At 40.7% G+C, this 245,616-nt stretch overlaps 1 protein-coding gene across 1 annotated transcript; it reads left to right on the top strand.

The window, feature by feature from the left end:
* The first annotated feature begins 36,169 nt into the window (after positions 1-36,169).
* On the top strand, positions 36,170-162,844 carry fstl5 (follistatin-like 5). Its single transcript, XM_078289030.1, has 17 exons — positions 36,170-36,246; positions 37,264-37,405; positions 45,527-45,560; positions 66,602-66,850; positions 93,723-93,919; positions 99,682-99,802; positions 116,149-116,315; positions 120,457-120,468; positions 123,592-123,712; positions 133,392-133,553; positions 134,203-134,337; positions 144,708-144,734; positions 144,959-145,077; positions 151,358-151,507; positions 154,143-154,250; positions 155,828-155,952; positions 162,062-162,844. Exons 1-17 carry the CDS (start codon positions 36,170-36,172, stop codon positions 162,762-162,764), a joined length of 2,649 nt encoding a protein of 882 aa, XP_078145156.1. The 3' UTR covers positions 162,765-162,844.
* Positions 162,845-245,616: the final 82,772 nt, after the last annotated feature.

Genomic DNA, 245,616 nt, shown 5'->3' with positions numbered 1-245,616 from the left:
CAGAGAGGAGGATGAGGGGAAAGATCAGTGTCATCCTGGAGACTCCCCCTCTCACCCTCTCACCCTCTCACCCTCTCTACGACGAGCTGAGGCTGACGAGGAGCAGCTTCAGCCACAGGCTCCTCCTCCCACGCTGCAGGACGGAGCGGCTCAGGCGTTCCTTTGTGCCGGCGGCCATTGGACTGTTCAACAACATCAGCGACCCCTGTGCCAGCCAGTCATAACTCCTGACCCCCCCCCCCCACACACACACACACACACCCTGCACATGACTCAGACCTGGACTTGGACCCTAGCCCCTCAGAGCCCCCCCCTCCCCTTCCCACATCCGCACTAATGACCGAACTCCTGATTATGTATATACAGAATATATATGTAAGAATACGCATTTATTATTATTATTATTTGCATTTTTGCACTGTCTCCATAGTCTCTATATTATGTACATTACCTCTATTGTTTTATCTTAGTACCTCTTCTTTTTTATTATCTTATTGTACTTACTGTACTTGTTTTCCATGGTACTGTCTGCCAGTTGTTGCTGTGGCACCTGAATGTCCCCAAGGGGATTAATAAAGTGCTATCTTATCTTATCTTATCTTATCTTATTTGAGGTACAATTACTATTATATATATCTATTTACCTCTGATTCATTTTTATTATTACTATTATTATTTCTTTCTTCTTTTTCTTTCTGCACAAGTACATATGTAGGTAGTAAAGTAAAGTAGCAGTATTGGGTGGTGGTCACCTAGAGAAGCAGGCCAGTGATTGGAACGTCACTGGTTTGAATCCTGGACCAGGACCTGGGAAAATCCGGGAGGGGAAAGTGAATGATAAACCAGTGCACCCTGGTCGGTTGCCAAGGCAACTTGCCAACTACTTCCAACTTGCCGACGGGGCTCGTTGGCAGGCTGCTGTCTTGATGCTGACATTTTGGATAAGTATTTTCCTTCGACCGCTTTTCAACTGAGAAACACTCTCCCCTCTCTCAGCAGCTACTGTCGAGGAGCTCTTGAGCAAGGCACTAATAGTGATAATCACTAATAATAATAATAAGAAGAAGAAGAAACTTATCCCATTATCTCAGGAAAACAAACTGTGTTATATCGAAATAAGGACATAAATAACTCCATAGCTCAAGAAAACAAACAAAGTGAACTTGCTATCATGGGAAAACAGCATAAACAAAATGTATGAATATATGTCCTCAATGGGCTTCCGTACTTCACCCATCTTTTATAGATTAGAAACACATACTATGCCTTTCTGACCGTGGTGATTGATTGTGAAGTTCTTGGATGTCTGTAATACAGAAGATAACAAACATTGTATCTAACATGAGCACACTATATACAGTATATTCTTATCCCAGCGTATGCACAATCCTTCCCAATATTATACTTTGTTGAAAGTGTTGTCAGTGCAAAGCATTGCCCACTGGATTGTGTTTGTTTCAAATGCAGCATATCTCTGATAAACCTAGTATCTTTTCAACAGTTTTATCACCTGTACATTTCCAGAAACCTACAAGGACAGCCTATGTGGGATTTTCACATGGGCAGCATGTCTGTGCGAGACTGGATTCCACATGACAGACCCTGGTCAGTGATTGAGCAGAGGATTGGAGAGCGCAGCTACTATTCATGCTTTGAGAAACTCTGGGATTCGTATCTCGGTTTGAAAATGTGACAGCAAGTAAGAACCTCTTTCATCCTCATGTTTCCTGACACGGGGTATGATTTTAGATTATACGTAAGGTGTGCAGCCCAGACTGCTGCAGCCGTCTTTATTCCTGCATAAGTCAAAAGTCTCCAATGCCTCAAGCTATAGACAGAATCCAGCAGCTAGGCTTTTAACTGGTGAAAGCAGAGAAAATCACGACATACTAATCACTGTTAGTGTGCGATCACACCTACAGGTAGTTTTCTGTGGCCCAAACCATAGTGGAAAAGTTTACTTTTGGTTTGTTTGGGTTCACACTGCCCAATTACAAGCAAACCAGGGATTGTAAACAAAAGTCACATGGACTCACAGGTAGCTTGTTTATTGGACAGAGTTTTGGCAACCTGTCATCCCAGCAGGTTAGAGATTTTGGCAGCAGGGGGAGTCAAAACAAATCTGACTCCAGTCCCTGTAATTTTAGCTAAGCATGATGGACTTGTCTGCGCTATTTGCCACAATTTACATTCCCTGGTGTTCGGATCCATTAAGAACACATGAAGAAATAACTGAATATGAGCATCAGTCCAGACTGCGATTAGCCCTTGTTTCATTTTGTTATGCTATGGCTTTCCAATCATGAGGAACTGCTGGCTATCAGATGCCAACACCAGTCTCCTTATACCCATTAAACCTTGTGTTTTGGGATCATTTCCTGCAGTTGGTTCGGATTACGTTCTCAGTCCTAATGAACCGTATCGCAGTTCATTAGGCTTGCCGCAGTTTAAATTAACCGCTCCAAACATGCATGGTATGAATGCGCCCTTCAAGCACAGATAGGTTGTTTCTCTGATGATCTCTTAACACCTTATGAGCTTATGAGTGCAACCTCAGATCCCTGGACAGAGGCCCGCTGGTGGTTCCTGAATTTAAACTTAAGACTAAAGGAGACAGAGTGCATGCTGTCAAGACACCTAAAACCCTCTCTGAGGAGCTTAGGCTGTCATCAGTTAAATCACTTCTTAAGATCTATCTCTACATATCTACTTTCATGTAAGGATGTTTCTCTTTCCACTTTTGTTCCAATATGTTGGTTTGTTGGAATGACTTTACCTTCCTCATCTCACCCTTTACCCAAACCATTGTCTGTATCCCACCCTGACGCTTGTGATTATGTCTTTGTTTTTGCTGCTGTGCTCTTCTTTTCTTGACTAATCTTGTTTCTGTGGCTTTTGTTTGTCTTGTTTGTGAGGCGCTTTGTAAACTTTGTTTTAGAAAAGGGCTATGCAAATAAGTAAAGTCATTATTATTCCAAGTCTGCGCTTGTGAGAGACTGTGCTGCGCTTTTAGAAAATAATTCTTTATGTGGTGCATGCTGTTGTAGCATGCTGGCCCACCAGCATGCTACAACGTGCCCTTCATAGCAATGTGCCATGAAGTGCCATAAGAGTCTGCAGTTTCAATTCAGGCTTCATGCTAGACTCAGGCTACACCAGCTGATTTCATTGATTAGCGCACCTTCAACCAGAGAGGCAGCAGCTAATCAGTAAAATCACCTGATGAAGTTTTTGGTTGGAATGAAAACCTGCAGACTCTTGGAACTCCATGGCACATTGGTTGGACACCACCGACTTAATGTATACCATGGGAAGGTACCGAAACGTCAGCAGACAATAAAGACACAGCAGAGGTTGATTTTTTTTTTTTCAGGTTTGGAGTAGCTATAGATGTAACCATTGCAGAAGTCCCACTTCCTGAACTACTAGTACTTTGGCTCCCTCCCCTACAGGAAAAATCAAGTTTTGCTCTCTTTTCAACTGTCAGAAGTTACAAGGAATGGAAGTAACCAGTTGGTTGAGAGAGTTTTGCTTCCACAAAACTTCCACATTGTCTGTGGCACTAATGCAGGATAGATATGTAGTAAATAGATAAATCCAGCCTTAGATAGATTATGTTTTGATAGCTTATATAGATAAACTCAGCTATACAGTAGATGGAAACAACTGTGAGCACACAGAAACAAATACTTTAGCTGAAGTTTCTGCTATGCACTTGCTGAAATTTGACTAATGTAGGAGTTTCATGCCAAAATGACATTTCTCAACATTTGAAAAAAGTGTCATCTGCTTTTTACAAAATTAGTGATGGTACCAAATCAAAACAATAATGCAAATTTTAAGGTAATTTTAAGTCCATCGATGATGAAACGTTAACAGTTTGACACGCTGGATATCTCTGGAGATATTGGGTGCTGAACTTCAGGAAAGGATTATTTTTCCCAAAGGATTTAACCATCTTGAACATTAACTCTTCACCTTTTATTCTGAAGATTTTTCTCTCTCCTAACAGTAGCCTATACATACAAACATGTTTGACACATAGTTTTCCATTGAGCAAGCCTTGTTCATTCAGTGCACTGAGCATATTGTGTACTGAGATAGCTTTCATGTTGCCCTGAAATGATGTTGATGTTGTTTGAATGTACCAAACTGGTGATATTTATTAGACAATACACATTTGACGTTAAATTCACTGCATAAGGTTCCTACTTTTTTCCTGTGGCTTTGGATGAAGTGTTGTAAAATCAATTAGCTGCAGTCGCCCTCTCAACAACTGACAAATGTTGTAGGTTGTTTTGGTCTCCGGCTGTGGCAGCCAGTTCTATCCAGCCAAATTGGTTGGACTGATTCCCTCAATCTTGACAGAGGACATGGTTCCATCTCATCCCCAGACAGAGCAAGATTAATAAACAGGATTCCCTCCCTCAAGTCTTTCTCATCGCCTTTGATGCTTTTGAGACACAAAACCCCAGCAACATTTCCTTTCATCCCTAAGCTGTGTCTAGCATCACTTTCTTTGCTGCACGACTGCTCCTTTTCACTGTGACAGTGTCCAAATGGGTGCTTGGAGAATTTAGTCATGATGCGAAGTTTGTTGATTGCATGCTTTATGACTTGTAATTGTGTTGGGTAGCTGAGTGGTTTAGAGTGGTTTTCTAATGGGAGCTAATCAAAGCAGGGGGAGCAGGGAACAGTAGGGGAGGAGGGACCCAGATAACAGGAGCTAGATGAAGAGAGGGAGTTGGTCGGTTCCACTACGGAGATACACCACCGAGTGCAATAGTCGGCATAGAAAAGACACCATCTGTCTGAGCCTGTACTGGCCACAATTGAAACTTTATCCCTCGTCGACTTGTGTGGAGAATGTTCCTGCTGGATGTAAAACAGTCAAGAGCTATTTCTCCTGAGGCCTTTTAGATGAGGATTTAGCATTTCCACATCAGTTGTAACTATAGTTTAAAAGGAGGAAAGCTCTTCTAATCTGTACCCAGGGAAAACCTATAATATCACCTATAATACGTCTTTTTACTTTTTCTCAGTCAACACTAGATGTCCCCATAAGGCTTTGATAAAATGAAGCCCAGACCAGGATCTCGGCATGGTGACTTGCTCATTGTCTGCGAAGACACTGTTTTGATTGTCATGAGCATGTATTTTATTTTGCTATGCCTTTTTTCTTTCAAAAGCATATAATGTATATGCAAATCGAGAGATTATGCAGAGATTATGCAGAGAAGCAACTGTAGAGACATTGCTAATGTGAGGTAAATACTAAGCAAGCTGGCAAAATGCAGGGCATCACATAGCATTACAGTATGATCGTACAGCCTGCTGGCCTGGAGACAAACTATGAGCTTTCAAAACACAACCCAGTGTATTGTGGGCCAGGTGATCTAAAAGGAGAGGATTAGATAGTGAAGCTGGAGGGGCATAATGTCTCAGATCTCACAGCAGCTAGCCCTAAAGTGGATTATGAAACTGATATTGGTGTCAGAAGTTTACTGGAGGGCAAAAGATGGAGGAAAGAGGGGCCAGAGTAATCTGTTGGTAGACAGAGGAGGAGACGTTGAAGGCTGATGTAGGATAAAAGTATGGCTTGCCTCGAGTAAGACTTAAGATCCGTGTGGAGAAGCAATAAAGCGATAGTGTGATACTGTAGTGGCTGTTAGCAGGGGAAGGTGGAAGAGGGGTTTTACAGGAGGGTGAAACTGTGATTAGAGAGAGATTGGAGGTAAAATCCCAGGGAATCATCGGCGTCTGTGCTGGTGCTTATTGAAGTCTTACTTTCATGGGTGTGAGGAAACAATCAAAATAGAGCTGGGGAAGAATCAAGTACGGGATTGGTACATCTGTGCCTGGGACTTTGGGCTTAAGACGGAAAAGCCTGTAAAGTAGAATGGACTATAAAAGTGCCAGCAGCTGCCAGACAGTAGTTTTGATCAATTAAGCAAAAAACACACACTACTATCTGTTATTCTACTTATCTCAATCTTTTGATTAACTGGTTTTACTGTCTTTTTTTAAGACGCAGTAGATCACAGCATGTAGTTGGTGTCAGAAGTGAAAACCAGCCTTGTGTCTCCGTTTTCATTTATTTTACTGCGTCTTGGTTGATGAGACTCATTTAATTTGAAATAATTAAGCAATGAAACATTCACTTCATTTTGGGTTTGCTCATAGATAATCTTGTGTCCAGTGTGGTAGTGGAGGTGGGTGGGGATTTTCCACATCAGTAGCACAGGAGTCTTTGGGATATGCAAAAGTGCTAAATGCTGATTTCTTCTATTGAGGAGATAATTAAGACATATTTTAAAAGGATGCAAGAGAGTGTTCAGAAGAGCTCTTATGTGGCACAGCAGTCTCTCAGAGCCATTTCTTTTGTGACTCATTCGATAAAAAAAGAGATGTCTCCATATCTCACATAGCCTTTGGAATTAATTCAGAATTCAAAGGTATATTAATAGTTTTCAATATGTATCAAAAACCTTGGTGAGAAAACATTATGGGTCTGTTTCATGGACACTGAGCACAGACCCAGACCAAAGATCTGTTTTCTTTGGAAATATTAGTTAAACATGTAAAAACAAGCGCGAATTCGCAATAGCGGCGACCACGTACGCGCATGCATACACGCGTGGGGAAATTTTTGTGGACCAGCCAACCAACCAACCGAGCTGGTCGCTGGTTTATTTTGCTGGTCGCTGGTCGCAGCTAAAAAGAAGTTGTTTCTCCGACCTTGCCTGCCATTCTGAGCAGTGTTAGAGATTTTACATCAAACTGGAGAATATAAACTGATATGAACTTCACCAAGCAAAAGATAAAAAAAAAAAAAAAGAATCATATCTTTAAAAGGTTTTCTGAGTGATAAAAACAAGATTTTACAACCATTCTGACTTTCTGTTCAAAGTTAAAAAGAGTCAAAGATAACACCTTGGAGGATGTTTGGAAGAGATTTGACATTTACAGCCGCGTCACCAAGATCACCAGAAATCACCTTTGTTGAATCAAGTGTGCCGCATAATGCAGTTTCACATTTCATTTCATCGCATTTAATGACTGCAAGACATTGCTTGAGAGTTTCTACACTGCTGCAATTATCAGCGTTAAGAGGAAGATAAAGTTGAGTGCCGGTCACATAAAAGCGGAAGGAAGAAACATAAGTCTGTATTTACAAAGTGTTGACAGGTCCAAATTAGTTTTATTTAAGAGAGTTAAACTAGTGCATGTTTAAAGTAGCAGCGCACTATGGCATTTGTTACAAACTGGTTAATGATTCAGAAGATGTCTAGGCAACAGTCTTGGGTTTGTTCCTCAAAAAAAAACATCATTTTTTTTATTTATTACTTCCTAGAACAACAAATTTATTGCACTAATCATTGTATTCAAAACATAGCTCAATTGCCTCATTTGTGCAGTTTTATGTGAAACCAAATTCTGGTGATTTCCAATGTTCTTACTTGATAAAATCAACGAAAACAAAACTTTTCTGCCATTTCTTATCTAAGCTAGCTCAGTGTGGACATAGACACAGAGGACATAGCGATAACAAAAGTAACAACTTATTTTTTCGATTGATAACTGTAATATTATTACTGGCATTGAACTAGTAGTTTGTTACATGACTCATTACCGTGAAAAGTAATAATATCACTTGTTTTAGGAGAGTGTTGAGGAGTGTTTAGGGTTTAAGGATTTCAGGTTAGCTTCTGATATGATGTCAAATGAGCTGAGAATAGGAATTAAAGCTCTAATAGTTTCTATAATTTTCACCAATAACTGAAACTCAGTCTAGAGCAAAAACCAGGTCCCCAAAGGCTCTATACCAGGTCAACCTGGTCAGTGCACAGAAAATTGACACGGCTTGCCACTTTAAAATGTCCATTTCTAGTTGGCAATTGCACATTTACAAGGCTACTGTCAATGTATAAATTGACATTTGGGTTGAGTGGCTTTTTCCTGTATCATGCTTCCTCAAGAAACATATCAATTTATCTAAAATGTCTGTCAAATGAATAGTCTACCAGTCCCCCCAGGTTGTTTTACAGTTTAATTTGGTACTCACCATAGAATCAAATCTTTCTTTGTGAAAGTGACAGAAGCTGGAGGCAAGAAAAAGAAAGCAGACATGGACACATGTGGGGAGGAGATTGATGGACAATCTTAGGAAGATAATAAACACTGAAAAGAGTTTTAAGAAAAAATAAGGAAGCCTATGTTTATTTTCTTCTATTTTATATTTTGTGGCTGAAGGGAACATTTGAGCAGATTGCAGTTTAAAACATTTTTAAACATTTAAATAATTGGCACCATGTTGCCTGTCATTGTGTAAATAGACATGGATGTAACGCTGTCAATCACATCTTCTGTGGGCTGACATGCTTGAAGTGCTTATAGGCGTTGTGAGAATCTAGACAAAACGTGTGAGATTTGAATGATGGAGGCTTCTCCAAATTAGGAGGCCTCTGGATATTGTAGCTGAAATGCAAAAGTTATTTTACTTGTGACTGTAGTCAAGTTCAAGATGAAATCTGAAAGAGAGAAAGAATGAAAGGAAATAGGATATCAACATGCAAAAGCTCCCTCTTGGATCCTGAAGTGGATGGATCTTTGACCTTGTTTCCACCTGGTATTAAAATTAAAATCTGTATCTCCATATCTTATCTGGATAACGAAAAATGCATGCTAATGCAAGGTGTAAGTGCATACAGCACACATTGCAATAGGAATGTGATCGGATCTGCTAGAAAACCTCCACAGGTGACTGGATGTCCCCCAGAGACAGTCAGATGTAGCTTAAATGTATAGAGAGTGTTTGCAGAGGAAGTATCCAGCCACTGGGATAGAAACATCGTCACCGTGAGTAGAAACGCCATCACCGCTGGTTGAAGCGCCATCACTGCGGCTAGAAACGTCATCACCATGGGTAGAAATGTCATTGCTGTGGGTAGAAACATCATCATTGCAGGTAGAAACGTCATCACCGCAGCTAGAAATGTCTTCACCACAGTTAGAAATATCTTCACTGCAGCTAGAAACATCAACATGACCTCTGCTTCCTACCGGCCCACAAGGATAAACACATATAAATACCAGGTGCAAATGTAAGGCCGTGATTGGACTGTTTGTTATCTGAATAGCATGTCCAGATGCAGACCGCATTGCAACACCAGGTGTAAATGAGGTCCTGAAGTCATGGGCAGAGTAATCTGACGTCAATACACTCATTTTCCTGAGTTAAAAATGACAAAAACTAAAATTTGATGAAGAATCTACGGGGGCAAGTGGGACCAAGCAACACCACAAGCCAAAATATTTTAGCCTCTTCCTGTGCTCTGGAATGCAGAATGATTAAGGAATTTATCAAGTATTTTCTCAGGTACTGTATAATAGAAGCCATTTGGAGAGCAACTCATACTTGCTCATATTCGTCTCTGCTGGCAATTAATGGCACCAGGCAGAGTGGTATTTCTGTCATAATAAAAACACCACACAGCATTGAAGGCTCCAAGGTCCACTGGGAAAAAACAAACTCCCAGTTCACATTTGTGTATTCACTTGCATGTGTTTGTTTGTGTGTATGAGTGTGTGTTGGTATGTGCGTGGTTCCTCTCTGTTACTTATGACAGTATAATTATGTTGCCTTGTGGTGTGGGGGTGTAAATCCCGTTGCATTTTAACATCAGTGTGATTATAAAAGCGCTTTGATCAAAGTATTTTTTCCATCCATATTATCAGGTCTGTCCATATGTGGGATTTCTTTCAATCTTGTTGGTTTCTCCTTTGTGCAGATTCTCTGGGCATGTGGCTGGAAAGAACCTGACTGGTCCATCTCAAAGAAATGTTTTTTTATCCCTTGGTACTGATCCAGCATCTAGCAGACATCTGACTAGGCCTGTTTCTCCACTTCCCTAAACCTCCATTTACCTCCTCTGGCCCCCTTTACACCATTAACATGCACTGAGTATCTGGACCGCGTCTAGATATGATTTAGCTGGATTACATTTCCACCTGACATTAAGATGCATCTCCAGTCCACACAGTGAAATCAGATTTCACTTTCCCTTGTGAAACCAGATTCCTGCACATCACTTCCTCCAGTAATATTTATGTTGCAAAACTTGACAGTAAACGTCTCGCCTCACTTTGCCATCCACGATTATCCTGACAATCCATTTTTGACAAGTTTGTTACTATCTGGGCTGCCTGCCACCTGTTTGTTTTGCATGCCTTTCCAGGTCGGATCCACATCCAAAAGTTTATTTCTGTAGTTGCTATATGTGGATTGCACTTACACTTGTGCGGCCACACTGTTAATGTGGCCAGATGAGCCTCTGACCTCTTTCTGAGGTGGTTTTCTTGGTGTCTTGGGTGCATTTACCGCTGGTTTTTATGTGTTTTTGCTTTAGCCAAAAACAACCTGCTCACCTGGGACACACGTTTATGCCAAATTTAAAAGAGATCTACGAGATCACATCGCTGTTTGTCCACTTGGCCTGAAAATGCCTGTTATGTGTCTCCTGTGGCTGTATTCATTTAAATCTGTGTCTCCTTTACTTTTTTCTGCTTTCCCTCTACATCTTTTAACATTGTTTAGTGTGCTTATTCAGTTAGATCGTGCCCACATGATGTAAAATAATGCAAACCTCACCACTTCCATATCTGATTTTGAAGATCCGATGTTGATGTGAGTAAAAATCTGATTCTGTCCTGTGTCTTCTCCCTGCCAACAAATTCATTCCTAGTTACGGTTTTAAATCTGGACCACGTCTCTTTGTGTGGAAAAAGTGTCTCACACAAGATTTCATTACTGCTGAGTCAGCTTTCATTCTGCATCCTTTGAGAAACAATGCTTAGCTGAGAACCACTTTAAAAGGCTGCCGCACTCACAAGGATGCCAAAAGTCGTAGAATATGCAAAAAAGTTCTGATCAGTGGTGAGCCAGTTTTTGGTCTGCGTCCTTTGGGAATCAATGCTTGGCTACAGTATATCAGTATATGTTGAGATGTTCAGGAACCATGTTAAAATGCTTCTGCAGTCAAGGATGCCAAAAATATAGAATAAAAGTAATAGAATATGCGAAAATAATCAGCTTAATTACAACGAGGGAGTGTACTCTCTTTCCTTTCGTGGTACTCTCTCCTCCTAATTAAAATAAATATTCATGTGTAGTCTACAACTTTTGGCATCTTGTTGAGTGCAGAAACCCTTCAACGTGAATTTTGGACCGCTGCCCTTGGCAAACACGCAATAATTTGATTCTAGAGCACACTGAACATGAATGAACTTTGGGGCGGCCCGGAACCACCGTGACGACACGCCCTACTTGGAGGGATGCTCGGGTTTCTACCCCGCTGCTATCAGAGTGATGTTTGGACTCTGACCTCCTGCCAGAGACAAAAGCTTTCACTCCAAGCGCCATGACTGCTGCATTATGAATGTACTAGTGGAGTATTCCATTAGGAATGACTCAGCAAAGACTTCCACTCATTTTCGAAGTATCACTCTATGCAGTTGAAATTGACTATAGCAAAAACAGTCATCACTGGGGCCTGCTAAAAGCATTTGAGAGCACAAAAACAGCAGCTGCCAGGCACGGCACAAACCACAATGCTGGATGTATGTTTGTAAAAGTCTATGCATAGTCTATGGGCTATCGTTTTCCTCTGTCATTGTGTGAGACTCTGTTGTCATTATGCCAGGTGTGCCTTTGTGTGCTGGTGTTACTTTGTTAGTTTTAGATTTTTCTCTGCACCAGTGTCACCAAGACAACTTCCTCTACATTGATTGTGCTTGACAAATAAAGTGATTCTGATGCCGATTCTAATACTAACAGTATTTGTATCTTAGCCAATGGCAAACAATACCACATCTCACAACTGCTCATGAAAAGCTGAATACAATGACGGTGCCAGTTGCTACATTCATGCTGCATTCATTCAATATCCTCACTCAACATGTCTAACATATAAAGGATCCACTTTGTAAAAGTATGTATGTTGTATTAGCCAAGGACTAAAGCAATATAATGTCCTGTCAAAAAGACTGTGAATTGTTTTAATTTTGTGAAACCAATCATTTTGTAATAGTAGGGGTAATTTCTTTGGCAAATGGTGTAAATCTGATTTTGGAAGCTCTTCAAGTGTTTTTTTACTTTCACAGACTGCATGCAATGACAAATCCTCAGCACTATTGCTGCTTTAATGCACAGAGGTCAAATGGAAGGCCTTTGTTTGAGAAGTTGGATCCAAACTAATGTCACTTTCTTCCCAGAGGGGGTATGGGGGAGGTGTGTGTGTGTGTGTGTGTGTGTGTGGCGGGGGGAGCCATATGCTTGGTCCTAATGCAGCAGTCACAGTGAATGTACACCAAGTTGACATCGCAATCTGGAGCCGTGCGCGACAGCGCGCAGTTTAACGGATAATGGAATGCGAAACTGGTCACATATCACATCTGTGTGAGTGCGCGCCTGCTGACGCCGCCCATAGAATGTGTCAGAATCTATTACACTCTCTACCACACACACACACACGCACACACACTTTGCACCCACCCATTGTGCAGATACACATAGAAGTGAGTGCACACACACACACGCATACATGCCCACACCAACCCGTGCACGTGCAGATGCTTGCACGCACACGCACATGCACACACACACACACAGTCACACACTATTATGCTCTCCACCACCACCACACACACACCTCACACGAACTCAGGCACACATGCACACGCACATGCACACACACACAAAAATGATTTCACAGTTTGAATAACAGAATGCAACGACAAGCTATATTTCACCTATAGAGACAATTTGTTTCCCCCTCTTCCTTATTTAACATGCAAGGCATTAATTGTCCACATGATAAATGACTGCCATCTCAGCAACACCCATGTGACATATTCACACGGGTTGTTTATAAGCACAGATGTGGCAACATAATCTCCGGATCCACAGAGAGAATGTCAAGGGAGCGCTTCTTCTTATTTGCTTTAATGAATCACGCTGTAACTTCATTTTGCAGGAGCAACGGCACATTTGGCATATGGGCTGAATGAGCGTCAGTGTGTACATCATGTTTGATTAGCCTATGGTGATGTGTGACTTGCAGTAAATTTAAACTCATGAGGCTTGAATCTACTGTCTAGTTTTCAAGATTTATATGAGAGTGTTAGCTGTTTTTAAAGTGGTAATACGCAAGATTCTTGTTTTCTTTTATTTTGGTGATATCTTTGATGCTATAAGCGTTCATTGCTGTGGTGTTTCTGCACTGCACTTCACACAGATCACCTGTCAATCAGTGTGGGCAGGACTGTGACATCTTTTATCTTGGATTTTCTATTGATGCAGTTTGAGTTTCTGTAGGTGGCGCTCTTTTCTTTGTCTGTTCAGCCATGGTGGCTATTGCTGCTCATGCTAACTACCCAGTTCTTCTTCTATTTATTCCAAACAAACTGCTGTTACTGCTGCAGGAAATGTAAAACGCATCACTTCCTGCGTGCCAGAGGATTTTTCCCAGCAAAGACCCACCAGACACCGGGTGTTTAGAACAGCAAATGAAAAAGCTTTCAACAACTGGATACAACAACCCTCTTAATGTCAGTCCTGTTGTGCAAAGTAACAGGGTTGCCATACAGTGACAGGGTTGCCATACAGTGACAGGGTTGCCATACAGTGACAGCATTGCGAAACTCTCTAAACCTATGTATTAATTAAAATGTCTGAATATATATTGTAGATATACATCATGTGAGTCAAATAGGTCAAGAGATATAAGCAAATATGATGTTAATCCAGATTAAGGGTGATTATTTTAAATGAATGGCTTCTGTCCCATCAACCCTGTTACATGTTTTGATTATGATGTCATAACCTCACCAAATGGGATGCAAATATTAGTTTGTGTATGTGTAGGGAAAGAGGAGACCAATTATACTGTATATCCTAAAATAATGGGGAAATTCTTAAAATAATGGTATATTTTTTAAACACAAATGGAAAGACTTGAACGAAGTAAAAAGTCATTGTATTAGAACTATTGTTTTATAGATTTAATATATTCTTGTGGTCAATAAGAAAATGTTAAAAGTTTTAGAAACAATAAGAAATAATTGTAACAGGGTTGACATACGTTATTCTTTGTGTATCAAATATTTTCTCAAAATCCACAGGATTTAGTTGGACCAATATGTTTTTCTGCAAGTCAAACCTGTCCTCTTTCTGATAGAAAAGAGTGGTAAATGGATACTTGAAAAATAGACATCGTGTCCAAAAAGTACTCATTGCGAGGAATGACTCATGCTTTCATGATGCTTGAGCTCCATAAAGTAGTGGAGGGTAATCCCACGAAAACCCAGTTTACCTTCCTTTTTATTTGTCAAACAGAGTTTACACACCCACCCTTTCAAGTTGACATAAACCTTTTTTTTTGTAAATTCACAGTATACATCATAGTAAATAGTACCAAACTGATGTAAGTTATATGAGGACAGGGGCTTTCAAGGGGGAAAACATAAATCAAAGCTCCTCTGAAAATATAATTGATTTGTTTTCATATTAGTGGTTGTTTTCCCTTATGATGAAGATGGAGCCTTTGAAGGAGAAAAAAAACATAGTAAATTAATGCTTTTCTGAAAATATAATTGATTTGTTTTCATGTCAGAGGTTGTTTTTGCCTTAGGTTGACGATAGGAGGAAAGAAAAATGCTTTAAATTAACGCGTTTCTGAAAATAACTTGATTTTGTTTACCTTACTGGTTATTTTCCCTCACCATGATCACCTGGAGGTCATAGTTTGCCCACCTTTTTTATTTACGACTACATCACTGGAGCTGGAGGGGGGGGGGGGGGGGATAGCCATACAAAACCCCACTCTCTTTTCCCTCCCTTCTTAGTCAATGGCAGTTTTGCTTGGCACGGATGGACTGAGCCGCTCCAGATTGTCTGTCTGTCCTCGTTTTTGCTTACTGCCTACTACGGGGCTTTTTGATTGGCTCATCCCCCCCTCCCCCCCGTGATTGTATGTAAATCCGGTCGGGACGGAGCCAGTAGGTGAGGTTGGGGCTGGTGGCTCCTGCCTCGGTGGCGCACAAGAGACCCGAAAGCGGGCGAGGTTAGATCGCTGCACCGCCGGAGCTGTCCACTCTGCCGTGGTGCTGAACTCCACATCCCCCTCCTCCTCCTGCTCCATCGGCTCTACTGTACATTCATGGTATTTCGGGAAAGGATTAACACCCCCCCGGCTGCTTAGGTGCAAACTTCTCCCGAGGACATCTATCTATTCAGATCGGAAATTACACTACCAGCCGTGGATTTGACCGGACCCAGCTCGAGATAATAACAATAGTTTGTTGAGAAGTGTTGCGTTTTTCCCCCCTACCACTAATCTCGCGTGGATTATCCTCCTGGATGGTTTACGTCTGGACACACAGGTAAAAAACAAACAAACGTGATTCTCTTGTGGTTTTTGTGTGTTTTTCGCTTATTGCAGTGTACTAATTGATAGTATATAGCCTATCCGACTGTAGGGCTCCATCCCCCCCTTTGACTCGCCATCAGACAGCAAGCTTAACCCTCGTAAACGCTGAGGCGCCTCAACTCTTTTCTAATAATCCACCAGGTCACTCTGCTCGACTCAGAATATATCTTTCAATCCAATGCCTTCAGCACCTCGATCTTTTTTTCCCCCAATTTACTTATCGCCAGGTCCCAGAGGTTCGTATCAAACAGACTGATATTGGGGATATCTGAAGTTGAGATTAGTCGCTGTTACTATCTGTCAGGACGCACACACACACAGCGGGGCAGACTAAAGCAAAAACACTTCCCATTGTAACAGAATCAATGTTTTTGCAACGATTGGGGACACGCCACGTTGCCCAGAGCTTTTAATTTATCCGCATAGTACTTAGTGTGTTATTTTTTTTCCTTGGCACCCTAATCCTTGAGTGACACCGTTAGCAGCAGAGGGATTATACTTTTGTTTTTCATCCTCAGCTTTGTGCCTGACTCATTTGGCAGTATATTATAGGCTATTGCGCCGGGGATGGCCATTAATTGTCTTGTTTGATTGTTAGGAATTAAATTTTGGACCATTTTACCCCCCAACAGTGCAGCAGATGCAGTTAGATTTAACCCTAAACCTGATTAAGTTCTAGTTTCGATACTGCTTAGGCCCTTAGACTAAGCCCCTTTGGAGATGTCTGTCACAAGAGTTACTGTATAGTGATCCTATGAGGAATTTTAGAAGATACTGTACAAAAATCACAGCAACACTAGTCCCTGAAATTCCTGAAGAAATAGTATAGAGATATTATATAATGATACCATACGGTATGACAAGGTTAGTATAAACTCACGATTGAATATCATAGACATGCTGCAAGTCCTTATAGGAATATTATAGGAGTATTTTTTTTATTAGGGTTGCTTGGAATTTGGTTAAGTTGAAAATTAGACTAGTTGGTTATGAACATGTGGGCAAGAAAAGCTTGAATCATGATTGTACTCTGGCTACAACTTCATTAGCCTTGTTTAAGTGGTAATAGGGAGAGGGAGACAAAGAGAGAGGAGGGTGTGGAGAATTAGACTTCAAATCCTCAGCAGCCTATAGATTTTTTACACTATTTCCACATTCTTCGTGATTCACAAGGGATGCAGCAAATAATGATCCCAGCACTTAGCTCCCCTCATTGCCAGAGTGATTGAAATTGCTGTAAAGAGAGATAATGCAAGTGGAATCCCATTCAGCTGTCTATTAGGCCTTTACAATCCAAATTCAACTGGTTTATTCCCACAATGCATTCACTTCATGAGTGAAACCTTCTCTTTGAAAACACTAGATGGAATCTATTTCTTGTGCCATTTTACATAGATGATTGGGTCCTGCTTTTCAAGGTTGCACTCCTCAAGTTATTCTCCACTTCAAAATGGATGTATTTGAACCAGGATGATCGTCATGGGACCAAGTATGTAACATTCATATAGACTATGCATTATCTATGTATCTGGGAGAGTAGTCAGATTACATGATGAACATACTAGTCCTCAAAAATAACTGACACACTTGCAGAGAGAAAGAGAGAGAGAGAGGGAGAGAGAGAGAGAGAGAGAGAGAAAGAGAGAGATAAAAAGACATTGTTCAATCTCAGAAGTATTCTGTAGTCATCCTACACTGCAATGAGACTGATATCCTCAGTTCATATAATTTGGAAAGACACTCGGAAAAGAGCCAAACTGCAGTCTTTGCCTTGTCAGAACATCCTCACAGGGAAATCATTTTGCACCGCCACACCAAGACGAGAAAAAGTCTTTCCACCCCTGCTTTCTCTCGCCTCCGATCCAATTAAGCCATTTAGCAACAGGTAGGAAATTGTGCCAGCTGAGAAGGTGGTGGTATTAATGGAGCTGCTCAGCCTCTCATTACAATGACTTTCTTCAAGCACCATGGGGAGGCAAAGGAGCACTGGCTTTTGAGTCAACAGCGCTTTTCACTGGAAAGAAAGAAAAAAAAATGTCAGAAAACAGAACAAAGCGTTTGAGATTTGAGAGGAATAGCAGTGAAGTGAAGGTGTGGACACCCAGTAATGGCAGCTGGTAGTGGGGGGTAGATTTGGATGATATGACAATAAAGCTGTGTGTTGGGTAGGAAAATAGCCCTGCCACTGAAAATAGCAGCGTTTTACAGTCTTCACAATCAATCATCTCAGTTGTCTTGGCATCACAGTGGGTTCAAGAATCTTTACCAATTACCCCTAGAGTTCTTTTTATTGGGCTGTTTCTGAGAGGGTACTGCCATTGTTTTAAGAAGCATATTTTCTCAGAGTGTCACTTGCAGCGCCACCGTTGCGGTCACAGTGCCACACAAATTTCTGTATGCTTGTCAGTTGCTTTGGCAAATGCTGCAGGCTCACTTGTCATTGCCAAGTCAGGGCTATAGGGCTTTTCCATTCCACCAGAACCGCTCTGGGCCTGTACTGGCCGTCCTATGGTTGTTGTACTGTATATTGTCAGCACCCTATAGTTTACAATGGGATACAGAGTGAGTGTGGGAGGAGAGCAGCATGTAGAAACCATAGAACCCATTTGAAAGTATGGCATCTACCAAATATTGTACGTTTAGCTGCCTTACCAACATACCATTACTGAACTGAACTGTGAACAAAACATAAATGGAACAAGATACCATACTGTGGAAGGATGGGAACGGCACTATTTATGCAGTGGAAAAGTCATATTAGACTGCCTTGGTGATGGGATCCTCCAGGCTCTTATACACACTGCCACGTAGAAAAACCCTCTGACTTCATCCATATTTTCCAACCCCGCTGCCAGGCTGGTGGTATTTTCGATACCACTTTCCATACTATATATTCTACAATGATACTTGTTTTTGAACCCTCTCTTCGTTGAAAGAAAGGACATTTTTTGAACCTTTATTTACCCGAGGAAGATTTGCTGAACATGCATGCTCTTTTTCAGTAACGCCCTGCTTCACATTCACAGTTACATACATTCATACCTGGGAGTCGCCCATTATAGCCACAGTTTTCTATTGTTGGCCTGAGCAACTCCCCTGGAGCAACTGGGGGAGGAAAGCACCTTGCTGTAAGGACAGCTCCAGTGCAATTCCAGCGAGTTTTTGCTCTTTTTTTTTTTTACATTTTCCATCCTTTTAATGTCAATTGTGACAATCTTTAGACGCATACGTCACAATTAAAGATATTTTTAAATCAGTTTTGCCAAACTTCTCAGACTCATTCACTCCCTCTCAGTTCTAAATGGCATAGAAGACGTCAAATTCAGTAAAGGTAATCCATCACTCACGTTTTGAAAAGTTGCATCAGAACGCTAATATCAAACTATATGACATTTTGTAAGGAGTTTAGATCACTGTTCCATATTAATGCGTGAATTCGGGAATGCCACGAGAGCTGAGACGAGACAGGAGGGGGCGTGCCACTTCCGCTTTCTGCTTCTCTGATTTCTGCGTTTTCCTCTCCAACATAAAAGTTTCAACCAATAGCCTAGCTAACGTTATCTGCGATAAAGTTAAGACCCGCCTTCTCTCAATCACCAAAGCAAGACACTTCCACCAGCTATATTGTAAAGTTAAATGAGGCAAAAAAGCAAATACATTTCTGTTTAACATTTGTACTGTACATGTAATATGTTTTTTTTCTAGAATAGAATCAGCTGATTTCCTCAATAAAATGCCCACAAACAAGCAGAAAACCTCAGTTCTTCCTTTAAGAATCCTTTCGATGCCTCGATGCCTTAACATCGATACTGATACCAACACTTTTTATGGTACAGAAAGGTTTCATCTCTTAATAGCTCAGCCCAACTCACCTCAAGACTGACATCTCTAACATTGCATTCCCCTTTTCCATCTCCATCCCCTCCCACTCTAAACTAAGCACTAACTGCTGCCAACTCCTATCTGTGTCTCTGTCTTTTTTGTTTCCATCCTAAATATGTGAAATCATTATTGTATAGTAGACCCACATATTGAGATATGTTATCCTGCTGCCATGTTTAGGACAGACTGCCTCTTGACATACTTATGTCTGCTGGCTAGCAGGAGCCTTGTTTGATGATGTGAAAACCTGTTTTTTCCTTTACGCTGCACGTTGCAATTCTTTATACGAGCCCACTGTTGCTGAAAAAAACAAAAAGAAAATACATGAAGCAGTTACAGATGAGAAGAGTTATAATATAATTAGCATTATTAGCACGTACTTAACTTGCTGTAATGATACATTAGAATGTGTCTCTCCTTGTGCAGCGAAGTCAAACTGGTTCCCATTTGCAGAGGATCGTATTTTTTCCCCTTTGTTTTAGGGATTATTCTCAGAGGGAACACCTCTGTTTTCTGACTTTCCAAACAGCCCAGGATTCCTGAAGCATGACCTCCTCCACTCCATGTCTTGATTGAACTCCAAGTGGATTGTTAAATTGTTATTGTCATAAGCCATTTCACACAGCATGGCAGCGTGAGGCATTTTGCGGCTATTTTTGAAGCCGGGGCTGGGTGTGGAGTGTCGAGGCGAGTCTTTCTCCATCTCTTTGCTCTTTGGCAGATGGTCAAATCACTTATAGAAGGTCCGCGGACCTGGAGGGTGAAGGTCAACAGACTGTACTTTGTTGCGCTAATGTGTGTGCTGCGAGCGGGCCGGTGGCGAGCGAGGCTTGAGGCAGTGTACAGTATGTATGAGTGTGTGGGGGTGTTGGTGATGGTGGGGGAGGCTAGATAGGGGTTACAGTGTTTTTGTTGTTGTTGCTGAGATAATAACAGCGTTGTTGTGCGCCGTTTGTTGGAACAGCACAATGACACTGATAATGTAAGAGGGGGGGTGCGGGTCTGGCCATGCGTTGCATTTTAATGGCCTCACAGGTCGCAGTTCACCGCGCACCGCCGCTTTGGCCAAGTGTGACGGCATCGTTCTGCACACTAGATCACATCGGTCTGATTATGTAATGATTGTTAACAATGGGAGAGCCGTGTACCTCCGCCGGCCTTTTCCAGCACTGTTGTAGCTACAGTCTGTACCTCAAGTCATTTGGAAGGGTCCATAAATTAAACGTCTATAAATGAAAAGTCAAGGTCTTTCCCGCTGCTGCCTCGAATGTGGAGACTCCTAAGATCATAAACGCTTGTAATTTGGACCACTGGAGTCATTTTAATGTCCAAATCACCACTGTCAAACTTACAGCACATTGAGCTTATATAAGTACTCTTGAGTCCCTGCACAAAACGGCTCTGAAACCTCTGCTGTGAAAAATAAATGGAGATACCTGTGAGGAAATGTTTTGCGGTGCTTACTCCCTGCCTTAATTGTTAATTATTGAGGCTTTTGGATGAAGTCGAGGTTACAACTGAACCTGATATTACAGTAGGCTGCTGATAATTCTCTGGTGTCGTGCCGAGCTATACAGAATCACGTGCATGCTAAAAAATACGATAGAATCACTTCATTTTCTGTCTATTCAGAGCTGTGATGAATAATGCGGAAACTCTCGGAGGATGAATTAGTTCATATTTTCATACAGCACAAAGTGGCAGGCAGGCTCGGGCCACAGCGTGATATCTGGCATTTCTTGGAGGACTGCCTGTGTGGATCAAAGACAAATGATATACTCTGAGAAAACCTAGATCCCCCTTACAAGTACTAGCAATCTTTACAGGCCTTACATACAGTCCCAGTCATTTCCTCACTAGCTCTAGTAATCATTAGTGTTGGGGAAAGTTACTTACTTATTAGTTACTTGCCTTAGAAAGTAACTGTTACATTACAAAGTTACCCTTTATTAAAAGTAACTCATCAGTATACCTTTGTGTCAACCACAAATACATTAGCAACATGGCTTGTGCAATCAATAACAATAATGCTTTTCATATCAAGCATGCTTTCAACTTTTTTCAATAAGCATGTTGTTGAGATGCTGCAGGTATTTTCACTTTTTTCTACATTTTTTCCAAACAAAACAAAACAAAAATTAAACAATATGAAAAAAATGTATGTACAATATGTAACAATATTCTAATTTTAAAAAGCAACTAATAGCGGATTAAAATGTTGAAAAACTAACCCATTAAGTTAGAAGTTACCACAAAGTTACCACACTATAACCTTTCAGTTCAGTCAAATCCTTCAATAATTTTTTTCTAGTGCTCTCTTAGAAAGGATGTATCATGTTCAACACATCTGTGCCTGGCTCGCAAAACACACATTTGTCTTTTTCAACACATTTATGTCTTAATCTAGAATGACAAATGTGTTGAAAATAACACATCCTGTTTGAGAGTTTAATGATCGGAAACCCAACGTTACAGTTCACGGCCCCTTCACCAGTCTTAGTGATCATTGAAAATAATACAATAACATCTATAGACCTGCTGAGAACAAAGCAGGCCGCTAAGTTAGAAACACATCAGGGACTCATTAGTGTTCCAGTGATTGACCAGCTGAACTCCCGTTACCCTCGCTCCTTTCACAGTGCTTTCCCTCCCCAAAATCCCTTTGCCTCTCAATGTATGCGCTAGTCTTACACAGCTGACATCGCTGTGATTCCAACAGAATAAAGATCCTCTCATACCCCAATATATAAGGTCAAGTGGGACTTAAATGAGGTGCCGGTGTGTTTTCAGAAGTAAAATGACTGCCTCGATTTTTTCTGGCGTTTGTTGCTGTTGTTGTTGTTGTTGTTGTTGTTGTTGTTGTTGTATTCTGGTGAGGCACCTGCTCGCCGAGTGTGAGCATCATTGAAATTCCACATTTGATTTCAAGTTACTCTGCCTAGATATGGCCTGCCTGACGGATTTATAGCAGATTACCTTTTGAAAGTGATTTAGCTCTCGGGTTCTGTGGTTGCTACCGGGGAAGGAAAACAACTTTTTCCATCCACCAGCCTTAGTGGTTCAAGGTTTCCAGAATTCACTAAATATGCCAAATATGTTTTATTTTTAAATAGAAAAGCAACTCTAAACAGGGTCTGGTTATCTGCCAATGTGTCTGGCAGAGTAGATTGTCAAAATTTACCAGTACTTGATCGGTGGCTGGTGTTAATTTCACATCATGGTTGCTATTTTGCCATCTAAGCGTCCATGTCTCAGTCTATTTAGAGATGTAATGAGTTAACAGGGCAACATATTTGCTGATGCTACTAAAGGAAAACCATACTAATTTGTAAAAGCATATAGAGAAGATTTATAGGAAAATACCTAGGAACATATGGACACACACACTGCATAATACACACACACACACACACACACACATTTCTGACATTTTTCCTTCAGTGGTAAAATGTGTCAGGGATTTAGCGGGGAGACACAATACACCAGCCTAAGTTCAAAGCTCAATGTAATCACATTTTATGCGTTTGGATAGATATCTGAATGAAACAGATAACAGCCTCATAAAAAGGATCGGGGATAATGAATTATGTCACATCACAACATGCAGACGACAAATTTACACAAGGGCCTATCTCCTTCTTCATCTGTTATCTGGTGGCGCGGGGATGCACCGCTGATATCCGCTTGGCATTTGGAGCCGTGTTTTCCGTCTAATGAGTTGGGGATATTGGAGCGGCGATATCCTAAAGGTTACAGAAGCTGGTCTGTGAACGGCAGGTGGCTCGTTTTGAAATCCGGTGAAAGTACAGGTTCCCAATTAGAAATGTCCACTAATAGTTTGTTTTCTGCTTCTGCACCACTTCCTTTTTTTTTAATCTCTTCTTTATCTTTTTTTGTTAATTTTTTTTTTATGTGGTTATTGCCGTTTGTTTGTCTTATGCTGACGTTGTTTTTCATGTAATATATTTACTTATACATTTTCTGTTAAAAAAAGAAAAATCAATAAACATATTGATTAATAAAAAAATAATTCGGTGTGGCAGTAAACTCGGAGCTTGTACATGTAGGGACTAGGCGTTGAGGGTTTTTTGAGAACCAATAAAACAATGCCCATTATTTTGTGCAGATATTCAATATCTTTAAATTTGTATTCAGTGTACTGTAATTTTATTCTCGGCAGGATGGAAAAGCCTCTGAAACAGCATTCAGACCATCATGGGATACTACAACTCTCCATTGAAACCCATACTAATGAAATTCTTTTAGGTGGGTTAGCAGCTCCTTAACACAGGCTCACCCACTACACCTAATCAATATTAGGGGAAACTCTGGGAAACATTACTGCCTTTAAAGGCATACTGAGCAGGATTTTCCCCCTTGAAATAGCATAAAATAAACCAAAAAAGATCCTACTCAATAATTACTTACAGCCCATTGGTAGTCTGTGACAGTGTGTGTGTTTGCAGAAAGCCTGCCTTCTGCCTGGATTTTCTTATTTCTGAAAGTTTCTGACATTTCTGGGCGTCAACCTTTGGGCAGCGGGTGCGTACGCCTGCAACCAAAACCACTGCTGAATCGTTTTATATCTAAAAGCCACACTGCCTACGTTACCGATCCCAAACTCTAATACAGAGTAACTGGAGTTCTGGTCAGAGCTAGTGTGTGTGTGAGCTGGCAGCTAGCTACCGTTGTTAGCGTAGCTTTGTTGTAGTAGAAAAGCTGATACCTAGCTAGCTAGCTAAGCTAACCAGCACCTACCTGTCCAATAGAAAACAGGCCAACTCTGCATCGCTCTTCATCCCCATCCTCTCCTTCAATACTTGCCAATGGGTAAAAGCCAACCCCAGATTCACTCTCATTTTGGAACAAGCCTTGTCTGCTTGCCATTTTGTGTCGCTGTTGCCTACTTGAGTTTTGGAGGAGGGGTCAACTTTAAAAGTTCTGTTTACAAGCCACAACCGGCAAAATCCTACTGAATATGCCTTTAAATGAATAATGAATTCACACAAAAACATTACTGAATTAATAAAATGTGCAAGAAAATAAAATTTCATTCTTATCAGATATTTAAATAAAAGGCTGATATATCGTCTACTGTCGTCCTTTGAAGGGACGAGTTTGAATCCCCGGACCACCTGGGAATATCTTGGTAGAGAATGTGAATGCGCTCTGCCCTTTCTCAACATCTACCCTTGCGATGCCCTTGAATGGCGCACTTAACCCCCAGTTGTTCCTGTGGTGCTGCTCAGTGGCCATAAGTAGAAAGGTATGGTTGTACTGGACAACTCCCAGGTGTGTATGTGTGTAACTGTATGAATGTGAAGTAGAGGTTTGCAGCAGAACCTTCCCATGATAGTTAATAAAAATAATCCCAGGCCTGGATTAGGTTTATCCTTCCTCTGTGAGAAGACTGTCTCCTATAGCTGGAAACAAGAGGGAAGAATTTGTGCAGGTGAAAGTTTTCTACTGTCTCCTTTAGACAGAAAGAACAGTTTGGATCAGTGAACTATCACAACTGTCTCCCGTGACCATAAACAAGAGAGAAAAGTTTGCATTAGTGTATCCAGAGCAGAGGAGTTTGTATCAGTGAACATTCCCTACTGCCTCCGCAAGCTTGAAATGGGGGGAAAATTGTGTTAGTGCATGTTCACCACTATCTCTCATAGCCAGGAACAAGAAGGAACAGTTTGTCTTACCATCCAGTACTGTCTTCCAATCGGTGATTTCACCCCAGATCTACAGCTCCATAGAGGATGAATTAGTTACGATACGAAAGATGACCCTAACACTGCCCCAGATAATTTTCTAGGGATAACAGTACATTTTCTGGTTCAGAACTGAGAATGTTACTTCAGTGTGGAACACATTTGGATGTAAAAAATTCAGAGAAATCCATGGTTTGGTGGTTTCTCGCTTTGGGAGAGTCATATTCGGAGATACTTAGCGAACTGTCTTAGGGTCATATGAATAACAACTACATTGTTAAATTGAGTGGTATTCCCCTTAGGTGACATAGCAACCTAGTTCAGTTTTTTCCCCGCTGGATTTCGATTGCGGTGGAGGAGTGGCGGTGGGGGCAGCCTCGTGGTAAAAGAAACAGTGTTGCCTGCCCACCGGATTAGTTTTAAACCTATATGTAATAAAAAAGTCAACAGTCAGTGGTCAAAAAGTGACGTCAAAGTGGTGAAACTGTGGATGTTTTACAAAGTCTGTATCCGTATATTGGAACAATGCTATACTTTCTGTCTGTGTGTAGATACGGTTTTGTGAACACAATAACTCAACAACAATACATGATAGAAACTTCGTACTCACACCACAGGTTCCCCCTATAGAGTAGATAATCTGATTAGATTTCACAGCACCTTGCTGCAAAGATTTGCATATTAATGAGGAAAAACTGATTTTCTTGAAACTACCATAAATCCTTAATGCTTTAAGATACTGTATGGACTTCATATTAACACCACCCATGTGTTGTGTGAAGATATTGACATGGAAATATTTGCTAATGAATGCATTAATTAGCATAATTCTCTCTCATTGATCTCATTAGCATAACTGGTTATGTTTAATATATCATGGTGATTACGGCTGGACATTAGGAAGCTCGGGTGCCTCTTATTTGGACCTGGCCCAGAATATCTGAGGGATGATTAAGGCCATGCCAGGATTGGGCCTCAGCTTTTCAAGGCCTGTTCAGATCTGGCTCAACTGTTTGAACTCAATTTAAGCTCTACAAAGAAATCATTTCTGAAAAGTGCTCTTGAGATGAAAAGAAAGAAAGAAAGAAAGAAAGAAAGAAAGAAAGAAACTAAGTAAGAATTCAAAGCACAGCCTTAATATCTAAGATGGAAACCTTTTCAACCCTTTTTTTTATTTCACTGTATCAGCTATTGCTCACTACCTTGCTGTGAATAGCAAACCTGGATACAGCTAATGAAGTCTTACACTTCTGTGGGCATTTTACCCATGTGAATAGTGGAGTACCACTGAAAGGGTGACTTTCATGTGATTTGGGTGGGTTTGAAATTTCGTTGGGTTTGAAATGTCACACTTTTTTGCTAGAGCTTGAGTTAATCATGAAAACAGTGATCTGGTGTGTTCTGTAATAACAAAAACAGTTCATCCAAAACTTTTTCCATACGTGTCAGCAGGCTTGTCTTGACGGTTAGAGAAACCATAGCGTAACTGAAAGGTCACAGGTGAGTTGGTCTGGATAGGAACGTCAGCTAAATACGTCAAATGTAAATTCGTCCTCCATAGGTCGATATCACTGACGAACTGAAAAAGGTTGCACACAAGGCAGAATCCACGCTAGCTGTCAGCGGATACAGCTGCGAGCACAGCCGGGGGTCTGCAGAGGAAGTGCTCTCATTGCAAAAAGCCACCGTCTATCCTTTCACCAAAACATCTGTCGCCGTGTCATTTTAGATGAATGGTTGGTGATTGCACAATGATGGTTTTGTCAGGATGTGCCTTCACAACAACCTTATTCTGGGTAGATGGCAAATATTGTCTGTGTTGCTAGTTCCTTCTGAGGATGTTGTTGAGATGTATCAAAATTTGAAATCAATAAAAACTCTAAATAAAAGTTTAGTTCTAGTTTAATTTAGTAAATCAAGGGCAGCCACAGCTCCGGCTCAAACGATGGAGGTCTGTCGACATCATTCAAATTTCACTAGGGCAGAGCACGACACTGGATAATAGCAAAGACCGATGGCTATGTGGCTAGCTAATTAGGAGGTTGATATAATCGCATTTATGCATTATTAGATGAATTAATGACTTTTATAAATACATAAATTACAATGTTTAGCTTTGTTAGACCAGCTGTCCATGTCTGGAGAAGTTAAAAGGTCTATTTCCCTACTTTTGAGAGGAGCTGCTACTTGATCCCCTAGACTTCCAGCAATTGAGCTAAGCTAACCATCCATGAGTTCGTCTGACTCTGGATAAGTAGGAAAAATAGCCAGATTTCCCAAAAAATGAACTATCTCTTTAAAGGATAAGTTTGGTGATTTTGGACCCATATATAATTTGTCTCTTACATACCTGTAGTACTTGGACCCGCAGATAATATTGGCTACCAAGTCAGCTGTTGGCTGAAACGGTGAGCTCCCGTTGCTAGCCTCTTCCTGCTAACAAGCAGTCCAAACGAGGCATGTAGGTCCAAAATCAACAAACTTATCCTTTAAGTCCTTGGTTTACAAAATGACTTTTACAGACCGGATCCTCTGTATTTTCTTTTACAGATATTGAATAATGAACTTTTCACAATGGATGTGTAGTGTTGTAAATTAACTCTTCATATATAGATATAAAACCTTGCAGTTAGCCTATACATCATAATACAGTATATTACCATAGCCAGAGGTCTGTTTTCAGCGTTACAATTAACAGCTTTGGTTTCTACAGCCCGGAAGTGAATCCAAGAGCTTTGGATCATCACCGCGAGGCGTTAACCCAAAGAGCCACACAGAGTGAGCCATGCTGAGAAACTGTTCTTTACGCTTCTTATAATGGCTTCAAACTCCAAAAACGAATAAAAAATACTGATCTTTCAAAAGGTTTACAGCCCATAAATAGCTCAAGTTTAATTTATAGTTTATAGCCTATATACCTGCACAGTTTATAGCATATATACAGTTATGAGACCTGTGTTTTGAAACACGATGAGATCTGTGAAATGAAAAGAAATATTGTTCTCCATCTGCAAGTCTCTACCTTCCCTCCATAACTTTGGTCAAAGACCAGAACATCATCTTTACTACAAAATGATTTATACAGAGAAAGCATGCTATTTTTCCTCATACAGTTACACCCATTCATACTTGCTGCTGTCCATTACAACCATGGTCTTTTACTGTTGGCCACTGTGCAGAAATGTGGTGTTGGGAAAGGGATTAAAGGGAATGTCAGCAGCATTTGTTGAGGGAGAGGAGACTGTTGGTTCTTCACTTTAAACACCCAGATTTTCTGAGCTGGTCTAGGGATTTGAACCAAAACCCTTACATTCACAAGCCAACTTCTCTGACCTCTAGGCTAATAGACTGCTTTTATGAACCAACCTATTAAATGTAGTATTGACTGACTCACTGATTGCAAGTCTTTCAGCAAACCCCCCCCCAAAAAACTAAAAAGGTCTCTGTTAGAGCTTTTTACCTGTCAAGAACCCTCACAAAACTCTAACAAAAAGTGTTTTTTCCAATGCAAAAAACATTCTCAGAAGCCCATAAGTAAACGTCCTTTTGAAACCTTAAGTGTTTTATTTTCATGTACATCATACACATGTGGACTACAGCTTCACAGACGGGGAACTAGCGCTTCCTTGATGTGTCAAAATAATAACTAAGCAGGCATAGGATGTGAGAAATCCTTGGTGGCAAGGCGATTCACATATACACACACTATGTAGGGACATAACATAAATACTATATGAGAGACTCATTTGGGCATGTATGACATTCAAAGTCATCCTTGTGTTCCTTTGTTGTCAGGAACCGCTCCATCTGAGAGATTGGTGCAGTATTTTTCAGCGTTTGTAGGGGAAGAACAAGGACCAAACAGAAGCGCTACCCCAGGGGGAGAGTGGCGCCTGAGGTTTTGGTCGCGCTTTGAACTTGAAGGAGTCCTTTATCACTGTACAGTGCTGGTGGGGATGTGTGAGTGTGAGAAGTGCCATGATAACTCTGCCAAATAAGACATGCGGCGGTGGGGTGCTTGGGCTGAAAACAGACAGCAGATGCTCCAGCGTTCTCCAGATATCTCGGAGACAAACTGTGGTACTCCAACCAAATTGATCTTTACACAGAAATACCGCTGAGCGTGCTTAAAGAGATCTGCCCACAGGGGGTCAGGGACGTGTTAGCCGAAGCATATGGTGAAACAGGGGGTAGAGAGGAACAGAGGGGAGGTTATCTGCTGACTTCAAGTCCCCCTCCAGTGACCTCACTGACAATTTGAGAAATTTAAAAAAAAAGCCTCCAGCAAATCATTGGTTTACAGAGCAAACTGGGAGTACCAACAGAAGATTTCCTGCCAGATAAAACAGGCACATGTGCCCCTCTAGTCTCAAACCCAATTTCCCTGCGATACAGGTGGGCTTAATTTTGACTGTCACTGTGACTGGCAGAGATAATCAGTAATTCCTTGAGACCAACCATTTACAGAAGAGCTACAAAACCTCAGTGAGGTCATGAAGCCACTGGAGAAAGGACTACACTGGAGTTTGACCCATTGCTCACCTTACCCAGTATCTGACGAAAGGATTGGCATCAAAATCATCTCAGTATCTTCGGTAAATAGCTCTGTCCGGTGTGCATGCTAACACTTTAGCATACAATATGTTAAGTAGTTGTCGGCAATTAGCATTATCCAAAGTATTAAGATAGAGCTTTTTGTTATCCAAAGTTGGTATTGTTTTTTATTCAATGGCCTGCAGAGATTCATAACTTCTGAAAACAAAGTCTCATTCTTCATCATTAGTGAAGTCCATTAGGAATCAATGGCACAAAAACTTTAGCTGTCAGACTAACTTTGCTCACTTCCTGTGTAAACAAAACAAGTGACGCTTGAAGTCTCGCGGGAAGAGAGATCTTCTGCCAGTGGAAGTAGTTCTAAAGAGTGCATTCTGTTTTGTCTATTTCACCAATCCCCTAAACAAGACACGTCATTAAAATTAACTATACCCATCCAGCCTTAGAGCTGCTGCAAGTTCTCGTTATCACTTTTAGGATAATGCTAGTCGCCTATGATTACTTAACATAGTGTATGCTAAAGCGTTAGCATGCGCACCGGACAGAGCTATCCACCGGAGACACAGATGATTTTGGTGCTAATCCTCTCGTCAATGGGCCAAACTCCCAAAAATGTCCTTTTGAGACATGTGGCATTACTACAAACTAATATTAAGTTCACAGTGAATGCAGGAGAAGCCTAATGTGGATGATACAAACACTGGCGCCTACATCATTAGGCAAGTTAGGCAGATGGCCCTCCACTTTTCATCCCTTTTAAAAGTCAAAATTTAGTAAAACTCTAATATTTCATCTAATATTTAATTAAAAACGAAGTAAGATATCTGCACTGTCTGCATTTAGATAGCATAGTTGCATTTTGATTGCTACACCCCCTTTCCAACCCAAGTGGTATATTCCAACCTGCACTAAAAATAGCCTACACTACATACAACACAGATGGGACGATGCGATCGTGGATGGAGTGACAGCAGCATAGTTTGAACCACGAAACGCCAGCTAACATTACAAAATGTATGGGCAAAGAAAAGGAAAAAAAACCGAACAGGTATGTTTCTCTGTACGTGGGAAGTCAGAAAGTAACGGGAGTAGAGCAAACGCATTGTTGATTTTGTTATTTTCATAGGATTTGTTGACGGTAAGCAATGCATTAAAAAACACCAGCCTTATCCTTTAACTGTGTAACCAGAGGCGAAAGGCAAAAAGTTGTGACCTAACTAGCTAGCTAGCTAGCTAACAACTGTTGTTTTTTTGAGAGTTAAGCTAGGTTGGCTAACGTTCCATTTCGTGTTCTGTGTGCCTAAGGTCTCTCTGTTTCTCTCTGAAACTGTTTAATTTGGCAAGCTATCTAGCAAAGCTAAAGTGAGATGTTTTCAACAGATTATTGAAGATGATTTGTTAGCATTGTCAGCACAGCAGAGCAGCAGCAACAGGTAGGATGACAAAGCGAAAGGATAATGTTAGAGAACAAAAAAAGGAGAACTTTGATATTCAAAATTAATTAATATAACGTTTTCCTGTAACTGGCTTATTTGTCATTTTAGGTAATATAGCCTATGCAATCTGTTGTTACCAAACAAGGTGATTGACTTTTTTTCTGTACTTGCTAACATATCTAACATAAAGAAAAACACATTTACTTAAAGTTAGGCGCCCATGGATGCATTGGAGTGTTGTTGGAAAAAACAAGACTGTGCTTTGATACTGAAAGAAAAGCTGTACAATCAAGCCAAGAAGTGGCAGTGGATTTGAAGGCAAGTAGTTAACACAAGAAGTATAATTTAAAACATCATTCTGGTTCTCGGAAACACTGAACAAGCTTGGCGTGCTAAAAAAAGGACAATCTTAAAAAATGAACTGTACATGCTCAACAGTAGCAGTTAGTGCTTCTGGTCTCTATGGGCTCACACTCACGAATATTCATGAATACCCCAGGGCAGCAGTAGTCCTGCCAGCTTGTGTCTGAAAGGTTTGAACCCTCTGAAAAATCTGTGTGAGGAAAGTGAATGAGTAACACTCTCTCCTCACTCAACAACTACCTTTACTTTACCCTTGAGCAAGGCACTTAAGCTTCAGCATCGCTGCTCCAACAGTTGAAGACTGTAGTCGTCCTGGGCTGCTCCCTTGTGTGGATGCGTGTACTGTACAAATTTGAAGCAGAATCGTGCTGAAAAAGATCATGCATGCTCAGCAAACCCTAGATACCTAACAATGAAAAAATAATTTAAAAAATGTCTTTTTGTTTGCACTTCCTACATTTTGTGCCTCGAAACAATACCTGTCAGAGTGCAGAAAAGTTGCTGTCACAGGAATATGATGAATGAAGCTTCAAATGTCATATCAACACTCGACAGGTTTCAAACACAGTTTTCAAAAATGGCATTTAAAGAAACTATTCAGAATAGTGTTGGTCTAAAGGAATTTGTCTACTCTTGCAGAACTGACCTGGATTGTTAAATTATCTGCAAGCAGGGGCACAGCCTTTCCTACAATTTCTTTAAATGTATCTGTCACCAGTTTGTTTATGTGGCAGCATATGGATCAAAAGATAAGCTAATGTGGCAGGAGAGGGACCCTGTGTATTTTTCGTTCCAAAATGAGATATCCAGCACTTGAAAAACATGACATCTACTCCTGCAAAATGATTGACAGCAAAACACTGAAACAAATTGTGCTACGGGATCATGGGTAACTTGGTTGGCAAAATGGAAATACTTTCATTGACTGGATCATCTATATTTTAAAGTTATTGAATGGACAAACTTCCAAAATAGATATGTAGTTTTTTGGAATATAACTCTTAATTTATTTATTAGCGCCACTACATAGTTTAACACGATCGTTAGTCTATTACATTTTATTTTGAAATGTCGGGAGGTCTGGTTCACCTGCTGTATGTCGTATGTGAATAATTCAACCAGCACAGCGGCCTTGCAGATTAAGTCTCCGCCCTGAGATTGAGAGCGTCCCAGTGGTTTTCGTTAACATTATTTATTCGGGGTAAATTGACTGAGCATTTGTACAGTTACACGCATTTACCACGTTCACACCTGGGAGCTGCACAAGAAAACAACATTTGGTGGCTCCAAATGGCAGCAAAAGGTAACTGTTTGAAAAATTTGAACGTCAATACCCAGAAATCATGTGTATTTTACTCTTAATTTTCAATTTGTCACTTACTGTGGGCTAGGATTAGGGTTAGGGTTAGAGAAGTGTCCATACCCAACACCAGAAGTGTCTCAATTAGTAGGGATGGGACGCTCTTCTCTATTGCAGCCCCACTTTGTGATTTAAGCTTATAAAATGAATGTATTCTCTTAGCTTTACTGCCTTGTTCAAGGACACCTCAGTAGAAGTTATTGAGCGAGGGGAGAACATTTTTCATTCACTTTCTCCCGACTAGATTTTCCTAGCTGGTCCAGAGATTTGAACCTGTGACCTCGCCGACACCTATTTTATGATGATGGCTCTCAACATCATAAAGTTATCTCTCTGATTAAGGCCTGGTCTGGTGGGTCTAAACAGAAATAAGCAAAAACTAATGCTGTAGGTAGAAACTGGGAGGAAAAGTTAGCTAGTAGTTCTAAACAGATGCTTGGGGGGGGAGCGCTGGTCGTCGCTTCTGTTGTTGCTAAAATATTCTGAACACCCTGCTGGAGTGAGGCGCTCTTTTGCTACAGGTTGGAATATTTGCAATTTATTCCACTTAATGCTCTGAACGCTGAAAACATAAGCTGTCAATGCTGTGGGGAAAATACAATAGCGCCTCCTATCTATTGAAAATACTGAGAGAAAAAAGCCACAGCTAGACAGAGAGGATCCCGGTGGACACAGAGCAGCCTGACTCATAATTCATAATCTCCTAAGGGCTCTGTTTAATTATATTTGAGACTAGCTGACTGTAATTAGGAAGCTGTAAATTGAAGGGTTACCACCAATAAGTCAGAATTATCCTATGTTGACTTATAACACTTATTCATAAAGGAGAAGAACAGGAATCAGGAAAACCTTGACTCAAAGGCATTGGGAAAAATCATGCATAAGGTCGGGAAAAAGGATAAAAAGCTTTGACTGTGTATTACTATTTTCCAGACTCATGCTGTACATGACTTACCAAACATGTATGGCACCTGACATTCGGCTATGATGTGTAAAATAATCCAACCCCACTATCTGCTTCAGGCCAGTGATGTCCAATACGGTGCAGTCAGGTGATGCATACACATACTATCTGTTTGAACAACTCTCCTGTTGTTATCCTCACCCGGTGCTTTGAATGGCGAAAAAAAACAAACTGCTGAATGAGATGGAAAGGGGGGTTCGGGGAGGGCGGCCGGGAGCCTGTCAAGGCATGATGCATTGTGTACATAGTGAGAAATAGGTAGTCTTCATTTGAAAGTCAATGCCAAAGCTTAGACATGCTCCTGGGGATTTAAAACCACGAGCCGAAGTTATGATGGCGCTCCCTCGGGGGGTCTGGAGAAGACTTTCAAACTATTTCTCTCTCTCATTCTCTCATTTTGCTTTCAAGGCAAACAAACAAGACTCGCACGCACATACGCAGACTTGCATACACTCAACATTCTCATTTTTAAGAGTTGAGATCCATTACTTAAATTAAGCCCCGTATGCAATACAATATGCACTTGAGGTCTTCCATTTTAAAGCTCTGCATTGTGTTTTTCCTGTTATCGAATACGATTTCAGAATTGAATGAGCGTATGACATCATCTGCACCACTTCACTCTACAGGAGTGCTAATGTTCGTTATTTGAGAAGTAGGCTATTAATCCCCAAAATTTCCTTGAAACAAGTACAGGTTAAGAATAGGCATCAAATGGGAAGGAAACTTTTAGGAAGCTATTTGCATGCTTTGCTTGCAAGCTAATATCAATTTCATTTTGAGTTTATTTATTTTTTTTATTAACAATGATATTCATAATGGCAGTTTTGCTCCCATTCTCATTGCTCTGTGTATTGTCATTGTGCCAAAGCCCCATTTACAGGTATAATGCACAACATTAAAAAGGAACAGACTCAATGACAAGAAAAAAAATAAAATAAACGTGGACAATGCCTGAAAAGACTTTCCATCATTGCAGTGGGAGGGATGACTAAACCAGCAGACTGACCTTAACTCGCCTACAACCGCAAAAACTCAGAGAAACTCTTTGTCCACTCAGGAACAATTCAAATGTGCATTGTTCAATCCACAGTTAAGACAACTTCACCATAGAAATAAACCTTTTCTAGCAATTACATACAGTATAACTTATCTGGCATTTTATAAAGTGTTTTTAACTCCCATCAGTCGGTAGAATATCAAAAAAGAGGAACCTAACAAGAATTATCCAAATTCAGCAAATAAGTCTTCCTAGATTATTGCCAAATTATTTATGCGTCGTATTCATTGCAGTTGTGACTGATCACAAGCAATTAAATGTCAAATGTCTGAAGAACAGTGCTATATGACACAGTAAAAATCTGTACATATGTCTCTGTCTCTGACACAGCATCCTGCCAAAAGTTAGTCCATTAATAACCCATTTAACACTGGGACACCAAGAAGAAGTTGATTGATTGTGCTTGCAGATATGGTAATCTGCCTACTGTGGCTAAAACAGTGTATTAGCAGAGAAGGGGAGCGGCAGCAGCTGCAGGCAGGGTTCCTACCTGCGTCTGGAAAGTTTGGAAACGTATGGAAAATTAAAATGATAACATTAAGGGGGCAATAAATACGATTTGTACTGCCTCTTAGCACAAAACGACCATAATATATCTGCAGTGGGTTAATAGGGTTGTTGATCAATACCAATGTCTTAACGATTATTTTGCTAGGTGCTGAGATTTCTGGAAGCTATAAGCGAGCGACTGGCATTGCAAGACATTTCTGCTTCAATGCCAAAAAAGCAAATGACAAAGCAGTATTATTATTCCAGTTTCTGTTGGATTCTTTCTGCTCTAATTAGTTTTTCTCTATCTCTGTCTCAATATGTCTCCATTGTGAAAATATGACTTTAATGTTTGTGTCAATTACAGGCCACCATCACTCAAGGTGACTATTGATGTTGTTTCAATTCACTGACATAGTTTGATACAGGTCATGAATTACCTACTGGCCATTTATATCTCAAAGTTTGAGAACGTCTGGAAAGTGGACGTTCAGTCTGGATACACACATGACTAAAACATTTTAAGTAGCTGCAGACCCACTCATTTTCACATATCTTCAGCTTTAAAGTCGCCTAGTTGAAAGTCATATTCCCCAGCCCATATTCCCATCAGCATAAATCATATAAAAAACACTGACCAAAGTCTTCACATCCGTTCCAGAAAATAAGGTCGGGGAAAAAAAAAAAAAAAAGATGGAATTTCAAAGTAGAAAAATGTGGAAGTCTGAGCAGGTGCCTGGCTGCTCAGGAGGAAGGCAATAAAGTCACATAAATTCACAACAATAAAGTTTCGGCGCTTCCTCTGTGTCCGGCACATCATAGTGACATGCCGCTCTGTGGGTGCGACCTCTGACCTGCAGTGAATAGCATGTGGGCCCACAGAGCTGCCACAGGCGCGCCGCTGTTGTCTGACTCGGTGTCACTCCAGGAGAAGAAGGAAGCGGGGTCACCGTCCTGCTGTCAGTCATCTCTCTCCACTGCAGGATGATGAGCGGGCGCTGGTGGATTGAGACGGCTTGTAAAGTGCAGCTCAGTGTTTCCCGCCGCTGCCATCTCTCAGCTCCCTCGCTGTTCTGTTGTTCCAGCGGCAGACTGTGAAAATCAACAAGTCAAGTCGAGGCAAATTTATTTATAAAGCGCTTTTAACAAATGGGTTCACCACAATGCGCTTTGCAGGGAACAGATGGCATAAATGCAGATAAAGACGAGGGATAAAAATAAGAAGGAACAGGCGTATTACACATTGTAAGATAAGCTTGGGCATGCGTGTGTGTGTGTATGTGTGTGTGTACTGCGTGTGTGTGTGTGTGTGTGTGCGAGTGTGTTAGGGGATATGGGAGCACCGGCCAGCACATATCCTCTTCCCTCTGTGTTTCCTGCCTCTTTACTTCCACGAACAGTGCCGTTTCTGGGACACAGACATTTTCGCAGGGCATGTTTTTTTTTCCAAACACTATTTTGTTGAAATCATGTCATGCTAAGGTCAAACTTGTTTTCATAGGGTGTAATGAATAATTGAAAGCACCGCTTTATTGGGAGTGAACAGTGAATGTTTGTGCTCCTTTAAATAAATATAGCCGGGCTGTAACTCGGCGGGGGTGTGAAGAAACTGTTTGCATTAAGATGTAATCTCTCCACTACATCACAATTGCCTGACTTAGACACTCAGCCTAATTAATCCAAAGTCCTCACTATAATTATCTTAATATATTGGCTCTTTGTCTTCTTTATCTTGATTTTCTCATGACGCCTATTTCCCCTTAATTGATTCAAAAGGAGATCTAATCTCCCCGCCAAGTGTGGGGCACGTATTGATAGCATTAGTTTAAACCAGCGACAGTTTTGCGGTTCCCATTGTCTGCACTAATTACAACGGACTTGATGTATTGTCTTGGCCAACCGGTATTGAACCTCCGGAGTGGTCGAGAAGAGCACTCACCATTCTTGTTTGGTTTTTGACAGGAAAAGACCAATGAGGACGGCCAGATGGTGGTCGGCGGCGATTCTACTGTTGGGGCTCGCTTTGCTCGGCGCCGACGGAAGGCCGAGCAAGGAGGGATTCGGCCCGCCGCTCTATCGACCGGTTGTGAGATTCCGACACAAGGTATTGATTGCCTTCTTATTCCATTTGCTGTCCGCAACAAGAGGACTCTGTGTTTTTTGCCAATTATGAAGCTAATTACAGTGGAGTTCCGGGCCGCATCAACCAACACTCCTGTTGTTGTTGTTTTTCTGCCCACCAAAAAATACTTGATGATTCATTACCGCCTCTCCTGCGCCAAGGGACTGTTTTTTCAAAGACAACATCAAATTAATGCTAGGCACAGCTGGGCAAAGATGAAGGCAAGCTTTGAAGGAGGCTTTTTGAAGGTGGATGTTCGCACGGCATTTTAGCTAAACGTTTAAAGTAAAAGATGTAATTGAATGCTTATTGACTCAACGGTAGAGGGTAGGCCCCTCCAGCAGAATATGGGAACTTTATTAATCTCTCTCGCAGTATCTCAAGGAACTAGTAACATGCTTATTTCCCGCTACTGTTTGTATTTTTTTATATATGGATCCAGAGAGCCACAGTTTAGCAGAGATGGATCAATTAGAGCCAGACTGGAAATGAAATAGACTATTTTGGCAGGAGGGGACTTGGGGAAAGGCACAGTGTTTTGTCAAGAGGCATTAGTTGGATTCTGGTCCTTCAGTACACATTTCCCATAAGCCCCCTTTGCAATTCTGTGCACTGGTAAACACTTCTCTCTGTATCATCCAAGATAAAAATAAACAATGACAAAAAAGAAGGAAGAAAGAAGCATAACTGTATGGTCGTATATTCCCCATTACTTCAAGGCAATCTGTCATCATTAAATAGAGACTTAATATTGTGCTGCACGATTGTTTAAATTGGCTTATTAGTCACGTCTGCATGTGAATCAAAGCCGAAGACAGTGGTACTAAAGGGCGTGGGGGGAATGAAAGAGAGGGAGAGAGAGGTAGAGAGAGAGAGAGAGAGAGACGGAGAGAACAGATGGTAGGAGCGTCATTGGACAGAGGTAGAGTTGAGGCAGAGTTGAGCATGGGGCCGGGAGCGATGCAAAGCTGCCGAATAGACACAAGGGTCAAACACATTCTGACTTTTTGAACAAGGCTAATTTAGAAAAATGCATTCTAAACACACCTGCTGTAGATACCCGCTATGCAGGAATTCAGGTTCTTTCTAGCTGAAGTTCATTACTGGCTAGGGGATGAGAGGGGAAAGAACCTCACATGAAATAATTATAGTATAATCAAAATGTAGGAGATCTAGAAGTTAAAGTCCCAATGAAACAGCATTTTGAGAGCATCTTGCTTCCTTAATGTGATGTATTTCCTGTTGAAGCAGGATTTTGGGGCGGGACATTAACACCCAGTGATCATTCAAAAGTGTAAACCAATGGGAGATCAGTTAGGGAGAGAAAGGCTGTTTTATTTGATGGGAGGGGCAGAGGGGCGGGACTGTTCAAAAATCGGTAATGGTTTTATTGTTTGGGATTTTTATGTTTGCCTCCTGGTACACGATGAAGTCACCACTAAAGATTTTCCGTTTTCCAGGAAGTACAAGTAATGAGATTTTGATATAAAAATTCAATAAAGTACATTTTTTTTGTCATTTTTTGCGGTATAAATTGTCAAATAGGTGTATGGTATGAGAGTTAGAATAAGATAAAAAGGCGAAAAAGTTTCCATTTCAGTGTGACTTTAAAGCTACTCTGGGCAACTTACTTTGGTGGCTGCAAATGGCAGCAAGGGGTAACTGTTTGAATAATTTGAACTTCAAATTTCGACAAAAAAGCTTCAATTCATCACTCCCTGTGGGTGGAGAAGTGTACATACCTGGTACCAGAATTGCATTTGTGCATATGGGGTGAATCCACAGGGTGTCAATTAGAGGGGATAGGATGCTCTTCCATGTTGGCTGATAAGACCGGAGTAGCAATGTACAGTATACATCTTGGCATAATAATAATAGTAGATAGCTATTGAAACTAGTTTAAAAAATGGTGAAAGAAAGAGATATTTAGAGACAGTTCTGTTTTGGCATCACATTCTCCTTTTTAATCTTTCCCATAACACAATCCCAGGAATCCCTGCTTCCACTTTACTCTCTATTGTACTGCACTGACAGTGTACTACGTGCTTTTCATTGTACTGCAATGTCAGTACTTTGGATGCATACTTTCGTAAAGTAGTTTTAGATTGACCAACAACACATTTTGAAGGCATAGCACTTTATCTTCTTTAGTATCAAGAGAATATAGTTGCTCTTGTTAAAAGTAGTTCTACTCTTCTCTCTATTTATTAAAACCCTGTTTCAGAACCAGAGTGACTAATTAAATTACTGTATATGTCCACATGTACCGGGAATTTGACCAGAAGCTACAAAAATGATATATGTGCTGTTCCACTCCGATGAAATTAATGTGCCGGGCGCTGTGATTACATTGCAGAGGAATGTCATTACAGCATCTGCATACCATTACAATTCGTCTTGTGAGAAGAGAGAGGTAAACTCCGCTCATCTATTCGCCTGTCAAATAAGTCTGTGGAAATTTACGGCCCTTGGTGAAAAATGGCCCCATTGCAAGCCCTTTTCCGAAATATGTCACACGCCTTTTTTGTTGCTTAGAGAATTTTTTTTTTCTGCTGTTGGATGGATTGCAGAGAGGCTCGGGTCGTCCACTTGTCATTACAGTTGACTGAGTGACATAAAAGAACAGTTGAAGAGTTTTGTTCCAAAATGAAATCCACCATTTGAAGAAAAGCAGCACTAACTTTTAGAAAATGGTTGATAGCACAAAATTAGAATAAATTATTGTAGTTTTTAAAGGATACTAGGTAACTTAAGTCCCTAGTTAACAGGATATTAACTGTTTTACAGACTGGATCCTGCCAACTTAGTGAATTTATTTTCTAGAATGGATAACATTTTGGTATTGAATTCCTCATTCCTCGTTCCATATTCGTAATGGCTAAGAGATAAGCTGGGCTGCCGTTGAGCGCACCAGTACGAGCTGTGATACAGCGGTCGCTGTGTTAACGCTTTGCCTTTGCCTGTGCTTTGAAGGACAGTGTTTGACAGGGGTAACAGGATCGGCTATGACCTTATAAGCTTTCCTCACAGAGACTTCAATCACCAGGAGGAACTCAGCCGTAAACAGCCGGTCACATGCTCTACCCATAATTCCCATGGTATTGTTTTAGAAATTCACTGTGAAATCTTCCGGATGAGGTCAGGTATAGGACACAGATCTTGTCTACCAGCATGCAGCCCCAACCATAATTGGTTTCACCGCGATTACCATTCAAAGTGGTAGTTACTGTACACTGTACAAGCTTTTGCAGTGTATTACTGTACATGGGCATCTTAATTCATACGATGTTAGTGAGTCAAGCGAGGGGATTCATTGCGAGAGCGATGGAGAGACTCCATTTGTGATTTGTGAAATTTGTGGAAAACCGGCTGGGCTTTTGTTGTCACAGGGGACGAAAGCAATTTCTGAGAGTTTGTCGCTCTGACATCAAGCTGTTCTGGCAGGACAAACAAAATGGAGGCAAGGACAACTGTGTGCAGAGCCCCAGCCACCCAGCACTAGCTTGGCCACATGGCAAATCTAGATTAACAGGGGATAAGCAGAGATAGAGAGAGAGAGAGAGAGGGGGAGAGAGGGAGGGAGGGGCAAATGGGATTGAGATAAAGAGAGGGCGAATGAGAGAATAACAAGACGGAATAGCAAAATGGGCAAGTAGCTCGAGCTTGGTAAGGTTGATGTTAAAGCTACAATATGCAATTTTTTGCCTTGAGTCAGCGTGTGTTAATCCCGCCCTCCTCCTGCTCAGTTGGTCAAGTTCCCGCCCCTAACACCTGTCACTCAAATTGATGAGCTGTCTAACTCGAAATGGCATAAAGCCTAACCAGCATCTGTGAAGCCTCTGCAGGCGTTGGAAAAGTAGACGGTGAAAGCAGCCAATCTGTGATAAAGAAACAGTGCTGATGTTCACCGTGTTTTTGAACAAGCTTTGTCTGCCACACATGTAGCTCTGATGTTCTTTTGTTTCTTACTGCTTTCCGCCATTGTTATTGTTGATATGACTTCTCTGCATTGTGGCCACTAGTCTCACCTTGATAGCCACAGTCCAGCTCACTGCCACGCCCACAGCAAATGGTATATGCCCCAAAAAAAAGCAAATTTCAGGTAAACAGGGGTTATTTAGGCATGTACACATAGGGCTAGAGACACAGACTCATAAGGTATAATATATCCTATTTATTTATTATTATTTTAATGTGAAAAAAGTAGCGTTTTGCAGCTTTAAGCTTTAAGTTGAAGTGCAGTTGTAATTTGTTGCTGTGGAGGAATGAGGGAAGGGAAAGTTACAGCAGGAGAAAGAGGGAAGGAGGAGGAGGGTGGTGGAGGAACAAGGGGGGTTCTGAGATAAAGCCAGCGAGAGAGAGAGAGAGAGAGAGAGAGAGAGAGAGAGATAGAAGAGAGAGAGGGAGATGTGGGCGGTCAGCCAGCTAGCTGTGACAGGGGCAGATGAACCGCGGGTTGTACAGCTGGGTGCTCCACCGTCCCCAGAGAGCCAGGGCAGCAGAGACAGGCCTGCCAACGGCCCTGGGGAAATCACTCTCCTCAAACAAATGAAGTGTGAACGCTGTCTGCCGTATGCAAAGAAGCCTCGCTCATTTGATATCTTCGCTACCTGTACTGGGATTCTAAATGTCGCCTCCTCCAGAGGGGGGAAAAGAAATACGAAGAATCTCAGAAAGCCACAGGTGTTTTCTGTGATTTGTTCCTGCCGGGTCACCAGTGAACGTTTTGTAGAACATGCAGCGAGATGATCTGCGTGAGCTGCTTCACCAGATCTTACCTTGGTTTAGTTTATTTATTTGCAGTGATAAAACACAGAAGTAAAGTGATAAAAGACAGCGATAAAACAGGGAGCAGAAAAACAAATACAAATTTGTGCCGGCGAGATAAAACCCCCCCAAGGGTGTTTATAATATAAATAATTCACCTCAAAAGAAACAAAAACAAACACTCAGAAATAGACTATTGACTCTTTTTTTCTGATCATATTGCTGTAAAACAGAAGTCATGACAAATGGTAATTTTTTTTGCCAAATTGTACCCATTTGCACACTTTTGGATCTGATTGACACAGCGTTTTCCAAGGCAGTGGATTGGCAAACCGAAGGTCCCTCGCTAGTTCCCTGTCTGCATGGCTAACGTTCACACTGCCATGCCGTCATGATTCATCTGTAAGGATTAGAACCCAGCTAGCCAAAGATCATTTGTCAGCACCAATATGGAATTAACATAGAGTACAGACGTAGAGATAGACAGTGCCATCCTAAAAATGTTTTACTATTTTGTAGGCAACAGTTCTAAAAATGTCTCATAACTGTTTTTCCATAATAAGTGTTACTTGTCTGCAACCGTTTTGTCAGAGTAGAAGTTATTATAATTGACATGGTAGTATTTTCTTGTCAATTTTCTTGTTACACTGAAAGCAGCAGTACATTAGCATCAACGGCTGGGATAGAAGGAGCCTGGTTGCTAAAGGAAGTCTATGCTTTTCAACTTAACACTTGTTAATATAGCAATAACACCCGCAAGGGTATTCTTGACTCTGATTTGGGTCTCAATTTACCGTGATTATGGTCTCAAAAATACCTCCTGGGTACTACTGTTATGCTGTAGTAGCACCGGTTTTATACAGCAGTTACCAACGTGACAGTATAATTTTTCTCAAGGTAGTATGCATGCATACAAGGAGACAGGTTCTAACCACAAGGGTTTGCATAGCAACCAATAAAGCAAGGCGAGCTGAGATAGATGGGAATTAAAGGCACAGTCGGAAACCTATCTCTAACCAATCAGATTGCTTGGCTGCAACTACCCTTTGTATAAACTAAATGTGTCACATACTCCATCGATTGATGTGGAATCGGATAAGCTGATTTAAACAAGTGAAATTGATGCAGATTTTCCATGCAAAGCCAAGCATTGGTGTAAGTGTGTGTCTGCTATTTTCAGTAGGCAGTCAGGGCGCGTCGCTCCTTATTGACTGTAGACCTGTTGCATAATGCATCTTCCCCATAACACCACCCTGCTTGAGCTGCGAGAAAACGAGTCTGAATTTTTGTACAAGAACGAGAAGGATGAGCTACGGAGACTTCGCTGTGGAGGAATAAAATATTTATGGCTCTTTCTTTCTTATTCATGGTTTGCGGTGAACAGCTAGTCGGAATAGTACTCCTGATAACAGCATTTTCTACAATCATCATCACATAGCACCAGTATGCACTAAATTCAGTTGATTTTATAAGGCACCTTTTAAGAATTAGCTTGTTAAAGAATGCAACGGGTCATCGTTGTTTTTTGCTCTTCTTTATGTCTCTCTAGATCCTTAAAGACATTCATTTTAATGAGTCTCCACTATGACTTTCTCTGTCAAATATAGTTTTGTTTAGTTCAATTAAGTTTAGTTGCACAGTGATGAAACAGAAGTGATTAAAAAAAAAAAACAGTCATAAAAACACATAAACAGGAGATGCAAATTACTAATTTGTTCAAGTGAGATAAAACACCAGAAGGCTTACAAAAACATACAATCCCAAGAAGGAAGGAAGGAAGCAAGGAAAGAAAGAAAGAAAGAAAAAAGAAAGAAAGAAAGAACAAACACAACCGGATTGGATGTCAGAATCTAAATGACAGATTACAACATGGTGGAAAACAGTAGAACAAAGAGATCCATCAAATGGCACAGGAAATAAAAATACATATGAATTAAAATAAACGCAGGAAATGAAACCATAGGGGAAGTGGGTATGGCACCCAGTGGGAGGTTTTATCACAGGGATATTGCTCAATACTATATTCAGCAAAACATGAATAATGCCTTTGAAAAAGTTAAGAAGGAAAAACATTTTTAATAGTATGCCTATAATCGTGGAAAAGACATATTCAACTGAAAACAATTTAACTGGCTTTTCTCAGACAGAGCCACTGAATCAATGTATTGTCCATAGCATTGAACAAAAAAAAAAGATTTCCTATAATTACTGAATTTCCCTATCCATTATAGTACCATATTCATCTGTATTGTAGCTTATTTTATCCTTACTATTGTAATATGCTTTGGCAACACTCAATACAACCTGATTAATTGCAATAAAGCTTTTTCTGAATCTGAATCTGAGAGAGAGAGAGTTGCTTGTTCGTATGTTTTTTGTTTCCTGCGGGAATAGTCTAATTATTTTGATGACTAATTTAGCATTAGTGAGGTCAGATTTTCAGGTCTGTTCCGCTCTGCTGAAGGACTTTCTGCTCATCCAGCTTCATCTAGCTGCATACAGTAGTTCAGAGTGAGAATGACAAAATATATCTTGTTTCATAAAGACATTTTTTTCAGTTTATAATTGACTGTTTCATGTCCCTCGGTGTTCATGCAGTTCAAACTAACATACTATACAGTAAGTTCAGGGTGGAAATCTATATTTATGGTTACATCACATCTAGGTTGTTCTTTTAAACGCAGCTTTAAAAAGCAAACTGTTTTTATAACTGATTATAATTGAAAGGTCATTGTAAAACCATGAGTTTAATGCTTGAATATCTCAACAATAGCAATGGAAATGATTGGAAAAGAAGAGAAAAAAACACTAAGAATTTGAGGGATTTTTAACGCTCCAGGCTCAACCACACCCACTTCTGGTTTAGGCCACACCCACTTCCAAATTAATCTGAATACAAATACAAATATATATAATTTGGTTGGTTGAACAAATACAGATACGAATACAAATAGTAGCATCTCCACACACCCCTAGTTTATCACTGTGTGTGTGTGTGAGCACTTAGCATAATGGCACATGCTTGGCTGATTTAGCAACGTGTCATTAATTGCCATTAAAACGGGCAACACTGCACTGCCTCAGACGAGTTCTTATGGCCACAGTGAAAACCTTGGACCTTGACTTGATGACTGCATTGAACTCGATTCAGACAGTGAGCATTTCACTAAGAGAGCCGGCTGATGTGTTAAGTGTTAACAAGTTGTCTACGGAGCACAAGGATTTCACTTATTCAGCTAAATGGAAAACGGCTCTGTGTCTTACTGCTGACGCCTTGCTCTTGTGGTTTATTATAACTGTGATCTCTTCTCCATTGTCTTTCTGTGTCTGTTTCAGCAGGATGGGATCCCTGAGAGCTTGAGGATAAAGGGTGAGTTTTCCATTCTTTCATTCGTCCCCCCCCCCCCCCCCCCCCTCTTCCCCACTGGCATGGAATAGAGGTTAATCATGTTGTTGCTGTAGCTCATGCAGTTTGGTGGGTTATTCTCTGATGAAGGCCGCAGCATGGCCGGAACATGTTTTTAATATGGTCTTTTGAGCTAGCCATGGAGTAAAGAGTAAAGGCTTTTCATGTTTTTCTCTTGAAGAGTGCTTCGGAACGATTGAAAGCAAAAACCTCAATAAAAAGAGCACTACAGAAAGAACTCCAATAGAAGCACACTATTCTCTCTTCTGCAGTTGTTTGTTTGGTTCAATGAGCAAATTTCACTTAGATGGGAAATTAACACAAACCACCAGCCAAATGGTCTGTTCTATCAGTCGCTCTGCAGGTAAACAGTCATTGTCTGGAGGATTGTTTCTGTTTGGTTGGAAGAAGGGTAAATGTAGCTAGTAGTGGACAAGAAGAAAGAAGACTGCAGTAGAAACGTTGGTGTGCTGGCTTCAAATCAATGTAAAGAGTGAGAATCTACTTTGAAGCCTTAATGTGTGCTTCCAAGTTTTTGATTTAGCTGTAGCTTTTGATTGAGCCTTTTGGAATGCACCACAACCTTGTAATTGAAACCAACAACATTCTTGACATCGAAGAGTTTTGTTTTTTTTCTGCATATCTTGTTTCCAGCCCAGTCTCAGGAAATTTTGTGAAATGAGCATGATGTCTTAAAATGTAGAGAACGTGCTCCGTGCACAAAAAGAGAAATCTGTTTCCCCACCACAAGTAGAAACAGGCAGTAATTTAACAAGAAAACTTGAAATAGTTTGGTGGAAAGTTAGAGTGTGAAGCTCTGGGCTTTGGAGGAGTGTATACATTTCCTTTCAACTCCGATGACCAAGGTTCAATTCCCAACTCAAGCAAAGACTGTGAGTGAAGTTTTTATAGCCAAAGTTTTTTCTTATTTAACCATGACCAAAGTCTTACCCCAACCCAAACCTCATAAGCAAAGTTGTTTTAGTTGTTTAACTGTTAGCTAACCTTTTCACATGCTGAACATGTGAAAATGCCGTATCCAATTCATGCTCTTGTCACATAATCCTGTCATGGTGGAGGAATGTAATCTTCATATTATCCGCGTCCACAGCATGTAATCCACATTTCAGAGTTTGTGCTGATTTCACAACATTTGTGAGACTGTGTTGATTGATATCTTGCTAATCTTCATCACAACAGCATTATCACCAAACAAGAGAATTGCCATTGCAACCATTGCATCTGCAATTCTCATTTTCTTTCCAGTGACATTATGGAATCTTGTGTTCTATAAGTTGGTTTATGATTTTGTCGGTTGTCTTGGATCAAGATGTGGATCAAGATGCTATTGCACTGATTCAGCATTATTCTGCCAACTAAAATCACTCATTTTTTATCTGTGAGACCAAAACACTCTGACTGTGAGCGCGTCTGCATCTGCTCTAAATGTCTCCATTCACACCATTACCTCCAACCAGCTCCACCTACCAATGTGGCAGCAGGCAGTGTGGATGCATTAATGCACCGCGGTCTTCTTGCTGTTTGACAGATGCATCTCATCTGTCAACCTGTCACCTTTCTAATGTCTTCTCTGTCTCCTCTAAACAAGAGTCAATGTCAGGCAAAAGGTGGCCCTGCTGCCCAACATGTCTGCCACTAAGTGTTTGAAAGGGCCGCTAAATGGACGTCTCCCCATTTTTCTCCAGCGGGGAAGGTCGAAGTAGTAATTGTAGAGGGTGCATTATCATAAAGGGCGGCCCCAGCTGTCTGCTGTGATTCACTTTAATGCGCCATGTTCTGTAAGCCGAGAGGGGAGATCTCACTTTGGCCAGTTTTCAGCAAACTCATTTCCAGCCCTGATAACGAGAAGGCAAGTGAACAGTAGGGAAAATCATAAATAATTCAAGCATCACCCGAATATTGGAGGCTTCTTGTTATTACGCAACTGAGGTCAATTTAGCATTAAAACTTCCATTTTACAAGCTCTGTCAACGTCTAAATTTTGAAGTCGACATCTAGACTTTATTTTCAGCAAGATTAGAATAGAATAGAACAGAAACTTTATGGTTCACTCAAGAAAATTTGCTGTCGGCTTTACTGTGGTAAAGTTAAAAACAATATACAGCTTACAGTATACTGTTCATGTTTACAAAAAAGGTGCAAAAAGTACCACTCCTGGTGGAGAATTGATGGAAATTCAGTTTTCAAATTCAGAAGTTAATAAGGTAACGGATGTGGGATAAAAGACCTCTTGAATCATTTCTTTGTAGTTCTGGGCATTCGATAGCTAAAACTATTGTGCTCATATCAGTAACTGAAACCAATATCACAAAACAAACAACTTTCTGTGATAGCTTTGGGAAATGTGTCACAGCCACAGTATTTTAACCTATCATTTTATTCTCAATCCAGTGAAGCTCTATATGCATAACGTGTTTACCTCTGCGTGTTGGTTAAATTGTCTAAGATCGTTATATTTCTACATTTAGGCTGTAGATGGGAACACAAAAAACAATTATGGGCCGGGGGAATCCTGCAGCCGATAAATCAAACTGAAATTGAATGTCAGCATGGAAGAGACAAAGACAGTCAAATGCCAGCCGTTTTCCAGAATGTGCTGTAATTGGACTACCAAAGCAAGTCTGTGCCACACTAACTGCTCTTTTTATGCAGGCTGCCAGTGAAATGCAATTTTCCGGAGTAAATAGACTGATTGTGCCATATGAAATACCTGATGGAACTGCTTTAGATAATCTTCCCATCCTCATTACATGTAAAGCGTCAGCGGTGGAAAGACTGTTATGAAACCCTACTGGTGGCGGTACTGTAAGCCAGCCGAGGAAAGCGAAACCCCCCCAATGTACTGCTGGTGTTTACCGACCACATTCAGCGTAGCAAAATACTTCTTCCACTGCAAACATAAGTGCTCAGCTTGGACGCACTGCTGTTCGTGGTTTCGCACCACAGTCGCAGCATTTCAAGTGATTCTCTTCCAAAAAGGGTTTGCTGAGTTTCTAACAGTCTAACAGTCTATGTTGACATGCTCAGAGCATCTCCCTATCCCTATAGCTACTGGCCATACTCTGGGTAAGGTCTTATTCAGGTTAAGCTGTTTACGTGAACCTTTGCTACCCGGCGATTGAGTCTCCTGCTGCCATGAATAAACCAGTTCTACCTGTGGTGTCCCACAGAACAAACAGATACCTCCCCCCCTATCTGACTGAACAATAGTAGGTTACTTGTAATTAGTTTTGTCACAGTACCAGAATTTTGACTTTGACACCAATATTTAGTTTAATATCTAAAAATGTGATGCTACTGCGATACCACAGCAAATGAGACAAAACATCAAGCACTGTCACAGAACAACCACTGTGCTTTATTCTAACCAAAAGCGCCATGGAAAGCACTATAAATTTAACATGAGTATTAATAACTTAAATAGATTCATAAATATTTAACTGCAATGAGAACAAACAAAACAAATATATCCAGAATTTGAATAAAACTGTGCAATGATGTCTTATGAAAGTCACTGTGATGCTTCGCTGCTACTTTGCTTTGTTACTTGTGTTAGCTTGAATTGACTTGGACAGCTTCTGGTGTCAGTAGGTGTCTTTTTCGACTGGTCGGTGTCTTTGGTGTCTGTGGCGCTCTCCATTCATCATCATCATCATCATCATCATCATCATCATCATCATCTTCTTCATGTTCTTCTTCTTCTTCTTCTTCTTCTCCATGTCATGTATATGTCGAGAGATTTGTTTGTTTGTTTATTTGATAATCAAAAATAATGCTCAGCCATCAGTCATGCATTAATTGAAATCATCAACACATAAAGTTCCCAAAACTTATTTCCAATGTGGTCCCCTTTCAAAAGACAAGAAGGCTTAGAAAACATGTCATTGGCTCGCCGAGAGTCACAGAACATACCATAAGAAAACACATCAGATAAAAAACAGGCATATAAAATGAGCTTGCTAATTACAACAGGTCAAGACCTCGCAAATGTCTAAAATTTTATGTCAAATTCAGTCCCTCACAATGAAGATTGAATTCATATTGAAGTAGTATTGAAATTTCGGTTATCGTGACACCGCTTCTTGTAATACAAGGGAAAGAAATGATGATCCCATACTGCTCGCTATCAGTGTTTTTTGTTGGCTTCAAAATGTAGCGATAACACTGTGAGTCACAGCAGATGTTAACCCGTTTAATATTGGAGTAAGCCAGGCATTTTAACCAGGTTTCTCATAATCGAAATACATGCGTCGACCCAATACCAAGTTACCTGAGTAACTGGGTTAAGAGCAGAATTCCCTGTGCATGTAAATGTGGATACTGAAGAAAGATTTCCCCAAAGACGGACTCCAATATCTGTCTTAAATGACAAATCGAACATCCTATGCTATTCCCATTAGTTTGGTTCAGCCTTTCAGGTTTGAACTCTGCACAGGAGCAAACATCTTGTTTTGTTGCCCGCCACCAATGTTTATGTTCCCCCAATCTATGTCGGCTCCCATTCTTTCATATACTGACATAATTTATTAATTTGTATGCATAGCAGCTGCCTTACCCCCACCAGACCCAAACCCATAGCAGAAGTACATTTGAATAATTCAGAGGCTGCAAACACCAGGCCCTAAATTGTATATTAATTCTAAAATTACACACCGCCCCCTGGGCCCGGGTTACACTTTTAATAACTCGGCACAGCTGTACTGAGGAGCGGAGCGGTGAACATTGTGTCGCGCAGCACTTTTCTCAGACAGAATTATTGGAAGACTCCCTGTTGTTCCATCCAGCCTTTCACAGTCTTGCCACAATTTAATTTGTATTAGCTTTCATACAGTAAGTCTTAATCAAGTTATTGTAGATTCACAGAGTGCACAGTTGTTTTCTCGGTAAAGACAGAAGTATTTTTTAAAGATATAGAATGTAGGTTTGCTCTGCACCGTCTGGTTAAGAGCACCGCAGCCAAGCTTAGATGTGTTGCCTAGTTAAAGGACCTGGACTATAGGATTTTCCCTTTGAATTCCTAGAGGACTTTCTAGCTAGTTTTACAGGCCACTTATGCTCCTTGACCCACTAAGCCATCAGGGGACAGGTGGGCCTGGCCTAAATACCACGCAAGTGTGTCACCTTCTCATGGGAGACAGCCAGCTCCACCTTTCATGGACATGCTACACTTCACAAAGCATTAGGCTGCGTTCACACCGCAGGCCTGCATGCTGAACTCCAAATTGCTGCTCATATCTGATTTTTTTGCATGACTGTTCATAAATATTCGAGGATGTACTGTATAACCCATATCTGATACCAATATGAACTGACAGCGATGTCGAAAAGACACACTTGTGCAGAGTAACAATAAAAGACATCACATCCGTTTCTGTACCTACGCATCTACCATTCTTCTACCAGTCTTCTACTGAACATGGAAGAGCCTCCACTATGGGCCTCTGCTCTTTGGTTGCTGCTCAATTTTTGTTGAAGATGGAAACAACTTTGTCTGCAGATGATGGTGCGGGCAAGAAGCAGATATATGGCAAACGTACTTACTTGGTTACTGACAAATTCCGTTTTGAGTGTTGAAATACAAGTATTTTGTACCACATATCCATGTGGTCCAGATCAGACTTGGAAAAAATGCAACTCCATGCAGCTTTTTTGCTGTTCACACAGATTAAAAAACCTCAGATAGGTGCCACATATGAAGGGAAAAAAAATCTGAATTGGGACACTTTCAGCTACAGTGTGAACGCAGCCTTTCAAAGTATCTGTGTAGACTCAGCTTATAATGTGATTTGGTAAACCATATTTGGCACACAGTATATTATTAATTCAAATCCTGCGGTACATCAATCCACCTTTAGGACATTAATACGTTGAGGTCTACCAATACGCTTACCTCGCAATGTGAATTAGTCTATAATATTGGTTTCAGCATGTGACATTACCACAATGTCAGATATTAAGATTAAAATTAGAGCAAAGCGGCGTGTGACTGATTACATTTAGGTGAAGCTACATATGAGGAATAAAATAGACAAAAAGGATGAACACCATGAAATACGGTATTTGTGAATACTGCTTTCTCTTACATTGCCTTTTCATGATTATAACAATATATTACCAATATATTACCATTGAACAAAACCATGAATCTACAAAAAATAAGTCTTTCAGGCATAAAGAAAAGAATGTTGTTTTTTTCTTATATTGTATCTGCTCATGTATTAATGAAATGATATAGTGGGTTAACAGGTTTAACAGATTTGGTTTATTTAAAATATAAATTAAAAACAAGGCGATTGTGTGAAGGTATCTTTCACACCCAAGTCTCGGTTGCAGCCCTTGGATATCGGATGTACATAAGTCAATATTTGCATTAGCTGAATATTCATAACCAGTAGCCTACTGTGTGTAAAGACGCGGACAGCTGGCATTATGAGAAAGGCTATTGTTTCCGAGGTAAAGATCTAAAAATGCAAATTAGAGCATAAAATGTTTTGAATTTGATGGTAAAGTGGAAGAACAAGTTTAACAAATCTATGCATGTTATTCGTACTGAAAGTCAGTGATTTATGATTGTGAACAACTCTCTTGCCAGAAACTGGAGAACGCAACGTGAACCTGTTGTGTTTTCAAAATATGAAATTTGCAAGATTGGAAGTAACAAATTGCATTTACTCCCATTACTGTAATTGAGTAGCTTTTGTGTGTACTTGTTTCCCAGCCATTACAGAGTACAAAGTATACACTCCATTAATATTGTGTAGCCACACCTCCAGTTAAAATGACAGAGGTCTGTAGAAATAAACACAATAGTTGGTTAGAAAAGTCATACTTCAAACTTTGCAAATTCTAATTTTGGCAATTTTGGGAGCCTGGCTTACGTGTTTACTGTCATAGTGACAACAAGGAAGATGATAAATCAAAGCTACTGCCTTGATTAATCCCTGTGGCAGTTACTTTGACAGTTACTAGTGTTAAGCTAACGATGGAAATCTGTTCTATCAGCAGAAAAACAAGCTAGAAGTTTCCAGAGGCTTCTGCGTGAATCCTATTTGAAATTCAGAGCCGATCAATGCTGCCTTTAGCTCTGCAAAGTCTTGTTATATCCCTTGTTTTATGTGGAGAATTTCTCCAAAACCGAAGGTGTGGCTACACGAGATTGCCACTTCATAAACATTGCATCAGAAACCGGCCAATTTATGAAACAAGGTAAGGGAAAGTCTGTGAATGTATTGAAACCAATGGCCTTGACTAGTTTTAGCATGTTGGTGAAGAAAAGAGCATTAGTCTGTACAGAAATCAGCAGTAACACAACCTAGAATTATTTTAAATTAAACTATACAACAGTTAGTTCCGGTCGAGCAATTTGATTGGACAAGAGGCATTCCATGAGTGCTGATATACAGTATAACAGCACTGGGACGCTGTACTGTATGTATCACTCCGCTTCACAGGTGTTCTAATGTAATCCTGATTAGGCTGCGTTCACACACAGCGTTTTTTGTGTGGAGAAAGCTCTGCCTGGAGCGCTTCTTGTGAGGAGAAATAAAAAGTGGATCATGACAACGTCATCTGACGTTAGCTGAGTAGCTGGCTAGCTAACCAGCTGGTTAGCACTTCTAGCAGACAATACAGTGTTGTGCAACAAACAAATGCTTACCAGATATTCCCAGTGCACGTCCACACAAAACTCTAACTTCATTCGCACCTAGTAGCGACAACGCAAATATGGATACATTTTACCTTAATTATGAACGATTGGCCGAGGCGGAAGATTGGGAAGAAAGTAAGCTGAAATCGTCTGTGCTAACCTAAAAGTAGCTAGCTAGCTTGCAGTCGGGAAACAGTTTACCTGTTGCTTGGCAACACTTGGTAGTGGAATCCTGAGGGAACTGTTTTTGTTGGCGGAGACAAATAACAGACAAAAATCATCGTCTCAAATTACCATTACTTGATGAATAGCTTTGTTTATACAACTGTTGTATAAAAGCAATATCACACTCGACACTGTGGTTATCTTCGGCACTCGGCCTGCTGCCTCGTGCCTACGACCGAATCACAGCCGTGCTGATATACAGTACAACAGCACTCCCTCTCCTGTGATATTGCTTAAATAATCAATTTCACACTCTCTCTCATTTTGTCTTTTTTACATTTCATGGGAAAGATCATATGGAACAATGTCAAGTATCTCAGTAACTTAGTACATTTTAAACTTTTTACTCTGCTCAAATCATTTTTTATACCAGTAATTTTACCTCTACACAAGGAAAGTTTAAGCAAAGTAACAGTCCTTCTCCTTCAGCAGGATGTTTTAGCAGTCTTTCCACCCCTGTAAATTTGGAACTGCTCCACCGACAATGAACAGATTATTTTGTGGGCTCACATAATGTTTGATTTTTTAAAACCAAATGAGCTCTAGTCCTGTTATCAGCTGTGATGTAGGAAAAGCGGCCTTATCTCCAGCAAACCCTTCTGGGCCCTTATCCCAGTCACTTTTACCATCATTTCCATTTCATTCCACAGATTTTCATTCTACAGATTTTAAATTCCGATTACATCACAGGGCCAAATCATAGTTCTCTGGCTTCTGGCTGCGGGAGAGAGTTGTTCATGTTCATAAATATTGATTGGACTGTCCTAGGCCACAGGAATAAAATTTATGAACCCTTAAACTGAGTGGCATACCGCTTTAAGACATAGTATAGTGTTATGGCATGCAGAAGAGTGTGAAACTGCTCATGTAAAAATGCTAATAACACAAAATTGAGTGATAGGTGTCCTGATGATCATCACTGGTGGCAAAAGAAACGTAATGTGCTGCACAGTTAGCAAGATCAACAGTATTACCATCAACACTTATCTTCAGGCTATAAATGACTCCCAGGATGTTGATACCCATAACTTTTGGCAAAACCATATCCTGAATATGTAGAATTAAATGGAGTGAGACGAATCTAATTGAGATTCATCAATAATTCTCAGTGATCCACATGAACCCGCGGTACTTACAGTGGATAACGATGAAGGCTCGGTCATAGCGGCCTATTTTTTTTTTTCCATCCTCTGAAGGTCAACACAGTAATCGCAGGGAGAACATTATCTTGAAGGGCGGTTCCTGCTCTCGGCGGAGATTCACTTTAATGTACCTTTTATCTGAATGGGTGGACCGCTGCAGAGTCCGAGCTTAAAACAACCCCACACACAGCTCTCACACACACACACACACACACACACACACACACACCATAATAGCAATAGGGGACTTAATATCCGAAAGTGAATGCCATTTCCTAAGTTGTGCAGCAGCAACTCCATCCCCCAAAAAAAACATTCTTAGGGATTTCTCAGAAGTTTATATCCAACTTCCCCCAGGAGCTTGACATTAATCGCCTCACAGCGGGCGTCAACGGCATTAATATCTAACTCCAGAGTTTGGGGTCAATTTAGGAAGCATAAATAGACCTTATGAGTCAAAGTGGCGAGGGTCTTAGTGTCTCTAACACACTCAGATTCCAGATTATGCTTCCAAGCTCTTTTTTGTTGCACAGTCAGTATCAGTGTTTGCATGCTGAGCGATGTAAAAAGTCATGTTGACTGGCAGTAGACTCTTGTCTTGTTACATGGTCTCTGTCTCAGCTGGGGTTTAGCTTATCGCTGCAGTTGGGTGAAAAAAAAAAAAAAAATACAGAACTGCAATTTTGGTGTCTTTCTTGAGCTGAAAGCTTAGATAGTCTTTCATGTGTTTCATCATTCCCCCAAAAATGTATTTTTGCAGATGCGTTTCTTTTTTTTTATCAGACAGGAGCAATATCTGCTTTAACCTCTTCACTATTCAGTTCATGTCCCATTTTTCGGTGACACTGGATTTTTTTTGCCCTTTGAAAAAGGCCCCCATTGAGTTTAAACGGAATAACCCTCCATAGGCTATACAACAAAGCCTTGATCCATCTCCTTTGCTTTCGGACCTGGAGCAGAGACAGACGACCATATTTAAAGTTTCACTCCAAAATTAAATATCCAATATTTGAAAAAAATGGAGACCCACTCCTAGAATATGATTGCTGGGCATAAAAGAAAAAAAAAGTAATTATAAAATATTCTGATTCTTATCTCGTTATTATAAATTATTAGGTGATATGACATGCTGATTATATTTTAAACTTAATTGTTTCAGGTTTATGTTCAAGAGCACTACATAGTCATAGAATTTTGCTTAGTGTTGCAGGAATACATCTGCTGCTGAAATACTAAGTGCCGGAGACTATTTTCATTCAAAATTGATATGTAGCCTTGTGTTTCGGAGTGAGAAAGACTTCATAGTAAAGCTAGTAAAGCCCACCAGGCAAGTAGGGGGAATGCCCTGAAAGACTGTCAGTACTGCGTTTGAGCGTAGATAAATCTGCTTTATTTCATTAATGTCACTTGGAATATGTGCCCATGCAGGCACGATTTCAAAGGAAAAAGGACTCCAAGCCCAGAAACATGCAAGGCACCGCAGGTACAGTAGTGGAGGGAGAGTTTAGGACCAGGCAGAGACCGTTTTCGGTGTCCTCCTGCCTTAATTTAATTACATATATAAATTACTTATATTCATAAATGGAATATGGAATATGGAATGAGCATGAGATAGAAAAGAAGATAGATGCTACATTGGGGGTGGGGGTGGTGTGTATGTGTGTGTGTGTGTGTGTGGGGGAGGGGGGGTCGGGGGGGTCGGGGGGGGTGTCCAGGGACAGATGAAGACCTGGTCCATTTCCTGCGCACTCCTGCTTCTTTATCATGAAGCCTTTGTAGCTTCTTCTTCATCCTTCTAAAAACCTCACGGCAACGTTCCATTGAAGCTGGAGAAAACCAAAGCACAGGACTGACAGACATTTTTTTTTTCTTCATCATTAAGCTGTTCGACAAAGGCTTTTACACACAGGCTGACAGTATGTGGCAGTTAAAATGAGTGATAACGGTATGGCTGTGAAAGACAGAGTTGAAATTTGAGTTATTGTAGAATGAGAACGTTACAGACAGCTTGTTTTCCATCAAGAGCAGCCCTTCAAAACTCCAGGCCCTAAAAATCCATAATAAATATCTCTTTTAAAAATTCCCATTTTGGGACTTAAGCTGAAGTTTGTTTGATGAATATTTATTTGATCATCTCTACTAAATCTATTGCTATTTTTCTCCAATTAGACATTTCCAGCACTGCAAACTAGTGGCTAGACATGTTGCCCGGTAACCATGAAGTCACAGGTTTGATCGCTGCAGCAGCCAGTGTGTCCTGTCAAAGTGCCCTTGAGCAGGACACAGAACCCCTACCTGCTCACTTACTGGAAGAGCATTGAGCGTTGAATGTTTTTTCAGTAATTTCGAAAGGTTGAATAAAATGTTCAAACTAAACCGAATCTATCTGTACAAAATATGCTTTTGTTTTGATTTCCATTGATGAATGTTCATTGGTTGCAATCATTGGCTACATTTATTCCATAATCCCTAACCCTAATCCTTAAAGGGTCTACCATCATCAGCATGGTGGGCAGGTTGGACTGTTTCAGAATCAACAGCAATGAACGTTCTATCATTTTTACCGCATTAGCACATTTTTCTTCTACTACTTCCCCGGCGGATAAATGGGCCGGTCCGTTAAAATTCGTGCTGTTTGGAGGACTACATAGATGCCAAATTTACCAGAACATCCTACCGATTAGTAATAAAGTCTCATATTATATATTCCAGTGTGTGTTTTTGCCAAAAAGCAAGGCAAAAACAAATTGCCAGATTTTTGAATGGACCTTGGAGTGGTAGAATGGCCTTCAAACAACAACAAAAACACACGCCGCGCCTCGGCCCTGCGGTGCGTGCTCCGTGGCTGTTTACTTTGTTCCATTCACTACCATTCGGGAACCTCTACTTCATATTATGCTTCAGTAAAGCAGAAATATTACACATTTAACCTTTAACCCTCACCACTACATATCTAACCTTAAACCTAACCCTAACCCAAACCCTTAACCCTAACCTAAACCTAATCCCATTTCTGATTGTAACCCTAAACCAAGTCCTAAACCTAAACTATTGCTTTATAGAAGTGAAGACTTTGGAGGAGTTTCGTCATTTTTCTATCCTTGTGAGGATTTTTGATTTGCTTACATTTGATCCTCATAAATATAAAAATACAAGGGCACACACACACTTAGATGCATGCATTCACACAATCATCTCAAAAGCATGAGCACAAAAGAGAGAGCAAAGCAAAAATATCAGACATAAGAGAAACCGCACCGCTGTTTGCTGTATGCTGTTTGCTGTTTGCTGTTTTCTAACCAACCAGACAGCTCACTGTAATATGAATTAGTATTGGGAGTAGCGTGAGGTGCTTACAATTAGTCGGCGCTCCTTGACAAATAGGGTTGTTGGTTGAAACGCTCCCAGTGCTGCATCCTGATGTGGACAGAATGAGAGAGAAGCCGGCCCACGTTCAGTCATTAGGCCGGGGAATGAAATGGGACGGAAAGTCACCAAGTGGCTGCCAGGTGCTCTCAAATCCACTCACACACACACAGAGACACGCACACACACAGGGATAGACAGACAGACAGAAACACACACACACACGAGTGGAAATAACAAATTACATTTACTCTTGTTAATGCAGTTGAGTAGCTTTGTACTTTTTTAAAGGTTTTTTAAAGTCAGTAGTTTTACTATATGTCACTATATTTTACATCACATCTATACAGAGTGCAATTATTTTCTCCATAAGCATTTCAGAAACTGGCTGATTGAAAATAGCATCTGCATCTGCTAAAGCATGTGGCAATGTTTAAGTAACTGTAACATTAACTGCTCAAAGTTATCTATGATAGTAGTTTAGTTAACATTAACAGAACAACCAGCTACAGTATTCATGCTTAGCTTTAGCCTAACATTAGTTGTCTAGCTAGCCTTGCTAGCTAGTTGGGCATCTACTAACAAAAGAAACATCAATGCAGTAACCTTATTGAAAAATGGGGATGGGCATTTTCAGTGTTGTGTTTTTTGAAATCACAGATTGATGACATTTACTTCAAAATCTTATTTTTAGAATGCTCAACATGGTCTATAAAACATGTAATATCACATACTCTCTGTCCTCTTGCCCTTACACTGCATGGGAAAGACCATATATGTAGCCTATGTAGCCTACTGTAAATGTCTTATTTTTTACTCAGTATTTCTTACTCTACTGTGTGTACTGTGTACATTTTAAATGAGCTACTTTTTACTTTTGCTAAAGTAGATTTTTACACTAGTCAGTTTAGGCCTACTTCTACTTGAGTAACATTTCAGCAAACTAAAGGCTCATTTATGCTCCCTTTACGTACGAAAATAAATACGTCCATTTCAAACGATGTAACCGTCACTGCCCACATACTTCCATGCGTCCTTTACGTTGGCATCATGTTAAGCAATACATCCACTAGAGGGCAGTAGAGAGTCAAAAGTGTGTGTGTGTGTGTGTGTGGTACTGCTCCGTTTCATCCGTATCCGTAAGCTTTCAGAAAACGTGCACAAATACGAACGAAATGAACACAGAGTACAGACAGAAGGCTCCGTCCGTATCCGTATACGTATTTAACGTTGAGCATAATTGAGCCTTAACAGTACTTCCTTGAATAGGATTTTTTGCTACTCTTTCCACCCCTGGACCTGCACACACAGGAGCGCTCTGTGAAGTACTTGTAGAGAATTGAGATAAGTATTACTAATCTGGAGAACATCTCAGTACAGAGAATAGCCATGATGTGAAGGTCACAATAAATATTAGAGAAAAATATTCTGAAATGAATATCTCACCGAACCACTGACAAGGTGGAAAATGCAGGAGTTTATTATTATTGATACAGTTTTTTTTTCTTTTCTGTATTTACAGTATGTCCTTTGTACTCTATAAAGCACTTCGTGATGAACGTCTTTGTTAGACAGCGTTTTATGAATAAATTTGACATGACTTGATTTGGGTGTTCTGTCAGAGCTCGCAGACAACTGGCATACTCTATTCATGTGCTGTCATTTGTGTTTGGAGAAGAGCTACAAGATGGATGTTCAGGGGTAAACATCCCCCTCTCCTGTATCTTCCTCCTCCACCTGCACTGAAAATGTTCCTATCTTCTTTAAAAAAACGTAATACCTTTTCCCCCGGCTCTTATTTCTTTATCTAACTCCCCTCCATCATAAGTGATAATTCTAGGGACACAGGAATATTTGTGGCTGCAGGTCAGCGCACTACGGCTTTAACTCTTGCACTCCTTAGTATTGGTTGCTTGTAATCAGGGGCGGAGCTTGCCTTTCATGCGTATGGGTGCAAGCTAGAGCTGTGATCTCATGTTGTAGGTCAGAAATGCAGTGCTGCTTCCCAGTGAGCTGTCAAAACAACAACAGAAGTGTTTAGCCAAAATTTGGTATATTTACCAATTCAGTTTAAGTCATGTAAATGCCTCGGTATCACAGCAAATCTTTTTTTTTTTCAAAATCTGCCATATTGCACAGAATCTACAAATTCATTTTTCTGGATTTCATCATCAAATGTGTCAGTGACTGTGCTGATAAAGGTTATAAGAGTGAATTAGCAACTCCAAATAGTCGATATATGCTTTTTTTTTTTTTAATTTTTTTTTTTTACCAATATTACTACTTTCCTAGAGATTTTCAAAATTGTTGGCCTTGGTGCCAGGCACATACGGCACCAATTCAGATTCCGCTTATGCTTACTGTTGGCAAGGTAAAGAGTAAAGTGGCTTTTACTGTTCAGTCACCCTGGATAAGAGCTAAATGTGTGAAATGTGAACGTAAGCTTTCTCTCAACCTGTGTGTGAAGTATTTTATAGTTGGAAAGCAGAGACAGCTAGTAGACGGCTGGCACGGCTTCAGAGTGCAGCGCTCACCTTTCATTAAACAGGGAGAGGCCAAGCGATGCCAAGGAATTGTCCTCTGTTCAAGTTTAGAGTGGATTGAACTTGCAAAACAAAAAACAAAAAAATGGTAAAAGAAAAAACCTGCCAAATAAAACTACAGGCAAAGCAATCTTCAGTCCAACTATGCATCCGTGCTATGAAACCGTCTTTAAAACTGATGTACTCCAGCCAGCAGTCACTCGTTAAGTCATGTGATTAACTAACGAACAGGAGGCAGTGTTAACGAACCAACCAACATCAGAAAGAAGAGAAATGGCCTTCACTGATTGGACCGTGTGCATGTCACTCAAACCAACATCTAGAACAAGGAACTTATTTTATCTGCAGGACAAAGTTAGTTCTTTGCTTGTGCCTCAGTATCCATTTAGTTTTTGTTTTTGTTTTACTTGGTAAGAACAGCAAAGGTACGGCACGCTCCAACTCAAATCTAGTTAGGCTTCACTGTGCGCTGCATTCAGAGGAAGGTCTATGGAGCCATTGAGGTGGAAGGGAAGTCATCAATGTTTTAAACAAAGTGAGGTACTGGGTTCCAAAGGGTTGAAAAAGCTCTTATGCCTTAAATAGCTTCTCATAAAATGTTCACGAGTTGTTTATGCCACCAAGACGAGCGAAAGCGTTGTCACAGTATTGCAATTAGCATATGGTGGGGGAAGGAGAGGAAGTGCATTTCAGCTGGTGTTAACACAACACCTCCATAGCTGGATGCAGGCCCTTCAGCTTGGTAGTATTAATGGATTTGTATTTGGTTAGACTCATGTATATATAATCATGTGGTGAAGTGATAATTATGCTATATTGTGTCATATTTATTTATATTTTCCTTATAAGGCCTATTGGCTTTGCAGTGCAGTGGCTTTTATGGGCAAGACCTTATGTTGAAAGGCCAAGGACAGCCACAGAGAACCAAGAAAAAAAAGGATAAAATAAAAATGATTTTTCATTTTTAAACAGATTAAAGTGGCACTAATATGTGGGTATGTATTGTCACAGAAAACACACACACACACACACACACACACACACACACACACACACACACACACACACACACACACACAAAACTATAAAATGTTTTTCAATGTTGGACAAAAGTAGATTACCACTTTGAGTTATGAAGGGATAGGAAATTTGCTCTATTTCTTTTTTTTTCCTGTGTGGAAAATACTATTATGGCAGGGTGGCTTACTTGTGAAAAAGCCTGTCCTGTAAATTAAAGGTCACAGGTTTGATCCCCACAACAGCCAAATGTCTCTCTTGTCAAAGTGTCCCTTAAGCAAGACACTGAACTACCTGTTCACTCATTGTAAGAGTGTCTGCTAAAAGGTCTAACATATAATTGAAATCTATAAGATTGTGCCTAACCTACAACTCACAATGCTGAAAATAAATCATGCTTTGGGCCATTAAATTTCTCTGTCCATAAATATGTCACAGATAATTCGTTGCCAACAAATTGGTGACATTTTACTGCTTGCTGTAGAACTTGCTGTTCCCGAGACGCTGCTAATGGTCACAGTTTAATTTAGTCAATGTGTGAGAATGAAACCCTCTTGTTAGGAGCTGAGTGATGGCCGATATAATGACGTCGGACCTTCAGCCATGAATACATTAAACTTTTCTTTGCGTGACAACAGGTTGGCTAAAAATACACTTGGTGCCGCTACTGTAAATGCTAGTTTATCTGCTACAGTACACACACACACACACAAACACACACACATTCCAGTTTCTGCCGGTCTCCACAGAGCCTTGTGTACCTGCTCGACGTCTGCTGAGACTTTCAAGGAACTTAATCGAGCGGAGTCTCAGCTGGTGTGAGAGAATGCAACATTGTTTATGTGCCATGTAAAGTTTTAGCATTGTTTTAGTGGTTGTTTATTCCGATTTGCATCCCCTTGTTCTCGTTCATGGGCCTTGTGGGCCAGCTTAACTCGAGCGAGCTTAGAGCCTCTGACTGTTGTTTACCACACTCTACTCTCTCCCCCAGGACTCTGAGCTGCTGTAATGGAAAACATCAGATGGGTACCAGACGAACATTCTTAGTTTAGGGAAAGAGGACGCCAGAAATAGGAAATATAGCTTGTTGAAAAAAGATGTATATCTGAGAGTGAGTGCGCTTCAAAACGATTGCCGTGTTGCTTAAGTGAATATGAGCGTTTCGATTCAGCCTGAGCTCCTGTGATGTTAGAAGGCAGCTCAAAAAGGCTTTACAAAAAGAACAGGTTGTTGCACATTTGCGGAGGAAAATGTCCGTTTTACTGTTTTGTGTTTTTCTTGAGCTGTGGTAGCGGGGCTTTGATCCATCCGCAATGCCGATCTGATCGTGTCGGCCATGTCCAAGTACGTCTGTCATCCTTTTACACAGTGTTCACCTCATTATGCATGCATCAAGGGATGATGCCCTTCAAATGATGCACAATGGAGTCATATATGTCAAGACCTTGGTGCCGTATAATGCGGTCTGAATAAACACCAGCGTCCTACCTGCATAGAGCAGATTTACTGCCTGCCTCGTTGGTTTTAATGAGATCATTCAGAATCATTTTCTTCACATCTATAGCTATTCTCTACACTGAGACAGTTTCCCTATTCATTCCTAATACTTATCTATAATATACTTGATTTTCTGACACGGAGCAATGATCATATTGTATCGCATTGTTTCGCATTGTATAGTATTGTACAGAGGTGGAAAGTAACTAAGTACATTTACTCAAGTACTCTACTTAAGTACAATTTTGAGGTACTGCCATTTTACTTGAGTATTTCCATTTTGTGAGACTTTATACTTGTACTCCACTACATTTCAGAGGGAAATATTGTACTTTTTACTCCACTACATTTGTCTGATGGCTGTAGTTACTAGTTACTTTGCAGAATAAGGTTTTACATGCAAAACATACGATAAGCTCATAAAATATGTTGCATTGTTAGAGTTTAAACTTCCAACAGTATATGGAGCAGTTAGACCGACAACATTAAAATACTTCTTACAGGTTAATACATTAACAATTTTACATCCTGAAAGGGACTATTCTTCAGAATGAGTACTTAAGTACATTTTACTGCAAATACTTCTATACTTTTACTTAAGTAAACTTTTGAATGCAGAACTTTTACTTGTAATGAAGTAGCCTACTTTTCCATTATGGTTTTGCTACTTTTACTTAAGTAAAGGATTTCAGTACTTTCTCCACCACTGGTATTGTATCATATCGTACATGATGTAATGGGCTGCAGGGTGACATAGTAGTAGGCAAACTCTGTGACCCAGTTGACAGGAAGCATCTGCTCTGCTCAAGTGTCCTTGAGCAAGACACCGAATCACTTTATTTCCACCCGTACCCGCAGTCTGTGCTCCTTGTAGGCGTTTTACATTTCAGCGAACTTCTCAGCGCACAGTTGCAGTTTAAAACTCAATGACCCTCGGGGACGTACTGGGCACTGCGCATCCCTATCCCTGCCCACCCCCTCCCAAGCAATAAGTCATCAATAAACGAATGGCTGTGCAGAATTAGTCATTTGTCTCCGATGCCAGCTGATCACCAGGCTGTGGGACGTGCATACTGATAACAAATGGCTCTGCCCTTCGCTGACCCCGCTGGTGGCAGAGGACGCCTGGCTGTGCGACACAAATTCCCATTGAATAATCATTATGCCAGGGCACCGCGGGGAATTAATAAACTAGCAAATTGACTGGCTCCAATCAGGTCACAGTGTACACACTTGTATCGTCTAAATCCTCTGTGACGGCTAGAGGATAATACAGACCGGTGTGTGGGGGTCTGACTGAGGCTTAGCACTTCAAGTCGGTTTGTTTGCCCTTCCATCCACCTGTCAAAAGTTAGGTTTGTATATTCATGACCACCTTTCGGTTGAAAACCACACGTCTGTTAAAAAGGAAGATTTTCAGGAATGAAGAAAGAAAGGAGAAACAAAAACAAAACACTGAAATTGAAGTTTAGCCGGCGACAGCAATATGCTAAACCTCAGTAAAACTCCAGACTGTGCAAAAGAAACAGGTGTCTACTGTTTGACATCAAGACTGAGATCAAGACACTGATACTAACTGAACTGAAAACAAGAGCTTGAAAGTTTCTCTTTAACAGCAGTGATATACTTTCTATATCCATGAACATTGGGCATTTTATCTTGACCTCCATGTGAGTTTATGCATTGGAAACCATGCTGCTCAAATCCCAGATGCATTGGAGACTGGTTGTAATTAATGCACTGAAACACATCCCACTCAGGACTCTCTAGTCGATATTTATTGGTCGGTGCAACACAGACAGAGTGCAATATGGGAGGGAAGTTTGGAAAGCCTAAACTGTATGCTTATCAGTCAGTAAAATTATTTTACATTTTCCGTTACATTTTAGCTGGACACTCTCATCCAGAGCGGTTCACCGTGAGCGAGTAGGGGTTCGGTGACATTGACTGCTACAATATGGAAATCGAGCCAGCTGGTCACTGGCTGTTGTGGGGACGGTCTCTCTTACAGCTCGGCTGCCCTGCTGTCCTGTGCTGTAGTTTGCTGCAACACAGTCCCACCAAATTTCTCGAAATGAGGAAAATCTCTGAAAGGCAGATTTTATGCTGTGGACCCAAACAATGTAACGATTACGTTCCTCCATCATGAAAGGATTATGTGACCTGTTGTCTAATGTCACACCATTTTTACATGTTCGTCATGTGAAAAGGTTAGCTAATATTTAAGGTTAGACAATTAAAATAACTTTAAAACAACAACAAAATCGTCCTTAAAATTGTAATTTACATTAAATCTAGCTAACGTTAACATTTGAAATCAAAGTAACCTGGAAAATTGAAAAGAACAATCTGATTGTTTTTTGTGTGGGCAATTCACTTTCCAACCCAGTTCCAGATCACTGACACTAAGCAGTGGGCAGCCAGCAGCAGCAGGTGTGTGATGATTAACTGATTGCAGGATGCAAAATGGCTTAAAATAACGGTGTTACCACAGCCGTCACAACGATCGCGACTTTTACTTTTGGTACATAAGTACATTTGATAGTTGATAATTTAAGACTTCTAATTGAGTGATATGTGAGAGAACTTTCAGTTTTACTTAAGTTGTTCTTTGTCAAAGTATCTCTACTTGAATTTAAGTACACGTTTTGAGTACTTGTTCCACCCCTAATTGCAATCCCATTCCTTTGACAATGTGCATAAGGACAATGCACCGACTTCTAAGTGGCCTTTTTACAAATGGAATAAGCGGTGAACAAACCTATAATCATTATCTCTGTAATCATTGCCAACCGTCCCTATGTTCACAGCTTAATCTATAGCCTTAGCAGCCATTAGCTCCATCGGTTGTGTTTTTTTTTCTGCTGTGCTGATGAAGTCCCTTTCTCCCCCCATGAGGACGATTCCAAAGGGCAACGGAGCTGTTACCTAAGAGACCTGAGAGTGAGCAAGCTGCCATTAGAGAGGCAATACATTTGATGTGGTTCATGGGTTGCTGTACAGGCTGATCTGTGGCCTGTCAAGACTCGTTAGCGTTCGTACAGTCGGAGATGACGAACCAAAACATAATCCCCTCCCCCCCCCCAAGATACGAGAGAGTATCACACTAATCTTTTCTTTAGGGCAAACCTTGTTCTTGTAAATCCTTTTGTAAGTGAAACAATCTTCAAAATCCTACCACCCAGTTTCTATTAATATATACAGTATACTATATCTCCCCCCACACTGCTGTTATAGAAACAGCACACAGCTGCAGTTTTGGTTCTCTTATGACCTTTTTTGTTTTTCAGCTCAAGGGCGGTCTCACTACTCACTACGCCACCTTGCTGTCCCAAATTTTACTTGAATTGAAAGTTTACATTGTTACTGAGTTTTATGATCTTTTGGTCCTGTTAAAAAAACCCACTGTATTGTTTCAACAATACATGTGCATCGATAAGAAACTGCATTTTTCTTCCCTATGAATGTACTTTGACAGATACAGCGCATGGTTTTGGTCCGACCACAGCATACTTTGACGCCATTCTTTTCTTTGTGTTTCCCCAGGTTTTATGGGACACAATGGCTACCCCGGCCCATGTGAACACAAGTACTGTGGCTTGGGACGTCACTGTGTGGTCAACCATGAGACCGGCCAAGGGGAGTGTAACTGTTTGGACCGCTGTAAACCGCACTATAAACCCGTGTGCGGTTCAGATGGGAAGCTGTACCAGAACCACTGTGAGCTGCATCGGGCCTCGTGCCTCGGAGGCCACAGGATTACCATCATGCACAGTGAGGAGTGCTTCTACAAAGGTAAGAGCTCATGTGACCTTTTTATACTAAGGGATGTGCGTGGTCTAGTGCATATTGTATGTCTTGCACTGTCTGTGGAGTCCTGTTGTCCCTGTACCCTGTAGGGTTTGATTTGATTGGGTTTGAAGGGTTTGATTCCCACTATAGCCAGGGCTACAAATGTATCATGGTATGCACATGCATTACTACATTTGAAATATGGCTCTGCACCAATGTCACCAGGATAAATTCCTGTACATTTAGTGAATTTAGTGGCTCTGTGGAAGAACTCAGGACAAGAGAGTGGCAGTTTGACAGATTTATTCAATCTGCAGGTTGGGAGCCAAGGAACTCAAAATCTGGATGATTGCACAGAGTTTTATAGTGTTGAATATTCATGATTATGTTAATACCGATAGAATATAATAAAACTATTGGTCAAAAGGTATTAGGTCATATGACAAACCAATGATAATAATTATAGTTGTAGCACTTTAAGGAGATGAGTAATAAGAGGTGACCCCCTTCTTCTAGAAGACAACAAGTTATTATTTTGTCAAGGCCACTTGCTCAATGTTTTCTATTTGGGTATTTGCATATTCCAAGCTCACAGTTCTGTGAGAAACACACAATATGTTACTTTAGAGTTTAATATCATGATGGGGAAGCAGATTCAGTATTCTTGAGTTTTAGGTACTTTTAGGTTACATATTAAGCGAGCATATAGGAATGTTGTTTAGTATAGGTACTTTTTCATTTCTTCCTCAACAGGGTTAAACTTATTACCTACAAAACAGATGATTTGGTTGGATGCTTTTATCCAAAGTGACTTGCAGTAACAGATGAGTGCATACATTTTTAGTACGGTGGCCCCATGGGACACAAACGCCCACCCCTGGGCGGTGTTAGTGCCATGCCCTACCCATTGAGCCACACAGGACCTCATCTAGGTTACTTATGACCTGGAGGAACTGGAAAATGAAAGTGCATTAAGTAGCCTTACTTTAAACTTAGAAGAAGAGGAATAACTGAAATGTATATGAGCGAGCGGCTTAAGCAGTGTGGGAAATTAACACCAGCCATCAGCCAAGTGCTGGCTGCTAAGCTCGTCTACTCCACCACCCACTTTGGCAGGTAACCAGCCATCATTTGGAAGTTCTGTTATAATCTACTTCTAGTTGGTTGGTAAAATAGTGAAAGTCTCTGAATTTTGGGAAGCACCAGCCACTTTGGCTGATAGACAGAAACAGTTAGTTTCCCACCCGGGGCTTAAATGGCTCATAGAGTGGATTTGCAAAAATACAACAAAATGCTCCAACAAAGATACATGTTCAATCACTACACCCAGGATTAGTGAATGGAGTGCAGCAGGAAATTGTTCTTTGTGTTGTTTTTTTTAAGTGTGACACATTTTAGACAAATGATTGGGTGAGATGTTGTGGCACTTAGGCAAAAGTCTAAGAGGACGACTGGTTTTGGGACACCAGCTTACTGTTTAATTTACTTGAGGGGTCGTGGACATAATTTCAACAAAATATCTGCGAAGGCAGGAGCTCATAACCTCAAATGACTCTCACCCACGCTTTCCTCCAACATCCAAGCTAAGTTTCTACATCGGTGTTCACCCCCGTCAAACAGCAGGAGGGATAGTTACATCAGAACCAGTGTATTGGTAAATATTGCATATTCTATACTGCATAATAGAACATCAACTCGTGTGGGATTATTATACAATAAAAAACAGAATTTATGAGAATTTATCACTCTCACAATAATCCCCTGAGTTTTACAGTTCAGAAGGTGTATGACAGTTACATGAGGCGCTCCACATCTACATGACTTACATCAAAGTACAAAAACATACATGAAATAACATAACAGAGCGAACATAATGTACAGCATAGAACATACCACATCTTACAGAATATATAGTAAAAACATGACACATTAGCTACTACTAGTACAGCAAACAGTACAGAAGATACAACGTACAATATATAACATACCACAGCTAACAAAACATATCCAGTAGTGCATAACTTTGCATGGAGAATGCATTGTGCAGAACAAAGGACACCATCTGAAACAGTCATGTGTTTCTTTCTGAAATGCACGGCTTGCTTTGGAAGCAGGAGCAGGTGGTAGCGCTGTAGTGCTCATATTTCCCCAGAGAAGGTTGACTGCTCTCTACCATTGATTGTATAAACACACCAATTATTCTTGGTCCCTAGAAACAAGGCTACTCTCCCTTTTGTAAAGCTAGACATCAGCCAAGTTACAGCTCCTGACACCGGGAACCTTTGTTCCATTCAGGGTGAAGGGGAAAAGTAGCAAAGTGCTCACAGATCACATATTCATAATATTCATGAGCCATTGACTGAGTCTCTCCATTGATTCGACAGAGTTTCTAAGCTCCCTTGCTAACTTAGAAAAGTAACTTTATAGCAGACTGGAAATGGCATTGGAACTATATACGCTTGCACATCAAAGCCTCTGTAGCCTTTCTTACAGAGTTTTGGATGCAACGCTCTTGGATCCTGAATCCAAAACAAACCCAAACAAAAGAAAAACAAACGAACAGCACATTCGTCTAACCATGCGCGCGTTCTTCCGTTGAAATGTTCCATTTAGGGCTGAACAAAGCTAAACCAAAGGCAGCAAAACAATTACAGCTTTTACAACAATTCCCTAAACCGTACAATTTGCCAACATACAAACCCCCCCCATACAGTAACAGCAACCTCATGACTTGGCAAGCATTGAGAGCAGCCTACACAGAAGCAGCAAAGGCAAGCCATTGTTAGCAATCAGAGCATCTGTTTCATCCCAATCAGAGAAAAAGGCATTCAGATCAGTGCTACATCCCTGGTGGGTGACATCCTAATCAGCCTCTCTCATGTGTCCTGTCTTGTCTGACACCCCCCAACCACCACCACCACCACCACCCCACCCCCCCTACCCGAAGGCCACCAATCAGCATCTATCCGCAATGCAGAGTGGGATATTTGACCAGCGTCAGGCAATCAATATCAGATCAACAGGAGCCGAAAAAAGAAAAGGGGAAAAAAAAAACGGGTCTCTTTTTCCTCTCATCTCGCCCCTTGCTCAGTCCAGAGGTTTTTTTCTTTTAACTGTGACTGATATGTAATCAATTTCTCATTGGATGTGAACGCCGGGGAAAGGACATGGGAACCTGCTGGAGCGATTAGAATCCTCTGCTGAAGGCATTGTTTTCTCTTCAACACTGCAAATATTCAGTGTGTTTTTGTCCACTTCTTGTTAATTCATTCACTCAAAATTAGCCCTCCATATAAGAAACAGAAGGACAGGCTTTATAACACACGGCCGCAAGAGCATTTGTTCTTCGCTGCGAATACAAAAGTCACAGTGCCAGTTGGGGGGGAAATGGATAATTGAGCAAATGTAATGGAGCTTACAGCCAAATAATCCAGACGTAATTACGATTCAGGGGTTATTAGTGGATAAAATGAAATGTGCCCTAGATGACATGTTAAATGTGTCATTTAATTACTTCTCCTCCAGGTGATGGTTTCAATTTACCTAGCGCTAAGGAGCTATATGCTCATTATCACAGCATAATAATGAATTCCTGTCATTTCAATATTAGCTTAAATTGTTTTGCAGTCTGAAGCTGTCAGCGGAGAGATTGTACCATTTTTCTGCAAGGCCGTAGGGCACTCAGCCCAATAACCATCACACTAAAAAAATAGGTTCAAAAAGGTTTTTTATTAGTGATATGCAGGTCAACTTATTTTAGGCCGACACCTGTCTAACCTACCAGAGATCCAAGGGAAAACCTCTAGTCCTCCATCACACAACCGCCAGTCAAACACAGATCCAAACACAGAGACACATTTGTATTTTTATATAGTGAATTTACAGATTGTATTTTTACAGTATACACTACCAGTCAAAAGTTTGGACACACCTGATTGAATGTACTGTGTTTTTCTTCATCTTAAAGCCATTTTGATCTAAAGGCTTATGTTTAAATGCTTGAAATTTGTTTTTTAGACAAATATAAATAGTGAAGTTGATCCTATGTATGAATCTTTCCAAAGCCTTTGCCTTTCCATCAAGGCAAAGGGCGGTTACTTTAAAGAATCTAAAATATAAGATAGTTTTGATTTGTTTAACACTTTTTTGGTCACTGCATAATTCCATTTCTGTTACTTCATAGTTTTGATGTCTTTACTATTATTCTAAAATGTGAAAACCAGTAAACAAAGAAAAATGCGTGTGTCCAAACTTTTGACTGGTAGTGTGTATATCCAAGTGTCATAGTGATGTCTTATTGCAACCAGATCCTGTAAGCAGATAAGTCTAGGGCATCTAAGATCACTGAAAAGATTCTGCTCCAGATTAATTTGATAGACAGACAATTAGTCCCTCGGGCAAGCTTAGGCTTAGAGCTGCTGGCAATGATTGCTTTTGAATTGACACCCATATGCAAAGAAGTCGAGCCACTAGTGGTTCTGGTCCTAGCTGGATGAGTCTATGTTGGAAACGGACAGGCCTTGTCAGCCAGACCTTCTCTCTGCCTCTTATCTGCTATGGAAGACAGGATAAAAAATGACAGCCATGTGTTGACTGAAGCTTCTCATTAGCGCTGGGGAGAGCATATGACCCCCATCTTCCCCCCACGCTGCACGGCAACTTAGCCAGGATCGGATCTGATTGAAAATTAAGTGGTGCACAAAAGCCTGTCCAATCTGTGGAGGGCAATGTGTGCATGAAGGCGAGCAATCTCTGCAGCAGGCAATTGCCACAAGCGGAGACAATTAAGGCTAAGGTTGTGGCACACCAAGCAAGTGGTTTCAGTGCATTCAGCACATCCAATTATCTGGGAGATCATACATTTAGAAAACATTTGGCTCCCGATACACCTTGCATGCTGGAGCTTCTAAATTATTTATTTGCTATTTAAGGTTGTTGCTGCGTCTTTCATCTACTTTGCAAGGTATCTATCACGTTGTGATGTTGGAAGATAGACGAAAGTTTTACATAAGCTTTGTTTCCAGTTTGAGGTGAGCTCACATCACATCACATCACATCATACTGTACCTACTTAAAGGAGAGTGGCTTCATATGCTGTAGACTTCATGTATAGGAAGGATACTTTTTGAAATTATTCATATACAATGAGATATTTTTAGCCATGGAGTGGGCAGTGTATCCTCCTGTGCTTGTTTATTGACAAACTTGAAAGTATGCAGTCACAGATGAGAAGATCCTGGTGGGATTTCTCATGCATTTCCTACCAATATGGTGCTTTACCATATACATAGCTCATTGGCTCATTTACCCAGGGAGAACATATTGAGGGCAAGCCCTTTTTTACAAATATGTCCTGTTTACAAAATATCAAGGATGTGACAGGCGAATACTATGAAAACACAAGGTCTAATGTAACTATCTCTTGTGCTATTAAAATAGTGCTTATGTAGAAATCTGGCTTGGATGTCAGAAGAAAAGAGGGTGGATAAGAGCAGGTATGTCATTGTGGTTGTCAGTAGGCACCTTCTATTAAATATATTTCATTGAAATAGGCCCACAACTCCTCCATAAGGCTCAAGAGTAAATTTTGGCATCCACCTCCTCTCTAAATGTGATCATAAACTGTAAGCCAAAAGACTAGTAGCCAGGAAATTTGATGTTTTATTGTCACTATACACGAGAAGTGTCTTGTTCATATGCATTTTGCTTACAATACTGTGTATGCCTCAACTTTCCAGAATCTTAGCTTACTGTCAGAACATGTACAGTATCCGTACACTCAAAAGGTTATGAAATCTCCTCATTAAATAATCAACTATAACCTTTATCCTCCAAGAAACCACCAGTGTGATACTGCAAGCTACTGTTGTTGTCTGTCTTTACATACACACACACACACACACACACACACACACACACACACACACACACGCCTATTGTATATGCTGGGATGGCAATTAAGATTGCTATGCAACATTTCAGAGGCGACTATAAATAGTAAACAATATCCTACAGACTCTGACTCATAGCAGTAGCCAGTGGTTTTCAGAGGGGTTGTGTTCATTACATACAGATATTTTCAATTAAATTAAAAACAAATTGTCGATTTAATTTATCACTAGTATAAATGTAGTTGATTATCAGTGTAACGTGATTAGGCTTTGTGTCGGCCTGTAATCTCATTTTCGCTCAGACACGTGCTAGTGTGCGCACATACACACACACACACAAACACACACACACACACACAAACATAGAGTAGATCTATCTGGCTTTACGTAGGGCCTGGATCCACTTCAACAGCAGGTCTGATTCTTTTAATAGAGGCTGGCAACTTCAACAATTAGTCTGACACAAACAAACAAACAAACCAATGAGAAACAGCATGAGAAAATGTATTTTTTGAGGTTACAATGTGGCATTTTTATTTTATTGTATCGTTGTTGTGTTACTATTGTAAAATGCACAGTTGGATTTCATACCTTGCACCAAACTGAGCACATATGCTGCACAGAAATAATGAACATCTGTAATTAGGCTGTGTCTATAAAAGTAGGCCTTGTTGAAATACAGTGCTTTTGTTGTCAGCCGCCTCCCCGGCATCTCAATACAGCTAACTCCTTGCGGACGAGTCCCCCGAGCTCTGCAAAGAAAAATACGCTCATGAAGCATCATAGCTTCCTGCCTCTGGAGACCCTCTACCTTAACGATGTCTCTGCGTCTTCCCCGTCCCGGAGAGAGACCGGTGTGATCAGCCTGTGTACAGTAAAGGGCCTCAGAACCCCTTGTGCGTTCTGGCTTTCTTTTAATGACTCGGCAGTGCCATTAATGCTGCGACCTCTCTACGAGACCTGGCAGCGTCATCGGCTGCAGCGCCAAAGAACAGGCTCCTCATTAAAATCTGGACCTGTGGATCATTAAGTTTTCAAGGACGCCCCAGCCGTTGTCAGCCGCAGGGTCTCGGTGCCAGTCGGCTCTGAAGTTAGATTGCCTGTTCTTCATGCTCTGCTTTAGAGATGAAGAGTTTTGCTCTGAAATGAGATCTACCATTTGAATGAAGTGAGGCCAACTCTAACAAAATGATTGATAGTACAAAACTGAAAGAAATCATTGTACCTCTTGAGGGATTGTAGTTGATTTAAATCTTTGGTTGACAAAATGGTGATGACTTTTATGGACTGGATTCTCTATTTTTTTTTCAAGATATTGAATGACAACCTTCGAGTAATACATTTTTTCTTCTAAAATAGTTATTCTGTGTTTTGGACATGAACTCTTGTGGCTGTGGTGGCCGTCTATGTTCCTGTTGAATTCTGCGACACTTAGGGCAGAGGGAGATTAATGTTCCAGCTCAGTCCAGCCAGATTATGTGATCATCTGCTGCGTATCAGATCAGCAGATGCAGGATCAGTTTGGTTTGTTTGTAATGAAGAAAGAGCCTCATAAACATCAAGTGCTACAGACGCTGTGAGACCATCTTTAGTGCTTGTGAATTAACACCAAAACAAACTTGTACACGTTCTCACACAGTTTTGGATGCTTCTTACTCTGTTGGCAAATGGATATTCATGACAGCAGTCTTATCACAGTCAAGAAAGAGTCAAAAATGAGGGCAAACAGGCCATTACCTGAGAGATAAAGATGGCACAATGAGAGCAACACATCACACATCCACGGCCTTAAAAGTCCTGGGCTTGCATAAGCTCGATGGTGCCATATACCACGGACAGGCAGAGACTTTATGTTTGACATGCCTCGCAGAAGGGAGAAAAACAAGGCTAAGCTCATGGCATCACACTTGAAAGAAGGTGATGGAAGTACTTTTTTGGAACAGGAGTGAATGATGCTTCCGTGACTCTCTCTGCCCAACTTTTAAAAAGGAGCCGCCGAGAGCAAAGACGCCGAGCATTCACACGTTCCTTTCCAGTAAGCAAATCGATGTTTCCACTTAGAGTGAATTTCGCTGAAGATCGAACTTGAACATGGGGAAACTTTACCAGGATACAGGTTCCCCCACATTGTGCTGGGGCAATTCAGTGTAGCAAAGATGTTTTTTTTTGTTCATTGATTTTTGTTGCTTTTTCTGTGACACAGGCATCTGCTAATGATAGTCATATCACTGAATACACACCGTTAGCCTCCCTTATTATAGCTGAATGAAGACAGATGCAGTGGGAAAACAGTGTAGATGTATGACATAGCTGTAGGGACTGGCAATGGCCCATTTGTTGAAAACTGATATGGTAAGGGAAATTTCAGCTCACAATGGTCTCATCACTCTTTATGTCTAGGCTTGCAGTAACAGCTACTCTCGTGCAGAACTTGGGGAAAGATGGATTGGAGAAAGAAAAGGCATATCACTATTAATACACATGAAATTAGGTGAAGAAATGGGAAATGTAATGAGGGGAAAATGTTAAGTCAAGGTGAATCAAAATTCCACACCTGTACGGTCTAGAAAATCCACGACCATGTTGTTCCTGAGTGAGGACACGTATATATTTCACGTTTACAGAACATTTCCGATTTTCATGAGCAGTCAGCATCCAGCGGTAAGAGGCCCGGGAGTCAATAGTCACCGCTGCCATTCAGATGCTTTTTTTCTTGCTCCTGTTATTGATTAAAAGGCAACATTACCAACTGAAAGCCTCAGTCATGGTCTCAGTTACAGGAGAGACGAGGATATCTTCAGTGAGGTTTCAAAAGGAAAAGGTAAGGGCGAGATGTCACTGCAGATGACTGGGATAGTTAATATTTATTGAGAGACAAGGCCTGAAGCGAGTATCCGCTGTTCCATTTAACTAGGGTGAGCAGCTACAGAGGCTTAGTGGGTGGAGAGACCATCCCACAACCTAAAGGCTTCACTCCGCGTTTGTTCATTAACAGCCGTGTCTCCTGTCGAAATGAGGAGACACTGAACCCCTACCTGCTCCCTCATTGGAAGTCGCTCTGGATAAGAGTGTCAGCTAAATTATTAACCTAGAAACCTGGCTTGGATGTTAGAGGAAAGGGGAACTTGAGTGCGCACCAAATAACCGCACCGATACGCTTGGAAATGCTGATCTCACTCCTCTTCCAAGTGTTTGTTAGGAGTGAAAACATAATTGCAAGGTTTTATGGGTATAAGGAGATGGATTTGATAGCCAGCAATTACTTAAGTTTGGAAAAACCCTGTCCAATAAATGAGCTACTTGAGTGAGTCCATGTGACTTTTGTTTACAAATGGGCAGTGTGAGACTAAATGAACCAAATCCAAAAATGCAACAAAGACAACTTTTCCACTATGGTTTGGACCAAAGAACAACTGTGTCTGAGCGAAAATTAGATTACAGGCCCAACACAAAGCCTAATCACCATAAACTGATAATCAACTACATTTATATCAATCGACAATTTGTTTTGAATTTAATTGAAAATATCTCTATTTAATGAACACAACCCCCTGAAAACCACTGGCTACTGCTATGAGTCAGAGTTGTCTGTAGGATATTGTTTACTATTTATAGTCGCCTCTGAAGTGTTGCATAGCAATCTTAATTGCCACCCCAGCATATACAGTACATCTGCAGGTGTGATCGCACCCTTAGAGATCCACACAGAACATGTCGGTGCATGTAGGGGATGCTCATGTATGTTACAGGTCTCTCTCCATGTCTGTTAGCATTACAGCATTATCAATTCTTATGATTTCACTGTCTGCTCACAGGGAACACAGGCAGAAATGTACTGTAAAAACTGCCATGGCTAACATCATGACAAACTAACAGAAATAGAAAGTAGATGTTTAGATTTGGTTCACAAATCTACAAGCTGGGAATGAAAGCACACCCTGTTAGCATAGTTATTTCCTTTTTTGATTAATTGTTTTTTTTTTTTTTTCACTTAACCCCACCTCTCTGTGTGTGTCTATAAATAAGATTGTGTCATCGTCCTTTTTAACAAAGAAAGAACCCTGGAGGATTTTCTCACAGACTTCTAATTTATTCAGTGTACATCTATGGCTGGTGCGCTTCACTATTTTTGTAATATCCCTGTGTGTTCCTCAGCACTACACAGTCTAGACTTGTCTGGGGTTTAATTTACCCTGTTTGTAATTAGCACCAGCTGTTTTTCAGTGTTACTGGGAAAAAAACAACACTGTTTTTTGGCATCTCTGCATCTCTCTACAATAGACAGTGGAGGGTGACCGGAGAGATTTGGGTAGGAAAGGTGAGGACAGGTTAATTCAGGCTAAACTCAAACACATGCTAAACATGCAAATGCCGTTCTTGGCTATTGGGGATATTCAGTGGTGCTCACACGTTTTCTGCCATGCCTCACTCATTTTAATTTAGATTACCTATCACCTGATGGGAAAAGACACATTTATTGTTTTTATATACAACATTTCAGATCTTGTTATTTTATTAGGCTGATTTTACCACCTGGATTCTGTTCCCTTTTGTTTGGAATGACTATCTTCGGAAAGCTCTAGTGTTAATATAGTGATAATGGAACTCTGTTGTGCTGTATTGTCAAAAAGCATGCTATTTTTATTTGTTCCCCATTCCAACTCCATTTCAAGTCATACTTATACAGTAGACGGTGGAGGGTGCCAGGGGAGATGGGGGAGAGAAAGGTAAGGACAAGCTAAAAAAAAAAAAAAAAAAGGCGATGATCTGAATTCAAAAACCCATGACCTTGTGAGTGCATGCATGGTTCCTACATGGGTCTAGAAAGTCAGGACAAGTATGGAAAATGAATTGGATAATTGCCAGTTCTTGAAAAGTTTTAGAAGTGCACAAAATTATTGGAAAAGTATGGAAAACCCTTCAGTATCAGGACATATGTTCTACTCCTTCTGTGTGGCTGTACACCCCCTGCCCCTTACCCTACACCCATTTCACATATTTGATATTTGTTGTCAACTATCTGTCTGTGTGAGTGATAGGGCCTAGTTGGCAGTCATGCTACCTAGCAACTAGCAACTAGAGATTGGAGAATTGTTTTTTTTTTTCTTTCCATTCACTGCCATTGTATGGCGAAACAGGTCTGAAAATCACACTTCTAGCACATAAAGGAACGCGAACAAAGCAGATTCTGACAATATATAAAAAAAAATAGTCCTGTCACTGAATTGTGGTTAAGCTTTCTTTATGTTTATTAAACCTTTCAGTTTGAACAAGTGTAACACCGTAATCCGGTGGGAGGAAACACCAATGGATCGAAGAAAATAATAAGTTTACTAATAATTGTAAAAGGTGGGAGACTGGACTTTGACAAAACATATTCTGCCAATATATAAAAAAAACGAGTCTCTCACTTTTTTTCATCTAGTTTTTTATATATTGTCAGTATCTGCTTTGTTCGCGTTCCTTCATGCTAGAAGTGTGATTTTGAGACCTGTTTTGCCATACAATGACAGTGAATGGGGAGAGAAAAAAATGCAATTCCCTCTGACGCAGCCCCGGAGCAACAGATAACAGAGAATCGCCGATTTTGGGGTTATATCATGGCCAGGAAGCTACACAACCCAAAGTACTACCAAAGTTCAACATCACTTTAAGGTCTGGAAGAAGTATAGAAATCTGAAATGAAGGCGCAGGAACCCTGTACATGGGATGTGCCTTTGTCAGAATGGCCCTTTACCAGCTGTTTGTCTGTTGCCTCCAATTTGCGATTGTCATCTGTTTCCTTTCAGAAGGAATTAAGAAAAAATATATAAAAACTGTTTAGTGAGAATGTGCAGCAAGTGTACTCCGTCCGTCTGCCTTTCCTGGATAATAAGTATAAAAACCTCCTTATCATTTTGAGTTCTGTCATACCCAATTGAACAGGTAAAATGCTGAAAATTATGTCAGATGATACAGACCTGTTCATTTATTGGCTGATAACTATCACAGAATGATGATATATTTGTCATATAATGGAAAAAAGTAATCAAATATCCAGACCTGTGTTAGAAGGTCTGATTCTGAATGAGCCATCAGCCTTCAGGCAAGATATCTGCTACTTTCACCTAATATTATTATTTTGACCTAATATTATCACCTAATATTTCAACAAAATACTATGTTGGTAAAAAATAATTTCCCACAGGGAATAATAAAGATGAACCTTTGAACCTTTAAACCTTTGGACTGCAGTTGAAAGTAAAGTTTTCAGTGATATACTTTGAAAGATAACAACAGGCAAAATAAATAAATAAATACATGAAAGTTTGTGCAGCAGCAGTTTGAAGTACAACGTATTTGGGTTTGATATCAAAACATTGTCCTTTTGAAAAGAATTGCTTGAATGAAATATTTTTGATATGCGTCAGTTGGCATGTTGGAAAAGCACTCAGCTATTCTGCCCACTGTCAGTTGAAAAGATCTTAAATAAAAAAGCCTCGATGTTCTGGCTAAATTTAGGAAATAAAAATGCTGTGTTTATTCTGCATTAGTACTGCAGACAATTCTTTCTTGAATGTTAGACAGTAAAAGAAAATTCAAAAGTTTAAAACAAAACATTAGTGTATCTTAACCCCAGTGGTTCTCAAACTTTTTGGCCTGTGACCCCTTAAAACAAAGTAATGCCTACTCTCGACCCCCATCACAGGCTGCATAGCAGAGTGGTGAAGAGTTCACCCAACAAACGATATTCCCACGCTGTTTCATGTGATTAATTATCAGAGGAGGCCTAGAGGCTTAAAACTATTCAGTATTTCACAAGAAAAAAAACTAAAATTTGAGAAAAATCTGAGACAAATAGACAAGATAATAAATTTGTGTAGTAGAAATGTTTTTTCCTATCTTATAAATCATCTCACGACCCCCCAAAATTATCTTGCGACCCCCTGGGGGGTACCGAGCTCCAGCTTGAGAACCAATGTGTTAACCAACTAGTTAAAAGACCATTGCTTGCAATTTCCAGTGGCTGAAAAGAGAGCAAAACATGATTTTTCCAAACAGTTCCTCTTTGGGATGGAGCCAAAGTGCAGCAGTATATACCGTAAAAAAATTAAACTTCCTCAATGACTACATCTGTACTAGTGCTACTACTACTACTACTACTGCTGCTATTGCTGCTGCTACTACTAATAACAATATTAATAAGTACATATTAGTATAATAATGTTAGACCAGCTAGGTTACACCTCTGACCAAAACCTTGCAGCAAAACCATTCATAGGTCTGAACTCATAAATAATGTGCTGTCATATTTGCACAGTACAATCCCATGTGGAAAATGCCAGAGCCCCTGCAGGTTTTTACACTTCAAGACAAGGAACCATTGTCTTTGATCGATGGGTTTATTTATAGCTTGCTCAGCTTCAAAGCATCCCGTAACCATTTGCATGTTCATTATGTGACTGAAATGGCCAATTATTCCATCAAAGGCGTGTGCAGAGGACTGGGCCATGGATTCCAAACAATCATATGACAAATTAGCCAATTAAACCTGTTTTGATGTTCCTCCCCCCTGTTGTGCTGAGTAAGGCTTTGACAGTGCAGAATAATATCATTGATGTTCACAAGAGGGATTTCTGAAAGATGAGAATGACTAAACCACAAATTAATTATTTTTTATTAAATTTGATTGATTTTACTTTAACCTTTGCTTAATCAGCGGAAGTCGAATGAGTACGCGCGCTTTATTTCATCATCGCCCTGCTTCACATTCACACAGTTTCAGACACCTGGGAGCGGCCCTCTACAACCAGTCTTCTACTGTTTTCTACTGAGCGGCTCCACTAGAGCTACCATTAGCTTTTTACTGGAAACCTGTAAAACACACTACACTTGAATAAAAGCCACATAGCATCATGTCAATTTACAAAAAAAGCAACATGCATTGGCTATATTGGGCATATGAGCCATGTAGTTATTTGTTTCCTGTTCAAAATTCCCTGCCAAGTAATCTGCAATGTCTTAAACCCTTTATATACTCTTTAGACTTTTGATGAATTGGCCAATTGAAGGCCATTTCAATTTCATGTACTGGACACTTTGAGTGGATGGATACCAGAAACATTTCTATAGTCGGCACAGGATAGTTTTCCATTAAAGTATTGGTAAAAAGCTCTTTTCTGTATAAGCTATTATACTGAGAAGTTTTAATTCCATTGCTCCCTCTCTTGCTCTCAACCACTTTCCTCTCTCGTGTTTCCACCCACTTTCTCCATCCTGGATATCATCCCTTTGAACAATTTGGTGAAATAAAAGCAAACAATAGCTGCCAAGATTGCTTGAAGCTGTGTGTTTGTGAGTAAGTCAGAGATGGAGAGATAGAGAGAAGGAGAGAGTGTGGGGGGAGAGGGTTGACTGGGTTACAGTGTTGTAGGCGTCTTCTAATATCAAAGCGTTGACTTCATTCTAAGTATAGCGCACCCATCTAACCCAGTGACATGACAAATGTTGCTGGATTTCAGGCGCTGGACAGTGCAACAAATGGATGTATCTCTATAGGTGTTGCAACTTAAAAGAACTCACGATCGATTGAACTAACACAAGGTCTTTGATTCACTGGTGCAGCCATCTTCTGGGGAAGAAGAGGGGGGAAAAGGAGGAAAAAAGAAGTTTGAGCAGCACAAGTTGAAGGTCATGTTTACTAATGGACAGGAGGGGGGAAAAAAGCCAGGCACAAACAGTCGGTGTACACAGGGGCAGCACAATATTGACAAAACATCATATTTCATCTTTCTTTGCTGAGTCTTGTGATTGTGATATGAATTTCGATACTCGTACACAGTGTTTTGTAAAATTATGTTTTTAGACTGGGAAGATGCTTGGCATTAGCGTAATTTGAGTAAAGCTGGAGAATTCCTCTGGCATGCAACTTGATTTTTAAGTCAAGGGATTCTGTGCAGCTTCCATATACCTTGTTTAGGAGGCGGTCTGCAACACCTTACCTCTGATGAGAAATTACAGCCCAGAACATATGGCAGATGTGCCTCTTCTTATAATATTCTGGCGGGATGCTCTTTCAACACCTATAAATCGACTTACAAAGATCCATGAACATGCCAAAAGATTTGAAAAGGATAAAATACTTGACCCTAATTTTGCCATATTTTTATTGGCCATATAAGGCTAATGCACTTTGACATGAGTCTTTATTGAGAGAACTTGTCATTTTTTGTTTAATTTTTGGTGAAAAACGATAGCCTTTTCTAATTTGGAAATTGCAATAGTCAGTGTTGCAGCTTCTTTTTCTTATTTTTTTATTCAATTAAATGTTCGGCCCCAGTGCACACAAAGGCTTCTCCTCTAAGATTTTAGTTGAAGAACTTTTTCCCTGATGGCTCTATAAGTTTGAATGAGAGTCTGTCAAGAGCAGGAATGACTGAGCTGTCTGCCAATACCGCAGATTACACCATACATCAGAAAACATTCTGATTTCTGACAAACCATCAGCAAGAAAAATGCATGTAATGGCCACAGAATAAATGCCAAACAACCCGGCTGACCTCGACCCGTTTGCTCCTCACTGCCGATAACAGATGGTCAAGGTGAACGCGATGCACTTCAACAAAAGAAGCAATACACAAGACTGATGAAATTGCATGGCAGTATGTTATGTATGTCTTGTGAGACCCCAAAATGGTGTAGGAAGGAAACTAACTTGTTGTTCTGAAGGCCACAATGACCAGTAAATCCCCAAACTCTCTCACTTTAACTACTTTACGAGCAAACTATGTTTTAGAATAGATTAGGAAATGAACACCAGCCACCTGCCAATTGCTGCTTAATCTTTGGCTGGAGCAGGTAATTTAAGTCTATTTTATCAGGGACTTTGGCAGGTAACCAGACATCATTTAGAGATCTCATTCTACTCTAAAAAAAAAAAAAAATCTATTTGGCTGGTGAAAAGGCGGCAGGTGGATGAGACTTACCAGCTATTGTGACCTGCAGACAAAAAAAAGATTTGTTTCCATCCCTGTTTGTAATCCTGCATGCTATTTGACCAGATCGATAAAGGCTGAGGAGTATACCGTATCTGGGATAGCAGATCTATAAGAATCAACTCTTTATAGTTCCCAGCTGTGGGTCCAGAGGCTAGATAGATGGTAATAGAGTCATTTAACCTAATGGTGACCCCAGTATGGGATTAAAAGCAGGGCTCAGGGGACATTGTGATAATCAGAGTTTTAGTCCCAGTCAGTAACAGTGTAAACATCTGCTGTATATTTAGTGAGTAGGAGACTGTGTGTGTGTGTGTGTGTGTGTGTGTGTGTGTGTGTGTGTGTGTGTGTGTGTGTGTGCACTAATGTCTAACTTTAATACCAACCATCACATAAAGCTGGGTAGAGTCTGGGTAGAGTGGATGTATAGGAAATTGGAGTTTTACTTCTACAAACATTTCTCAGAGGCAGAGCGGCTCTAGAGGCAGAAATAATCTCATTGGTTGAGTTAAAAGTTTGATGGGCAGAGGCAAAGAGTTTTTCTGAGTCTAACTAGCTTATCTAGATAGCTATAAGGTCGTATGGCTCGGATTGTCAGCAAGGCTAACTAGCTAACCTTTTTTGGCTTGTGACCCCTTAAAATGAGGCGATGTCTACTCACGACCCCTGTCACAAGCGTGCAGAATTCAGTTGATTGATAGAGGTTGTTTCATTTGATTCATTATCAGAGGAGGCCTAGAGGCTGAAAACTATTCAGTAACTCATTAGAAAAAAAAAGCAAAAATTAGAGAAAAAGCAGAAAAATTAGGCATGATAATACAGGTAGAAATATGCTTCTTCCTATCCTATTAATCATCTCTTTATCCCCCAAGATTATCTTGCAACCCCCTGGGGGGTCCCGACCCCCAGGTTGAGAACCTAGATAACTTAGAATGACTAGATTGCATTTTTTTCCCACAGCGCAGTCAAGGTCATCACGAGGCAAATTCAGGTCAGGCAGTTAGTCAGTCAGTCAGTCACGTAACACTTAGTAAGATGATGCGTTTTTGCCTGTGAGATGCAGTGTTTCCCATACAGAGGCACAAAATCAAATCAAAAGTTGCTTACTATTGTATATAGAAATGGATCTAAATCAATCTCTAATGCGCCTGATGTGCGCATCACGTCATGTCTGTAATTTGGAGATGTACAGACAGCAGACCAGCAGCATTGAACTCAATCCACAGAGTCGCCAGTGTGAAAACAAAACTTGTGAAACTTAACATTCCACAAACAACTTAACATTCCACAGTCAATAACTCGTCTTCGCTGCCCTGCAAACTTTAACGGTAGGTGACTTAAACGTTACCTTGTGGTATTTAATTAACGTTAGTGGAACTAGGTAATTTAACCGTGTCGCAGTGCTTCAGTGCATAGAATTGAACACACGCGCCGTGGGTCTGTAGGATCTGTGTCTTGTTCACTTAGTAGCAAGAGTGCTAGGCTCCATAATATTAGCTTCCTCCTCTCTGACCCCTTGCCTTTTTCACTGGGCTTCAGTCTAACATGAAAAATGTTTCTATACCTAAACCTCCAGTCTGTCGATGTAGGTGTGTGCTCTACATTATTCCCTGGTCTGTCCACCAGTCTAAATATAGACCTGGAGCGATGTGTTGATTTGATGTCTGGGCCCTAGGTGTGTTCAACCCCTGGGTCACTGTCCTATATCATGTCAACAACAAGACCAGCCACCAAAGGAGCCAGCTCCATGTAATCAACTCTACTGGGATCAGCTTTGGGAATTCTGCAAAACCCTTTCTGTTGTCTCTTTCTCCTCCTTTTCTTCTTCTCTCTTCCCATCTAGCTGAGTCTATTTGTCTCTGTCTCTTCCTCTGTCTTTCTCCATCTCACTTTCTCTACCCCCCTGCCCCATCCACACACACACACACACACATTCACACACAGAGAAACACACACACAAGCACAGACACAGTGTGTTGTCACTTGCACTGACACACTGCACTGATGAACACAAACAAATCACACCTTCATCCAGTACACACTGAGCTTTGAGGGACACCAGCCTGAGACATTGGTGTTTTGAACTAGTTAAGTCTGTTAAACATACAAAAATAAAACAAATAAATCTCTATACCCATCTGTGGCGTGGCTCGCTTATGTATTTACTTACTTAATTGGTGCTCCAGCTGACACTGTTGGTCTCCCATGCTGTCAATACAACGCTGGAGTCAAGATGAGTCATAGGTTTCCCATTCACTGTCATTAAATATGGATGCGTACCATCAGCACTCACTGCACACAACACACGCACCGTGGCCCGGGATCTAACAGAGATAGAACGAAAGCCCGCTAAAGTGAAAGCTGTCTGGTTGGGGTGTATCGTAGGCTTCGGCAGCAGAGGGCAGGGAGGCTGAGATTCTTTAACGAGGAGATTTGGAGGCTCTGAAACACCTCCGGAGGCTCCTGTCAGAGCTTGGTAAAGAAGAGGAAGGAGTGGAGAGAGGGGGGGGGTTCAAGTCAAGACTCCAGGATGATAATGATCTTCTTCAAGGTGAGAGAGGAGGGGTAGGAAGGGAGGGGTTGGGGTTTGGGGGGCGAGTGGGGGGGGGCAATACATCAAAGATAAAGACATGAGGAAGAGCAGTGGTCCCGGAGAAAGATGGGAGGGAGAGAATTACACCCGCATCCAGGGAGGAAGCAGTGACGGCTGGAGTAGAGAGAGACTGAATGAAGGGAGGTAAACTGTCCGAAGGCGTTAGTGCAGACCTACCGAGGTGCCAGGTAGTAGAAAAGCAAAGTTAACTGGCCTAAGAAACAGTATTACCCAGTCACTATTTAGTGTGCATGGATTTGAAACTACAAACACACCCATGAATTACAAATTCATGACCGTAAAATGGGAATTCAATAAAGCAATATAAATGCTCAAATCTTGCTTGATTAAAATCGCTAGATGTTGTTGGTTCCTGTGTATGATGAATGAGATGGAAAACAGTCTGCTGCTGCACTGGGACACATGTCCAGACAGGGGCGTGGCAAGGATTTTGAGGCTACCTACTACTTACTGATGATACTCAATGGGGCCAGTATCACCTGTAGGAGAAGAAGAGGACATTGATCCTGAAGTGGCAACATGTGGACCACTTAATGTACACTTAGGAAAGAGAGTGCAACAAAGCATTTTGCTCACGTTTACTCGTTCTGCCAATGAGGTGAGATAACTCCACTTGTTTCCAATGCAGTTTCACTTGTTTCAGGAATTTTCTAGAAATGAGTGTCAGTATCTTGAAACAAGTCAGAAAATGGCAGATCACTGCACTACTACCAAGAAAATGAAACGTGATTTTACAAAATTCTTGAAACGAGTTGATTTGCATTGGAAACAAGTGAAATTATCTAACCCCACTGGCAGATTCTTTCACTTGTTTCAAGAAAACTAAGATTTTTAGGACTCAGTAATAGACTAAATGAGATGGAGATTGTTGCAGTGCAGGGTGTAAAGTTACCATCAGCCACCAGCCAAATGCTGGTAAACAGCTGTGACTGTAAGTTTGTCCACTCTAGCAGCCACTTTGGCAGGTAGCTAACCATTATTTGGAGTCCTATTCTATTCTCAGTGGATGGTGAGAACATGGCCTGTCAAATTTAGGACGAACCAGCCACTGTGACTAGTTAGTTTCCCCTTCTTGCATGAAATTAAAAAACAAATTAAGGAAATAGTGAGAATAATTTCTTATGTCTTAGCTCTGTAATCTTGCACAGATGCACACATCATCAAGCATGCATATTAGTCAGAGCTTGCAAGTTTTTTATTCTAAAACGCAGCAGGAATCCCTTCTCTGTGCATGAGGTCTGTTGTGAGGATTTTTGCAATCGTATCATCCTGGGCAGAGCGGCTGTGAGGAGTCTGCAGACTGCTGCCCAGATATCCATTTCAGATTCAGTCAGGTGTTGCGGCAGTGACACCTCTAGTTGCTCTTAAAGATTGCAATCAGTGACCTCTGATTTGGGTAGCCCAGTTGTCACGCTGTGCCGTCTTGATGTATGGCGGGCAGTGGCAGTACCTGGGGCCCTGGAGAGGGAGATGGAAAAGGTGGAGGAGGAGAGGGGGGGCAAAGACGGGACAGTTTCAGTAGAGTTGACTCTAGCTATTCTGCTGAGCCACCTTTTTCTTAACATAAATAAAACAGCAGTGCTTTTAAAGGAGCGGTTGGGGGAGGGGGTTTATCCACGATCATGGCCTCAGTGAACAGTCTGTTATTTCTGTTCTCTTTTCCTGAATACACTGTGGCTACTTAGCAGTTCAGTTTGCATTTTCAGCTCTGGATTCAGCCAAATAAAATGATTAGTACAGTGGAGTAACTTGTACCACAGATCTGCATGCTAAATAACTATTTTGGTAAGTTTCAGTTTCTGGAGTCATACTGAGGGAAGATGCAGCAGAAGTAACTTGAATGATTCTCATGAATGCCATTGCATCTGGCTTTACAATGATTGCTTATGCATGAGCAGTTTCTCCATGTTGTTTGATAAAGTGTGCATCAGTGACTGAAGATGCCCTGTGCACAGCGGTGCTCTTTTCAGGTGCTTAGAGAGCAGGAATAATTATTCATACAACGTGCAAAGTTTTCTACTGCGCACTGACGGCAGACTGGTTCCATTCCTTACATATTTCTGTAGAACAACAACAAATACACTTTAGAGTGAACAATGTTGTTAGCCTTCATGCTTCATCCAGCTTGCTCATCATTATCACAGTATACTAGCATTTTCCTGTGTGGATGGGGGCTATCCTGCCTAAAAAGAACAGAATTTGTTTTGGTTTTGATGCAGCGGTCCATTGTCACTTAGTCTGAATGCTTTTCACCCTGCTGAAAAATAAAAATCTATCTAGTTCTTCAACCTCAAGGTTCTTTTACTGTCTCATAGCCAGGCTGGTGGAATTTGTTTCATTACAGATGAATAATCAGTCTGACATGGACAACACAGAATGAACATAAACACAATGGGTAGACAAAGTGCAACAGTGTCATACCTATAATATACTGTGCATTCAGCTTCACAGAATCACATGGAAGTGTATACATTCAAGTTACAGGACACAATATGTAACCATGAGACTATAGTGTCAATGGAAGTGGGAGTTGGACGGTGGCTTGCTAATGGTAAGGGCCCAGGATTTGTACAGCTAGGGGGAAACAGTAGCGTGATTTTTTGTTTTTAACATGGGTAAGCGTGTTAAAGACATGCAGATTGTCATCTAGCTGCAGCCCTAACCTAATAGTTATTGATTACAGGAACATACAGTATATGGATGGATTTTGGCATGCTGGAATTGAGCGTTTGCTTGCAGGAAAGCAATTACAGAGGTAATTGTTTTTTTCACATCTTGGTCTTGGTGGTTAAGTCATGTTGTTCTATTGATTTATGAACTACATACCAGTATAGTCTATTAACACTGTCGAGAGTAATAGCAAAAATAGAAATGGCACCATAATTGTACTATGTGAATTTTAATTTACTTGAATACATCTGAACTTTGAGGAGTGATCTTGATGTCTTCTCTGTCTGTAGATAATCTTAACAGAAGTCTTTGGGTAATACAAACACAGATGACTCAAAAGAACAGAAATGTGATTCTAATTCAGTGATTTGATGTGACAAAGCCTCTGCAAATGGCGTATCTAAACATTACAACCTACAGCGGTACTACAGCAGCATATTATAGAAGTCGCCCTCCATGTAATTATCCTGCATCAAGATAGGATGATACATATATAGACTGACAAAGCCTGGGAAAACATTTAGGGAATCAAAATGCTGTTTAAACTAGCAATGCATATGCAATGTAGTCCCCCTTCATGTATTTATCCTGCAGTTGTACTGCAGATGATTCTCTCTTGAATACAGTAGAACCAAATTCAAAACTTTAAACAAAACACTAGTGTCTCTCAACCAATTAGTTAAAAGACGGTTCCTTGCAAAAAGAAGGAGTCCCAAGGAGTTCCAAGGCACTCTTCAAGCACTCTTCATTAAACAACAAATCCAAACCAAAGAGCGGCTTCAGCAAATGCCCTCACACACACCAAAACCCATTAGAAACACTTTCTGTCCTCTCTTCTTTCAGTTACCATTCCTTGCAACTTCCAGTGGCGGAAAAGAGAGCAAAACCTGATATTTCCAAACTCCTCAATGTCTCTATCTGTAGAACTCTTTGATTCTTGTCTGTGTGTTTGATCGCAAAGATCTGGACTCATGTGTGGACCGCCTTCTGCTGTTGCGTTGCTCTTTTCGACAAATGGATTTAATCAAATTCATCACGCCCCCAATCGATACAGCGCATGTGAGTGCTTTTGCTCTGCCATGTATTTCCATCATGGTGGGGACTTGACCTGCAAATTATATGACCAGTTCATCGCAATTAATAACCGGCAATGGCTCCTCGCTGTGGAACCTGGCCAGGCACTTAGCCATCTACGGGGCCCGTGTCGCCAGAAACATTTGTCACAAACAAGGTCATTGCGCAGTAAAATAAACTGTGACAAGTCCGCTCCTTCATATCTCACTACCAGCAAAATTAAAATTTACACCAGCTACCAGCAAAATATCAGTACATTTTGACTAAAAGCCACATTGACAGATAAGCAGCCACTGTCGAAAAAGAATATATTCAACTTGCAAAATAATGAAAGTGGATGGTGAATTTTGGAGTATATTAGCTACTGAGAAGAGTGGATGAAAAAGTTTCTTACCCTGCAATCCCTAGCCTACTCCACACCACCCAAGTCAGCCATGTCCAGTGCTTTCCACAGAACCTTTCGGTCGTATGTTCTTCCATGAATAATGTTGACAAAAGCGGCATTATACTGAAGCGCTCCAGAGGGAGTCTTCCTGTTGATGGGTCTATTACAATACTGTTACCTCTCCCTGAAGGGGTGTTTACTCCGTTTGTAATGGGATTTCGCAGAAAGGTCCGCATTGTCATCGGTGTGTGTTATAAATGATCATACCCTGTTGATTTTTCCTCTACCTGACGACTCTAAAAAGGAAAATTTTAAGATTACACAAGGGAAAAAAAGGTAGATTGGGTCATATTTGGTGATTAAGCTGCGGTAATGCAAAGCACATAAAAAGGGGGGAGACCGTGCAGAATTGAATGAAAATCATGTCAGTGCTCCACCTCCGTTCTGTTTTACCATGGGGAGAAGCATTATTACACATAAATTCAAATCTTAGCCATTCCTCTCTGGTCTGACGGACTGGATTGTAGCTGCCTGTACCAGGAGGCTGGCGTGAAGGTCATAGCTGCTCGGAGCGTTGAATGTGTGACAAACTCTCAGCTGCAGGAAACACTTAAGCATGTTTTTTTCACTATTGTTGAATCACACTCTTCCATCAAGTGTGCTATATCAGTGTGTTCATTTAATTAAAGGGGTTATGACATGCAAGATAAGAACATACTTGAAATGGGAAGCTCCCTTTACATCGCCTGCTTTCACTATATGGTGAAAATAAAAAAGAGCATGCCAAAACCCTTCCGTAGATGAAGAAAGATTGAAGATGCATCTGAAAATTAAGTGGTGGTATATATATCTCTACATGATGATTATCCTGAGGAGAGTTGCAGATTTACCTCAGTAAAAGAGCGGAGGAAAGTGAAATGTGTTTGTCAAAAATGTTTATGGATGAGATAACTGGATGTTTGGAGTGGAGTGATTACCTGCCAATCACATACAGTGGGCAGGCAGATTGCTTTCCAATGTGTCGGGCTCACAGTAATGTTAGCTGCTCCAAAGCAATTGGGGCGTATGAAAACCCTCCAGGACCCCTGTCTGGCTTATCCAAAACTGACTGTAACAATCCTGTCAATGGATGAGTTCCAAATCTATAGAATTTTCCCCTTTGGATCCCTAAAGGACTTTTTTGACTAAGACACATGGGCTGGGTTATTTTGAGAAGAGTAATGGAAGCCATTGTCTAATTAATGCTGACACTCCCCTGTGTAGACATGTACTGTATGGGTATTTGGGGGTGTAGGAGACTCTGTGTGTGTGTGTGTGTGTGTGTGTGTGTTCACGTGTGCCTGTGTGTGCTCCTTTGACGACACTGACCTTCATATCCCCTGGGCACGCCAGCAGCCATTTATCTTTTATTCATTCTGCCATTTGTGACCAAGGCAGCGTCTCTGGCACTGATGCTTGTCAAAACAGACCCTGTCCCATGATGTGCGGCATGCTGCAGCCCGAATGGCTCGCTCTGTAACAGGTGATGCAGGGTCCGGGGTAGGAATTTAACTTTTTTGCTCCCATTCCCAAAAAGCAGAGGTGGTAGAAGTACAAATAAAAAGTAAAATATACTCTGGTAAAAAAGTAACATTTCAAATCCTTTACTCAAGTCAAAGTATAAAAGTACATGGTCTTGAATTTAATTAAAGTATAAACGTAAAAGTCATCCTCTAAAAAGGCATTTCTAATGTTCTAAGCGGAGTTCGTCCGTTCCTCTAAATGCCCGATGAGAAAGAGTCTGCACCTCAAATCACTACCGCTGATTCAAGCACAGCTGAATTCACTAATGTTAATTCTCTCCTCTCTTGCTGCTTCTCTCTTCTTTGTGTTGCTCCTCTCTCTGTCCCTTTCCCTCCTTTTTGTTGGTGTCGCTTTGGTGTGCAAGCAGCCAATCGCATTTGGCACTTGATCAGCTGCTTCCGGGATGGAAGTTGTCTGATGAAAAAAAAATCAGTTGATGATTTCCCGAGAGTATCGAGTCTGTTTTGAAAATGTTGTGAGTAGAAAGTATAGATTTTTCTTTTGGAATGTAGTGAGTAGAAGTAAAAAGTGAAAGAAAAACTTGACTAAGCTTGAAAATCTTACTTAATTACAGCAACAAAGAATTTTTACTTTGTTACTTCCCACCTCTGCCAAAAATGTGAGTCACTTTCACTCAACAGCCAACTAGATTTTTGGAATCAAATACAACCTCCAACTGATTGCTGGTTACCTGCCAAAGTGGCAGGTAGTGAAGACAAGCTTACCAGCCACTGGTGTTGTTCACACCCCGCTAGTTTCAGAAAGCCTCAAACTGAGCCTACAGCTCAAACATCTGTCATGAACTCAGTTTGTCTGCTGCTGACAGAGGCACCTGCGCAAAAACACACAAGTGAAAGCATCTTTCCAAACTTCCTCGCCTGTGTTTACTTCTCTCCGACTGGCTGTGTAAGGGTTTAGTTATTCCAGCAGTTATCAGAGAGTTAGTAGCTATCAGAAAGCAAAGTACAAGAGGAGATTTTCTGGTTAGATGCCATTTCTACATCCCAGAAACAACTGAGAGCTGTTTAACACACAACAAGATAAGGCTGAAAGCATTTGCGCCCATTTCTCCAATTCTGCCCCAGAGAAATGACCAGAACAACATCCCAGTATTCTCAACTCAGAGCTAAACATAGCATCTCTAAATTCTCTCTAATAGACAGACAGAAATTCCACAGTAATTTACAGTAATTCTCTGTATCTACACCTAGGGAGAAGGTGAAGAAAGAGGAAAAGCTCTAAGAAAACTCCGCAGCTACCTACTGTACACCAGGGTTTCAACTAGAAAAAGACTAACGACAGTGTAGCAGCTCATACCTTTGTCTGTCACAACACTTTCCATTACAATGGCGCTAAAAAAAAAAAAAGAAGTGTCTGCACCCTGAGACATTACAAGGTCACACAGAATTGAGATGAAAATGAAAAAATGATTTGATAGCATCCCTGGAAGCCCTGTGAGTTCTCAATCACAGTGTTGGGGGGGGGGGGGGGGGGGGGGACTCTTCTTTTTGTCGCTCAGCCTCTCATACCCAATTGACTTCGCTGAGCATCTCATTTAAATGCTCGCTGATTGCTCAAGTTGTTTCGCTAAAGGAACGCTGGGAGAAATTTACGAGACAAAAATGAGATCTTAGGCGCCCAATAATGAGATGTCATCAGTTTCGGGGGTCGCTCTGATATATCCAAACTAAACTAGTCATCAGCCCTCAGCGAGCGCCCGGTTGTACTGTGTGGAGATCTCATTACTACACGCACTAACTCATTCTCAGCTGATTGTCCCCAGCAAAGTTCATTTGACTCCGTGCAACATTTATTTTTCCACATTTTCCCAGAGTAGGTGATCACACCGTAAACTGTGGCAGAGATGTCACCGCTCCCTCTCCCCCGAGATTGAGGAGCAGATCTTAGAGAACAACAAAGTTTTTCCTGTGGGCCGGGTTGACATCAGCTAATATAACCGTTATTAAGGGGAGAAACACTTCCAGATCTAACGATGAGAAGTTGATGTGACATGTGTCAACCGCTAGTTCTAGTCATTATTTTCTCTTTGCCTCGACTCTACTCTGCTGCACCTTTCATGTAGTTGACTCCTTTGATCTGCAGCCTTTGATGGTGGATTGTAAATACAACACCATCATGTTTTCTGTTGCTGTCAGGGGTAGTGCTTGACACCTGTGTGATGGATTTGCTCGTCAGTTGCTTTGTGTTGACAGGGATGCGGCTTTTTTTCGGTTGAGACAGTGAAAGGCTGCGAGATTGTCATTGTTCGCGGTCCCCTCGGGAAAATAATCCTTACCATTTGTTATTGTGATGCAGACAATCACAGACACGCTCAGATTTTGGTCTTGCCATATGCGAGCGGAAACTCATTGTTTAATAATGCGAGTCTTCATGGGGATTCTAGTTTTTTCAGGTACTAATTGGCTGAGATTGTAAAACATTTTATCCAATTTAATTCCCGCTGACAGGAAATCATAAGTGCAATGCTTTAATCATGTGCTGTTTTCAGCACCAAGGATTTATTTAGGTATTTAGGAAGTATCTGTTTTTAGACATCTTGTTAACATATAAATGATATTTTCAGTAATCCAAACAAAGCCCAATCATTCTGATAGTTTCCCAGCAGCTCTTAGTGCCTGTCGTCAGTTTATGGTAAATATTCTCTCCCTCTTCCTAAGCATTCTGCTCCTCCTTTCTTTTCCAGATGATAATTGCAGATTGAGTGACTACCGCAGGCTGAAAACCAAGATTCTGGATCTGCATGACAAAAGATACATGGGGTCTAACATCTATGGGGGCCACAAGGACAACATGGCCGCCAGAAAGCAACTGGTTGACATGATGTTCAAGCGCTTCGACGCAGATGACAGCGGTCATGTGGACGGCAGCGAGCTTTCACAGGTAAGAATACAGAACACAAGATGAGTTTTGTTTCAAAATGAGATATCCACCACTTGAAAAATGAGACACAGACTCTACTCAATCAGCTGCTGACATGAAAGAAAAATACAGTAATCCAATCTTCACCAAATCTAACTTTGATGTTATGAGCTATTTTGAGCATGTTACTTATAAAATAGTATGATGTTAGAGGATGAAATTATTTGTATTTTTTAAACATTGAGCAATGATCGTCAGGTAACAATCTTTTTCAGAATGGATGTATAGCATTATGCAGTGAAACCCTACTTCAAGATATTATGCAGCACCTCTCTAAGAGTCTCTGAGAGAGGAGTTAGCTATTTTTCCTGCTTATCCAGAGTCAGATGAACTTGTAGATTCCATTTTTACGTCTCTTTGTGCAGTTTGAAGGAATGGGAATGGTTAGCTTAGCTCATTTGCTGAAAGTCTACAGGATTAAGTAGCAGTTCCGCTCAAAAGTAGGGGAATAGACCTGCTCAGTATATTACGGCTCAAATACATATGGCTCTGAGACATACTAGTCTTCCTTAAAGTCAGACATGACAGTCTGTGGTAATTTTCGATCGCAAAGAGACTTCCCACTTGTTCGCAGGGAAGAGGCCCCAGTTTCCGACTAGTAATTACAAGTTGGACGGATGTTTAAATGCATTTTTCCTATTCGGAAGTACGAAGTTTCCCAGTTCCCAGTTGTCTTCAACGTACCATAAAAGAAGTCTGGCCGGAAATTATAAAGCTGATAGGAAGTTGATATAATCTCATTTCTTTATCATTAGTCGAACTAACAACTTTATAAATACATACATTACAATGTATAGCTTTTTTATACCAGCCATCCATCTTTGGAGAAGTTAAAAGGTCTATTTCCCTACTTTTGAGAGGAGCTGCTACTTGATCCCGTTGACTTCCAGCAATTGAGCTAAGCTAACCGTTCCCATTCCTTCAAACTGCACACAGACATAAAAAAGACATCCTTGAGTTCATCTGAGTCTTGGTAAGTAGGAAAAATAGCCAAATCCCCCCCCAAAACCGAACTATCCCTTAAAACATCCATCGGACATTTGACTTAAAATGAACCAACCCATCTGTGTACTCAGGTGTTTAAACTAGACATTTTGATGTCTGTCATATTTGTCCCTTTTCCTCCTCTTTACCCTTTCCTCTTGTAGCTGCTGTGCGTGGCGCTAGTTAAATCTTTTGAAAAGCAATATGGGTCACAGGAGTCTTGTGCTCATGGGAGATTGCAGCCTTTGACCGGTGCTGCCAAGAGGCATGGTCGTAAAAAGAGCTTTTTGTGGCTGCCATGTGGAAGGAAGATATTCTGTGCATAACAAATAAATGTCTCCCAGTACCTGAGGATTGATTTAATATAGAATGCATTTGAATGATTGAAAGGGTAAGCAGCCCTTGGTGGTTTTATAACCACGCTGCAGTTTGCTGTCCTTGGGTCAGTTTCCTGCTGATCCAGTTCGATATCCAATCCATCTAGGAGTCACACTAGTTAGTCTTTGTCTGCGCCCTCTCCTCCAACAGGGACCACTCTTTTGATTAATTTGATTTGATTTGATTTTTTGGAGTTCAAAGCATCCTAAGTAATGCCTCTCAAAACTATTGATATTATTTTGCCATATTTTCATATTATTTACATATTTTTACATGCAGAGCAGCGCCCTGTGCCAGCATGGGAGAAGTCAATGCTTAGTGAGTGAAATGCATAATCACCAAACCATGTTGTGCTGTATTTCTTGGAATAATGCTGTCAATATGCTCTGAATATGAATTTGAATATGCCCTTTAAACTTATTGAATATTACTCTAGGCAGATTTTCAAACCTCTTGGTGATGCTCAGAGCCATCTATTCTATTCCAAGCCAAGCTGTACCAGTGGACGCCTCCCCAGGTGTTTGAATGCCACAAGCTGGTCACTAATAATTAACATCCAGATGGAGAAGCTCTTTTCAGGGGTTCCTCAAGGGCTGCTTTTAGCCCTCTTCCCCTTTTTATCCTTGACACATATGGGGATGTTGGCACGTTCCATACAGCACCAACTACACAAGACAAACTCTCAGAGGAAAGAAGAGAAGGGAGCATTACGACTCATGAAATAAAATATCAATGGCTTTTAAGTTGCTCTTAGGTAACAGGGTTTCCACTGGAATCCACAAAGCAAAAGGACAAATGCATGATTCATCTTCTAATAAAAATCCCAACCACGACAAATGTTCAATATTCTCTGCAGTTTGTTTGACTTTACAGATGCATATTGCTGTTGACAGACACACCACAGTGTGTCTGCAAAAATGATGTTGTTCAGAAATGGAGAAAAGAGTGCTAATGTTCTGACTTGATTCGTTTATGACTTGGTTGACTTGTAGCTGTAAAATAAGGTTTTTGGATCTTTGTCAACCCATCATAACTCACAATACAGGTCTGTTTTGCTCCAGTGACTGGAAACATCACAAATGTACACAAACATTTACTGTTGAGCTGCTGCTAGTCCTTGTATCAAAAGCTCACACAATAAATTTCAGAGTGAAATAACTTCATCAATCTAATAAATCATTTTATAAACAAAGCCGGTAATGGGTTGACAGGGTCTCAACAGTGGGGCGCCTGATTGTAATTATGGATTGGGTCTTTTATGTTAGTGTATTAATTGTTCTGACTGCAGCATTTCAGAATATAATTTATGAGTAATTCATTGCTCAGAAAAATACAATTTCCCTTTCTCTCCAGAGGATGTGAACTGTGGTTGATAAAGGTCCAGAGGCAATAATGGTCCAGATCACTAAGATTGCATTGCGAGGGCAATCTGCACATTTTTTGCACCTCAGTTCAGGGCCATAGCAGGACAAAAGTTTGAGTGAAGCCTTATTTTTATTTTTTTACTTTGAAAATCTAACAACACTGGTTTGTACAGAATGTGGGTTTACGGAGAGACATGGAGGGACATTTTTTTTTTTTTTTTCACTTTAATTTTTATTGAGAATTTTTGCTTTACAAAGGTGCAACAACTCAATCAAAATAGAACTAAAACAAGTAAAAAAAAACACATTAAAAAAAAAAAAACACACATGGGAGTCACTTTCAAAGCAATCTGTCCATATTCCATTTTTTTTTCCTCAATCAAGTTTTTTGTTTTGTCGTTGTTCAGTCATAAATATTGTCCATCTCATCCATTTCTCTTTGAACTGAGCTTCCTGTAGCCTTAAGCGGTGTATCATTTTTTCCGTTGTGTAGATATCCTCTACCAGTTGAGTCCATTGTTCTTGTGTAGGGATGTCTATGGAGGGACATTTTTAAACCTAAGTGCTAAAATTCAAAACCGCAGTCAATTGACAGCAGCTTGGCCTTTCTTGTGTTAAAGATGAGCAGTGATGTAGATCTGTCTACAGTAGCTCTGCACTCTAACCCTGCACTGCACCCTTCAAGATCCAATTAATCAATGCATTAGATGTTGACAAAGGTTTGAGGACACTTACACACTATACACAGAAAAATACAGAAGGAAGAAATAAATGTAGGTAGACTGGGAGTAAATAGTTTTACATTGGCAAAAGAAAGTCGAGTCCACATCCAGCAGTGGCCTAGACCAAGGCAAGTCTGAATGAAAATGTAATTGACAAATTGTGGAGCCATTTGCAGTGGGCAGTCAAGTCAGAGAACAGAAGTTATTTGGCCTTACCTTTTTTCCAATCAAAATAACCTAGTTTAAACTCTCTCCTTTTAGAATCACATGGAAAAGATTATATGTAACAATGTTCTCTTCTAAAAACTCAACAACTTTTACTATGAGTGCATATTAAATTTGCTAGATTTTATTTTTACTTAAGTGGATTTTTACACCAGTACTTTTACCTGTACTTAAGTCAAATATGAGCAAAGTAACAGTACTTCTACTTGAGCAGGACATTCTAGTGCTCTTTCCACCACTGACTGTTATGCAGTGGGACAATCATAGTGTAACTGTTAATTGTGATATAGATGTTCTATCTGATTGACCAGGCAATGTCCCATTGCCTCAGTAAATGAAGCGTTAATTTGACACCGGCAGAAGCTGCGTTCTAAACAAACATTACAGCTGTTTTTTTCCATCAATGATGCGTCTCAGTTCATTTAGCTCAAAGTGTTCAGTGAAAGCCAGCAGGCGCGTCCGCCTGTTAGCCCTCTTTTAACGCGGCCAAAATTTCACTCGCCGCTGCAGAAGAGTGACTGCAAGAATTCTAAAGTAACCAGAGGAATGAAAAGTTTGCGTGCGGCGAGTAAGGCCGTGTCATGAAACATTTAAGAAATAGAGTTTAAGCATCAAAGCCTGCGTGATTCAAAGACCACTTATAAATCTCTCAAAGGCCACCTACGTTAACCCGAATCAAAGCCAGCCAGAAGGAGGAACCAAGGCGGCAAGAACATTTTTGAGTTTCAATAAGTTTTGCCCCTGTGAAAAGTGAATTAAGTATTAGAAGTTCACTGTATGCTACAAAGTTGAGATTTAATGACTTTAAACTTTATCTTAAACTTCTTAAGTTTAGTTTTAGTTTTGTTTTAGTTCGGATGCAGATACTGTATGAATTATAAAACACTGGAAGAAGAGAGAGGAAAAAATATGAATTTGTGCAGACAAGATAAAACAAATCAAGATACCAAAGACACACAGGAATTGGATAACAGTGATTCTATTGTACAAGCCACAGTTTTGTATTTGTAATATTTCCAGGATAGACACTAAAGATATGCCATTATCGGTGACTCCTAAAGTTTGGGTAAGTCCTCTGGGAAAGGAAATGCACTGATCCAAGGAATGAGACATGATGCAGAAAGCTGTCCCATGTGATCAGCTTTCTGACAGCTGATCTAGTGTGATGGATGTTTAACTGCCAGGGCCATGTAGAGGGTGTTGCGACGGATCATGTTTCAGCAGAATGATGATAAAGGCTGCACAGTGTTTGTGGCCTTTTCAACATTTATTGTGACAAAGTTCTTGCGGCAATAAATGGAGAACAGGCAGCGAGTACTGTGTGGGTTTTACCAACTTTCTTCTGCTTCTGCTTCAACTTAGAACTAAGTTCTAAATCATACAAAGTATAACAACATGGTCTCCTTTGAAAAAGTGTTACAAATAAAGTTTGCTATTATGATATTTTTATTAGCTTGGTTCAATCACTTCTGCAGTACGGTTCAAGCAGAGACTTTTGCCGCTTCTGAGAATGAGTTACTCCCTTCTACTGAGAAAGAGATGTTTCTTTTCATGCAGCACTCAAAGTGAAAACACTGGCATACAGTTTTGAAGAATAATTGGCATTTTATATTGTTTTATTCATTACAGTACAAAATTTATCTTAGATTTGTTTTTTCTTTATGGTTTGGAGTCATCAGCGCAAGTCTTTGCTTCATTATAGTTTTGTTGTTTTGCTTCTTTCGTTTGACAGCTCTTTGGCAAGCGCTCTACAAATCTAGTTATTATCGTTATCATTATTATTACCCTGCTTGAAGACATGTACAAATTTGCTTGAGCACACATGTCAGGATGATGAAAAGAAACGGCAAACATACAAGCAATTTGTATTCTGCTGCTTCCACATGTACAGTACTTCACAAGTCGCCTGTGTACCATCTTCACCATCTAGCAGTATTGGCCTTTAGTATACAAACCCTCAAGTGACACAAAATCAGCCAAGTGAGGAAAATTAAATGCAGTCATAACAAAAAATCGTATGACTGAACATTTATGCATTCTCACATTGAAGGTTATCAAGCAAGAAGGCCTGTCGAAGGACACCTCCGAGTGCAGCCTGTTTGACCTCCTGAAGTACAGCGATGTCAATGACGACGAGCACCTGACAAAAGAGGAGTTCTACACGGCTTTCGGTGAGTTTGAAGTTTGTTTTAGAAGCAGAAGGCTTTGTGTCACGGGAAACATCCTGCCGTAGTGTAAAACTACTAAACACTGTAAAAAAGAGTGAACTGCACTACTAAAGAGTTTAGACCTTGAGTTTTTATGTATTATGTTCTTGCCCGCATTTCACATTTACATGGATACGGACAAAGGAGTTGCCACTTTCTATTCATTCTCTAGGGTCAATGAATATCTTTTGTATCTCCTGGTGTGGTTTATTTTGATTAAACACCGTGATGAAGGTGTCCACATAATTTGTTCAACAGTTCATTAGAATTTAATTTGAACAGTAATGTCACATGAGATGAAACTGCAACAAAAACTAAATCTGTTCATGTTCATGACAGGATTCATTTATATATATATAATCCTTACATTCTGTTGATGCTTCTGTTGTAGAAAATGCCCATGCTCCTCTCCCTCCAGCTTATGTTTTAATAGCATAAAGTGTAGGCCATCTCTGCCATAAACGTGTGAACCTTATGGGCTCCATAAAAATAAATGACGTCTAATTAAGTTTGGATTGCATATAACTTTGAAATCTGGAGAGCAACTCACTTAATCGTAACATCTGAACTCTCAATCTGTTGCATTTCTTCGAAAACATGGGCTATTACAAGTTACGATGATGGTAAACTTGGCATAGTGTTATTTGACTTTGATATCTGTCCAAAGGTTTATTCATTGAGAACTCAAGATTGTTGCCAACTGTGTTGTAGGTTGTGAAAAGTTTGGTCTACGGAGGATAGACGGATAAACAAGGGTTTCACTATGGTGTCTGTGCCAAATGAACCAGGTCATGAGGCAAATACTGAGATAGCTTCAAACCAAATCCCAATTCATTTGGCAACATAATGATGACAGGTGCTCTGCCCTATCTCAGTAACACTAACACATGCGCGCCAGTTTCCTCCTTTTGTTTCCTCCTCTTGCTCTCTTTCATGATTCCTCCCTGTCTGACATTTTCAGTCAGCTCAATATCCTCTGACAGAATATCCTCTGACATTTGGCTGGCTTGACACATCTAGCAATGGGGGAGAATTCATAATCAACCTCCATCTCATCAACCCTTTGTATATAAAGCATTTCTGAGCAGACAAAGGAAAAAAACGTCACGAGAGCAAATGGCAAAGTGGAGGAGTCTCGTCTTGTCTGCTATTCTCCACATCAGGCGTGAATGTGTGGGAGCAAACCCCTTCTGGCAAGTCACAGCAAGAAAGGAACCCCAGCCAATCTGTGGAGAGCTGCGTTTCCTTGAAGAGTTGAGTTGCACTAACTCCAGCTACTTCCTCCTCAGTTTTCAGGTCTTTTTTTCCAGCTCCTTCAAGCTTAACTTCTCACAAGGAAATGGGATATTTTCTGTGACTAAATCTCTCCCCCTGTGACAGAGTTTCTTTTAACCTGTCTGAGTCTCTCTCTTTTTACCTTTTCATCCTTTAGCTTTATTTGCGACTTCTGAATACTTATTACTTATTCTTAGTACTTATTCTTTAGCAAGAATGGAGAGCCGACCAAATAAATAAATGACTGTGAATGCATAAGCCATTTCATTAAATTTGATGAATTCCTGTGGCTGGTGTATTCAGCGACTGCATTTCTAAGGGATTCAACCAAGCAATGTGTGTTTGATATGACTTCAGTAGTTTTTATATCTCTCTGTCAACAACTCAGCTTGACTCAACAATATCGTGCACAGTATTGGGGCGCTTAAATATATTTTTGCCTCTTTTCCCCCAAAGCTGAATTCAGATAAGAGTGTTTTACACACTTGGAGGCCAGTGTAGTTCTCTGCTGGAGTCTTCTTGACAGTTTATTCATTGCTAAAGCTACTTCACATTTCCAATTGCTTATGTGCTTGAAAGATATGCCCTCACTGTGACAGTTGAAAAAGAATAGCTGATAATGGGGTCACAAATACAGTCCTACGGCCCTTGCGACTACCAAATGCATTGTGCATTTCATTTCAATTCAAGTCAGTTCAGTAGAACCTTATTCATCTGACATGGGGCAATTATGTGCGCATGGGGTAAAAGAGCTGAACCATTAAAAACAGCAAGACATGGATTCATCAAAACATCATCACATCAAGTAAACCTACACAGAGCAGGTTTTGACTGTTGATAATTTAGAAACAATTTATTATACAACAATTTTGATAGCATAGTATAATGGCTGTAGAAAAATGAGATCATCAATGACACCAGCTTTAAAGTGTGCAGGGAGAGGTCAGAAGGTGAATGTTTGGCTTAGCAAATTTGTCCAGTATTACAACGCTTCATTTGGATAGTCTGATGTTAACGCTCAACTATCAGGTGACAAATAGTAGATGTTCAACAAAGTGTCACTTGTCTGTTTGGTGCATCTCTACAGACTATGTAACCCCAACCCTGATCCCATTTTTAGAGATAACCCCAACCCTAACTTGACCCTATTTCTAACATTAACCCCGTCCCAAAGGTTAACCCTAGCACAGACATTTAATATTCACACAATTATGAGTATCACTTGAAACGCAGTCGACTTTTTGGTGACACATTATCATCACTTGATAGGATGTTGAGTATCAGCATTGGACTATCCAAATAAAGTGTGACCTGACGAATGACACTTTATTGATCCCTTTAAGAAAATTCTCTTTTCACTTAATCCACTCCAGGGAGGTCAGAGCACAGAGGGAGCTAGAGAACGAGCTGGTAGGGATTCAGTGTCTTGCTCAAAGACACTTCAGCAGGGTGGATGCTGGCCAACATGGGACTTGAACCCTGGTCATCCAGTCGAGTAACCACCAGGCCGTATATGAACCTAATATGCGCCTTGCCCTTACATCCATAACACAAACATTATTTACAAGATTTGCGTCAGGAAAAAGCTGTTCATTGTAAAAGCCATTAGTTTTTATTATGTAATTGGATTGACTTAAAACCATTCAGCTTTACTGCGTATTCTAAACCTGCTCTGATTTGTTAGTGTTGGTATTCTTCCACATACAGACCACAGTTATAGCTATACATCTATTTATCTGACTTGACCAGAGCACAGCTGTTCACATAATAAGATTGCAGACATCTTATATAATTTAACTGCAGTCATAGGATTGAATAGGCATATTGCAAATGTGATTTACAGGATTGGCGTTGGCAGAAACTGTACACTGTAAAAACAAGCCATTCGTTCATAAATCATGTGCTATCTGACTTCACTGGTGTTTTAAATCAATTTTATTTTTTAGTGTTTTTTATTTCAGATTTCTTTTTATCTGACTTGTCCAGTGTTTAGACTTAAACAGAATGCAAAAAATCCCAACTTCAAAATCAGAATAACTTTATTTGACAATGAATAAATGCTCAGTAATTTATCTTGGTGACACTGAAGGAGCACATCGACAACATACATGTACATCCATACTGTAAAACCAGGCACTAGAGCAACGGGACATACAATAGACAGCAGAATATACATATGACTTATACATAGATTAAAAAAAAGCATTCTATTTGTGCATTCAGGCAGTATGGCATGCAATAGGTTGCAGCCATAGTTGAGCGAACAGCAGTTCAATGGAGCAACATGCCATGAGATAGTGGCACTGAACAGGACAGAAATGCATAGAATAAATTGTGAGCCTTGTGGAGCATGGTCATAGTTCCTGAGGCGAAAGTTCATTGCAGAGTTATAGTTTTTCAGTTCATAGCCAGCATAATCTCTGAAAGGCGGCTATAAAAATCTATGCAAATACCTTAAGCACTGTCGTAAACTGAGCACCGCCATAAAGTAAATCCGTTGATCCAGTGTGTCCGGGATTATGGTGCAGTTTTGAAACGAACAGCAGTAAATGCAGAATGACTCCCCATGAAAACGGCACCTGTCCGACTACTCTGCTAATAAGGACCCTTGCACACCTTTGTGGAATATTCAAAGCATGGCAGCGTTGTTTGTCAGGACTGGAGATAAGACTTTAATGTCCATGCATTATTCATTCCTTCCTTGCATAGACTAGAAGGGGGGTGGGAATCAATTTGCTTCAGCTAGCAGTAAGGAAACTGTCTGGCAGAAGTGATGTCTTTTAATTAGATGATGTTACAGATATGAATGATGTCTGCCACGCTACCGATAGTCAGCCCATTGTCATCCTTGAATAATTTGGTGAGTGATGGCCCAGTGCATCATGGGTAGTCAGATAAGGTGTCATCTATCATAAAAACTCTCATTAACCCCTGGTTGGGGAATGTTGCAGTACAGTGAAGCTGATGGCACTATCTGATTGTGCTGCCTATCAGACAATAACATCAACAACATGCAGTATCAAGACAGAGATCTGTAGCACTGGTAACAACTATATAACAGATTGAAAGTCAGGAAACCTGCTATAGTAGGTACAGCAGTGACCCGTACTGCGCTCTATTACATACAATAGTTTGGTAGGTAAACTACAATATTTGTAGTGTGCTGCACCATGTACAGCAGTTATCATATATGGGCTACACTGTTGTACATACAGTAGTCACCAAATATGTGCTTTATACACTACCAGTCAAATGTTTGGACACACCTGGTTGAATGTACTATGTTTTTCATTATCTAAAAGCCATTTTGATCTAAAGGCTTATGCTTAAATGCTTGAAATTTGTTTTTAGATTTAGATTTTAGAAGTTGATGCCTATATATGAATTTCATTCCAAAGCAAAGGCAAAGACTTTGGAAAGAAAGGGTGGCTACTAAGAATGTAAAATATAAAATAGTTTTGTTTAACACGTTTTTGGTCGCTGCATAATTCCATTTGAGTTATTTCATAGTTTTGATGTCTTTACTACTATTTTAAAATGTGAAAAACAGTAAAAATAAATAAAAACATGTGTGTCCAAACTTTTGACTATACGTCTATATGTTAAACCTATGCACTGACCCTCTAGTAGGCACAATAGTTGCCCTGTACTGTACTGTATGTACTGCACTCTAACAGAAAACAATAGTTACCCAACAGTGGTAGCCATCTTTGACATCTCTCTACATGCTGTCATCTAGCATCTATTCTGCTTTAGTACTGCAGAAAATACTTTCCTGCATGTTACACAGTACAACCAAATAAGTGGCTGTAAGGATGCTGTAAAATGTTATACTTTTACAGTGGCTACATCTGTATATTGAAGCACTACTGTAGATGTACTACACAGTAATGAGTACAGTACTTACCCTCCTTTTCTTAGTTGTCTTATATGCAAAGTGTAACTGTACAGTATGTAAAGTGTCGAGCATGTAAAGTGTATCTATACAGTACACATAATGTGCCCTAGTAGGTACAGTAATTACCCTACATGTACTTTTCTAATAAGAACAGTTGTTACTCTGTGTACTGCACTGTAGCTGTTGTTTATCAGAGGGCGAGGTATTGATCTGAACTTTGACCCCCCCTGACAGATCACACAGCCAGGTGATACAGCACTTTGATTTCTGCTGAGGCTGGAAGCCCTGGACTGCACATTAGGTTCCTGAGGGACTGGTGGGAAACTAAGATAGATTGAATTGTGATCCAATCATATTTTTTTGTCGTAGATGTGTGCCTTATGCAGATGGAATGAGATGAAAGTCTTTGGTTTTTACCGATAGGGTTTTTTGAAGTCCGAGACCAATATTTTTGTGTTGAAGCTGTTGATAGCTGATATTTTGATATTCAATATTTTTTACATATTTCCATTTTCATGGAAAAAAATTGCAAGTGTTAGGTGTTGCCCCCCAGAATTGTATTCTTGTGGAAAAGCCTCTGAATCAGCATTTATGTGACACTAAAACTCTCCACTGGAACCAAGACTGATGCTATTCTTTTAGTATTAACAGCTCTTTAAGGCAGGATAACCCACCACACCTATTCAATGGCAGGGAAACCCGGGGATAGATTACTACCATTAAATGAAGAATTAAATTACCAATAAAACCATTATTGAATAAATAAAGACATAAAAACTGGTTTAATGTAGTTCTAGTCAGGGAGGAACGTCCATTATATCGGTCCTTGACTGTCCGATATCCGATGTTATTGGCCTAGTATATATCAGCAAACCCATATATCAGTCTAACTCTAGTTTAATGTGTTCCTTTTTTTTTTTTTCTCCGTTGTGGATGTCCAGTAGCGATTCTCCTTATACTTTCAATGTTTCCCATAATGTGAATATATAACATTTTCCACATCAAGAGTGAAAAGCAGGTCCTAAGATATGGTCCTGGTCATTATAAAAAGCAAACTCCAATCTTGCGGGTTTCCAAGGTTCCCCTAATCCCTGGATCTGCAGGAGGTTTGCCGAGCCCGAAAATGAGTTGACTTACACTCTCCACACTTCTGCACAGATCATAATTAGACATCCAAACCAACAGCCTGGTCTCCTCCAGGGAAGGCTACTTCCATTAAGGCAAGTTTGCTGTTATTCAGCGCTCATGGCACAGCGACAATTAATGGATACTCAGGCTTTCACTTGTCAAAACCCCTGCTGAGCATTCCGCTCACAGGCTTCAAGAAGTGGTGTTAAAATGGTTTCATAATACATGGTTCATTTTCCAACGTGTGATTTTTCTACCCGCAGAATGTATTAGTGAGATTTAAAAGAACTTGAATCTCTTTTTTCATTCTGAGTGATCCTCAATTGAAGCACAAGTACAATGGCCAATTTAGTCTCGACAATTCCCATGGGAGGATTGTTCCTCCCTCTTGAACTTAAACTCATTATGGCAAATTGTATTTTGTGACTAACTCAAAGGCGATGTATATCTTTTTATATTGCTTTCTTCTCTTACAACACAGACAATGCACACATAGTTTTTGATATTCTTGTTTGGAATAGAAAGTAGTATTCCATTATGGAAGTTCATTATCATTTTATCAAAGTCATGAGAAGGATGAGTCAGTCCTGTTTGCCTGGATCAGCTAACTGAGATATTAATTTATGCTGGATAAAACTAAATCACTTTACAATTTACCACAATTCAGTGAATATTCCAAATTATGAATACTATTGTAGTTAGGGTTAGGGCTGCTGTGAATATTGGTGAGGATCTGGGTTTGTCTAAATTTTGGTTACTGTAGGGTTAGAGTTAAATATTGTGGCCCTTGTATATTTATACTGAGTGTAGCACAGTAAATGAATCCCCCCAGCAAGTCTTAGATGCTGTAGTAGAGAAAATGGCTTGATCAAGGAACACGCAAATAGTAAACATGTTGTCCCCCACCAGTGATGTAGTTTCACCCTTGGGTCAGTCAGTGATTGCTGAGTGTACTTGAAATATGAGTGAAATTGTATAAGCATTTTGGTATGGGACAATGAAAGGACAGATTGACCATATATTTCTGTTGCCTACTCTCCTCAGAATTAGGCTTACAAGTTATATCTTGAAATGTAGTAACTGTAATTGTCCTGTTTTTACTCAATACAGTACAAAATATAAGAACTACAGTACGCAATAAATACAATCCGTACATTACACAATGTACACTACAATACAATTTATAATACAATATACAATATAACATACAACACCAGGAGCGTGAGTGTTATGAATAATATAAATGCTAAATGATAAGTGATATATGGTATTGCACAGTAGGTAAGTGGTAATATGATATAAGTAGTCAACACTGACGGCACAGTGGTAGTGCAGTGATGACTGCAATAACAGTAGAACAGTCCAACAACTGTACAATAACTACAGTGTCTTGTGGTTAGAGGTTTGCCCAAAAAATCTCCATTGACTCTCACTTAAACACATCAACCCAGTCTGATGTCTCCAAGTGTGTAGTGTGTGTAGACTATTATGTTACCTATGATAACTTTAACTGTATTGCTTTACCACTGAGTCCCCATTCATTGTCCCCCACATTGTATGATAACTTTAACTGTATGACCTGCTTTACCACTGAGTCCCCATTCATTGTCACTGCCGTCCCCTAGCGGCACAAAGTCAATGTTACAGTGTGACTAACAAACTAACGAACGAACGAACTAACGGACGGAGACCGAGCCATAGTCCCCCCTTTGGTGGGGGACAACTAATAATGTTAACTAGACAAATGGGCCATCCTGCCTAGTGGTTCTCATATCTATGGATGGTCATTCATTAGAAGAAATTGTGTATGTGGTACACTGAAGTTGTTATATTTGACATGTGTAGAACATGTCAGCGTCCTGTATGTCTGCACATAAACCTAATAAGAAACTATAAGTTTTATTTATATAGCACTTTGTAAAACAGTGTTACAAAGTGCTTTTCAAAAACATTAAAATAAAATTTTCTGCAACATTTTAATATAAATAAATGTCCATTTTGCTATACTTTCTATCGCCAAACACAACAGAGAATAATCAACCTATATCCAGTTCATGAAAGCTTTTAAATTTGCTGTTCTAAACACCCGGTGTCTGGTAGGTCTTTCCTCTGCTGCACAGGAAGTGATGCGTTCCACGTTTCTGGCAGCAGCAACAGCGGTTTGTTTGGAATAAACAGAAGGAGAACTGGATTGTTAGCATGAGCAGCGATAGCCACCATGGCTGAACAGACAAAGAAAAGAGCGCCACCTGCAGGAACTCAAACTGCATCAACAGAAAATCCAAGGAAAAAGACATCACAGTCCCGCTCACACTGTTTGATTGACAGGTGATCTGTGGGAAGAAACACCACAGCAACAAAGGTGTCACCAGAAACAAAAAACATGGATCTCGTAAGATTTAAAACTTTAAAAATGATACATCCAAAGATAATAAGATAAACAACTAAAATGGCAGGCATGAATTAACAACAGGGTGACAGACGAATAAATCAGGCAAAGGAGGAAGCCTCTCCAAGAGTGTATCTTAGCCCCTTGTGTTCAGGCTGAGAGCGGTTCAAAGTGCTTCTCTAGCTGTCAGGATTGCTTAGCTTTTCAGTGTAAACAACTTGCTGCATTCCTCCGTTGCTCTCCACATTTAACATCTCTTGTCAACCAGTTGGAGGTGTTGGTGTGCACCATTTGCTGTAGTGAGGTGCACAGCTATTCAAGTGTGTTGTGATGTTGAGCAGTACGACATTATTAGAATCCCCCAACCCCCTCGGAGTTAGAGAGTGTTTAGTTACACACACACACACACACACACACACACACACACATACACGGCTGTGCGCTTGGGGTTTCATCAGGTAAAGTCGATAGACGCACAAACCAAACAAACTTCTTTCTCAACACCCACACATACACACACATAAGCATGCATTTGTCCATAGACTCCAATGTATGCATCTGCACACACACACATGCACATGCACACACATACATAAAATCTGGACATACACACACATACTCATATACTGTAAATAAATAAATACATGCATATGTCTGTACCTATACACACATGACTACACACGCACACACACACACACACGTACAGACACGCCCCCACTCAAACCTACATTTAAACACACACGTACAGTACATACACAGACACACGCTCATACACTCATACATTGGCACATACACACACCCACACAAAAACACCCAAACAGGCTGTGATATTACTCACAATAGAAACCACAAACAGATACAGACTAGGCCTCACTTTAAACAAAATTTTCAAAAGAAATGACGCAGTCTGATAAGAGCCAGGAACGGGGTTATGTGTGTAAAAAGATGGCACCGTCAAAGCATGGCCTCTCTTATGCTATAGCTTAAGTGCTCTGTGATTTACTCATTGCAGTGAGATAGGGGAATTTTTCATTAGTTGTTTTCCACAAGGTAGCTGTGATAAAATTAGTCCAATTAGAGCTCCTCTTAGGCTGTGTTGCATACTAATGCACGGCCGTCCCTCAGGATCGCTCCCAACAGCTGCTCTGGAAGCAGACTTGAGGCAGATCAGCCAGAGGTAATGCACTCACCAAGACCATTTGTTAATGTTTTACAGCCATCTTCATGTATATAACCTTTGGGGGAGAGGAGAGGGGTAATTATTATCCTCTTGCCCCTTTGACTAATTTCTGCAATTTCTACATTTCTAGGCTTATAACGACCATAAACACAATTTGTTATTCCTATAATCTTGGACAGGTTAGTGCTTAGTCTAGCAAAAGGACAAATCTTTTCCAAAACGAGGATCAGACTGGAGTTGTTGGGTTGACACTGAACAAGAGACTGACATTGTGGTCACTGTAACTGTGCCCAGGGTTTTTTCCTTGGTTTAGAACTGTTCACACCACTATAAAATAAATATTATTTAAGGATAAAAGGGATCCATGTCAAAGGTGGCTCTGCACTCAAAAGGATGCCAAAATTCCTAGACTAAAATGCAAAAATAACTACTTTCATTGGGAAAATGAAGGGAGTACAGATGCTTCAGCGCTCAAGCTATTCTCTGTCTCAGTCAAACATTCACCGAGTCCACCGAGTCAGTCGTCTACGGTATCACAAAGACAAACTCAGTTCTCAGTAGTCTTGCTTTGGGAGAGAGTTTGCACACATCAGCTCAACCATCCAAGATCAGAGAATAGTCACATGAATGTGTATTCTGTGTTTTTTTTGGGGTGGTTTTCCCCTTTGAGTCTCTATGAGTATGGGTTGTGAATACCCAACATCAGGGAAAATGCTTTTATCTCCACTTCAAAATGTCAACCTCAAAGCAATTGGGGGTACACAACCATTCAGGCTCAGTAATATTGAACATCATTGAGAGAGAGAGAGGGAGTGTTAGAGAGAAATGAGAGACCTGGTGAAGAGAGACGGAGAGAGAGAGAGAGCATGTGTTTGAGAAGGAGAGTGATAGAGCGTGGTAGAGAATGGAGCAAGGGGGTTGGCTAAGCAACCTTGGTGCAATTTGTCTTCATGCAGCCGGCCCATTGCAACGTCCTGCAGGCCCAGGCTATTTTCCCTGACAAGCTCGTTGCTTCCAGTGCAATAGGTGATTTACCTCTTGCCGTGGCACTGACCAACATCCCATTCTGGGAGCAGTGCAGAGTAAATCAAAAGTCTGGACTTCACCGTTAATCACTAATTACAGGCTGGACGGTGAAGGTTGATCCTTCCCAGGGGGCTGAGCCCCACAAGCCTCAAATCAGACCAAAAAGAGGAGCCAAGGCCACTTCCTCCTCTGATAAATCTCCCACAGAGGAGGTGGTGGACTCAAAGCATTGAGTCTGCTCCAACAGCCCAGCTTCCCATCTCTCAGGAGATTCTCATTCAGGTCGCATACTGGCCCGCCCTCCCTTCCTCCCTCCCTTCCTCCCTCCAATAGCTAAAGCCATGATGGAGCCTGCCTGTCTGCCCACTTTCTTCTTTAAACTCTCCCTATAACTTCACACATTTTCTATCCCCCCAGGGATCGCCGGCAAATCGAGTTTGTTGCTTGCAGCGTATTCCAAAAGCATTAAGATACAAGGGGGCTGTAATTGAATGGTTAGGGAGGACGTTATTGAAGGAGATTTTTGTCAGCAAACCCCCACCACCACCTCAACACCACAAAGAGTGCCAAGTGGCTGCGCGGTGTGTTGATCTGGTGGCTATGATGCCATCAGTGTCAGGGGAGGAGGAGGAGGATCATGGGTTTTCCATGCGTGGCTGATGGAAAACACTTTGCTTAATTTGTCGTTTTCTGCATCAAGGGTCTTTTAATGTAATTTATTTTCCTTACGCGGTAGTTATGCATTTTATTCTTATACTACTTTCTCAAGTTTTGTTGTCATTTCTGTGTTCCAATTTTTTTTTGCTTGCCATCTTGATTAGTTTGCATTTACTTTTTTGTTTTGTTTCTTTTCTGTTTTTTATTTTGTTTATTTATTTGGTAGTTTTTTTGATAGATACAGTGCAGTTAACATAATTACACTCCACAAATGAAATATAAAAGATGTATGCACATGGAGTTTGTAGATACTATGGAGTTTGTCTCTAGCTGGACTTCTAAATAGACTACACTTACACTTAGTCCACAATTAGAAATACAGGGGGTAATTGCTGCTTTTCTATTAGGGTTGGGTTATGTTACTAGCAGCGAACACAATGGTTGGGTTGATTTTACAGTATTAGGACAACTAGTGCAGTGCCTGTTCAAAATGTGCCTGTCCGGAACGGGCCGATTGCTGCTTGCAGCTTTCTCGACCGCTCATGCCCGTACCGCTTGAGCCCCGCTGCTGCACAGAGCACTGTACGCTTGTTTATTCAAAGTTTAGTAATATTGAACGTGTCGCGTGTCCAAATTGCACCAAATCCGACACTGCACGTCCTTGGGTCCCCAGCAATACACCCGCCAAGTGTGAAGTTGATCGGACAAACGGTTCTCGAGATATGCGACGGACACACACACACTCACTCACAGACAGAGATTCCTCGCTTTATAGTTAGATGTAGAAGCTAGAACTTACAAGGGCAATTCATTAAGACAGAAACCTCCTATTTAAATCTGCACTAAGCAACTTTGCATGTTGGCGGCTCCAAATGCAAGCAATTTTTTTTCCAAATACAAAAATTTGAACGTCAATACTCAGAAATCATGTAAGGTGTCGTCAGTAAACTACACACAGCACACTCATGTTTACCAACCCGGCCAGTCTGTGATGGTTTATACCAAAGGAAACCGAAGAGACAAGAGAGGAAAGGATCTAATGTTGGTGAGTCAGGCTTTCTCTGGATGAAGCACTCACTCACTGCTGTTTAGAAGACAGTTTGGATTTCAGCTCTTAAGTTTCAATTCATCACCTCCTGTGGCCTGAGGAATGTACATATCCGACACCAGAATTTAATTTGGGCAAATGGGGCGAATCTATTGTGTCTCAATTGGTGGGGATGAGACGCTCTCCTCTATTGCAGCCTCACTTTGTGATTAGGCTGAGAAGAAGGCGGTTGTACTTTTACAAAAAAATCTTGCCTCATCCATCTTTAAATTATGAAGGTGAGCTTCATGTCTTTGTTGTTTTTGAGATTTGCTTCATTATCACTAAACTTTGTGAGCTAAAGACAATTGCATATCTGTAAGCAATGAAACAACCATTTCACGGAGAGAAATTCTTTTGAACATAGCTAAGCTCCACTTGAAGACAACAAGGAAGATGCATTGTAGCCTCATTAGTTAAAATTAAGTTTTAATGAGGCTCTGTAGAAATAGGATGTTGTCGTTCTCCAGCCTTTTCCATTGTAATTCTATGCAGTCTCTCTCTCCTTAAAGTTTAACTCCCTCTTCTTACCCCATCTGACTGCTGTTGTCTGATGTCTTTGTCACATACAAACAGCACTTAACTGATCAAACACGTCCCACTAAATGATTTTTGTCATATTATAATGTCCGCTGGGCAAATGTTTCAATTGCCTTGAAATTGGTTATTGTGTTTCATGTACCATTTAAACCCTCTCTGTTCCCTTCATTCTTTCAAGATCAATAGAAGTGACAGGTTAGGATCATGACAAGAGGAATTTCCCTCTGTGCGGGCCGCCAAACGACGTTTTATCGTCAGCCAATGAAAGAGACTGGCTAATGAATTAGCAGATGTTTGCTTTTTTGGAAGTGAAAGACTGATCCGTTCACTAGTGGATGGTTGAGCCTACTAATGCATGTCTGCATGTGTGTGTGTTGGGGGTTGAGGGTGTTATCACAAAGCGTTTCAAATGGGAATGTCATGAAGGGCAAGAAGACAAAAGAGTACATACATACATGCATGCATACATACCGTATTTCCTCTAATATTGGCCCGGGCCTTTATTTACCTCAACTGCAGAGGGTACCAGGCCTTTATTGGAAGCAGGCTTATATTAGAGACAGGCCTTTATTTCTAATTCCCTCTGTTTGATAAGTATATTTGCTCATATTTTAGTACGAAGCTTCCTTGTTTTCTGATCTGCTTCTGTTGGGGTACGTTAGGTAGACGTTTTTTTGTTACTGCAATGCATTACGATAATTACGGTAATCGACGACGGCATGCTCCAGAGACTTCCGCCGGCCGAGCCATCTTGTGGCACTTGTACGTTACTACAAACTACAGTTACAAACAGGCACCAGGAGTTTACCGGTATCCACCGTTGTTTGCATGTAAGCTGAAGCTAACTGAAGCTAACTGAAGCTAACTGAAGCTGGGCGCCGATGTGTTCCCGGTGATCCGGCCGAGATTTCGGCGGGGGTCCTGATGCTGATGCGTCACCGGGCGTCCGGGGCTTGGACCGGGAGGATCAATGCGGCCGTGGGCGCGGTGGAGAGGACAGCGGCGGAGAGAGGAGACGGACACGGTCCAGCCATACACTAGGTTTTGACCTAGTCTTTTTCCTTTGTTTTTTCCCCCGGCCTGTATTTGAGGCCGGCCTTTATTTGTTCGTGTCGACGACGGCCCCGGCCATTATCGGAGACCCGGCTTTTAATTGACTACAGGCCACTATTAGAGGAAATACGGTACTTATATAAAAAAAAAAGTCTCCTAAAAAAAGTCATGTTTCAACAGACCAAGAAAAGAGGAAATTAAAATTGCGATATACAGTATAGTGATCTATACTTAAGAGTTATACTCCACTCAGTCTCAAAGGAAAAGGGTGTTTAATCCTTTAATTGTGATGTAATCCTGGCAATGATTTGCCTGGGTTTAGGCAGGGTTTCAAAGGGCCAAAGGAGAGATTAGAAATCTTTACTCAGAAGTTCCCGATGAAGAAAATGTTTTAAATGTGAGTTATCTCAGAGCTCCAGGTCAGATTGTCTTAGATCTACTGGGTTGGCCAAGTTCACAGTTCAAAGACACAACAAGTGGGGCAAACACAGCAAATGAATGGGAAGGTTAAAAAAAAAAAAGCATTCAGAAGCCATCGGTAAGAGGGCCACCGGAGTCATGCTGTAATTGAAGGCACTCTCATCCTTATTCTCTGGGCTGTGGCGAGTGAATACTGTCTGCCGGACCTGCTCTTTCATTAGGTTTTGTATTTCATGCCCTCAGGAGCAGAACAAATTGAGTCTCTGTTTCCTTTTGCTCCGTTGCTCATTACCCAAGAGGAAGATTAAAAAGCGTTCTCACACAGCGGCCGTTACATAACAACACCAAAGGATGGTTGAATGTACATTGTACTCGTTGTCTCATTGAAGCGCTGGACACACAGTGGGCGTTAACTGACTGTGCCCATGATGACCACTCACAAACTCGCTCTGTTTTCCCTTTTGTTGGCGACAGTTGTCCTCATTCGTACGCAAAAATCATCTGTAGAGGGCGCAGTCACGTCCTTTAACAACTTAAGGCCCCATGAAATGACATCTTTACTTGAAACAGGATGTTGGGGCGGGACATAATGCAGTGAGGGATCATTCAAAAGTCTAAATCGATGGAATATGAGTCAGGGAGAGAAAGTATTTGATGGGAGGGGTGCCTACTGGTGTGGCGTGAGGTCACCATGAAAGATACTGTGTTTTCCAAGAAGTAAAAGTAATGGGAGTTCATGGGGACTTTAACAGAACATTTAGCTACTGCTGAACAGAATACTGAATTGAGCCAAGCAGTGATTCTGGTCGAGGTCTGCGGCTGTGTGTCCTTGGGGAAACTCTCTTGACAGCGCAGGCTTCTTTTTCCCGTTATTTTCAACGGAAAGGATGCGCTGTTGGGCATTCACAGCAAACACTGAAAGCTTAGCATGTTTTTAGCTGTCAGAGCACTGAGTGCTAGAAGTTAAAAATATTCCAACTTGTAGCTAAAGAGCAGTGTGCTTTAAATGGGTTTTCAACAGTCAACAGACCAACAGCAGCACTGGTGCTTCCAAAAGTGTCTGTATAGTGCTGCTAGCTAAAAAAAAGAGGTATGTGGTGGTGGAACAGGGGCTACGTCCTCAGAGAACTACTCTATTGTAGTATCATGACATAAATTATCCAAAGTATTTACTGTACACAGTTCCAATTATTTTGTAAATTGCACTAAATGTGCTGACTCAGTGGATCTTTAACTGAAAAAACAAACCACATCTGCCACTGTACCACAACAGCAGCTAATTGAGACACGCTTGTAGTTAGTGCTCTTGTTTTCAGGCTTCATTAAAACAAAAAATGTGGGCAAACATTTAGTCTCACATAGAGCAGCAACTCATAGGGTTTCTTCTGCTGGATTATAAGTGCTCAGAAGAAAGAATTGCATCAAATTTTGATAAATGGACAGACTCCGACTTAAAGACTGTTTACCTCCTCTCTTGTCTTGTCTAAGCCAACAAACTCAAATTAAAAGTTTTCCAAACAGCTGAAAGTACAGCCACAGTACAGTAGGCTAGTTCAACTTTGTTTCTCAAAACTTAAATTGAGCAAAAGTCCTCCTCCTTTAGTCCGGATGCTCTATCTGACATTCTGGGTTTTTTTCTTTTTCCTTTCCTCAACAGAAGTGTACCTGCTCACTCTTCCAGATGACCAGAAAGTGAGCGTCACCACGGTAACAGTTGGCCAGAGTGCCGTGTTGACTTGTGCCATTGCAGGGGAGGGGAGGCCTCCTATACTGTGGAAGCGCAACCATCAGCTTCTCAACTCCTTGAACCTGGAGGACATAAATGTAAGTAGAGCAGAACCAAGCCAAGCTACTCATCGCTCTGTTTTATCTCTTTCATTCCCTCTTGCACATTATGTGTAGATAGATAGATAGATAGATTTATAGATAGATAGATAGATAGATAGATAGATAGATAGATAGATAGATAGATAGACATGAAAGAAATCAGGATGCATACTTGCTTGAGAGTCTGTAGCAGGATCCTTCTAACACATTGCAGTGTAAACAGGTCTAATTGTTGGTTTTTCACAGTTATTTTGAAGTCATATCAATTTTTAACACTTATTTCGGAGCCTCTGCCTCTTAGCAAGAGCTTTCAGAAAATTTCACCCTGCATTTCTTGTAACTTCAAAGTCTGGTGTCTGTTGGCAATAATGGAATGATAACATAATGGGGAAAGGTGTTGCTAACTTTTTGTGGCAATGCCTCAGATTGTCAGCACTTTTATTTTTTTTTTTGGGACTGTTGGCACTGGCTTTGTATTGTAGGTCTGACAGTAATCCAGGGTGTCAGCTTGTGTTCTCAGTGTCTGTGTTTAGAGACTGCTGGGAGGGACAGGCATCTCAGACAAAGAAGGAAGATGAAGGGGGGATACCAAAGGGGTTCAGCTCTAGAGGAAGGACCTACTTTTACAACTCGGTGAAACAGTGTGTGCGCGTGCCTCTGTGTGTGTGTGTGTGTGTGTGTGTGTGTGTGTGTGTGTTTATCTGCATGCGTGCACGTGTGTGTGCCGCCGCCATTGCCCCAGACAGCCCTCTGTGTCGCTTTCATCCACATCAAAGGAACAAGGATACTCAGGTGGCGAGGTGCAGAAAAGGCAGATCTCCCTCGCCCTCCCTCCCCCCCTCTTCCCTGCTCCGTGTCAAGGCTGACCAAGATGAGTGTGAAGCCGCTGTGCATAATTAAGTCAACACTGTCGCAGTAGATAAAGGGAGATCCAGTGAAGCCACTAATGTAACATTAAATGTTGATGACCCTTAAAATGAGTAAGAGGCGCCCAGCTGTCGCCAGTCATACTTGGCACCATCAACCGGCGCTAAACTAGCGCACTGTTTCTGAGTGCTGGTGATGTGTGATTCCAGCAAAGAGCAGCGCTAATCCATAAGGTGTTTTTTATTTTTATTTTTTTTGTCATGCATTTCAAAATTACAGCTTTGCTAATGTTTCCTTTTTCAGTTATTTTGAATAATAAGCAATTCATAGTCAAATAGACAGTCTGCAAGTGCTGGGTGTAACAAAAAAACAAAAAAACAAAAAAAATAAATCTGTCAAGTCTGATTATTTCTTGAACAAGGAGGATTCACAGGAGAAAAAAACAGGAACTACTGTAGGTGTTGTAAGGTCAATACAGGCTTTGATCTACCTTTCATTTTTCCAAAGCCTGTTTTACTTGTATTTTTTTCAGATTCAATAGCAGCAGCGTTCTTTTCATCTCCTAATATTGCCTGAAGACATGGAGTGGAGTTGAGTGTCTCGATCGGGGGTGGTCTTTGTCTCTGCTTCACACACAATCACCGATTTCCGCCATTGACTAATACCAGAGCTGACACAGGTTTATTTTAAATTGAAATTTCAACTCGGAAATGAAAGCTGCTGTTGCAAAATGCTGTTCAGGATATTCATTTTAGCAAAAAAAAACAAAAAAAAAAAACATCAATAGCTTTAATATAGTGAGTATACAGGAATCATTTTCATACATCACAGCAAAGGACTTGAAAGTACCTTTTATCCTTTCAAAATGTCAGAGGTTGTTTTAATTTTGTGTTAAAACCTTTTTAAAAAAAGGTTTTAACCTTTTTGTTTTGCTTTTTGCGCATTATGGTTTTTTTCTCTTCATTTCTCTTCCCCCCCCCCCCCCCCTTTAAGGAGAAAGTAGAAGTGATTGGAGGGATATAGGGGGAGAAAGGAGAGCAGGTTGTGGTGGGAATCGATCGGAGTTTGCTCATGTGTGGTTACCTTCTCTGGAGAAAGCATCAAAATTCAATTTCAATCTACCTCTTTGCTTGAGTTATACATGATAGAAGCAGCAGGGCAGAAAGCAGGATGCATTTAACTTATTTGCATTTTAATTACGTATATATATTAACTGCATTTAACGATGTTGCATAAAATTACACTTGCTATATCTCTGTGGTACACTATGTAAAGTGCATGCTGCTGCAGCTGCATGAAGTGAGACTGTTAGCCAAACTGATATAGGGAGTAATCTATCTCTTCAGAGTGAGAAGTCGCTGTACTTTGGCCCTTGGGTCTGTGATTGTCAGTTTTGATTTTCTGTTGGTGCCTAACAAAGATAGGTTGGATGTGTACAGGTTACCTCCAGAGCAGCTACACTAATACAGAACCCCACCAGCAAGTGAATCAACATGAGGGCTAATAGTCTCGTGTGGCTCATCAGAAAACTGTGTGCGGACCGCGCAGGACCAAGAGAAACTACCGATGGAACTTGAGCAGCACACCAACGCCGGCTTAATCCAGATTTATTTTTGGCTCTTGGTCTTCCAGTCAATCACTGTTGTTCCTTCCAGGGAGGAGAATGGATTTTGTCTGCACCTGGCATCCGCAGACCCGCTCTAAATTGCCTTGCAGACAATTTCTGTATAATTGCTGGCTGTTAATATTTGTGAGCATCCACTGCCAGCCCTAATTACAGTCGTATCCCTGTGAGTGCGCATGGGAGGTTTATGCAGTCTAATCTTACAGGCCCTCCCAGTTTAGAATGTGGTTATTTTGGAAATTTTTGTCGACATTCAGACTCACTGAATCGCGCATTAATCCCAGTGGTGCGCTTGTATCCTGGAGTTCAATAGAGCCCCTCTAAATTTTGACAAAGCAGCTTACTGTAATTCCATGAAGTTGACAGTTGCTGGCTATTGCATCATCATCCAGGGCTGTCGACATTTCAATCCTTCCAGAGCAGCCGAGCCAAAGACAGAGTTTTGTGTGTGTGTGTGTGTGTGTGTGTGTGTGTGTGTATGGGGGCGGGGTCTCTAGGGTTCTTGAAATAGTTTGGAAAATGGATTTGATAGTTTCCAGTTCTTGAAAAGTTTGGGAATGTCACAACAAAGTGTACAAAAGTACTTCCGACAAGGAACAAATGTTTGCCTCAAGCTCAGATAGTGGTGCTGTATATGGGGGAAAACTGTGATGCTTGTGAAGAGTAATCATCAGCTATAGAGTGATATATATATGTTCCAGTTCCAACTAGTCAAATTGCCAGGTCAGTATTTCCAGTCAGGAAATTATTGTCTGGAAAACATGGAATTTTGAAATGGAAAACCTGTAGGAAGGCAGAGACTGGTGATTCATTAGGAATGGAAATAACACTCTTCCCTTATCTCAACTGTGGGGATAAGTGTTTTTTATCTCCTATAGTGTTCAGTGCCTTGTGCTGGTGGGTATAGCATTATCTCTGTATGGCAGAGACATATGTAACATTGAACGTATGTGATTATACTTAATATCTACACTGGGCTTTGATCAATATGTACCACCTGTAGCGATACAATTAGCATTCTTCCGGTGCTCTTTGGATAAAAAAAGTCAAGCTGTGCAGCATTGCATCAGATAACATGCCTTAATGAATTGCAGTACTGTGTTATACCAACGCACAGCATATGATGTAACTGTCATTTGTGCTATTTAGAGCGAGCTTCTGTTCATTCAGAAACCTGGATTTTAGCAGAAAACAGGGTTGGGTCAGACCGGATATGTGATTGGGGTTATTTATGTTTTTTTAATTACTATGCTGATATTGCACCTACATTTGGGCAAGTCGAGGCACGTTTGTTTATATAGCACATTTCATAGACAAAGGCAATTCACAGTAAGATAAAAAGAGAGAATAAATATAGAATTAAAATGCATAAAAAGAGAATAAAGATAAAGTTGCATAGGAAGTGCAGAACAAAAACGTTTTGAGCGTAGTTTTAAAAGTGGCCAAAGTTGGGGCGCTTCTTAGTCTCACACCTACTCCACAACATCATACCCAAAGATTTCTGACCTCAGCATCATGATCGATTGTATGTACAGTAATGGCGGTAATGTAGCCTGTCTGCTTCATAATCCATGTATTAAGCCTCCTCTTAATCCCGTGTTTGAACTAACCCTCTGAATGTTTCACCTCTGCTCTTCTCCCTAACAGATCCCGTCCCAGGTAGGTTTTTTTTTTTTTTTTTTTCTGAACAGACTGACATTGCTTCATGTTGTGAACCATTCACAAAAAAAAAGCCCGCAAAGCTAGTGAGTCCCTGCAAGGTGTGACAGATGTGTGATGCTGTAATCAAAAAACAAATAACAAAAAAAAAGCAGAAAATCCAGCACAGTGAGTTTGAACTCTGAAATGCAGATTATGTGTTGTGGACACTAGAGTTGGAACAATATATCGTAATGCAATTTATCACAATACAAAAATGTGACAATACGTATCGTGGGGCAGAAAAATGAATCGTGATGTTCGCTACATTTTTTTCTCCTGTAGTAATCACAAACGAGACAGCTTGCCCATCACAATTTCACAAGCTCTCCATCCAAATTATATTATCTGCACATTGTAATGACATTTTTAACATTAATTGTTGACAATGACATAAATTGTTGTTTACATTCTAGCAAGCCAATGCCATTGCTAGAAAGATTTGTGTCTCAGAAATAAACATAATCTGCACAGTCAGACTTTGTTGTCATTGAACTTTAATTTGATACATCGTATCGTGAGATAACAATATCATCCCATCCCTAATGGACACAAATAGTTCCTCCACCATGAAAGGATTATGTGACAACAGCACGAATAAGAAACGCATTTCTCTCACTTTTCGTGCACAGAGCACATGAATTGCATTTTAAGGCATCATGCTCATTTCATGAAATTGCCAGAGACCAGGCTGCAAAATCCTCCTTCAAGGCCCATTTGCTGAAAGCCACGCCCCCACCTGAGTGTAGGTGGCTGCTCAGTGTCCTTTCAGAGGTGACCTGGCTGTGACAGCTTTATTAATTATAGTTCTTTGAGGGCTATGGCCTATCTGTAGATCCACCCTCCACCTGCCCTTGTCTGTTCCTCTGAGCAGTCGTGCCCCGGCCTGCTCTGCCTGCGGGGAGCCGGGTGCTGGGTGCTGCTGGGTGCCGCTGATAGCTGAGGTGGGGAGAGGTGGAGGAATCGTGTCGACAGGCTCCGCCGTGGCTCGTTCCACCCCTCTGAGTTTCATTTCTCCCCCCCATTCATTTTTCATTTAAAAAGGTGACACAATATGCTCTCAGCCCAAAGGGCCAAAACGCACCATCGATTTCCCCTCATATTGTGAAGCTCTGATGCTTCACTCAGCCCGAGCCGCTACCCGGCTTGTCGGCTAGATCGGAGCACACCGGGACCAGCTGATAAACACACCGAATGGCTGTAAACGTGACGGCTGGCTCTTCCGGCTCGTCTGTAGATGGAAGTATGTGGAAGACAAATGCCAAGATGTACACAGGTAGCAAAGATGTGGCTGGAATGGTAAAAGCAATTTAATGAGAAAAAAAAAGCTCTTTTGTCGTTTTTCTTTTTACAAGCTCTCTCAAAGAGGGCCGGTAATTAGGGCTGAGATATTTCTTGAATAAAGGAATGTTGTGTTCAGCACAAAAAAAAAACATTTTTTAGGAGCATGGGTGCAGACTCATGGACATTCTTAGGAGCAAAAGTTCACACGACTGAAAATACATCTCAATGTTTTTTTAATGCGTGGCAGCAATCAGGAATGAACACGTTTTGGCACTTGGCCTTTGTCAAGTTAGTGGGCGCTGGAGAAAACCCTAATGAAGGCCGAACACGTTCATTTCTGAATGCTGCTGTGCATTCGAAAGTGCTGAAACCTATTATTGTGAGTAGAAACACTTCTTTTGTTTCTAAGTACTCCCTGAAGAACTATAGCATAATCACTTGAGAGACTGAATGCAGCGCTGCAAAAGATATCCATCTTAACGAGTCATTTAGTCAAGAATTGAATCTTAAAATCTTGGGGTTTTTTTTTTGTGAAACTAAATCTGACAATGGGATGAGATGATTTCATTTGTTTCCAATGCAGTTTCATCTGTTTTGAGAAGTTTGTCGAAACAAGTGACATATCATGAAATAAGGTAGATGACTAGTGTCAAAATAATATCAAGAAAATTCTAGAAATTAGTTCATTTGCATTGGAAACGAATGAAATCATCTCACTCGATTTGCAGATTTTTTCACCTGTTTTAAGAAAAATAATTTAAAAAATCCCAGATAAAATGAGTTGTTAAGTCATGTTGCCATTCTTTTGCAGCATGGTCTTAACAAGGTGGCGGATATTTGCTTTTTGCCAGATGGATTCATCACACCAACACACCGTCAATGGGCTCATTAGCTTTGGGGGCTTCTATCAGTGCTAGAGCTGAATAATTTATTCTTGTGTTTGCTTTCTTTTCTTGTCCGGCACCCGTTTTTTTGTGTTCACCGGCTTAATAATTATAACACAGCATGAATTAATTATGTTTCAGTTGGCTCTTCACAAATTCACATCACGGATGGGTTTTGGTTTAATTACAATTTTTGTTTTGCTTTAAATAGGCCACAAGAGAATTGGAGTGAAACAGGTTTTGTGCATTTGTGTGGCGTGCGTGTTAACAAAAGGGTAACAACTCTCATTTTGGCCTTTTCAGGGACGATGATTCAACATGACATTTGAGATGATTATTCACAGAAGCGACAATATTCATTCTGATTGACCCTGTGTATTCAGCAACCAATTTGAGTTTCCTTGTTTCTGTTTTGAAAAACAGCTCACATTGCATGTTTTCTACTCTGATCAATTGTAGCCCTAGTCCTTCTTTCCTATCGGATCACTTTCCTCTTATTTGGAAATATGGCATTTGCCAAAACCACTAGAGACTATTTTTCTTAACTGTGATTGCCATAATAATTTTGCACAATTCTTCTTTGTGGCACCACAAGGCTTCGGCCTTTGACTGAGATCGATGGACATTTGCTACACCATGTGCCTTTTTGAACCATTGCTATATTTTTCATTTCCTATGCTGCTATGGAACATGCTTATCTTCTCATCTGGCATTCCCATTTAAACAGCTGATTTCCAGCTCCAAACGCCTTCACATCATCACCGCAGCACTGCTGATCAAAGTCTGCCAATAATTCAGACTCTCTCTCTTTCTCTCTCTCTCTCTCTCTCTCTCTCTCTCTCTCTGTCGCTCTCTCTCTCTCTCTCTCTCTCTCTCTCTCTCTCTCTCTCTCTCTCTCTCTCTCTCTCTCTGGTAGGACTTTGGGGATGACGGCTCCCTGTACATCACCAAGGTGACCACAACCCACATGGGCAACTATACCTGTCATGCCGATGGCTACGAGCAACTCTCACAGACACACACTCTCCAAGTTAATGGTAAGAAGCCCACACACACACACACACTCTCAACCACACACACACACTATGGGACCAGAATGGCTATTCGCTGTATCTACTCTACCATCCACTTTGGCATTCTCTAAATCATCTTTGGTGGGTAAACTAGTGAAAATGGCCGATGTGTTTTGAAATCCATCAGCCTCTGTGGCTGGCTGATGGGAAATTTAGTTCCCCGCCATGCTGAAGACCTTGAAAGGACACACAGATCTGCTCTTGTTGTGAAGGTTTGCTGAGTCTTGTTGTGATCAACATAGTTTAGAGGAGAAAACATGTTGATTAATTAACCTGCAGGGAGGTTTCACATAATTCCAACATGTACGCGAGGTGCGGCTGATTAGCCCATCAGTGGTGAGGGGGGTAAAAGAGACTGAGAGCACGGTTATTATTTTGAATTTCTTGACAAAGGCCAAGGACCGAAACATCAACAGAATAAAGCTGAGTTTATAATTGCGTGTGTGCCGGGAGTATGTTTGGTTTTTTTTGACAAGGTGATCATCATAGTCATCTGTCACTGCTCAGAATGATTAGTTCAAATGACCTTTAGATTTAAGAGAAATGTCTAAAGTAGTAATACATCTTTTTTGTGCTCATTGCTGTGGTGTTTCTGCACTTCCCAGAGCGGAGCTTGGATTTTCTGTTGATGCAGTTTGAGTTTCTGTAGGTGGCGCTCTTTTCTTTGTCTGTTCAGCCATGGTGGCTATCGCTGCTCATGCGAACTACCCAGTTCTGCTTCTGTTTATTTCAAACAAACCGCTGTTACGGCTTCCGGTAACGTGAAACACATCACGTTCTGTGCGGCAGAGGATTTTTCCATGGAAAGGTGTTTAGAACAGCAGATATAAAAGCTTTCATGGACTGGGTATAGGTTGAATTACGATTGTTTTATATCAGTCAACAATAGAGTAGCAAAATGCAAATTTACTCGAAAACGCTAAATACATTATTACTGTTTATTCTTGAGACACAAGGTGTTTGAACCTATTTTATTTTATTTTCCAAGTTAAAATAGTCCATTTCAGCTCTAATGAGCTGAACCAAAATAAACCACAGTGTTGGAATGGAGAAAGCTTGAGGTGGCAAATCCTAATGATATTAACATCTCCATTACATGTGACAGACAGACATTAACATTCATCTTAAAACATTACTCTCAGCTTAATGGCAATGGTATACTTTTTGCGGCCGGTCCGTATCTGCTGGTCTGATTATACCGGATGTTTCCCGGCTGCTGTTTATGGAAAAAGAGTGAATGTCATTACACTAATGGGTGTTACTTTTGGTCCTAATTGTTGCTGAAACTTTCAGATGACCTTTTACTAGAGACTATAAATGTCCCATTCTTAGGCTGGCTAAAGTCTCCCAAGGCCTGCTGTCACCCTGCCAAGGCCGCAGGGATTTCTGTAAAACTCAAGTAAGAAACAGCTGAAAGAAGGAGGTAACTCTTGGAAACTTGGAGTTTGTATGCTGGGCATCAGTCTGTGGTCACCAGGATGATGAGACATACAGTATTTGCAGTTTTATCGAGAATAGCTGAGTGCAATTTAGTCTAGACATATTTTTTTTTTATAAAGCAACTCTTTTGATATATCTGCGAAGTAGGCAGAGGGCAGTCAGGTTTCCGTACTGTAAACTATGTGCAGTGAATGGGAGGTCATTAAGTGGCTTAGTGCTTTGATCCTTATTGTACTGACTTGAATAAGGCAGAGGGACTGCTTACGATCAGACTGACTCATCAAAATGCCCCACACTTAAAGCCATATTTTCACTTTTGTGGGAGTCCACTTCTTAGTGTTGGCTGCTCCAGCTTGATGAAGATGCTGTATCTTTTTCCTCGATGTATTCTGTTTGTTATATTATCTTCAGTATGTTCCTTTTGTTGGGATTATTTGTTTTTATCTTCAATATGTTCTATTTGGTCTGTTTTTTTTTTTTTTTTATATCTATACCCTTTTCTTTCCTGCTGCAATGACCCAATTTTCCGACGGGAATCAATAAAGTTACATCTAATTTGCACTGTGGCTGGAAAGTTTGTCCACTCTCCCAGCCACTTTAGCAGAAAATAAATTGTTGTTTGGAGCAAATTAATGAAAGTGGTAGGTTGAATTTGTCAAATCCATCAGCCACTTTTGCTGCTGAAAAAAGAACTTTTGTTTCCCGAGCTGGTAAATTGCTTTCATTTCGAAAACCTAAATCTAAAGAATTATATTTCTAACATGTGAAATATGACAAAGTGGGTCGGAGGCTCTGCCTGTCCAGCATCACATTTCAAGAAATAATTTTAGCTGTTTGCAGTTATTAGTGAATATACATGACATGCACACTATACACTGTTTACATACACAGTTCATTAACAATGTCTTCTAATTATTTCCCTTACTCTGGTTCTGATGAGAATAATTTGATTATGTTGTTTCTATGGATAGCGAAAATAATGTTTTGTTAATATTCCTGAGTAGTTTGCAGAGTGATACGGTATGTGTTTATTGCAGTAAACTTGTGAGAACTGATAAAAACTGCAAGCCAAGAAAAACAGCTTTAGTGGTACTAAAGTGCCGCTAAAGAGACCCCAGAAATGGGATTTTGATAACTATCTCCCATTAAGAAAGATTACCAAAGTTGTTTTAGTCATACATAATCACTTTCTATCATAATAGGTATATCACATATTACATAAGCAACTGGAAATACTTCAGTGCTCATTATTTTTAATAGTTTTCTGAAGAGAAAAAAATATGTCTCCAAGTTACAACAAAGGAAAATACTGTCCTTGGATTATAGTCTTTATAAAGTAAAGCTTTAACTCATCATCAGCACAATAAACACCAAATAAAATGTATCCATTGAATAGTTTTTCTTGAAAATAAAACTCTAGAGTTTCATTTAAAAAGTACTCAATTATGTTTGAGGTACACCAAAGGCTAAGGATAAACTATAAAAAAAATAAATAGTGCAGGTTAAGTTAAAAACCAAATGCATTTCTCATCTTCTTACACCTGTAGGGTTGAATAAAACTCATGAAACGTGTGAAACTACCACTTAATGTCCTCCTTCATCTCCTCCTTCTATAAAGACCCTCTGTCAAGTCATTCACTGTAGTATAAAAATACCAAGGTAAACACAGTTTGTTTACCATTTGATGCAAAAAGTGCAATGATTGGCCAAAATTACAAGTCCTAGCAAATATTGCAGGGATTGGCTGAATTTGTAGGAATTATTGCCATCCCAAAATCACCAATTCCTGGAGGGACTGATTCCTATCTTCATGCTGTGATTATTGACTTTATTCATCAGTCACATCTTCTTCAGTAGGTTGCAGGTCAGTCACTTCCCTCCTGTCAAAGCCATCAGTCTTCTCACTGTCTTTGCATGCCAAGTTGCTCCTACTGTATGCAAATGATCCAATACTAAAACCTGAAAAGCTATGTATGGCTGGCTATCTTTGGAAATGTTTTGATACAGGTTCCAATACTCAAATACAGTGCCAATATTCTAATTTAACATATAACATTCCTGTTAAACATACTATATCATATTTTACATCATGTGATAGAGTAATTTGTCTATATTTGTATTTGCCATCTGCTTCTTTAAATAGAAATAGGCCACACTCAACTGATTTCTCCAATAAAAATGAAGAAAAACAAGAGGTTTCATTATCTAACATTCTGAAACTTTTTGATAGCTTTCAATACACTCTGATTCCTCAAAATCAATATTGATCCCAAAAATAGTATAAGCAATATCATAGCCCTAGCTCTCCATGTAAAGAAAATGAATAGTATGATATTTTCTGAGACTGGTGGTTCCTGCATTTCATAATCCTGGTGTACAATGTTGGATTTCCTTTTCTATGGTTCTCTATTCTTTTCGGGCACCAGATCTCCGTTCTGAATTGCTTTAATTTAGATTTCTCTATTTGGATCCCCAGCAAGTAAATAATAAAACCAGAAAACAAAACACCAAAAGCAAGCAAATGAGCACAACCCCCCCACACACACACGTACAAAATGACACCTCTCTGAAGGTAGACAAGAAATGAAAAGACGTTAGAGCATACAAACAAGGCGTAGCGGTATTCCCCGGAGTTCCATTATGCTTGCTAATTTCTGTCCCAGATCTTTCTCATAACAATGGCTCCAGCATTTTTACTTTTATATTTGTTTTACCCTTGAAATTTTCTAGTACTTTTCACTATACAGGTTCTGCACTGGATTCAGGCCTTGAACAAAACTGTTGTCTGAGCTGGTTTACTCCCATCTCTCCCCAGGAGGCCTGGAGCTAGCTGGGAGAGACTAATCACAGCTGAGAGAGAGAAAGCTTTCGTCATGGTGTGTGTGTGTGTGTGTGTGTGTGTGTGTGTCTCGATGAATGTCTGTACGTGTGTGTGTACAGTATGTCATGGCGGTGAATGTGTGTCTATGTTTGTCTATGCGTGATGGGGAAGACACAGTTTTATGTGTGTGTTTGTGAGTGTGAGCGTGTGGGTAGAGGGGGGGTGCACTGGTCAGTTCCCACAATGCAATAGTTATGACCAGCATGTTTTTCAGCAACAGCCACAAGTTCAATTTGATTGAGGAGTTGTAACAAGTCTGCCAGGCTTAGTTGGAAATCGCCCAGCAATGTGATGGGGAAGTGGTCTCCTGCCATGGTGTGTGTGAGTGTGTGTGTTTACTTGTGTGTATGTGTGTGTGTGTGTGTGTCTGTCTGTATGCATGCTCATCTTCTAGAGCACCGCGGCCGATGGGAGCCTTGCTGAGTGATTGACGGCTGGCTGGGGAGCTTTATGATGGAGCTGTCAGCCCTGCTGTGTCGCATTCTCCCGGCAGTGGCTCTCCTGACACTCTCAGGAACACATCAGAATACAACTCCTCTCCTATCTTGTCTGAATTGAGTTTTGAGTGGAAAAATCCCACCGACCGGCTAGTTCCTTTCATTTTCGTGTCCGTCCAGGCAAAAGAAATGGTGATTTAAACACAAACCAAGTTTACAAATGCACATGTTGGCAGCGTAACCGAGGTAAGCCTGCAGAAGGCGGGATACCAAGGGAGAACACGCTTTCCTATTTTGCGGAAAAAGGAAAGATGCCTGGCGAAAGAAAATAGTTAGATTTTTATTCATAGCTAATAACGCATTTGGGAATATGGCAAAAGATGCAGAGTGGAAGATTAATTGGGAGTGGAGGCGTAAATTTCAATCATAAGTTTACCTTTTTATTTTTATTGACTTCCAGCAGCAAAATAAGTATAAAGGCATATTTTCAAAGCTTTTTGAAATGCTTTATATTATTCCATCCACACATTATTATATCTTCATTTAAAAATTAAGATTCCATATTTATATCAGTCACAATTTATCACATGCCATCAGTAATTATCTGGGTTTTTTTTTTGGAACGGCTGATTTCATGCACTAGGCTGGCACACTTAACAACCACTTGCTGCATAGTTAATTGCAATTAGTGCTTGTCCTAAACTAATAATTATCCCAATTCTTCTGATAATATCAAGTAAATTATATATTGAACTTAATTCTGTATAACTTTCAACTCATTGCGATACAATAATGCAGCATTTTCATTTGCACTCATCCAGAGCCTTCTGAACCCATTTCTCTTTCTCAGCAGCCTACTAATTTAATAGATTTGTACCTCTGGCTTGTCAGCTCTTTTATTCTACCTTAAAGGGACATTAAATAATATATGACTTTCATCAACTCCTATCTCTGACCAGAAGGAATTGCAACAAGGATGAATGGATAGCTACAGCTTGACAGGATGAAGTCTTTCTCCCACATTCAAGCATCTTCCCACAGGACAACTTCCCTCAGCTGAGGGGGCATTAACTGATCTATGATCTGTATTGACCTCTTACGGCAACCAGTAGGAATTGCAACAACATTGATAGAACTTATTTCTTCCTACACAAGTCTCTGGTGCACCTCCACCCCTCCCTCCCCCTGATATTTGGTGGCAATAAAACAATAAAGTCCCATTTTCACAGTAGCGACTAATTAGAGCAGAGATCCAACAGAAATGTCTAGAAGATGCAATGCAAAATACTGTAGTGATAATGATAGTGCTCTGTCATTTGCTTTTTTGGCTTGAGAACGAGGCTTTTAGCTTTAATAGCTGAAATGTGGCGTGATGGCGGTTACTCGCTCGTAGCACCGTCCTCCATCACTGAGCAGCTGAAAATGCGAGTGAGTTGAAATGCATATTGCCGGGGAGTTTTTCTTCCAAAACAGAGATTATAGGTGAGTTTTGAAAGCTAGAAATCTCAGCACCTGGCAAAGTAATCGGTGAGTCATTAGTTTTAATCAGCAACCCTATCAACCCCCTGCAGATTTATTATGGCCATGTTATGCCATGCAGTAAAAATCGTACTTATCGCCCCTTTAATTCCACATAATTTGTTGAAAAATCAGTTCAAACACCACTCTAGTTAGAACCTTAATCAACTCAAGAAATTGACATAAATGTAATTAGATGTTAAGCAATGTTTCTGTGTTTACCTTTACACAGGATCAGATGCTACATAGTTACCTGTGCCTCATGCTGTTAAACTAGGGCGAATGCCTGCATATACCTAGTTTGGATGTTCGAGGAAACTGGGGTACCGGCAGGCATGGGGTCCCTCCCATCACAGATGTTTGGTTGAATTAGGTCCATGAAACCTACAGAAGGCTCAACTGCAAATTCTGGCGTCCCAGAACCAACCTCCTTTATTCCCGTTCTCAGCACTGATTACACCTGCACTCACCTACGCTACAATTGCACTACACTGGTCCTGTACCCACACTGCGCCTACATCTACACTTTCACTGCAACCCATCTGCCTCCTGTAGCGCTCTTACTGCCTCTGATTGGACCATCGGGGAAGGTGTTCGGCAGAAAGCACCAACCAGTTCCATCGAGTCAAATCACAGAAGCATGTTACACAAAAAGGTGTGAAGTAGGTGCACTCAGTGTCATGCTATCCATTTTCCATATCAATCTTGGCAACCTGAAGTGATATTTCTATATATATCATTTCACTGTGTATACAGCAGCGGGCAAACATCTACTGTACATCTGTATCTGATTATATGCGCACTGCAATGTAAGTGAAGCGTCTTCCCCTGACTGACTGACCTGAATTTGACTCTTAATGACCACACTGCTGTAGCAGTAATGCCATGTTTAAAAGGAAAAAAAAAAAAAAAAAAGGCTTGTGGATGCATTCTAAGTTTTAATTCCAACACCTTAATTAATGTAACCTTGTGAGACTGCCTGAGAGGTTATATTAATGAGGTGCTCAAGGGAACCTGGTCGATCCATGCTTCTACTTTAAGGCTGTTGATTAATGGGGTGTTGTGGTAGCGGGCCAGCAGGCTAAGGTACATGCCATGTATTCCCGAAGTCATGGGTTCAAATCTGACTCACAATCTTTGTCGCATTTCACGCACACACACACACACACACACACACGGACCCACACACACACTCTTCCTGTCATCCTCCACTGTGTTCTGTCTAACAAAGAAGATAAATGGCTTCAGGAAATCTGCTGACCTGTAAATCTGTCAATAGTGACAAGTGACAAGCCAGTAAGAGCTTTGTATTAGAATGACAATGAAGATATACCTTTAATGTTCAATGTGTTCTATTTGATGTATCTGTCCTCTATTCTATGCTAATGCCATGACCCCAAAGCCCCGCGGGGATCATTCAAGTTTCATCTCGTCTTGTAATATCTTAAAATAAAAAGACTGCTGATAATTTACAATCAATTTACAACACTAGTTTCACTTCCACTTAGTTCAATCCGAGCACGCCTCCGTTCTTCTCACCCTGTAATGACAAGATATCTGACACAACTGAACTGAGCTCGAATCACTTTATTCCCCATTATAAATATATAGCTGTAGAAATACTCAGCATTCATTCATTATGTGCATTTATTAGGCAGCATGGGGCGTACGCTTGCAGCTGTAGAATCAAGTCACAAGTCAAGCAAAGTTTATTCATAGCGCGCTTTTAACAAACAAGGCTGTCTCAAAGCGATTTACAGAAAAGAAACAACACAAAAACAAGGATAATGAAAAAAACAGAGAGCGCAAATGCAGCACAGATTCCAAGAAATGGGGCCAGAGCTTGTGTATGTGTGTGTGGGCGCGTGTGGGGATAATGAGTGTATATTCTAATCTTCAGTCACCAGACCGTACGAAATGTTGTAATTGTGTTCGTGGCTTCTATTTAATCATACCTTGTTACTGCTAAGGAGCATGGCCGTGACTGGAGTGATTCTCATAGTATTGGTAGAGTAACCTGGGTGCCATAAGAGCCGTCGGTGACCCACTGCGGATGGTGTGCTGGCAGTCAGACTGACGTGAGCTCCAAAGCCCTTGAGTGCCATGTTTACCAGATGGCCATGGCAGCAATCTTTAGTCCTCCACTCACCTGGCTGAGTCAAGACTTCCTCTAACCCAGTGCCCACAGGAAATGGTCTCTACAGCATGTCTGCCTTCTCTGCTTCTGCCAAAACCCGCGCTTCCATCCTCCTCTGCCTCGGTACCGCCGCTCTCTCTCTCTCTCTGTCTGAAGTCTGTTTCAGAAAAGGGGAAAGGAAAAAGAGGACACTGATTTGGGCCACAGAGGCTGTGAGGGAATGCCCAAAACAAGATGGCAAGATACAGAGATTTGATGTCCCTACTTAAAGCGCTGGCAGGTCGTTATCCTTATATGTGTCAGGCTGTTGTGGGATGATTCATACTGCATTTTTTATGGCCCCTCTGTAAACTTACAGTTCATTGTCATTACGCAAGTTTCAGTCGCCAATTCTGTGGGATGGCATCCTCAGAGAAGAGCTTTTGAAAGGTTTTGTCATTTTAATGCTATTCTGAGGATAGGCTTTTTTCCTTTAACGGATTATTCAAATTCATTCTTTTGATATTTTCCAAGTTTTATGGAGCAAGATTCTAACAAGTTAGCCTACGGGTGCTGAGCAAAACTTGTGCCATATTCTCAGCTAATGCATAAATGCATATTGTTAATGTATTTGTGTGTGTGTTTTTTATTGATTTATGTTGATTTATGGACCGTGAAAAATATGTAGGGGATGTTTTTGAGAGTTTTTTTTTGTTTGTTTTTTGCTCCAGGAATATAGGGTAAAGAAGTGAATCTCTAATATGACAGTCACACATTGTGTATAAATGTGTAAAGTCAGCTTTTGCAACAGTTTGTAGAAGAGAGCTACATTTAGTTTGTGCATTTTCTCTTTCTCCACACATTTTGTTTTCTCTGCTTCTATCCCCTCATCTCCTTCCTGACAAAAGGTTACGTAAAATCAATGGCCACCGAGCAAAATCGATAGCGTCCGAACAGAGGTTCTCTCCCTTATTTATCTAGCTGATTTGTTTGACTTCACAGTGCACACTAACCTTATCTAAAGGCATTCAGCGTATGCTGGAAATGCTCTTGAGCCTATTGATAGCATATGCTAATGCCAAACCATAAGTTCATAGGACATGGCATCCTCTCCAAAAGAAAACTTCTCATTCAATAAGGTTGCCTCAATCCTCAAAAGAGCTATTCATGTAAGCAGTAGTGTGGGATGGATCGGTGCATTCATCTCTTCATCTCTCCCATCTTTCTCTCCTCTTTTTCACCACACTCCAGTTCCTCCTGTCATCCGGGTTTACCCAGAGAGCCAAGCCAGGGAGCCGGGGGTGACCGCCAGCCTGCGCTGCCACGCCGAGGGCATCCCCAACCCCCAGCTGGCCTGGCTGAAGAACGGCATGGACATCACAACCAAGCTGTCCAAACAGCTAACCCTCCAAGGTGGGGACCAGCAGCAGCAGCATCTTCAGCAACAGCAGGTTTAGGGAGGAGATGGAGCCTAAAGTCCACTGTTCAGTATTTATATTACAACTACAACTATTACTATTACTTCTACTACTTTTACTATTACTTTAGCTACTCCTACTACTAATACTACTATTACTCTAACTACTCCTACCCCTCCTACTAATACTCCTACTCCTACTGCTACTACTAATACTACTAACTACTATTACTCTAACTAATACTACTAACTCTGACAAAGTAAAGTGAAAGTTATAAAGTTCTTCACAGTCAGGAAAATAAAAAGTAAATACAAATGTCTCCTTCGTGAATGACAGTAGGATCTAAATCCCGGAGTAAAGTCTTTTGAGGCGTCGCACAGAAATACTTCAGCAGACAAACAGCTGTCCCAGTGCTCACACCGAAACACAACGTGCGACACGTGCCTCCTTTGAACCTCTCACTTCTCCTCTTTCGAATTCCCACCCAATCCAATTCAGACCTCTCACTCTCCTCTCCTATCCCATTAGAGGACTATTACGTAACAGTCTAATTTTGTCAGAGGATGGTAGCATAGAAGTCGCCTTTTATCCCTTTATGGAAGGCAAAATGTCTTTGTGTGTGTTCCCTCTCTTGTTCCCCCCAGCTAATGGAAGTGAGGTGCACATCAGTAACGTGCACTTTGAGGACACCGGGGCGTACACCTGCATCGCCAAAAATGAGGCTGGCGTGGACGAGGACATCTCTTCACTATTTGTGGAAGACTCGGCGCGCAAAACTCGTATGTATAACTTATGATCTGGGTCTCTCTATTTTTTTTTTTTCAAGGGATAATGGAGCCAAGCAAATGGAGCTCTTAATAATTTATCCAGCCGCTTCTTAATAGTTTATATCCTGTGATGCAATAATAGAGCCTCTGCTAGGGAGATAATGGTGATACTATCTATATTCTCTCTCTCTCTGCTGCTTGGAAACATAACCAATCATATACGTACGTCTCCACCCACTCATCATGCCATTTTAAATTTCTTGTCAGTGGCATATTCTGTGTTAGTAAAATAGTTATGATAGTCTCACTCGTCTGTCATACTTTCATCTCCTCCAGTACGGCATGCACCATCTCCACTAACTCATCGTGCCATTTAAAAGTTCTTCTCACATTCCATGTCAGTCACTATTTGGAGGAACCTTCACTGATTAAGGTGGTATTTGGAACGGTCAAGATGTAACTATATAACATCAGGGCTGTGACACAAGTAACCTTCTTCTTCAAATTTAGAGGCTCTTTTAGGCACAACAACAATCTCCCCCTGTATAGGATCTCACACGGTAATTAACTTTGGCCTTTTCGGAAATGTCAGGATCTGCTTTTTGGGGTTCAAGACTGATTGTTAGTGTGTAATACTTTCTGTGGGTAATTAGGGTGCTTAAGCAGCACACGCAGCAACTTTGCAGTCGAGTCACACGGGGCGAGCGCGCTGTCCCCCCCCCCCGAGTCAGCGGGTTTAGATGTCGTCCCCCCGGCGCCAACACACCCTCCGCCCAGCCAGTCACGCATCAGAGGATCGCGCTCTCTGAGGTCAGAAGTCAGTCGTGTGCTTTGAAGCTTTTGAAGCTTTAGTGCGGGGCGAAAATTGCGCCAGGAGCTGGATATTGCAGGCCATTTTGGGTGTGCAGCCCCACAGGACAGGAGTTCAAACGGATGTCAGAGCAGATGGCCAAACGTGGCTCTACCTCTACGTTACGAGGGGAAATAAAAACAGGTACTACGCCGTGGTAGTCTGGCCTGGATATCTGACTTCATATTTGACCCACTCTAGTTTTCTTATTAGATTGTCGGCTTTATTCAGGAACTAGTTATGTGAGCTAATGGAAGCTGACTCAATCTGTGCTCCCTGGATTGGCTCTCTCTCCGAGCCTGAGGCTAATGTGGACTGTCTGCTCACACCGCCTGCAGCCCGCCACGGTTCTCCACTGACACCCTCTCCTGCACTCCCAAAAATATCCGTCTTGACAAGTCATTTAATCTAGCAGGGAGTCTTCAAATCGTATTTTTCTTAAAACAAGTGAAAAAAATCTGACATTGTCGTAAGATCATTTAATTTGTTTTCAGTGCAAATCAAGAATTTTTGAATCAAGTGACATTACCTTGATATTAGTGGAGTGATCTGCCTTATTTCAAGATATTGTCACTTGTTTCAAGAAAATTATCAAGACAGAAGTGAAAGAAGTGAAATTATCTCACCCCTAGACTGAATTACTTGTTAAGATGGACATTTTTTTTTTATACTGTGAGCTGAGTTCTTTAATTAGATGTCTGAACACAGAGAGATCTGGTGTGTCAGGGTGGAGGAGGCGGACGCTCAGAATCAGTGCTAGAAAAAACTGTCCAGTCAAGAATAACCTCTTTTGTACAGATGTGTCATGATGCATTTGGTTTTCCTTCAGAGTTCAGAGCTGCTGCACTGCACATTCACTACATTGGTGTAAAAATATCCACAGTTTGGGGTATGTGCAGTAGCATTTTGATGGTATTTCCAGGACAACACTATGAAAGGGCCTAATTATTGACTTACAATCAGGTTGAAAATAGTTTACAAAGAAAGGCTTTCAAAGAAAAGAAATTCATCTTTTGTGGCTGTGAGCATAATGTTCTGTATCTATCGATTATAAACAAAGGACTTGTTAACTCAATAGTAGCTCACATCTATTCATTTGTTGTCCGCTAGCCAATCTCACCAGTGAGTTATACCTGTTTTTACACAGCCATAACCAGGTCGGTCATTTCAGTCAAGGCCAGACATGTTTCATGTATCCATAGCAAACTATAAGCCTCGCCCTCTTCATATAGAAAACAGACAGGCATGGGATCAGTGAGAGAGAAAGAGGAGTATAAGATTGTTCATCTTTACAAGTGTAATTAGTTTAATAGCTACAAAAGGTCAAGTCAACTCAAATTTATTTCTAAAGTGCTTTTAACGAACAGATCTGCCACAAAGTGCTTTACAGAGAGCTTCCGAGTGTGTGTGCGTGTGTGTGTGTGTGTGTGTGTGTGTGTGTGTGTGTGTGTGTGTGAGAGAGAGAGAGAGAGAGAGAGAGAGAGAGAGAGTGTGTGTGTGTGTGTGTGTGTGTGAGGGTGAGATGAGATATGAGAGCACAGGGCAACACCAAGGCAGGAGCAGAAAGTAAGTGACAGACTGCAGGGATGGAATAACTGGTATGGTGAGAGTGAAAGTAGATTGTAAACTGTATTAAATAAATGGATTTTTACTTAAATGTTGATGGGTCAAGGTAACCCACTCTCACAATGAACAGAACTGGGAAGGCTGTGATTCTGTTCCAGGGCAGCCATTAATCTGTCTGTGCTGTGCAGCCACTCTGTAAAGCAGCGGTCAGAAGCAACAGTCAGGTTTTCCAATAATAAGCATCTCCGTTGTCACACATCATAGCAAAAGTTTATGTTTTTAAGTGTCATAAAATATGTCGATTTTTTTCTTTATTCTTTCGGCTACAAAATGCAGCTTTTCGCCTTGAGGCAGCGAAGTGTGATGCTAGTCCCGCCTTTCCTCCCCATCAGTTGGTCAAGTTCCTGCCCCAACACTTGTCACTCATCTTGATGAGCTGTCAACCTTGAAACAGCAGCTAGCCTGAGGCTGAGGCAACTGGCATCCATAAGGCCACCACAGGCGATGAAGAAGCAGACAGAGAACGCAGGGAATCTGCAACGAAAAAAAAAAAAAGCAAAGCCGATGTTCACCGTATTTTTGAAGTCAGTCAGTTATCAAAATCTTTGACCAATCACAGTAGCAAAGCACATTGACGTAATCTGGAAACGCCACGAGAGAACAACAATCATGGCGGCGTTCACTTCCGAGCTTTTAAACGCTGATTGTTCCTGTCTTATTTCATCAATGCCATTATGTTTTTTTAAGGACTGATGAAATCGTTCAAACTATCCTGCTATCATCCAATTCCTTTGCTGGCGCTGCCATTTTGGTAGTTGTTGTCGCTCTGTAACGCTCGTCATAAGTAGGTTTGTCCCGCCTACATCGACCATCCAATCAGGTATGTCAGACAGTATTTGTCCGAAATAACTGCCGGTGGATAGGCTTGTGGTCAGACAAATTCAAAAAGTGCTAAAGACTGCGATTCATGGGGGCTGGACACCAGGCAAGTGTATCATATTTATTTATTGTTATTGTTGATGATAATGTGCCCTTTATTGGCACAGTCAGCAACATTAGCAGCTAGCAAGCCATTGGAGGACACAGCCGACCAGGCATCACCCCTTCTGGATATCATGTTTCTCTTTCATTCGTTCTTTTACCTCTTCTCACTGTCTTGCTGTTTACTGAGCCTTGGTGGCTGGTGGCTGCTTGCTGACCTCCAGCGTTCGTCCTCATCGATACTCAGTCAACCTCACTACTACCTGAAGCTTGGCACTAGCTTTGATCTGAGAGCTTTTCACCAGTATCGACTATAGAGGGCGGCCAGTGTGAACCGCCTCCCCAGGCAATATCTGTCAGGTAGGGAAGCTGTGAGTTTCCTGCCTTAGATTGCAGATATGAGAAGACATGTACAGTCATATAATTAAGCTGGGTGCACATAGGGGATGATATGACATGAAATTATCACATATATTTTAACATGAAGGCTAAAGATAACCCTATGAAAAAAATGAAACAAACATGAACAGGTGCAGTATATGTTATTCTCAGTTGAAATATATGGCTAGAAAGAAAAGTGTCGTGATTGTGTAGTTAATCTAGTCTAATTATAAATGTAAAGACTGAAAGCATATGTTATTTTATTAAGTAAAAAGTCTAATATAAATGCATGTCATTCTAACAAAGAATTCACAGCTGTCAACTCGTCTCAGTCCATTGTTAGGAGATGAGGCTTAATTTTCTAATTAGTGCATGAAGGAGACCTCTTCTGCCATAACCATCAAACATGTAAGTGAGGAACCATTGACGAGTGAGGAATACAGTGAATTTAGCCATAGTAACCGTGTTTTACGATGTGGAACCAAGATGAGAGGACATCCAAAATCGATGTCTTCAGTTTTTCGTTTAAGTAGCAGTAGCGAGCAGGCTTTTGCCCAGAGAACCATACCTAACAGGTCCAAAGAGTGCTGGTGGGCATGCTGTGGCACCCAGATTACCATTAGGATCCTTTAGGTGCAGACCAGACACAGGTTTAGTCAGACATTGCAATAATACTTGGAAATGTTTTTTGAAAATCTGACATTGTGGGTAGTATTGATCCATTCTGGATCAGTGTATTTTGTTTCTAAATGTGTTCAGCTGAAGGAATTACACAAAGGTAGCTCATAAGTCACACTATTATGAATTTTTGACCTTTTTATTCAAACCCCTGTTAACACAGGACTGAATAGGCTAAGTGACTATGCCTGTTGTCAAAGGGCTGAATAACGGCCCTGCTCCACTACAGCCATCGGGCGTCAGGCGTAGCCATCAGCCGTCAGCCATCGAAGGAATGACTCCTTTACCAGCAGTGAAAGATGCTCCACTGCTCGCGTTGCGTCCGATGGCTGCATCTAGCGAAAAAAACGCCGAGGTTCAATTCTCGATGGCTGGCGCACACGTTCTCCCTCATTGAAATACAGTTGAATTGATTGTTTTCTGGTGTATCCATTCAAAAGTCAACGCGCTCTGTGGAGCAGGGAGAACGTCGCGTTGGCGCAGCGCTGATGGCGATGCGACGCTGGTAGTGGAGTTATTAAGCAGGAGATGAAGTGAAACACATGATACAATGAGTGAGCCATGAATGATCTGCTTTAGATGAATTCACCACTGAGGAGCTTGAAGGTCAAAACCTTCTCTTCACCGCCGCGGCACTAAAGTGAATTGTTTTTCTCTCAAATTTACCCAAGCGCTTCGTTGTTTGGGAAAACCTGAGCAGACACTATTCTGAGATCTCTTTAACCGAGTCTGTCACCAGCAGGCAGAGCACCATCCATCTCTGACAGTCTGCTGCTAAACTGGCATAAATATCTGCCCTTCACAATGTGCCAATTATTTCTGCAGTGTCAGAGGATCTTCGAGGCTGAGGAGGGGGGCTGCTGCTTTAGTCTGCCTCTACTTTATTGTGTCTCTACATCATCTACATCATGCTCTGCTTCATGCCCCAAATGCTACTCACCACTCCAGTATCTACTCCATACTCTACTGTCTACTGCATACACAACTCTATACTCTACTCCCATGCTGTACTTCATGCTTTAAAGGTCCATTAATGTAATATATGGCCTTTAAAGTAATATATGGACTTCACTGACCGCATCCAGGATTGGGAATGTCTTGAAATTCCAATGGGTGGGGAGTTTTTGTTCCAAGCAAGTGCAGGCCGGAAAGTGATTTTTGAAAGCCAGACATCTCAGCACCTGACAAATTAATCATTGAGTTGTAGAGGAAAAAAGAAGAAAAACTCTCCTCTGTACAAAGTTAAAAAGCCTTTATTATTCTTGGCTATTTCATGTTAAAATGTTAGAAAATGCACCAACACATTGCAGCCTCCATGTATGTTTCATTGTTCTCTGCAGCCTGAAGAAGGTCGCAATGAGTTGGTGCGTTTTCTAACATTTTAACATGAAACAGCCAAGAATAATAGAGGCTTTTTAACTTTATATTTTTGTATATTTTATTATCCCCGTGGGGAAATTTATCCCCTGCATTTGACCCATCCTACACACACTAGGAGCAGTGGGCAGCAGTACAGCGCCCGGGGACCAACTCCAGTTCTTTTGCCAGTGCCTTGGTCAGGGGCACTGACAGTAGAGCAGCAGAGTATTAACCCTAACATACATGTCTTTAATGGTGGGCGGAAACCCACAAAACACAGGGAGAACATGCAAACTCCACACAGAAAGGACCTGGGACGGACCAGAGTTCAAACCCGGGACCTTCTTGCTGTGAGGCAACAGTGCTAACCACTGAGCCACCGTGTCATCCGTTATACAGAGGAGAGTGCCTTGGATTTTTTCTTATTTTTTCCAGTGAACACGCTTGAAGCCCATGCAGCATTCCTCTTCTGATCAATGCTAATCATTGAGTTATTGGAATTTATCAGTAACCCTATCAACTCCCTGCTGATACTGTATATCATGGCCGTTTTGCGCTATGGGGCAGCATTTTCAATACACAGGATATGATGTTACTATCCCTTGTGCCATAATCCAAGGTGAGCATTCATATAGAGGCCCAATTCAGAGTTTAACAGAATGATATACTACCATACCAGTCAAAAAATCCCACTTATTGCCCCTTTAAACAATGTTCTACTTCAGTCTTTGTCCCATACACCATGCTGTCTTCTCCATGCTTTACCCTTTACCCTATACTGTAGTCCAGTCTTCTATGCGGTCTACCTCATACTCTACCCCATGCTATCTTTTCCACACTCTACTACAGTCTCTATTCCATACGTTACTGCAGTGGATCTCAGATCATGCGCCATCAAGGCCCAGGAGTGTGCAGGTGTTTGTTCCAATCAAACACTACAGCAGCTGATTAACACCTCTTCTACCAGAGAGAAGGATCTAATCAGTGAAATCCGACGGTGTGGTGATTTGGTCGGGGCGAAGACCTGCAGGCTCCGGGGGCCTCGACGGCACACGGTCGCGAACCGCTGCTCTGCTCCATATAGTCTTCACAATGCTGTGTTCGCTCCACACTCCTCTGCCATCCTGTCTGCTGCATACTGTACTCCATGCTCTGAATAGGCAAGATGAGCCTGTGCCCACATAACGTCTGTGTTTCCGTCGAAGGCGTCCCTCCCATCACAGTGGGCTTTCACACAGTGTTGGACACGCTGTCAGCAACAAGGAGCTCTAACCAGGCAGAGACGCTATCCATGGTGTCAGCAGCCCACTGCCTGTCGACTGAGTTTCATGCTAAGGGTTTTGTGAAATGAATAATGTAAATCCGGTGGCAAGTGTAAATGCCCATAAGCCATGAGCGCAACGTCCTTTGAATATTTCTGATAATGCGTTCTTGAAACACCTGTGAAAGGCCGATGTAATGATGATAATAATAATAATAATAATGAAACACAGTTCCAAAGTGCTTTACAAAGGAGTACATTAATACAAAAAGATAACATCAGCAGTAAAATGTAAAGAGCAGTGTTGGCAAAACAAGAACATAGAAGCAACACATAAGAAGAGAGAGCAATTAATTAACAAAAAGAACTAATTATTGGACATTATATAAAACAAGGTCTATAAAAGTGAGGTTTTTTTCAAGTAAAGTGATTTAAAGGATGATACAGATTTATTCAGCCCATTCTCCTCTGCTTGTAAAGGTAACATGGGGCACCTTGCATTGTTTCCTATCCTGCAATGATATATTGTACATCAGCAAAAAAGTTACAAAACCATATTATGGAAAAACTAACAAAAAGATACAAATGAGTTAGATACAAGAAGAACATAGCAGCCATTTACATGATAGTAGGTGTTCCAGGTTCATGTCCAGTTCTTTATCACTTCATGTCTCGCATAGCAGTTTTTTTTATTTACTGATGAGGCACAAACATGGTAGTTAGAGAGAGGATGTTTTATTTTTTCCAGTGGATATTTCAAGTTCTCTCCAGTAACTTGTACTTTTGAAATTCTCCGGGATTTTTCTCCAAGGATTAAGTCTTTGAATACTTTCCCTCTTAAAGAGATGATATACTTCTTCAGTCCTCCACAGGCTTCCAGCTCTAATTCTAGTGCAGTCACTCCTTTTTTGAAGGCTTCCTTACTCGGCCTCACTTTAAATAGTATGGCTGGGGAGTTTCTATTGAAGTTAGCCCTCAATCTTCAAGCTCTCTCAAATATGCAGCAGGAAGCTGCTAAAAGCAACCACCAAAAAAGCAGTTACAAAATCTGAAGAAATTGGTGTGTAAAGGATGAGTAAAATATAGGCAAATATAATACTTGATCTATCACAAAGGAGACTTGATCACCAGGTGACAGTTCAGATAAAGGGTGTTGAAGGACTAGTGCTGGGTATTGAAACTGATACCCATCAGTACCATACTGTTTTGTTTTTTTCATAAGTATTGACTTTAACATTAGCAAAGCCGAGCCATCATCTGTTTGTGGCTGTTTTGAATTAGAATAAATATCTCAGCTCTCTCAGAAAGAAAGAAAGAAAGAAAGAAAAGAAAGAAAGAAAGGCGCTTTTTTTCCCTTTCAGTGGCTTTACTGTACTAACACAATTATTATTGACCACAGCAGTGAGGGGGCACTCAGCTTTGCTCAACTGTTGCAGTTTGTCAACAATAAAGTGTTTGTGTACTTATAATTACAACATAACTTAAACGCTATACAGGACGGGCCAGTGTTGCCAAGCAACTCTGTGGATAATCCATAGATAGAGCAGGAGAAAGTTAGACACCCAAGGCAGTCATCCTGAGCTACGCTTTCCATTTGCATCTGCTGTGACCCAATTAGTGCCTGGGCCTGAGTCTACTTATAAAATGCAGTCCCTGTCTTCCACCATGTCACTACGGTCACCACCAAGGGCTGTTTGGCCCACTGTCGCAGCAGTGCTCCCTTGTAAACAAATTGAGTGTATGTAACCTTGCTGAAGGGAAAGAACTGCAGAGTCCGGGCTGGCCGGTGAATGTGGCACTCTCGATGTTTGGAGCCCGTTGGAAACACAGTTATTATGGCCAGAGAGAGTGAACTCACCGCCTAAAGTGGCACACGGCTTGTTTTGTTATATGGATGACGAAGTTGATGTATGGGCCCCTCGTATGCGCAGAACAGCCACAGTCTTTCTGCCAAGTGATGAATAGCATCAATACTGTGGGCTATTGGAAAAGACCGGGGCACACAAGATCTCATCTCACAACTCCTCTTTTCCATTTGCTCCATTTTCCATTTTTTGGCACATCTCAAATAAAGTGTATTGTTTTTCTTTTCTGTTTTTTTGTCCTTCCTTTCCTTTCTCTTATCCCGCTATCTAGACCACTCCTCTTGTGTAACTTTTTAATGAACTAAAAGGTATGCAAGGGTGCACAGGAAACACTCGACAAAGCATTTTTGAAAGATTAAGGCTGACTAACGGCACTGTGGTGTCTAGTTGTCTTTGTCTCTCTTTTCTTGCTCTCCGTCTCCGTCCACCCCGGCAGAGGCTGAGGGAATGAGCATTGCAATAGAGGCGAGATTAGAATCGGATGTGAATTGGGGTGGAGATTGGTTTGCAGACTGAAAATGCCTGAAAATGGAAGATGGAATGGAAGCAGAGGAAGACTGGGGACAGATGAACAATGAGAGAGAAGGTCACAGTTAAAAGGGGGGGGTATAGTGGGGCTGGTGCTGGGGATGAGGGGGATGGTGGATAAGGATGGTTGAATAGCAGAATTTGGTCTGTTATTTGCATGGAAAATAACTTCCATATCTGTATTATGGCTCTAGGTTTTCGCACTCATCGCGATGCCGCTTTTGTGTTTCTTTTAATCAGCATATCATTTTAAGCGGCACATCTCTTCTCTGAGTGCCTGGTGGATGATTCGAGAGCCCTACAGCGGGTCTGTGTTTTAGGTCACCCATTAAAGCACTCAGGGTGTTATGTGGCTTTCATTTCACATTCCATATCATTAGTCACCTCTAAGTGAATTTAATGAGAAATTACCTCAGTTTCATGAGCCAAAACTGGTTTCACTACTGAAGTGGGAGCACACTAATCCCTCCTAATGACTTATGATAGTCATCTGAGCCTGAAACCTGTGGACTGCTCATGGGTGTCTAAGACGGCTACCTGCTGCTAATCCATAAAACTCCCATCGATGGATGATTACCTAATGTCTACGATTTTGTGGGGCTCATTTCAATATTATGCGCATAAGTTGCATGAGCTGCACCAACTAAAAATCACAAACAATTCTCCCACAGTTGTAGTTTGTTGACTGCACTCCTCTCTCCAGTATTTGGTACCAAATTATTTCCAAGCAGAGGGCTCTATTGATTGTTGTTGCACTGGGTGTCAGAGAGACAGTTTCCATAAAACATTCATGCGCTTTGCTTTCCTCTTTGCTTCAATAGGTGTTAGTGTTAGGGTGTTAGCTCTCACAAAGGGACCCTATTGATTCTTGCATTTATTTTCAACCGTGCTCTTCTTTTTTTCTCTTTCACAGTAGCAAACATTTTGTGGCGAGAGGAAGGTACGTGTGGACTGCTTCTGCTATATTACAAGATACATTAAACAGAGTTAATTGAATTTTTTCCAATGTGATTATTGAACTGTGATGTTCGAGAGTGGTGAAATGATTTGATGTTATGAAAATGGCTAACACTGCTGTAGGCTTATTTCTGTTGCAGTTGTTTGTATACTGTACAGTCTCAAAGCCTGTTTCAGGAATGTAACCAGACTGTTTTTGTCCCCCAGGTCTTGGAATTGGCAACATGTTCTATGTGTTTTATGAAGACGGTATAAAAGTCATTCAGCCAGTGGCATGTGAGATACAGCGACACATTAAGCCCAGTGAGAAGCTGCTGGCTCTAGAGGTGAGTGGTCCAGAAAAAGACACATTCAGTCTCAATGATTAAAGGCTAAGTTACACTAGATGATTTTAGCGGCCATTCTAAGTCTGACAAGACCATCCTGACTGTTAGGGGGAGTCGAAGCTGGGGTTGGGTGGGCACTTGGGCCTGACGGTCAGCGTAGATTATCCTGTAGTGTGAATGTGCTTAAGACTGGAGACTCTGATCCTTCCAACGACTCCAGATCAGCCGGAGCCCGACAAGATTTGTTTTATTTTGTCGTGCCCAGTCTGGCCGGGCTCATGTAGTGTGAAGCGGTCCAAAACTCGCCAACAATGAAGTCTGAGAGTGATCCTGGCGACAGTCAATGGGAGTTTAGTTCATGGGAGGCTGTAGCTTTTCTATCATGAAGCGAGAAACAATACAACACCTATTCTGTAATTGTATTTAAAGTTAGCTGCTCTGGACAAATGGGAAAATGTTTTTGAATGACAAAATTGGTAGCGTGTGATCCCTCGTCTCCATGTGTATGACACCCCATCTTTTTCATACATAATGTGCATTGCTTCCCAACGGGACGGCAAGCATTTAATGAAGACTAGTCATTTAGTCTGAACTGCCCTTGTCGGGCAAGACTTGAACATGAGCTAGGCTCTAGAGATACAGGAATCAATCAATATAGATATATTTATATATTTTTTATTTATTTAGTTGGCATTCTTTTTCAATGTGTCTTACAGTAAGAGAGCAGGTGTCTTGCTCAAGGACATTTGGACAGCACACAAGGCTGCTGTCCCTGTGTCAGTTACAGGTAGGCTAGCCGAGATATGACTGCATTTATGAAGGACCAGCTTATTGTGAATGATCAATATTCAAATCAACCATATGTATTTTTTTGCCCTCAGTTTTACATGTGCACAAACACCTACATGGTGGATATTAGGTCCAATATTAGGTGGATATTAGACAGTGAATATTAGGTCCAAGACTCTGCCTGCCTCTACCTCAGAGGTCGACTGTTCTGTCCGTAATACTCTTTTGAGTTTAGTTCAGTTTCAAGACCTCATGGACACTGTGTCCCAAATGAGACTCCAGTCCCCTTGACATTGTGCCTACTTCCCTCCTTAAAGAGATGCTCAGTGCAATAGGCCAATACCAACTTTCTGTTGTAAATATCTCCCTTAGTTCTTATTTTAAACAAGCAGTCATTCAGCTGCTCTTAAAAAACCCGAGCCTTGATCCATCTTTCTCCCAGAATTGCACACCTACAGTATATCCAAACTTCCTTTCATATCCAAAATCCTTGAGAAAGTAGTTGCCAAGAAACTCCTAGGGGTGCTGGTAAACAGTAACATTTTTGAGAAATTCCAGTCAAGTTTTCACCAAAAATATAGTACTCTCTGCTCTTCTCAAGGACTCTATTCTCCTTGATATGAATTTCTTCATATCTGTTCAATAGATCTGTTGGTGAATATGTCCCACTAACCTACGGTGTGCCCCAGGGCTCAATCCTTGGTCCCATCTTGTTCTCTTTGTATATGCTTCCCCTTGGATATTTAATTGCCCATTTTAAATGTATTTCTTATGATTGCTATGCAGACGATACACAGCTGTATCTGTCAGTCAAGCCAAATGACCTTAGTAGGATGTCCTCCTTGCTGGACTGCTTAACAACTATAAAGGACTGGATGTCAAATAATTTCACTTAACACTGACAAAGCAGAAGTCCTGATTTTAGAAATCATATTTCCAGTTACATCCAGCAGTGTATCAGTTCACAAGCCCACTTCCAAAACTTTAGGAGTCATGTTTGACCAACACATGAACTTTGAGCATCATATTAATACATAGTAGATTGTTCCTTTTCAGTCATTGCTGCCACGCTATGGAACTGCCTCCCCCCTAAAACTGCAGAGACTGTTACAGGTTTTAAGAAGCTTTTAAAAACCCATCTTTATTGTAAGCACTTTATTATTTAATGTTCTTTTGGTCTCTTTGTGTTTTTGTTTGTTCCGTTTGTTCGCTGTATAAATAAAGTTTACTTACTCACTTACATGACAAATAGCCATGTCACTGTCACTGGCAATAAGACTATGTCTCTAAGCTCTTGCCAGTACTGGCTTCTTTTTCTCCTTTTTTTCAAAAGAATGGACAAATTGTTCTGCATTCCCGACAGCACAGAGAACTTGGCAGGTTTTTGGTATTCAGAGTCCTGAGCGCTGGAAGTTAAACATATTTCAACTTTTAGCAAAAGAGCACTGCACTTCAAAGCGGTTTTCAATAGTCACAAAGCAACAGCAGGAGCCATGCCCAGCACAGCCCACATTTGTCTGTTTAGTGTTGCTAGCTAAAAAAAAAGAGATGCCCGGTGGACACGGGGGCTACCTGACAGTGTTCAACTAGTCTGACATTTGATTCACTGACGGACCAGTCTGTCGCAGGGGGTTACAGCTCCCAGCGGACTCCTTAGAACCAGGCTCCTCATTGAATTGCCGTTTATCACTGAAGCTTTCAAGAGACAAAATATTCAAAGCAGGTCGCTGATAGATACCTGTTAGATTTACATGTGTTCTCAAATGGACGCTTTCCTCTGAGCCGCCTTTCATCCAAGAACCTGTGCTGATTGGATGGCTGTTATACATAAAGCAATGCCATGAATGCACAACAATCAGCCAGCATTCCTCTGAGAGGTGTGTTTGTATTAGGATATCAATCACTGTGAGCGCTGTGATGCCTGTACCAATGCCGTATTGGGGGAATGCTGTGTGTGAACACATGAGCTCAGAGCTCAGCCTGCTCCCAGCATGGCACTCACGTTTTCTCCATCGCAGATGAGCATTGATTGATTTGTTTATGGTAATGTCCCAGCCAATCCATTATTCTTAACTACAATATAGAGTGTTTTACTGTGATGCACACAGTATCAGGGAAAACAGTGTGATGCACAATTGCAGTGAGGCCACTCCAGGAAGCATCCCCATTTTTATGAAGCTTCCCTCTTCATCCAAGGACAATTTAAAAGCTAGTCTTTTTCTCCCTGCCAGGAATATTTTGAATAATGTTTTGTCCAGGTAAAATGGACAAAATGCAGTGTCCACAGCACATAAAGCACAGTGCTGTGGGTTTTTTTTTTCAGTTTCATTTATTAAAGTTTGACAAGGCAGGGTACAACAGCATAAAAACACAGTTTTTAAACAGTGAATCCTGAAATGCGTCAGACATTACAGCGATCAACATCATAAACAGAAGCATGAAATTAAGAACATAAACCCTAAAATAAATAGGTCATTTAAATAGGTCATTTAAAAAACAATTTAAGAGCACAAGGAATAAAGGAGAGTTCATGTCTTTTGGTTCTGCTCGTGGGCACTACGTATTCCCTGCGCCGACGAAGCGAGTAAGTGGGTGTTGAGGCTGCAAGCAGAAAACCATGCAGGGGGGATGAACTATCCTTGAGTATGTTGGTGAGGGTACGCAGGGTGGCCTCATCATGCCTTTCACTCAAAGATGGAAGAGAAGAAGACGGAATGCCAATAATCCTGCAGCATCGCTTTTGTACCCACTCCAGCTCCTCGGAGAGGCCTGGTGTTTGTGGTTAGACAATTCTTTCATATGAGCCTTCCATAAGGAGGGAATTCTGGCTATATATATATTTGTTGGTATATATATGGAATGTATTTTGTGTTTGTTTCATCTCTGGTGAGGCAATATTTAAACAACGTGATATTAGTTCTGAAACGTTTCATTCCAATTGAGTTATCCACCATTTTAAATATGTGGCACCTACTGCCAAAGTGATTACTGGAATGAATGGAAAACACATTATAGGTTACTATTTTAAGTTACGAATCAGTTTAATACCTTTGATCACAAAATATGTTTTTGTGGGCAGATTCATCTGTATTGGAATATTTCCTGATGGATTTCAGATTCCAGTTGTTTGTGTGTGCACGTTGTTAACTATCTTGATCCATTTGAAACATGAAACATTTTATAAGGTGGAACCATCTATGTGTTTTTTACAGCGTAGCCTGATGTGCTCTGTAGTCACCATTTGTGGGTTAATACTTCATTATTTTGAGATCTGAATTGGGCTTTTGTATGAATGCACACCTTAGATTGTGGCATAAAGGATTGCAACATCAAATCCTGCATATTTGTAAATGTTTAAATGCTCAGAAATGAACATCAGGTAAAAATATTACAATAACATTTTGGAATGAAACCTTTTATATACACCATGGGAGCATAGAAGTAAGTGAGTCTAGTTTTTCCACTGTATTTTACTATAAAGTTCCTCTTTTTGACACTTTGGATGTGGCTGCTTTGCTGTTTTCTACAGCTTTGCTCCTCAAAGACCACTGATGTTGTCTCGCAAATATATTAGCACTACAAATCATCAAGTGGCTTAACCGGAGAATATCAGAAACCTCATATTTCTCAACACAGGTCTTTAAATGTCATTATTCACAAGTGCCAAGAGTTGAAGCCCTTTCAAAAAATATTTCTCTGTAATATTTACAGTTTCTGTTCAAGATATACTGTAAAGTCAGGCATACTGGCATGGCTCCAGTCCTGCGTATTGCTGTATGACAGGAGCACTATCAACATGAGATGCAGTAAGGCTGTTTACTGATTCCATGAAAAATATATACAGTACTGCATCTAAAGCTCCTTCCTGGATGAGAGTGTAGGCATTTCCATATAAAAAAAAAAAACACATCTTTGCTGTCTTCGGAAGCTGTCAGTTACAACATAAGTCACACACATGCTATACACCCACACACACACACAGATGTAGACACATACACAACACACACAAACACACAGGAAGATTATTGCCTCCTCCATTCACACCCTCAGCTGGGCATCAGATGTTGGATTTCACACCTCTTAAAGGTGCAATAAGTGAGACATTTACTGCCCCATAGCACAAAATGACCATAATACTGTATATCTCCTGGGGTTTGATAGGGTTGTTGATCAATACCAATGAATGACTTAATGATTGCTTTGCCAGGTGCAGCAATTTCTGGCTTGCAAAACTCACTTTCCAGCCCACACTCGATGGAGGACGGCGCTACGAGCGAGCGTCCGGTGCTGCAACACATTTCAGCCTCATTCTCAAGCCAGAAAATCAAATGACCAAACAGCATTATTATTACATTATTTTGCATCTGGATATATCACTTCCTTATTAGATGTTTCTGTTTGATCTCTGCTCTAATTTGCTAGCTCACTTCACTGCAAAACATCTCCATCTCATTTAGTCTATTCTTCTAAAATCACAATTTCTAAAAAAATAAGTGACAAAATCTGCCAATGGGGTTAGATGATTTCACTTGTTTCCAATGCAAATCAACTTGTTTCAAGAATTTTGTAGAATCAAGTGTCATTTACTTGATAGTAGTGCAGTGATCTGCCTTATTCTGACTTGTTTCCAGATATTGACATTCATTTCTAGAATATTCCTGAAACAAGTGAAACTGCACTGGAAACAAGTGGGGTTATCTCACCTCATTAGTGGATTTTTTCTCTTGGTTTAAGAAAAATAAAATTTAACATTTGAAGGCTGAAGACTAAATGACTTGTTAAGGTGGACTGTTATTGCAGTGTTGTCTCTATTGTGAAAATGTAGCGGACCGGGGGGGGGGGGGGGGCTGTACCAGGGGTTGTAGTAGTTGTTGCTATTCCTACTGTTTGCCAATAGAGGCTGATAAAGGTCATAGATTAAATAATGCCCCTTTAACTGAGAGAAGTTGGCATGTGGGCAGACGCCTGTCACTGCCTCTGTGACGGTGAATGTGGGAGAAAGAGTTCATGCTGCCATGCCGAAGCCCTCCATTCATCCTCGCCAGCCAACAGCTCCCTAAATCGTCCTACAGAGTCTAGAACAGACAACTGGGTTGAGCCTGGAGGCTTGGAGGGCCAGGGAGGGGCCAGGGGGGAAGGAAGCTCCGGGGACAGAAGGCCGGTTAAGGCTCCCGTGCGCCCAGGATGGCGAGCGCTGCCAGGACTAGAAGCTAAACAGCTACAGATCGTCTGCAGGCTTTGTTCTGTGGATTATGCGCGGACAAATGGGAGCGATTACAGAGATTTTGCAGGACCTAGCAGAGCTCATTTATCTAAGTTGCCAAGATAACACAGCTCACATCAGGATAGGTGATAAGACTACAAGTAGTAAACAACGCAGAATAATGATTGGGGTGGAGATAATTGGTTTTTAATGAGACATATTTCCCTGTGTTATGAAAAACAATCAATTAACGGTGTATTTGTGTGCGTGTGTGTTTGTGTTTTTCAGGAGGAGGTGTGCCCCAACTCAGCAGGAGAGGCGGTCCAGAGGTGTGTGTGGTCATCAGCGGTCAACGTCAAGGACAAGTTTATTTATGTGACACAGCCAACCTTGGGCCGAGTGCTCATAGTTGACATCCAGTCTCAGAAGGCTGTCCAGGTAATTTTCAGACCAAATTGGAAAACCGAGTTCATGTCCATTTTGACACCCACACGACCACAATGTGTTCTGTGAAAAGAGTTAACAATTTCGCACACAGACCAGGATAATAAAGTCAAATAATCTTTAGTATGTTTGCGCCTTTGTAAAAGTGAAGGTTCTCTCCCAGGGAACGGAAAGTCTCATTCCATCTTTCCCAACAAAGCTCAAGGCTGCAATTGTAAAATAGAAATAGTTTTTTTTTTCTTCTATTTGAATTATTTCTCCCAGTTTCATGTCAGAAAACCATAATATCCCAAAGTTGATAGAACATGACATATTTCACAAGAACTGTCAATAATTCATCACTAGATATGGATGTTTGCTTTGATTGATTTTGCTGAATGAAGGACACATCGTTTTCATCAAAATGTCCCCTTCGACTCAGGATTCATTTTGATACAATACATTGTCCTTCATCCAGAAATTCACTTATCTGAGCGCATTGGGCTTGGACGTGCTCAAAATTTCATCCAAACTTGTGTTTTTGGTTTTTCTTTGTGGAAACAGCTAGTACATGAGGGATGCGTGGACTTTTAATTTTCTACTTGAATAATAATACACTTTGTTGGTACTGTGGGATACTTTTTCAAAACAGCGTGACAAAGGGTTTTGCAGACCACGGAGCAATATTATAAAAGTACAAAAAAACCAACAAATAATAAGACAGTAAAATAAAAATCAGACATGATTACAAAACAGACCCATACAACAGGATGAAAACTGGTGCAGATTTGTTTGATTACAGATTACGGGGCTTTGTCTCGTGTGACCCATCTCGGTTGGGTTCTACTATATGAAGAAATCTGTTATAGGAATCTCACTTGTCTGAAGCCCTGGCAGCATATCACCCCTGCTCTGTTCCACTTGAGCTGACAATCTGTCAGATATAGTTTTTTCAGCTTCAAGATGAGCCTTCTCACCTTCAATTCCACCGCCAACCCCCCACCTGACCCCTTTCATATATACTGCAGCTGGCAAGCCCTAGACTTAGCCTCTTCTCCGATGCGGTAACCTGGTGACCCCTAGACCCACCTCTTCATAGATGCCTTAACCTGCCAAGCCTTCATAGATATTGTAACATGGCAAGCCCTACACTTTTCTTCATAGACAGTGTAAGAGGCAATCCCTGGAAGGCTCTGCCACCCTGCAATTTATTTTTCCTGGGGGAATTTCAGCTTGCAAGGCTGGCCCAGAACACGGCGCACATCTTACACCACAGTGAACAACACAGCCCACAGTGCATTCGCCAGTGAACAACAATTCAGTTAAATCATCAGTGTCACTGGGTTTCTGGGTGTGTCAGGTTAATCCCGGGTCGCTCAGATCCCTGCAGATGCTCCTGACATCATGGTGGCTGTTTACAGCTCACAAGGCTCTCAGGGACCTGCTGGTAAGCAGGTTGTTGTCCCAGAGACTGTCACATGCTCATTATTCCTTCGCCTGGAGGTTTAGCTTCATTGCATTATATTAGCAGTTGCTAATTAACCACCTGAACCTGTCTGCCATCACAAATAGTAAGCAACGAGAGTGCTGCTCTTGGTTTCCCTACTTTCCATTTTCACATTGAATTATTAGTTTCAGATTGACATGTATAAAGTAATAATAATGAGCAAACTGAAACTTATAGCCAATTAAATGCAGAGTGAACACTTTTTAATAACCAGATTGGTTTTTGCATGTTGTAACCAATTAATTTCAAAGCATGCATGACAAATCCTTGAAATAGCCGCAGTGCTTCCTGTTGGTTCATTTCTGACAGATCCACTGTCACTGCTGAAGTTACAAGAGCATATTGGCTGAGGATCTTGTTAATCCACCTCAGCCAGAGAGAAGTTGTTATTTAAAAGGGAAAAAAACAACATGAACACCTGTTTTCTCCGGTGACTACATGCTCAGAGATTAGTTAGGATTCAACAGATATTCTCATCTTGCCTGCAATAAACCTCTCAGGAGCTGTTTACTCTCACAGTAATACTATATATTTTACCCAGGTAAACAATGCTATTAGGATTTCATAGCAAAACAAACACAACATTATAGAAAGTAAGCTTGCAGTCTAAGGGGATTCGGGGGATACAGGATTGCAACAATTTTGTTGAAAGCAGATGATTGCTTTTTTGGTGCACTTGATGTAAAAGCTACTGCATGCATTGCTTTCCCTTTTCCCTTTGAGCTGGCTGTCAATCTGCACTCAGGTGGACATAATGCACGAGAAGCACTTCACTGTCACATGCGACTCATCTGTTGTTCTGACTTGGAATATTGCAGCCAGGTGTCAAGGAATGGATACAGATTGAAAGCAATTACTTCAGTGTGGTATAGCAATTGTGTCTGTCACCACTTGATTTGAAATGCAGCTCAATACCTAAACACCTCATACATAAAAAACACACCTCCAGTCCGCCTTGTTAAAAGACGACTTTCTCCTGTCAACCCCAATGCATCCGTCTGCAGGAAAGTTTTTAAAATGCATTACCACTGCACATCAAAGGGGATCTCTTCAAAAGCACGGTCTAGATTGACTTGAATTGTTATTCTGTGGCCCTGTCATCTTTAAAGGTTTGGTGTGCTTTGGTTATGTGTGTCCTTCCAGACGGTCAGTACCGACCCTTATCCTGTGAAGCTCCACTATGACAAATCCCACGACCAGGTGTGGCTGCTCAGCTGGGGAGACACGGAGAAGAACTTCCCCACTCTCCAGGTAACTCACTTACAATTACAGTCAATCTAATTCATTGTTTATTGTATTAGTGTTTTATCTTTATTGAGACAGCAGAAAGGCAGAGAAGGAGACAAAGTAAAACGGTTCATATCAATCCTAGTGGTAATTACAAATAGGATTGTCGGGATTTTTTGGAGGCTCCGATATCTCCAACTGGGCGACACAAGTGTGTCAACGCAGGCGAAATTATCAGTTATATTCACACTGATACTATCAATTCTAATCACCAAAAGTGAGCAATATCTGCTGCAGTTTGTTTGCAGTTTGGTTTTAAAGTAACTTGTTCATAACAACACAACAACGATCGGCATCTTGGATGTGGCCGTTGCGAGTAATACACATCAACGCCTCCAAGTTGTAGCAGCGATGTGTCATCCTGCTCTTCCTTTTTTCTCAAATATGATGTGAACGCAACATTAATCACTACATCATCTCTGGGATTTCATTTTTCTGTAGTTAATTTGTGTGTCACGCCTGATGAGGGGCAATTAATACTCACAGATGTAAATATGATACCCATACATTTTCAAGATCATGTTAATTGCTACAAATGGAATCAAAGGATATGCAGTATAATGGGAATTTTAAAAAGTCTACTGTAGGTTTGATTACTAGTGTCTGCTGAGAGACGTCTTCAAGCCCGTCAATTCTAGTGTTATCAATGTTTTTTTCAAATGGACCAAGTTGAATTACTGCTTGTCATTGGATGTACAGAAATTCAGAACGTGGGGTTGTTAGCTGTGGCAAGTTCCTTTGTGGCCCAATTAAAGCAAACCCTGCCTACACACTCTTATACAAAAACAGGCACATGTCTGCAAGCTTCCATGCATGTGTAAACATACTGCTTTTGTCGGGTGAAAACCTTGTATCTCCAAAATGTCAACTTTTCAGAACCTAAGAAAAACAGCCTTGTTTTTACCTTAACGACCATGCATTTTTGAGTTTACCTAATTGGTTTTGAACATGATTCATAAACCCAAGGGATGTAGAATTTTCTCAACCCACAGAGGAGCAAGTAATCCTTCAGTTGAAGATAAAACACATCACAAAAAGTGGAGTTAGGAGGTTTTCACCCAGAATAAACAATATTTAGAGAGCGCCAGCATCAGCTCACACTTCCCCCTCCTGCTGTGATTCTGTCAGAAATGATGCAGGCAGGCAGGTTGAAAGATTGAAGGGTTTCATTTCAAAACAATATATCCACTTTGGAAAAATAAATGCTACCTGAAATCTATCAGTCAATCAATATTTTATATAATAGAAACCTGTAAAGTGCTTTATTTTTATGCCAGCAATCATTTTGTCTGAGTAGGTGCTATTGGCCAGTGGATATTGCATTTTGGATTGAAACTCTTCATATCAAACATCAACTAAAGCAAATTTCTTTATACATATATGTATTTACATATCATATACATATACTGTATATAGCCAACTGTATACTTATAATTCCTTGTGGTAAGGTTATATGGGATATGAAATATGGAGTTACAAGCTGTGTTCACAGTCACACATGTTAAATACCCCCCCCCCCCCCTCCTCTTGGTACACACTAGGTGATCAATCAGGCCAGTGGAAGGGTTTCCCACCACACCGTTCACACCCAGCCGGTCGGCAGGCGCTTCGACAGGGTGGACGACTTCTTCATTCCTGCCTCCAGCCTCATCATTAACCACATCAGGTATTTATGTCTTATTGTATATATGTGTCATTTGTTGTCTGGAAAATGTTCATCCAAGAAAAATCACCCCATTGGCAGATTTAATTAAATTGTTGTCTGAAAAATAAGATTTTAAGACTTAATACTAGTTTAAGTTACTTGTGAGAGCGTGTGTGTGTGTGTGTGTGTGTGTGTGTGTGTGTGTGTGTGTGTGTGTGTGTGTGTGTGTGTGTGTTAAAGGAATACACCAAGTTTTTGGAAGATTGGCCCGTTGAGAACATAGACACCAAAATCATCCATGTGTCCCTGGTAGATCATTTGCTCTGGTGCTCCATGCTAACTCTTCGCTGAGTGATAGTAGGTGAAAAGCATCTTTATCTGACAAATGAGAACTTGTATCAACAAAAAGCAAAATGGTAAGTAATTGTTGATGATACGCAGGCAAGTCTGGATGTTTTGTGTAGGAGATTGGTCAAATTTACACAAAATGATGATTATGAAAATATGATATGATGAAGCACTTACTGTTTTCAACTAGCAGGGACTACTTTCCCTGTGGAAAAGTCTCTCATCCCAAATCTGGTGGGTGATGAGAGACTGTACAGCTAAAAATCGCTGAGCAGCAGATGAATATGTGGATGCTAAACTGAAATAGCATATAATAAATAATAAACTGTGGCTACATCAGCTATATTAAGTTAATGATATTTCATTTTAAAAATGTATTAAGCTAAAGACCATATAATAAAAACCACTGACAGCTTTTTATAACTAAAAGGTCAGACTTCTTAGTCCAGTGAGCTAGACTTCCCATCCAGCTGCAGCTGGAGGGAGACGGTCTAGAAACCGGATGGAGCTGAGCAATGTGCTGTAATCAGAATGCACTCAACCTTTGAGCAATAAGTTTTATTGGCTGCCAGATATGTCACTCAAACGAGGGTAGGCAACGTCATTAATTTGCTAAGCACCAGGAATTTACCTGATGTACCGCAACACAGTGAATGATTTGATGCCTGTCATGTGGACCAAGCAGTGAAGGCAGCTGTACGCCAGCTTGGCCTTGTTTTGAAAGCCGAGCAGGTTGTTTATGTTACTTCTAAAAAGACATGTACACACACAGTGTACATGAACTTTTACAAATTGAATCAGCTGTAACATTTCCTGTTGACATTTCCTCTCTCTCGACAATGACAAGACGGATCAGAAAGAAAATGCTCCAATCACAACAACACCTGCCTCCTCAATACTAACAGTCCAACAGTCAAAGAGTCTGGTTAGGACCAGGCAACAGTCTCCTTATTTTGGATACTACTAATCACATGCAAAGTGTATGTTAATGTGTTAGCATGGAGCACCAGAGGGAGAGATCTACCGGGGACACATGGATGACTTTGGTGACAATGCTCTCTCCACTTGACCAACAAAACTCTGCGTATTCCTTTAGAGAGGAATATGGGGGGGGGGCCAACTGTCCGACTCTAGAGAATCTTTATGCTCAGTAGCAGCAGCTCACCTCCTCTCTAACGTTTTAGCTCATCAGCAACAAAGCACGGACATATGCAGAGCGTATCGACTCGGCCCCCGTGGTTTTGACGAGTCATGAGTAGTTGACACACTCAGGCTTATCTTGGATAGAGAAAGCTGGCATCTTCCCAAACGCTTGGCTGGAGTCATGGAAAAGCCAAGTGCAGGCAGGAGGGCTGGAGGATTTGAGGATGTTAACGGTCTCCTGCAGAGGAGGAGGAGCGGGGGCTTGCTGGCACAGCTGTAATTAGATCCACCTAGACCTGCCGGGAAGACCTCAGGAAACTGTGGCCACTTTTTTTTGCAATTTTGTGTTTGAAAATTGCACCCTTTACCAGTTGGTTGCTTGTAATTTTTGTTGAATTTAAGCTTATGCTACTGCTGAACTCACTGTAAATCACGCTCATTCTGAGCATTAGCAATTGCCTAAAATATGAAAGAAAAATATATAAACATAATTACCTTTTTACATGGAGATGTCACCTGAAAGCTGAAAACAAGTATTTGATGTGTAATTCTATCTGAGAAATGTACCATTTGATCTTAATTATGCAAGACGCCATACCGCCATTGTGACCCTTGCCGGTAACACTCTCTCGTTGTAAAGCTGCTAGTCTGTTGACAGGCTGCTAACTGGAATTGGTATGGCTGGGTGGTAATTACAGTGTAAGAAAAAAACATGTCATACTTTTTCAAAATGAAGCATAATTTCAGCTTCGGTCTTACACACTAGGATATTTTTGTAAACGAACACTTTAATGGCCTGCTTTAGATTTCTTGTTCCTGCTCAGTGGGTAGAGCAAAGCATTAACACTGCAAGGGTCAGGAGCTCAGTTCCCTCTGACCAGACTGACTGTAGATTTCTGACATGTGCACTGAATTAAAGGGTAGCCTTTATATGGCAAGGCTTATAACAACTGATAATGTAATAACTGATGGATAATGTAATAACTGGTCAAAAAAGTAATAAAAATGTTGCTCTAAATTCTGCAAAAATTTTATAAAACCTGTTAATTTAGTTAACCGGCAAGTATTACTTTATAGGGGCAGTAACATGTTTTTAACTGATGATGTAATACACTGCAAAAAATGGAAAGCCTTCCAGTGATTTTATCCTGATTTCAGACCTATCAAGCGTATTTCATTATATTTTTAGTCAAATTATCTTGCTGCACTGGCAGATAATCTTGCTGGTTTCAATAAATTTCACTTGATTCATGCAAAAACGACTGACAAATGACAAATTTGCAACGAAATGAAAATGACAAATGAAATTTGTAACACACATCCTAAAATATGCTTGATAAGTCTGGATACAAGATAAAATAACTTAACAAGTTTGTCAGTTTTTGCAGTGTAACTGTTATTTGACTTTACAAGTTATCTGGCAGATATTACATCATCAGTTGGATAACCAACCCCTTAGTTATTTCTGATGACAGAACTTACCAGAGCCAATGACGAACCTGCTTCTCAGCCCGGGGACAGGATGGCTTACTAGTTAGAGAAGCTGTCTTGTAACCAAAAGGTGACAGATTCAATCCCCCCACAAGCTTATGTGTCCTGTCAAAGAGTCTGTGAGCAAGACAGTGAGCCGCTACTTACTCACTCGTAAGTTGCTCTGGATAGGAGTGTCAGGTAAATGTTTGAACTGTGGAATGTAAAGCCAAGCCAGTCTTAAGCCAGGCTTAACTCATTATTTGAGAAAGGGAAGACATGGCACTACTGTAGAGACTCTGCTGTCCCTCCGTGAAGTTTTATTACAAACCCAAAGTTTAACAGTGTAAAGGAAACCATCATTTGAGTGTAAGACAATGGATCAGTATGCTTCTAAAGTACACAAAAAAGCTTGAGCTATACTTGGTATGTGTGTGTGTGTTGAATCTGTGTGTGTGTGTGTGTGTGTGTCCCAGCATGCATGTGTGTAGACTGTGTGTTTATATTTCGACAATTATCGTTTGTTATCGCAGATATTGGGAAATTTTTAAATAACTGCTGCCTTGGGGCCGGTGATATATTGTTCTAGTATCCTCACAGCCGCTGTTTGTCTGTTGGCAGAAACACAGCATAGATGAGTTGATTTAACAGCTAAACAGTATGAGCAGTGTGAACTCTAACACATTCTGCAATTTCCTGGGATTGTTTAATGACAGGGGATTCCCCCAGTAGCCACATTATAGCATGCAGGAACTTCTGGGGGCTGACATTCATTAAAAACATTGACTTACAGTCAAGCAGCTCTGCAAGTCAGCAAAAAACAGTTATTTCTTATTTTTACCACTGCTACCCTGCAGCTTGAGCTGCCCTCGCCTATTTTTCACAAATTTCTAATCATTGCACAGACTGCCTTTTGGCAAAACAAGCAGAGTTAGATGTTGATTTCATGTTTAGGCGCTGGAGGATAGGTGAACAAGAATTGCTGTGTTATAGATATCTTTCACTGTGCAGCGTTCATTGTTTTGTTTTCTGTTCACGAGTTTTGCCCTCAGGATCTTTAACTGAACTGCAGAGCAAACATTACTTTGGGGTTAAGTGTTCAGACCTAGTCATTTCTACGCTGAGCATACTGACAAAGATAAGATGATAAAACTTGAAATGGCTTTAGTTCTACAGATCCTTGTACTGTAGCATCAGTGAGAATCTTTAATGCATTAATCATGGGTAGAAACAACAAAAGGCAGCTGTCAGTTTGGCTGAGAGCATTGCAGGTCTGCTGATGATGCAACCCAGCTGTGATCACATCACATTTTATCACACATCAAAAAATTCTAGCTGTTGGTGAAAATAATATTTTCATAGTGGGATAAATGCATAAATTGACCTTTAGCTCCCAAGCATGTTACCAATACATCACAGTTGGTGTACGCTGCCCACAGATCTGTCGAAAACAGCCACAAAATTGAATAAAATACATGGCAAAAACAATTTCAGTGATGTTGGACAGGCCAGAGTGGTAACACTAGTCTAAGTCATTCAGCCCTGTCTCCCTACTGATGAGAAAAAGGCAATCTGAACAAGCCAGTGGTCCTAGAAGTGAGTCTTAATATTATATTCTCCTTAAGATATGTAAAAAAACAATCTGATGAAAATTTCACTTTTTCTCCAGAGTTGAAACAAGCGACAGTATCTTCAGAAAAAGCAAATTGTTTCAAGATAACGTCATTTGATTTAAGAAAAGGTGATTTGCATTGGAAACAAGTGAAATAATCTCAGCCCTTTATCATTTTTTTTTCCACTTGCTTTAAGAAAAATAAGACTGTCAGACTCAATTTGAGTTTCAAGAGAAATTATTGATAAAGATGGTGATGTTTTTCAGTGAGCTCCATACAGCCCCATGCTGCTTTTGTCACTCCTCTCCTCTTTTATGACCTAAGTCCCCTGCCTAGCCTCCAATGGACAGCACAATCTCTGGATCAATGATTCCCTTCACAGCGCTGATAATGCGCTCCGTGGCTTTCAAACAGCCATTTTCTCTTCACACGAACAGACAACTTGGTGTTCAAATGGCATAAAAGAAGATGAATGATAGCGAGATTGAAGTGCCTGTCAGCATCGATCAGCTGGTATTCACATTTAATTGAGGCTTGTCAGCTCCTTGCATATTCCCCTTCTCCCCTGCTGAACTGTTGAAATGCAATGTGCCATTATCAGACTCTTTAGGTTTTTGTAATGAGTAGTATCTCCACTGATTCATGGTCACATACAAAACTGTTATCATTCTATTAGAGGGAAAGTGCTGGGTAGATGACGCTCGGCTGCCATGCTAAGATTGTCTGGGTGCTGAAGACGGCTGTTGAATTGGTTAAATTGAACCTCCCTTCCCTCTTAAAACCCTGTATTCACTCTCTTCTAAAAGTGCCAACATTGTACAGCTAATAGACACTCTCATCTGTGAAATCTATTGAGCACTTCTAATGTAACATATACACTGCAAAAATGTCCATCTGAACTACTTATTTCATCTCGTATGATGCTTTAGTCTTTATTTTGTTTTCTCAACACGAATGACAAATTCTGCCAATGAAATAATTTCCCAGTGCCAATCAGCTTGTGGTTTCTTATTTCAGGTGACTTTTATCTTGATATGAGTGGATTGTGCTGCTTTATTTGTAGTTATTGTCACTTGTTGGAAAACATTTCATCAGACTACATTGGAAACAAAAAGAATCACCACAGTTCATTGGCAGATTTCCGTGCTGGCTTTGAGAAAAAGAAGATTTTAAGACTCAGTACAATATGAAATGACTTTTTTTTAATATGGAGTAAGCATTGTTATCATCTGCATCTGGCTATCATTTAATCTCAGTGATAACAGACTTAATATTTATGAAATTTCCTCTTGCTCTTTCTTAATCAGCCAAAAAAAGCTGGGAAGCTAGTGCAGACGGTCTCAATATTTGTTATCTACTATCAGGTCAGAGGTCGCTGTTGCTCTGACACTTGCACTATTGGCTGATTATAATTTTTGCATCTTAGGAAATTAAGCTTCCTCTGCAGTTGCACTCATCAGCTAAATGCCTAAAATGTCATTCAATTCAATATTCCCATGAATGGAAAATGCATTATTATATAATTTTGACTTACATCTCTTTTTTATCGCCCACAGATTTGGCATCATCCTCCATCGAAATGAGCCTGTTCTCCACAAAATTGACCTGGAGACCACATCGTATGTGAAGAACATCAGTTTGCGGGAGTATAACTGCATCCCCAAGTCTGTGGCCTACACCCATCTTGGCGGCTACTACTTTGTTAACTGCAGGCCTGACTCCACTGGCGCCACCCAGCCCCAGCTCATCTTGGACAGCGTGACAGATGCCGTGATCGGCCAAAACGGCGACGTCACCGGCACGCCGTACGTGTCTCCAGACGGCCACTACCTGGTCACCGTGGACGACGGCGACGGCCTGATGAGGATCCAGAAGATCTCGGTGCGGGGGGAGATCCAGGTGCCGTTCGACATCCACACCAACCTGCACCTTTCGGATCTGGCCTTCCAGCGCTCCTTCACGGAGGTCCATCAGTACAACGTGTTCGGAAGCTCCAGCCGCCAAACCGACGCTCTGTTCGTGGAGCTGAGCACCGGCAACGTCAAGATGATCAAGAGCTTGAAAGAGGCCACCAAGTCGTTCGAGTGGCCGTGGAGCAGGAGGAACAGGGTGATGGCCGGCAGCGGACTGTTCGGACAGTACCTCATGACCCCGTCCAGAGAGTCCCTCTTCATCCTGGACGGACGCCTCAACAAGCTCAACTGTGAGATCACCGATGTCCTCAAAGGCAACGTCGTGGTGTGGGTTGGGGAATCCTAGGTCATACGTCAAGACCCAATGATCGTTTTTTCTTAAAAGGTACTGTTGCACTGAATTTCGTTGCAGATTTTTAATTTTGTGGGGGCGTGATAGAAAATACCACTGATTCCAAAACCAAATTGACCATTGGATGAGGGATCGTCATCCAAAAAAACAAAAAAACAAAAAAAAAAAAAGAGATGGAGTCATTTATTGGCATTGTCTTCAAGCCAAGTCAAAGTCTGTTTTTCCACTGGGTGGTTTGACTCGTAGTCAACCTGAAGTTGCTTGCCGGTATCATCTTTTAGGGCATATGATGTGCCGCAATTGATATGAAACCGTAAATAGGTGCAATTTAGCATTGTTAATCACAAGTTTGTTGCAAACTAGGTTGCATTTAGTGTTTGGGTCTACTGTAGATAATCTCTGAAAACAATTAATTACAACATTTCAGTGAATTGGCAAAAATATATATACATAGGTCTTGATTATCCCTTGTTGATTAAGTTTCCCCATTCCCAACTTTTTCCTGTGCCTTCAAGGAAAACTCCCCCTCTATCGGAGGAATTAGCGTAATTATTCCCGGTGTGACTGCAGATTACACCTCTTCCTTTGACCCTGCGTTTGTGGTGAGAGAGGTTCCTCACAAATCCACGTCTCTCGTCTATCTGTCTGTCCGACGCTGAGCCGTCTAAGTCTAATTAAAACGAGCCCTTGCTGTGATCCCATCCCTTTTGAAGTGGAGACGGAGAGATTGAGTGGTTTATTACGGTTGTGCGCTCTGCAACCTTTGATCCGAAAATATAACCAATGCTGGAAGGTTTTGAATGTGAATTTCTTTATTTTTAGTCCAAGATGAAAAAAAAAATGGAAGTCAATGACAATGTTAGTTAAATTGTGCAAGCTTTATACACTGCATTGTGAAATGAAAACTATTCAAATGTCCTTTAGCAACGAGTCAATAGGGCACTCGTGTGTGAAGAAAATCCCATCATAATTCCAATATCCCTGGACCAAAAAAGCATTGTAGAATACAATAGAATGTACTGTGGAAAACATGCATTGTCTGCTTTGTTTGACAGCGTGTTTCTAATGGGTGTTTTAATGAGAAGTAATGACGAGCTAGCTCAGTGGGGAGTGGGGTAGTTGTGGTGGTTGTAGTGTGTAGAGGGTCTTTGAAGATAAGCTTTGAATATGAGACACTCACAGTTCTTTTTGAATGCTACTACAGTAGATACATAGCTGGAAGAAGAATCTGTCATACATGATAGCTGGCGAGCACATTAAACTGTTTCCTAGCTGGACACATTCTATGCATTTTCACCCTAGCACTCTATGACAAACACAATGAGGAATTGTATTTCAATTGATCTCAAATTTTTGATGTATACAGATTATATACAGCCATTCTGTTTTTCCTGTTAAGACTTATTTGTATATTTTGGTTTAGTTTCATTTCTTTCTTTCCCTCTATCACATGTTGTTTGCCAACCTTTAAAACCCACTGTCCTGCTGATGACCTCTGACCTTTTCTCTATTGTGTTTTGTACATAGCGGCTAACTGTGAGTCCATTGCCATAGTAGGTTCCATTCATGTACAGATTTTCAAGGGTTCTGTTCACTTTCCGAGCGAATAATCAGCACACTCCTTTTTAAGAAATGAAAACAACACCACTGTCATTTTCAACATCCTGTGCCCAGCGCATTGTGACCACCTGCACCGCTTTCACCTCCATATAGCCATGTCTTGTATGTTCATTCATGTGATCGTTATTTATGTAGAGAAAACACGCTTGTCATTTTACCCAACAATAAAACCTATACCATTAAAATCAGCTCCTTCTGTTCCTTTCCTTATTATAATGTATAACCTGCTGTAGCTTCTGGTACATTGAGAAATATGAACTGAGATGAAGTAGCCTGTTGACAGTTATAATGCTTAGAGGTGCTACAAGTTCAACCTTTTGGTAAATTTAGCTTGCAGCAAAGCATACACCACAATTTATAACCATAAATAACAAAGAAATAAACTACAGAAACTCTCAAGAAATTAAAGAAAGACATTAAATGATTCTACAGAAAAAGAAGTAGATTGGATGACGAGGAAAGTAGGGGAGCATGGGTTGAAGGGTCTATAATTAAGTAGACTTATGGCAAATGTGATAAAAGAGAATTTCAATCCGTTTGATTTAGCCGGTGGGTGCCTGAACGTACGATCTGAAGGGAGCAGCTCCAATCCTGCCCATGAAGGGTGACTGAGAAAGTCTATGATGCTCTGGACTTTGTGTAAAACATGTCTTACATGGACGTCATGTGGGTTAAATGTGACCTTCAATCAGTTCGATTCAGCCTGTGATTGCCTGAAGGCTAAGTGAAACAGATTTAAGAGAAAAATCCACCCTGAAACACTTTAATAGTGTTAAAAAAAACAGCTACTGGCGACATACCTTGCATTTCTGGGACCATGTTGATGTTTGGTGTTGTATTTTTTTCCTATCCCTGTCGATTAGTAAGATACATTTCCGGCGCAGCTACAGGGGAGTAAGAGGAAATTTTTTCAGCTATCTAAAAACATCAACGGTAAACATCAGGTTTTGGTGTCAGTCCCCCAGAATCAAAGAGCGAGGGCTTCTTTCTAGAGCCGCCATTTTGCACCAAGCGCACAGGCAGAAATCCATCGTAGAAGAGGTAGAGACCAGTTTCTTCACCCACAGTATAGCCTCAATAGACCAGAATGCAATGCAGCCACAAGACATGTCATGCTTCGATTTTTCATGACAGGAAAAACTCTCGCTCTCTTGCTCTTACTATGCTATTGCTATTGCTCTCCCCACTTACACGTATACAGCTTCACTGAATTTCTATCAAACTGATGTCCTTGGAAGACAAACAGGTTCAGTGGTTCACCAGCGAAATCTTTTCATCAGATTTTTTTTGCCAGCGATCCGTGTCCAGCGAGACTTGACTGCAAACGGCTACATTCAACATGTTTGTATAGCTTCACGGGTAACACCGTCAGGGTTTGTGGGGTGGTTTTTTTTTCCCCCACTGGGCCCATTCATGCTTAAAATATATCCACTCCAGGTACTGTCAGGTGCTTTGGATAAAAGAGCCCGCCAAATTGCATATGGCTATATATGCTTATCTTTCAAATCCATATTGAGAGGTACTTCCATCGGAACAACCCTTAGAGCAGATAAGCCTTTTCCACTTGTAATGAAAGTCTACCCCATTCAACCATGTCTGCTACACAGTGGAACAGCTTCTCACATTCTGAGCTTATGTATGTATACAGTATGAGTCATTTGATGTGTATGACACTGAGTGTATTGATAAAACCTCCTGCTTACTCTCAATTTGCTCTGTGGGTAGTAATCACTGTATATCATCAACTGTGTTATAAAAGCGGAAAAACTTGAATCACTTTGTCTTGGTGACACTGGTCCAGAGACATATTGACATGTTTCACAGTACATGCACAGCAGGACCTCACATACAATGCAAAGCAACAGTGCATGTACAGTAGCTTGTACATTTCACTCTACATACTTATACATTCTACATTCTCTGTGCATTCACTGCACAATACGGTTGACAGAGGATCATTTTTCACATGCAGGAACTATTGCAACATTTATGCGACATCAATATGTGATGCAAGACTCACTTGAGAATGAAAGGAAGGAGCCAGGAGCCTGGATTTGATTAGTTCAGTACAAATTAACATCAAATCAAGAATTCCTGAGGTAGGAAATTACCTCTGGGATGATACGGTTCATGGCATCATTATTTAATAACAATGTGGTCATGTAAAAGCCATGTATTTGCAATTGAGTTTCAAAATTAAAGAAAGAAATGTTAATTTCCTAGTTAATGGGCATGGATTTTTGGAAATTATACAATGTGGTTTTAACAGATTTGGATGGTGAAATGCACTTGACACATAAATGGCCACGTGCACTCTAAATTCAAGTAAGAAAAGCGAGTACTCCAAAATTGCAGTTGCGTGGTTTTTCTGCAAAAGCAGTGTAAAGATGCATACATATAATTATGGCCCAAAGCTTTTGAATGGAGTCTTGTGCTGGAACTTTGGTTTGGTTGATCTCAGCTGATGAACCATGCCGAAGTCAGCCTCATCAAAGTCTGCACCCAACTCTCATGATCACCGTGCCCCACTGTGCTGCTGATAAACGCTCCCTAATGCATTCTTCTCCCCACCGGTCCCAATTTATATTCATCTCTGAGTCACACAGGCTGATAGTTTATATTAATATTCTTCCTTACTGAATTCCCTTTAATAAAACAGCCGTGTGAATAGAAAAGAGGTCCTGGCAGTTCCTTAATTATCTATTGTCAGTCCTTTATCTTCCCTCGGTCACATGGGAGGGGTGCGGACTCCCCCCCAACTCTGCCGTCTCGCCTCCATCTCCTGCCCGGGAGGAGAATTTAGTACCAGCCCCCCTCTCTCTCTATTACTCCATTCATAAGGCGAGCACCGTAATCATGTTGGTGGCTCCTTAATCATGTTGCTAGAGCCTGCCAACCGTACAACCTCTCTCCTCCGTCCATACCAAGGCACCTGATGACTGATTGAGGCCACCGGTAGAGCTGCACTTTGTGCCATCCTGCATTCCCGTGCCTGCTCTCTCTCTCTCTCTCTCTCTCTCTCTCTCTCTCTGTTTCTCTGTCTAGCTCTCTCTCTCTCTCTGCATCTAGAATAATCAATGTACCTCCTTATGGCTGTAGATGGTAGGAGTTAAAAGATGGATTTTCTATCGGGCAATGAAGCCCTCCAAAACCACAAAATGGACTTTCCAAGGCAGTGCAGTGACCAAAACGTAAATATATATCAGGGTGTAAATTGGACTGACAAACATGCAACTTGGACTAAGCATATCTACATTTTGTTTCTCTGCAAAGAACTCCTTCTGTGAGTCATATAACCATAAGGACCTGTACTGTTCTGTAACAGTTTTGTTCCATTTTTTTTTTTTAAATGTCAAAGTGACACCTACGCTTACAAAACAACTGATAGCACAAAATTAAAAACTCTCCCTCCGTCTCTCCTTCCATCTCGTCTGGACCTCCTCTCGGGTCTTGGTTCCCTTCAGCAGATGGGAGTTTTAGGCTTTCTGCTCATGTAGCCAGTATGTAGCTGTCCTGCAGGGAGCCTGGGGATCTGCAAACCATGGTGAGTTTACTTTCTTCACAAATTAGTACAACTAGTACTTTTTAAAGGTCACTAGGTACGTTCTTGGTTGTCAAAATGCTAACACTTTTACACACTAAATAATCTACAGTCTAGACATACTGAATGATGAATTTAAGATGATTCTTTTTTTCTTCTTCAAACTGGATGCTCATCAGCTTGGAAATGAGCTCTTCTTATGTAGATGTCGGGACATCTGGCAGCGGCAGCGGCAGCGGCCTGCGATGTGCGCGATAAGATGCTGACAGCAGATGCCTCGTCCCCTTTAGCTGTCCCATTGTCATGCCGAGCCGAGCTGCCATGACACCGAGGCCGGAGGACAGCGGCGAGCGCGCGGCGGTGACAGGGACGCGGGCAGAGTCCTGTCATCCAGACACACCCGACTGATCCCGCTGAGATAGCGCCCAGGCCGACCGTGACAGAAGCCACCGCCCCCGCTTAACATGCACCTTGTCTACCCTTTTGCTGTTAAGTGTGCTCCGAAAGGCGGCAGAGCGAAGGCCTCTCAAGGTCGAGCCAAGCGGGAGGAACTTTGGGGAAATGACTGGAAGTTTACAGTTTTGCAGCATTTTGTCATAAAGTGACACAGCAGTGCTTTAGGACTATGAATGTGCAACTTGGCAATGGGTTTATGTGTGTTATGCTGTATTTAGCACATTAGTGGTAGTATAATAAAGTTTTTCACAATTGATTCCAAGCATTTCTCAATACTGAGTTTACTTTTTCAAAACTCTTAAAGCAACTCCCAACGCTATAACGCTGTTAATTTTATCCCCAAAATCCAATCAAACTCTCAAAACAATGAACACATGTTCCACAATTTAAAACGTCAAACAAAACAGCTGCACCTAGATCCTTCTGTGGGTTTCTTATGAGAAATTAGCTCTACTACTTGAGAGACTTGAGCTGATATAAAATACTAGTGCGTAGGGCAGAAACATAATGAAATATAGAATATTTTCTATGGGTGTGCCACTTTTTCTTGTTTTCTCCTGCCTACTTCCAGTGGTCAGCACCTCTCAACATGTTTTGGTGTGCGTTACCTTTCTATTATAAATTGTTATAGATTACCTACAGTGCTTTGATGTTCAATACCAGCAGGTAGACCTTGTCTGTGGCCCAGTGTTAAATAATAAATCTGTGTGGGATTACAAAATATATGTGAGTTGGCTGTTAATGTGTTAGGATAGTATAGCTTATAAGGGTCGAACTACAGTACACAACACTGAGGAAAATCACTGTTCATTTAATGGTGAAATTGAGTGGTGAAAAATCAATATTATTAATTTTATTTCAGATATTTCACAAATTCAATTTGGCCACTTAGTGATAAAATTCCAGCTACACCACTGGGTTGAATCACGATTGTCTTATATCAATCAGCGATAGAGAGTAAAACAGACATTTATTAATATAAAAATGTTCCAGATTACTTGAAAGCCTTCCTTATTTCCTCTATCTATCTATCTATCTATCTATCTATCTATCTATCTATCTATCTATCTAATCTATCTAATCTATCCATCTGGACACAATAGCTTTCAGACCACAGCAGTTTGTAACTTAGAGATAATACCCAGCTGAGATATATGCAAGACAATGGAAATGTCTGTAGTTTCAACCTTCCTCATTTCCATTCAGTCACTGGGTGAAAACCCCTGTGATGTGTTTACCGTTTCACAAATCAAGGAAGGTCGCCATCTTTAGATGTCTCTCTCCACTAGAGCAGGAGGCCAGCTTTACATCCAGGCCCCGGCAGATCGGGCCGCCGGCCAGCCAGTCGTCATTAGGAGAATTTCATTCTCGCTGCCTGCCGCTGCCGAGCGGAGGACCAGATGTGAAGCCAGTCTCCTGGGTTGCCAAATACAGCGAGACGCATCCTACACCAGGGGAAACCATTCTGGAGAGCAGCTATATCACTGCCAGGAGGAAACATCACACAGCTCTCTCCAGCTTGACGGCTCTTAGCCAAAGAGCCAGCTGTTAAGAGAGGAAGTTGGAGTGCACAGAGAAGAAGTCCTGTGGTTTCACCCGGGAGAAAATCCTCCAATATGCAGCGCTCTCGACTGGAGCGTGAAAAATGCAGAACAGAATGAGGACATTCACTGCAGTTTAGCTTTGTTGCTTTATATTTACAACCATGATTTACACTGTATGAACTGACTCATGATTTGGGTTAGTGACTCACTGGATCTACAGTATCTATCTATCTATCTATCTATCTATCTATCTATCTATCTATCTATCTATCTGGTTAGTTAATTATATAGTTACTTGCTGCTCACTTCTGGCTGTATATGGCTAATAAAGCAGCCACTTTGACAGGTAGCCAACAATCATCTGGAGTTTTTTTTTTCTGCTACGTTTAGCATTTTTAATCATCAATTTATCATTGTCAAATGAACTACAATACCTTGGTATAATACCTTGGACCGTGGTAAAATATTCCTTGGTAAAATAACTTTTTAAGTCCCCATGAAATGAACTCCCATTACTTTTACTTCCTGGAAAAAAGAGTATCTTTCATGGTGACATCATGCTGCACTACTAGGCATAAATACAAATTTCTAACCAATAAAACCATCAGATTTTTGAACAGTCCTGCCCCTCTGCACCCCTCCCATCAAATAAAATTGCCTTTCTCTCCTTGACTCATATTCCATTGGTTTAGACTTGCGAGACAATTGGTAGTCTGTATCTCATGCCAGTGGTGCTGTTAGTGCTAGTATTTGTCACATTTCCCATGAACCCCATTGCTTCCTTTTGCAAATAAAGATGTTTCTTTGTTCGCTGAAGGTTTTCTCTTTCGCTTTACTGAAGAGGATCAACACGTTGGAAGAAATTTCTTCATCGGCATTTCACTTGTTCCACCATCTGCCGTTGTGAGAAACTCTGAAAGCTTTAGCTCCGTTTGCTCTGGAGGAACAGTGGCCTCTTCCTGTTTTGTGCCGTAAAGCAATCCAGCAGATTTCCCTCTAAATCCAATACAATATAAAATGCAGTGTAGACACCAGTAGCGGCTGCCAACCTTTCCTGTGATGGTTTCGTTTGTTTACGATAATTATACTCAATGTCTCAAAATTCATGTGGTAATGATTTATTGATTGCTACATAGTGAGATTGACCACCCACTGTAGCCATATGACAAAAAACAACATTTTCTGCCCTTGTTGGACAGAAGTACAGTGTTATTTCACATTGGACAGCTCTTGCTTTGTGACAGCGGCTGACACCAAGCCTATATATATATTCGTCTAGCTTTTGCTGTGTTCTATTTTGCACCTGGTGTGTTTTTGAAGCTTCTCGCAGAATTCACAGCACAACTGTCAGTCCATTTTTTCTTGGTGAGAATATTCATTTCAAATCTTTAATGTCTCATAAGGGAAATTTAGTTTGCAGACGGGGTTTTAAAATAACACACATAACGAACCATCGCATCATAAACCATAGAGACAAACCTCAGGAACGTGCAAGTCGATATGACCAGAGAGGGAGTCAATGGGTCCATACAGTGGGAAAGAAAAAGCTCATCAGTGCAGAAAACACTGATGAATACAAGATTTTATATAGTCACAAGAGGCAAAATCATTATATGTGCAAATTAACCAATCTCATTACAGTGGGGATAAATGAGTCCCTGGTTCAGCAATATTGCAATAGTCCCACTACTCCCCCTCTCTTATTTATCCAGGGAAAGTTGACTGATTATGCTTGCTGTTGCCGCCCTGCTTCACATTCATACACTTACACACATTCACACCTGAATCTACAATCTAATACTGTTGGACAGTGACCGGCTTTGCTGTTGCTGTTGGTACTTAAAGGGTAACTTCGGTATTTTTCAACCTGGACCCTATTTTCCCATCTTTTTGTGTCTAAGTGACTAAAGGGGACAACAATTTTTGAAATTGGTCCAGTATTGAGCGAGATCGCTTCAGCCGGCAGCCGCGAAACGAGCTGCAATGTAATCCGACGGGGCAAATCGCACCGTCAATGTACGTCCACTAAAAGTGCTTGTTTTTGCCACTGACAGGCTCAGATTGTTATTATAAGTGTCTGACAACTCCTCCCGGCACTCCTCTCTCCAACTCTCACTCACGTTTCTACAGTTGACTTCCTGCAACAACTCAACTCTCGCGAGACTTGGTTACACACAGACCGGATCAAGCGAAAGGTAAAGAAAAACGTTTCATTTCTCTGTAGGGTCCTTTCCATAATGTTGTCAGACACTTATAATAACAATCTGAGCCTGTCAGTGGCAAAAACAAGAACTTTTAGTGGACGTACATTGACGGTGAGATTTGCCCCGTCGGATTACATTGCAGCCCGTTTCGCGGCTGCCGGCTGAAGCGATCTCGCTCAATACTGGACCAATTTCAAAAATTGTTGTCCCCTTTAGTCGCTTAGACACAAAAAGATGGGAAAATAGGGTCCAGATTGAAAAATACCGAAGTTACCCTTTAAAGGAACACTTTGCCGATTTTCAACCAGCTTTGTATCATTACAATGTCGGTAGTATACAAATGAACAATGTTTACCTTCCCTCCATGTTGCCTGCACTGGAGTTTTGCCGGCTCGTATGGCTCGTATGTTGTTGTTTTTCACACTATATCCCGATTTCGGATAGATAGAGATATGGTTGAAAGTCGGCAAAGTGGTCCTTTAACTGCCTTGCTCAAGGGCAAGGATTAAATGCAGTAGGCCTCTAATCTTATTCTGGGCAGAAAGCCAAGAGGAATGTATCACTGTTGTTGGGCAAAACCTCTGCCTCAGCTGAAAGTAGGTTTTTCAGTAATGAAGAAAATAATGTATATTTTCCTCATTGCCACCCATGTATTTTTGAAATGCAATGGGTTTGTAACACATACAGATGTAATGAATCACTCACTCAGCACATAAATTACTGTGTAATTTTCACAGCTACACTTGGCAACCGCGTACATTGGCGGATCCAAAAGACAGCGGGAGGTAATTGTTTGAAATTTTTGAATTTTACTACCCAGAAATCGACATCAGTGAAATACACACAGCACACTCATGTTTACCAACCCAGTCAGTCTGTGATGCTTTATACCAAAGGACACCAAAGGGATGAGAGACGTTGGTTTCAATGGAAGGTGCCTCCACTCACTGCTTTTTGGAGTCCGAGTTTGGATTTCACTCCTGTGACTGTACACCAGAATTTCATGGGTGGCATCAGAGTTTGGAGGGATGGGACCACAGAATTTGAATGGATAGAACGGTCCCTCCCATTCAAATCAACGCTCCTGGATGGTCGGAGCGGCGGCCATTTTTATGTGTACCGTTCCATAATATAAAACCTCCTTGGTACTGCTGGCCTAGCTTCCGTATAAAACGACTTACGGCAAGTCGCAGCGAGGACCAAGCAGTGGAAAACTGGCGTTGTGCTATCTGTCTCTTTGCTGTCAGGGGGGCTATTCAAGGTTTTAAGGCCCAATTGGGTTAAATCGCTCTATATTACTGTTGGTAAGTCGTCACATTTTATTCATTTAACCAGACTGATCTCACAGAAAAACGTGAAATGAATACGACATGTTAACAGCAAATTACGTGTTGAAATAAAACAGTGGTTGTTGTGGTGGTGGATGGGCGTATACGTTTGCTTTTTTTTTTGCTTTTTCACATTTGAATTTTTAACGAACGTTTTTCTAATTTAACCATGACCAAACCATTTCTCTAACCTTAACCAAGTTGGTTTACTTGCCTAAACTTTACCATAACCTTAACCAAACTTGTTTTACTTGCCTAAATTTAACCGTTAACCAACCTTGGGGACGGAATTCAATTCGTGGCGGAAAAACATTTTTAAATTCGTGGAGGAGGAACGTATTTCAATTAGTTGCAGGGGAACGTAATTAATTTTGTGGTGGAGAAACGTTATTTTCCCATACTACGTGTCCACAGCACGTAAATCGCTGTTTTAGAGATTGTGTTCATTTCACGTATTTGTGTGAGATCACGTTGCATTTAACGATAGTCTTGTAACATTACAAAGCTAACCCACTCAGTGTCACACTTTACGTCCTTAATGGCCAAACTTCCGTTGTCACCATAGAAACTAACCAAAGACGCCATTTTTTGGTGTACTGGCAAAAATACCATAGAAAACAGTGGAAAGGCCATTCTATCCATTCAAATTCTGTGGATGGGACACTCTTCACTCTCTTCCCACTTTGTGATTTAGGCTGATGAGTGTATTTTTACACATCTCTCTTAGAGTAGCTTTAAATTCAAGTAAAGTATTGCAGTTAGATGTTATTTCAAAAACCGCAGTAATGTATAGCTGCTCTGTAAAACTCTGTTAATTATCTAAATCAGGACACATGCTCCACGCCAACAATCCCCAAGGAAGTTTATGTTTGCGCTAATATCAGCTGCATCATTACTGCTGCAGTGCACCTCAAAAAATAACACCAGAGACATAAATTAACCTAACATATACCATGAGAATAATGTACAGTGTCTTTAAAAGAATAATATCTGAACATTACACTATGTTCACATCCATCAAAGTTATTCTGAGACGTAGCCTGTAGCCCCGGCGGTTCGTCTATCTCTGCTGCAGGCTGCCGTTCACAGTCTACCTGGCAGTAACAGCTGATGAAACAGCTCACTGATCATTTATGGATGTCATATCGATATTAACAAAATGAGTGAATGCTAGCTTGACGCAACCACGCGGCGTCTAAAACAATATCTCTCATAATTGGGAGCCATAAGCTTACAGAGCTCATCTAGACTCTGTTGCCTCTGTCTCCCCTCTGGGATTCTGCCCTCAGCTGCATGCTCTGCTTCATTTAGCTGAGAAATTCAAAATAAAATCTTTTCTTGACTTATCACACACACACACACACACAGACACACACATGTACACACACATGCGCTCACCCACGCATACATATAGTACATCTGGTAATGAAATACTACTGACCTTTTAATGTGTGTCACTTGCCTGAGAAATTCTCAATAACTCTTACAGACACACACACACACACGCTACTGAAATTCCTCTGACCTTTTTTTTGTGTAACTAAGCGAAACTTGACTCCTTAAATCCTCAGTCATTTTTGTTGATCCCTCTCGGCTCCATCTCAGGCGCCCTGCTCTGCCCGCTCCAAATCCAATCAAATTTAGCGGACCAGAATGTTGAAACAAAATTAACTCTTTGTGGAGCAGAAATAAATTAAAGTTGCTACGTGTAGCATTTTTTAAACATTAATATATCATTGTCAAATTAATTGTGAAACCTTGGTATAATTAGAGTAAACAAATTAGATCATGATCGAGGCTGTTGGTGTCTATCTATCTATCTATCTATCTATCTATCTATCTATCTATCTGTATATACTGTATATACCTACCCATATCTATATCTATGGATGCACTTTCCATTTGTCATCTTTCTATCTGTTCAGATAGGAGAATAGAAAGAAAACAGAAAACCAAATGCCATGGGTGAGACGGGTCACACTGATCTGCACCATGTATCACCATGTAGGAAGAGCAGATAAAAAAAACATATATATGATGGGATGCATTTCCTCTTCTGAGCTTTCATTGCCTATAGCTGCTCCTTGTTGACTCACAGTAAATGCTATTGCTTTTGTGCACACAGTGACCTGACGTCGGTCGTGGTTCTTTCCCCAAAGGTAAAGTGAACCTAACATTGCACACTATTGTGCAATAAAGTGGTGAGATTGAGTGTGTTTGACATTTAAGTCTTTGGGGGGGGGGGGGGGGGGGGGGAGGTTTTGATTTGCATTCTCAGCGATGAAGCTGTCAGATGTTTCACTGATGTCTGACACTGTAACAAGGTTTTAATCTTCTTCCTCAGACGTCCCTTGACCAAAGTAATAGTTCTTATATTGGAAGGAGAATAGGAATACTTTACATGGCGCTTCAATACAAATTTGTTTTTGTTATGGCTGAAAAAAAAAAACATATGGCACAAGTATAAACAGTTATTCCCTCCAGGAGGACGCTATACACAGGTGAGTTGGAGGCAATTCAAATGCAATGGAGCGAGCAAGCTTATATTTCCCCAAATAATGTAGCGCCAGCCAATACTTGTAGCACTTTCTCAGCATACCGCCTGCCTGCGACCCGCCGCACTCCCCTCACTTGGGATTTGGGACTTCTCTTGGGTATGTATTAAACACAGGGATACCTTTCTAAAGGCTTCATTTTCATTATTTATTATGGTTACACTGCTACAGGGCCGATAACAGACTTGAGGAAAGAACTATTTGGTGGCCGGTTCTAAGGAGCTCAAGCAATTCTAAGCGATTTTGTACATTTGCACGTACATTAATACTCTTGTGCTCAGGTGTGTTTATGTGGGACAGATGTAAAGGTGTGCATATGTGAGTGCATGTGGATATTTGTGTGTGTTAATGTGTGTATGTGTGTGTGTGTGTGTGTGTGTGTGTGTGTGAGAGAGAGAGAGAGTGCATGCACAGGACAGACTGAAGTGAGGGTGTTTATGTGTGTGTGTGTGTGTGTGGGAGTGTGTGGTATATGAGAAAGGATGGTTAGTGTGACAGGTAGTCTTTATTTTAATGCACTCTTTGGTGTGTGTATTTTTCTGACCTTCACCTCATTTCTCTGCACTAGTTATATGCATTACTGTGCCCAGCATGTCAAGTAGTGTACAAGGGATGAGTAGCCTAATTGATGCGGCATTGAGAAATCTTGAACCCAGACACTGAATAAGATTTGATTATTATCTGTTTATTCCGGCTGGTTCTTCAGACTGTCTTTGAACAGCGTTTCCATATCAAGCAGACACTGCAGAGCGTATCGTATTCTTGAAATCGCACATTTTTGCCGTGACAATCGGACCTTTTAGCCACTCAGTAGAACCGTATTGCTCAATTTCCCTCAAAGTCTGACTTGTTTGCTAACGCAGGATGTCAAAGGCCCGCATTGTACAAAACAAAGTGAAGTAATTCTGCTTATGTTCTGCAACAACAGAGCAGCCAACAAAGAAATGCTATTCTCTTGGTATCACAAGGGGAGCTGTTTCCTTTGTTGCCTCTGAATCACTTCCTGGTTTGGCATGTCCATAGGGAAATACCAAGACTTGTTTCTGTTTGTCCTATTCATTTGCATTTCTCCGCTGTAGAATTGCGTTTAATTATCACACCCAGAGCCCATTTACAGAGATAATGAGAGAGAGACCAAAAACAAGCAAAACTTCCCATTACGTAGTTAAACACCATATACAAGAATGCAAATCCCTTATTACACCCATTCATTTTCCCTCCATATGTTCTCCATGAAGATAGATAAAAACGGAGCGTTCCCATATAGCTCAATACTTCAGTGGAGCCATTATTGGTCGCCATAGGCAGAAACATGGATTAATGAGGGCATATAAAGAGCTCAGCCCAAATTAAAGTTATATTTCAAGGTCCTTCCTTTGCAGCATCTTGTTTGAAGGGAAAAACACACCCTGACTGTAAATTTACAGCCACAAACATCATTCCACAAAATTATGCTTTCACAATGGTCAGTGATGTCTGTGGATGACAACAACATGGCACAAATTACAGTCTGTAAGTTGGAACAAATTTGTTTAGCTGTAAGCTGCGTGGCTTTTGGAGACAGAGTGATCTAATAAATAGTATCAACATGACAGCATCACTGTTAGCTGATGAAACATGTCTTCTTCTCCCTTCTCCTTGTTATGAGTAGGTGACACTGGCTGTAGGCTGTGTGTGGTACAAGTCCCGCTTCACTCATCTATCCTGCATCAATACTGCAGACAGTTCATTATATTGTAACACAAATCACCAGCGTCCCCCGACCAACTAGTTAACAAAAGAGAGCAAAACTTAATCAAGCAATTCCTCGAGGGGTTGGAGTCAAAGCGGAGCAGTCGTTCAGCAAGTATGCAGTAAAAAATGAGACTTTTACAACAGCTACATCTGTATGTATTTGAGTATATTGTAGTCATTTTACTACTGTTGCTGCAGACTCCCTATTGTATTCTGAATACTGTAAACACTTTTATTGGCATATGAAAGTAAGAATAAGTGAGGGAAAAATAAGCAAATGTGAATCTTTGTAGACATGTATAAGTGTATATGATGTTATTGTACTCAAAGATCAAGTGGGAGATACTAGCCAGAGGGAAGGAAGGAGGAATAAAAGTATTGTATTTTGGCCTCCAATAAGTTCAATAAGTAACAACATAAATTAATGGAAAAAATGCCTCCAACCAACGCTAAAGAACACTTTTAATCAATAAAGATATACAGATATCTGTGACATAAAGGAAACATTGGAGTACATTGGGGAATACATTTAAATAAGGAGTTTATTGAAAGCCTTAAGTGCTTGTTTCCATGGTGGGTGGCTCTGTTGGGGGTGTTGTGTTGTATTTTTTATTTAACCTTTATTTAACCAGGTCGGTCCCGTTGAGATACAAAGACCTCTTTTTCAAGGGCAGCCTGGCCAAGATAGCAGCATAAAAAGAGATAAAAGTTGCAACAACATTAAAACAGACAAACATTAAGACACAAACATGCAATAAAATAAATAAAAATTACAACGTTCATAAAAAACATGTGCAAGTACGAAAGGAATCTGCTTCTAAGTCTCTCATTTGATTTTTGAAAGTTACAAGTGGAATAAGTTCCGGCAGTTTTAGGTTGCTCTGAAGTGAGCTCCAGGCTGTAGGTGCAGAATACATAAAAGCCTGTTTGCCAAGATCAGTGCGGACTTTGGGGACAGTTAGCTGGTAATAGTCATTTGATCGTAAACAATAATTACTGTAGGTTCTAGAAATATAACCACAGAGGTACGATGGAAGTAATCCGAGGATGGATTTATAGATAAATGTGTACCAATGGGTAAGTCTACGTGCAGCCAGAGAAGGCCAATCAACCCTGGCATATAGGGTGCAGTGGTGAGTGAGGGCTTTACAGCCCGTATAAACCTCAGAGCACCATGATACACAGTGTCCAGTGAGTGCAGACAATGGACAGGGGCATGCATATACAATAGATCACCATAGTCGAGTACAGGGAGGAAGGTGGCTGCAACCAATTTTTTCCTGGCAGCGAAAGAAAAGCACAACCTGTTTCGAAAGAAGAAACCCAGCTTCAGCTTCAGCTTTTTGACAAGGCTTTCAATGTGGAGTCTGAAAGATAATCGATCGTCAATTAAAATGCCCAAATACTTATAGTGTGACACTAATTCGATCTGGCTGCCCTGTAAGGATAAAATGTTGGGAGGAGGATCTGTGGTCTTCCTGCCATTTGAAAACAACATTAATTTAGTTTTGGCAACATTTAGGACAAGCTTCAGTTCGATTAGTTGAGACTCCACAAGGTTAAAAGCAGTCTGCAAATAGCCAAGGGCTTGAGTAAGAGTGGATCCACAGCAATAGATGACAGTGTCATCAGCATAAAAATGAAACTTTACATTGGGAACATTTCGGCCCAGCTCATCCACATAAATGGTAAACAAAATTGGGCCCAGGACCGAGCCCTGGGGTACACCAGATGATACATTTAATATGCTGGATCAGCTGCCCTCAAAACGAACACATTGAGACCTGTCAGACAGGTAATTTACAAACCAGCCAACAGCCTGCTCAGACAACCCAATATTAAGCAATCGTTTCAAAATGAGATGGTCCACTGTGCCATCTAGTGACTCTATTATATCATTTGTAACTTTTAGGGAGGCTGTAATAGTGCTGTGTTGTTTCCTGAAGCCAGATTGATATGAAGAAAGAGTATTTTTAGTGTGCAGGAAATCCTTTAACTGATCGTTTACTAACCTTTCAAGGACCTTTGACAAAATGCACAATTTGGAAATGGGCCTATAGTTATTAAGGGAGGTAGGGTCCCCCCCCTTTTAGTAGGGGAAGAACATAGGCGGTTTTCCAGATTTTTGGGATACAATTATTTGTAAGCGTGAGGTTAAAAATACATTGGAGGGGTTTGGCAATGAAATCAGCAGCTAATTTTTAAAAATAAGGTTCCAAATTGTGAATGCGTTGTGGTGTGGGTTAGAGTTAGGGTTAGGGTTAGGGTTAGGGTTAGCTAGGGTTAGGTTTGTAAAGGGTTTTTTCCTGGCATTGTCTACTGTATCTACCTCCATCCAATGGTGATGTAGTTGTATTTCTGTTCTTCCAGACTGGCATGAGGATGGCTGGACACCACTAGTTACTGAATGGGTTGATTTGAACAAAAACAATCTGAACCAAATACTACAGCTATTTCAGTCACTAGATTTAAACCCAGTTAAACACTTGTGGTAGATCCTGGAGCAGTGCCTTAGACAAATACAAAACATGAGAATGTCTCGCTGCAGAGAGGCTGTTGCATCCCTCCAATAGAGTGTAGACATCAGTGGAATCGATGCCAAGGTGCAGAGAGTCTCTTCCTGGCAGCTTGCAGCGACTCAATCCCTTTTTAAAAACTTGTCATGGCAATTTTCTTTTTTTTTTTTGGTGATTACCTGGACTTGTTCACTTCATTAAACTAATATGAAGTGTATAACCTTTGGTTGAAATGGCTCCTCTCAGACCTGAATGTAAAACAGGGCTTTGCCAACTCTGTCTCCTGACACTTGACAGTGTACTGAGGCATGGGATTCTGCTGCTACGTCCGCTCTGTCTATTTCCTCAGCCAATTTCGTTCACTGTGTCAGGAAATTTGCATGCAAATAATGCATATCTATACTGTTCACATAGGGTAACAGGCGTACATTCAAGGACTACATTTGTCTGAACTTCAAGCCTCTGGACTTATAAGCAGCAGAAAATGAAGAGAAGATTGCAGCAATATGAAAAATGTTTAATCCTTTCAGCTGGTTTTGACTTGCTTTGTGAAGACCCACTTTCTTTTTCATACTTCAGTGTTTTTGGAAATGAGGTGACGCTGTAAATCTTTTCGCTCCTGAAAAGGATGTCGTTTGCGATCCAATAAATGCTAAAAATACTTTTAATAGCAACATATGCTGTTTTGTTATTAACATATATTGTTTAGAAAAGGACCACAAATGTGTGTGTTGTCTCAAATACACATGCGTTGAAAATGACACAACCTTTTTAAGAGTGCACAAAAAAAACATTCTGCTCACCCTCTTTGTTCTTTTATTGTTTTGTTGGACGTGCCAACCATACAGAACGATGCTGAGTCTTTGGTGCTGTCTGCCAGACACTGAGCTGTCTACCAAATGCCTAATTACTCATACACAGTGAGTACAACTATGTGGTTTTGTCTTCCTGAGACATTTCAGACTATATAAAATTAATAGAGGACCGTGAAACAGGAAGAGTAAGGTCAGCGCACATTCGTTTAGACACTTTTCTGGTTGTTCTTCACACCTTTAAAGCACGCTTGAGGAAGATAAAGAATGCCAACATTTTCACACATTCTCTCCCTTTGTGTTCAGCCTTTGAAATCACCCGAAATGATTCTGTCGTTTTTTTTACAATGAATCCGCATCACACCTTCCCCCACCCATCCACTCTGCTCGCCTAAAAAGGAAAGGAAAAAGTGAATCCTTTTGTCAGTGGGACACTAATAGCTCTACTTTATACAGGATCTATTCATATGTGAGATTGGCTAGTAAGAATGCTGTGGAGATGAATAAGGCATAGGAGAACTATGCATGATTTAAGAATTCAAAATGAGACTGAAAGAGGCTGCAGCCGTGACAGATCTGTTGGCCTCTGGCTGCTGGATCCTTTTTATAAATTGTGTCAAGGAACACAGGTGGATTTTGTTTTCATGCATGTATCTCCAGCCTCACAAGAACACTTGCAGCCCTACATTAATGAGTTAGGAGAATATTGCATTGTATTTACTGAATGGTATTTGCTAAATTAATTGAATTTGAGCTTTATGAATTAAAGAGGAGCCATGTAAATTATAATCCTCAATTCACTTGACGACTCAGGCATGAAATCCATTTTCATCTTTTTCTTTAACTCTGTAATTTCTGAGTGCAGCGCCTGATCATGTCTCAGTCTATTAGTGGAACTGGATTTGACTGCAGATAAAATGGAAGGGAGCGGAAGCCAAAAGACAGAAGAGGATGGTAGAATCCATTCATTAAGAGTTTAATCTATGGTTTCAGATGACTGCACAAATTTATGCATGCGCGTACACACACACACACGCACGCACACGCACAGATGCAGACAGATACACACATGTGCATGCACACAAAGGCTTCAACTGTTCCAGTATACATACAGTACGCAAACACAGGGGACTCAGTAGTAATTATCCCCATGATGAAATCGGGGGAGGGACAGTCTGTCTGTCTGTCACGCACAATAGTATAGAAATTGCACTTCTTTGAAATCCATGAAATTATGTTTTAATAATTTGGATGTTGCCTGAAAAGCAAGCGTTGCACCATTTGTGTATCTAACCTGCCATACTATAATTATAGTGCTGAGAGAGTCTTTGAATTGAATCTGAGCTGTGCACCATTAATGTGAGGGAAATTCATTACTTTATTTTTTTATTTGTAGTAAAGATGTGTACTGTCCTCCAACCTGTAGTTTCATTCATTTTGTGTAATAGCATTATCATTTTTTACTATGATTGCAGTGTTATCAAGAACATTATAGCATTACATAATATAGTTATAGCATATACATAATATGCTTATGAAAATTTTGTTGATGATGTTTGGCCTCTAGCGCCGTGCTGTACGTGCTTGTGCTCCCCTTTTTACAGATGGATCACAGTAGGCTAGGCTACATCCTGCATCCCAAACTACCATTGTGATGTATTGAGGAAATCTTGACCAAAACATGTTTTTTTTTTTATTTGGCTTGAAAGTAACACAAGAAATTGTCCAAAGAGTAAAAGTTTGCACAGTTTTACACAGCGCTGTAATGTTTTGGTCTTTTTTTCTGCTGCTGTTGCCTCTTGTCCTGTAGGAAATATCGATGGTGCTGCATCTGCTTTTAAACTTTTACCTGGCTTTTCATCCCGTTGCTTCAGACTTCATGTGTCTTTCATAATTCTCCGGTCTGAAGTGCTGGCTGCACACTCTGATGCTGTTGTATTTGCTAGCTGGTGTATTCTTCTTGTGGCCTGCAACTGCCTGGCGTGTTCAGTTTTCAACAAAGTGAAGTGAAAGTGAAAGATGACGACGTGACAAAGTAAGTTCTTCATACACTGTTTGCATTAGCAAGATCGCAACTAGCTACCATGACGTTACACTCAAACTACAACATATAGCTACATAGTCCTTCACTCTCCTTGTCATGCTAGCTAGCTAACATTGGACTACTCTTAGTCATTTCAGTTAAAAAATTTGGATTATGTGTTAGCTAGCCAGTTCATAAAATTGCCAAGGAAAATGACAAATTTGCCTGTCTACAGATTGTGTATGTATATGACCAAATGTCTAGTTTCTCTTTCTCAACGTTTTCACAACACAGCCCGGCAGTTCGGCGGCGCAGACTGAACTGTCTGCACCTGTCATTTGATTGTGCGTTTGTATAATCTCACCCAGTTTTCCGGCTGGGTGGAATTTTCCATTTTTAAACACTGTGATTGTCCCAAAGTCTAAACACTGCCCAGGAAATATAGACTTTAACTCAAACCGTCTTTCAGTCTCTCCCTGCCTACCTGAGCGATGAAGACAATACCAGAGATGCTCACTGTGTTGATCTGTCAGAGCTGTAAAAACTGTAATTTCATTGGCTGACTGGGTTGATGTGTGTTCATAGTGCTTGTTGTTAAGGTCCTGAATGTTGTACCACCACCGGGACTGTTCTGTATTTATTTTTTCAGAGACTAAAGAAAAAAAAAAGAAGCAGAACGGTGTGTTCCAGTCCAGTGACAGCCCCGGTTCTGGCACATACTGTAGCTGAGTAAGCCCATATGTGCTTATTTTAAAGTATGTTGCATGTATGTTTGACAGCTGACCACTTTTCCTGTACAGATGGGATAGTTGAAGGAGGCAAATATGATGGCAGCACATCTGTTTTTCTATCGGGCAATCTGGAATCCACTCTATCACTGAAACTCATTACACAGAGTGGAGGGAACAGCCATTGGTTAAACTCTGCTGAGTTCATCTATTCTCCAAGCACATTCAATTAAAATTTTCATTTGTCTGAGGGACTTTACATTAATGTGTAATGATACTGTGATATTCATGAAACATCAATGTCTACGACCCTGTCCCTTACAAAGAAAGTGTCATGTGATTTTTTCCCCTGGGTAAGTGAACCATATAGCGTGCAATATGTTTTTCCAACTGTGTTTGTATTTGCATAGTTTTGTTCAGTAAAGTTATATATTATATTTGGTAAATATGAAAAATGAAATAGATGGTTAAAGGTTAAAGCTACACGACGCAATTTTGCACACTGGCGGCCTCAAATGTCAGAGAGAGGTAACTGTTTGAAAACTTTGAACTTCAATACTCAGAAACCGTGTAAGGTGACGTCAGTAAACTGCACCCAGCCCGCTCATGTTTATCGACCCGGCCGGTCTGTGATGCTTTATACCAAAGGAAACCAAAGAGACGAGAGAGGAAAAGATCTAACGTTGGTGAGTTCAGATTTCTCTTTTGCTCTTAAGTTTCGAGTCGTCACTTCCTGTGGGCGGAGCTGTGTACCCGACGCCAGAATTTCAGTTAGGCAATAGGGCAAATCTTGCCTAGTGCAGCTTTAAAGGACAAGTTTTGCGATTTTGGACTTATATATAATTTGTCTCTTACATACCTGTAATACTTGGACCCTCAGACAGTATTGGCTGCAGGGTCAGCTGTCGGTTGTGACGGCGAGCTCCCATTGCCTCTTGCTACTAACAATGAGTCCAAAATGTCAAAATATCTCCAAAAAAGCCAGTCTGTGAAAACGATACAGCGACAAACCGCTGTATTTGTATTCAGACTTTCCACTCAGTTGATAGTCTTCTACTAAACTCCACCAGGCTCCATGTGCAATTGTTTACAATCTGACCTGACCATCCACAAAACTAAATCACGCCGCCAGTAACGCACTTTCACCCCACAGCAGTCTGTGCTGCTGCAGAGAAAAATAGTTTCATGATTTCCTGATTAGTGAAATTATGCGTAATGGCGGAATTGTGTCATGAGATCAGAGCTAATTTTAATTTATGTACTTTGCAACTTTTCTGTTTACTCTCAACTCCCATGTGGAGCCTACAAATGGCTTTTTTGGAGACATTTTGACAAATCCCATTTAGACTCACTGTTAGCAGGCTTGGCAACAGCTCGCCGTTTCGACCAACAGCTGACTCTGGAGTCAATATTCTCTGTGGGAATATGTATATATACTTTATATATATATATCAGCCAAATTCGCCGAACTTATCCTTTAAGTTGCAGGTTGCAGCATGATTTTCAACAGCAATTTGCTGGCAAGAGCACAGTACCTGTGCGATGACAACAAAGTACAAAGTCAAGTAGGGTGCTGTGTGAAATGCCTCACTATTAGAATAATCAAATAATAAGCAGATGAAAAGGAGAAACCTGTCTTTTCATCATCGCTGTAGATTTTGTCTCTCACCTTAGTTGAGATGGAGCTCAGCATCCCAGCACCTCCCACGGTTGTCTCAGCTGCTCAAGTAGCTTCCAGGTCCAAGAGGGGATTTGGCAGCGCTACAATAGCAGGGCAGCCGTCCAAAATTTCCTGTGCCCCCCCCACACAGCTCCTCTTCCCCTCGCCTCTCCTGTCCTTTCCTCCCACCTCCTCTCCTCTTTCCCCCTCCCATCCTGACTCTTTCCCTCCCCTCTCCTCTCCTTACTTTCTTACTTCTCTCTTCTTACTTCCTCTCCACTTCTCTCTTTTGTTCTGCTCTCCTTACCTTCGGTCATCTCCTCTCCTCTTCCCTCCTCTCATCTTATCTCCTTTCCTTCCCTCTTCTCTCATTACCTCCTGTCTCCTCTCCTCTTGTCTGCTCTCATCCCATTTATTTTCCTCCACTCCTAATTCCTCTCATCCCACTTTTATTTTTCACCTCCATTCTCCTCCTCTCCTCTCCTCTCCTCTCCTCTCCTCTCCTCTCCTCTCCTCTCCTCTCGGTAAGTGTTGGCCCACAGAAAACTGGAATGCAGAGTCCAGCTGGCAGGTACCGTTGTGTAGCTGGTCTGCTCCTACTATTGTTTATTAAATTAACCCGTTGGAAAGGCTTTAATATACTGCACGTCCTTTCATGTCCAGTGAAAATCACAGGGAAGCAAACAGTGAACTGATTCTCAGATGGGATCCTTATCATTTCTTTTACCGCTTAGCACACTGCACTGTTAATTGGGACAACTTTCAACTAAATTAACATAGGGGGTTCCTCAGCCAAATTAACAAAAAGGCTTCTTGTGGGAGTCAGCTTTCTATTTATTTTAAGTGCTTGATCCCAAAATGAGACACCTCCTCTTACAAAAAGACTGATGGCACAAAATGAAAAACCTCCCTCCGTCTCTCCTTCCATCTCGCCTGGACCTCCTCTTGGTCTTGGTTCCCCTCAGCAGATGGGAGTTTTAGGCGTTTTTTACTCATCTAGCCAGCATTTAGCTGTTCTTCAGGGAGCCTGGGGATCTGGAAGCCATGGTAAGTTCACTTTCGCCTCCCTTTGATGCTCATAACGATAGATCTGCTACGCAGGTGAACAGGATAGTGGAGAAAGATGAGGTGAGGGGGAGAGGAGGGATGATCTTAGCCCTCTGAACTCTCTGTCTTTTTGTCTCGTCTCTCCTCGGTGGCAAGCGAGCATCTGGCAGAGCTAAGCTCCTCGGCCTCTCCCTCCATGTTTCTCTCTCTCTCTCTCTCTCTCTTTCTCTCTCTCGCTTTCTGTGGAGCTCTGACAAAGGCGAGCTGGCAGACAAATCCAGTCAAGCAGAACACCATGCTCAGATGTAAGACCATTCGTTTTATCAGGAGAGCGTCAGGAAAGTGGTCTCCTCTCCTTTTCTGCTTCTCTGGTCAATTCTGTACGGGGTGTCAAAGTAATAGCAGCATCAGGATAATGGATACAGATGTTAACTGAGAGAAAAGTGATTTGCGCTGGTTTCAGATGTGCACACACACACACACACACACACACACACACACAGAATCTCGCTTTAAAATCAGGATCTTTTGAAAGTCAACACATTACACATTCCGGTAGTGGCAGAGATTAGTTCCTTTTAAATATTCACAACACGTCACTGGATTGTTTTCAGGTGTCCTGCCCCATGAAATGGCTCCAAGTCAGACGGAAATGTTGTAGATGATTAGTGACAAACATGACTCATCTGTATTTCGAGGAGGCACATCATCAACCATGGCCGCCTGGTGTTGGAGTGAACAATCGGGGCTGGATATTGGTTCACATTCAGGTCGGACACCTAATCAGAAAGCTGAGAGGACTCCGTCAGGTAACTGGGGCTGTAATTTTGCGCTCCAATGATTTCTGCAAACCACTTTGATATATACGTTTCAAAGGCGAAACAGCCACGCTTATCTGATCAGCAAGCGCTTTTTATGATAAATTACGTACAAGGTAAGGTCAAAATAATGGAAACACCCAAATGTCAACATTAAGTCTCGCCACAGTGAAGGATTATGGGAGTTGTGTTCTGGGGCAGGGCTTCATTTCCTGGCACATTATCTGTCCTTAGGGAGCTGGATTAATTCTAATAACGACTAACACAACAATTTGTGCTGAATACTGTCATTCTGGGATCCAGCTTTTCCTCGTGATGTCTACTCCACAGTGTTAATCATGCCATTGACGAGAGAGAGAGAGAGAGCGAGAGAGAGAGAGAGCGAGAGAGAGAATAATATAAATATAACAGAAACATAACATAACCTATGCCATTTTGTGTATGTTTTTTTTCCCTCGTGATGTCTACTCCACAGCGTTACTAGGAGAGAGAGAGAGAGAGAGAATAATATAAATATAACAGAAACATAACATAACCTATGCCATTTTGTGTATGTTTTTTTTTAATCCAAAACACCCTACAGTACCATGAGTACAATAATTTTCCAGTGGAAATATTTCATACTCTCCCCCAAGCATCATTCCTGAGAGGTTTGGAAAAATGAAGTTTTACAGTGTTTACTTCATTGAAGCATCAGGCAGCAATGTTTATAGCAGGCCTCTAGCATGGTTAACCTAATATACCAGAGGAAGCTCCGAGTTTCTACTTTCTCCTCGGGCTCTCTGTTTATATTGATCTCTATTCTTATTCCCTTACGCTCCATGCTACACACATTACACGAAGCATTTCAGTTTATACTTTGTACACTGTAAAACATGGTTGTTAAATACCAGCAAAACAAGGTATTAAACACAGTTCAGTAAACCAGTTCAGGTGTTTGAATTCACAATCCTTCGTTTTGACATTATGGCTGCTTCTTTATTTGTAAGGACTCAGCATTTACTGAAGTCAACAACTCACCGATCAAGTTTAAGCTTTTAAGGGCTTGTCTTCTCTCAAAGTTCTTAGGTCTTTCATGTCTTTTCTTTTATTTATCCTCTTTTTATCTTCGCTATTGTAAACTGTGTGTTTTAAAAAGTCGCTACATAAATAAAGCTTTACTTTGCTAAAATGTCTTGCGATGGTACTGAAGATATACTTTATTGTCCTACAAGAGGAAATTTGGTTCCACCCTTTGTACGAAGCCACCACACAATATTCATACAAAACAGGAAGACAACAATACATTAACAATACATAGACATTCAATACAATGAATTCAGAGCTTCAGTGGCAGAGGGGATAAAGCTCTTTTTAAAGCGGGCCCGTCTCCAGGTGAGGGACCTGCACCTGCGACCGGATGGAAGCAATGTGAAGAAAGGATTAAGGGGGTGAGCGGGGTCCTGAGTTACGGTTAGTGCTCTGCGTATTATGGCTTTGTTATTGAGATCTGAGAGATTGGGGGCGGGAAGGCCAATGATCTTGGATGCGTTGTGTGCGATGCGGGTGAGCCGGTTCCTATTAGTGACTGTTCAGTTACTTGACTTATTCAAGTATACTTTCGATAACTACAAAATGAAATTTAATAATTCCCACTAAAACTCTTTAACACTGTTAAAAACAAGGGGCACTTGAGCTGCCTAATGTTCTTCCATAATTATAACCATAACCAGTTACGCTAATGATCTCATTAATTAAGCTAATTAATGCATTCATTAGCAAATATTTCTATGTCAACATACTTGTCTCTATTCCTACGTTATAGTGAGAGTGGGCAGCGAGATCACAGGTGTTAAACTGCCTGAATTGTCTCACATTTTAAACAGCAAGTGTCCACTCCATCCTCTTTATGGAGAGTTTGAGTTTCTCCCCTCTGGATGTAGATTTAGGCTATGAAGGACCAGGTCCAACAGGGTGAGAAACTCTTTCATCTCCTTGACACCGATTCACTAGATTCTCATGTGCCAGTTGATGATGACTGCTCCATATATGAAAAGGTTTAGGCTTTGCACTAGTGATGAGGTTGATGTTCATGCTGGCTGGGATGATGATGTGATGTGATGGAGTTTGGTAGTGACAGTTGGATGTATTTCATGTTTTATGCTACGTGGAAGGTTTTATGTATTTTGTATTTTATGCATTTTCACCTGGCTGCAAGACAAATTTGCCCTCAGGGACAATAAAGTTGAATTGAATTGAATTGGACACATGGGCAGTATGAATATGAACTCCATACTGTATCTTAACGCATTAAAGAGTAACAGTAATTTCAAGGTAATCAGTTTTTCTTCATTATTAAGCAAATTTATGCAGCAAGGCGGTCCAAAATCTAATCAGATCATCAACTCTATAGGGGGAACCTGTGGTGTAAGTATGAAGTTTCTGTCATGTATTCTTCTTGAGTTAATGTATTACAAGATGCTGTCTACACACCGATAGACAAACACACACACACACACACACACGCAATGACATGGTACCATGGTGGCAGAACAAAAAACAGTGATGTACATTGAATTTATTTTTTTTTTCCTTCTAAATTTTCAACTATCTAAAACATCATTTTTGCTGTCAGTCCCTCAGAATCAAAGAGCGAGGGCTTCTTTCTAGATCACAATTTTGCACCATACAATAACAGCAACATCAACAATCATACAGGGAGAAATCCATCATAGAAGAGGCAGAGAGACCAATTTCTCCACCCACAGTAGCCTCAGTTGACCAGAATGCAATGCAGCAATATGTAATTGGCTGTAATGGGCGCGACTATCACTTTTTCTCTACTGGAAAAACTTTTACTGCGCTCTTTACTGTGCTATCACTATTGCTTCTGCTCTCTCCACCTCAATACATACAGCACACACATAACACATTTCATGTCCAACTGACTTGAGCATTTCGTAATCCAATTGATTTGGTAATTATCCTAGCAACAGTGGAGAAATTTACTTGGAAACAACTTGAAATGCTCTTTGCTGTGACAAAACTTTTTGAGGTAAGTTGCGGCAACTCAAATCAACAGCTTGCAGAACTCTTTAAACCCCATGTCGAATGAAGTAAACGTCAAGCAATACTTTAAGATATGGTGTAGTATGACATGCAAATAAAATTTACATAGCCTATTTCCCAGAATATATTATGATTCAGCTTAATTTATGCAATCTAAACACCGGGACTTGTTGATGTAACTTTACAGAAGCGAGAGAGGTGGATTCTCTGGACTTTTTACTTCAAACCAAACAGGAAACATCTCTGATTCTATCAAAAACTTCACCGTGACATTCCTTCACTTCTATGACCAAACTGAATGATGCAGCATAGAGTAACAAGCGGCATGTGTATCACAAGAGAATAAAGCATCTTTGAAACACTTACTGCTTTTGTGAACATCTTCCATTTCTACCAGGAACTTATCTTATCGTAACCAAATTTATCTTTCTTGCATTTATCTATCTTTTTTTTTAAATTAACACTACAATGTAAAATATTGAGCTTTGAATTTCACCGCTTGTCATATTTATGCCACATAAATCACCTCACATACTTGAAAATATGTCAGAGACTGCAATTTTAACAAATCATAGTAATTTGAACTAATGATAGTGTTCTTACTCCAATCAACAACAGCATAATCAAAAGCACTTGGCAAGAAGCTGAGCACAGCAGCTTAGAGTGACTAGCAGTTTTTTGTCGGTCCTCACAATTTTACTACAACACAAAGAACAAGTTTGAGTATTTTGTTTTTCATGAAAGATGTTGCAAAATGTAACATTTTTGTTACATTATCACAGGAAAACTACTAATGCTATCTAAACTGATAAGATTCAGATTCAGAAAAAGCTTTATTGGTAGGAATCAAGTAGTGTTGAGTGTTGCCAAAGCATACAATAGTACAGGATAAAATATGGTACAATATAGATGAATATATGGATTACAGGCAATATATGAATTAAAAATGTAAATTCAAATGTTCTATTTTAAACATTTTTCATATGATAAATATGATTCTATGCAATGCTCATAGGCGATGCATCCTAGACAATTTCACTAATTATCAACCCTGAGATTATAACACCATGAAACATATCTGGCAGTAAGTATCATTATTTTCTCCTCCTCCCTAAGAACCGCTGGGTGTTTGAGTGGGTTTGGGAGGGAATAGAACTTAAGAAATGCACTTTCAAATTTTGGGAAGTGTATTTTTCGTATAATCATCAACTAATCATGTGGGCCCTATTTGCACACCCATTGCCCTTTTCCTATTGTCTTCCTTACAGCCTTCCCAGACTGCATTTTCATTTGCTTCACATCACATTTAGAGTACAACAGGACATCTGGCTGGTGATGGACATATTAGCGACAGTGGGGGATTGAATCAGTGACCTTCCAGTTACAAAACTGCCTCTCTAACCACTGGGCCATCCTGCCGACTTCACAGATAATGGAGTTGATCTGATTGCTGACTTCATTTCTATGAGACAAAATGTCGAGCGAGGTAGAGACAGTTGATTCGGATGCAAATGGCTATTCAGACTGCGGCATCAATAGAGGTCACACCTTGCGCAGGCTAAGTATTCGCAGCAGCGCCACAGTAGGAAAGCAAATGCTAAGTGCTCAGAGTAGGCAATCTTCCTCCAAATACTGACAGGTCTCCCTCTGTTTGCAGGACGATTCTGCAGCCTTTATCTCGCCCAGGGCTCAGCGGAGACTCACACTGACACATTCCAGCTGCTTCTCTCCACTAGCTGCAGACAAAATAACAAACTGCTGATCAGCGAGGATGTGTGAGGGATGCACACTGTGCCCTTAAGGATTTATGCCCCGGTCTCTTTGAAGTGTTGCTGCAGCCTCCGTAATTGTCTGGCCTTTGTGGACTAATTGCTTGTCTGCTGCACCATGGCATGCTGCAATAGCTGAAAGGAGGACTCACTTTAAAAATATAGAGGGTGGTTCCTTCGAGAGCTGCTTGGTTGAGCTCCTGAAATAGAGATATCATGGGCAGTGTGGAGCTTAGACTACCTGAACATACCTGAGAAATGCCAACAGAACATACTGCCACAAGCATGTATACAGTATGTTCTGCAACACTGGGACAGCATGGAATTCTGAACTACCACTACTACTATTACTAGTACTACTACTACTACTAGTACTACTACCACCGTACAATCACCACTACAGCTACTACTACTAATACTACTACTCCTATTTCTACTACTACTGTTACTACAATCACCACTACTGCTACTACTACTCCTACTTCTTCTACTACTACTACTACTACTACAATCACCACTATTGCTACTGCTACTAACACTACCTCTATTTCTACTATTACTACTACTACTACTACTACTACTACTACTACAATCACCTCTACTTTACTAGTGCTACTACAGTCATCACCACTCCTGCTATTACTCCTATTTCTACTGCTGCTACTACTACTACAGTCACCAGTACTACTACTACTACTACTACGACTGCTGCTGCTGCTGTTACTGTTACTACTACTACTATAGTCACCACTACTGCTACTACTATTGCTATATTATTATCTTGACAAATACTATTATTTCCACCACTCCTACTACGACTACTACTACTAATAATAATAATAATTCTAATAGTATTATTTGTACAACTATTTTCTTACAAAGTTATAGAGCGCTTTGAAATAATAAAAAGGTACAAAATGTACAAAACACATCCACAAACAATCAGCTTGAGGCTTACACTGCTGACTCCATTAGCACTCATAGCTTGTTAGGGCCAACTCAGCAAAAAGGCAAGCGCCTGATTGGACCACACATGAAGTGACAAGTCACATTATTTCCAACACTCTTCTATCTGCCAGATGCTGACTGTCGGCAGTACAGTGTGTGACTTTTGTGATAAGGTTGCCATGACATTTTCCAGACGGCGGCTGAAAAATGTCGGAAACAAAAGGCTGGTTAAACGGATTCTATCCTTTGCTGCGGGTTTGATGCTTCCTTATCGACAGGCTAATTCCCCGTAGGAATAGGATGTGCCAGGGGAGGAGACTAATGGAACAAACGGGGACTTGTATTCCCCAGACACCTTGTCTGAGTCCAGCTCGCCCGCTGATAGACTGCAATGCTGTCCGGCTCCTTCCTCCTTCTCGCTTTCACTATCTTTTGCTTTACATCAAACCTCGGGGCAGGGTTGAAAGGTCAAATCCAGATCAGATTTGTCTTCATGATGTTTCAAAACGCTGTATTATTCTCTGTCCCTGACCAAACGTGGAAAAGAAAGATAAGGTGTTTCTACTGGCGAGATATGTATTGAGACTCAGCATGTAGAGCTAGAATGACAATGACACACGGCAATGACAACTCTTTTGGTGCTCAGACTCCTGGTGAGATTGGATCCACTGTGACAGTACAGCACTATAAATAACTCTAGTAGTGGATTAGAGGAGGGAGCTCATAGCAGGCTGTTCATACCATTTAGATGGAAGGGAATAAACACAGGCAGCAGGTGACACCGGCTCCAAAAGAGCTATTGCATTGTTGAAATACAAAACTCCTGTGGCAGCATGGTGAACTCTGTGGAGGAGAATGGCCTTAATGCTGGCCTGCTACCAAGTCTGAATGTCAAACAATTCAACAGTAATATCAGGAATAACAAAAGGATGGACACATATTTCTATATGTTGTCTTGTCAGACACAAGGTGCCCGGTTCTTCTCAAATCTTCATTAAAAAGCCCAGCAGCAGATATTGTCTTCGATCCAACATCACAGTAATGGATGGCAGATTCACAGAGCAGGTGGTGCTGTTCCACAACAGTAGAACCTCGGCAGTGGGAGCAGTTTGAGCGTGTTGTAGATGATACAACAGGGTGTGGTGTCTGCTGAGCTGTTCATTTGTGAAATGAGTATAGTGCTGCAGTTGTAATCAAGACTCGGCAACAAAACTCCATCTAAATCCAGTCATAAAACAACTGGGGCTGACAACAGCGGCATCAAAACCAAGGCCGCTGAAGGGATTCCCAAGCGTGATCATACTTGCTTTTGATACATAGAGAGAGACGGCACAGTAAATCCAAGCTTAATGTTCAATCACGGTAGAATCTAAACTGTGATTATATTGCAGTTTGCTGGGTAGTTACTGTGTGTTCAAGTGGAGCCAAAAGTGTACGCTTTTTTTTTCTGAATCAGATTGTGTTTATGTCACAATGTTGTTTGCTGAACTTTGCTGAACTCAACGGAAGTTATTAAACAGCTGCTCCCATGTGACGGAATGAAAAAAACTGATGAGAGTGATTTTGTGGTCACTGCCTGGGTAGACAAAGCTATCTGTAGATCTTAATTTTACAATTTTCCTTGGCTGAATTTTATAATTGCACCATGCTAGTGATTTCTAATTAAGATGCGTTTTGACTTTTTGACCAATCCGTTTGGGATAATTCAGCGAAATACCAAATTTCAGCATGTGTTTCAAGATAAAATTATTGTAGATTATAATTTGGACAAAGCATCAACTTTGCACAAATAAACTACACTGAAATCGATGGTATCATTTGTAAACCATAAAGTACAAGCAGCCTCTGAAAGTAAAGTAAGATAAGAGGTTTTGTTTTTGAGACAATGTTCTATACGTACGCATGTCACAGAGGAGGAAATGTTTGCCGTGTGATGCGATGAAAGTGAATCCTGCTGGAAGATAATCTCTCAACACGGTGCAGCTGCCGAGGACGTCTTTGTGCGGCGAAGACAAAGATGTCCTGCAGGACGCCACGGTGTGGGGGAACATCAAAGAGCTGAGGAACGCTTAATCTCAACCACGAGCTTTGGTGAGCGAGATATGTGTCAGAGAGAGAGAGTGAGAGAGAGACAGAGAGAGAGAGCAAGAGAGAGAGAGAGAGAGCATCAACATAAAGAGGTTTAGAGAGTGTTTTCCTGTGTGCGTGCTTGTGGATGCATGAACGCTTTTGTGTTTCCTTCTGTACTGCGATGCCACGCTGTCAGTATAAATATCTTGCCAAAGAGACTGGATATAAATGATTTAGAGAGGGGAAAAAAGAAATTAATAAGGGAACATTTTATGATAATCCTACATCTGAGGTAACCTGGAGAAATGGCATTTGGTGGACAATTTAATCCCAAGGTCTATACAGCATCATCATTACATAATATTTTTAGCATGGGTAGCCTCAATGTCTAATATACCCCTAATCCTGGCAGTGTTAGGTCCCTGCTTAGCCCATCAAGCTACACAGGACATGTTACCCATAATCCTGAAAGTATTAGGGCCATACTCTACTACTGAGCTATATTGCACCTCGACTAAAACACCATCAGAACTGACACATCTCTATAAGCAGGAGGAGATGGAGGAGAGGCTAAAGAGACAATGTCAAGGCCAAGAGCAAACTCAAAGCCACAGACATAAAGCATCCTGCTACCAAAAACCAGATGAAAATGTTCTCTCTTTTCACAGTTTGATTTCACACGCATACAAGTGGAAAAGTGTCATAAGCCATTTCAAACCATTTTTTCAAGGCTAGAGCATCATTTCCAAACCCTCTTTTGCAAGCCAATTTTCCTCATTCTAGGAAATTTGGAGCTGTAAGTATTGAAAATGACTGAAAAATGCTGTATTGGTGCCCTGGTGGAGTGGGAGTGTGGCCTAGTGGTTACAAAGACTGTCCTGGAATCAGAAAGTCACAGGATAAATCCCCCAAAACAGCCAACATGTCCATCTGCAGCCATTTATCCTGTTGAAATATCCTTGAACAAGACACTGAAGCCCTACCTGGACGTCCCATCCACAGACGGAACAGATAGAACCTCCTCAGTCTCTGACTACATAGATTACATCTAATACATGGGAAAGAAATGATCATCCCAAGAGTCATTTGTGCAATCTTCTCTAAATAACCTGACAAATAACCTGATGTTACATACAGGATGTGAAATTAACACCCGCCAAGCAGCAAGTGCCGGTAAAATTTGTCTTTGGTGGATAAATCAATAAGGGTTTTTGAGACGATAACATTTGAACTCTCAATCGGGACCAAATTCAATATACATATATACATATAATATAATATAATATTCTTATATAGCAAAATATGCTATACACAATTATTTTGTTATCAATAATATTCCTTTATCTTGACTGATGATTGGAGCCTGATGTGATTCTTTGACTGACAAAGGAACATTTTCCATTCATTTAGGAAGCTGCTGTATAAGGGGCGCATGGCAACCCTGTGTGTGTGTGTGTGTGTGTGTGTGTGTGTGTGTGTGTATGCATATGTGTGTGTGAGAGAGAGGGAGAGAGAGAGAAATATAATATGCTGTTGCCACTCACTGTAGCGGTTGTTGACAATAATGGTATATACCTATTCTGTTTAGGGAGGTGATTGTACAAAGCCAGGCCATAAACATGGAAAAAGGCTTCCTGCCTTGTGTCATTTTAAACCAAAACAAAATCAATCTGAAGCATTGTAAACAAACATGAGGCAGATACTTGTAAATCAAATTGTAGACCTTGCACATGCAGTGAAACAGATATGTTAACAGATCGCAACATTATTCACATATGGCTCTGTAGTACAGTGGTGTGTGTGGCGGATTTCTAATCTAGAGATTCAGGGTTTGAATCTTGGTGTTAACAGCCCCTCTTATAGTTTAACAGCTTTTTAGTTTAACAGCCTTTTATAGGTGAGCCAAAAAGTTAATTTTGGACACTGGTTTTGGACACTGGACATTTTTTCAGTGCTAGGTTTCATAATATTAGCTTCCTCTTAAATCCTTGCCTTTTTCACTGGGCTTCAATCTAATGTTATTTAGCCAGAAAAGCTGTGGGTCTTTGGCTCCGCCCACTGAGGTTTAACTCAAATTAATGAGATTATTTCTGCCTCTAGAGCAGCTCTGCCTCCCAGATAGGCTTTTACAACTAAAACTCCAATCAATGTTTATTGAAGTCAAGTGCTACACACAAGCCAACAAGTTTATAATTCTTGAAATTGTTGCATTAGATAGTTTCATTATAATCTATTTATATTCTATTAACTGATTAAGAGCAAAGAGTCCTCAAAATATGTGCAATATCAGCATTTTATTTGATATCACAGGAACATGCATGAATAAAATGTGTAAATCATAGCCTATTTCATTCGATTCCAGTATTATAGATTATTATTACTAGATTCCAACAAAATAGTTTCAAATGTTATCAATGTCAGATTTTCCATTTCTAGAGTAAACTCAAAATTGGAAGTTTGTTTTACAAGTTGTGACGTTCCTGTTATTAAAAAGATTTGTTTGGGATCCTGTGTAGCTGTAAATGTATGCATTCATGGTACAGTAAGGTACTTTGATTAAAAGCATCCACCAAATGGTATAAGGCTTGTGAATTTCACGGGCTCTTAGTTTCATAGTTGGTACTTTGGCAACTGAGACAAGTCCAACTGTTTTGGGGCGTCAATAGTGCTGACCTTAACGCTCCATTGTGTTTTCTATTAGGGATGCCTCCCGAAATTTTTCATTACCGCTCCTTTCCTCCCTCAATCACAAGGACTCGTCAGCTACCTGGCAGTAATTTCGAGGAGAGGAGCGAAGGCGGAGAGAAGGAGAAAATTGAGTAAGCGTCGATCCTTCAGCATCAGAGGTGAACTGACAATTGATGATGATCTGAGGCCAACAGTAGCTGACGCCCTCATCCAGAGCGACTGAGAATGAAGACAACAACTCTTTAGACAATGCACTAAGAAAATAAGCAGTCAACTTTCAAGTGATTCAGTTTTGAAGTGAAGATAGCTCTCATTCTAATAATTGTGGTTTCCTCCTTTCAGCTAACTGAGGAGAGTGGCATTTGATTGGTCAATGCTGGACACAGTAGGAGAGCATACACTTAGTCATCCTCTTCCAAATGAAACCTCAGGAAATATTTTAAACAGTTTCTCTGGTCTCCATGTGAGTGACTCTTGTTAGTTCCTGAGGTTTTGAGCAGCATTAGTGTTCAGGCAACGCTGCAAAGCTCAACTCACTTGACGCTAACGGTGGCAGGGTTAGAGGTTTGATTCCCACTGGGCCTGCCCAAAGTAAAAATATATACACTTAAGTTATTGTGAGGATGGATGAACGCATCCACCAAACAGAATATATTATAATATGAACAGAATATATAATGCGGCGGTATATTTGCAGCGAAGTCAAACTTGCCGGAAATAGAAACACAGGCGAACATGTCGCCGCATTTACATTTTTGTGCACTCGCTGTGGCTTCGCATTGTTAGTTGTTAGACGTTTTTCCACAAGGCAACACAACCAATCATGTGATATTTTAGACCAATTGCAGATGGTCGCACAGTGGGGGCTGGTGTGCAAAGTATTCGATTAGCTCGGCCACCAAGTCTGTGCACAGTGCGGAGTCCAAAGCCAATTTAGTGCTACGTTTTCCCCACAAATGTCTCCTTTTGTTCATACAAATGCCAAAATTCAAGTAAAGGCCGTTAGTGAGCATGACAACAAGCCTGCCTGCAACAAACAAAGAAACAAAAAATACACACACTCACACAAACAAGTCAGCAGTATTGTCTTGACAGTTTAAGACAATCTGTTTCCTCTGAGGACTTGGGGGCATTTCCACTCTGATATCCTTCCCTGACCTCATCAACCTGGCCCAACACCATCATCCATCAATGTATCCATTAAAACTAATGACCTCTGTAAAGCTGCCTCATGATTTAATGACCAACAATCCTCTGAGAGAACTTGTTTGAAGGTATTGTTTAGAGATGAAGAAAAATCTGCCAGGGTAATGAATTTTTACACTATCAACTCCCCCTACTTTTTCTGTTTGGGGTACTAAGTAATCCTGATATATGGATGCTATTGCAGTGATAATGATACTGGGGTAAAATGGGCTTGCATATTGTTGTTGTAAGTTATTGCTGACATGCAGACAAAATAAACATAGACTATAAAGCAAATTACCAAAATGAACTCTATCACCGTATGTAACAGAAGCTGATGTGACAAAGCGAGGAGAGGAAGGAGCGAGATTTTACCTGCTGCAAGAAAAACCTGTGTAGCCGGCTCCTAAGACAAAATATCTGCCTAGACTATGTGGCTTAATGAGGCAAAACACCATTAGCACAGTGACAAACACACCAATAAATTACTCAACCACTGGCGACTTCATTACCAGTAAACTGACTGAAGTGACTGTAGATAACTCAATGTTACACAACTCTTTCCGCTGCAGTAATATTGCTGTCTGCATAAAACACATCAAGATGTGGTAATATGTGTGAAGGCGCTTGGAAATCCATTTAGTCTTGCAATGCAATATTGCGGTGTGGAATTCTACTCCCAGAGATGCGCCATGTAAATGAGATTGTTGCATCTTGAGGAGATGAGAATGCAGTTTGGTAATGATGATGCTCTGCCGCTCAAGGTTAAAGCCTGCATAAAGGGCAGAGGAGAAGTACAAAAGTCTGAACTCACTTCGCAGCAAAGCCGACGGACAAATGTTGGTACATTTTGGCTCTGGCTTTTTCTATTCTACTAGTCACTTTGTCAGATGACTAACCATCATTTGGAGCTCTTTTATTTTCTTAAAATTAAGTTCAGTTGGGTGGATTGTGGAGTTGACCACCTACTGTGGCCAGTGGGTGCTTTGGAGATGTCTGTCCCAAGCGGCCAAAACCACGGGTGAATTTTGAAGCCAATACAGAAGTGGCAGAAGCGGCAATTCCTGTAACATCCACTAGAGGCCAGCTCCAAAAAGACTCCAAATCTGGCCCAACTCCATGCAAGTCAATGGGGACCACGACACAATTTCTCGCAAAAAATATAAAGTCAATATTTTACAAAAGGTTATGGCCTCAGTAGTTAATTTCGCTTCTTCTAATGTGTGTCCTTATGGTGATTTTCAAAATAATTGTGTCATTAACTGGATATAATGTCCAGTGATTGGCAGGTCGCTGATTACGGCTAGTAGGACGGCAGGCGGAGCTGCGGCTCTGCAGACAACCCAAATTCCACCCTTTCCCTCGCTTTGGCTGCTCTGGCTCCAAAAAATGTCGACAATGGCGGCGACCGTAAACTCAATCTCCAGGTTTCAAAACGGCCCTTCAGAAGCCAGTGGGTGATGTCACACTCACTACGTCCATTTTTTTTTTTTTACAGTCTGGGGTTTATCCTTATAGGAGCCAAGGAGCTTTATCCATACAGGATGAATATGTCTGTCATAACGCTTTTTAAACAATGTTTTATGATGTCATTACAGGCGATAAAAATGGGAGAACATAAGCCTCGGACGCTGCTGGGTCCTTGTCAGATGCCTCATATTACTCAAAATGACTGTTTTTCACATCCCATTTGTCATGTTTACACGTGTTTATTTCGCCTGATGACGCAACCTTGCCACCGTGCTGATGAACAGCCAAAGTGTAGAAATAAACACATGGAGGACGCCTTCTGGCAAAACTATGGCATATCTCTATGTTTGCATTTAACAGAGGGATGGTTGCTGCGTTTATCAAACCATGGCCATTTCCTCCTTATCCGCGACAGGAAGGGATGGATGACGGTGGTTTGTAACCCCCGGGGTGTGCAGCACGCATCAATTCCAATCAGCGCTCTTCACATGATCATATGTCACTTCTCATTATAAAAACAGAAACGTGACCTTAAGTAAACAGAAATGTGCCCTTATTGAGCTTACTGTGTTGAATACTGAATAGAATTATCTCTCAGTATGGTAAATTTGATCACAGCTCCCATTTTTCAAACAGCAGTTCAACGGCCTCTGTTGTCACTGCTATTATTACTTTGTAAATGCCATTATTGAAAGTGCAGGATTCTTTTGAGGCATGCTTAGGCAGGAAAATTATTCTCTCTCGCTCCCTCTCTCTAATGTAAACTAGGAAAACTGTGTTCAAAGAGGAGTATTTGGTCCCTGTGTGCATGGCTCAGCATGTTTTGATAGATGGACTAAGCACTCAAAGGATTAAATAAAACCCCGGACAGTTCATTCCATTTACTTGTGTGTCTTGGTCAACATGTTTCTTAAAACATCTTGCTTAGGCCGATATGGCTATTATTACTATTATTATTATTATTATCTATTATATGCTATGAAAAGGACATTCTGCAAAAACACAGCAATTATATTTTCATTTACTACAGATTTTTCCTTAAAAGCAGTCTTTATTTTCACTTCAGACCTTTATGTTATTAAAAAAAACGTGGAAACACAAGTTCAATGGGTCAATAAGGGTTTTATTTTGAAAATTATTTACAGTAATAAATCCTACTTTCTATTCTAGCTGGCTTGACACTGGTGCCTGGGCGCAGCAGAATGGACTACATACAAGATGTGTCAGATAGGCAGAGAAAGCTAAAAGAAAAATCCCCAGCAGAACTCTGTATTTTAAGAGAAGCAGTGGCGGCACGTATTGTTTGGGAAACACACAAGGGGCTAGTGTGACCTTATGAGCAGACACCTAGGGGCGTCAAGTCACTGCACTATGGCAAAGTCGCTGCATGATTTGCCAGCAAAACTTCCAAACCATATCGACTACATTTCTGGGGACTAAGTGGAGCAATGACTGAAGACAGACAAGATATTCTTGTTTGGTCGATGTGATACATTATTAGAAACACAGCTCAGAGGGAACACGGGTTCATTTCTTGCAATTTTTGCTTGATATTTGCTTAGAATGATCAAAACTCACTAAGATATAAATGTCACACATTCCCACACCCAATTGATGCCCATGCTGACACTGTCACGGCAGTGTTTTCTTATTCATAAACGTGAAATACCTGGTCGTCTAAATATACTGTCTGACTAGAGCAGGTGGTATTTTTTGCACTGCGGTGTGCTTTTATGAATTGCTGACGGGACACGCAGATAATCAAAAGCGGGTGGTGGTTCCACAAAAATACAAATGGTAAAACTGATATGGTAATTCACATTTATGAATAAGAAAACACTCTACTATGACAGTCTCAGCCCATAATGTCACGCGAATTTTAAGTTTTAATTAATTGTCTTTTCTGCAAGAAAATGGTTACTGTGGTAGATTAGGTTAGATTATTGTTAGGGTTAGGGTTAGTGGTATATAGTCCCTGGCCTATTACCATAGGAGGGCCATTTTCATGTTAAAATCAGTAGAGGTAGAAGGAAGCAGCAAAGCAACATTTTCTGATATGAATAAGTGCAAAGATATTGTCCCACATATGACTGTACCATGTGAGGTAGTCATTTTAGCAGTAATTCTCAGAAACCCTGTTCCTCTCCAAACCCCACAGCTGGGCTGGTGTCCCTATTTAATTCAACTGCAGAAGAGAAAAGGAGCAAACCGGTGGACCATGAATCTCTTAGGGAGCGGTGTAAGGAACAAGAAAATGTGAAATAGTAGTACAGAATATCAAAATGGAGGATTGAGACGTCGGCAAATGAAAGCCTTTCTCGTCTTGTCTGGAAGCCCAGTGGTACATTAGAGGCCTCAGACTAGCAGAGGTGCTTGGAGCTGTGCTTCAAAGGCCAGCTACTGGGAGAGGTGTGTGGCAGCATTGTGCCCAAAAGAGCCGCTGCAATATGAAAATCAAGCAGCCCTAGAAAAGCCCATCAAAGTGAAATGAAAAAGTGGATATACTGAAGCACAATTTGTACCCACATTGCTCTGCCTCGCCACATACTGAGTTGAAGTGTGAAAACCAGAGAGACTCACACAACCTGTCTATAGCTAGTGTGTTAGTTTCAGCTAGCAGGTGGATTTCTTAAAAATCGATGACATTATATATTGATGTTTCACTATATTCTGTGGCTTAAAGACAAAACAATAACTTCTGGAATGGGGATGCGTTTTCCCATCGGAAAGCAAAGACGAATAAATCTAATAGCTTTGGAAAGTTGATGGAAAGGATTCTGGGAACAAAATGTATTTACCACTATTGTATCATTTAATCAGGGGATGCGATGGTCTCCTAATAGTATCGGATCTATCATTATTCAGATTGCTCAGTGCCATGCTGGATATTTGCCGAGTTGCACTGGGAATACTCTGATAAACAGAGTAGTGTACTTTCTGCCAGTGGATGCGTTTTTTCCACTTTTCCTTCACTGTTTTAATGGAGCATGTAATTCTAAAGCAGTTGTTCCAAGATGTGCATCGTTCAGTGATAAGACATTAATCATTTACTGGCACACAAAGCACTAATTTCATTATTTAATGATTTGCATTGGAAATATCGTTAAAATGAGATTAGGGAGGCAACCAAGTGTAGGTACCACACAACTGTTATGAATGCCTGTATATTTTACTAAGCAAACCTTTTAAATCATGTATGTTTCCAAAAAGTTACAAAGCATTATGTCCTACCACAAGATACTGGACATTCAACTCTGAGCCACATACTCCAAGTAAAGCAAATTTTGTGAGAAAAATATCAATTTTTTTTATCTGGCTCTCGCTCTTATCTGGCTGCTTTTTAAGATGAAATAATAATCATTCATCAAACTTTAAAAGACATACTTGAAGTAAACAAATGGGACGCACACAGCACATTTGTACAGTCATTGTGATGGAGGATGTGATTAAGACAGCACAAGCCTTTGTTTTTACTTATTAGCATCACCTAATAGCTCTTTAATACACACACACACACACACACACACACACACACACACACACGGAAAGCTCAGTGACAGACACGATGTTTGAGAAAATCACAGTCAAGATACCTGAGGCAGTTCAAATGTTCGTAATGTAAATGACAGCCAGCAAACATGACCTTTACAAGCAAAGGAATGGAACGGAAAGGTAAATAAACTCAGGAGAGTTTATTTACCTTTCCGTTCCATTCCTTTGTTTAGTTTTTTTGCCTGACTTTCCAAACTTATTTTAGGCATTTTGTTTGAAAGCGACTTTAAGGTACTGATTGAAAACATTACAGACATTATCACTATTGCAACCAATTTCTCTGAATAACTGCTTCAGATAAATACCTGAAATGTAAGCGAGCCAAGCAAAATGTACTATAATGTAAACGCTGAGAGTTTTTCAGTGTGAAGCAGCCTCACCTCTCATACAGTTTCTCCAATCAAGCTGCAAACATTGGCTAGCCAAGCAGCTCGGCCCTGAAATTTACATACACGGGATATGCTGACAACGTAAACTGTATAATTCCATTCCTTGGGGGATGAGAAGTGTCTTTACAATATAAATTTATAAAGGACTAATTCTAAAACTAATTTAACTTCAACATAACAAATCCTCTAAATAAGTGTTCTGACAGCATACAGTATGTTCTTCTAAAGCCATAAGAGGATGGTAGGGAGAATTACTGCCCCAAATTATTTAATAAGTTGTAAGACTGAGTAGTGATGCAGATAATTGGGTGCTACAAAAAATAAAATAAAATTGGCAAATATGAAAATTAATATTGAGGTGGATGTCAGGCAACTATGACAACACGGCTCACCTTTTGAAATCTAAAACAGTTTTCCTGGCGTAGCATTTGACAGTTCGGTGGTCTTGTAAACATGAGACTCTTTGATATTTTGATATTTGGTGTGCATTTATTAGATACTTACTTCAGTTGGCCCACAATGTTCAACGCTATCTTGGCACAGCAATAAACCAGTGGCCTCTAACTATTAGGATGTGCCAAGGATCATGGCGAGGCTCCCTTTGGTGCAAGAAATCAATTTCCATGCACATGTCTTTTATCTGTCATTAATATGGAAGAGACATGCAAACACTTTTCTTTCTTTTCCTCTTCAGTAAGCAATTCATAGGCCCACAAACCTTTGATATGATTCTACCTCTGCCTCCTTGATCAGCAAGGAAAGTTCATTGTCAATGCCTTACTAAAACCAAGTGGAGTTTTTCTTTTTTCAGATGTCTTGTGTGTTGTTGTGGAATGGGCTGCCCATCCTACAGGAATGAAAGAAATGGTTGAAGGGAATTAAGGATGCCAAAAGCTAAAGGGGCGATAAGTAAGATATTTCCTGCCCCATAGCACAAAATGACCATCATATATCTGTGCGATAGGGTTGTTGATCAATACCAATGAGTGCTTCAACGAGTGCTGAGATTTCTGGGTTTCAAAACTCACTTTCCACCCGGTACTCTGTTTTGAAACTAGAATTTCAAGACACTCCCCACACCAATGTCATTTCCAACTACTCAGTGATGGAAGATGGAGCTACGAACAAGCAAACAAACAAGACATTTCAGCTACGATGGCTAAAAAGCCTCATTCTCAAGCCAAAAAAAGCAAATGACCAAGCAGTGTTACCTATTGTTCTAGTATTTTGCATCGTGAAATATTACCTCTTGAGGATCTCTGCTCCAATAAGCTAGCTTACTTGTGAAAATGTGACTTTATTGTTTGTGTCAATTACAGGCCACCATATCAAGGGTACGGGGGGCCTTTAAAACAATATGTAACGTAATTTGATCATCACTGGCTACACAACCCACATCACATCTTCCCACATCACAAGCAATTAATTTTTAATACCAGTTCATATGATATCACCAGCTTAACATTTGGCAGGTGTTTGGCCAAATATTTAAAGAGTAACCAAACCAAACTGGTGTAAAGCCTGACATCTGTGGTACCAGGTGATGTCACCACCTGTTGTACTCTATTAGGTGACATCACCTGGCACCATAGATCAGCCAATAGCAGATGGCCAGCATGCTTTTTACCATTAGATGGCAGGCTTTATACAGATTCGGGTTTGGGGTTTAGTTACTCTTTAACAAGTACATTCTTTCCAGTGGTGTACAGGAAGTTAGGGAAATACAGAGTTACAGGTTAAAAGCCTTACTCAATGGTACCTCAACACTAGTTGTTGAAGGGAAGAAGTGCATTACCCATTAACTTTCTCCCCCATAGACTTTCCCAGCCAGGACTTTGTAGTTGTAAGCCTCTTTCGGCGGCCACTGCCCTCTTATTTCCACTACATGGAACTAAAAGAGACAAGCTGAGGCAGGGCATCAACTTTTAGATTTTTCTCTCATTCTTCCCTCCTCTTGTTTCTTACCATGCACCCCTCTGTCCATCAACCACTTTCATATTCCTCTCAGTGACAGCTACGGTGTCATCATACCGCACAGTGTCATCAAGTTGTCAGCCGTCCGCTTCACTAAGGAAGAGGAAGAACGGCGCTAGTGCCTGTAGTCTTCAGGGTGATTCTTAACCTTTTCCCAGAAAAGTAGTGGCTCCTCTGGGGAGAGGGTCTTTGATGCTGACTGCAGTCTTAGGAGAATGTCATCTCTAATTACCTCTGAGATCCATTTCTGTCTCCCAGCAACCCCGCCCCCCTCTGCCAAACCTGCGACCTGTATGGAGTCCAGGTGTCCCCGGCGATTGTGAGCAGTTAAACTCATGTAATGTCCAGGAACTGTAGAGTAAGCTACTGGGCATTCAGGTGATGTAACACACCCTCTGGCAGCCGTACTGGAGGTATCTAGAGGTACGGCTGTAAACAGCTTCTAAACGTACAGCTTGGCCGTTTTTTGAAAAGATATGGTTAATTGTGTTTTTGACGGGAAACTGATCATTTCCTCACTGATATATCTGACCGATTTTGTGTTTAGATAATGTCACAACACATCAGTTTTGCGCACTAGTTACTGTAAAATATCTAGTGGAAGCAAACGTTAGCACTTGTCATGGCTAGTAGTCGCATTTTAACATTAACATCTTTCAACAGCTTTGCTATATTAGCAGGTTAAGTGAGCTGACGCTTCTCCAGCTGTTTTGGAGTACAGACTAGGGCTAAAGATGAGACAGTTTACTTTGTCACAGTAACCTACATTTGGAAACAAATCCACCTGATCAGACTATTCACAAGAAATTAGATTTACAACAATGCAATGATCATATTATTGAGTTGCAATGATCTGTTTTTGGTTTGTGGTCCTAAATTACTTTGCGTTATACTAAGTGAACAAAATTCCCACCATAAACTGCTACCTATCAGTTATCAACATCTGTCTCTTTATACCCATAAAACCTTGCGTTTTGGGATTTTTTCTTGTAGTTTGTCAAGATTACGTTCTCATTCTTAACCAAGCGGCCCAAACCACGGGTGAATTTTGAAGCCAATAAGGAAGTGGCTGAAAGCTGCAGTTCCTCTAACGTCCGCTAGGAGCCGGCTCCAAAAAGACTCTAAATCCCGCCCAACTCCATTCAAGTCAAAGGGACCACAACCCAACTTCTCACTCAAAATATAAAGTCAATATATTTTTTCGACAAGAGATTACGGTCTCAGTAGCTAATTTCACTTCTTCTAATATGTGTCCAATTTTCAAAATAATTGCGGGATATAATGGTTATAAAACAGGGTTGTTTTCAGGCAGCACTGTGGCTGCGCCAGCTCCAAAAAATGTCAACATGGCGGCGCTCGTAAACGCCAACTTTTGGCTTCAAAACGACCCTTCGGAAACCTATGGGTGACGTCACACTGACTACATCCAATGTTGGAAATTAGCACTTTTGACGTTGATCAACCTGCCAGCCACGGTGGCCGGTTAGCTACGTCTCCTCCTGCATCTCGAGTCTCGACCAATCAGAGTAAGGTTCGGGCCACTGACCGCCAATTTGATTGGACGTGAAATTAAAATTCAAAGCGGCATCTAGTCTGCCGCAAATTGCATCAGAAGAAGAAGAAAGAAATCTGATGGACTAACGTTATTTAAACAACAATGTGGCGTTATTGCGGGTGTAAAGAGAGCGGCTGATGTAAGTACACCTACGCAAGAGGAGACAACAACTCATCAACCAAAAGTTAAAAGGGGATTTTTTAATGAGAAGTGGATTAGAGCCGAGAGTGGGGAGTTATGTGACTGGCTAGTTTTTGATGAGACTAGTCAGTGTTTTGCTCCCACTGTCGGCAACACGCAGAGAGAGAGAGACAGTAGCTGCCGTATGAGACTTTTTTTTTCATTCTGAATGAAATCATTCCGAAGGAAGATTGTCACGCAAGTGTTTACATGAGCACTAAATATAACGATCGCATTGAGATGTGCGTTTACATGCTCCACAGTATGCAATCAGAATAAACGTTTCTGACATGCGCAAAACACCGAATCCAGCACTCGCTTACGTTTTTAAAAGATGGACCTGCGTCGGTTATTTCTTTACTGGTGTTCTTTCTGATGAAGCAACAGTTTTATCACAACATACAAGACGTTTTGTTTTGCCCCCGCAATGATTGGGTCCATTTGTAATTTTCACCGCTGTAACCCGAAACTGGCCCAGAGAGGCGGAGTCAGGACTTGATATAAAAACGGGCTGCACCGCCTACATGAAGCCCGAGCGCCCCGGGGTTAATAACAAGCACATCCATTCGAATCCTCCCGGAAAAATAGGGTAACGTAATTGACGTTACTTGCGTTAAATGCGCGAGCATGTGCAGAAAGAGGCGAGATGTGAAAGAAAGTGATCGGAATGAGTGTTTACATGACGAAATTTTATCCATCGACCGGATTATGAAAGGGTTATACCACCCCTCTCAACCGATAATCTGATTAAAAGGCTCCATGTGCCTAAGTAGCCTAAGATTGATTCTCATTGAGAATCAATCTTAGTCTCTGTTGAGGCTAGTGCCTAACCAGACAGTCTGTCTCTGTTAGTCTACCTGTCTGCCACTGAACCAGCCTGTGTCACATTGTGGCCGGTCTGTCAGCATTAAGACTCTTACATCATCATTGTGAGCAAAGTCAGGCCACTGGGGCTCAAACTAATGCATCACTGTTGGTTACTTGACGTGTGTGTGTGTGTGTGTGTGTGTGTGTGTGTGTGTGTGTGTGGTAGATTGTTCTGAGTTTGTTAAAGTTTGATGTTGAAAGACTGTTAAGGTTCTGACTTAAAATGGATCTACAGTGCACCGCTGTTTGGGTGTCTGTATTTTGTTTTTGTGCATTTGAAGTGTGTGTGGCGTGAGGGAGAGAGAATTAAAAATGGATAACCATAGGTGAACATATATATTAAATGAATACTTTTTATGTTGTTGTTTTTTTTCAAAGCAAGACAAAAGTTAGTTACACACAAAAGTGCGATTACAAAATGGTGGCTGGTAAAAAAATAAGAGTGGCTGGTAGAATTTAGAATCCACCAGCCACTTTGGCTGGTGGAAGAAAAAGTTAATTTCCAACACTGACTACATCCATCTTTTTTTTTACAGTCTATGCTCTTAACGAACCAGAATGCAGGGTGTGCACAGGCAGTGGAACTCACTCATTACTGTTGACACACAAGCTGACTTCTTAATGAAAACGTTATTTGTGCGGTTATTAAAAAGTATGTAAGAAGAATTGAAGATCAGCCGAGGAAATTAAGTTCACAATCTAATAGGCTACGCAGGGATCTATTTTCAATCCCTATTATAAAATGGAATATTTTTTTTTTTTTTAGAAAGAACAGATGTATGACAACTAATTAACATTTAATGAAAAGGATCTGAAAAGCCTTTCTTTATTCTGAAATGCAATTATGACACCCCCACGTCACCCTCCTGCCCCAGCAGAAAATCCAACTGAACCTCATGACAGAGAGAAAAGCATCATGTTAATTCAAACGCAATCTGTCACTATATCATAATTACATCAGTATAATGGACTCCATATTGTGTTACTTCCATTGAAAACAGTCATCACAACTTTGTGAGGAAGCAGTTTCTTTTGTTCAACTTTCTCCTAACTTAATTTACAGAATTTTATCGATGTGTGAAGGGAGGTGGGAGTGACAAACTCTCGCTAACACCTTTGTCTGTCAGTTGAATTTAATTCCCCATTAAATTGAGTGAGTGTGAATCGCCCTGCCATAGACCCCAACGGCTCATTGTTCGCAGCCAGTCTCATTAAATCTGTCAAATGCCCATTTCCGTGCACGGTTTCCTGCCCTCATATTTTAATGAAGAGTAGAAACATTACAATAGCTTATAGTTATAGATGGTTGTGGTATGGGGTTGAAGCAGGGGTCCGTACAAATATCTTGATCATATGGTGACTGCATGGAAAAAAATAAAAAATGTTCAAAGCAGGAAATAATACAAAATGAAACTGTACAATAGCTTGCATGGGAGCCTTTACTTTGCCTCTATATTTTTGAATACCCGTGCTTGACTGAGCAAAATTTTTAAGCCGCGGGAGTACCTCCACACTGTTTTTCAAGAAGCTGATCACACATTCGTCATCTGTGTCTGAACAAAAACCAGGGCCGGGAACATTTTTTTTTTTTGTCCACTAGACACAGTAGCTGATGGATTCCAAAGCTTACCTACTTCTTTTGTTATTTTATAAGCAGAATTGACTTTTAGATAGAAAATAACCGCCAAACAGTGATTGGATACCTGCCAAAGTGGCAGGTGGCGTGGACAAACTTACCAATCACAGTCTAAATGTGACTGGTGCCTGGTGTTAATTTCCCATCCCTGCTCAGATGTGACGTTACAGTTTTGCCGTTCCCCGCTGCCTTTTATATGGAGTTAGCTAGTTTCCCACCGTGACTGTAAAAAGCCTCCAGTTTCACCTGCAACCACAACTCTTCAGTCTGTCTAAGACCCTCCTGGGACCAGTGGCGGAGCCTAGAAGACTGTTGCCACATGGCTTGGAGTTTCTTTAAGCTTAACAATCAATTGGAAAACTAGAGGGCATCAATTTCTTTTTAAGCCATTTAAAAAACAAATTCACTTCCTGTTTTTCCTCGTCTCCACGCTCCATTAACTTTATATATACAAGGCTCCCGGCCCAAGGAATCCTATCTACGACCTTAGGCACAATGTTCAGGATTTGCATTCTCAATGTAATCTTCAAACATAGGGAATTGCTAATAAATATTCTTACAGCTATAGTACAGAATCCTCAACCAAGCTTATTCAGTGCTGTAGCCCCATAAATGTATTTCTTCCTGAAGACACACTTGGTGGAATGCCACATTTTTGGAGCAGTATCAATAAACGGCACTGGCCTTGTGCAGAGGGCAGAGTTACAGTTTATTTGTTGACTTCCCACAACAAATACGAGGTTTCACTCCCTTTCGTAAGTGAGACATAAATCTAACAGACACAATAAGGTCAGAACTGGAGATCATTAACAAATCTCTCAGAGTTTCAAGTTTACCCTGGGAAATCTTCACCTCTAAGGGAGACTTGGCCACACTGAGCCTTTATGTTGAAGACAATTTGTACCCTGGTGAAGCTGGTAGGGGACTAATATCTCATTCTTGGCACTGCTGCTTCCAGATTTTTATGGGGTCTTCAGCCTGCGATGGCAACATCCAGCTGAACCGACACAATTACCTGCTAATGCACATTGGCTAATTTGGATCTAGGGGGGAGGGAATTATGCAGCAATCAGCTTCAATCTAAAACCATCCTACATGTACAAAATGATGGTACAGTATGGGTAGCTGATGGCATCTCACTGCACTGCCAGCAAATACGATTTTATTTTTGGTAATAGCCCCTTATTACAGCCTTAAAGTGACAGTCTCTTTAACAGGGATGGCAGCAGTGTGTGTGTGTGTGTGTGTGTGTGTAGGGTAGGGTAGGGGTGGGTGTCACAGAATATTGAATTTACAGGAATGTCTGGCAATCAAAATGTGGAACATTCAATATTTCCAAATAATTAATATTTTTCCACCTGATGTTATACAAATAAGCAGAATATGAGTTACCTAGTCAATATGTATAAATTTGGTGGCAAATATTCAGACGATCTGGAAGTTCCTCCCGTGATACTGTGTGCAGTTTGCATACATCATCAAAACACAGGAGATATGGCAGGTATTCTTTGCATATTATTGAAAAGCATTTTCATAAAAAAAGACAATGTATTCAAGCTTTTTCTTTTTTTTTTTTAATCACATGCATTTTGAAAGGGAATATGCTCAAAAAGTCAAGAGGGTGAACGCTGCACTTGTTTAAAACCACTGTAGCTTTCAGATTTGTGTATTTTTCACCCTTGCAATGCCCCTGGATAGAGGGATTACGAATGTGAAAGTGACAGACAGATTGCTATAATGCACCGTAGCAGATTAAGATGAGAATAGATAATGCAAAATAATTACGCTGCACTTACAAGACATACAGTATCAAATCTCATCGTCAGCACCGTGGCTGACAAGGATAATTACATAAACCATTATCAGCCTGGATTTTTTTTTTATAGTTACAAAATATTTGATTTAAAAAAATTCAATCATTTGTTGTTAGTCCTTTGTTCCAGGCGTATACTGCCTGCATGAGACACAATACAGTTTATTTACTGCAATCTGATACTGGAGGACTCCAGCTGAAGTCTCTCTGAAGACACACTAGATGTGATGCAGCCACACAGGAGATGGAGATTGTTATATCACCAGGAGTCTTTGGTGCTTCTCTCAAAACACAATGACGAGGTGATGAAAAGCCAATGAAATGTGTGTCAGATCTATACTGTGTCCAACCACACAATAAGATTTGATCAACAGTGCAAGACTGTGTTTGTGCTGTACAGTTCCCAGTGTGAAGACTTTCCTTGGATAAATATGCCTTAGAAATTTAAAGGGGAATTAAATAATCTAAGACCTTTGTCAACCTTTATTGGTGACCAGTGGGAATTCTCTGGAAGTCCCTGGCACTGCCCCGCCCCCTTTTTAGCCTTCGTAAGCCACAGAACTTGAATAGATAGAATGGTCCTTCCACTGTTTGCCATGGTAATTTGGCTAGTACAGCATATAATGGCAACTATGGAATTTTAAGGGTTAGTTGCTATGGTGACAACGCAGGTCTGGGCATTAAGGCTGTAAAGTGTGTCGCACTTGCAGATGTGTCTGTTAGCAAACTGTCAAAACTCAACTGAAAGCTAACGTTAGCTTTCAGTCTTCTAGTCAACATTAGCAGTCTGAGTAGGTTGGGGGATATTTGGAGTGTATTGGACTTCCAACAGGTGTTTTTGTAGTTAACCACAAAAAAAAAGGCAAAATATCTGCCAGAGAGTGAGTTCTGAATGCCAGACATATCGGCACCTGGTGAAGGAATTGCTGAGTTATCAGTATTGATCGACCCCTGCGGATATATTATGGTTATTTTATGCTATGGGACAGTAAAAATACTTATTGCCTCTTTAATCTACTAAATCAATTAAAGTGAAGCTTTATAAAGCTCCAACAGTCCTCCATGAATCATTCTTGGTATTTAAATACAAGCAAATACAACAAACGTTTGCTTGTCATATTTACAATAGGATGACTTGAAAACAACATCTGGCATCATGCTGTAAGTACTTTCATATTTGATGCAAGGATGTCTAAGAAAGTAATTAATAAAATGATTAACATCAGGCAGAATAGGCTACTCTATTTAAACTTCAAAATATTTTTCTTTTTTTTTTTTATATTCATATGTTTACCAGTCAAAAAGGAGAAGTAATTACTGTGAAATCAATATCTTAATGAATTTCATCACTGTGACTCTAACAGGCATTCACTCTATATGCAGATTTTATGGATGAGGACCCATATTTTGACAGCTATTAACCAAGGTGATGTATTTTTCCCTGTAACTACAGATGACTTGTGAGAATTCTCTTCATTAAAGTAAATCAGGGAAGGAAACACTGCTGGCCCGGCTGCTCATTAACGTGTCAGGGGTTGTTCTGAGTGAATACAAAATATTCTTATTTTTCACTCATTTTATGTTGTTAGATATATCAAAATTAGTCGCCTTATCATTTCTCTGCATTACTTTGACATTCCTGTGTGTTGTGTTGTAAACCACTGTGGGAATACTGTTGTTTTTGACAGTCATGCCAGTAAAAACGTCTTTGAACTGAACTGAATTGTATCCGATTTGGCTTTATCAAATAGAACAGAATAAAATTGAATGAGTCTTCATAATAAGCTTAGATGTGTGTGTGTGTGTGTGTGTGTGTGTGTGTGTGTGTGTGTGTGTGTGTTGGTTTTGCAGATATTCTGATTTGAGATTCAGAGCACTGTCCAGATCAGATCTGCTAATTTAAGATCAAAGTGATGTCATCGTGAACTGTTCTCAGGTTGCTGGATGCTGTTAGCATGAGCAATGTGCATGATCATTTCATTGCCTTGGTCTTCCCTTGCATCATCTGACATTTTTTTTTTTTTTTCCAAAGCACATTTTAAGTAGGGTAGTTTTTGGAACTTTAGGGAGGGATGATTGTGTTTTCTCCCTGCGTCTACCCGAGGATATGAACATCTTCTCAAATAACCGTTTGAAGTGTCGGAGCTTCTGCATGAGGTATTGGTTGAATCTCTGGTAAAAACTAATCTTCTCACTAATCTGCCTGCCCCAAACGTATGTCCTGCATTCACCCAAACATCTCTGGTTCAACTTTCGCTTAAATGACTCACATTTACGACAACTGGCGGAAAACAATGCCTCCCAGCACGCATAGTTTGACAAAGAGAAATGACTCAATTAAAATCTATTGTTTGTGCACTATAGAGCTTTTAATGTCTGATGACCTGAAATTCTCCACCGGGTTAAGTGAATGTTTGTTAAATTGGGACGCAGTTCAAAGAGGGAGTCAGTGCCTTTGAAGAGTGTAATTATAGTAATGAACTGGTGCTCAACATTATTACTGATTAAAGATACAGCTGGCCAATCTGATCCCGCGTGATTATTTTATGCAATAAAGGTGCATATTTGATTCTAATAATGAACAATAATTACACCAGTGATGCTCTACTAACCCCTGTAGGGAAATTCCCCTCTTGGTTGCCGTCCGCCAGGGAGGTCAGAGGTCAGGGCTACAGAGCAGTCAGTAGTGCGTTCGGCATGGTTCACTCGTTCAGACTCACTCTGTTCCCTATGGAGTGTCATATAGTGAACTATATGGGCAACGGCCGAACAAAGTTTCGGACACTACATTAAACATCATTGCATCAAAAAAATGTGATGATATTCATGTGATGCACCTGGACACGCCCCAATATCTCATAAACAAACCAAGCACTCATGACAGCAGGTTGAAATGTATTCAGGTAGTGTCGATTTTGCGAGGTTTTGAACATTAAATTACAAATAAATGAAACTGTAATCATATGGAAGTGTGGTTTTGTCAACTAAGGCGCTGTCTCCTAATGGAAGCAAGCTGTTTGGTAAACAATAAGCTCATGAGCTAACGTTAGCTAGCTCACCAGCTAGCGACTAGCTCAAGCTTTCATATTACCTCCCGTATTGGTGGCTAAAGTAGTTAGCTAGCTGACCTGCAACAATGATTCCTGTAGCTGTTCTGCTGCTTGACTCTTCCTCTTGTTCGGTAAGAGACAACCCCATTGCATTGTGGTATACAGGATAAATTGTTGGGTACATCATCTGTTCACTACAGTTTGCTGTAGTGTACCCATTGTGGGTATTTTATAGTGAACTATATCGTGAATCAAATGATCTGTTGAGAATTTGGACTCTAGTACAAAATGGCGGATACACGATATAGTGCACTTTTTTACATTTCTGTAAAAGGGAATGGTTTCGAACAGAGATAGTGACTTGCTCATGGACACTTCAGCGGGACAGATGCTTGCCGACAAAAGGCTTGAAGAACGAAGGACAGGAAGAAGAACAATCTCTCTAAATGAATTTCATCCTTGAAGACAAAAGCTTTAAATGAATGTAACCACTAGACCAAAGGTTCTCAAATGTTTTCATTTCACAGTATCCCAAATAGGCACGAATTAGGCCAAGGAACCCCATTTGATAAGAATTTGTCCCAGGGACCCATATCGAAAAAAAATGTTTTGTATATATTGTATTTTGTATTGAACTGTCCACATTGTACATGAGGAGATAATAGTGGTGAGATTGAAATCTATGATGAGAACAGTCATTCTTGTACATTCTCTAATTGGGACAATGTCTAGTAAATTAAATAATAGTGAATTTAAACTACTCATTTTGCTCGGGACCCCCTAGAACCTCACTTTGAGAACTGCCGCACTAGACCACCCTGCTGCTTGTCCGTTTTTATGGCATCTGATATGGCACGTGGCCCAACGAGATTTCAGAGCTAGCTCAGAGAGAGAAAAAAAGAGGCCACTGGATTTTATGCACAGCTCTATCAACATGATCTGTATTTATTTAGATAAAATCAGAGGAGAGGAGACGAGGGGAGAGGAGATGAGAAGAAGAAAAAAAGTGATGAAAAGAGAAGAAATGAAAACAGTTTCCATTGTCCCTGAGAGAACAGCTCAGCAAATCTAACTGAAGCTGAAGGTTCAGTGGAGACTAAAGCAGAGGCTTATCTGTTAGATGATAGGGCTTTTCAGCATACTGCCTGTCTGTTTCACTTCTAATAGGTTTGCTGTGTCACATATGGCCCAAAGTAATAACCTCATGGCAGGTAGTTAGCACTGATTGATAAAAGGCCTTCTAGAGGGCAATGCACCCTCTTCTGGTATTTTATTGCTTTTTTGTGACCATGGTGAAGAGAGAGGGGAAAAGAAGTAGAGAGAGATATGACAGTATTAGCTCCTTAGACGCAGCAGCACATGGTATGTGGACCAATCAGGAATCACCTATCAATAGTCATAAGCTAGTCATAAGGCTTTGCAGTGGCATTGAAAATGAGCCTTTATTCTATGAGGAGTCGTATGTGTCTATTATGTGGAATGGCTCTCAAGTAGCCTAATGTTGCTGTTAGCAAGTGTGTGACATTCACCACACTGTCCACAATGTTGGCATAAGGGCAAATTTAAAAGCAACAGACTGTATTGAGCATAATGAGCTTTAATGGTCCGGTGTATAATTTCAGTACTAGTAAATGTCATCCAAATATTTTAATTACATCCTGTGCTTAATGCAATACAGCTTAACGACAACTGCAATGCTAACTGCAATAATCTCTGTTTATAAAGCCTTATACTTCAGCATGCCCCCCCCCACGCTCCTCCTTTAACAATGCCCATCTATTTTCAATATCATTTGGAAACAGGTATAAAAGCCAATGCCAGAGTAGTTTGAACAGAGCCAAAAGAGAAAGAGAATGTTACCGCTAAATCAATGGACAGGGCTTTACTGCTTCAACATATGGGAATTTGGGAGTTAAATCTTGCTTGGTTGCTGATTGAATTTTACAGCCAGAGCCTTCAGGAGAGTGCTGAATGGTAATTACCTCAATGTAGGAACAACCAGACTGGAAAGAAGTGCTAAAAAAGAGAATGAGAATGAATAGCAGCGGGCCAATCCTTGGGTGTAACCCATCTGCTTTGAAATGTGGCAAGATTAAAAAAGGACAAGGGAAGCTATAAAGGACAAAATTGCTACAGAAGATGCATTGTGGCTTTGGTTCTCAATGGAGTTTAGAGTCTTTGCAGGGAAGGAAACTAACTTTTTTGGCCACAGGTCACAGTGGCTGATGGATTCCTAAATTCCCCAGCAACTTTTACTACTGTACCAGCCAAATATGATATTAGAATGTAATCAGACCTCTGAATGATGTCTGGTAGAGCAGACAAACCTGACAGCCAATATCAGAACTCACCAATATTTGACTCACTGCAGCCTGGTCTATGGGACATACAGAAGAAAAGAGAGGAAGAGGGGAAATACGTTTCTAGCAAACTAATCCTCTGTGGCCAGAGGACCTTTCTTGGGAATGAGTGCATGTTATGGTGGTGCATGGTAAGCTGCAGCACAGAAAAAAACGTCATTAAATAAAATGAGAACTATCTTGTTCGCAGATATGTTTGACACAAAAACTTCAAAAGGCTTGGGCCTAAGCCGTGTTAATTAGTTACCTGCGTGTCCAATACCAAGTCTTAGAACATCCCATGTCTGCTTCAGCCGTGTAGCTTATCAAATTCATACTAATTTTATTCAACATAATAACCAACATTCATTCTGTAAAAATGACAAGCCCATGACAGAGTCACATCTTACACTGTTTATCTCCACTGATTCCTGTACCATCAGGAGTAGAAAGGTAGAAAGTAGAAAGGGTAAAGATGGATGTATGTGGGTACTGTGGAGAAGATTTACAAAAAGGAAGTTTGAAAAGGAAGATTTAAAAAGTCAGACTGAGTTTTCTAACAGGGTGCAATGGCTTTAACGGAAAACTTTGAACAAGCATATCCCACCTTGATTGAGCTACAGACCCGGCTGGCTGGCAGCAGACATAGGTCAGGTCTTATACTGCTGCTGATGAGCTCTGCGGAGACGAAGGTGCTTACACACATCTTGCATTACCCAGTTCCTATAGCCTCCCTTGTGTTCTAGCTGAACTTTTGGTGAGATTTCCTTCCTGCATCGCTCCCCTTCAAAGAGAAAGACAATTTGCCACATGGATTTCTCTTTACTGGCAGGAAAGCAATTGTTAGCTATCCGCTTACTCTCAATTGCTGTGGCCTGCCACTCCAGCACTTGCTAACAGCATGTTATGCTGCCAAGTCTATCGACTCACTTTGGACAGGATATGACTGGTACTGTCGTGTCTGAACACATGGTGAATGGGTCACTTGACAGATAAGATCACACTTTGAACTACCATCATGAGACCATCGCGACCATTAATTTGCGTCAACTGTCACTAATTGGCAGCAAGGAGACGTTGCATGACTTGTCAGGGATGCCATGTTTACTGTGGGCTTGTTTTATTCTTTTTGGCCAATTTATTCTATGTCATGGATATACGCATATAGGACTGAGAAATTTGTCATTCATATTATATCAGTAACTGCCACTTCACTGCTTTGGCCTTTGTTGCAGCCATGCTAATAAAGGATATGTACAGATGTGGCCATTGTAGCAGGCCCACTTTTTACTGCATTGTTGGTACTACTGGTGAACTTTGGCCTTGTTCCCAAGAGACATTGTTCTGAAAAAAAATCAAGTTTTGCTCTTTCAGCTGGTGGAGGTTACAAGGAAAGGTTCGGTGACTAGTCCTTTGAGAGGCACTTGAGTTTTGTATTTCAATATATTGATTTGGCTCTACTGTATGACATTCAAGAAACAGTTCTCTGCAGCACTAAGGCAGGATAATGCAGGATAAATGGATAAAGGGGGACAGTGGATACCACTGCAAGACAGAGGATTCTGTTCAACACAGAGACAACACAAGACAAGTCTATCTATCTATATATATATATATCTATAGGGGGGGGGGGGATAAAATAATTTACATATAATATACAGAAGTCAGAAGTCTGTAACAAACCCAAAATGTTTATGTAACATATAGAAGTCTATGTAACATTTACAAGTGTACGTAAAATGCAAAAGTTTCTGTAAGATTCAGAAGTCTATGTAACAAACAGAAGACAGAAGCAAGGAAGAATATACTATCATACAAACGCTCTGTAGATAATGAGGCTTCTTGGCCTTGGCAGAAAGGGATATTTGAATTGAACTCAAGCTGAATTTTCAGAATAAAAAGGACTTACAACAATGGGTCTTATCACAACATTCAAGGTCTCACCACAACTCAAGGTCCTAAAATGTGGCCATAGCCTTCATTTTTGGACAACTTGTGCAGAAAGAACTGATTAACATCTCTATGATTACTCTACAATAGAGCCCCATATAACGCACATCCACAGTCACAGGGAATATGAGTGGTCCCCAATCTGCAATTTTCCCATGATCCTTATCTTTATTAGCTCATTATTTTCGGTGCAGCCAGCAGTGGCTGCTGATCTGTGGCATTTATCCAGGCGAGCAGAAACAGCCAATTAGCGAGTGCTTATCTCATAGCAGATATGGAGGTGCAATAAGCATTAAGCATGGTAAATTTTGCAGATAGAGTTGGATTTAAATTAGGCCAAAGTTTAGGTTTCTACATAGTTAGAACTTGGTCTTGTACTAGACAGTGGAATCTAAATAAAAACATAAATAAATAAATATTAACATGATCAGTCTCAATAGCCATATACTTTATGGATTTCTGACTGTGCTGGCTTCAAAGAAATTGATCAGCGGTTTAGAAACAGCATTGTGCCAGCAATTAGAGCCTAAAGACAACTGACCAGGCTGGCTGTCAGCAGTCTGGTCTTACAAAGGTCAAGTCTAATTGTGCATTCATATGCTATTGTATATATTGGAAAAAGGATTTTCCTACTCAGAAATTTCACATGAACACTTCTCAAGTCGGATGATGAAGTTGGAAACTCTGAGAAAATGTTGCTACCCGAGTTTCTGAGTTATGACGCAATGGTGACCTTTAGCCTTTCCAACAAGGCAAAAAATAGTTTTGTGAGTCACCAGTAAGAAACACATCGATGCACCTTTATTGCGAGTTTGTAGTTAGCCAGACTAACCTAACATTTGTTTGAATGAAGTTCGTCAAATTTGCTTGTTAAGCTGCAGGACGTCCATGTTTGTTTATTGTTTGTCTTCCGGATTTGATTTCCTGACAAAACAGCACATGACTGCAACGCTGTTTAGCAGCCGACTTGGAAGTCCCGGATGTCGGACTTTCCCACCAGCGCATGAACGCACAACAACACGAGTGCTGATGATCTGTGCTGAGACTACCCCATAGTCTACATTGATCATTTCAAGCCAGCCACACATGAAAGCTCCATTTATGTCCTCACTGATTTAATTTTAGTTGGGTTTTAGCCATGCATTCAAAGCGTGAAATCAAGCACATAGCCTCAAAATACACAGGCAAAAATTGAAATACAGCACTGATACAGGAATGTATGCCTAATTTGTACATTTTTCGGAACCATGGAACGAGACAAACTCTCACCAGCATGCAACAAATACAACAGAGCTCTCACATAGAGTTACATAGCCTACCGTTCATACAAGTGATTATTTCTTTTACTTAGGGAATTGCTATTTCAGTGATGTTTTTGTTTCATCGTTCTGTATTGGAAAAAATGAGATTGCAAAAGCTACCACTGTAACAGGAATGTAATTAAAGTTAAAATAGATATAAAAATATAAATAGGAATGTTCACTCATCAGTCCATGATGAATATGTAATTGAAAGCAAAAGGATTTTGCAACAGAAACCATTTTCGAGAGGGTGACCAGGGAGAGATGGGATCATTTTCAGCTACCGTCTGGTTAATAGAGAAAATACACCAAAATATTGGTATTTAAATGGTTTAAAAGCCTATCCAATGGATTTTAAATGGTGCGTTTACGTACGTAGGTAGGAACAAAATTAAATGTTGGAATGTAAAAAGGTGGAGCAGGTCGGAGTGATGGAGCTGAAAATGTATGCCAGTGTAGACAGAGAGTAAAAAAGCGAGAGACGGATGATAAAAAAAAACGCAGCTGACTTGCTTCTGGTGTAGACTGACTGTAACATACTTACCCACTTCTTGCATCACCTGTAGCCTAGTTTAAGCTTTGGCAAGATTTCCTTCCTGCTTTGCTCCCCTTCATAGATAAAGACAATTTGCTGCATGCATTTTCCTCCACAGAAATGCAAGCAATTGTTAGTTATCTGCTTACTTTCAATTGCTGCTGCCAGTCACTCCAGCACTTGCTTATGGCATGCTGTGCCGCCAAGTCTATCAACTCTCTTTGCAACCAGACAGGTAATATTGTCCTGTCTGAACGCAGGGCGCCGTGAGGTCATTCAGCTGCTGGTTGAGGATTTGTATGGAACCTGGAAGAAAAAACTCAGTTGCCATGGTATTATGGTCTGTATTCTATACTGTTTTGTTTGTAAGCTTTGTAATTTCATTTGTATGGTTTTAAAAGATGTGACCATGAATTGTAGCCTATCCAAAACAATGGAGGCTAAATCTTAGTGGCTTACAGACTGTCCAACTCATCCTCAACAGAAAAAGAGTGTGCAAAAAACTCCAGTCTTTTCATATTGTTGCTACAATACTTTTGCTTAAGTGGAAATATTTTCTAGCCCCTGTTCCAAACCAAAAGGAACTAGTAAGAGAAAACAGAGTTCAAAGATGCAGACCAGCTCAGGAACTTTTACACTTTATAGAAGGGCAAGCAGACATGTGCTGATGTCATTAATGTAGGATTTTCATTAGGTCTTTGTTGAACTACGCATGTCAGAAATGCCTGTGGTAGTAACCTACGATTTGCTCAGATGCAGAATTATTAGACCAGAACATGGAAAGATTTACAAGGATTTTGTATATTATATTGATTTGTACATATTCTGTCCTTCATATGTCAAGCTACTTCCTTACTATATTCAATGGCCACTTTGAATATAGTACACACCAAGTAATTTGTAAGCCACCCATAAGTTAGAACAAAAAATATATATGAATCTTTTAAGTTATATGGAGCTTATAAGTTTCATACTATGAAATCGGCCACTTTCATACTATTAAACTTATAGGTATCATACATATAAACACAAAATACACACAAAATCATAGAAGGCAGATCTTCTAACATTTTTGTAAGGGGTATTTCTGCGCGTCGTCCACTAGCCACACACGGAGGAGAAATACCCCTTAAAAATAAGCTGAAGTTACATTGGGCTCCAACAGACGAAGCAACAAGCCTTATCTGTTTTAATGTTGTCTTTGTAGAAACAATGCTGACAGCTCACTGTACTTTTCCACTTTGGGGATTAACTTTATATCATCCATCTTCTTTACTTTCTCCCTTCCTCCACAGACTCTTGCATCAAAGCAGCCACGTTTATTTGCTGAGGATCTTTCTCAGCCAGTGTTGTGACTTCTGATTAGGCAATCTTTGGGCAAGCCTATGGGACCTACCGGTATACGTGTCTCTCTCTCTCATTCTCTCCCTCGTCCCAATATTTACAAAACATCTAATCTTATTTATTTTAGTGATAATACAACATCAGACCCCATTTGGCATGTGATGTTTCAAAAGCAGATAAGATGTTCATCATCATTGGAAGATTGTTTTTTTCTATTTCACATTTCTCTACAATTCAAATGTCTTGTGGAAGTGTTTCAGTAGAAGATTAATTTCAACTCACCTAGTTTCCTGATAAGGTGGGCTTGAGGATGGAACAGTGCCATAGTAAGCATAGCTAAGTGAATGTTAGCAGTAGTGTTAGTTGTTAAATTATTATACTTGCTGGTTGTTGATCAAAACTTGAAACTGCTGTCCTGCACGCTTTTGTTTGACAGTGTTCAGCTTGGTTACCATCAGCTGTAGCCAAGGGCGTAGGTTTGATTTTGACATTGGTAGGGACACAAATGGGGGAGGTCCGGAGGGGATGTAACCCCCACTGGAAGCTTAGGCATTTTACATTTATGATAGACTTCTGACCGCCATTTCATGTCATCTAGATCAGTGATTCTCAACCTTTTTCATATCGAGGACCCCTAGTTTAGTCCACATTAGAGCCATGGACCCCCATTTGATGAGATTTTGTCTCTCGGACCCAAATCTGAGAATACTTTTATTGTTAGATATGATTTTGATCCAGAATCCCATGACTGTCTGTATTGTAGGTAGAGAGATAACAGTGAAACTAAGATCAAAACAGTCATTCTTCTGCATTCTGTAATTGTGTTAACTATTTGTAAATTAAATAATGCTGAAGTTTAACAATTCATCAATTTGCTGGGGACCCCCTGGAACCCCCTCAAGGACCGCTGGTGGTCCCCGGACCCCACGTTGAGAACCACTGATCTAGATAGTTATGGTAGCCAATACACTCATTAACAGACACACTGACACAGGGGTGTAGCACATTAATGAATCCTTTACTCAAATTTGCCAGCTGAATGGGACTTTGAAGAGCACATTTTGTTTTAAGGCAGGTACTGTAGTACTGTTGCCTATTCAAACTAACAATCTGTATTTACATTTAAAATAATAATAATAATAATAAGATATTGTAAACTATATCCAAACCCTACATACAAACAGCTGAGTCAAACACATGCCTACGCCTGTCATTAACAGAGATGAACTGTTGGCATATTTGTTTTACATCAGTGTTGTCCAGTGTGGCACACAGCAGCACTGTTCAATCTCACTTGTGACATGTAGGCTACTTACGGTCGTCACTCGTCACAGACGCACGCGACACGATACTTAAATAAACTAACTTTAATGGCTAAACACAACTGTTACTAATATAAAATAGGATGGAGTCTCCACTCGCATGCTCGCCGGTAGGCGGAGCTTTGGCTCTTCTTGCCCATAGCATTTCATACGTTAGCAAGAAATGGCAAAGCCAATCAGCGATTTTTTGGGGGGGTTAGGGAGGCGGTGTCACGCCAATTTTTATCCGGGTGACGCAATAACATTCTAAAACAGCTGTTATACTAAAGTTTCGTTACAGTTCCGTTGCTATGCCGACACGGGACACCGATGCACTACACCAATGCAGCGGGACTCGTAGTAGAGAACGCGATCTGTTAACATTGACTAGACACTGACGGACAAAACAACGTTTATTGTCAATCAAAATAATTGCTAGGGACATTTCAGAGTCGCTTGATATTGGTAGGGACACGTCCCTACCGTCCCTACCCAATTCTACCTCTCCATACTTTATAGTTCATCCTCTGTCACTGCTTGGCTAGAGAAACTGCTTGCGTCCATCTTTCCCCTCTCCTCCTGTCTTATCTGCTCCACTAATAACTTGAAATTCTCCAAGGCTGTTGCTTTGTTCCATAAAGGTTCCATAAAGGCCTCCATAACCCTGTTGTATTCACTGTACAGCAACAATGTCCCCACATCAAGGGCTGATTATGCTTGCTGAACCACTTCCTTTAGAATTTATTTCTATTCTGTGGTACGGATACACGCTGTACTTTTTGCTAATGCATTTCTACACTCTTAATGTCATATTTATTTTTGCTTGTGTACATTTAAATTAGCCCAGATAGGGGTAACCTAAGGACTTTCCAGACTGCCTCGCTACTGGGACAATTTGAGATTTTGAGCCATTTGCAAGTGACAAGTGACAATCCCTCAAGCAAAAGATGTATGTATGCTCCATTTTCTCAAAGGCAAAATAACTCTCCAAGCTGTAGAAATTGGCATTCACCTTGCTACATATTTGGCAGCAAGTGTGTGAGTTTCCTTGACATCTGTTTCTTTGAGGGATTCTCTGCCCAAACTGCCCACAGGGCCAAAACAAATCAAAGTAAACATGCACTTAATGAGTTGATCTCGATGAGATGATTGTCTAAAGTTAAATGCTCTGTCCTCCTTAGAAAACCCTGCCAACCGTTGCAAGCCACATGATCTACAAAAAAGTGAGTCTTAAAGAGCAATACATCATCATTCAGAGGCAAACTATATTTCATCAGCCTAAGCTTAAGTTGCCAGATACATGTGTGGTTTATTTGTTATAAGAACGCATACAACCACAATGGCACATTGCAAGCAAATGCTTGCTATATGAAACCACAGTATTTAGCTAATATTAGCCTAGCTAGTTTTCACTACCCTTCCTCGGAGCACTTTGTTACCATAGTCTGTAAAAAAAGATGGACGAAGTGAGTGTGACGCCACCCATAGGTTTCTGAAGGGCTTTTTTGAAGACTGGAGATTGGGTTCACGATCGCCGCCATGTTGACATTTTGTGGAGCCAGCTCAGCCAAAGCGAGGCCAAAGGTTGTCCAAAGAGCCGCAGCGCCGCCTACTATTGGCCCATAATCAGCAACCTGTCGATCACTGGAGAAGCGACCTGTCGATCACTAGGAAAACAACCCCGTTTTATATTCGTTATATCCCGTTAATGACACAGTTATTTTGAAAATCGCCATAAGGACACACATTAGAAGAAGTGAAATTACTGAAGCCATAACCTCCTGTTGAAAAACTTTATTTTTTGAGTGAGAAGTTGGGTTGTGGTCCCATTGACTTGCATGGAGTTGGGCGGTTTGGAGTCTTTTTGGAGCCGGCCTCTAGCAGACTTTGGAGGAACTGCTGCCTGCCGCCACTTCCTTATTGGCTTAAAAATTCACCCGTGGTTTTGGCCGCTTGATTGGTACAAATGTCCATGAGGGGGTAGGTGGAATCGCTCTGGGTCTCTTCAGCTATCAGCACAGGGGTTGGAACTTCCTAACCAACCTGCCAACCTGGAAGACAGGTGTAGCTGGTCAGTTTAGTGCAGCTGGATTTGAATGAGTTTTGCATATCTGTTGACGACCGCAGCAGTGGTTGCCAACTAGTATTGGTTATGAATATATTCATTAGGGGCACGCAGTGTCCCTGTGTTTTGCCTCTGAATGGCTGGCATCAGTTTGACATGTCTTATTACTGGCACATCTGGGGAACTGGCAGTAGTGGCGCAGTGCCCAAACACTGCAAACAGATTACCGTAAACAGATCTGTGAGCCAGAATAGCGCCATAACTGTATACAGCATGTGGATGGGTTTACTTTTAGGGGATTAATCAATGCCAATTGAACACACGGACAAGCTCTTACACACACACACACGCACACATATTCAGTGGATGTAATTTGTCAAACTTTTGAACAAACAAATGTGATCATAAATCCCTTGTCAAGATTACCTTTTTCAGAAAAAATGTAGAGATGTCAGTGCTTCATGGCTGAAATTTTCACTCAATTATGCATTTCTTTTATCTCTGGTATGTATATGAGTTGAAGGCTGCTTTTAGTAAGAGGACAGCTTATATAAATGCCTTTTACAAGCAATTGGGGAGGTACAATTTTGGAAATGAATATGAATGAGGCCAATGTTTTCCAGATTCATCATTTGGATGATACAGGAGGAATGTTCGACAATAGCTACCTAAGCAGAGCCTCCATCATCCCAGTCTCTAATGGAATGACTGCTGTACAGAATATATAGGATGAACAAAAACACTTAAAGGAAATTCCATTAAACTAATAGTGTGCAATCATTTGCTTTTCCTACTGTAGCTGATGCATGAAGTTAAAGGCATTTCGAAAGTAGGCCATACCTGCCATTTTGGGGATAGATGTGCATTGTATCAGCCAAGCTACACTGGAGCCTTCGAGCGTCAGGCGTCAGCCATCATGTGAACGATCCCCTAAAAGTCAGTGGAGCCTGCTACACTGGCTGCATTGTGTCCGATAGCAGAAACCAGAGAGCATCCAGCATCAAGATTCGGCTAGATCCAATTCTGCTAGTGTTTATTCCATTTTGTGAATGGGAAAATTGAACAAGGAAAGAACAACACATTGTTTCTAGTGGCATACTATATTATTTAGCATAACCTACATACAAATCCTAAGAAATGTTTAAAATCAAATAGATTGTTTCTGGTGATTTGGTTAATATAAAATAAAGTAGATAAAAAAATAGCCAAGCATAATACACAGGCTGGCAAAACGGTGCTTTGTAGCAAAGTTTATGGTAACTAACTAGTTAAATGTTATATAACCTGTTGCCCATATGATGATTTAAGATGATCGAAACAATATTACGTTGGGAATAGCCGATGACACTGGAATTCTCTGGTTTTGGAAAAATTCTCTATGGACCAAATTAAATACTATTACAGTTGCCTACACATAATATTTTAGTTCCATTTTGATTTTATTTTCATCGTGTCTCATGTCCATTAAAGGGATTGTTCATGGTAGATACTCAAGGTGCTCCAGTCACAGTGCAGAAAATTACCAATGCCTGCCATTTCAAAAAATTATATTTTATAAATAATTTCATAAAATTTTAATTTAACAATATTCTTGTTAAAACAACCTCACATTTAGGCTAACTATCTCTCTGATTACCAGTGATACCTAGGTAAATTTTTTACCAAGGTAAAGTTTTTTGGTTTTTTTTGGCCTATTGATGCATATTGATGAGGACCACTGCAAAAATTTCCAGAAATATCTAGGTATCAGTGCCTCTTGGCCAATTATAATGTCGGAACTAGACCTACCTCTGTGTTTTTGCAATACTTACACACATGCCTTTCTGCAGTGACTCATGTCTCAGTGGGAATGTGTGAACCTGACAACAACCAGAAACAAGATCATGTCATGACTTACTTCCCTTACCTTCTGCTCCCCTTAAATCACATCGCTCCTTAATCTTCCTTCTCCACTTGCACTGAAAATGATTCTATCTTGTTTATTAAAAAGCCCTTCTCTGCCTTTTCTTCATGGCCCTTATACTTAACACTTTTTTATCGTACATGATCATTCTAGGGACATAGGAATATTCTTTACATCTATTGTCATGGCTGTACAACTTGTACACAGATTTTAATGTTGGTCATGTAGGAATTTGACTATACAATTGCATTCATTGCAAGTCGCTCTGGATAAGACCGTCTATGCCTAAAATGTAACTCCTGGATTCACGGAGAATGTAATTGTTCACCTCAAAATGAAGCTCAATTTTCTGGAACTGTTTACAATCAGGTTGTCTAGACTGCCTTTTATCTGTAAACAGCAATTCAAGCTTTTTCGACATGGAAAATTAATGTCACATCATGCCTGATAACAAAGATTTAATTAGTTTGTCAATGCAGCAATCAGTATTATCTGACAGGTTGAGCATGCTTTGAGTTTCAATTGTTTTAACCAATTAATAGCGGTTTGAGCACTGAGTAATATCCGTGTTCACGTGTGACTGTACTCAGTAGCGTAACGAGTCAGCGCCGGGCCCCAATGTAAGATGGTCAAAGCGGGCCCTGCCCATCACAATGCATCATCATGTTCCGCTTGCTATTCAGTCTGCGGCCTGCCTTCCTCCTGCCTTCCTCCTCCCCTCTCCCTTCGGTACGGATTGTTCCGTTACGACCTCACCAGAATTTATTGTGATCAGGTTCTCGTATAAGATTTGTTATATATAAGATTACCGTACGTTATGTTACGGTAACATAACGTAATGTCAGTAGCGAATGAAAGAAGTGAAAGCACGCAGCTTTAAAACGACCAGCAACAGCGAAATGCACTGCACAGCTGACGCCCAAATGAAATGATTACTAGGAGAACAGACTGCCGTGCTGTACTTGACAAAATCTGGTGTCGGAGCACCATAACAGACGAAAACATAATCAGTGACACTTACTTGCTGTCTTAACTCTTCTAACTTCTAACTCTTCCAACGCAGTAGTACGCATGTGTCCATAATCACCATAACCCAGAATTCCGTGGGGCGGGGGCACATTTTGCACATTTTTGAACATCAAATTGCCCATTAATCCTTATTTAAACTTAATTTAGAAATGTAACATAGAGGAGTCAATAAACTATATGTAAAACTGTTTTATGTTATTGTATTGTTATTTATGTGGTGAATGAATGACATCAAGTAGCCTATGTGACACCATGGAGCAGATGACTTGGCTCATTGAGTACTATAAATACTTACCGCTTGCCATTAAAATTTAGTGGCTGCGTGTATACTGTAGACTCAGTGCTCGAGATCTTATGATACAGTAGTGGTGAGATAAAGAAGGGCCCGTGCGTGTGGGCCCCAATGCAGCTGCATTACCTGCATATATGGTAGTTTCGCCGCTGACTGTACTGTATGTTGCTGCATGCATGCATTCAAGTATGTGGATATGTGACGCTGGAATAAAGGTAATAGAAAAGAACAAAAATGTAAGTCGTAATGGACGAGGAATACAACAGAGGATTTATTTATGGAAGAGGGAAACTCAGCGTCAACACTATTTCCTGAGGAAAGAGGCGTCCAAACGAAGGAAAACAAATTCTTAATCTATAACTGAGCAGATGGCAAGAGGGGTGGTCTCATTTGCATACAAATCCCCGTGGACCCTCCCTAACCTCCTTAGCTAGTGCACACTTCCAGCATAGGGGGAGTGTACAGCGGGCATATCCTCTGAGGATTAGGCCCGAGTTGAGTGGGTCCCGGTAGCCTCGGGAAGTCCCCAGGCTGTGATTACCTGAGTTAGACAGTGGAATGAGTCGCAGCTTCAACTGACCAGAGGGGATAGAAAAAATCTCCACGACTATGGCTCTCTTTTTGATGACAAACCCCTAACCACACACACACACACACACACACACACACAAACACATACACACATGCACACCTTGCCCACATACTTCCTAGCCCTTGGCTGTTTAGACAGTGGGGTGTGTTGCAGCTCTGTGGGTCAGCTGGTTGGGCCAGAATCTTATTACCTGAGAGCAAGGCTGAGCAGCTGGCGGCCACTCAAATTCTTGAAATCTTGGAGAGTTGGAAGGTTTTTTTTTCCCTATGACACAGGACATCAATGAACGGGATATCAGCACTAAAATATATTTTCAAGACGCATTTCTGTGTTCACACAGCAGGCAAATCTGATTTGTTTTTCAAATCTAATCTTTAAAGGAACAATTCCACTGTAAAACTCATTGTTACAAAACAGCTATCGGCGATGTACATTGCATTTCTGTGCCCATTTTGTTGTTTGGTGGTGTATTTTTCTTATTCCTGCACATAACTTATTTCCAGCTACAATGGAGTTGTTAGGAGAAAAAGTTTCAATTATCAAAAACATCAACAGTAAATGTCAGGTTTTGGTGTCAGCCCCTCCAAGACCTAGTCTCACTATTTTGCACCAGCGTTTCAACAATCATACAGGGAGAAATCCATCATGCAAGAGGCAGAGAGACCAATTCCTCCACTGCCAGTAGCCTCAATAGACCAGAATGCAATGCAGCCACAAGACATTGCATTTTGCATAAGAGGTGCGACTCTCAATTTTTCTCGACCAGAAACTCTCGCTCTCTTGCTTTCACTATGCAATCAGTATTACGACCACTCTCTCCACCTTCACCTATAACCCACAGCTGAAATGCAACTGGTTCAGGCTCATTCTCTGGGAGTTGCTGAAAGGCTTTCTGGGAAATGCAGGAAATCACTAACTGAAGAAGAAGTAGACGCAGTGCAGAGCGCATTCGTCACACAAGACAACGTCAGTGACGGAGGAGGCTGGTATCTGCCATGCATGAGACCTCTTCATTTCAGCTTGGGATTATAAGGATTTATCTGGGTGGAGTGCAGTTCTGAGATATTGAGCATCAGAGATTTGACTTACCATCTGGCAAAGCTCTTATGTACTTTCAATCATGTTAAATATTTAACCCCAAAATGTTCTTTTTAAAATCAATAACACCACATGCATAAAGCAATATTCAGAGATCATGGATATGTGGAAAACTCAATTCTGAATAAAAAAAAACCCATCAGATAGAACTTTATAATTCCAAGCTGAATTTGTCCACACACAGTAGTATTCTCTTGATGCTTCTCCTCCTTGTTTGTTGTTCTCTGCTCTTCTTGTCGCAGCGTGTGATGTCAAATACAAGGCACTCGGGGAGTAACGGGAAAAAAAACTGAGTGGTCTGACTGAGTTGTATTTTCAGATGCAGTTTGAATACCATTTCAAACCACCTATGAATGTGGTTTAAATCTAATCTGAAAAGATTGGATTCCTGGTGTTTTTTTGCTGTTCTGACTTAAGATAAAAATATCAGAAAAATCAGATTTTGGCTTCCTCTCTGAACATAGCTATAGTTACCTGTAGCAGGCAAACACTGTTTGTAATGCTGCTTGACCCCAATACTATTAATTTCAGCACATCAATTGAGTGCGCTTTTAATTATTTAGTCTCCGATGCTGGCTGAGGTCTGACTCAGAAATAGTTGCCACTGTGCCAGTAGCAGCACTCTCAGAGTATGGAGTTGAAAAATAGGCTTCTCTTTTAAGCCTCTAATGGCTGGTGTGATGAATCTCACAGTCTTCACTTACTGTGTTGCTTGAAAATGAGACAGCAAGGCTTTAATTCTGTGAAGTGAAGGGGAAATTATTCCGGAACGACGTGCCGCATGAAATGATGCATGGTGTTTTTTAAGAAAGCTATGCACTCGCTTCAGTTCATTTCAGTGGGGAAAAAGAGAGAGAGAGAGAGAGAGTGTGTGTGTGTGTCTGGGGGGGGGTTGAGTTATTGGCTTGCACTTTATTGATATGCCCACATTTAAACAATTGACTAACACCCCTTGGCTCAGCAAAATCCTTTATGCTTTGACCCTTTGTCTTTCTTCATATCCACTGGTGCGTGCTGACGTCCATTCAGTCCAGAGAGACCGCTCTGTCACGGACACAAGAAAAAGGGGATTACAAAGGTGGACCAATAGCCAGAAGGTTGCTGGTGCTATCCCCGACAAACCCAACCTGGATGTATTCCAGATTTGAGCTGGGAACCAGGGGGAGGCTGGTATTTCACCTACAGCCAACCATCACTGTAAAAATGCCCTTGAGCAAAACACAGGAGCCCAGAACTGCTGCAGTAGAGCTTCACCACAAGTGACATTATGTTCTGACCTCTGAGGAAAGACCTGTGTGTAGAGATGTGTGTGTGTGTCATGGGGGGTCTACAGAATGAAGCTTCAAGTAACTGTGTGGAAATTGGCCAGTGGACTTGATTCAGACTTTGACTTAAATGCCGTGGTGCTTAAAGTGATGTTGAACTTCGGTAGTACCTTGGGTTGTGTAGCGTCCTGGCCATGATATAACTCATGGCCAGGACTATAACAAAATCACCGATTCTCTGTTGCTACAGACAATGTGAACAAAGCAGATTCTGACAATATATTTTTTTGAATGTGAATTGCTTTCTTTATGTTGTTAAACCTTTCCGTTTTAACAAGTATAACACTGAAATTCTTCTGACTGGATTTTGGTGTACACTTGTTGGTTTAATAACACAAAGAAAGCAATTTGCATTGTTCGCGTTCATTATGTGCTAGAAGTGTGATTTTGAGACCTGTTTCTCCATATAATGGCAGTGAATGGAGAGAGAAAAACACACAATTCTCCAATAGCCTCTACCAGAGCAACAGATAACGGAGAATCATGTCCAGGAAGCTACACAACCCAAGGTACTGCCAAAGTTCAACTTCACTTTAAGTTGTTTTTTATGTGCGCTGCACTCCACCGATTCCAACCCTGGAGGTGCATGCTGGGATATGTGCCCTGCGGCAAGATGCACATTTGAGGTGATGAATATGCAAATCACGGCATGTCTATCATTGTCCACTTGTGTGTTGAAGCACCCAAAATCCTCGTTCTCCAATCAGTTCCCTGATGTGAAACAAGAAAAGTGAATACAAATAAATAATAAAGACATCAAATGGGATTTGAGTTGTTGAATCATAAAACCTAAAGCACTAACCGGTATCATTAAAATTACCTAAATGTAAAAAACAAACAAACATAATGATCTCAGTTCATTAAATCCTTAATTGAAAGCAATTTTATGCACGGACCGTCTCCCCTCTCGCCTTATTCCTCCGACCCGCCGCACTCAAACACAGCTTCATCTCTCAAGTCAGTTGAATTTTTAAGGGATTAGCAAAACAGACGGCAGTACCAGAGTGCATGCAGGGTGCCAAAAAATCATTTAAATATGCAGAGTTTGACAGACACCCAGTGAATCAGTGTTTGCACATGGATAGGGCTTGAATCACTGAGGTGTACTGTCTTCTGAACACTGATTTGCAGAGACAGATCGCGCAGCGGACATCTCTCCCATGTCACTCCAGGTACGACATGTCACCGCAGGTAACGTGAAGTGTCGGAGCGTCTGGGGATTTCTTTATATTTGGGACTATTGTTTAATACTGCCTGGTGCAGCTCTTACTGGCAATGAGCAGACACACCAGGACAGATTCCATTATGTTGCTTTCCATGCATTATTGGTGTCAGGCAGTAATTGTATGTGCAGTAATGTAAAAGTAACTATGGAATGCTGATGTCGTTATTCACCAATATTAAATGTAAAAAAGAAAAAAAAAGACTCTGATCTGTTTATGCTATCATCTTGTCTTAAATTTGTTGTTTTGTGGTTGTATGCTTTGGCAATATATACACGTCTGTCATGCCAGTAAAGCTCATTAAATTGAAAAAAAAAACAAAAAAAATGAATAGACTGTAGGCATGTGATCATCAGGGTGCTGAAGATGGATTTGTAGGAATAGGAAAAGACAACATGAACATTCAGTTGGTATGCCATGCAGACATGGACATAAGTGTTTGTGCAACATTTCAGTGCAATTGGGCTTAAGTGAGTAGAAAGCAGAAAAAAGTAGAAAGAAACTCATCTTATGATATAAAACTTATTTTTTTTATGATGTTAAACTTACAAATTCTCTGTTATTTCTTATAAGTAAACATACACAATAGCTTAAATTAGTTCTGACTTTGTAAAGTATATATTATTCTATTTTATTTTATCTTTTTTTTTCTCGATTAAAGTCTCATGGGCATGTTGCCAATTTTATCTTTGTGCACCACCACCACTCACAAAACTGAATTAGAAGTGCAGAGTATTTAAAGGCAATGCCTCAGCATAGCATGAAAACATGAGAAGCAAATGGGAAGGACAAAGAAGTCAAGGTTTTGAATAAACCTGTGAGCAAGCGATGGCCCGCCCCAAATGAGTAGTCCAAGTCTGAATGGGAACAGCTAAAGCATGCGTATCTCCATCTGCATAAGATCCAACTTCTCTCATTCTGAATGAAGCCCAGGATGAGCACAGCCTGTTCTACAGACAGTGATGTGTGGCAGAAATACTGGATGCAAAAGATTAAGATGGCACACCAACTCTCTCTCTCTCTCTTTCGCTCTCTCTTTCTCTCTAATAGGATTAATAAGATGCCCACTGTAACATTAAATTATCTGGACTAGGTAGACATCCAAAAAAAAAAAAAAAACACTCAAAAATCACATCACTCAAACATACTAACATGTGCCAACTAAAATCTGAATCCTTTCGAATTTTTCAAATTTTAAAGCCTATTTTAGATTTACCTCTTTTTTTTTTTAGTGCCAATATGCCATTTGCAAACACTTGAAGAAAATACCAGTAACCCACAAATAAGCTCATCTTTGCAGGAGCTCTAATGACAATACCAACACAATTATATTTGAACCTGAGGAAGCAAGTGGCGAAACGTGTTGTTTGCCTCTCAAGCCTAATCTTCTAAAGAAAAGAAAGATGTGAGTAAGTTAACGATGAAGTCTAACAGTGTGCGGTTGGATAATTCCTCTATATGGACAATAATATTTGTATTCCACTGTTCGTAAAGTTACAAAGTGCTTCAAAATAAAATAAATATCAAGAAACAGCTCTAAGGAAGGTTAGACTTGTGATTTTATTGCATTTTCTATCCAATGCTGTATTATATTCTATTGTGTTTTACACAATAGAATGTGTAAAACATGTGATTATTATTATTATTATTATTATTATATAACTGGTTAGATAGTACACTACGTTATTATTGTTACAGAAATAGACTGTGCATTGTTATATTATTAGATGGGTAATAATGTCCCTAGTGCATTTAGATACAAGCTTATTCGATGGACCATCAAGCCATACTGTGTGTGATACAGCTGTTACTTTTGTAAGAGTGGCAGTGTCCTCAAATTTACTATGCAAGCTATTTTGAATGTTTTTGTTTTTTTTATGTAATCATTCAACAGACCTGGGAGGCATTAAAAAAGTTAACAAAGAAAAGTTAACCAAGAACATTTCTAAGATGAAAAAAAGTTTGAAGGTTTACAAAATAATGAGGAATAAACAGGAGAGAAATGTCTTCTATCACAAATTAATGCAAATTGCAGCATGTTGTGTTTTTGCCAAAGCTAACTGCATGTAAATAACTCTCACTGTAGAAATGTATGTAAATTTTTCTGCCCTTAGAGCTTTAAAGGTCTGAGACTGCGTTGAAAAGAGAAACAATGTTTTTTCCTCTCTTCCAACTTTCAGGTACTCATTGTTCCTTATCAAGAGAATGCAAAATCCGTTTTGATCTTAACCTCCTCCCTAGCTCTACTGAATCCATGTTGACTTGTTTGAAAAAATTCTTTGTGAGGAGACGGGTATATGTAAAGGAGGTAACTCACCGAGGAGCTTAGTGCAATAAATTAATTCAGCCAACCTATGATGGGAAAGTAACACCAACCACCAGCCAAATGCTGGTAAATGTTAGCTGTGGCTGCAAAGTTTATTTATTCTCAAATTGTTTGGAGGTTCCTTTCTCTTCCAAAAGACAATTTGGCTAATGAATTTCTGACCAGCAGTCACTATATATCTAAAGTTAATTTTCTACCTTGTATGTATGTAGAGGAGGTAACTTAATAAGGAGCTTGGTGCAAGGAATGAATTCAGCTGATTGAGGTGTGGGAGTTTGGGAGGTGGAAATGTAAACCCAGTGGCCCGGAGACCAGATGGTGCCCTTATGGTTTGAAGACTATATCCCTGCCCACATAGACACATCTTCTGCTGACAGTTAGGAAACCACTGGGCGCTGGGCTCGCAGTGCATTATGGGATGGGATGGGCTCGGCGGATAGGGGTGGATAGAGCACAGCAAGTTGAGCCTCTAATGGCTTTCAGACTGCGGGCGATTTGAGTGAAGGGTTGCTCTATTCTGACCGAGGCTCTGATTGCATCTAAGAGAACTCATGCAGCTACAAAGTTTTGATCAGGCAAATTATGTACTTTTAACCAGCTGGCAAGCACTAATGAGGTAGCATTAATCGAAAATAAACAGAAAAAAAAAAAAATCAATAAAATTACCTTCAAGCTTACCATCGACTCCAATGATGGATGCAACCGTTCTCCAAGCATTGTTTTTGAGATGTCTATTACTGTAGCCTTTCAAATAAAGGCTGTAGAGAACTGGGAAGCTTTGAATGGCTGTAATCAATTTCTTGCTCATTTTGCACTTGTCAGGCAGATTGTTCATAGAACGAAATCACATCGGTAGGGAAAAAAAGAAGCTTGAAAATTGGATTGGCTGATGACGGCCGATAACAGCAAAAAGTTCAGCTGTGGCTAGATTTTCAAGCCAACAAGCCGCACATTGGCCGAGTCTCCCTGGTTGCTCAGCTGTATAGGAAATCAATGGATTTCCGGTGACTTGATTTCTCGGGTTTCTTGCAGTCTGAACACCTGGTAACACAAACCTTGGTTTGCATCCACTATCAACTTAGATACAAGACAGAGACATTTCCTGCTCCGAACAATGGTTGGTTACCTGCCGCAGTGCTGCACAGCTCAAATTTGCCAGCACTGGGGCATCCTGGTCAGTAGGTTGGCTAAAGCACAAACCATACACCTAGTCTAGTCTAGTCTTGTTTATTTATATAGCCCTTCATCACAAGCATGTCTCAAAGGGCTTTACATAGCATCATATACAGTACATGTCATATACATACTAAATGATATATATACACATACTACATACACATCCTATGTCATGTAGGTTATACTTCATATACTATGTCATATATTTTACTAGATTACATACATCATACTACACAAACACACTCATGCCTATGGGCAATTTACAGTCTTCAATCCACCTGAGCTGCATGTCTGGACTGTGGGAGGAAACCCACACAAGAAAGGACCGGGGCGGGGATTCGAACCCACAACCTTCTTGTTGTGAGGCGACAGTACCAACCACAGTACTAACCACTGAGCCACCGTGCTGCCCACCTGTGACTTCCAGTGTCGAATCTGGTCCTTTGTTGCATGTCATGCCCCCCTCTCTCTCTCTCCCATCTTTCCTGTCTGTCTTCACTGTCAATTATCAAAATGAAACAAAAATGCCAAAAAATTATCTTCAAAAAAAAATACCAGTCCTTAGCCGGTAGTCTCAGTTGATTTCCCATCCTGGTTGTAACAGCAAATTTCTCACTGTCGTATTTATCACGCAAAGTTATGAGTTCCCCAGCTTTAACGAGACCGCATCCCCAAATTAGTGCTCTAATTGGATTATTAGCTTACATTTGTTAGGGCGTAGAGAGGCGAAGAGGGACAAGCGGTGCATTGTAGTGTTCGGTTCCTTTGTGGAAGGTGGCAGGTGGTGAACAACAGCTGGCTTCCCATGCTGCTCTGCTCCGGTCAGAACTGTCCTGATCCAAACCCTCCCAGCTGCCCAGCTGGTCAGCCAGGCCACCCTCCTCGCCCGCCCGCCTCCCTCTGTCTCTGACGCTCTTTTTCTGTCTCGTCTGTCCTGTTCTTTTGCTCTCTCTCCTTTTCATTCTCCCCGTCTCTCGCTTTTGTTCTTTTGTCTCTCATTCCTTTTCTGTTTCATTTTCTCCCTGCCTCTCTCGCTTGTTCTCTCTTTCTTTTTCTATCGCTCAGGGACATACGAAATACTTCTGAGAGTCGGGGAAAATAAATGTGCTAGCCAAGGACATTTGACATAAGGCTAGAGAGAAAGAGGCAATGTGAGTGAGTGAGTGTGTGTGCGCATGTACCATGACCATATAGTTAGAGAGTTTAGTGAGTGCTGTAAACAGCGTAGTTTCACTGCCAGCCCTTCTCCCTATAGCTGTGCTATTAGGGTCTTGACAGGGTGAGGTCAATAGATTCAAGTGCCTGGTCTCAGTACAATTCTCCCAGCTAGACACTGCACCCTTCAAAGGCAAACAAAATACCAATAGAATTCAAAAACCTAATTGGTCACAGAATTGCTGTAATGCCTCCATTCTCTGACTTCATTAAAATACTTTCTTTTGACATATTTAGTTGATGTTCCACACATTGCAGAGCAACCCAATGAGTCCGGGACAGTGTGTGTGAAAGCCTGGATGGATTGATCAGTCTTTGATTACGCAGGTCCTAACAGTGGCTGGGGCTGCAGGCAGTGCTTTGAGATGGGAGAGTGCTTTGGTCAGCGGTGGTGCTGGCAGTTTCAGAGCCCTAGGCAGGATCCTGCAAAGACACCCCTCCAAGGCATCCTCCAAGGTGATTTAAAACTGCATCTGAATCCCAGCTTATTACTGCCACATACAGGAGCTCTGCTAGAAGAGCTGGCCCTCCACCCTGATGCATCTCATTTAGTGCAGTTTCACCTCACATGTCTTTAGGGCCTGAAAATATTCCCCCTTTTCACCCCTCAGCAGAACCCCTGGCTAGGGACGCACTGATCACATATCCAATGTTAGAATCAGATCGGTAGTAGCTACAGGTTGTTTGATCAACATGTGATCCATTTATTTATTTATTTATTTAATGTCCTCCCTATGATCCTCATAATTGTATGTATTTTTATGTGGCAGCCTTTATGTCCAAGGCAAATTTCCCTAGGGACAAATAAAGTAATCTTGAATCTTGAATTTATGCAAATTGAGGCAAAAAAGTAAACAAGCATCGTGCACCACTTACGGCGGTGCGGCGCCTGGTTGGAAAGCAACTGGGTAGCAGTCATGTCTGCAGTCTGGAATTACTTCGATTAACACCTCATTGTAATGTTTGCAATGCCAGTGTTTCAAAAGGTGGCAGCAGCAGAGCTTGCTGCAATACTATTAATTCTATTAATTTAATCAGGAACTTGAACAAACACCATTCAAAGGAGTACAACAAGTTCTCACAGATTATAACCCAGAAGAATTGCCCTAGCAGCAATTGTTGGAGGATGTGCAGCTAACTAATTGGTGAAAGAAATAAATTCATTTTTCAATTCATTACAAAAAGATCGGTACTCACTATCGGCAGATACTCAATATTTAATAACCCAGATCAGTAGAGAAAAAAATGAGACTGGGATATCCCTACCCCCGGCCATATGTCATCACGTCATAAAAAACAGGACGCACCGTCTCTGTGCTTGGCAGTCAGCATTATGAGATGGATTGTGGGTAAGTCCTTGTGTTGGACTGGCATCTTGTCTGGGGGGCTGTACTGCTACGCCTACGTTGCTTCACAGTACAGAACAGGAGATAAGCTCCTGGCCTATGAGCCACCTCAGCTTACTGTACTTCTTTATATTAACCTTGGCTTGCTGTCATTTCTCAAAAGCTCACATGACAAGTCCAAGCTAATGTTAGCCAGCAAACTAGTTGTCATTCAAAACACGGGTGTGTGCCTTGCAAATCTTGTTATAACAGATGCCGTTGCTTATAGATCAACAGTATTTTAGTCTGGTGAAATTCAGGCATTTAAAGCTGCGTTTTAAAATCCTTCCAAAATGCCACCCTGAACTGCAGATGATTGATAAATGACAACCACAGACCGCTTAGGACAGAGACTCGACTTTTGAAGAGCAGGCAAAGAGGATAGTTGAGTTCAGCTTCCTGAAATGGAGAAACAAAACACATGAAGCCGTTTTTATCCTCTACAGATTCAGAAAAGGTCATTTTATCTCTTGTTTAGACTGCGACTCCCTCTATTCCCTCCTCAGTCAGCAGTCCCTCTCATCCTGTTCAGCAAGCAGCAGCTAGGATTTTAACTGGTGCCAAACAAAAACACCATGTATGCCAAAGTTTAGCATCTTGACACTGGCTGCCAGATTTAGAGCTGATTTAAGATTTTACTGATCATGTTTCAAGCACAGCGAGGTCTGGTACATCGCACATCTTGTAGTCTTTTATGAGCCGGAGTGCAGCTAGACATGCTCAGGCCCTTCAGACTGTCCCAAGGTCTAGACACAAGACAATAGATGGCTGTGCTTTTGCCAGAACACTTGCTTTTATTGAATGTTTTTGATTTTCTTGTATTGTTTCTGATCTTGTTGTTTTTTTAACCACTTTAACGTGTTTCACAGTTTTTATCTCTAAATATTTTATTATTCCTTGTTTTTGTGCCTTGTTTGTGAAGCACATTGCAAACTCTGTTTATAGATGAAGTTCTATATAAATAAAGTTTATGATTGCTTATTATTTATTAATATTTTCTCTGTTACTGTAGTACTTTCAGCATTCTGCGTCAAGGTCAGACATTAATGCAGTCTGGTTAGTCTATGCTCACAGAGAGGCCAGCACAGAGAATATAAATGAATGAAATGATGATCATGATGAGATGAATATTGATACTTATATTCATGCACCATTTAGCCAAGAGATGATACAGTCCAGTAGCAAGCAGAGATGTCGGAGACAACAAAAGTCCAATCATATGACTTCTGGTGGCAACGATGTCCTGGACACCTTAAAAAGTTTTTACAAATGCTGTATTTCCTAAGTATTACAGTAAATATAATGGCTTTGAAGCACATAAATACTCCCAGTCATATCCACAATGAAAATATGTCTTAGAAGTGTGGTTGGTTTAGGAAGGAACAGGACAAGAGGGTTTCAAAATGGACGATAGATTTTTATTCATTTAGTTAAAAAAACAAACCTTGATCTGGCACAATCTGGCCAATCCAGGACAATGAAGAAAAATGTTTTGCCCTCTCTAACTCTATTTCTCTTACGTTATCCATAATAACTCACATGCAAGTCTCATTCCATCATTTTTGCACTGCAATAGCTTTGCAATGCTACTGGAACATCCAAACATGTCTCGGCCATAATGATGTATGGAAAACACACCCAACATTTGTGATAAAGACCCTCCAAGTCTTCCTCTTAAAACTGAATCAGAAGCCTGAGTGTGGTCAGCTTCACTACCATGTCTTCAGTCGCGGCACTCATCGATTATGGAAGGTCGCTCCGCTAATGAGCGAAGGTCAACTCCTTTCTTCATCCGTCACTGTCTTCCTCCCCATCCTTTCTTTCCTTCCCAGTTTCCATTCCTCTCTTCTCCCCTCCCATTGTCTGGCATGCAGCAGTATGCGGTGAGCGAGGAGGACATGTCAATGTTATCAGCATGCAACAGACGACAGCTTTGAGGGAGACCGTGACTTTCAGCTGGTGCCCCAGTGGCTAATTACCCACACTCCTCATCGGGCGGACCCCTGCTCTCCGCTTTGCAAAACAAACCACCAAGCCATGGGCGGCCATTTTGCATTTTGGAGTCAACGCCTATTTTGGCTTTTGCCGCAAGCTTTGAATGCTGGACATTACAAATGCTGAGGCGCTCATTAGCAATGGTTCAAAGACGAAGCCCCCATTAGGGCCACATGGATGATAAGCCCACTTGCATTTCTTATTTCCAAATAAAATTAACATAATAGTGAGCCGTAATGATATTTACTGTTTTCTGTTTTGAGATTAACTTGAATGACTTTAACCATCCCTGCGGGGAAATTGGGTCGTTACAGCCACACAAGTAGTAATAGGATGCAGCAAAGAAAAATAGAAAATAAATGAGGGTTATCTAAACATACTCAACCATCAAATTCCACACTAGAACATGAAGTAGAAATGTATGGCTGGGAGTAGGAAATTAGTATGGATTACAGCAATAGGAGGGTGTGCAAAATAGCAGCTGTAGTTGCAGTAGAATTTACTGAGGCAAAAAAGAATGTGAAACATCTGCAATATGAAATGTCACAATTATAAAAAAACAATAAAAAGTATCAATTTGTTACATTATTTTATTGTTTTATTGTTTCAATCTGATGTTTAGAGCTCCAGTTACATGAGGAAATGTATCATCACCATTCTGTATCTATATATACATGAAGTAGACACACAATTTGATCAACTACGAGTTCTGAGAAAGGAAAAAAAAAGGCATTGCTAAGTAAACTTTTAAGATCAATATTATGTATTGGAAATTTCAGAGATTAATGAAGTCATAGGATTCTATTGAAAGAATTTTTCTTCAAGGGGGCAATAAGTAAGATGTTCACTGCCACATAGCACAAAATGACCATAACTTATCTGTAGGGGGTTGATAGGGTTGTTGATCAATACAATGACACAGCAATTACTTCAGCAGGTGCTGAGACTCCTGGCTTTCAAAACTCACTTTCTGGTCCACACTGGTTTTATTGGGCAAATAAAAATGAAATTCTAGTGGCATTGACTTTATCGCTCATCTCTGTTATTTCACAGCTATTTCAGACACAACTAGACTGTTATTCAATGCTACAATTTGCATAGTTGTGTCAATTCATATCCATACTCAGCTTGAAACTCCATGAAACTCCAAATACCCCATTGGTAGACACCGATGTCAATCAAAAGCCACAATCCCTCTTGGCTTTCTACAGCTTTCTTGGTCTTTTGTGGTAATAACTTGGAATGGGAGTAAGTGTCTGGATCAATAGCATTTTAATCAATATTCTGAGTGGGAACAATGCAGTTTGCTCTAGAAATGATGTAGCTGTGAAGCTTTATTCCATAGTTTGTGTTTAAAGCAGCGTTGCCACTGACTATGGCACCAGTTATTTTTAACAGTTATTTTTGTCATCAGCAAATGATTTTTCAATTAAAGAGACCCTGCCACAAACTGTAACTATAAATCTGTGTTATTGGAAATGGTCTATGGGTAATGTAAAACAAAGAGGTGATTAAGGAATGAAGCCAAAACTGAAAAAACAAACAAAACACCTAGTCAGGCTGGCATTCAGTCTACTGACTGAATGCCAGCCTACTTATACAGCCTGATCCATTTGGACACATCGTTAGTGATGTAAGATGGGCATCACCAGATGTTTTGGGTCTGTCAACATCAGATTCATAAGATAAATCATCACCCTCCCACTATCATGAGTGAAACGTTATACAGTGCACATTCACTGACATTCTCTTTAAGTTTACCATGGAAGTAAATGGAGAAACTGAATAGGACAAATTCAAGCAAAAGTGCAGCCTGTAATTTTTTTTTCATTAAAACTGAAGGAAATGGATTCCAATACAATCCTTAAAGCCTAAAATCTGACTGCAATGTATTGAAGGGACAATGATATCAGCTTTGTTAGAAAAAATGACAGCAATTTTGAACGGAAAACATTCATTAAACATTAATCAAATATGAAGCCTGAGTATTTGCCAGTGACAGAATTTACCCCAATAACACAAATGAAACAAGGGTGTGTATACCAGACGCTATATTTTTCTGTTTGAATTTGAGATTGATTATAATATTTTTTGAGTTTTCTTTTCACTTGGAAACTCAGACAAGTAATTGCATCTTTCAATTATTTGTCACATGAAATAATGGGTATCACAGCTTTTTACGATTGCTAGCAACCTTTTATCAGTTCTGTAGTCACATTTTCATAACGCTTAACACAGTTAGCACAACATCGGTCTGTTGCGGGCCATACCATTAACACATTTCTTGTTCCTTTGACACAAAATGCATTCAGTGAACACATTTTAAAAACTGTTGAATTTCTTTTACACACAAGCTCAACCAAAACCAAAACTATGGATTTTTACTGCCAAATTTACAAATGCTTGCACACTGTATGTCAGAACAGATAACATCATGTTCTAAACCTAACGTATAGGCTAAAGTTGAAGTGAACAGCAGTTCATATTGTATAATGAAACACAAATATATGTCCTATATTTTTATTTTTATTGCTATTGAGAAACAGCTGATTGAAGTCATGCAAATAGACCAATCACAGCTGATTCCCGTCTAAGTTGGAGACATACCCAGGTGTTGAGGTTCTTTCAATTGCATGACCATATAAAAAGGGGACCTCTTTGGACTGATCTTGTTCAATGTGGACACAGACCAATATAGAGCAGCAGAAAGAGAGGGTAGATTAGAAAAGGACTGTGTATTTTTCTTTTTTTTCTTCTGTGCCTTTTTCTGTTTGTATATTTTATTTTTACACAACTGTAACCAGCAGCTATATTACAGATTTTTGTTGATCTCTTGCAGTAATTTCCTATTGCAAATAAAGCCTTTACTGCAGCAATTCTGTCACTTATTCCTTTTTCATATACTGTACATTCTATAAAGTAAAGATGAGTCATTCACTTTTGATATAGAATGTTTGCAAAAAAGAAGACAAAAAATGCGTACATTTACTACACTCAACAAAAGAAAAATGTAGAGTGACTTCAAAAGAAACTGCAGTGCGAAAAACAATTGACTATCAATATACTGTCTATTGTATAAGGGTAGAACTGACACATGTAAAGTAATGCATTTTCTGTAAACCACCTGCTGTTAGTATTTTGTATGTCATTGTGCTGTGATTGACTAAATGTTCCTGTTGGAAGAAAACATGTGCTAGTGTTTTGAAAGAATTATTTGATTTTGAGACATGTTTGCAGTGTTTTGGTAGAGTTAGTGTATTTTGACAAAGTATTCTTGCATTTTGAAAATTAGTGTTGGTGTTTAGTTTACAATATGTGATTTTGAGCATAAAATTAACTGTATTGCCAGCTGTGTGTTGTAGGTGAGTTGGTGTGTGAAGAGTTTAGAAAAAGTATTATAAGTATTGAAAAATGCTTGCTAGCGATAGTAAAAAACTGTAAGTGTAGGAAGTTAAGGTTTTGGTGTGATTGCATACGGAGAATGTTTCCATATACCATATCATAAGTTTCCACATGCCAGTGTAATGTGCGTACAGTGCGTCATCACTGCACCTCTTGGTAAAGATAAGCTTATAGTTTCTACTGCACTCAGCTCCTTGGGGCTACTCTCAGCTCTAATAGCATCACTTTGATTGGATTATGAAATATGGTGAGAAAGGGACCTGCCAAGGG

This window comes from Centroberyx gerrardi, chromosome 16 (assembly GCF_048128805.1).
Source record: "Centroberyx gerrardi isolate f3 chromosome 16, fCenGer3.hap1.cur.20231027, whole genome shotgun sequence".
Classification (NCBI taxonomy): Eukaryota; Metazoa; Chordata; class Actinopteri; order Beryciformes; family Berycidae; genus Centroberyx; species Centroberyx gerrardi.
The sequence above is the reverse complement of the archived record's forward strand: the minus strand, read 5'-3'. Positions and strand labels throughout refer to the sequence as shown.

Coding starts and splice junctions, on each gene's coding strand:
- fstl5 (XM_078289030.1), top strand. CDS start 36,170: ATGTGGGCCCACAGAGCTGCCACAGGCGCGCCGCTGTTGTCTGACTCG. Junction 37,406..45,526: donor TTGTGAGATTCCGACACAAG/GTATTGATTGCC, acceptor TGTCTGTTTCAG/CAGGATGGGATCCCTGAGAG. Junction 99,803..116,148: donor GGAGTTCTACACGGCTTTCG/GTGAGTTTGAAG, acceptor TTTCCTCAACAG/AAGTGTACCTGCTCACTCTT.